The sequence below is a fragment of the Zymoseptoria tritici genome, chromosome 15, assembly GCF_000219625.1.
Source record: "Zymoseptoria tritici IPO323 chromosome 15, whole genome shotgun sequence".
Classification (NCBI taxonomy): domain Eukaryota; kingdom Fungi; phylum Ascomycota; class Dothideomycetes; order Mycosphaerellales; family Mycosphaerellaceae; genus Zymoseptoria; species Zymoseptoria tritici.
The window spans coordinates 249701-458531 of NC_018204.1; the positions used below are offsets into that span (position 1 = coordinate 249701).

Consider the following 208831-nt stretch of genomic DNA (forward strand, 5'->3'; position numbering starts at 1 on the left):
TTAGGACAGTACTGCCCCGACGGCGAACCTAGAGGCATCTATTACGACGCGGATAGGCAGTTTTAGGTCGAAATGCCGCAAGATAGGCGCTTTAATAAACCTAGTCTTTAACTATTAGAATGCTTATACTGCATTAGGTAGGAGTTCGAGGGGAACTAATTCCTCCTTTCTCTGTCGGTGTCCGCCTTTAGCACTATTTAGGCCTCTCTCTGTTAAGCGGTTTAGTAGGCTAGCTATACGGGAGAATCCCTTAATAAACTAGCGGTAGTAGTTCGCAAATCCGATAAAGATACGAATCTCCCTAACTAAGGCCGGAAGGGGCTAGTTAGCGATAGCTTAGATCCTTTCTACCTCTATTTCGACCCCTTTTAGGGTTACTACGAACCTAAGGTAGCCGACTTGCCGCTTAAAGAACTCGCACTTTAACAGTTTAGCAAAGAGTCGGTATCTTCTAAGTCTCTTAAGGACTATCCTAACATGTTTCTTGTAGCTTTCGGCGTCTTATAAGTATATTAAGATATCGTCGAGGTATACTATAATATAGTAGTCTAGCAGGCCCCGGAGGGCGTAGTTTATGTATCCTTAGAACACTGCTAGGGCGTTAGTTAGCCCAAACGGGACTATAGTGTACTCAAAGTAGTCATACCTCGTCCGAAAGGCAGTTTTCCACTAGTCGCTCTCCTTAATTCGGATGCGATAGTACGCGTCTCGTATATCCAGCTTTGTAAAGAACTTTGCCGGCGCTAACTGGTCCAGAGATTCCTAGACGAGGGGCAGGGCGTGTCTATTCTTAATAGTAACGGCATTAAGGGCCCTATAGTCGATACATAAACATAGGCTACCGTCCTTTTTCTTTACAAAGAGGATGCCTGCCCCCGCTAGGGAGGTCGAGGGGCGGATCTACCCCTTCTCTAGGCTATCGGCGAGGTAGTTGCGCAGAGTCTCTAGTTCTATTATAGAGAGGTTGTATAATAGGCCGTACAGGGCCTCCTTACCTTCTTCGAGGTCGATACTAAGCTTATTCGGCCCCGTCTCGGGGAGAAGGGACTCGTTTCCTTCTACAAAAACGTCCGCGAAATCCGAGAATTCGCTTAGAAGTTCCGGTTCTTTTGGCGCGTTGTCTGTGCGTTAAGCGGTAAGGGCCTAAACGCGCCCCGAAGGGATGCCGGAGGCGTCCTTCTAGAACTCTTCGGGTAAGACGAGCCTAACCGGCCTCTATTGTCTGCCTTTCGTCCCCTTCTAGGTAACACTTTTGCGGATAAAGTTTACCCTCGGGTTCTATCGTTCTAGCTAGGGCATGCCGAGGACTAGTTAGAACCCGTAGATTCTTCCGACTACGAAGGTTTCTACATATCCTCTTGTGTGTCCTTAAGTGTCCGTTACTTTAAATAGGACGCGGCATTCTCCCTAAACAGCTATCCTCTAGCCGTTTAGTGCTATGTATTAGGCCGTTTGCCCTAACTCGGGGCTTAGGCCTAGCTCTTTAGCTACTATGTTGTCTATAAAGTTGCTTTGCGCTCCGCAATCGAGCAGTGCTCGGAGTGTCTTAGTCCTATTAGGACCCTACATCTCTACTTTAAGGCGTATTAGCCCTTCCCCTATAGTTTAGGGAATTCCTCCTAGCTCGGCAGCCTTTCTTTAGGCCTCTAAGTACTAGACTTAACCCGCAGCGGTTAGAGGAGATCTACTGCGGGCTCTCCCTTTTCCCGACTAGTCCTTGTTAGGGCATTCCTAGCGCCGGTAGCCCTCTTTGCTATATATCTAGCAGGCGGTAGCCGACTTCTCCTTATTAGCCGCCTTCGGGGGGGTTTTAGCCCTTCTCGGCCTACTCGGGGGCTTGTTGTTTTTGTTTGGGCGCCTTCCGTTAGTCTCGTCGACGGAAGTCTTTACTAAGCGCTTTTTGTTAAATTCCTGTATCTGTCGGTATAATATGTTAGCTCGTTCCTCTGCATCTACGAGGGTTATAAGGGTAACTTAGCCCTGTTCGAGCCTGTTTCTAACCGCCGGGGTAAGAGCTCCCTTAAATTTATAGATTATCCTAGGAATGTCGGTGCAACTAATCTTATCCTACTGTTCTTTTAGGTAGTTTATTAGCCTAGTTAGGGTCCTGTCGCCCTGTTTAGCCTCTTTAATGTTGTCTATAGCTCTTTAGGTGCGTTCGTCTTTTATACCTATAGAATCTAGCATTACGAGCTGTATGTCGCTCTATATTAGCCGAACAGGTGCCTTGTCGAGAAGGTAGCGCTTCTAGTGCTGCTTTTAGGGTCTCGCCATCTATTCTTTAGCGAATTCTATCTTTTCTTCGTTAGTAGCTATGCTAGCCTAGTTAATTGCTTGGTTAATGTCTTCCTGCTACTATTCCTAGTCGGCGCGGTTCTTTCCCTCGAAGATGTAGGGATTCCGGGCCTTTAGGAGCGCGTTCTTAGGGATAGATAGCCGAACTAGGGCATCGGGTAGGACAGTAGGGATAGATCCGTTCTGTACCTAGGCAATGCGGTCCCTTATAGCCTTGTTGCGTGCCTAGAGAAGGCTAAGCTAGAGGAGGCGCTCCTGTCTAGTAGTAGCGGCCTCTTCCTTACGGATTTGTTTATTAATGTCGTCTTCTTCTTCCTTAGGTAGAGTGTCTTCTTCCTGTAGAGGGTTCTCCGGTTCTTCTTCGCCCTCGTTAGCGGCATCCTAGTACCCGATAGGTTCTTCCGGGTTTTTAGGCCCGCCTTCGGCGTCTTCGTCGTCGCTAACGGCAGTCTAAGTAGAGGTTTCTATAGTCTCCGGGTCGTTAGCGGGTTCGTTCGCACGGCGACGGGTGCTCTTGCTCCCTAATAGGCCGGGACGAGACGAAGCTATTTCGGAAGTAATTCGTCGTACTATAGGGTAGATCGAATCGTGTATAAAAGGTGTAGTTAAGAATAGAGTAGCAGTATGAATTACTTTAGAACAGACTCGATTCGATACTCTCTCGGAAGGAGGAGATTCTACGTATCCTTATACTACAGGCGCAATCTAGCTTAAACGAGCTCAAAAGGCCCTAGTAGGGGTGCATATGCCGCTAAGGCAGGGGATCAGATGCCGATTGTCGGTATTCGGCGGAGGCAGATGTGACAGAGCTATTGTCGGCTATAAAGTATCCGGTGCGTTACTTAATACTATACTCCTTAATAACCTCTAGTAGCATAACTCTAATATTAACGCTAGTGTACTCGCTACGTATCCTCCTAAAGGCTAGTCTCTTAGTCCTCCTTCTTCCGGACTTATCGATAAAGTAAGTACTAATACTAAAGATCGAGTAGTTATTCGGCGACGTCTATCTATCGAACGATATATATACGCTACTTAGCGCACCTACTAACTCCTCCTTTAACGCCTTCTTCCGAGCCTAATATTTAGCTATTACCTACCCTCGAATCGTCGACGCCGTACGCGGTAGGTAGCCTACGAGGCCCTTATTTATAAAGGAAATAAGAGTACGGAAGTACTCGTTCTCGAGTATATAAAAGGCGATGTAGCAATATATAATCTACCGTACTAGGAGGTATTTAAAGCGCTCGAGGCTATTATACGTTACAACGGATATTATAGTGTTTACTATGCCCTTAGCCGCCTCCTTCTTTACGGACTAGCCGTCCTTATCGATGCTATAGACCTTAAGCAAGTGTATTAAAGGGCCTTAATTGCCGTTTAATATAGCGAGGTGTTGCTTCCTTTACTAATCCTTATAATAGTAGTAATAGTAACAACTCTCGCCTTTAAAGTCCTTCGATACTAGCTGGCTACTATCCTAGGCACGGGTCTTTCCCTAAGGTCAAGAGATACGAGAGAACAACGATTGTACATAGATAGACTGCTGTCGCGAGACAGCCGTCCTACATAGTCATAGACTCCTACAGGACGTAAATGGAACAAACAAACAAACAAACAAACAACAAACAACAACTCTCGCCGTCCGGTCCAACGAGCTACTCGCTATGCTTCTATATCTCGCTCCTACGTTTCCGAATGTCCTTAAGGGGTGCGAACTCGAGCTACCGTATATAGCTTACGCTATTAATAGTAATATAGTTAGGTAATAAGGCCTTCTCGTACAAGCTATTAGAAGGATTAAGAACAACATAATCCGTGTGCTTCTTACCGGAGGTTAATAGCTATAAGAACGCTATAGAGGTAGTAGTAGTAGAAGGAAGTTAATAGTAATAGTAAGGAATATACGCTTAAGGGCACAACAACGCGTTGCAAAAGGAGGTACACGGATTTCACGCATTCTATTAATCCTATTAGCTCGGAGACACTTCCGGTTGGTTACTAGTAGGTATACACCTTACACTAACACTAACTAACTCACCTCGTTGCCCTTACTAAACCAACCGGTAACCGGCTGAACTATGACCAACGACCAAAAGCACCATACCAACAAGAGCTCTGGTCCAGGAGTGTCCCTTCGAAGACTAGGTCTTCAATCCAAGTGTGGTAGCCATCGCGGTTACTTCGGACACCAGATTATCGGCGCGTCAAGGCTCAAACCCTTCGTCTCCGGTATTGGTAGCAGCGGCAACACAAAAGCGCTAAGGAAGTATCACTAACGACTTCGCAACATGTCTTTTCTTCCTTGCGTGATCCGGAATTTCAACACAGTAGAGGCAATGCGCAGAAAGGATCCCACCTCGTTCGAGGACCCCGCTATCCTTCGTAAAACCGGCATTTTCGCCTACTACAAGTCCTTGGAGGGTGCTAAATTCATGGCGTATAGCTGTGCGACTAGAGCGAAGAATGTGGAGCCTCAGGCAGAAGTTTGTTTGTAACGTGGCGGTCACGTCTCAAGCCAGGATTACGTAACAAGAAAACTCCGCCCAATTGGGTCTAATCCACTCGGACTACATCTTGCCGTTCCACATCAGGGCAAAAAAACGGAAAAAATGCCCAACCTGATCTCCGGAGCAGTACAAGTGCCCTTGTTTCGCCTGTGGTCAGCTTATTAAGGCCTTGGAAGGAACGGCGCCCCTTTGCAGCCGCCAAAATTGTGGTCGTGCAGGGTATAGACACAAGCTGGGTGATGCTGTTTGGTGTGCAGTCTAGTAAGAGAAATTTAAGATCGGGAAACGAGGGCGAGAGAGTGCCGGTGCGGCACTCTGGTGCGTGACGCTCGTCAGCACATGTTGCGGAAAGTGAAATGAAGAGAAAAGGCAAGTCAGAAACCACTCCTTTGCGGATGGCTCTCTGCTTAGGCCGATAGCCGTTGTGGTGAATACGACGACAGCGCCATGCTGCCGTTGTGGGTCGGCGGTGGTGGGCACGTAGTGGGCTCTGACATCCGTGCAAGGCAGAGTTTCTGGATGAAGCATGGAGGTTGCAATTAAAATGAGGCTTTGTCGATGTCGTCGTGCCATTGACAATGTCGAAGCTCAGAAGCTAAGAGACTTGCCCGCGAGTAGTTCCAGTTTGGGTCTTGTTGGTAGATGATTGCGGAGATTATCGGGTCCTACAAGGCCGAAGTAGGTGGTGGTGGAGGGACGTGGGCTGTATTGAGAACATGTGGATCAATTGTTTCGAGGCGTTCGGTGACTGTGGGAGAGGTGGCGTTTAGACAGTTCTCCGAGTTGTGAACTTGGCCTGGTGAGTAGGGCGTAGCACGGAAAGTTGTAGCGTTGCGGATGAATCGAGACTGTACGCCGTCGAGTGGAAAGGATGGAGACGCTGCGCAGAATCGTGATTTTCGCGGGCAGTCACGTCTGTTCTGACGAGCTTGCGGAACGCCTCGAAGTCTAGGGATGCTCCGGGAGTTCGGCTGAACACCGAGCTCTGCGGCTGAAGTTAGAATGCAGGTAGGGCTAGTTCTATCGCAGCTACCGAATGGAGCAGATCCTCGAGGATCTCGTCCGGCGGCGGTTCTTTGTCGACGGACGATTCGGTGTCATCTTCCCACGAGTCCGCGGCGAAGTAGTATGAAGAAAGCCCGGAGTAGGATTGTTGGCTGCTTTACGTGCTCGATCCCGGAGATCTATTGAGACGTTGAAACATGTCTCAGAAAATGTGATCCTGGGTTTCCAGAGTAGCCTGGTGCTGGAGGCGTCGCTCAAAATTTGGAGAATCAAAAAATGTTCTGCGCAGCCCACTCTGTGGAAGTAGTCAACCGAAGATGCTCCGTGAGAATGAAACGAATAATATGTCCGAGCGATGGAAACGTGGTGGATATCCGTGAGCTGGTGGTGATGGCCGCCCACGAGCATGCTGTGCCAAAGCTTCGGGATGCTCTCTCAACCCGTGGAGTATGTCGCATCCTGAAAACAGAGCCCTTCCAAGGCGGATTCGGTGCACTCGTGAGGCCGCGTCAGTCAATTAGTATGCGTGAATCGTAGCCTCGTCCTTGTCGAGCCGCGATGAAGGATCTCGATGGCTTGAACTGGCGAAGTCGCTCGCTTGGGCCTGATGACAGGACCAATGCTTAAGCGATTTCAGAGAGCGGCCGGAGTATTTGCTGTCAAGGGCGGCGGCGAAATCGTGAGGGTGAGAGGTCGTGAGTCAGGGTATCAAGGAAGTGAGACCGTGAGATGGAGACAAGTTCAAAAGCGACTCCACGAGTTCCATCTGATACGGATCGATTGGTATCACGTGAGTTTGCTTGAGACGTGACGCTCACGTCACAAACGAGGATTACTAATCCTTTGTGACGGACCTCGGGACCTTCCGCATCCTCGGACTGACCGCCGTCAATGCAGCACTATCATGACCATAGACTGCTCGCCAGTAGGTCCACTATTAAGACTTGACTGATCACCGCCATGATCGACTGCTCGCTAGCAGCTTCGCCTTGTGTTCACCGCCATGAACAGTCCATCGCCATGGACAACTCCACTTGACTGGACAACTCCACTTGACTGATCACCGCTTTGATCATCTACTGCGCAATCACGCCATGATTGCTGCACGTTCACGACCACCGAACCTTCCCCGCCGAGCCTTCCACCGAGCCTTTCACTGCGCCAGAAGCAAGAGCACGAGCAAAAGCATGAACAATGACACCTCCGAGCCCTTCACCACACCTTCTGCGTCACCCTCCAAGGCTAGCTACGCGCGCCTCCATGATCCTCATCGCCAGCTCGACCATCTCAGCGCTGTGAACACGGCCTTTCCACGCAATGACCGCTTTCACTCGCCCCACAAGCGACCTCACCAGCTTCGCCATCTTTGCCGACATCTTCGACTCCTGCATCGCCAACAGCGACACCTGTTCATTCGTTCCCACCGCCTCCGACCACAACGGACTTCTCGGCGACCACCTGGATGATCAGAACTCCCTGGAGAAGGAGGACGACAATGACGAACTCCGCGAGTCAAACCGTCGGTCACAGAATATCACACGCGTGTACAGTCCGTTGAGATGCGTCTGCAAGATATACTCGATGAGGAAGAGGAAGAAGGAGCGTTGAAGAATGCTACAAGCTGAAATTACGTCTTGATGGGAGAGGTCGAGGATCAGATCCGCAACGTCCAGAAAAAGAGCACTACCTCCTTTGCCGAATGGATACCTAACAACGTTCAGATCGCTCTGCACTCCGTTCCTCCTCGTGAATTGAACATGTCGTCGACATTTGTCGGCAACTCCATCTCCATCCAGGAGCTCTTCAAGCGGCGGGCTTGCAGGAGGCACTTCTGACCGAGAGATGGCCTGGACGAGTTTCAAGCGTTGCGACCTTGGCACAATGGCGCCTGAGTCACCAGGAGATGTGAGGGGGGTCGTCTTGACCATGGCGGAGGTGCTGGAGGTGCTGGACGGTGGACGTGCACACTCTGGTGGACGTGTTGGGCAGTGTCGGTGGGATATTGGTGTATAGAGGAGGGAGATCCAAAGGCATCCGCTCGTAGGTGGGAAGAGGATGGGGAGTAAGTCCGGACACCATCAGCCTGCCCGTCGGGGGATGTGTCCACGCAGGGTCCCAGTCCTGCCGCAGAAGGTGTAAAGTAAGCCGGAACTTCCGAGAGAGCTTCCTGGATAGACGGCAGGCGGTGTGGGTCTTGTGGAGGCCTGCCGTCGAAGACTGCCGTCTCGTGTACGATCGGAAAGGGATGGGAAGGCGGTCGGGTTGGAATGATGTAGGGTACCAAAGACTCCGAAGTAGTCTGCAGGCCGTTGTAAGTCGCGAGGGAGTGACCGGCAGCGATGGATTCTCGGTGATCTAGAAAAGACCGGCCAACCGACTCGTTGGGTGAGTCGCACATTTGTTTCTTTCGCTGTTTGCAGGAGTCAGCGTCGTGCAATTTTTTGTATATGTCACCAAACTACGACGAGGAGCTCACTCACCCATCCGAGGCAGCGCTTTCCCGCGTTCCAACAGTGCCGACATTCTCCAAGCTCTACTAGAACTTCGCACTCGAGATTCTTAATGCGACAGCTCACACATTTCGGGCTAGCTGCTACGCTGCGCATTCTCTCCGAGGACTTGAACGAGCGATAGAGTAGCAAAAGCGACGATGGTGTTGGGTGGAGTTGCTAAGGCGAGGCAGGAGGGAGGGGACATGACCGCTCGTCTTTGTTATGATGGAGAGATGTTCTTCCGTGCATCGCGTTCGAGGCAAGGGACTTGCGTGGTGAACTGTGCAGTACGGCCGACCCACTCGCTATTGATCCCAAGTACCTGGCTGCATATGCGATCCCGAGTCCCAGCCTCCATTGCACAAGTGTTGGCAAAACGATGTATCCACACGACAACTTTTTTACCTCGTTACTCGTACAGGAAGCGAGAGCGCAAAGCAACAAAGAAATGTCATTGCTTTTCGACGGTTATGTGGGGCGTTGTGTATCCCGAACTATGCAGAAAGCATCGATCCGTAGCGTCGGCGTTGGCGTCGTCAGAAGAGGAGAAGCAATTCTGCTTCTCTCGAACGTCGGATGAATCGCAGCTGTCGTGATCATTTGCATCCGTGTCGTCGTAATCATTATTATCATTATCGGAAGAGGAGAAGTCATTCTTTTTCGTTGGACGCACTGGGCAGGAAGTGGGAAGGGTGGGGAGGGTTTCAGGGCATGCATCGGGCGAACCAAGGCGAGGTCGCACAGCATGATGCATATGCATATCATGTTTCCTGACGGCATCGACTCAGCCCACCCAGAAGGCTAGTAGGACAGGACGCGGCAGCGACAGCAACAGCGACCTTATCCTCGTTGACAGGCATCATCGCTTCCTGCGTGGAAGAAATCGGCTCCGGCAGCTGGTGAGAAAAGGACGTAAACGACAAACCGAAATGCTGCTTGCAGGTCCGCGCTCTTCCCCGGGAGCGGGCTTCCTGGTATGGCAGCCGCGTTGTCCGCTGGTGTCATCATCCTCCTCGGGCTCAATCTTGATCGTGACGCTATAGTTCTTCTCCGTCCGGCACGGCAGCCATATGCCTCTGCTATTGTAATCCTCCTCGGGCTCGGTCTTGATCGTAACGCTCGAATGGTGGTACTTCTTCTCCATCAACAGGCCTATGGTGCGTCATGGAACGTCGAGATTCTCGGCCGGTATAGGAGAGGAAAGTGTCGCGCAGCATTTACGTCGCCGATGACCTGTGGCGCGGCAGCGGAGTCGGAAGATGGAGGAATGCGGTGGACCTGCCGATTGAGACAAAGTGAATAGTCACGGCTGGTGCCACGTTGAGGTTGGTTGTGGCCATGGCCTGTCTTTTCTATCCCGAAATTCTGCCAGCCCCAGCTTTGTCCGCTTCCATTGTCCGCCTCCGCCCGCCTCGCCCGTCGTTGACATCCATCCGATCATCATAGGTGGGGAGATCTGCGCTGCATTGCATTTCGTGCTGTGGTGGGACGTCGGGAGGAAAACGACCAGCTCGGCTATCCTTAACCACAGTGATCGAGAATTAGGCAATTGCAATTGCCCGGATGTGAATGACTTTCTTTCGCAGCCGTCACCACCGATACTCTTGGATCCGCCGTACACACTACCAAAGCATTCGACTTCAGCATGGGACGAAGCAAACGTCGGCAACAACAATCCCTTGCATACGAGACGTCTCGGCGCATGCGGTGGGCCCGTCATTGGAACCTGTGCAACACTCGTCTGCCATCAGTCTTGACTTGAGAGAGGTGACACTGGACCACCCTTGCGCGCCGATCATGGCCAGTCACAGCGCGTTGCTGATGGCGAGGTCTGGAAATCTCATCATAAACAAAATGGGCACAAAGTGTTACTACGATCCCAAGCGGCGATCAAGCAAGACAGTTCCTACTGCGCAGGAAGACGGAGAGGTAAACCTCAAGCCGAGGCTCGCAATGCTGTTCCCGCCGACAGACGATCCGAGTCCTTTGCTGGAACTTCTGAATCCGGAAACTATCACGCACCAGGGACTACTGCATGGTGTACTGTCCCTCTCGGCGACCTTACTTCAAGCAGCCGAGGAGATTCCCAACTCTGCCTGGAAGCTGCGGCAGGCTTACCATTTCGGCCAAGCTTTGTCGCTGTTGAGACAGGGAATTGAGCGAGCGGCAAGCCCAGCAAATGGCGGACTCGAGGTTAATAAGCTGCTTGTGGTGCAATCACTTGTCCTGTATCTACAGGTCATCTGTGAAGGTCACCGTGAGGGACAAGACCGCGTATGTTTCCCTCCGGCTAGGTTGTCCATAGTGCTGATTGTTTTTTATTCTTTCAGTCTCACCTCGGCGGCATGAAATGGATAGTAAGCGGAACATCCATCTCGCCTCACAATGTCACCCTCGAAGTTGAAGTCCGGATGTTCATTCTGTACCACAACTACTGCTCTTGCCTCACATCCCCATCGACTCCTTTCGACTATGATTTTTGGAAACTGAAAAACTCCTTACAATCAACTCCCGAATCCTCCAGCGAACGTGACCGAACCACCAGCGACTGCCGGTTCATGATGGATGTCCTCTTCACATTGCTTCCAAGAATCAGGACTCTGCGAGACCAAGCCCGTACCCTCCGCGCCTCCGGAAAACCAGAAGATTACAACACTGAGCTGATGGTTGAAGCCTACGCCATCGACACTGCGTTACGGAGCTGGCCGTCGCTATATAATGTCGAAAACACCCAACACCCCATTTCCATGCTCTGGCGAGCCTGCATATACATCTACCTCATCCGTACAATCCGTCTCTCCTGCCCGTCGGAGCAATTTTCGCAAGCGGTCGATACAGCACTGGAATTCGTCAGCATTTTCCTAGAAGATGTCCACGGTTGGTTGCTCTCGCCCTTGTTCCTCATCGGATGCGCGGCCTGGGATGAAGCTCATCGGGAAATCATCGACGAAATCTTCCATCGGCTTTCGTCCCGGACTGGTTTGCGAAAGGTGGCGTCTACGCAAATGGTGGTGAAAGAGGTGTGGGCGAGGATGGACAGGTCGGACGAGATGGGCAGCTGGGATTGGGAAGGTATATTGAGGACGTGGGGGTGGGACTTTATTATAGTCTAGGTCGCAGTCGTTGCTAGTCGTGGGGAGAGACGGACTTTGGCAAGCGGACGGGTTTGTTTGTACTCAGCAATGTAAACCTGATCATATACAATTCAAAGTCGACCCTGAACTGAGAGGCATTATGCCAGGTAGTCTGTAACACAAGAGATGTCTTTGTTTTGGGCCAAAGAGCTCACTTCGCTAGAGGTTCTATACGACGAAGGCGGCGAGAAGTCACTAGGTAGGAAATCGTTCCCGGAAAAAAATGATAGCACATGTACTCACGGTGATGAGAGAAATGAATGTGATCGGAAACAACATTGGCAGAGTCAGAGAGGGTCACAAGTAGCGTAAGCAACCGGACAAGATCTCAGAAAAGGACATGATCTGAGTCCATCGAAACGAAAGCAGTGATCTAGCATATGTCCATAGCTTGTTGACGAAGGCTACGAGTATGAATTCTGCATTTCTGTCTGGAGAACTCAACCTACACTGAAGAGAACTGTGGCATTGAACTGCCGGACAGCACGTTTACTGCCACGATTGCTGTCTCTTTGACAGCTGCATAGAAGATGTTAGGAGTCTCCATGCAACACTCCCCCTGACTCGATCGCAGCGGGCACACATTCTTCCAAACGCTGCCGAAAAGTCCGTGGAGCTCTTGTGGATTCTTACTTGGTGGGCTCCATCTTTCATCAAAGCCTCTTCACTTCCCGTTCCAGGAGGACCGCCTGCGGCCGTACTGCATCGATGCATGTCGCGATTTTGTCCCTGAGCGACGTGAGCAACATAAGGTAGTTCTGGAGGAAGTTGTGGAGTCCGATGCCGAGAGGGAGTTACCGCGGCGCCGAAGACAACGCATACGTATCGCTCGTATGCTGCTACATGCCTCCAATCGCCTTGTGAGTGTCGTGGAGTCGCGGAAACGTCTTCTGTAGCATGTCGAGAAAGCGCAGAATCCTGGGCAGAGCATTATAATCATCCCAGCCCTGGAATGCTATCTTACCCTAATAGATAAGAGGGCTTCTTAGGCACCGACCGCCGTGAAAGGCCAATTCCCTGTCCACGCGCGGCTTCAAAGTCGCCAGAAGCTCTGCGAGATCCATTCCGTTCTAACGACCTTGGCACAAAGTTTTGCCACTTCGTCCCAACTGACGCGCTTCGTCTCGTATTGTCGCACTTCGTCGTCAGTCAGTGTCGAATGCCTCGTCCTGGGCGCATGGGAAAAGCTACGGATCCATTGACGATCCTGGATCATCGTTTTCTGGATCTCGAGATTGATCGGGTGTGCTGAGTTGAAATGTTTCTTCAAGTCTCCAATTGCCTCTTGCATTAATCTGCAGATGTCCGCGGGTACTTCGGCGGCACAGGCATGCCCATTTCTCTTGGAAAAGTCGAAGTTGACATCGTGCTGAATCTCGCGGAATCTGGCGAACAGCTCGATCACCTCGATGTGCACGGGTCGGGTCTCGGGATATCCAACATCGTCATCCACGCTCGCTTGGAAGAATGATGCCTTGAACGAATAGATCAGAACTGAGAGTATCACCACGATCGAAGCGGCCCAGACGAGCCTACGAAGTGGCACTCCACGCTGGCAAGGTGCGGTCGTTGCGAAGCATGTGTCCGATGGTGCTTGGATGGACTCCGGTATTGACCCTGGCATCACCCTGTCGACCCAGCCACGAATGCCCAACGAGAAGTTGGTCGTTGCGGGAGAATGCTCGTTGTTCAAGAGGTCGTTGAATAGGTCCTGGCGAAGCTCTGCGATCGAAGAAGCTGACGAACCATGGCTTGTGTTGGGCTGAGCTACAAACGGTCCCGGGCGTCGTCGTTAACAGTCACCACGTCCGACGTGTTTTCGGACTGGGTTAGCGATTGTTCGCAAAACGGTCCGGGGTCTCGCGGTTGACACTCAAGGCGTCTAACGTGCTCTGAGCTCGTCGATCTCGGACTATGGTTGTTGCAGGTCGGTAGAATCGATTCACAATGTTGGGGCTCGTGATGCCGATGAAGAACTCCAGGAAGCGCAATGATCTGAGAGCTGTGGAGTGTCGAACAGCCAACTGCAATCTTATAGTTGTTGAGATCCCGCTCGCAGCATGCGCGGTGTGTCATCAATGTGAATTATTGGAAGCCACCAGGTGTCTTTCTCTCATCTCGCGGACAGAGGCTGAAATTCATGTTCCTGGGCTATTTGTGACAATTCTGTTGCATCCACAAGCACAGCGGACTGATCAGCCACAGAGTCATAACCAGCTCCGGAGAGATCACTCATTCTCGCACCCATCAACGCCAGAGTCCTCGTTGTCCGTCATTTCCAGGTTTTCGAAACAGAGCGCCATGTCACCGTCCACCCCAGCCCGATCTGCTATCCTGTTCTTTGGGCCAGATCGTGACGGAGCGCCTGTATGACTGGAGAACATAGTGGTCGCAGAAGGGACGGAAGTTTCGTCCAACTCATGACAAAGGCCAGATACTACTGCTGTCGATGTAGCCGCTGAGGTGAACCTTGAGTTTCCAGTGTTCTTCGAAATTCTCGATGCTTCTCCCTGGACGGTGTCTCTGTTGTGCTGCCCTGACTTCTGCGCGCGGTGCTTTCGTGTGGGTATCCGGTGGTTGCACTTTTGTTCCACCTTTTCTCTGTCTTTTGCCAAACGCTCCAGGGCATCCTGCTCATCTTTCTGCCTCGTGAAATACTCCAGGCCTGGGACCATGTCTTCAACCAGCTGTACCCTTTGAGGATTTGTAGTCGCTTGAGGTGTAGCCGACCTCACATTGGCGCTCCAATGTAGTCCGCATCGGAGTGGGAAGCTGTTGGGACCATTGCGAAATTCCAGATGATTTTGATATTGTGTTGTGGTTGTGGTCTTTAATTCCGGTGCCGGCACATGGAGCTTTTGACAGAGCGTGTTCAAACGGGCAAATGGGTCGGTGTCGGGCATTGCCAGAAATGTGTGCTTGGACAAGGAAGACTTTGATGAATGTGGGTATTCCTCTCCGTCTTTTCGAAACATGACGTTGTCTTTGATGGGAGAGGACGGTATTGGCTGCCACTTCGTAGACATTGATTGACCTCCGAAGCTCCCGACCGTGAAGAAAGGACACAGGACGGGCCGGTCACGCGCCATTGGACATGGCCAGAGTGCTTGCGGGCTGGGACGGCGAGATGGTCTCCAAGCTTGGACGGACTGCTGTCTGACTGGCTGCGTGGGAGTGGAGATGAGTATCTGAAACCGTCTGCTGTTCTCCGACGGTTAGAGGCAGAGACGGCTTCGTGTAGGCTCAGCCCACTCTGCTCCGAACCCTGACGATCCGTTGCTCGCCCCTCCATGCCCGGAATATTGCAAGGCATACGTTCCATCAAGTCTCAGGACTCTTGAAGTGTTGATCAAAGGCTCGGATCTCCATCAGCGGGGGTGAGAGATACGGGATCGCCGTTTGGTCGGGTGATGCGATGTTTGGTGCGAGATGATCGGCAATGATCGAATGAAGTTGGAGATGGCCAGTTTAGATTTGTGTGAGTTCTTCTTCTCCGAGGGAAGTCTGGAAGTAGCTTTCTTGTCACGGCAGGAAGGCCCCCTCGAGTACGAGCGGCGACAAGGAGCCGCTTGCCGGGTCTTGAGCTGCTCGAGCAACCAGGAGGGAGGCAGATTGATGGCAGAAACATTTCTCCGTCTTGAGTAGTGGAGTACGCAACATCCGGGCGATGGCATCTTGATTCTTGAGAGGCTTCCTGCAGCCTCTCTGGGCAGGGAAGACGGGTGCGAACCTCGGCGTCCAACATGCGATTCCATGGGCTTGCGAAGACAATGGTATTGCTGGTCGTAGCCAAGGACAAGAGTCCTACGGCGTTGTCAGAAAAACTGGCCTTCCCAAGAGATCATGCCTCAGGCATGAAGTATTCTAGTTCGACCCAACACTCCATCGCTGAAACATGGCATATCTGCTCCCTCACTTTCAAGTCCTCCTCCACTTTCAAGTCCTCCTCCACCTTCGAGTCCTCCTCCACCTTCAAGTCCTCCCTGCATACAAATCTCCCTCGCTCATGATCACCGGAGCGCCTCGCGACATATTCCCGACGAGGACGACGGACCCTCCCCATCTGGCGATGCATCGATTGCGAACAGACGGCTGAACTTCGCCGGAGCCTCCGCCTGCAATCACAAGAGCATCAGTGTTGTGGAAAGCAGCAGTCCGTTCCAGCCTCGAACGACACTGCGCGGTCGCAAGAAGTCAACGCTCCCACGAAGCCTCGAGTCGCACAGCGTCAAACGAAGACGAGTTTCAAGTCCGCCGTGTTGTTGCTCTCGATCTTACCGGCAGACACGTCAAAGTCGATCAGGCTCCGGTATGACCAGCAGAATCAGAAGTACCATGGCCAGGTGTCACAGATCGTGAAGGCGCGGGACAAGAAAGGCATACAAACCTCTCAAATTCTTCAGAGTTCAAAAACTTGGGCCAACGGTCGGAGAGGGATTGCGGGGAGTATCGCTTGGATTGAAATAACAAGGTCAAATTCGCTCTGGCAGATGGGGTTTGGAACAATTGCCGTGCAGGATACCAGCAAGGAGGCGATTGCCGCTACTGCAGAAGGAGCTGAGCAGTACGGCCAAGGGATGCTTGAAGACAAGGAAATCGTACCCTTCTGATCCTCGGGAGCGTTCTGTATCAGCAATGTGAAAGACAGGGAGAATTTGCTCTGCTGTGTCGATGCCGCCAGCAACTCGCACTTGTAGAGGAAGAAAATTCAAAGAGGGTGGGTTTTTGTCACCGATATCACAAATCCTCAACACTTCCCTCTCACTCGTGTCAGTATCCCTGTTGGCAAGGACAGTTTTTGCTCGCAGAATGGAGTCTTGAAATCGTCCCTCTCATCTGACGCCTCTATCCGATGTCCAATGTCCCTCGTGTTGTTTTATGTTGTATATGACGAACGGCGAGGTCAGGAATTTGGCATAGTTATCGTGTACAGCTTCGGTACTTGGTAGGATCCAGCCTGGAGGAATGAGGAGGTGTCGCCGACGGCGGCGGTAGTCACTACGGCTGGAATATCCGGGATACCATGCGACGCGGGCGACACAAGATTGCCAAGATCCATATTCGACTGGGGATGCTCCTTGCTAAGGGGAGCATCGAGCCGCAAAGACGAACAAGCCAAGAGTGTGGGAAGCTCGGCTCCATGTCGAAATCTGATGCGGGAGCGAGAAGGCGTTTTGTCGCATGAGGCTAGCAATGCTTTTCGGGAACGCTCGTTACCGAAAGAATGATGCTGCTGCTGCTTGTTACGCAAGAATGGAGGAGCGATTGGACATTTGTCGACATGGATTTGCTTTACCTCTTTCGCTGCATCCTCTGCCTGTTGATGATTGGGTACTTGGAGTATGCCAGAACAGCACAAGGTACGAGCAGCCATGTGAGGGTTGGCATATTCCATCTGAAATAACGGATCTCGCGAGGGAATTCCAATGGAGTCGTCCCTGGCGGTGGCTTGGCTGAGTCAAAAACGGGGAGTTCAAAGGAGTAGAGATCCTGGAGCCGAGGGGCTGGGGCTGGATATTATGTTGGAGAGGCGATGTCGAAGGATGAAGGAACAGAATTGAAACCGTGGAGAAGACATGGAACCAAATGAGACGTCAATGACCTTCCAGTTGGGATTGATGGCTGAGGGAGGGAGACATTATCCATCCAATTTCATCCGTTTTGGGAGGGAGATAATATTGTTGTTCGGTTCGAACTCGTCCAGTTGATTTTTTCCGGCGGCCAAGGTCAGGTTAGAACAAGATCTTCTAACGTTGAGTGGGAATGCCGACCCTTTCATCGCCTCCCAACCAACGCCAGTATATTCCTCGGCATGAACCCCACCAACACTTGTCATCGCCTCCGCTTCTTCTTCCCTTCCAACGACTTTGCTAAGACCTCAATCGAGATGGACACCTGGTTCATTTCGGCGCACCCGCTTCCTTCCTCGACTCAACTGCTCCTCCAAGTCGGCTTGATCCGCGCGCCGCTTGTATCCGTACGGGTCATCAGACTCATGACCATCGGATGAGCCGCTACAGTCTTGTAGACTGATGGCAGAGTCTCCGTTCTCACTGCCCACGCGGTCTGTCTCGCGCTTGTCCCGCTCCTGGTGTTCGTCGTCATCTGTGCGAGGTCTTTTGGCCGGAGAACCGCTCTTGCTCTTTCTCGGCGACGTGCTGCGATGTCGTCCCTGGTGCTCACAGAATGTTTCGCAGTCCTCGGCTTTGTAAGACTTCGATTCCCCCGACACTAGTAAGCAGCGCTTCACGCCTCGCTGCAAAAAGCCACGCAGCTTTGGGAAAATGTCATAGGCGAAACGAGCGAACAAAAGTTCGCCGTTGATGCCCTTAAGAGACTGCATCGGACGGTTGTGGTAGAGGTAGTGCAGCTCGCCTGATAGCTTGTGGACGTGAACGGCCCATTTCCCTACTGATGTTGTATCCATCTTGGGCACAATGCTGAAATCCGAGCGGTCCCAAATGGTGTGCACATCCGCACGAAGTAGGATCAAATTTTCATTGCCGATTTCGATAGCATCTTTGCCGTCCTTGACGCTCATGCGGCCCATGTCGTTGCTCATGAACCAATGGGCCTCGGTGGTCGGGACGATGTGCGCCATTTGGACACATTCATGATGGTGTGTAAGACGGCAGGAAACATCTCGCTCCTTGGCTGACTGATCGCCGTCGCTTGCCGGCGCAATCGTCGTCGATGTCCATGCGCGGAGGGCAGGTGAGTCCCGGAACTGATCCGTGGGGAACGACCAGCTGCGGAAATTGGGCACGACGGGATATGGTGGGTTAAGATTGAGCACAGGATTTTCAGTGCCGAGCAAAGGCTGCCTTTCATTTGGGACGTGGAAGTAATAGTCGCCGGTCGGGAGAAGCGCGGCCGGGTCGAGGGGCAAGCTGTGGTCGTTGTCCCAGTCTTTTTGTCGGGAGATGACGCCGTCGAAGCGGTTGCCGGCGACGATGGCGCAGGCTGCATGCACGAGCTGATACTGGATCCCGTATCTCGTTTGTCCTCGATTTCCTTGTTGTTCCTCTCCTCCCACTCCCAGGCCATCATCCCCACCGCTGGCGCAGTCGGCCGCAACCAGACTCAGCAGCTCGTTGTTGGCGTCGTCATAGCCGGGGTGGCGGATCCGCAGCTTTGCGTGGGCGCGGAGATTAACATAGTCGGCTGGAGGGACAGCCTCGTAGGGCTCCTGGAGCCGAATCGCCATTGTACATCGTGTTGTTATTGGAAACGTGAGGTAGTAAACAAAGATGTGTATGAGCACTTATGTCATCATTCGGCCCGTTCCTTTGCCGGCCGTACCGATGGATGACATCATGATAAATCGTGGGACGGGACTTGGCTTCGATCTTCCCGTCTTTGCACCGCGGGGCCTCGACTCTCGACTTCCCATCCTTGACGCCAAATACATTACACTGGTATTCGCCGATGTGCCCTTCTTCCACCAAGACCATCGAATCGCACACCACCATGCACGACCTCGACGCCTTCACCGATGATTCAATGCAGACCGAGGCCGAGAATGTCGCAAGAGATGTCATGTCCCCTCCTGGAGACTGACGACGAAAGCTCGCGCTCTGTTGAAGCAATTTCGCGTGCTCACTGCCTTCCCATCGCCAATGTCGCGCCCACCATCGACGTCGTCGCGATATCTTGGACGTTTTCGCACATCAGTGAACCTCCCATTTAGCTACTTGTGCGTCTGGTGGTCAAGCGGCACGTTGTACTTCCGATCGCACACAGCGCCCCGGAATTCGAAAATGAATCAGACCACGCCACGGCACAGTGACCAAGAGCTCGACGACTCTTCCGGCCGAGTGAGAGAGTGAACATGGATCTGCGGACGAGGAGGAGGAGCAAATGTCAGAACAAGAGGAGGATGAGGAGGATGAGGATCAGACGCACGCGGTCAAGTTGTTCAAAGCTTCAGGTGGAGGACTCGATCTTCGCGACCAACTCCTCAGAGGATGCGACGGATCTCACGAAAACTGCCGTTGTGGACTGGGTGGTGGTGATGATACGCTTTCCACCGGGCGACGTGGCGCTGACGGCTCAAGTCGCAACCCGCTGGGATGAAAGTGAAGATCTACGGCACCGAAGAGGGGAAGGAGAGATATCAGAGAGATGAGCACAACCCAATGAAGCATTCGGAAGACAAGGAATTCGTTGACACTCTTGAGGTGGCGGGGTGAGTGAGACTGGCCCACAACACGGTCACGATTACGGCCAGTGCTCGAGAATGACCAAACGAAATCACCACGCTGCGAGCTGGTGACAGAGAGAAGAATTTGGAACAAAACCACCCTCAGACGATCCGTTGAGAAAGGACGCGCAATAGGAGGAGCCGAAAAAGCGCTCGACAACGATGCACGCACAGTGTTCGGAACAGGTAAGGATTGGGAAGACTTGAACATTTCGTCGTCTCAGAGTCACGCATGACATCTTCCGTTGATACTACCTGTACGCCTCCTTCTCTGGCGGGTGTGCGACGGAGGATGGTGTGGATGACATTGAGAGTAATGAGCAATGTTTCGAGGTCTTCTTTCGCACTCTCGGACTCATCGGCGATGAGGTAGGTTAAACGTTTGACCGGAAATGATCCAACCAGAACCTTGACAACAACTCATCTCAATCCTGCTACCGACTGCGTCGATATCAGATGACTCCTTTCTCCTTGGACCATCACTGTCCTCAGTTCAACCGCCGAACTTCCACACGTAGCGGACAGCGAGCTAAACTGTACATGCGAGCGAATCCAACAATGAGCCCATCTACTGTCATTCAAAGCCAGGTCATGGAGCCCTGCTATTACGACCCATGACCGAACGTCAGGAGAGCTGAAGGCGACGGAGTGTGAGGACACGACCCCAGGAACCAAATTGGAAAGGTCGCTTCGCAAGAGCTCACCGAGTGTACAAAACAAGCATTGTCTCAAAAGGATGAGCGGTCATGTGAGATGTACAACGGTCCCTATCGGCACGTGGGCCTTCGGTCACTTGTCGACAGGTCTCAACGATCAAGGATACCAAGTACAGAAACGATCGGCCACCTCGAAATCCAAGCGTTCAGGCTACCATGTCGCTCCCCTCTCCGACCGTGCATGGCGAATTCACTGCTACTGCCAGGAGCGACTTCCATGACCGCAAAGGAAGTTTGGGTCATCTTCAATATCATGATGCGCGGCTTTCGTATGATGGCAGCCCATGACAGCGACGAGGAGCCTTTCGAAGTGTCATGAGCGCGTCCGCGCGCTGGCTCTTACCAAGGCATGATACAAGCTTTGGAGGATACGATGGAGCAGCAGCACCTTCAGCACACCAAATAGACCCTCTACGTTCGTCCTGGTCTACTCGTCCCGCATCATGGCTGTAAATTCCGCTCGGGGACCACGGCCAATGAAACGCACATACCTGACGTTGTCCTTAAGGTAAGTGAGATCTCCATGGAGGAAGAATCCGACTTCGGAGGACTGCTTCTGGCTCCTGGTCTGCAGTGCCCCAATGTCGATGGTCTCATGTCGTCAAAGACTCGATCAATGTCAACAACCTAGAACAAGTCCGTCTTCAGGCATTCGTCTGCATGGCAGCATCGACCGAAGATCAAAAGACCTAGCTGCCAGCTCCTTCAACGATGAGCGTTCACTCGCCGTGGGTCAAATATGAGTTTACTTGCCCTATCCCTGACAGATGCTAGGATGGCACCTCAATTTGCTGCTGGGCCAACTACTGAGCCTGCTGCTGACGTTGAGTCTGTGTCTAAGCCTCGGTATTCTGCTGGAGCTAATTGGAAGGGTTGGCCAAGAACTCTGACCGGGACCCAAGCCTCGACTTGATCCCGAGCTCAAACTCCACACGGCATCCGTATAAGCGGCTCGAAACGGAGGTACCGCCCCATCCGAAATACGCTTCTACCACACAGCAGCAGTAACAAGGGCTGCTGGGACCGTCTCCTTGTCCGTTCTCGCCTCGGCTTCGAGAATCTCAATGTGTGATACACCGATCAAGGCGACACTCGATAGCGGCCCAAGAGCCTACCGCGACCAATCGATTCCTTCGCGGACCTTCATCCTCTTCACAACAGACCAGCACACCAATCCGTCCAATTTGCCACGCTATCCCTTCAGCGGCAAGTTGGCGGAGAAGCAAGGTGCCTTGAACTACACCCTCGGACTTCCGATGAGCCGACAAGTCTGCGGGCTATACAGCCTCCAGTTCCAGTCGCCACGTCTGGCCTCGTCTGGCCTCGTCTGCAGGAACATGTCTGGTCCGATGAATGCGCCGTCCGCGAGAGATTGTGGGCCGTTTCTCGGATGGTCGGATAGCACAGTCGCCTGTCCTAGAGAATAAGAGTTTCGAACTTCTGGCCAATGCACTGGAGTCGGAAGACATGGACAAAATGGAAGCGGAAGTGGGAGTGGCGGGAGTCGAGCTGATCGTGGGGTCGTGAGGAGGCTGGCGATTGTGGGAAACGCGAAATGCAAAAGTGCAACCTCGTACCTGGAACGATAGGATACAAGTCCTTGCGCCTCCCTTGCAGACAGCGTCCACGCCCCTTTAACCACTCGCAACACTGATGGAGCGGGGCCCGGACGAATGCCACTGATGCCACCAATATCAATCGCCACTGTCACCATGCGCCCTATTGCGTTGCCAACACGTGCAGGACCGCTTCCTCAGCCGTTAACGGCTCGGCCAGAGTAAGGGCATGAATACGCTTGGACGAAGCTGGCGCGGCATCGAAAGACAACAAGGGATGCCATAGCCGGACGTCGACCTTGACTTGCTTCCGAAAAGATCGAGCACGTCGAGAATGGGACGGAGGGAGGAAAAGGATCTTTAATGCGGATGCCAGCTGCCGCATCGCTCAAGATGGTCTGCAACACTGGTGACCAGGCAAGCATCTCAATCACTGCACAATTGGAGCAAATTCCTCCTCAGTCGTCGACAAAAATGTGCCATGCCAAGATCTCGCAGCAAGCTTCCAGGGGAAATTGTGACCAAAGTCGGAATGAGGATTGAAACAGGAGTGGGACGGGACAGCTTGTCGTCTCTGAGGTCTCGTATACCCTCACTGTCGTCTTTTGGTCACCGAACAAAGTCGGAATGAGGATTGAAACGGGAATAAGGCGGGTCAGCTTGTCGTCTCTGAGGTCTCGTACAACTTCACTGTCGTCTTTTGGTCACCACAACTATCTCCAGAATCCACTTCCCTTCATCAAAGGGATACGGCTTCGTTTCATCAACATCTCAAAAGCCTCGACATTTTTCTGCTCGCACCTGTGCTAGTGCACGCATTAAGTATTCCACCAGACTCATCCTTAAGATTACGGTCATGCTACCCAAGAAGGATAGAGCGAAGGTCAATCCAGGTTGAATTCAATTGCAGGCTCAAGCTCATCTGAAAACCAACAAGACTTGTCCAACCGCACGCTCACCTTCAATCATACCCAAAGTCTTGAGGGTGAGCCTCAAGCTGTCTGCGGGTCCAATGTCCCGGGTTTAACTCCACCACAAACTTCAGTGTCTATGCTAGTACACAAGCGTCGGCTTTGGATGTTGAGTGGTCCGACCCATCGGCAGTATGCTCAAGAAAGGGATTCGCTCCGGGCAGGGCATGCAATTTCGGATCATCTGAAGAGAATCCTCTCGCGACAGCCTACGCCAGACATGACAACCCTGCATCCTACTCGCCGCCCGTAAAACGCTCTACCATTCATTCTCGACGCCTGCCTCCTGCCGTGATACTCTCTCGGCCCAGCATTTCCTACGCTGACTCTGGTCTTGTCTTCCCGCAAGCACACAGAGCCATGAGGAAACCTCGCTTAATACGAACTCGACTCAAGCTCCCATCTCCCTCGTGGTCGCGAACATCTCACACCTGACTGCAAGAAATCTACACTGTCACTAGACGAGCTTACATGCCTCCTTGGCCGGCGAGAAGAATGCCAGTCGCAGCACATGCAAGTAGTATAAGGAAATCAGCACAAGGTTACCAGCAACTCCTCAAGGTCGTTCCTGGTGATAATGAAAAAGTCGGTGCAACGAGCAGAAAGACAGCGATGACAAGAACAGAGCCGGGGACGAGGAAACTAGCCGCGAGCGCCGATGAGCGAGAGAGCGGGAGCGTCGTCTTGAGCTGTAGGACGTTTCCCCAAACAAACATTCCAAGTCTGCTCGTGCTAGCGTCGGCTCCGGAGCAGCAAAAGAGGCCTCGCACGTCCATAGTCTGCTAACACCTCAATTCGGTCAGCATCCCCTGCGACAACTTCTACTGGCGAGGCCCTTCTCGATCGATAGCATCCCTCTCTCCAAGTCAAGTCCTCCTCCATTTCTTTTTCTCGAAGTTATACCTTCAACAAATTCTGCCACTCGATGCTAGCTCACGAATTCTTCCTTAGTGCGAAACTGGATCTAGTCAAAAGCATACTATTGCTATGTCAAGACACCCGCATCGTGTCCATACGTCGAGTTTTCTGCGAGCACCCATGAGAGAAGAAAGGTTTTCCAAAAGGCTTCATACCCTCCGGCGAGCCACAACAGAGTTCGAATACAGACTGGACTGAAGCTCATGCTATACAAAAACTCGAACGACGTCTTCACCGAATCACTTTTGCTACCGTCCAGATGCACAATGTGTCGATAAACGTCGTCATCATTCACTATTCTGGTTTCGCTTCACGCCTCCCGAGAATTCGCACGGGCACGGATCTATTGCGTCTTGCCTCAACCAAACGGGAACCGAAAGTCGAACAACATCTCCCACCGCTCCTAACCCGATTTGAACTGCTCAAAGTCGAAATTGTGCCATGCCTTCTACGATGTCCTGGACGGCGTTCGGCCGACGAGCGCTCCGGAAAACATAACGATAACGAACGTATCCAGGGCATACGTACGCATCGCGCTCGCAGCGTTTGCAGTGTGGTTTGGCTCCGTCGCACGTCTTCTTGCGCGTGCGGCAAGTAAGACAGCCCACGCCATTTTTTTGTGCGCAACTTGTTGACTCGGTGAGCGAGGTTGGCAGCGCCGTGGCATGTCTTGATGTCGGTCGGGTCGCCCGTGCTGATTGGAAGCTTGAAGACCGTCAGCGGAACTGCGAGGCTGAGTGGCAAGGGAAGTCACGTACCTGTGTCTGGGGAGCATCCTTTTCAGCCTGAAGCCGAGGTTCGAGCTTCTCTGGCGGAGGAGTGGGCCGGCCGCCGTTGGTGGATTGACGGGTGGCGTGATTGTTGGGAATGGCGGCTTGATGCCGAGCATCGGACGATGATGGTGGTTGATTCATCTTGGGCAGAGATTCTTCTGATTGACGAGGAGGTGGAAGGTCGTTGAGATCTGTTCCGAGAGGAGGCGAGGGCTCCTGTAGAGTAGAGAACAAAGTCATCGCAGAGGAATAACGATGGAAGAGTCGTTCAAAGAATGGAGACGAGAAAGGACTCGATCAAGGGTGAAAGACTGTGGACTGCATTGAAAAGATCGGTGCCGTTGTGTTGCGGCGGAGATGGGCTCCCTTTGAGAGAATGATGGAAGGATTGCCACCGTCCTCGTTGCGAGCATACCTTGTAGACCAACCTCATCCTCTTGCAGAGCCGCGCTGTCCGCCGTGTAACATTTGTGCAGGGCCGAGTGTGATTGATGGTGAAGGTGACCGATACGAGCACCCGTCTGTTAGGTCGTCCGGCGCCAAGTCTTCGTAGTTCTAGTTCTACCTTATTCAAATCGCACTCGAAGTTGGACTCGTGTTCATGTCAGAAAAGACATTGTTGTGCTGTCTCGCCGACTGATCGAAAATTGATGAGAATCCTGTCCAGTCAACACCGTACCGTTTCAGTCCGCCCGCTGTGCTTGTGACACCAAGATGTCGCAATGTCCAGTCAAAACCAGAAAGCCTCATGCACAGATGAAACCACCTGCATGCGCCCTTCCTCAGTGCCAAGATGCAAACTGACGTGGCATCTCGACGAGTTGTTACGAAGCACCCTTTCGCCTACATGTGGGGTCAGAATGCGACTTCCTATGCGAGCATGCGATATCTTGCCGAGTGACACGAGCCATCTCGCATCGCATCCGAGGGTCTCCACTCCTCGGACATCCCTCGACAAGCGGAGAAAGAGGCTGTCGTAGAAATGGTAAATGATGTGATGCTGCCCTGATGTCTTCCGAGATGGAGATGCCGACATACACTGCTCGACCTTGGTCGGTTCGTCAAGCTGAAAAGTGTCGGAATCTGCAGCAGATGACTGTGGCCGGCGCGGATGGATGAGCGGGAGAGAGACGTGGCGGAGCGGGACGTGGCGGAGCAGGACGATGAGGCCAGCGACAGTCATTTTCAACCGATGCGCTTTGAGAATACCTGTCAAACTTTAGCCATGTGGGCGGAGTGGAGTTTTTGTCCAAATGTCTCGGGGGAGTACAGTCGGAAAGAACACTCGAATTGCGGGCGAACTTCAACTTTGCACGCCTCTGTAATAGAGCCTCCGGCGGCCAAATAGTTCTACTAAGGCGCTCGCCGCTGCGGGCAGGGGACTATGCCTTACGCGCTCGGGTATCGTACGTACGACCTCGCTTTAGGCTCGGTCTAGTACTTACTTCCCTCGTTGCTATCGCTCGTCGCCTCGCTATATTGCAACTTCGGCTCGCTTGTCTAAATTCGATTTAAAGTACGCAGTCGTGATGCATCCTACGCCCCGGGGAAACTCGAGTGTTCCCTCCGACTGTACTCCCCCTAGACATTTGGAGTTTTTGTGAGCCCAAGTCACGCCTTGATTGGCTGAACTCGCACACCAACGGTCCAGCGCTAGCGTACCTCTCACATTCTACACAACGACAGCGCAGACTGTGTAGATTTGACGGACAGCATGGATGCTAAGCTAATGGAACATATCAAGACACGCCGTACCTTATGCGCGTCAGGTAAGGTAGCTCTACCTCTACACAGAGGGCCCGCGGCTCGCCAGATGACTCTAGTCCATCAAGAGCGATTAGATAATTCCATCAGGAGCAATAGAAGACATTAACCTGGAAGCAGGCACAACAGTCGGCGACCCGCATGTACAGTCTCACAGACACACGCACGGGATAAGGTGTTTATGTAATATGCGCTCCGTTCCTGCAGAAGGTCTGGATTTGGATTTCCTCTTCCTCTTGGCTTAATAACCACTCTCTTCTGCACACAGCAAGAGACACCAGAGTGTCAACCTCACGCGGCGAAGCGACATGGCCTTGAAGAGGCGGATAATCTACGAGGAGTATTATAACGATTCGTCCGATTTCCAGTCAGTGCTTTCGTTTCGCGTCAACTTCGTTTCGCACACCAACTGATCTGGTCAAACTCAGGCGCCCGCCAGCGACACCGATACCTGCGTTAGCCGACCCTTTCGGTCGCCAAAATCGACTACCACCCTTGGACGTGGCCTCTGAGACGCTGCATCGAGCTAGTGCTCCGCTCGGTCCTTTACAATTCTTTCCATCCTCCTACGATTTCTATGCGCATCGCGCTCGTGCTCCATTCTATGCTTTACAAGTTCCCCAAATTTCCCACCAGCCTCAACCGGATCGGATCCATGCTCTTTACAATAATTCGCAATTCTCCCAAGATTCATACAATCCGGCGACTTTCGAAACGGGAAACCTGTACACTGCCGGACCAGCTGCAAGAGCAGATTAAGACAATACAGCTTCACACCCACCGCTTGGACAATACACGCAGCGGCCATGGCTGGACCCGATAAATGTACCACCCTCTCGACTTCCACCACTTCATGCGCAGCAATATTACTCCGCAGAGTATCCAAGTCGGATGTCGCCGTATCCTTCTTAAGAGCAATTCCGCCCACACGGAGGACCCTCGCTGCGGTATGGAAATGACCCGCAGCCTGCCACTATGTTGCCAGCATCGCCTCTCTTGACACATCAAGGGCATCTAAATCATCGCATTCAGCCAGCATCCCATTCATCATTCCGACACGCCACCCAAGCTACCCATTCGTCTTTGCAACAAAACAATGTACCATTCATCGAGACTCATGCAAGAGAGCTGGGTCGGACGAATCCAAACGTAGCAGAGCCTTCATTCTCAAGAATGGCTGAACGTACCGTCCGATTCAGAGCGATGGTACACGGCAAACTGGACATGCAGACTCAGGATGTGAATATTCAAGAGACTTTCCAATGGAGCCAAGCGGGGACCCTGAACAATCTGCTGCATAGAACTAGAACAGTTCTTTTCAACGGTGAAGATGCCATCTATAGAGACGTTACCAAAGTCAAGGAAGTCCTGCGAAACGCCCCGGGCTGTCGAAAGCCCGTATTCGTGGATGATCCAAATGTCCGGAAGCTGGTAGAGCGGTATGACATTTCGCGTGTCTTGAAGGAGAAGCAAGAGGTCGTTGGTAACGACAAATTGTTCTCCGTACAGGATCCAAGCGTGGGGATGAGCTCGACGCCAGTCAAGGAATTATCTCTCCTGGACTTGATGAACCAGTTCGACTACCCTGCGGAACCCTCTAGCGCACCTCTCAACGTCCTCGACTTTGCACCTGCAACTGATGAGCCTACTAAGACTCTACACAAGATGCTCATTGGAGAGCATACCCTTCTCCCCAAGCTTTGGGCTGCAGTAATGCGAAATCGCACCCCAAAGGCCAAGGCCATGGCTGGTGGTCGTTCGCCATGTCGATGGGCAACCTTTGCCGAATCTGGTGCTCTCAGCGCGCCGCATGTGGACATCGACGGACTGGGGACATACATCACCATTGCACAAGGGGAAATACTGTTTCTGTGGTGCGACTCCATGAACGATGCCGAGACTGAGCAATGGCAAAAGCAAGACCTCCTGAATGCACTCGAGAACCATGATTGGAACTGTACCGTCATGGAAGCCGGTCAGTCCGTCGTCTTCCCCGCTGGCACGCCGCACGCCGTGATTCGCAACCCGGGAGATTCACCCACATTGTCATTCGGAGGCCACTTCCTGCATCCCCAACAACTTCCACGATTCGCGTCGCTGTGTAGACAACAACTCAAGAATCCCAGCTCTGCCGCACTGAACGAGGATCCCGAGAGCACGGTCTGGGTCTACCTCCTGTTGGCCGCGAAGCATGTGCTTCGTGCTCGAGCAGCGGCGAGAAAAGACTGGGCCCGCATCTTTGGAGGTAACGAGAACGTCGGGCAATTTTTCCAAGTTCTCAAGGTATGTAGTAGCAGGTCTTGGTACCCGAAAGCTATCGCTGACATGAATACAGAGCATTGATGCCAGGTTGGCGGAGGCGAGTATCAAGATAGAGAAGCCCTTCGAATTCCGAGGGAAGAAGAGAGTTTTGAGGCGCTCGGCTCGGAAGTGAGTATGCGCTCGTATGAGCTGTGAGATTGTAGACATGGGCAAGGAAAGATGTAGAACAGAGGGCAAGCAAGAACTCCAGCTTTTTGGCGACTTTCACATTTCAAAAGGCATGTTAATACGCGTGAGCTTTACACAAAAAAAACAGGGATCTGGCGCAGCTTGCAGATTGAAATGCGGAGAACATCAAGGGTTTGTCGCAACTTGCAATTTAGAACGCGGAGAAAAACAAGGGTTTGTCGCAACCTTGCAGATTGGAACGCGGAGAAGAACAGGGGTTTGCTCGAAGAGGGTCCAGGTACGGAGCGAAGCGTTCAAACGTTCCATGTCGGTGATGTTTGCCACTACTTCGACAGCATGCTCAATTCACAGTTTTCCTACGCAGTCAGCATACAGTTACGGTACATAGGTCAAAAAGAAGTGCCACGTAGATCTTAAGGGCCGCTGGTTGCTTGTTCTGCTTCGCCACTATCTTAAGGACCTGCTCGTGACTGTCCACCCGATCTTTGGAAAGCTGGACGACATGGTGCTGCATTCATGTTCGTCGCAAAGACTTGCTCGTCATGGAATCTATTGGGTCTGGCTTCGCAAAGGCTTCGAATGTCGGGACTGGGATCGATTGATGTCACGTGAGTTTGCTTGAGACGTGATGCCCACGTCACAAACGAGGCTTACTAATCCCTTTGTGACGTGACCGCCGATGGCATCTTTCTCGCTGCGGGCTGAGACAGTGGGTGCGTGAAAGCTGGAAACAGCCAGTCGAAGCTGGGAGAAAGCGCAGATGTACGGGAATGAGCACTGACTGACTGGCACTGGTCGGTGGTGGAGGTTGTTGTCGGTCTCGGAGGAGAAGGACGAGAGGTGATGAGTCAGCTTTGTTCACGCACGCAAGGTCCCGTCCTTCAGGTACCTTCACCACGGCGCACGGTCCCTCTACACGGGTACGCCGACCAGGCTGTCTTATCACAATGGCGAGTGATGATGAGATCGATGCCGAAGCCGAGGTGAACAAGCTCGCCCAGCAAATGCTTGACAACCAGCGGGACGCCATCGACGCTTTCCGCGAACTCTGGAGTCGAGAGAGCGAAGCCCGAAACACACTGCACGCCCAAGTCCTCCTCACGGCTCTCAAAAACGCCGGCCTCTACGACACACTCACTCGCATCGTGACCGAGGCAATGCACAAGCAGTGCGCACGATACCTACGATCCCTGGAAGATGGCGCGCTGTGGCGGCTGCCGCTGCTGGACATGGTTGGGCTGTTTGGCCTGGATGGATGCAGGAGCAAGCGCCTGTTGGACCATCTCAAAAACTGCGACATCTTCGCTGACAGGGAGGAAGCGGTCAAGTGGCTGCGTCAAGCGCGCCAGGATCGTAAAGATGGGTCCGTCCAAGTCTCCAACCGGAACTTCAATCGAGACTGGACGCCGGCAGATGGTGAGTTGGCGCTGAAGAGGAAGAAGAAGCAGCTACAAAACGAGATCCAAGCGCTGGCAGCATCACACGAAGCTCAGGCGAGAAATGCGGCATGTGATCAACAAGCTCAGAAACAAGCTCATGAACAAGCTCAAGGCGATGATGCCAATGACGGTGCTGGAGAAAAAGCTGGACCTTCCCCGCCGGATCCGCGGGCCGAGACTTCGACTTTCACTCCTCCTCCACCACCACCTCCGCGCACTCCCACCCCAACATCTCCCACCCCGACATCACCCGCCTCATCACCTCGACATACTTCGCCAACTCACACTCCATCATCGACCGCCTCACAATCCTGCGACGACCGCGGCGAACCCGAAGTCGGTCGTTGCGCTCCGACTGGGCTCCTCGACGATCGCAGCTCTCCATCCATCACAAGCTCACCCAGCCCCTACAAAGAAGGAGACGACGACGGCCACGACGACGAATCTCTCCTCTTACACAGCCCTGAACGATCACTCTCACCACCCCGTCATTTGGCGTCCCCAAAATCAGCTCGGTCACCCTTCCGTTTCTGGCGAATCAACGACTCGTCACTGGCGTTCGTCCGAAAGCCCGCCTCCACCGAGAACCCATTTCAGCGTCCATGGGAGAAGGACTATTCCCAGTCGAAAGAGCAAAACGAGACGGACGAGGTGGACGAGAAGGATGAGCAGAACGAGACGGACGAGGAGGACGACGACAACATCGACGTGATGCCCAAGAGACGTCGCATTGAAGAGATGTTGGGACTCCCACCCACCAAACATGCGCGTACCTCGACGCCGAACAACACATCCACGGGTGCGCCTATTGAGATATCGACGGAAAGCAGTCCAGAACACATCGACACCTTCCTCCGAGCAATCGCACCGAATGCCGTTGTTATTCGAGATCAACCCTCGCAGATCATTGCATTGGGAGAACACATCTCCACATACGAGCAAAACAATTCGTCAACATACCGTGGCTGTGCTTTTCTCAGTTCGGAAGGCGAGCATGTCCAGACGATACTCGTGGTTTTTGAATGGGACAAAGGTGGAGGCACGTACTCTTCGTATGTCCCACCCCACGGGCGGAGCATCAACTCTTCAAAAGTGATCCAGGACTTCCTTGACCATCTCTCCGATGGAGGAAAGTTGTCCTTTACATCAACCTCCTTGCCTCAATACGAAACCGAGGGTCAGGATGACGTCCAGGATCTCTCCCTTCCTCTCGCCGCCATGTTCCTGACACGCAATGAAAATGCAGACAGTCCCTTGCGGTTGTTTGCCATTATGCAGCTATGGAGGTATGCCGTCGACGATATCGCTGCGCCTCAGCAGCAATCTAGGATGAGCCAGATCAATCTCAAAACCTACGTTGATGGAAAGAGGAACGCTCGAGAGGCCGATGTCGCTACCGGTACTCACAGTTGGACTGCGCTGGAGGGAAAGCTTACAAAGATATCCCAGTATATGGACGACATGAAACTCGTGCGCGAGGACCTTACCAAAATCCGAGACGAGAGCCATCTGATTCGAAAGATGGTTGAGAGCGCCGTTTCCCACAACAGGACGTGCTCCACATTGTTCCAACAGATCAACGACGCCACGAGTCGCTTTAGGCCGGATGTCCAAAGCCAAATGAAACAATTTGCCGAGCTGCTGTCCAGCGAGCAGAAGGATTCCGCAACGCTCAAGTGCCTCTTTAATGACTTGAACACCATCTATGTGGATGTGAGCGACCTGGCAGACGTCATCGATGAGGATGTGAGGAAGATCAAGGCATCTCTGTCGAGGGTTCGAACGACGATCAATGGTCTGCTGGAGAAGTAAGAGTGAGCTCTTTTCTTCCGCATGAAGTATACGAGAGGTGGATGCACGGAAGGATGAATGGACGGACAGACGAATGGACATGACATGACATGAGAACTCCTTCTCGGACATTTCTGTGCGCATCATGATTTTCCGTAGTAGTGTATGTCCAAGTGAGAATGTTGTCGTTGCGCTGCGGTGTCCGAATCGTCGTCTTCTCCCTCTCCATCTCCTTCTCGACGAGGCCGCGTTCTGCTCCCGCCGGTCCTCCTCTGCCTGGACTTGCGATCTTCCACGCGGCGCCGAAATTGGCCATCATCGTACGCGGCACTCATCCTCTCCTTCTTCTTGCAATCGGCATCCTCCATCTTGGCCTCCCTCCCACCCAACACATACGATCTACAGTGCTGACTAACATCAAACTCGGCTATTGTTTCTGCGAATTGCACGCCGACGAAATTCTTTCTTGTTGTTTGTGTTCACGGTCCGCATCGTGCTCAAGATGTTCGTAGAGGTTATTGAGCTGGCATGAGGAGATAGCGCCCGCCGATGTTTGGCGAGAGGTGGGAGGTTAGGTAAGGCAGCGAGCGATCTTGGGTTGGGCTGAGGCGGAGGCGGTGGTGAAGGAGGGACCGCCCAATGCTTCGTAGATGATGGTCGGAGGGGTGTGTCGCGTGCAAAGCGAGGGAGGGGTCTGGCGAGAAGGGAAGGCCAAAAGCGAGATGGAGGTTCAACGTTCGGTCCCAGCATCACCCACCGCCGTGACTGTGACGTGAGTGGGCGGAGTTTTCTTGTTACGTAAGCCTTGTTTGAGACGTGACCGTCACGTCACAAACAAACTTCTGCCTGAGGTATCATGCCAAACATGCCCATCTCTAAACCTTCGAATGCCCTTACAACACCGACCGGTTCCCTCGAAGATGCCAGTGGAATGCAAGTCGAGATTCTGCGGCGATGAAAGAGGCGCCAGCGCGCACATTTGCGGCCGAAAAAGATTTGGAGGGTTGATCCACCAACTCAACTCTTGCTCACTCCCAAATAGCGATGCGCACGCAATTCATTTTCTTCCACCTGCCCTGATTTCACAGTCGATACGGTCGGCTTCTGGACCACCGGCCCAAACGACATCGTCGTCGTCTTCTTCTTCTTCTTCCCTACAACATGGACCATCCGCGCGGTCGGCATGACCGAACCCATCCCGGAGGAACTACTGGGCAACGACCAACGGCTTCGTCTTGTGCTACCTTGCCAAATTCGGCATCGCAACGACGATCATGCGCCGGCAGCGGGAATTGTCGAGCTGAGTGAGAAGTTCCGACTCACTGGCTGACTCTGCGCCGTCCTGAAGACCACCTACCCGGCCAAGCACATCCCCAGCTACGACAGCGGGTTCATTCTCACCCACAGCGACTACACCTACTGGCGCAACGCTCTGTATCTCCCGAGATGGCAGCCTTCTGAGGTTCCGCTCCTTATTCGAACGGCGAATAATAATCTCCACCGAGGCGACGAGCAGGATGCCGGCTAGAGGGTCGACTACCTCAAGAGTGACTGGTCTTCAAGTGGGGCTGTGTTGGCAAGCAGAGCGTTCAAGAATATCCATTTATTGGTCCTCCAAGGAATGGACTACTGCACCTCGTCCGTGAACTCCACTCCTAGGACCAGCATGCCTGTTATTATCCGTACTACCGCGCGAGCTTGGTCTTCCCCTTTGGCCGAAACCACACACGATACCAACGAGCAAGACCGGTCGAAACGTGTCTTCGTGAAGGGCAGCGACAAAGGCCTAAGCGTCGAGGATGGATTGGTCGGTCTTGAGCTCGTGTCGAGATCTTGCGGCGGGATCGATTTTGGAAGGAAGGAAGGGTCTCAGCGATAACGACCGGGGTTGGAGGAGGAGGAGGAGGAGGAGGAGGAGAAGTGGTCAAGGAGAGCGAGATAAACGGTCCACCGAGGTTGAGGTGGTTGGGTTGTGAGTCGGAGCCGTGGCGAACTTTGGTGGCAGGAGGTGCTTTAATCGAGCTAGTAGTGATGGCGGTATTTCCGGCAGTCTTCTTCGGGGAGTCGAATCGATGTTGGCGTTGGTAGCGAATTCGATCATGTCGCAAAGGCCTGCCTTTGCCAGCACCGCCATCGTCTGGTTGATGGTGCTGGTTCTGCCCTTCCTTGTCTTTTCTTCCTTAATTATGCCTAACACATCCCTTACCCGGACCGTCGTGGAGTAGGATACGAAGCAAGGTCGCAAGCTCCCAAACCAGCACCAATTCTCTTCGCCCTCTGAGTGATAACGGACTCGACCTCTGGGCAGTCTTTCAACTTTATTATCCGCCCCGACACCTAGCCTTCAAGAGGCTTCCGCTTGATTCACGGGTTGAGATTGCCGAAAACGGACTGCTAGAGATGGCAGGTCGGCAACTTGTTGCAATGTTGGACAGAGAGACAAGAGGGAGAGGAGTCTGTCCACTATCCTACTTCTTCTATCTACATGTTCAAATTCTCCTTCGACCGCATCTCCTCTCCCAGAGCTCTTGTTGGTTTGGTTACCGGTTGAAGATGGTCTCTCACCAATACCAACCAACTGCCCGCGAGGCAATACCAAATGCACCACTGGTATAATACCAACTTACGTAAGAATTCGGGGGCCAAAATGATACCGTCCGGGTGTAAAGGGCGCCTTCGATATTACCGTAGAAAAGGACGTCTAAGTTAGACAGCGGTAGCCCGGATATATTAAAACATCGCGAGGTGCGATAGCGCGGATTAGTACTCGTTTCCTTCGTAACTCGGTAACGTCTTCGACCTCGCTGCCCTCGTTTTATTGGCTGCGGACGTACTTCCGGTTGGTTACCAGTCGGCGACATGCTCTAACCAACACTAACCAAAAGGTCGGTAAGGCCTCACCAAACCAACCGGTAACCGGCTTAACCGTAACCAACGACCAAATGAACCATACCAACAAGAGCTCTGTCCTCTCCAACACGACATCTCCCCTACTTAACCCCTCCGCCCTGTTTAAGTGCCGCAGACCTCCTCAACGCCGTACTGCTCCTCTAAAGTTGCCTGTCCAACAACAAGTCCTCCGCGGAAAAGCTGCTCTTGTATCTAACCTGTCGTCTTTTCCCCTTTTGTAGATTTGACTGCATGGAATACGGAGCATAGTCGCCGTCCACAGTACGGTGAGGTCGCTGAAAGGTTGAATGATTCATGTTAGAAGGAATATAAGCCGCAAGTGTGCAAGAGTTAGTGGCGGCGTCGCCTTTTGCCTTTCCAACAATTCACGCCCGTAGGACGACCACGTGAGTTCTGCTTAAGACGTGACGCTCACGTCACAAGCAATGATTACTAATCGTAACATGCTAGGGACGGGAGATGCGAAATGTGGATTCGAGGAGCCGCGACCGTGCGGCGTGCAAGACGAGGTAGTCCACCGTCGCATGATGCAATTGATCGTCCGGCCTCGAGTTGCCATGTCCAAGTCGTCCTGCAATTGAGCCAAAGACTCGAACTGAGGTGACAGAAGAGGATAACATCGGACGCAATCCGGGCACCTGCAGCAAAGGACAATGGTAAAGGACTGACGTCCAGCGCTTGAATCCCACCTGAGCGAATCTGGGCCATGTATTGCGAGAGTATCAGATGCTTGCATTGACTAAACTTGGAAACTGAAGGTGCTTGATTGTGACGTGAGGGCCACGTCTCATACAAACCAAATGACTCGGCAATTTGGCCTGAGGCTCACTGTGACGGAAGCAGGGAGCGGAAGAGATGATCCGATCCGATCCGGTGAACTGGCCTGAGCCTCGGCTGTCCAACTCGCCAAGGTACCAACCTGCACCTCCCTGCGACCTGCCATCGACACACCATCGGCACACACTCGACACACACTCTTGCGTGACACATCATGGCTCAGCAGAATCAGGGCATCTCCAGCCTGGGCGGTTCCTTCCCTCTGAGCACGCCATGACGCCTACTTCTACTTCCGTGCAGAGCGGGCATCCTCCCTCAATCCTCCACGAAACAACACCACTTCTCAACCCGCGCACAACTCCTCCTCCACGATAGAGACCCGCCTCTCGGCCTTTGCACAACTCCTCCTCCACGACAACGACCCGCCTCTCAGCCTTTGCACGACTCCTCCTCCACGACAACGACCCGCCTCTCAGCTGCGTCCAGTCCGCACACATCGTCACCATGCGCAACGATCTCCTTGAAGCCGTAGAGACCGCGGAAGCATCCGTGATATCCAATCGGAAGATACACGAGCGATATGCCGCCCTCTCCAAGACCTTCGAAAAGCTGGAAAAGGACTCACAACACATCATCGAGGTGCAGAAGGAAACTATCGCCGCCTTGAGAGCCCTCCGAGGCCGGGACAAACAACGCATCGCGGAATTGGAAGGAGTGCTGGATACGGTCCATGCGAGCCTCGTCGCAGCGCCGCACTCTACCGAGTTGGATGGAGGGCTGGACAAACAAAATTTGGCAGCTGCAAGCGCGCGCATCGCGAAGTTGGAAGGAGTGCTGGATATGGTCCATGCGAGCCTCGTCGCCGCGCCGCATTCTACCGAGTTGGAGGGAGGGCTGGACAAACAAAACTTGGGAGCTGCAAGCGCGCGCATCGCGAAGTTGGAAGGAGTGCTGGATATGGTCCATGCGAGCCTCGTCGCCGCGCCGCACTCTGCCGAGTTGCAGGGAGGGCTGGATCCCACACGTAAGAGCCTCGCAACTACGCCGCTCTTCTCACCACCGTCGAACAACTCCCATCACAACCCGCTCGAGGAAAACGACACACCTGTGACGGCTTGAGAGCGCCAACGCCGAACCGCACAGCGATACGACGATCCGTCTGTAAGCGATGCCGACATCACCGAAGATTGATGCCGAAGGATTTGCAGGCCTCCCGCCGGTCCGCGGAACATGGTGAGGCGACTCTTTTACCATGGGCTTTTGACCGGCTTGCTAATCTGCATGCAGATTTTTGCTTGTTATCATTTTGGCTGCGATATTACCATGAGTGGCATCGAGATTTGCTGAAGTGCGTGGTGAATATTCTCAGCAGCGAACGTTGCGTTCTCGACAACACCCGAACTATTATTCAAGCATGCAGATGTTGGAGGCAGCTTAACAGGAAGAGGACGCCGGAGGAGTTGATTGATGGAGCTGGACCGATCAGACGGGAGATATCGCCGGTGAAATCAAAGTCGATAGTCCCAACTTCGGCAATTGTGGTTTTGCGAGCGTTGTCTTGTCACCGTACCTAATCTACTGTACTGCTCTGATCGAGCAAGCACGCAATATCAACGGAGCATCGCTCGGAACTTTGCATCCTTGACCATCTCCCCCGACCACTTCATCTCCTCCTCCCCCCGCAAGATCCTGCACCCACTCCACGAACCGCTCCAGTCCTTCCCAATCCTCGCATTCCAGGTCGTTCTACGCTTGCGCGAGCAGTTCGTCCACTCTATGCAACAGGGCAGTCATGGCCTTGACGAATTCTTCTCCTCCGTCGAATGGCTAAGATGCGACTGCACAGGCACCGACATCCTCAACATACAGAATCATTACAGTCGGCCGCCCTAATGGACGACGCTGTCCTTGACAACAACAGCACCGCACCTGCCGACCAAGAAGCCGTCGAGCTGTATGGCGTGTGAAGCACGACAATGACCATGTCGCATACGCCGAGCAACCTCATATACGCCCATCGGAAATCGCAGCAAGACGCATCTTCGTGTTCCTTCTCCAGACGACAAAGCATCCGAGGCCTCTCCGCGTTGAACACCCCTTGGAAATCAATTCGCCCCAGCCATGCTCCCTCCTTCTCTTTCCTGCCGGAATCGCTCCAATTCGTCCAAAGCCCCGCGCGAGCACCTGGGAGGTCTTCAGTGCAATACGCCAGAGCCGAATCGATTCTACCTTCCCGTTTCACATTGAACACAATCCAGCCTTCAGGAAGGAGCGGATCTGCGGAAAGAGTGAGGAAGGCGATTGAAAGAGAAGAGCTCAAGATGAGATGGAGGCGGGGCATTGAAGGGCAGACTGTGCGAAGGCGAGATGGCGGGTAGGGATGGAAACCACGGGAGCTCTCAGGGTGGAGAATCGAGATGATGGCGAGGTGTGGTGGGCAAAGCTTAGAGATGGGTGGAAGTTCGGCGCCATCACTCGGTGCTTTGGAGAAGTGGAGTCTCAACACCGTACACAGCTGCCAGAAGCGGTCGATTGCGGTCGACTCTGCCCTCGCAAGACGAACACTGTCGGAGTCTGTGCTACTGCAGGCCACACTCGGATGATCGGACGGGCACGAGTGGAAGCCTTTCCGGGGCCAGTCTTTCAAGCGCAGATGCCCAACGGAGCCAGGCGGGTCGCGAGACTTTTCACCGCATCCATGCAGTCCTCCCGCCTTCCGCAGGCACACCGACTACAAGACGACTTCTCCGCCACAGAGCTCGGACTCCGCTTCCCCGAAATCCCAATCAGGCTTCACCGAAACATTGGAGATTCCTGGCGTCGGCACCGTTTTTCCCTGTGGTCGTATCCTCTGCTACGCATGCAGCAGACAGCCTCGCCGATGGCTTAACAGACAGCATCACCAGTGGCTCAGCAGACAACCTCTGCAACAGCTCTATACGCCAGCCCAAGAAGCCTCTCTCTCGAGCCTACGCGGTCCAATTCCGAACACTCTCACAGAGCTTACAAAGGTTCCATACGTCGAGTCGGCCGAATGGCCCTTCGAAGCTCAATCCATCGCAATCCTTCTCCGGCGCCTCCGGACAAACTCCATCCGATGAGACGACACAATCCAGCGAAGTGGTAAGGGCAAGAACGCATGGACGCGTGCAACAACAACAACACTATTGCCAAGTGACGCTGCATGGACATAATTAATTCCGGAGGGCAGATGCACAGACGATTCAAAAGGTTGTTATAGGCAAATCCGGGGCAACCTCGGACGTCTTCGCATCGTTCCGTCGTCTTCAAACACTTCGACCACACATCTGCACAATGCACCCCTCACAGCGTATAACTTACGTCCTTCTGCGAGACCGACATTCCCCTCAACGCACCGACTCAGCTTACGAGCAGGATCACGACGACACGCGGACTCGGAAGATGCGGAGAAGCAGGAGAATAAGACGGACAGCCTCGCTCATCAGCTTGCAGCGGCGTTGAGTGTAAAGCATGCGGAGGGGAAAGATAACAACGAGGAAGAAGGCGAGGAGAAGGAAGCGCAAGGAGTCAGTCTATGCGAAGCAGCTGATGGGTGGTTGGAGGGCAAGGACCTTCGCAGGACAACAGCAGCGACACTCGAGACATGCATCTCGTCACAAAGTCTTCCGCTTCATGGATTGGACAAGCGAGAAATTTCTCTTCAGGAATTGAACGTCTTTTAGCTGAAGAAGAACGAGCAGAAAATCAAGCGCCACGTCGCCGAACTGCGAGACACCATCCTCATGAACTGGGCTACCTGGTGACTAGTCAGGAACTCGGCAAAGAACTGCGAAACTTCTGGATGCTGAGCAGACCTAACAGTCCCGCTCCGTCCATCGCCGGAGGCAGCGTGCGCGCCGGCCGATCCGGTGGTGTGCACAGGAGTATCACTCCCGCTACAGAGTACAAAGCTATAAAGAACGGCTCTCCGACAAAGACTCCGACGATGATGGCAACGACAACGAAATCGAAGACGTCGATTAATCTGCCGAACCTGGAATCGAACTGGAACTACAAGGCCCAACTGAGGGCATGGACAACAGCACCTTACCGGACATACAAATCCCAACCAAGGGCACGGACGACGACCGCGATGAAGTCATGGATCCCGATCGCCGAAACTCGTCAAGCCTCCTCTGCACAATCCGAGAGAGCGTCCCGACGAAGCTAACAACAATGACTACAAGTCCGCATACGACTCCACCCTCCAGTCGTGCTGATAATAACACCGGCCAGGCACAAGTGCATCGGACCACGAAAGGAGTTGCCCATGCATCAGATAGATACCATTCTCTGATAGCTCCTTGCTACTAGAGGAGTCCGCACGGCAAGCGAAAAGTTCACGGACACCGGGTCGCTGCCAAATGTCCAGGTCGACGAATTGTGCGAGCTCTTGCCCATCGCAAGACCAAAGCAAACCTCCCAAAATCCATCAAGTCCACGATTGGCCGCGATGTGTGGCGATCCGTGATCTATCGCTGCGCCTCCCAGGGCATCGACCGCGTAACGGAAACCGTGTCTGACGAACTCGGTCAGGGACTTCAGCTGAGCGACCGAACCGACCGCGTCAACCACGTCCCACCATCCACAATCGCATACCGGAGGGAAGGAGCGTTTGCAGCGCAGTCTGTCTCTTGCACATCGCAGGCCGTGATGGTAACCAAGACTGACGTTCGAGGCTGGATGATTGTGCTAATTCGACTGGCAACATGTCCGAAAACACTGGTGTTGCTGCTGGAATAAAAGATCGTACAGCGGCAGCGGCTGTGATGGTTGTCGTTGATCAGATGCTGCTGCTGCTTCTACTGTCCTCCTCTCTCTTCCGCATGCTGCATAAGCGACTTGGACCACGCTCCCCAACCGGCGACTGTGAAAGCAAGCACTTCGGTACCACGGCGGAATTCTGGAACCAGCACCGCAGTCGCTCTTCGACCTTCCGACTTGCACGCGATGCGATGACTAGTTTCTGCCACCTACGCGATCCCTTGGTGGCGGGAGATATGCTGGCTCCTGCCGCCCATAGTCTGCTTCGATTGCGGTCCAACACACCGAATATTCGCTGTTCTTCACCGTCTTGGGTTCCGTAGCGTGTCCTGCGCCAAGTAGCACATAGTACTAGTTCGTTGCAGATGTCGAGATGTCAGCACTACAGGCTACTGTCTACATCCGGGCACGATCACTTCCACGATCTTCACTTTCACAATTGACGGTAAGATGTAAGAAACTTAGTATTAAGGTACCGACACGTCTTCTTGCTCGGCCTCTCAAAGGTCCACTTTCCACAGTCACTAATCTACCAGCGCTGACCTTCTCGACACCAGCCACCATAGCCATCGACATTTGCTTCCCTTTGGCGAGGTTTCTACATGCAACCACATTATTGCCGAGAACATGTTCGTGATCCTCAAGGGGCACAGCTCGGTCCACGGCACTGCACCTCTTGCCATGACCATCGTCCAAGGAAAAACTTGTTCCATCCGCACACTAGACTCTTATCTCGAGCTGAAAACGAACGAACCGCAGCAGGCGATTCCCTCGATAATAGATAGGAGAACGAAATTCTAGGGCGTATTCGGCCCTATAGAAATCGGCTTCGAGCGCTAGACTTCTATAATCGCGGGCGGGTTATTAACTTTTAAGAAGAGTAGTAGAGGAGAGGAAGAGAGTCCTTTAGAGAATCCTCCGACTTAGGGAAAGTATTATAGCGTACGATAGCGGGCTAAGAGCGCAATGCCGAGGGAATTATCCCTACCGTCGGTTGCTTAACGTTGCTAGGCTGCAGACGATGAAGACAGCACGGCGGGGAATCCGAGTGACCCTCCGATGGTGCGGTCCCTGGGAAAGTCGTGAAGATATGATGAACGAGAAGTGGACTGGGGCAAGGCACTAGTGCGGGATCAGCAGAGTGGCGAAGCGGTTAGTGATGTAGAGCGAGGCGATTGTTTTCCGCGTGAAGCTTAGGCCATCCTGCGGCGGGCAGATTGAGCAGCAGGCAGACGACGACCTCGATTACTCGGCGTTCCTCGGATGGAAAGGCGACAAGATAATGGGTGTGGACAACGAAGCCGGCGACCACCGTGGCGGGCGGCGTCGGATTGAGAGGCGTTTAGAGGATCCCTGCGCCTTCAATGTACGGTATGGCTGGTACGAAATGAGGCATCTGTTTCGCAACAATTCTGAGTTGGTTAAGTATACCAGCTAAACATACCGATTGCCCACGCCGCCGGATCTACAGCAAACGCCTGGCAATACGCAACCACAACCAGAAGCATCGCCAGCAGCCAGCACGTCACAATCGCCCTCCGAGTTAGCCGCCGCACTATCCTATCCCTTATCGCTTAACTGCTCGAGGATTCCTAGGACCTCTGTGCCATCACAGCCATCTCCACCCGTTCCACCGACCTCTTCCCTCGCAATACAAGTCGCCAATTCCCTCAGCGCCTGTAACACCACATCCGGCTCGCGCGGAAACACCGACAATGAAGGGTTGAAGTAGATGCCCATGCACCCAGGTCCCGCTAAGGTAAGGAGAACGGCGAGTCGGCTTTCCATCTCGGCGAGCTATTCTGGAGGTAGAGAGGAGGGTTTGCTAAGCAGGACTTTGTCTTCTCCGTCATCCGGGCTGGGAATAGAGAGGTATTCCGCCCAGAGAATGGTAGAGGAGAGAGTGCGGGTTAGCAAGGGCTGGCGCGAGTTTTATCCGCGGTGCTGGAGGAGCCGAGGGCAAAGCCCGCGGGCGTGCGCGGAGGATGGAAAACATGTCTTTAAATTCCCAGAGTAAAGAATAGCTTTCAACCGCCTCCCGGCCACGACGATAACCGAGAGTCCACCGCTGAGCCAGAACAGCGAATGGTGGATTAGAGGACGATAGCATCGGAGCGGGAGTCGACCTCTCGGACAATGCCAACCACCGAACCACGGAACATCTCACGCGCGGAGCTCCGCCGCAACATACATTTGCAAGAGGAAGCAGGAGTTTGCAACGTGACAAGCTGAAAGTGAATTGGTGCGGCGGACTCGGAGGAGACGGAGAAGCTGGTCGAAGAAGCTTTTAGGGTCGAGACCACAGCGGTCGGATTGTGAGCTGGACGGAAGCATTAGCAACGGAGACGTGGCTAAGCCGCTGCATTATTGGAGGGCGGGAGTGCTAGCCGAGGTGAAGGTGGTTCATGTGGTTTATCCGGCCAATCTGGCCGAATGCATCGAGCCTTGCCTTTGGGTTGCTACTGCGGCGAGCGGTGGGAATGAGCAGTAGAAGGGTTTCCCAGAAAGCGAAATGCATCAAGGTCGGCGGTTTGGGAGAGTCCGAACAGCAGCCTGCTTGTCGCGACTCCGAAAGAATCTCGTCGTTCCTCGCGAATAACTGGAGGCCAGGTCTAATCGAGCCGGTATCACTGTGCTGCATGGCTCTCCGTCGCTGTTGCGAGAGAACCTGGGAAGACCCGAATTAGGTAGTTTTGTGCTACACGACAGCTATGCGTCCAGCCCAAACATGCTCCACAAGAGTAACACCGTCGTCCTTGTAGCTGCATGTGGGGTGTTGTGATGCCTATAGAGCATCCGAGGTCTCCTGCTGCGAACACAAGTGTCTTGGGAGATCCTGGCCCACGGCAATTCATCTACTGTCGCTTCCGGTGGTCGCGGACACCCTACTCCAGCGGACAACGGCGCCATGGTTTTGAACGGACTTCCGAAGTTTAAAGCTAAGTGGAAGCAGCAGCGCGGGCGTGCTAGACTTTGAGGGCTGCTAATTGCAGCGTTTGGAATCTGGCTAACAATGCTATTAAGCATGTCCGCGGTCGTGCCTTATCCGGCAACTCGAACAATGTATACTTCTGCTGTTCTAATAACCTGGCCTTCCTCTGTTACTACTAAACCACGAACCCGCCCACGCCAGTCGAGCTTCGGGCAAGCCCTTAGCTAGATGCTGCAATCGGGCTCTGCGCTTGCACTGCTTCTCTAGCTCCTTTGTCCGGTTTCCAGCAGCTTCCGCTTACCCATTCGCGTTGCTCCGGGAGTGACGGGACGAGATGAGTGGGAGTGCAGGAGGGCCGCCGGCTTAATTGTGAGATAATAGCTTGTTCGGGGTTGGGACTGGCGGTTTATTCGTGCCGAAAGCTTGAGGTCTCTTGGCAGTCGATGATGGGTGTATATTCATCCTCGCCGCTGGTTGTTCCAGCTGCCGGGCGATCGAGGTCTTATCACGATTATGCTGCTCTTTTTCTGATCCGCAGAACGCAAGTTTCACGCAGGCCACTCTCCGATCATCCTGCTCCACGTTGTCCTCGACTTGCGTGCCTCGATTAGGGCAAAATCCCCAGTCCACGCATTTGTCCTTCGATCTCTTCTTTGTCCTGCATACGATCGTGAATGCGCAGCCAAATCTCCTTTGCTTGCTTTCGCAGCCCGGCCTTCGCTCGTATTGTCCTCCCTAACAACGCCTCTACCTTGGGCCAGCTTTTGACGAGTCCTTCAATGGGGGAGTGCTCTGCCGCCTTTAGCCACGTGCATGCGATTTCTTCGAGTCCTCTGTCGTCCAATCCTTGCGAGTAAGACGGACTGTGGACTAACCACGAGGTCATGGATCCCAGTGTGTCTTGGTCGATGTACGCTTTCGTCGCAATGAAGCCTCCCACAATCGTGACCAGCCCGTGAATAGTCCCAGATCTCATGCGGATGGCGTCGTCGCTGCCCATGATGTAGAACAGCCCGCCTTCCATCAATTGGCAACAATTCTTTAGTAGGCCCCCACGGGTTCCATGCTCGTCCAAGACTTCGAGATTTCGCTTTGTCGGTGGCCAGAAGAAGAAGATTCGCCTGCTCTGTTCAACTGGACTAGACACCACGCTCTGACCGTTGTCTCGAAAGCATAACATCAACTGATGCCCCGCCTGTCAATACAGTATACTTACCGATGTGGAGGCCCGTCGTACCGCCCTTGGTCGTCAATATCACTTCCGTGTCATCTTGTTCCTGTGGCATCGGATCTTGGTCAAGCCGAGGAACGGAGAAGTATGGATCATCCTTTAATATAAACATGGCGCTGGTCGGCGTTTCCTTCGGATTCGCCGTCTTGTAATCGTAGACCAGATCGAGCAGAATCTCTCGGGTGATGGAGCCCTGTAGATTGGGATTCTCCACTCCGCCGCGGAAGATTCGCGTCCGCGTCGCAGTGATCAGGTGGTGGTGTAGAGCGCGGTTTGTGTGATGTTTCCCGCCATGATAGGCCCTTGACGATTCGAAACCAACGGGAACGCCTCCTGCTCCCTCCCACATCATCCTCACTGATGTCTAACAGTGCTTGAGAGGCGTCAAGGAAGCATCGCTCAAAGCCTTGCATAAACCCGGCTGTCCAATCACACCCATCTCTTCTAACATCGATGCCTTTTCTAACTCGCATGGCATGACGGGTTCCCGGAAGTGTGCCATGGACTGGTCGCTTCCTTTTGTTACTCTGTGTCGCTTGCTTAGGTTGGTCTCACTCTCCGCCTCGTCTCTCTCTCTTCCTCCTCCCAGCTGACGATATCTTCGGCATCCCAATGGTCTGATGTGTCTCCCGAGAGAAGTGCTTCGGATCTGTCAGCAAGTAGCCGCAAGAAAACCGCATATGTCTTGTGGTTGGAGAGTTCTCGTATGTGGCGTCGAAGCGCTGGGGCACTTGCAAGCTCTCCTCGACAGAAACCACGAATTCTTTGGTGTTTTGTGACGCGTGCTTGGATAGCAGGCCTTGGGTCCATTGTCGGAACCGGCTTCAATGTCAACCCTACTGGTACGGAGTCTTGAATGTGGCGATGAGTAGTCCGTGCGAAACTGCGCGTGCATGTGCGCGTGCGTATGCGTGTGCGGTTTCGCACGCTTCTGCATGCCTGTGCGTAGACCTAGAACTAGCGTGCGTAGAATGCATACCCGCCCGTGGACCTCACGATGGTGGATGGCTGGTGTTCAAAAACACCAAAAACCTCGCTCAGGTTTACTTGAACCCTTGAAGCCTCAGGCACCGTTTCACTTGAAGGCTCGTTATTATCATATGACTCGCTCGTTTCAGTTAGTCTATATAGCTTGAGGGCCTTCGCCCTTATAAATCAGTATTATTCTTTTTCCGCTTTTTGATCATCTAGTAGCTGAGAGCACTTAAGGCGGCTCCTTAGCCGTCTTACCGGCTGGCTCTGCCACTTAAGGGTCAGAGCTGGCCGGATGCTCGATTCATTGCCTATTTAATTAAACTAGCTTGAAACGACTCTGGTTTAAGACCTCCTTAGACCTATGGACTATACCGGACTTTCTACTTGGACTGTACACCTAACTAGAAGCACCGGGTTTTCTATAGCTAGGGGTCCTATATATAGCGATTTACTTAGCGGTGCTATGTGTGCTAGATTGCTAACTTCTACTTAAACGTTAACGCAAAACTCGTTTTGCCTTAAGTTTAAGACTTAAAGTATGGAATTACCGCACTTAAAACTAGTTACCCAAATACTTGAAGCGCGCTATGTTTGAATACGATAATGGCCAGAGCTGCCTAGCCGCTTAAGGAACTACAAGGAGGAAGTTATGACCCTTTAAGTTACCGGAAGTAACAACAATAGCAACTTAATTCAGTTCGATTAACAACCTATCCTACTAAGACAAGATGTCCGTTACTAGCTAAGCTAAAGGAACTATAGAGCTTCCTTCCTCCTACGACTTAAACCTAATAGTTGCTAAAGGAGAAAGGCTTAAGGAAGATAGGCAAGGCTATCTAAGCCTGATCGACGAACTTAATTGTATTAAGGAACGAGGTAGCGATGCAGGGGCGGCACTATCTACTACTGCTCGTCTCTTCCCTGAAGGAGATCCTTAGACGGATCCCCTAGCTCCACTTGGAGCTAATGTTACCTTCCGAACTCCTACTTAACTAAGCCGACCTGCTGCTAATGTAGGCTTAGGCCCTACTCGTTTTAGCGAGCATGTGGCCGCCTTAAGGGAGATAGAGGAACATATTAATCGACTTGAAGCGGACGCTGTCCGACTTTAGGCCGAGAACGCCCGCTTGTCCTAGGAGCCTGTTCGAGTAGGATCTGCTAACAGGCCTATCCGGGGACTAAGCGAGCTAGGAGCCGTACGGTTTAAGCTATCCCCATATCGAGGAGATGACCCTAGGCACGGCTTAAGTAACGATAAGGGACCAAGTCGTCCCCATCGCCACACGTCTAGAACACTAGGCAGGGATACAACTCCCCTTAATTCCTTGGATACTTCCATCAAGGCTTCCGTCCGGGCACTAGAACTATACTGGGGAGACACTCGAAACAACGCTGCTGATATCTGGGTTAGGTCTATGGAGCGTTACTTAAGGTCTTAGATTGCCCTGAGATAGAGGGGTATCCGCCTATCCGAAGCTAACCTTATCGAATTAGTAGGTAGCTGGATGTAGCGTAACGCCCTTGCTTAGTAGGAGGAACAGGAAGAGACTTGTAGGCTTGAAATCATCGAGGGAACCTATACCCTTAACTTAATGCTCGGCAACCTCGTCTCCTATTTCTAAGATTATTATTACTAAGAGAAGCTCTAGAGACAATACCGAGCTCTTAAGCAAACAGGAGGTGTTATTACCTTTTATCACAAAATCCTCTCCGTAGCTCGTATGCTTAAGCTAAGGCCCAATGACTTCTCTAATGCTACTGTCTTCTTTAATAGGCTTAAGCTGTCGATTCGAGCGGAGCTTATTCGACATAAGCTTACCCCTTAAAAGGCTAGACTATAGGAGATTATGGACTAGGCTCAAGCTATCGACGTAGCCAACTAGGAGGTCGTAGATTCTTAAAGGGGCCCAAGAATGGATGCCCCTGCCTTTAAGGAAAACCGCAATGCTCTTGCTAGGAAGGCTTTTAAACTAAGAAAGGTGAACAAGACTACCGTAGAGTATGTTGCCGCTGCCCTTAAACACATGGCTAACGACAATAGCTCTAAGCCACCGGCTTAGGAGTATTCCTTAAAGTGCTATAACTGCGGAGTCGCCGGACACACCTAGTATCGCTGTTAGAAGAAGCTTAAGCCAGACTTGTAGAAGAAGCAGGACGACTACAACAGACGTAAGGGGGGCTTAAGCAAGCCGACAAAAAAATAGACAACGACTTAGATGCTAAGGATTCTCAGTCGTCTGTTGCGTCGCCCTCATTGCTTAGGATCTCTCCTAATGCTTAACTTGACTACCTTAACGCTATAGGACCAAACCTTTTGGTTACCTCTGGACGCTTAGGTTTAAGTAAGCATTCTGTTAAGGCCAAGTTCCTGTTCGACACTAGGGCTACGCGTGTATACGTCTTACGAACGATCGCGGACTAGTTTCCGGAGGCTTAAGTGGCCATAGATTCCCAGACCGTGGTTCTGCCTAACGGCACAGCAATAGAGACAACCCTTGGGGTTAAGCTGCCTTACCAGCTGCGTAACTTTAAGGGGGAAATCACTGCCCGAGTGCTTGATCTCGCTAATTACGAGGTAATCCTTAGCCTTAAATGGTTTAGGCAGTACTGCCCGACTATCAATTTCTTTACGAACAAGGTGTACTTATACGACAACGGTGTCAAGTATGCTATACCATGCTCTGGATACGCTCCTGACTTAAGGAGCGTTCCGGTAGATGAGGACCTCTGTTCCCTTAAGGAACTAGAGGACTTACTTAACGTTGATCCCGACATGCCCTTATATCTCTTAAACATAGATGAATACCAGGAGCGGCAGCAGGAGAGGGAACGCGATCCTAAGGACGACCCTATGTCTATTGAGGAAGACGACGTTCCTCCTCCCTTAAGTAAGGAACCCAGCTTAAGCCGCATTATCCTAGATAACAGGGATCTGTTTAGATCTTCCTTGCCTAACAAGCTACCGAAGGACCGGTTTATTGTGCATTTAATCGACACCGGGGACTATAAGCCGATTAATTAACAGCCTTACTAGCTGTCTTATGCCTAATCGCTTAAACAGGAGTCTTAAATCGAGGAACTCTGGAAACGTAGGTTAATTAACAAATCCCAATCGGCTTAGGGGAGCCCTGTGTTACTTGTACCTAAGCTAGGAGGGAAATAGCGAATGTGCGTTAATTTCAGGGCTCTAAACAACGCTACCGTTAAGGATCGATTCCCCCTGCCTCGGATTTCCGACTGCTTAGATGCATTTTATAGTTTAAGGTACTTTACTAAGATTAACTTAACCTCCGGGTTCTAGCAATTAAAGGTAAAGGAAGAGGACCAGCACAAGACAGCATTTAACACTCGCTAGGGCAAATACTACTTTAAGGTAATGCCTTTTAGCTTGTGCAATGCACCGGCAAGCTTCTAGAGCTTAATAAACGAAGCCCTAAGAAAGCACCTTTACAAGACGTGTGTAGTTTACTTGGACGATATTATGATCTTCTTCGAGACTTTGGAGGAGCACGAAGTCCACTTAAAGGAAGTCCTGGATATCCTGCGATCATAAGAGCTGTATTGCTCCCCTAAGAAATGCTACATTAGGGTTAAGGAATTCGACTTCTGTAGGCACCGAGTAAGCTACAATTAAGTTAGGCCTATAGAAGACAAGATCTCTATTGTTAGAGACTAGCTACAGCCGACTAACGCTTAAGAAGTGCGGCAGTTTATTAGGCTAGCTTCCTTCTACCGTAAGTACGTTAGAGACTTTGCTAGGCACGCTGCTCTACTGTTAGACCTCCTTAAGGAAGATAACTTGCTGCTGCGTGCTAAGAAGAAGCGCCCTATTAAGTAGACTGCCTAGTGCACTATCGCTTTTGCGAAGCTTAAGGAAGCCCTGTGTAGTAAGCTAGTGCTAATTATGCTAGACACTAAGAAGCCCTTTATTATTAAAACGGATGCAAGTGAGTAGGCGCTTGGTGCAGTCCTGCATTAAGCTAACTCTAATAGGAAATTGCATCCGGTTGCTTTCGAGGGCCGCAAGCTGCAAGGGGCAGAACTGAACTATCTAGTGCACGAGAAGGAGCTCCTTGCTATTAAGGAAGCCCTTCGAAAATGGAACTACTACATCGACAATAGGACTAAGACTTAAGTAATTACGGATTACTACAGCCTGTAGTACCTAAAAACCTCGAAGACTCTAACTAAGCGGCTTGCACGCTAGATTAAGGAGTTTCAAGCTTATAACATCGACATCCGCTACCGCAAGGGGAGTGAGGCCATAGTCCCTAATGCCCTCTCCCGCCGGCCGGACTTAATGGAAGGTACCCTAGCTAACATAGCCGGGGAGGGTTCTGCATGGCCTAGGGATTAATTACTTAAACCCGCGGACTTCTTGACCGCTTTGCCTCACTCCTTTAAGGAGAACGCTATAAGGGGGACAATTATACGAGGATTCTCCGAGCGTGAGGTAGTTAATAGAGTGATCTATTTCAAAACCATAGGGGAGATGCCCGAGAATAAGAAGCTAAGCCGCTTAATTGAAAAGAAGGTGTCAGATCTTGTCCTTAAGGACGACCTCCTGTATTATCGCGAGGCTGATAGAAGCCTTGTACCCTACGTAGATCCGGAATTCCGGTAGGACTTCCTTAAGCGCTGCTATAATGACTACGGGCACTTCGTACTGCCCGGCGTCTGCAGTATTCTTCGAGCGAGGGGCTGGTGGTGGTCACTTAAACAGGATGTTTATAACTACGCTTCTACTTGCCCTTAGTGTTAAGCTACGAAGAAGAAGTCCCGGAGTCCCCTGTAGGAACCGCGATTCCACCAAGCTAATTCTAAGCTTAAGCCATTTAAGCGCTAGGCGATTAATGTTGTCGGTCTAATGCCTATTACACTTAATAGTAACAAGTACATTATTACAGCCGTAGATTATGCCACTAGTTGGCCGGTTGCAAGGGCTACCTCGAACTAAGAAACCGAGACGGTCGCTCGTTTTGTTTAAGAAGAGATCTATGCGAACTTTGGACCCCTAAGGGAAGTCCTTAGTAACAATAGATCTAACTTCATAAGCAAGGCGTTTGATATCCTTATGGATACCCTTTAAGCTAACCATAGGCTGACGACGCCCTACTATCCTCGCACGAACGGGAAGGTTGAGGCCTTGAACGGTGTTCTCGGCCGGATCCTCTCTAAGATGTGCTATAGTAAAAGCGTGCACGCTTGGGACTTGTACCTTCCTAAGGCGCTGTATTCAAGCCGAATCCGGGCCTAGTCCGGTTGTGGATACAGCCCCTTCTTCCTCTTGTTCGGCTAGCAACCCCAAATACTTGAGGATCATCCGTACCTGCGTCCGATGCAGCTTGAGCCCGAGGATCCTAAATCTAGGCATTAAGTGATGCAGAACGCTAGGACGATTGCCGCAGAAAAGCTGCTTGCGAAAGCAGTAAGAGCCGGCGCTATTAGTGGACACACCTTTAAGGAAACTAATAGCAAGTTCATCGAGGGAGACTTTGTTCTTGTCTCAAATAAGACCAAGACGAAGCTCTAGCCGACCTTCGTAGGTCCCTTTAAGGTAATTAAGCGAAGCTGGCTTAGTACGTATACCTTAGAGTCCCACGACGGGTCTGTGGTTAAGCATTAAGTGCATAGTGATCGCCTGATCCGCGCTAACTGTACTAGTTTCAGGGACTAGCAGAAGCGCTGTGGACAGGAGATTTCACTTAAGGCCGCTAGCTAGGAGTTTAAGGACTCCTTGCGTAAGGATCTTGCACTTAATCTACGCTTGAGTTTCTCTACTCTAGCGACTATTCCCAAACAGAAGTGGGACAAGTTGTCTTTATAGCAGCTTAAACGGTTAGGAGCCCTTCGATTCCTTTTAGGGGAGGGCAAACCTTTAGATTCTTTAAAAACTGACGATTAGCCAAAGTTTTAACACAAGCTTGAACTCGCTGCTAATAAGATCCGAAGGAAGTATAGAGATGTTTCACGCGCGAATCGAGACAATGCTAAGGAGGTAGAGAAACTTGAGGCTACTCTCGAGAAGAAACGTCTTAGGGAGCTAAAGAAGTTAGCACCCTTAAGTTAGCCGGTTATGCATCCGGTAAATGCAGCAGCAACATTAAGGGAAGACGCTTAAGTTAACCCTGTTGCAGCAACTGTTCCTGTCTATACGGAGCCTGTTGTAGAAGAAACGGAAGAGGAACTACTTGTGATCCCTTCCGAGCTCTAGGAGACTCTACTTAAACCCTAAGGGGAGTCGGGTAATAACGAGGACACTATTGTGGTTGTGCCCCGTCGACGACCACCCCAGAACACAAGGGAAGCTCCTCGTAATCCTGCGGTGCAGCTACGAAGGAAGCCAACCTTCAAGTCTAAACGAAAGGTTAATGCGAGGGCCTAAGTTTGATAGATCCCCCGGAGGGTTTTCATTTTATGTTTTTTATACTTAAGGCCAGTCCTCAAGTGCTATCATACATTTATTTCGCGCTGGCTTTCTAGCGTCGTATCGCATTACATCGTATGCACAGCCTAGCAGATGAGGGGGCTTAGAAAAAAGAAAAACAAGAAAAACAACGCTTTTGGTGCTCCTGCTTAAGCCTACGAATTTTCTACCGATCCTACTTGGACCCGAATTAACCCTTCTTAGCTTGCTCCCTCTTAGCATCTTCTTCCTTCTTAGTAATAAGCTGCGTCTTAAGGGCTGACATTACCGCCTGCAAGTGCAGCATCTAAGGAGTGATGCCTTGATTAGCCCTAAGACGCACTTAAGCCCGCGAGAGAGCCATCTAGACGACTTAATATACGGAGTGGCGCTTGTTAAAGCGGTTGCGGTAGAGCTGCTTAATGTGCTCCGTGTACACGCGCGTACGTTAGCTTCCTTAAGGAACTATTAGGCCCTCTGCGCCGTATGCTTGACGCCCATTGTTAGCCCGAGGAGCCGTGCTAAAAAACAGGTTCCCCTGGGTAGCGAAACTGCTTAAGGGAAGCACTAGCTCGTATACAAGGCGGCCGGAGAAGGTTGGAATTAGGTCGTAATTATTAGTTAAGCCGGTCCGTACTAGTATCAAGGTCTGATCGATAGCGTATAAGAGCCTCTCTCCTTTATGCATCAGATCTACGAAATCCTCCGCCGCATTATAGAACGGTAGGCTTGGAGATTGACGAGCTGAAGCTAGTGCGTTTCGAACCGGAGCTTGAACGGGAGCGGGCATGGTGCTCGGCCGAGGAGGCGGGCCCCGACGAGTACTTAAACTAGGGGGCCCTAGCGCTAGAGTGCCTTGACGATCGCCTGTCGGGAAGAGGGCGGGGCCAGGCCTAGAGGAACCTTGTTGCCCTGTGCGGAAGAGTGGAGGTGCGTCGGCCGGACGGGTCGTACGCCTAGCTTAAGGGTTGTCGCGGCGATACATGTTATCTATAGTTATAGGCATTCCTTAGGCGTAGTTCTTAGGAAGCTAGAAGGACAAAGGCCTAGCACCCGGAGACCTACCGAACCCCCTTAAAGGATCTAAGTAAGGACGCTCTAGCCGCGAAGGAGTAGTGTCCATCTCCTCACGAGCAGACAAAGGACCCCTCAAGTTAGGGGAACGAGCTGCGACAGCTATTAAGTTAATGTCCTCTATATCGGCGATATTCGTCTAACTAGTAAGGAATAGGTTAAGCAGCTGCGTAACTCTGCCGGATCCAGAATCGAAAGGTCTCGGGCTAGAAGGCGTCGGGCTTAAGGGCACTTGGATAGGCTCTTCTGGGAGCGGAATTAAGACTTCCTCCTTAAAGTCTACCTACTCGTCCTCCGCATCGTTATTACCTTCCTTAGCCTTCGGGTTCCTCTTCTTAGTCCTAGTCTTTCCCTAGAGTTCAGAATCTCTAACCGAACAGCGATCGTAGTAGTTAGTGTAGCTATAGTTAGCATAGCAGCTAAAGCAGCCTCTACTACTGCGGTATAACTTGAAGGGACTAGCCTTGCGCTTTCCGGACTCGCAGCTACAGTTGCCTTCTTAAGGGCTGCTACCGAGAGCTTAAGTGAAAAGAGAGACTAGACGCTATTGCTTGCAGGCCCTGATAAGGTAACCGTCCGATTTACGCTAGTCTAAGCTGCGCAGATCGCCTAGCTTGAACGCTTAAAGTCCATCGATTAAGGCATTAAGTTAGGAAATCGTGAAGGCAGCTAGAAATTGCCGAAGGTACTTGATAGGCGCATTCGACACTATAATCAGATAATACATCACTTCCCTTATTTATGCGTCTGTAACCGCGATGCGATTAGAGGCTAGGCTAGGAGTAAGGAGAGCTTTAAGTCGAGCGCCGACAGAGGCGTGTATAGCAATGCTATTAATGTTTCCTTAAGGGTCGAAGCGATCTAGCTTAGGGTACAAGCTACGAAGATCCGGAGAGCGGTTAAGGACGTTGCGAGGCATTGTAGGGTCCTAACCTTATGCGGTAGTACGACTCCTCAAGCTACGGCCCTAGTTCGCTAGTTAAGGGTTGCGCTAAGGGATTTCGTAATTGTTGCTTGTAGGGGTGCGTGTGCCTGGTGGCTTGGACCTAAGGCTTAAGGCAGACATGTTAAGCCTATCGCGATAAGTATCGTATGCCGACTTGTGACCGGTGGCTTGTTTATACCCGAATTTGGTGTACTCTATACGGTTACGCCGAGACATAATATTAGGCTGGACGTAGAGTTTCCTTAAGGCGAACTTGTCTATTAATTCTTAGGTAGCAGCAGCTCGTAACGGCTGCTTCTTGCTGCTTGAGACCGAGCTAAATGCTTGAGTTAACATCCTTGCATCTAAGTATCTACGCTTAACTGTCTTAATAGCACTTTAAACAGCCTTCGTAGGAGGGAACTTAGGGGCTAGTTTGCGAGGAGACCGGCGGAGCTGCTTGTCGACCTTGTCGTCCTTGCTCTTCTCGTCTTTCTTGCGCTTGTCTTCGTTACCCTTCGCCATAGCAACTGTTGCTTAAGGTGTGTTGTGATGTTGTGAGGTGTGGTAATATTAGACTGTGTAAAGGTCCAAGGAAAAGGGAAGGAAAGGGTTGCGGAAGTTAATAAAAGAGAGAGGGTTTGAAAAGAAGAACGTAGTCGCTTTTGTGCCCTTAGAGGGGCGACCTACTAGTAAATTCGACCATGTGCCAGCAGTTACCAGCTTAAGGCTTGTGATAGTACGTGAATTGGATTATTTACCTGCTGGAATTAGCTGGACGATTGCACTTGAGCCCTTACCTTCCGAGCAATCACGGACCTCCTAGATTACGCTTGTTTATTCGCGATCACGGACACTTACTTGAGAGCATTGGCATATGACCTGAGCCTTCAATTAAGGTTGTTACGAACGCTTAAGGTTACGCATTTACCAAAGGGGAGGGTGTTCAAAAACACTAAAAACCTCGCTCAGGTTTACTTAAACCCTTAAAGCCTCAGGCACCGTTTTACTTGAAGGCTCGTCATTATCATATGACTCGCTCGTTTCAGTTAGTCTATATAGCTTAAGGGCCTTCGCCCTTATAAATCAGTATCATTCTTTTTCCGCTTTTTGATCACTGGGCTATTCTTTGGAGGATTGGACTCTCCGTCTTGATCACATCCGACTTGATCACATCCGACTTGACCACATCCGTCTTGACCACATCCGTCTTGACCACATCCCGACTTGACCACCATTCCGACTTGACCACCATCTCGCCACCTTCCTCCTCTTCGCCACCTCAGCCGATTCACCGCTGTAGTCTGAACTTTACTTCTTGCTGAAATGCTGGCTCTCGGCTTCCTCGCCTACAACGGCGCATCTTTGTTCGACTTGACCTCGCCCGCCGACCTCGGCGCGGACGGATAGGATGAACCGCTTGCCCTCGCCCTGCACGTCAGTTAACGTGCAGTGCAACAGATTGCGTAAGTCCCGCTTTTCGACACCTCAGTCCCTGCTCGACATACCCGCCTCCGCATGACAGCTACCCGAGAGCTGCACTCCGAACTGAACCATGGCCCTTCATACTCCCGAGACTGGCCTCGCGGGTCTATCGAGACAATTCCCATCGCCGAGCCACGCACGCATCGAGACGAGACCTTGCTGGCCGGCAGCTGTGCATCTTTGGACAACAATTCGCCATACCGATCTGGAACTTGGAAAAGTATCGCATGAGTTGGTACCGAAAAGCGCTCGAACTGCTTGAGCTGGCGACGGAAAACAAGGTCGAGTCACGCGGGTTGAACCTGACCCACGCAGCAACCGGCAAATATTACACGAATTGGAAGTCGGAGAGCTTCTGCAACGCTTCTCAAAATCTCGGCTGGGCATCGTTGTGTTCAAGACCATCGACCCGAGCACTTTCAACAGAGGAGAGAGTGCTATGCGGTCCAAAGCGGCATTACCTGTCCTTCCCGCGCAGTAGCTGCCTCGTTCATGCGGACCTCCAGCCACTCTCTTACCCAAGAAGAATCCATTCATCGCAGTTGTTTGAACCAAGCTCGACGATGAACTTGGCGCACGGAAAGGACCTGCGGAGTGTTGTTGTGGATCAATGTTGGGTCGTTCGGTCGTGTCGGTCGTTTGGTGGTGATTGGCCTCCCGTCTTGCTCGTCTTCTTCGTCTTCCTCATATTCCTCCAGACCTTCTTCAACTTCCTCTCGAGGACTTTGTACCGCTTTCCCGTTTATTATGGCCTTCCTTGTCACGTCACGATGGTCGCCTCTTTATTTCCTCCTCCTCCTTGAAGACGTCTGCAGCCTCGCCCTTCGATTTGCCAATATCCTTGAAATTTAGGGCGATCTCTTCGAATTTGCCAACGTCCTCTATCGGCGAAGGTAATGAAGCAACTGCTGTGATTGCAGGCAGTGGAGCGCCGTCTGGGAAGGCGACGACTGGTGCAGCGACCGTAGATACCTCGGCGTTCGGGAGGGAGGTCTTGAATGAAGAGAATTCTTCAACGCAAATAGCTGCTGCTAAGAGCGGTGGACTCCGAGTTCCGTTGAATCGATCTCTGGCGTCGATGATGCTCGAGAGTGTCGCTGCTTGGGCGTAGAGGCTAAAGGCGTCGACAGCGGCTGAGTCGTTGCAGAGGGATTCTTGGGTTTGTTAAGGACTGACGAATAACAGATAAACACCGAGGCTCTCGAGAGCGTGTACGCCAGTTAGTCTTCGTACTGAATCTTGGAACCCGCTGTGCAGGATATATTCAGCTACATCCTTCGACGTGTCTTTTGTGCCCAAAACGTCTCTCCGGTGGCCGAAAGGGTGGTGTGTTGTTACTGTTTGCCTCCATCGAGTCCATTCTCCCAAGTCTTCACGCGCCCAGGCACGGTGGTCCTGAATGAGATGCGCGCGAGCGCAGAGCGGAGTGGTTCCGGTCGCGATGTCGGCGGTGAATCCTGCAATGTTGCGGGAGCTAGTTAGGAATAATCGTACCGCCGGAAGATGATTGCAAGGCGTGATGGTGGGATGCGCGGAGGTGCTGGTCGGCAATCGTGGAGGCCGTGAGACGTAGGCTGTCGCCAGAAAGAATGGGAAGTTCTGGCCGCTGCCCACCTCGATCATCAACGCCTCCACGACCTCTTTACGGCTAATATACACTTAGCACGACGACACACAGCGCCTTCCATGCCCTGGATGAGAGCAGTGTGAACTTCTCGTTCATTATACCCAATACGCTCGACTCACTCAACAACTCATACTCCGACACTCTTTACATGCGCGAGCGATGAACCCCGACCAGTCCTCTGCATCGTTTGCCTTCAATCTACCAACCCTCCACCTCGTCTCCTTATCAACACCAAATTTACGGGAATTCGAACGATGCTTTCGCCGCAAAATTATCGAGTACACACACAAAGCACAGCCAAGGTTGCACGCTTCGCCGAATTTGCTATTTTTCACTGCCCTCCTTTAGCTCTGATCTCCTGCTATACTCGGATTGGTCAGTCGCAAATAGCAAATGATAGCAAGATCTTGAATCCGGCGCGATCTACTCCCAAAGAATTGAACGCCGTCAATATCACCGCGACTGACGAGTATCCCGGCGTGCAACCCAAATCGTGCGAGCAATTTGGGATCAAGAATTCAGAAATCGAAATCAAAAGGCAGTCAAATGATTCGGTTGGCTTCTATGCCGCCCAAGCAAGGGATAGAACTACAGCCCGAGTCTGTGCGCAACACGTACACACCCGCGCGCTGACCTTGGGAGGCGAGGCCCACCGAAAACGCCCGAGAGCGTCGTTGAAGGACCTGGGATTGACATGAATCGATCCATTATGTTCGTTGTTAAACTCTGTGGTCCGTATCAGGCTGAAGTCAAAACCTTCTCCCAGCGATGCTCGGATGTCTTGGGGGTCAAAGCAGGTGATGCATTCTTGCTACGCGTTAAGAATTCCACATAAATTCCATATGTACGACCTTTCGCGTGACTTGAATAAAGGAATCTTATGCACCTTTCTACAAGTGCAGCGTCCTCTCCGCCTAATGCACTTGTCCCAGCGTCCGCACAGAGTTCCTAAAGCAGCCTCAAGACTAGCACGCTTGCGCGATGCCCCTCGGAAATCCATGGGAGATCGTCTTCTCTTCGAAACCGCTGTACGTCGCAGGAGCACCCGGGTTAGACCAAATGAACTGCTTGGATGGCATCGACAGCATCGGCACCGTGACTCCTCATCCCGATGTCTTCGACAACGAAACAGCGCCGCTCATTCTGAGCGTCCCACATCCCCCAGCGAACCCCGACGCCATCCACACCTTGGGCACAGACGTGGCTGATCCACCCGCGGCCTTACAAAGCACCTCCTCTCCTCCCGCCAAGCTCAAGTCTTCAGCCACTACGAGTCCCCAAGCTCGTCACCATCAACCCCATCGTCCAACCTTACCAGTACCCGTTCCAGTCAAACGACAGTCCATCCCAACCACCACTTCAGTCGGAACCCGCACAACGAACGCTTGCGACGAAGGTATCGCGGTCCAAGACGGGTCGCACGTGTATACACACCCGGCTGACCTCCTATCTCTGCAGGTCGATCAAAGACGGTTGCCCTTAATAATACTACCAGGAACTATACCTCGGGTCGTGGAGGACATCCTAGCTCAGCCTGGACGCTGGATGAACTCGCGGACCTGGCTACGGTCGGCGGCGCGGAGCGAGTAGAGGGGAGGAGGATGGGATACTAGTCTGCTCGGAGGGGGAGGGGTTTCTTGTTTGCGCTAGATGGGGTACAGAAGTGCGGTTTTGGGAAGAGGGTTTCGAGGTAGGATTTGATGTGCCGAGAGGAAGCCGGTAGAGAGTAATGGAACAGAGAAGTGAGTTGTACTGCATTGTGCTTTTTGGCATGTTGGATATATTCCGACGAGAATGTATGGAAGATTGTGGGTCGGTGGGTGAGCTCTAGAATACCGAAACCTGAAGTCCGCCCCTGAATCCCCGGCTTGCGGTTTGTGGATGCCCGGGCTTTAGCTTTCAGTCGGACTGTGCGCATAACGGCGAGATCGGAAGTTGGCCGGAGACGGTTGGCAGTGCGACTAGAGCCGGTGAATGTTTAGATGCTCGGCAGCTAAAAAGACCATGCAGCTCCTTCCACTAGCGGCATGCAGTCAATGCCCACGACTAATTCGACATGTACGCGCTGTATCAATCGATGTTGCGTAAGGGCATCCTGGCTGTATGCTGGTTTGACGGCAGAGTGGAGCACCGGACGTCGATGCTGGGCGATGACATTGAGGCGGAGGTGACTGCGCGTTGTGTCGATCGCGGTGTCGGAGCGGTCGCCGGCCATCTCTTTGTTGCTTGCTCCATCTCCGGCTGGTACGCAACAAGCTGCATTTCTTCAGAGACGCCGAGCTGTGCTGTTGTCGCCACTGCAGTTCTGCTGGACGAGAGGCAGCGATCTCATGAAGCGCGAGGGTGCAATCAAGATTATAACTAATCACGAGTTTCTTCATCAGCAATATTCGTGGAGCTCAGTACCGATGTTTTGATGCTCACCACGGGCCGAGAAATCAGGCACACTGACTCGGGTACAACGCCGTGATTGGTACCGGGAAAGATCGCAAGGCCATGCAGAATTCCATGTTGCGGCCGAGCGTTGGAATTCCTGGCCATGTCTCTGATCTTTCCGGGTGATCGTCGGCCAACGTATTGTCTCTGCTTCAGATACAACATGGCTGGTGCATAAGCCGCGAAGTCAGCGCCGTAACGAGTCTGCAAACTGCCGCACCGCCTTGAGGACATTGGATCGTTGCTGAAGCGAGATCAGTGGTCTCGTCCGATCCGAGCCTTGACCGTGCGACGGCGGACACAGCGATGACCACGCAGGAGTCCAACTTCCAACGATAGTAATGCTGAGGAGCTGAGGAAGGGTGGCTCCGTTCAACCCTACAGCGATAAGAGAAGACCGCGAGGGAGATTCGTCGACGATCGTGCCGGAGGAGTCAAGGGAACTTCGAGAGAACAACAAGAAGCCACTCGGTGCAGACCGCCTGGGGGAAGGGTAGGGCGCTCAGGAGTCCTCGAGCGCTGTAGAGAAAACCTTCGTCCTTCGCCGGAGATGAAATCGGCACCGGCGGTGCGCTTGGATCGTGCGAGACGTGCATTGCCAATTGACGGATTCGGAATGTCGTAGTCTGGCGCGGCAGAGGGTTCGAGAGGCAAGGCGAAGCACGCTAGCCAAAGGCAGCATTGCCGAACCTGAGGACCTTGGCGTAGCAAGCGAGCATAGGCACAGGTGGGCGCAGGAGCATGATCAATGGTATGGCGCGTAAGCCGCTGATGGGGTGTCATGTTGTTCGCGGAGTGGATGACTGCAGTCGCGTGCGTCTTTGGCGTATCGAATCGTTGGCATAGTCGAGGCCACCGCCATTGTGCCACGGCGCATGTCACAGCGAAAGATGTATCCGCGGTCACCACTGCATGAGAGAAGGGTAGTAGCCATCTCTCGCGGTAGTGTGAGGGTCGTGTCGAGGTATCAACATGGGACTGCGCTGTGATGTGGTGGTAAAGATGCTGCGCTTAAGAGCCACGAACTGGTCCAGCAGAGCTGGTGAAGCGAGCGTCGATTGTCGGTAATCGGACCAGAAGCGGAAATGCGGAAGGTATGGCGGTAATGGTCGGTAGTTCGCAGCTGGCTAGAGCTACGGTGCGCCGGTTAAGCCGGCACCGGTACCCGACTGGGTGCTCGATAACAGCGTCGGGCGCGATATTGGCAGTTCCGTTCGTAATGCCGGCGCGATGGAGCCGCTTAGTACGATCAAATTGAGGGAGACAGGCGAAAGTCGGCGAAGCTGGAAGGACCGTTAACAGCGAAGAACCACCACAGCCATAAATCCTTGCGACGACGTCGACTTGTCCATCGGTTTTCATCGGAAAAGGCTGCAAAGGTGTGATGGCATCAAATAGAAAATCGCTATCGCGATTGAAGTTTCGGCGTTCTGTCGTTGGTCTGCAAAGAACCCATAGTCGACAAATGAGTCTCCTTTTGCCGAACCGTTAGGGTGGTGGATGACCGGGTAGTGTCTTTGATAGATCCGTTGGGAGTTGGACGGCTTCGTGGGGTTGGGACGGCCTTGATGGTACAGAAACGGAGATCGCTATCGCAAGTGAAGATTCGGCATTCCGTTGTTGATTCGGCTGGCACGAACGAGCTGCTACTCTGCTGAGGTTCTTCCATTGGAAGGCTGCAGATGGGCGATGGTATGGGACAGAAAATCTGAATCGCGAGTGAAGATTCGGCGTTCTGTAGCGCCAACAAGCTGCTGCTCTGCTGAGATGCTCTGCGAACGGAGACTGCTGCGACCCGCCAACATCTCTGTTCGGAAAGGAGAACGAGCTGGGTTGAGGAGCGATCTGTTGAGACTGGAAGGACCACGATGTCTTTGCAGTCGTTGATGGATGTGCGTGTGCGCGGGCAATGGCAGGGGATCCCGAAAGTGCATCCCGATCTGGGAGAAGAGCTGCACCACCTGGTCGCATTCTTCGATATTTCAGCTGCAAATCACGGTCCTGGACCGTGTTCGTGAGCTCTCCACATCGCCGGCGCGAGTGAAGATTCGGCGGTCTGTCGTCGCCCTAGTAGGTACCGCCGGGCTACTCTATTAAGATTCCGTATAAGTATCGATTAGAGGCGCGAATAGTTACGGCTAAAAATACGATAATGTCTTTATAGACACTCGCGGTTCTACTCTTAGTAGAGTAGGCGGATTGTCTAAGGGTATTATAGCCTTAAGTGTTTGCTACGGGTAGAGGCTGTTAGAACTATATGCCTATCTAGGAGGAGAGGTATAAGATTATCGCTTTCCGGAGTTTCGTAGCACCGGAATCTTAAATTAGCACTTAATCTATTTAGAGGCGAGTTGCAGATGGCCAGCCTAAATTCTGCAGCATCGGCTTAGGGGTCTGGAGGTGCTCGGAAGTTGCAGGTATTCGGGAAGTCGCTCGATGACTTTTGCTGGGGAATATCGACCACAGCGGACATCGTTAGCAGGGACCATCTGCGGAGACGACGAGTTGACAGATGCAGGGAATAGTCTGTCCGTACGGCCACCTGAACTAGGCAGGAGATGATGGAGGCGATTGACTGGCTAATCGTGCATTTGCCCAATCCACTCGTCCTCACCAAGATAGCACCACCGACTCTTGTCGAAGTCCGAGCGGAAGGATGATCAAGAGACTATTGAGCTGAGCTAGAAGTGTGCATTGAGTAAATGGATGTTCGCGAAAGGATGCTGGAGTTTACGTCCGAGGTAGGAGTCTGACTCCTGACGTGGGTCTGACGGAAGACGATGCTGAAGGTTTTCTTGGACTATCCAGGTCAAAGCGTGGGATGGACGCTCTTCTGGAGAAACGTGAGTATGTCGAAAGTGTGCTCATGGTCGAAGACCGTACCGTTCGATCACTACCTGTGATCCCGTACAGCCGCACGAGTGAGAGTTGAGACGTGTCGGGATTGATTTGCCGTGCACGTTTAAGCCGCATAGGCCTTGGTGTGTGATGGACGATGATCTCTAACCGCCACGAGAGGGAATCCCGACAAGTGCTCGTGATCAAGTCCAAAGTGTGGCTTGAAGGTATAAGTGCCGCTGCGTCCTCCGGTACTCGAGTTCTTGCGCGTGCGGAAGCTGCAAGCCTGCGCCAGGAACCTGGTCTTCTTTATACGCCTTGTTTGCCCTGCGGATCTCCAGCGGCAACAAGCTTGGAGGTGACCGGCGGAGGTAGAAAGGTTGTGTAAACGTAGTGGCGGCGCGGCAAGACGGCGTCGAGTACACGCAGAGCGCGTCTCTTTCTTTGTCCTCGGCAGAGAAATCGTCGAAATGGTGGTGACCATGGAGGAGCTTGACAGCATGCGTGATTGGGAGCACAGCTCATGTTGTAGGTTGTCCAGCAGCATCGAAAGAAGTCGGAGCTGTTTGATAGCGTTGGCGATTGGACACATGCCTCGAGCGCCAGCGCTGCTCCAAAACTCGCTCTTGCAGACTGTCTCCTGGGTAACCTTTGCTGTTGACGTCCTTGGCCGGTGAAGTGGTCGACCCAGGCGGTCCGGAGGTGCTGGAGCGATCCGCGCAGTCGGATAGCGAGCGTGTATACGTCGGGTAGAGTTCGACGAGGTTGTAGTAAGAGACACATTGCGGCGAGAGCAGTAATGAAATAGCTTCATTTCATCATCTGCGAATTCGTTATGGCTATCTGGACATTAGGCGACCATTGTCCTTCTCTCATAAGCGCTGATTTTCCTGCTTTAAACTGATCGAACAAGCCCAGTACTCCTCACATCGCTCTGCCATTTCTGCACGGTTGAGACAGCGTTGCCTTGCTTGAACTCGCATGTGTCCTGCTTGGTCTTGCATGTATCCTGCTACGTCTCGTCTTTCAGAGTCGCTGACGTGTCTTCCGCATCTTGCGTGCATCCGCGCACCTTTTGGAAAATTAGTGTGCGCGAGGATGCGGTGCTGCCGTCACTCTCGACGGTTGGAGGAGACGTGTATGATCTGCCGATAGTATGCGAGGATGCGGTGCTGCCGTCACTCTCGACGCTTGGAGGAGACGTGTATGATCTGCCGATGGTATGCGAGGACGCGGTGCTGCCGTCACTCTCGACGGTTGGAGGAGACGTGTATGATCTGCCGATGGTATGCGAGGATGCGGTGCTGCCGTCACTTTCGACGGTTGGAGGAGACGTGTATGATCTGCCGATGGTATGCGAGGACGCGGTGCTGCTGTCACTCTTCGACTGGTAATCGTTCGGTGCGGCGGGAGCTGAGGTACGCAATTTCTTCGACGGGTGCTCCTCGAGCTCGGAAGGCTCTCGTTGGAACGCTGTCCCGTGGGGAGTGCTGCTGCCATGTTCTGGTTAGCAATAGAGACGGCGGGTGCTTTCGTGGCCTCCAACTTACCGGCCATGACCGTGTTTCGCCGTGTGCTGCGCAGCCTGAACGGCCTGACAGACATTGAATGCCCACTGCTCCACGGACGTTGCCATAGCTGATGTTATTGTTCTTTCAAACCGTCCAGTCAAGCCATCGGGTGGTGAAGTTTGAAGCAGATTTCCATGGCGAGGAAGTGGTGTCGCGCCTGAGCAAGCGCGTTGAGCAAAACGTGTCGCGCCTGCCTGCATCGATGAAGTCACCCGATGACTTGATCCTCAAGACCGCCGCTCACTTGCCTCGATGGCGTTTGCCGTGATTCGGACAGGTGAGAGTGAATTGCAGTCGCAGTCGCAGTCGGAGTCGCAGAGATGATTCGAATGTGACGCGCCAGCGGGCATGGCGGCGGAAGAGGCCATCGGGCACGACACGTCTCCGAGCAAAATCGACATGTCTGGTCTGGTCTGTACATCTACCTTACCTTGGGAGAGAAGACGGGAAAGCAGCAGCTCAATTTCTTGCGAAGAGCGGTGTCATGCCAGTTGAAGCAGTGTGATTGTATTGCTCAGTGCGAATTGCGTTTGACTAAGGTAGCGGTTTTGCCAGCCACCTTAGGTCAAATCCCGGGCGTTTCCTGCCCGGGATTTGACTAGCGGCTTGGCTTTGCCAAAATCCAGGCGTTCTGTTTCCTAGAATTTGACATCAAAGGCGATGCCGAGTGTCCGTCACGTGCAAGCCGCCCGCGATCCACTCTGTACCTCGGTGAAGCCGTCCCTGACGCTCTGATTAGAACTACCTCAGTACTCACTCAGATCAGTACCGACAAGAGCTTGGCACTGCTTCCAACGACCGTCGTCCTTGCTTAACACAACACACATTCCAACGACCTCGCTGGCGCTTCTTCCTACTAATTGCACCCTCGACACACCCCTCTCCAACATGTCAGCCAGGCTAATAATATGCAACTCCCGCATGCCGACAGTCCACCAGCAGACTCGTCCAGACCGCACTTGTATTCTCCGCCCTCCACGCAAGGTCTGTTCCTATTCCTCCCCACGGACATGCTCCTCATCGTTGTGACCCTCCCATCTCCGTCTTCTCCGCCAGCTCCTATAGCTCCCGACGACGACGTCGCGCGATCGACCGGGACTGGATACATCACCCATCACCACGTTGCCGACATGGATGTGATGAGCATGAAAATTGAGGAATGTCGGCAAGGAGATGAAGTAGAGGTGGACGAGGTCAGATGGGGTCAGATTCAGGTCAGGTGAGGTTAGATATGGTAGACAGTTGGCAGTAAGAGAGCAGGAGAGTGTTTTGCGAGCTTCGAGGATGGAATGTGGTTGCACTGCATAGGCGGTGACCGTGAATGATGGATTTCTTCGGACGGCTCTGCAGCAATCTCGACGTTCTCCTCGTTGAGCTGCTCCAACCGATCATCCCCATCCTCGAGAATGGAAACTTTTACGCCTCGCTGCTCACTCTCTGAACCGGCATTGTTCCCAGTGCTACCAGGACTCTCATGTTCAGCATCCTCATCCTCGACCGAGCTTGCATTATTCTCAACTTGCGAATCTGCCTCCTCCTCGAAATCCTCTTCCACTTGCTGCTCGCTCCCTAAACTAGCATTGTTCTCGGTGCCATCAAGATCCTCATGTCTCCGAGGTGACCTTCCATTCCACCTCGCATCGTCCGTCTCCGTCACGCTTTTGCAAGATCCGAGCGATCTCCGAGTTGTGTTCTCGTGCTTGCGGAGCGGTCAACCAAGAAGATTCCCAAGCGACTGAGACTCGCTGCCTCGCAGCATTGAAGGACACCACACATCTTGAGCGGCGTTCGAACGCGCACGGCGGCGGTCTTTGGGTTTGGGGTTGAGTCTGGCTGGGCGGCTGCTGGGAGACGAGTCGGATGAGTCAGAAGGAGGGTTGGAGTGAGGGATGGAATGAGGGATGGAATGAGGGATGTCTTGAGTGATGTGTTGGATGAAACTGGAACGGACTTGGTCATGACCGAATTGGAGCGGAGTTCGGACCGGGACCGAGTCACCTGGTAGAAGATCCGTGTCACTGCCGGAGCGGAAATACCAGAGACGGGAACATACCAGAGACTCGACAACGTCATCCGTCTCCGCCCGAATTCCAGTGGGAATGTGGTTCGGCGTAAGTGGAATGTCGCGCGTGTATGCTAAACCTATCGGCTGACCTCATCCATCATCATCAAAAAGTTCGCGACTGCCTTGGGTGAAGCGGAGAGCAGAGAGGATATTCCGACGTCGGTGAGAGAGTTCGCGACGGAGGTTACGAGGAGGACGGGTGGTTCTCCGTTGACACGCTGGAAAGAGGCATCGCAGATGGAGAAAGATAGGGCTTTGCAACTTTTCAACGACAGTTCGGACACGGCTGCCCTGACGACGCTCGAGTTGGTGAAATGGCGCATGCCGGCGGCTCATCGGGTACGACTGTCTCGAGGTATATGTCATATCCCTCCAGCGATGGAAGCGATGCTAATGCCAGTGCAGACACGACGCCGCATCTCCCTGGAAAGAGAGCCCACCGCCTGATCGAGGCACGCTGCCGTCATTCGAGAACTGCTGCCCGGCTTTGAAGAGCCATGATTATCGTCGAGACCCGAAACTGCCTGTACGCCAGACCGACCATCACGTCGTGTCCTTGCCAATCCGGCCGTGAAGGTGCCCCCAGAGTTGCACTCTTTGCATACCAGCGATCCGGGTGAGCAAGACGCTGGCAAAGGGTTTTGGCTTTGTCACGATCTCCTGAACTTTGCTGCAATCTTCTTGATTGTGCTGCGTGCAGAAGCTTGAAACGATTGCCTTGTTGTGCCTGTGCGAAGCCTTTTTAGGCTGATCTCACCGTCGAAAGCACCTTGCGCTGAGACAGCCGCGAGATTCTGGCGTCCGGTCGTGGAGAACAAATTTCCCGTGGTACTATCGCCCTTGTCCCGGGAAACGAGAATCGCCAGTATCAGGCTTATGAGCGATTCATCGCTCAGATTGATTGGTTGAAGGATCGAACCATCGTTCAAACAATCTGGCCATATGCCGAGCGGATTGCTCGTTCAATAAGTCCATTCACGACCTCTGCATTAGATTTGAGAGGGTTGTACCGAGAGATGACTCCGCGGTGGTTCAGGTGTCCTGTTTGATTGAGATGTGGATGTTCTATAGATCATGACGCTTGCATGTGTGGGCCCGAGGATCTTCTGGAGGGCCGGGGCCAGTATTGCTTCGCGAAGTGGTCTGAAGCGTCGAGGCTGTCGAAGGTGAAGAATCCCGTGGCTGTAGGGACAGCGGCCAAAGCAAACAGACATATTCTGCTGGTCCAACGCAACACTGGAGCTTGACCTCCAACAGTCAACATCACCAAGCCGCATGATACACGCCGCCTGACGCCAACTCGGCTCGCATCCTCCTCGCAGCCAACACTCCAGCAAAATTCAGCCCACCCTTCTACTCCCGCACCAACAGCCTCTCAGCCCACCACCAAACATGTCTGGGTCATTTACGAGGCCAAGAACCTCACTCTGCATGGACTGCAATGCTTGGTCCTTGGAACACTAGAGAGAGCATGTAGTGGAGTCGTCGGTATGGGACCCTATTCGGGCGAGCAAGAACGACGACAAGGCTGCAGTAAGCTCCTAGCCCTTCCTGGCTAATCATCAAGTGCGAGCGCACAACCGCCGACTGCAACCTTGCCTTCAACACCCGAGTTCTACAACTTGTCGGAATTCCAACCAACCGACGGCCGTCAAGCGTCTTGTGGAGAAGATAAGATTCGGAGGTGGACAGAGAGTGATGCGTCTCAGTGAACTGGCAATGAGAGCTCGCTCACCAAGACGCTTGATGGTCATCAATCGGCAATGGACACGATGCCGAACGACTAGGTCGAGGAGGCTGGGTTAAGAGGATGAAATGTCAAGTAGAAGAAGGGGTGGGAAGCAGAAGATGCAAAGGCGGCACTTGGGCGACAGTCCTTTCGGGAAGTGAGAAATTGAAGATGAGCTGGGAGAGCACAATGGGAAAGGAGGAGACGACGCCGGAGATCGTGGATCGGGAAGGAGACGATAGCATGCTTGAAGACTGCATTTCAACAGACTTGCACGGCGATGTTCGACATAACTGCCATTGCTATCGAAGAGCAGGGAGCAAGTCAATGCCAGAGTCTGAAAGTGGAGGGAGGTCGCGGTTGTTTGTGGTGGAGTGAAGGAGTTAAATGGAGACGAGGGTGGGAGAGGAGACTCACTCGGCACATGCACGACAAGATCTCTTCTGGGACTTATCCCACTGCGGCCAATGCCTTTGGTCCTTTAGACGGCGTCGATTCGGCTCTCGATTGCGTCAACGACGGATCGACCTACGTCAGCTCCAAGCAGTTGCAGCTTGCGCTTTGGCGCATAATCGGAAGGCGAATTGCATGGATCGTAGGGTCGTAAAGGAGTCTGACACTAACATAGGATGCCAGCACTCTACAAGAAGAGGAGTTTAAGCCGGAGGCACGAACCTCTCAAGCCGATCGGTGCGCTCCGCACGCCGAATCTGTCTTGCTAGCTATCACGGTGAAGCCAACACCGTCTAAAGTGCCGGAAGACGTGGCAAATGCCAGAAAGCTCTCTCTGGGTCTCGCTACGGAACCAATGCCAACATGAAGGACTACTTGGCCCTACGCTGTTCCTGCAATCAGATTGTCCTGAGCTTGGAATTCTCACCCGCCGTAGTCTCGGCTATATTCGCCGCAATTCACGTTCGTTACTACTTACCAAATTTGCACCCTTGATTTTCCGCTGCGGTTCTAGTCGGCTATCCGCGTTCCCACGTCTTTGTGGGCCGTGGAAATCAGGTACAGTATGCAGACCGAGAGTCATCACACTCTAACTCGCTAAGACGAACAATTTAGGCAAGGAGAGAAAGAAGGAGACCCTGCAACCAAAGTCAAGTAGTTCTGCAATACAGCAGGATCCTGCTAGCAAGTCCGTGGCTTCAGCAGTGTCCCGTACAGTAGTGCAGTTGGCAAGAGAATTAAATGCAAAGACATACGCTGTCGCTTTGCTGCGCGAGGGCGGGACCTATAAGGACTGGTCGGTGGCTAAATGGATTTCCGTGGTGTTGGATGATATCGGCGATGCCATCGACTGATTTATACTGATGGTCGGAAAAGGTAGAGGACGGGTGCTGGCTACGGTTCGTGTTAACCGCATTTCAAGACAAACAGCTTACTGACCCTCTACGAAACGCACCTCCAAACCCGTTCGAGGCAAGACCGTAGACTCTGCGCAGTGACCACTCTCGACAGTAAGCGTCGACGGATTAGCTTACGTGCCATTACCACTTCTCGAGCAAGAGGTCCTTCCGCGGACAATCGCAGTTTCTTACAAGATCCATGGACTCTGCCGCTCAAGACTCTCAAAGCGGCGACACGACCAGCAACCCCTCTCGCGAGACCAAGCTGCTCGCTCTTCCTAGTGAGCCAGTGGAGTTCGTTGCGAATCAACTCGAGGTTGACTCCCGACACATCAGTCTCACATGTCGCGGAACTCAAGCAAAAAAAGTCCCCTCAAAGGTCTTCGCGAAAACAGCTTTCGTGGAGCTGCAGATCCTCCGTGAGACAGAGTTGAGTACCCACAAAGCTATCGCTATCATCAATGACGCTGACCTTTGCCCTGCGGTGGAGATCCTGAGCCTCGTGGACGACGCAACTCGTGAACTTGTTTCTAAACAGTCGCACAGGTGAATGCTCCTCAACAACGAACAGAAAGCATCATCCGCCCCTAGATCTGCTTCTTCACGACCTAGAAAGATCGTCTCCTCCATCTCTAGCTCTTCCGGGGTTGTAAAGTAACCAAGAAGAGCTGTTTTGAAACTTCATGTCAAAGGCTTCGTGCACCTCAATAGCAACTACAGCCGGCAAAGATGTGTCCCAATCCTCGTTGTCCCGCCTGCAACGTCGATCCCGTCGTCACGACCGGAAGCCCGAACTCGCGGTGTCAAAGGAGGCGGGCAACAAGCGGAGCAACCTTCGTAACCACTCAACCAACGCCGCGACTTCTGTTCAAGGCGGCAGTAACGCACGCGGATACATACCTCCGTAAGGTGATGGATGATTCATTCGTTCATTAACTCAATTCATTCCGCCTCAGATCCATCAAACCTTCTTCTCAACATCACGACGTAAGTGAAAACATATTGGTGGAGCCGAGCAAGAAAGAACGCATGCACGAAATACTAGGTACCTCAGCAGTCCCTCGGTTAGCAATCGTTGCGTTCTCGTAGATCGGCAAGGTGCTTCTCAATCAGCATGAACTCTCATGAAGCACAGAGTACATCCATGGAAATGTCTCGGCACAGCTTCTACGCTTAAGCTTCCTTTCCCGTGGAACCGTGTTAATTATGACGTCGATCTCGAGTGAGGTTGGAAAGGGAGGAGGAAGGTGAAGGAGAATTGAGGGTGCGTATATATGTGCTGTCCGGCGTTGGAGCGGGTTCAGTCAGGGGTTAATGTCAGAGAGTGAGTGGACAACAACCAAATGCCATCTGCGGTGCTGGGCACACTATGCGCGACGGACTGCATTTAGTGCCTTGTCGCCTTTGTAGCATACGTATGCTGCAAGAAGTCCAACTGAAAATGATTGGATCATCTCCCATCTCCAACTCCGGGTTCTCTATCCGACAATTTTTCGGTCAGTCATGGCCAACTCGTTTCACCGAAAGTTTGTTGCTTGGACTGAGACTGGCAGAGTCGCAGTAGCAAGGCGATCGGCGAGATCATGCACAAAGTTGACACTGTCGTTGTCGCTGTGCGAAGCTCGTAGAGCCTTTAAGTCGAATGTTACCTCCTCTTGCTTTTATAGACACGACGACGGATTAAAGGCAAGGGCGGCGGATCGGGATGGAAAGAGGAAGTGGTTGGAGGCAATTGTGGACAATTCAGGGTTGAACAGACGATTTTATAGGATGACCGGGAGACCATTGTGAGTACTGAATGCGGTATTGAAGAAACTTTCCTGTATTTAGGCCAAGTGTTACACATTCCGCTCGCCTCTTCTTCCCGGCACGTCCCCTGACTTCGGATCCGTCTGGCTAGCCCCGGACGGTCTGTCTATTCTGAGACTGCTGATCTGGCACAGCCGATGCCGCATCATCACAGTGTTGTTCCTGGCGCTCTGTTCAAGTTCGTACAAGGGTTGTCGCATACACACCCTGTCCACCGTCCGTTGCCCTTGATAGATCATTTCCTGTCCCAAGGACTCTTCGACCTCTTCTGTTGTCAAACTCGGGTCCGACAGCCAAAGCATCATTCTAAACTCTCCGGCTTGTTAGCTGCGGCTGCGATAGTCCCTCCTGCAAGAAGGCTACCTTATGGTTCGATCTGAATCGACAAATGTACCAGGCCTTACATTGTACTTTGCGGTCCGGTCCAACCCTTGCCTCGGCTGTATCCTTCTGCGTCGGCACATGCGCGTACGATCTTCTCATTGACCCCGACGCCATCGGTGCTGGTCTGCCCGACGATCAGAACCAGACTCAGACGCTAGATTTGTGGAAGGCCGCGAGGGTCCAACTCAACTGCCTCGAGTCGACGGCGGGTCGCATGGCCGGCACAGAAGCCGTTCGTCGCATCTTTGGATGTCTGATGGTTCGAGATCTAGTGAAGGTCACGAACCCGAGAGCCCGACCAGAGCAAACCGACGATGTCGGCTTCGGCGAGAAGATTAACAGCCTCATCGCGGAGTCCGATGGTGCTGGCGAAGAAGCTCAGTCTGGATTTGGAATTCATGCCGCGGTGACGAGGAACCCCAGCTAACATTGTTGCAGTCTGAAGAACATGTCGCCACCACAGTTCCGCGTCGTCGTTCGGACCTCACTCCAGGAATTTCAAGATTTTGCGAATCTGCTGTTGTTGCTGCGGCGGCGATCTCCGGGGTATCCTCAAAGTGTTCATCCAAAAGTCCTTCGTACTTATGCGCAAGTCTCTGCGCATTCGCATAATTGGGAGCAGGCAATTTCCCGCGGCTTCCTAGCCCGCGAGGCGATCGCTCAAGCTCCCTATGCCTGCGGCTTCGACCCAAGTATGCGCCAGAATTTCCATGGTACCGTCTAGCATGCGATTTGAATGCGGCCAGAGGAGAAACAGTCGGCGACTTTGATCCACGGGACTAGATTCGACACATTTCCTGTCTTCTGGAAGCGTTCGGCGAACAGCATTTCTCACAGTCCAGGTCGGTACACACCTACGTGAAGATCGGTGATCGGATTCTCCTGCTGAGCCTTCGTCCTCGGCCACTTCCAGCTCCCAGCAGCTGTTCGATCCGGGCGATATGGGCAGGAGACTGATAACGAAAGCGCGAGATGAGCTCGATGCCGAGACAGGACATGCTAGTGCGACAACCTCGTGGTCCTGAAAGTGGACGAGGTGGATTCGGATTCGCTAGTCGTGGTGGTATGACTGGGCCTTAAAGTGGAAGGACTACCCTCAACAACAACCACGGCCACTGTGAAATACCCGACTGCGGTCGCCCGGCATGAAGGTGCCGCTGTTTAGCTACTCGGGTTCTTCTCCTCCCTCTCCGAGCGTGTCGGACCCCCCCTGCGGAATGGCCATGCAGTAGTTATACTCGAGGAAGAAAGCTGCGCTGTACTGGGTCTCACATGACGATCTTCAGGATCTCACCTCTGCAACACTGCCTAGACAACCTGCGACCAGGATGCAAGCGAAAAGGAGCGCAGCGATGTGCAGGACGGCGAGCGGAGCATCGAGCCTCGCGACGCACCCGACGCGGCCGATTTGGACGAGGACGCAGGATGCGACGAAAAGGAGCCATTGGCACCAGTGCTTGATCAAAGCGGATGGATTTTGGCAAAGCCGCTAGTCGCGCCTTTCTCACCACGACATCTTCCTCTCCGCCCGCTCACCTCCGAACAACAACGAAGCAATCACCCTGATTTCCGATCGTACGGCCTCGCTTGATCCATCCCGTCGCCAGCTGCGTAGGCCTCAAATGTCGAGCCCGCAGGCAGTGACTACTTCTCCGAAACGTTTGGCACTATGGCTCAGTCCGAGCCGAGCGGCACTTTGCATAAGAGGTTGGTCGCCGGGGCTACAAAACTCGGCGAAGAGGATTTGGAGAGATCGAGGAGAAAGGAGGAAAATACGTCGCGTGGCTGATGATCGTGGCTGCCGTCGCAGGGCCAAGGGTGATGCAGTTGAGACATACCGGCAGGAATTGGAAGCAGCAGACATTGAGGTTGCGCGCCCACGGAGCACATCGCGCACAAGAGCATGGAGCCCATCAGCAGCAGCACTACCTTCTACAGCATAAGGTCTCCTTTAGCACCACGAAGAGTGGATCTCGTCGCTACCACTGTTTGCTCAGCAGCTCCAGCAACTTCTGGATCTCCGCGCACGAACGGCGCCATATTTGACGCATCGTCCATATAATTGCGCCCACCAAACGCCCCCAGACATCAAGACGCCAGGTTGCATCGTTTCAGCGAGTGGAGCATACCGCGATATGGAGTGCGCCAGCTCCAATTGCTGCTTTTGAACGCCATTGTAAATAACTGCCAGAGGCCAATGGTATACGACTCGAGTCGGGCAAGTTCCGTTTCCTGAAGATCTGTGTCTCCTCATCGTGGAGCATCGCCATGCACTACTACCAATGCAGCATTTTGTGTCTGGAGAATGTCTCTCCGCGGATTCGTAGTTCTGCGTGACCAAATACAACCCTGAGGATTTGCGCATAGATCTCCCTCCTCCCTCTTCGCCCAGGCATTCGAGCAAAGGCCGGCCTTGTGTTAAGACCGACAGATACCACTGGCACGCAGAAAACTACTGTCTCATTGCTCTTACAGCGCAGAAGAGAAGCGCCGCCATCTGCTCGACCTGCGAACCTTAGACAACAGCCGTGGCAGCTGTTCCACGGCCTCGTTACTCACCTCGCTCATCGCCACCCCAATTGCATGAACCTCGAAAGCACAACGACTATATTTCCTGGCAACCTCTCCGAGACAAAGACAGAACCAGGTCTGCGTTCTCAACACTCCACGGCTACTCCACGCGTGGATGTCAGCAGCAGGACCACATCTCGTCATCTTGACCGAAGTCGAAAAGTGTGCCACTGGGTACGCACACCGTCAATCGCGATGTACCAACAAAGCTACACGTCACCACTAACAGCCGACCAACAGCGCAGAAATCAGCTAGGTCTACGATAGCACCAGTGAGCTTGTTGGATTGGATGGCGTTGGATTCGAGGTCACTTCCAATCTAATCCATTAAGGATCTAATAGTGCCATTAGATATCCAGTCCAAATAAGGCAATCTAATAAGGATCCAAAGGTGTTGTTAGCTATGTTGTAGCCTAAGGTGTATTGTATAGTGTTATATGCTTGCTATTGCCCTTATTAACTATATAGTTCCTTACTCTAGCTTAAGGAGTCTGCTACCGTTATTAACATAAATAACTGCTAGAATAACTACTCTCTTAGCTGCGTTATTATGTTGTTGTGTACCTTATCCTTATTATTAAATGCCGGTGTTGTAACTCCTCCTCTTATCTTAATAGGAGGTCTATATACGCTACGAAGGAAGGCATAAGCCTTAATAATGTCGCTACTAAGCTATAAACGGCGGTAGGTAATTATATCTCTGCCGCTACTAAAGGATCGTTCGGGGTTGTCGCTTATTAAAGGGATCGAGAGGTAGTCGAATGCTATACGTAAGAGATTCGGCTATTGTATCCGGCGTACGTACTACTATGTAAGGACGTCGAATAGAGCGACTACTAGATTATATTTACCGGCGGCGTTATATTAAGGGTCTAGCAGTAGATTAGCTAATAGGTATTTAGTTAGTTTATTAAGAGCGACTCCGGCCGCTCTATAAGAAGTCTTAAGGCGCTTAAAGTTACGTATACGACTCTGTATACTATCTTCTACTAGTAGTAGTGCTAGAGCTATTATGTAAGCCGCTATAAAGATGCCCTTATAGTTATTAGTCTAGAGCTTAGTTACTTGCTCGTAAACTATAGAAGCCTAGCTAGCCTAAGACTCCTACGTCTATTAGCCCTTAAACTACTACTTCTTAAGGAGCGGATTAAGGTAGACTACGGCAAAGAGGATCGGTATATTATCGCAGAGGGTGTAGTACTTCTTAATCTTATACTAGGCGTAGTTGTAGTTGTCTAAGAGATACTAGAAGGACTTGTCGCTAGCCGCTTCTTCGCTAAATTCGATACGGAAGTTGTCTATAGTATCTAAAAGGAAGCTAATAGTCGGATACTAGTTATAGAGCGAGCGCTAATTGCCTTACGAGTCGATTATAGCTACCTCGAAGGTAGCTAGAGCGTCGTAAATTCGATTTAGTTGCTTCTAGTGTTGTGCCTTTATCCGGTTATCCTTTAAACTTGCCTCGCCCTTATGTTCCTTTAGCTAGCCCTTTACAAACCGCTTAATCCTCTCTTATAGCTCGAGAGCTCTCGTAATTATATAGTAGGTCGAGTTCTAGCGTATGTCGTTGTCTTAGATAAGCTAGTAGAAGAAGGAAGGTGTTAGTAAGGGCTATAAGAAACAAGGTTTCTAGCGGACTCTCTGCGTCCAAGTATGTGCACGAGGTAGAAGGAATAGAGGTATATATTCACGGATTTTAGAATAGTACTGTTAGAATAGCGTTTTAGCCGATTGGAAAGAGCGTTTGAATCTCGCTCTCTAACGGAAGGCCGCGGGTTCAATTCTCTTTTTGCCTATCTTTTTTCTTCTGCCGTAGAAGCACGAAAAGGGAGCTTACATTGCCCGAGGTAAGAATGTGCGAGAATGCGACGGTACGAGAATGCAACAGTGCGAGAATGCGACGGTGCGAGAATGCGACGGTGCGAGAATGCGACGGTGCGAGAATGCGACGGTGCGAGAATGCGACGGTGCGAGAATGCGACGGTGCGAGAATGCGACGGTGCGAGAATGCGACGGTGCGAGAATGCGACGGTGCGAGAATGCGACGGTGCGAGAATGCGACGGTGCGAGAATGCGACGGTGCGAGAATGCGACGGTGCGAGAATGCGACGGTGCGAGAATGCGACGGTGCGAGAATGCGACGGTGCGAGAATGCGAGAATGCGACGGTGCGAGAATGCGACGGTGCGAGAATGCGACGGTGCGAGAATGCGACAGTGCGAGAATGCGACGATGCGACGACTAATCAAAAGTGAGCTTTGATGGACCCCTCTTTTTGTTAGGAAAACCAATGAAAAGAGACCTTTGAAAGATCCCTGCCGGTGGAAGAAGACGGCTGTGGTCTTTGATAGAACTGGCACTCGTACCTCGTGCAATAAGGTTAAAGATTAAGGGGTCGGCGGGAGCGCGGTAGCGGAAAGTCCCTTACGCGGGCCGCGTACGGGGGCTAATTATAAATTCGGAAATTAGCTAGTATAGACCTACTTTAGAAACTTACCTTTAGCTTGTCGAATTGCTCTAAAACTCTACTAATAACAACACCTACGAATCGCTTAATCCTCTACGGCGATCCTCGAATAAACCGTACTATATTATAGAGTATACTAACCGGCCCTCTCGTAGCCTAGAAAGCGTCTATAGCGTCTACCGCTCCCTTCTTTACCTTAGCCTCTAGCGCCGCTAACGCCTTACTAGCTCTAGCGCCGAGTAACAACGCCCTCGCATATAGATTCGTAATATAGCTAAGGCAGCGTAGTCTACGTAACAGCCGCTACTTCGTAGTCTAGTATAGGTAGAGCTCCTTTAGGATTAGGTCTACGACGGCTATATTAGTGCTAATGTTGTCGTACATAAAGTATCCGATGTTCCGCTAGAGGTTATATTCGCTAATTACCTCTATAAGAGCCGTAGCCTCGTTCTTAGTAGACTTCGCACTATACGTTCTTCTAAATACTAACAGCCGAGTCCTTCGAGTCCCTCTACTATCGACGAAGTAAGCGAACACGCTAAGGATCGAGTAGTTGTCAGGGCTCGTCTAGCTATTAAAGGACAGGTGTATCTTACTAATAGAGTCTCTTAGTTCTCGCTACACCGCAACCTTCTTATTCGTATACGCTTCTATTATCTACCCTCGAATCGTCGATGCCGTACGCGGTAGAAACCCCCCTATTAAAGAGCTAAGGAATATAATAAGATCGCGGAAGTATTAGTTCTTAACTATCCGGAAGGCAATATAGTAATATACTATCTAGCGCACGAGAAGGCTCTTAAATTCGTTTATACTATAGTCCTTAGTAAGCTGCTAGTATACTATACTACTAGCGAACGAGCTCTTAATGCTTCTACCTCCGACAATTAGCTTACTAGTAATCCGGTTAAGCTAGTGTTTAGTCTCTAAATAATTAAGAGTAGGGCTGTTGCTATTATTACATGTTAGAAGCACTTGCTCTATGCTAGCTACCTTATAGTAGTAGCAATAGTAGTACTTCCTTAAGTCCTTTATATATAACAACGCCTTACCGGACCTCTAGATTAGTAACTTGCCCTTACGAGTCTTGTTGCATAGCGTAGTAATAACAGCATAGCGTGTATATTTACTACTCCGGATCTAGAAGGTTTCCTTACGAAGAGCTAGATTAAATCGAGGGCTCGTCTTATAGAGCGTAACATAGTCGGTAACCTTGCTACTCGGTCCGAACAACGAGAATAGAAGCATTATAAGAGCATAAGGATAATAATAGCGATAATAGATATAGAGATAACTACACCTTTAAGGTCGCAGAGTCTTTAACATGCCGTGCAACAACAACCCCTACAGCCCTACACTATTAGCAATCTAATTAGCAATGGATTGGTAGTGAACAACACCTCCAATCCATCCAACAACGACGATATAGTAATCCAACACCGCCAAATCAATCTATTGCCAATCCAATCCAACAAGGATCCAATCCAACAAGCTCACTGGATAGCACCTTGCTCGATGTGTCGTGAGACCGAGTCTAGACGAACGTCAACGCCGAGCTCGCTTACTTCGATGACCCCAGGATTCCTAACAACACCTTTCACAACCACCATATCGATTGACTGATTCTCAGCGACCGATGTGTCGTGGAGTGGATATACACTTCCGACCGAGCTCAGTGTCCCAATAGGCCGGAGTCAAGTTCCAGCTCGACGCCGAATACGAGAAATTTGCGCTGCAAGTCCCGTGAAGCGGCAAAGCAGAGGCACAGCTCCCACGTGCCGCGTAGGCGCGGCGAGATCGATCGCCGAAGGTGTTGCTCTGGCCGCCATTTTCATCCGTACAACTCATCACAAACATGGCCATCGTGCAGATGCAAAAAAACGAGGGTCGTGTCACCCATCGAAACCGTCCCGCGCCAGAAATTGAGTCCTGGGATCGTTCAGACCCTTTCACTGGGAGGTGGATGTGCAGCACTTCTCCGAAAAGATATTCCAGGGGTAATTCCCCGAGCGATCATCTCGCATACCGGCAATTCTGTCACGCAAGAAGTCGGCCCTGCTGAGCACTGCAATGCAAGTCCATTGCCTAGATCCAGCAAATGCGCCAGCGTATTCCTGGCCTAGCTGAACAAGGAAGCGTTTCTAGTATCGGCGGCGCCGACGGACGACCTTGACCGGGTGAATATGAATGGAGATTTTGTTCTATACCTCTGGAGCGACCTTTGCGATCTCGCGAGCCAGTGCTGGCAGGTTGATGTCCCGCATGCGCCGCTCATCGTTAGCATGCTACTTCGCAAACTCCGGAGCCGTCTGTCTGATTTCCATGCGCGAGAACGCTTCGTCACCGGCCTTGAGCTTCTCGGACACTTGGTGACGAACGCACTAGCAGAGCTTGAGGATATACCCGTCCTCGACGAAGAGGCTGTATGGCACATGTGCGCGGAGGTTCTCGAAGTTGCACTCAGGGTCATCCGCCGGAACGCTGTGCGCAAGCCGAGGCAGGATTTCGTGCAGTCGGGGCAAGAAGTCCGCCTGCTTGCGGCCAGCTTTGGATGCTCTGCGTGTTTTTGGCGGCTCCCGCGGCTCCTTATCCCACTCCAGTATCTCGAGGCGGTATGGTCGACGCATATGCTACAGCACTTCTCCGGATCGACTGGCTCGGAGTTATACATCTTGAGATGCTCTTTACAGTACTCGTTGGTCACCTTGCGCCAGCAGCGAGGCCCTCGCAGACATCGACCCTTCAAGGTCATGTGGATGTTTTTGTGGTCTTCTCACGCCACGTGATCTGATGCTTTGAGAAAGACTGGCAAGGTGCACGTTTCGAGACTGGACAACATGTTAGCTCTTACGGCCCGGGACATGCAGCAGGCGCCGAACACGATCTGCGGTACACAGGAATCAGCATGTGCACGACGTGCAAAAGCTCTCAAGCGCTGGACATCCGGAAGGAGGAAAAAGGGTCTTGCTAGAAAAGTGGAAGACGATCGTCAAGATACTAGGAGACCGACGTCGTGCTCAACAGCCACGCAGGCTATTCCTGGCTATAAAGAGCCCACTTCGGCGAACCAGAACATCAACAAGAGCGCAGCAGCTAGAAGTGACGTTGACAGTGATGTGAGCATTGAGCAAGGACGGCGAGCGTCGGATCCTATACACGATCATTCTCCCTGTCCGCCCGTCGGTGAGGAGTAAGAGGTCGAGCTTTGCACAGAGCCTTAGACTGCGAAGACGACGTACCACCTGGCGAATCCCATATTCATGAGCAACAAGCACGGAGGCGGATCGGATACTGCGACTTTGGTCCTACCATCGCAAGGCACCTCTTCCTCAAGTCCTCGTCGGAAGCCAACATCACCGTACCTCACCTGCTGTCCGTCTTCGACGCCATCCCTCCATCTTCTACTCTCTCCGCCTGATTCTCCCCGCGTCAGCCGATTCGACACTGGATGTCACAGGAGCGACATGATCGCAAGCGCCAGCGCCACACGGGTGGCGACGCATCTTTAAGATCCACACACGACGCCGTCGCGGAAACTGTTGTCACCGCTACCGCTACTAACTTTCACGCCTATCGCAACATCGCTGCGGAGTACATGCCTTCGAATCGTATTCCATTTGCCTGTTGCTCTATTGGCTTGACGACCCCCGATGCAATATTCGATCTCATCGCCCATGCCCATCTATCCACCACGACGAAGCAGAAGGATACCCGGCATATGCATGGCTGTGCCGGAGTTGGAGGCATTCAGGAGGACAGTGTGAATGGTCACAACAGAGGCCGCGTCGCCGAGCACTTCACCGCCCATTACTTCGCCACCGAGCCCCTCCATACTGTACGCGATTCCGCCGAGGAGGAGGACACCGACACCGGACCTCATGCCCGCGAGCACAACGATTTCCATTACCTCACCGCCCACGACGCGCATGCCCAAGGCGAGGCCCGAGCTGGCGATTACTTTAGCTGGAGATGTTCTCGTCCGGCGCCTATCTTCGCCAAACCGATCGGGAAGGGACCGCATCATGGACCATTGTTCGAGAGCCGATTATATTGAAGGTCAAATGATCAATCGGCTACTTCGATCAGCAACATCGATAAGCAGCACCGATGCGATGAAGTAGTCCAAGGACAGGACGGGCGTGAGGAAGTTCTTGCGCCAGTAGGAACAAACAACACGGTTTTCGCTTGCATTTGATCACTGGTCGGCGCCATGACCAGCACATTCGGCAAAGGTGACAGTTCCACAGACCGAGTCTCCACCTGGCGGATTGTCGGTGCGGCATACGGCCTTCTTGTGGACGTGCATCGTTGAAGGAAGTTGCGGACAGAGAGCAAGCAGCGGACGTTGAGCGACCCGGTCCGATAAGAGTCTTGCCACACGAAACATCACCTTATCGATACCGAGCATGGACCTGACATAAGGATGCCAACCACGAGCCTTCGTCCACACGCCATCGAAACTATAGAGAGCGCTAATACATGTAGTCTCCAAATTTGTTTCAGACACGGACCATAATTCTATTCGCATGATCCGTGCGTACTACTTATGCTGTCAGCTTCTCACCGCCTAGACGCCTAAGCGGTGTACGTCTTTTCGCACCACGGTACCTTGTACCTTATGATCCTCCCGCCACCTCCATCCCGTTTTGCAAGAGAACCCTCTCTTTTCTATTCACTGATCTCGCACTGAGCTACAGGCATTGGGACCTCAAACCGTGCAGAAGAGCAAATATCCTGCCAACTTCCAAGGACGTCCTCGACCTGACCCTCGATCAGCACCATCCGCCAACCACCGAGCATGCGCCAACGTCCAGGCCAGCTTCCACATCCGGAGACTGAGCCGTAAAGCTCCACAGGTACCTCTACTGGTGTCCGCCGTGCAAGACCACCCAAACCTTGTGCGAAAGACTGGCCGACAAGCTCCCAACAATTTCGTGCACTGCCGGTCCCTTGGTGCACATCGATCGCGGACTGGGCGAAGGGCGTGCCGCCGGCAATGAAGAAAGACGCATTCCTAGCATAGACATGCAAGTTCATCGAGGACATCCTGTGAAGCCCACTTGGAATGCTCGAGAGCAGGGACGTATACTACTTTCTCCCGCATGTCAAGAGCGCGTGGACTTTTCTTCACTCACTCAATGCAAGACGATGACCTGTAGACCGACTCTCCGATGTAGCACAAGCCGGTCGGTGATATTGCCCAACGAGCGAGGCAAGATGGGAGGCCGGGCGGCTGTCCGGCCGCACGCTGGCGAAACCTACGGAGCCGAAGCAATTGGCAGGGAACCGGCATTCGTCTCGTCACCGCCGGAACGTCCTGCTCACACGCGCGTGAAAGCAGAGATCGCTGAGGAATCGTAGGAGGGAGCTTTTCCATGCTTGGGATTTTCCTGATCTTGAAGCGTGCTGTGAGCCTCCCTGGGAGTGACAGCGTATCCACGGGCGAGACTTTTGGGCATTCCACGTACCCCAGCTCGTTCGTGTGCGCTCACTGTCTTCTGCGGAATATGCCTCGTTTGTAGACAAGTCTTGGTTCCGTCGGTTCCTGTGGTCCATTCTTCGTCTCCTTCTTCGTCGACTGTCGTGCCTGAACCTCAGATTCCAGATCCGCCGGCTGGTCGCAATCCTAGTAAAGGGGCCATCGTCGCGAAGGAGCCAGCGCTGCTAGTGCCTGGACGGGCAACGTTAAGCACGGAGGAGCGACATGCTACGCCCGACACCAACTGCCGGCCTCCGCAAGACAAATCTGCGGAGACATCGTCGCGCTATAAAGCAGCGGCATCGTTCGTAAGGAAGCAGGTAATAAATAATGACTAGGAGCGAGTAAAGGTAGCCGGCATTGATATGGACTCCGATCAAGCTGCCAATCTTGTTAATAAGAGCTCTAACTCTCCCGGAAAAGGCGCAAAAGCTCAAATTCTCAACGGAGGTTCATCGTGCCAGCAGCGAACAATGCGCTAGCGACTGCACTTCCAGGTCCGCCGACTCGGGGTACCAGTCACGCTGAATCGGATAGTTTGGCTGTTCCGGTCGCACCTAAGCAAACAGACGTGCCAGATGAACATCAGCCAGGCAAACATACTACAAGCGAGCACGATGCGCTGATTCCATGTCCATTCGACAACGAAGTCGTCATCAACTCGCCTCGGAAGAGTCGGCGGACATGTTGTTCCGTGTTGATGCCTTCTGCTTCTTGGAATGCTGCCTGCGCTTCTTCTTGGTGGGTCTGGACTATCACTGCTTGCATTGATGCTCGGGAGGTAGAAAGCAAAAGAGGCATTGTTGAACGTGGGAGATGCTGTAGGTCGGTAATCGTTAATATCTGGTGATTGATCGGGCAGAGAGAGGCTGAGGCGGGCAGGGAAGGGCACTTCCGCGCTTCCGTTAGCTACACTATCACTGCGAAGGGCGGCGAGCATACCTCTCGGTTCGAGTCGCAGAGGTCATCTTGGGACACGACGTTTGGCCAACACTAACATGCCCTGATGCAATTCTTCGAGGCGGGCGCCTTTGTATGGTGGGAGGAGACCTTGCGCAGCGTCTCTTGCCGCTGTTCGCGCCACGGGTCTCGGACAACATGGTCGCGGCGGTGCCGATGTGCTAATAGCCGTGACATTGCAATGACCGGACATGTCGACGGTGTGAGCGAGAAGCGATCATCCTGCTCCAGGCCAACATATCGTCGACTTTTCGACGATCAGCTAGCCTCAGGCTGCGACTTTTGAGCGCAGTGAGCAGTTACAAGACGGACGGCACTCCAATGCGTTGACGCCGATGAGTAGGATATGGCCACACCGCCTTTGGAGATGGCTAGGTAGATTGATAGGCGAGCTCTGCGTCGTCAAAGTGGGAGGAGGGACGAGTAGCGGTGCTGAAGGTAGGTTGTTGCTTGACCATGTCTTGGAACTTCGGACCTGAAAGAGACCTTCGGTTGTCAATGATAGAATGTTGTCCTTCTTCTAATATAATATACTGTTCGCCGTCGTGCTGAGCTCGCCAGGAGCGGACAGGCATTGTCGATAATGATCTGTTGAGATATGCGTGAGCTTTGCACGTAAGAAGGTCACGGATGAGGCAGATAATACTTCTCTCCTCTTGAAGTATCGCCAGCCCCAATGGCCGGGCGCACACGAGGAACTCAATCAACTCCCGCGCAAAGATCATTGCGAGGTCACGGCCGTTGATATCCCACGACCCGGTCAAGACCGGCTGACCAAGGAATACAAGAAGCAGATCCATGTCCAGTCCAAGGAAAGCCAAAGGAGTAGAAAACGAGAAATCACCTCGAGACGAAGAAGAGGAGCCGTGGTACCCATCGCGCAGGCCTTGATCATTTTGCAGATGCCATCTCGGATGTGTAAAAACTGCTGGCCATCGCCGGTATCAGAACTCACCAGGTATTATGTCTTCCTGGACGGACGATGTGTAATTGGGTAAGCGAAATCGTACAACCCCCAAGTCGGCAGATCCGCCATCTCCCATCTCCGAGCCCCGCGAACGTCCTCTGATGTATGCGTCCACTCAAGACAATCTCCTACTTAGCGAACGCATCTCCAATGACCGCATATGCGTCAAAGGCCCCAAAAATGTCTCGCAGTAATGCGTCAGGCCCAGAGGGTTCGACGGGCAGTTTTGGGCTCTCGTAGAAGCCATGGTGATGATGGACACCTTCTAGGCAGAGCATTGCCGAGTGTGGAACGAATCTTGAGGGTATTCTAGCGGCACATGACAGTCACGGCTATCGCACAGAAGCGCCAGGCCGATGATGTTTTCGACGGCATTGCTGCTACACTCGCCTGAGAGACAACTTACCAGCGAGCGTACTACCGAAGAAGCCCACAAAGCTCGCAAAGTTGTCCAGCGTAAGAATAGAATCGATAGCCGTAGCAGGTAGAACAGAAGCGTAGGCTGGAGAGGACCTTGAAAGTGAGATAAAGTGGCGCAAACCCAAAGGTCATCAGACAGAGAAGTGCAACTTCTTCCGAGAGAGTAATCAAGGTGAGGGATGGTTGCTATAAGCGCGCTCCGGAGTCTTGAACGGGACTCTCGACGAGGGAATATCACTGCAGGACGGTAGCTCCAGATTTCGGTGAGATTTGAGGAATTCGATCCAAGGCTCCGGTCGTAGGCGGTAGGTAGGTATCTTCGGCGTCCAGCTAATCGTGATCGAAGGCTCGGGTCGTGGGCGCTCTCTCCGACGTGCAGTCAATTGTCCAATTCGATGAACGATTGACGTAGGCGGCCATGTCGTTGTCGCGATGCGCTGTGGGCTCGATGAAGTTCGGTAGATTCTTTCAGTGTGTCGATCGTGAGGGATTGGATTAGTTTACGAGAGAAGAACGTTGCTGAGGGGTACCTTACCTAGGTATTGTGTGGGAGATGTCGTCGAATCTGGCGAAACGTGGTCGTCCCAGCAATATTACCCCCGAAGTTTACCCTGCACAGAATATTCCTTGAACCAATCGTCGGCTGAACTCGGCAGGTTTGCCGGCGTCAGCCTTCCATGTCATCTCGGTGCGCCATGTCACACTTCGACCATGTCTAACCTTACCCTACGACTTGACTCTCCGACTGAGACACCGATCTGAGAACCGAACCCTCCACTGCTCTAGTCGCATTAGACACCTCAATCATGTGCTTCAACGACACAAGTCGTCAACTCGACCACCGAAAGCCCACATTTGGCCGGAAAACACGGGCAAGACCAGAAGGCCGCTACCAGTCTGCTGTACAAACACTCCCGGACGATGCGTAGGATGGCGAAAGGAAAAACATTAGCAGTATATGTGGAGAGGAAGGAGCCCACATCAAGCGGAAGATTCTGGCGAGGATCGAGTCGAGCAGTACCACAACGTGATCATACTTCAGGGTGAGATGCTCACCATGAATGCTTTGGAAACGATCGGCTGGTGGGACAATCGAAGATGCATTCCCCTGGACGATCATGCCTTTGGCTGCCTAGCTGAAGTTGTGACCAATGTCAAGCTCCCGAGTAGCACGCTGGTCCACAGCCAGCAAACACGCAAGGTCGCCACGGCCGTGGGCAGCGAACGACGAGGTACTCTGCTCTTTGATCAAGGTCCGACCGATCGTCTTCGGTATGAGGACGGACTCGATGACACCCGCCTTCTCTTTCTCATCCACGCAACCGGGTACTTCGACCCTAGAATTCAGCATGCGCTCTTCACCGGCGACGACCGATGACGACGTTCCCGCCAGCGTCACCAGCGGCGGACTGCTATCACCGGATCTTCGCATTGGAACAGCAAAAGGTCCAACACCACCAACAGCATCGTCGCTATTGCGCATACCAAAGTTGCATTGCCAATTCGCCGAACCGGCTAACGCCATCTCCAAGAGGATCGCGACCAAAAGCCAATAGCTCAATATGTCGCCGCGCGATGTGGCAAGGATAAAGACTGGAGCTGCACGGATCGTTTTGCAACGGTGGCAACTTCGAAAAACGGGCAGTCAAGACCGACCCTGCGCTGAGACTACATGATCTCTCAAACTTTATATCTGCGGCAGAATACGTCCTCCACCGGACATGACAAAAATCCTCGGAAAGACCAACTCTGGCAGTGTCGCCAAGTCCATCGCACCTCGAGCACCCAAGAAGGCTACTATTAAGAAGACCGCCGCGGAGAAGGCGGCACCAAAGAAGGCATAAACATGTCATCTTCCTTCTTTTCTGTTCTGTTCATGTTGTGACAAGCGCAATTCATCTGGAGCACCGCCTTCTCGATAAGCAGACCATTAAAAGCTCGCGCTACACCGCTTCCATGTGCGCGACCTCCGCGATTTGCGCGATTGACGTTGCGGGCTGACAGTCACAGCGAAGACGAGTGCGTCGCCGTCCTTGGAAATGCAGTGGAGTGCAGTCATCTGTCGGGTAGCACTTCAAAATCCGACCAATCTCTGGCTGCTTCAATTTGGACGACGTACTTCGGCAATTACCAAACATCTTGGAGGAAAAATCTTTGATGACACGAAACGAAATCTGTCTGTCTTTTCGTTATCCGCATATACAAAATGATGGGCTCCTCGAGCAATGCTTTCCAACCGCAATGCATCCCATCTCGACACCCTCAGCTCAACACTTGACCCCGTCTCACCGTCGCATCATACATATCGAACTGCTCTCAATCCTGAAATCTGAGTCTGCTCAGCCTCCAAGATACGGTCCTCTTCTTCATCTGAGGGGCTGATGCTCTTGTGAGTAAGCATCTGCGCAGACCCGTCAACCGCGACGCCTGGATGCTTCTTTGTGGGCCCCGCTTTGTGATGCGTTGGCCGAGTGGTCTAAAGCTTGACAGGTCATTTTCCCATTCGTGAGGAAGGTTTTGATCTCGATAAGACACTCTTATTCACCAGATCCGCTGCAGCGATCCCATTCCACGCTGTTATTTCGAGATGTATCGAGCCGGCACGTTATGCATCCTCAGATCATGCGGTGCAGTAGCTCGCAAACGAATCGACTCTCGAATGGATCGACTCTACTCTCGGGTGGATCGACTATTAAGCTGGCGTCACCATCGGTAATACTGCCCGCAACTTTGAAGAATGGACCTTTCAGGCCGATGCTTCACTACTCGCACACTACTTGCCACTCCACATTTCGAGTAGCGGACAAGGTCACTCCCACGCAGGACAGACGTCGACAGCCAAAGCTCGATCTACTCTGGCTCTCGATAGCTGCCTAGGACCGTGGAATATGACTCGGACATAGCAGAGCTTTGGAAACATCTCAAGTCGTAGTACTGGCGCTTCGGGCTCTTGGACGGCCCATCTGAGCTCCGACTTGAAATCTACCTGGAGTCCGCCTTGGCATTGTCCCTCGGATCGGCCACCCAAGGCAAGACTTCTAGCTTAGATCAACAGTTCGTCGGCTTGATCTTCGCAATACAGTTGCATTTTACTCTTGCACCGGTCGAACCATAGACCATTTACTCAAGCCAGGTTCCAGTCCTGCCCAATCAATAGCTGAATTTCGAAAACGACAACGTCCATCCATGACAAGAGGTGACTCCGCCGACTTCCCATTCTCCATACAGCCTCCTTTACACAAAAGCTTCCCGTTCCGCACTCCTCCTTTGGCACCAGATCCTCGGCGGCATGGTTCAAGCTCCAAACTTGCAAGTGGCTGCGAATAGATCAGTTCTGTTCGAAGCAAGTCTTGTTACACTAGCAGAGTTACCACCCCTCGCGTTAGCCCGCTCGCGGAGATGCTTCTGGCACCTTCGCAGTCGGTTCCTGAAGAGTCCTCACGTCGGACATTAAACGGCGGCAGATGGCAGGGATGGTGATCGCGGTGGCGAGTGTTGAAGACGGCATTGCGGCGGTAGCTGTTAATGCTGCGACTGTTGCACCTGCGGGCAGTCGCCGCGTTGTCTGATCAGCTGGAGGGAGGACATCAACATCCTCTTCCTCCTGTCGGTCTGCTCTTCCTTTGCTGGCCCCTACCGACGTCGATCTCTCTATATCCCGACCCACACTCAGCCCTCTCGACGTCTTCTGAACACTATGGCGCGGATCTGCTCCCTTACGACTCCAAGATCTTCAACTTCTCGTTCTTTGCTCGGATCCTGTCCCTAAATTTTCCGACCTTACTGAACGTCGTCGGCGGGATGGGGTCGTGCATCGGTGGGTTTGGTCGGGTGTAGCGGGTCGTTGGCTATCCATGGCGAACATGTGATAAATTTGAATGGAGTCTGCTAAAGAGGGAGAGGGTTAAGGAGTAGGTGGAGGCGAAGACGAAGAAGTGAGGAGGGCGGACACTACGGCAGCGCCGGTCAGTTTGAGACGGCTCCGACGAGGCATGGGAGAGTTGCTTGTCTTTGTGTCACCTGACTGGAACTCACAGGGCATAGTTTGAGATATTCAGGACACCCTCCACTCGATCCGCCCCTCCTCCAACCCACCACTCCGTCCTTCCCCTCCATCTGCCCCTCCATCGCGAGCAACCATCGACGCACGCGCCTCGGCCTGCTCCGCCGCATGCTGCATCCTTGCTCCCACCATAGCCAGCACGGCTCCCATAGAGAGAGAACCTGGGAATTCCCAACGCCAACTTCGGTCCCCCGAAAGTGATCGGTCTAGATGTTCGGGAAACTCGGCTCATCAGATCTCGACATTTGCTCTGGTGGCTCCGGCGAGGCGGCAAGTCCAGAGATGGCACCTGGATTTCCGAGAGGTCCGATAACGAGGTGATAAGACTAGATGTTCAGGACCTCAGCCGAGAATTCATTCATCTGGGTGTCCGGAAGTACTGGCCAGTAATACGTCTAGATGGCCGAGAGCTCGGCTACGGACTGTTAACATCCCGTGCGGACCAGACGGCTGATAGCCTGGAGTGGTGTTTTTAATGTGGCCATGTTGCCACCGCGCAACCGCAGTCAGAAATTCTGCTAGATCTCATGAACGTGTTACGCTGGCACATCGCTGCGCAGTCCTCAGCCATGTCGGGATGGAGACGAAGGCTATGGAGGTATCCTCACCCAGTCGGAAGGCGCAGAGCCGTTCGATGAGAGCTACTACTCCTCGGCAGCTGATCGAACACTGCTAGGAGGCAAGCTCCAAAATCATTTGCTCCATTGTTCACTATATCTCGAGCCAAACTTGCCGCCGGGCCGCCTCCTCGTACTGCACCGGTCTCGATCTGGCTACGTTAAGGTTCTCCTACCCAGGCCTGCCAAGCTGCCTACGGATTGTCGAACGCGACATTCCATCCTCTCCCTTAACCCTCGCTGCTTCCTCCCCATCTCTCCACAGCCAGAACTCTCCATTTAGTTTCGGAGAAAGTACAATGTCTCCCGTCAAATTCAACAAGCTCCGTTGTCGGTCCTCTCCGGCTTCGTCGTCGTCGTCGTCGCCGTTCGTGTCGTGGCGGAGGCGATGCTGGTGTAGTAGATGTCTTAAGGGAGCGGATGATAGTCGCAGCTATCAAGAAGGGTGGAGACGGCGAAGACGATGGCAGCGAAGAGCTCCCGGATCGGGGTGTCGGTCGAGGTTGTGTCAGACGTTGGTTAAGCCGAAGTCGATCGAGCCTCCTTTCTCCCGGACTGGACCGTAGCGATCGACGGGATAGCTTCACCAGCAAAATCATCTTTCGCGTGTGCTGGCCTCGCTGCGGACACGTTGCGCTATTTGTTCTCGTCAGCACAGCTGGTAGAGCAAGGCAAGGAATGGCGAGCCTGTATCAAGGTCGTGGATCAGAAACACGGCGGCCATACCAATCGCCCGCGGGTGAGGCCGACAACGACTCCGACACCGAAACGACGACATTGCCGAGAAACTCCAGCTCCGATTACGGAATCGATGTTGAAACTCATTTACGCCAGAACCTCGTCCATCGCAGTGGCTCATCCAGTCTAGAAGGCCGCCGACCTCGCCCACCCCGTGGCCATTCAACCATCCATTGCATCCGCCTTTCTTAAAGACTATCCCGAGATCCACACCGCTCTGAACAATGCTATCACCTACGGTCCTCGATGTGGGACTCTTGTTCGCTGGCTGGGCAAGAGCGCGTGGAATCTGCAGGCGCTGGAGATTTTTGCCGTGCTCGGGACGCGGCACGAGCGGCATCTCCATGCAGCGGAGACTGTTGCTCGCATGTGCGGGAGGGGGAAGGGAATACAGATAGTGTTCGAAATGACGCACAAGAGTTCTCAAAGCTAGGTACAAAGCGGTGGTTGCAAAGCTCGAAGCGGAGGGTTATGCAAAAAGACCATTGAGGGCGAGGAAATCATGGCTTGCGACGGAAGGGAGGCACAAGGACGGCGACTGCTCGGCCTGATAGAGGGGAGTCCACGTCCGGAGTTATGTAGCAGAAACCCGAAGATGCCGCTTAGCAATGCCATCGAGGCGTCGAAGAGCGGACGAGTGATAGAGATGTATCAATTGTGGGGCGAGGGCGCGGCGGGCGGCAACGAGAAGCCTTGCCTGACCTTAGTGACGTGACAGTGGAAGGACAAGGAGAAGGAGAAGGAGAAGAAGAAGAAGAATAGGACTCGGATTCGATAGATTGGACTACTACTCCTATGATGTTGCTGGTGTAGGAGGAATCCCGCTTCATGCCGGGCCTGGTCGATCGGTCCCTTTCTCGCCCACCCGTCGCACTCACCCTTACCCTTACCCTCACCTTCCGCCCGCCACCGCAACACTGGCCGCGATCGCATCAGACCATAAGCGGCGACCATATGGCTCTACACAGGTGTCGGCAAGACTATCCAGTTCACGCAATGCATGATGCAGGCCACAGCTTCACCCTCTCCGTCTGCTATCGAGGATTCCTCTCCCCGAATCAGCACCTTACGCAGACCGTGAACGTGCTCACCTGGCGAAGACCACGAAGATCCTCATCATCCTCCTCGCGCCGGCGGACATGCACCTCGTGCAGTCGGTGAAGCTGCTCATCGTCACTAGTCGCCCATCACGGCCAGCGCGTCAATGACCAATAACCAGACCACGACTTCACTGAGTGAGTTCTCGTGATCAATCCCTCTTATGACCAACCAGGCCGGACCTCCACCCAATGTGAAGATGACGTACGGAGTGATTGCCTGGTTGCAACGTCCTCCCACAAAGCGGAGACTGCCATTCATGGTGGACATAGAACATCGACTCAAGCTGCGTCAGGTGTTAACACACCGTAGGCTGTGTACGAAATGTGATCACCCCGAGCATGGTACGACATATCCAACGCTATCACAGCCTATAGCTGCAGGAAGATTTTACATTCCCGGCCTACGCACGCAATACTCAGATTAGTCTCTTTGCGAGCGGCCCATACGAAACATAGCACAACTCCTACATCCCTTGCTGCCCCTGCTACTACATTTTTTGCCGGACAGGTAAATAAGACCTAAGCCTGGTTTCCAACTCTCCGACATAGACTCGCAGTCGAGCGGACTATCAAACTTCCCAACGCAAACTTCCCGGACGATAACAGCATCGACTCGCAGACGGCGATCGGCACCACGAATCGATCGCATGAGGCATTTCGGAAAGATGACAGGACAAATGCTCGGGGAACCAAGTGGCACAGGGTGATCGTTGACTCGGCTGGCGAGCGATGTGACGATCAAGGCCGGAGAGCGGACACGAAGATGGAAAGATCAAGTCTGGAGCAAACGTCGACAACCACGACGCCGCAAGCCACTTACTCGCTGCTGCTGCCAGCACATCGCCAAGGAGGTGCACAGGTGGAGAATCGTTCCCGCAAGCAGCAACGACGCGGGTCGCAGCAAAAGGTCAAACGTGGTCAGAAAAGGAGAAGCTGCGAAATGCGATGCAGGCGTCTTGGGCATTGAATAAGCAGCATGGTCGCCGTTGATTAACTATTGCGGCGGTCAAGGCAAGGATTACCAATGGGGTTTTCGTCATTGCGGTGGCCGCGGATGTCAGGGTCAAGACTAGTTCAAGAGCAGACAGACCTTTCTCGAGGGAGTGAGCTAGACTCAGTTCAACCTCCATATATCCGTCGCCTTCTCCGACTTCGCGTGTTGCTCGTCTCTTGTTCGTGAAAAGTTCCTACCATCAGACTGAGCTATAGCCCGCCCGCCAGCATTGTGATAGATTTTGCTAACGCCGTCGCCGATGCCGTCCTTCCATCCGCCGCGGAGGGAGAGTCGGAAGACTTTTCGACATCTCATCACTGTACACCTCAGGAGATAATAAATGCACCAGCTGCTCCGGCGCCCCACCCCCTCTCCTCCATTCGGCGCATAGAAAGCACCACCGTCGCTCGGTGATGGATCCATTTTTGGAACGAAAATTCCCCCCTGGTCGCCTCTCCGTGCAACCGCGACACTGTCGTAGTCACCGAATCTGTACTCTCGTCCTTCCACTATCGGCATAGGATTCAATACCTCTCGCACAATCTCCGTCAGTCCATTTAAGCTCTCGCCGCTTTCCCCGCCGCGCGGTCGACGAAAAAGACGCCAAATACAGGACCGAGCGAATTACCGTTAGGTAACAGCGTCCAAAGCGAGCAACGTCTCAAGCCAGCCTTGGAAAGGCAGGCCAGGAAGGAAGCTCGCGTTGCTTTAGAAGGTTTCTCCCCACGTCTCAGTAAATATCACAAGATCCAAGAGCAAATCAAGCGCACTATTAGCTGCAAGCAATGAATTGGTGACTCTGAAGTTATGGTATAGGGGAGTGTTTGGAGGTGAAGCCGAAGCGAGGCGTTGCAAAATCGGGGGACTTCCTATGATGTCTCTAAGATTGATGCACAATGAGATAGGTGTGACGAGGAGGAGCAGCAGTATCAGGCGTGGAGGGTCGTTCCTGGCGAGACTGGTCTGGACTAAGCCTCTGCGGCAAGCAAGCCTGGGACTACGACTTCAGCACGATGCAGTCTCTACGGCCATTTTTCGGAACAGGACTGTTCGATTCTCTATCGACGGGCGCGGACAGTTTGACTTGGGTGAAGCCAGCATTCCTTGCACAAGCTCGTAATGCGTCCCAGCAGTCGCTCAAGATAGGGCGGCCCGGTCATTTATCTTGCTTCAGACCACAGAGTCCTCGTAGCCCAACGCGGGCGGCTGCCACTTTGTCCTCCTCAGATGGAGACTGGATCCCAGCAAACGTGATGTGATGAAAACGCTTTGCATGCGAGAGATGTTGGAGAAGTCGGGTTAGCGTCACTTGCGACGTCGCTGCAAGGACCAGATCCAACCACGGCGCAGAATCAACCACGCTCTTGGCATAAAGGCGGAAGTCTGCCGGTCTTTGCAGGAGCTCACGATCCTGCTGCACTTCTCGATCCGATCGAGAAGTGCACATGGTGCCCACGTCAGAGAGAACATCGAGTCGACCTTCTCTGGCCTCAAACTCCGCAACTTGAGTTCGTATCTGTTACCAGGGACAATATTTGTAGACTCGACCACCGACAATGGCTTCAGAATCAACAAGCCGAGCAGAACGGTCTTGACTATCTACCCTATCTGCTGCATCCCCGCCTTCCTCTAGCCTGCTTCCCGTCATGCGATAGCAAGATGGTGGAAAGACCGCGGCCTACTACAGCTCAATCTGCCCAAGGTCAAGCCGTTGCTTGGGACACGAGTGAATCCACAGCTCGCCGACGCTCAGACGAGAGAGCAGCTCTCCGTCAGATGTACGACAGCATCCCGCTTAAAGGGCCTGCCCGCGAACCCAGTCAACAGTTCAACGTTAACGTCAACGCCGAAGACGACTATTTCGAAAGCTTCAAATCTTCTCAGCAACGCGGTCGAGGGAAAAAGGGACTTCGGCGCGGAAGAGCAGTTAATTGATCGATACCTTGGATGTACGAAAGGTGGCGGCGGTAGGGGAGGGAGATTCGATAGTGCGGGAGAATGCGGCTGAGGGAACGATCGATGCTTCAATGTAAGGAAGGTCGGTGGCGGGTATGCTGGAGGACTGCACTGAGCCCGAGACTGAGAGTGGTCGGTATCGTACAGCATCGCAATTGCGCACCTGGCGTATGATACTCGCTGGGGTCAGTTTTCATAAAGCGTCATGGGGCAAAGGCGAATATCCAATATTCCTCTGAATCCCGTCTCCCGTTCCAGTCCCAGAATCCATACCGCGGAGAGATCGAGGAGGTTGGAGGCTGGCAGGAGCAGCAAAAGGTAAAGGGAAAGCAGCCATACACCCAACACACTGCCTCGCGCCGGCGAAGAAAGGGCTCTGGCTACTAACTGAATCGGACACTCTTGGAGAGGGCTAAGGTCACTCGGACAAAGGTCAAAGCGAGGAGCTATCTGCGCAAGAGAGTTAACATATTCTGTCCCGGAAAAGTACAATAGCATGGTCCATCCCACATGCCGTCGAAGTCGCTCATATCGACTCGTAGTGCAATCTATCTCATGCTCATACTCTGTGCGTTGGGCAGCAGTGTCTCCCGCCGGACAGTGCATGTGTTGCTGGACGAGCTACGAACGCCGCTGATCGGGAGTCTCGACACCGTCACTCTCGAGCACTCGAAAGCCGTGATGTTGAAACGCGTGACAGGAGAGGAGGAGAGTTTGCGCTTTGCATGCAACAACACTTTGCCGGAGTGGATTTCTTCTTGAACGTCGGACATGACCAGACGCCGGCCAGAACAGACTCGGTCATCTTCGCCAAACTCGTCATCCTCGCAAGATGTCCGTCCGCGATTGGTACCTATTGAACAGAGGCGGCGACAGGATGAGGTGGGATGTGCGGGTGCGGCTGCGGCTGCGGCTGGGCGGGGATATCCGCACGAGAAAGTTGATGACAAAGAAATGTGGACATCTGGATCAACCTCGTCCAGCCGCCTCCAACCGATCCCAGGGCATCCTTCTCTCTACAACTTCGTCCGGCTCCACCTTGCAGACATCCACTTCACCCTCACCGCCAACATGGAACGGCACGACGAGTTACGAAGCGATATCCTCGCGATGTCAGAGTGAGGCTGACTTCATTGGCCATGCATCATTCACAACAAACTGACAACGCATCTCAAGCAGATTGGCTCACCACCCATCCACCGATTACCAAGCCCACCTGCAACAGCGGCGGATCCCTTAGCACAGCGTGTATCGTCCGATTTCCTCCCTCGACACTTGGCAACACCACAATACCAAACGAACATTGACCCAGATGGCATCGCCCCGCGAAGACGCATGATGATGGACACACTCCTCGGCCATCGTTCGAAGAAAGCAGCCGGGTACACTTGAAGCCTCACGTACAACGCAGCCGTCGAGCTGATACATTCGGCAATCGCTTTGACCCGCCGTCTTTGGAAGTAATCAGCTCAGACGCCTTCAATACTGAATCACCGAGATTGCGCTCCGCAAGAGCTTCGAGCGCGGACGGCATGAGATGTATGTTGGCTGAAGATGTAGGACTTGGGATAAATGTACATGGAGCTTGAGGCCATTCACGTCGGAGCCGGCGAGAAGTAGCAGGTACAGCGGACTCTTTCGACTGGCGGACGCGCCCACGTATTGCGGCACGCTAGAGAGCTGGCTGGCTCGCTGGGTGCATTGCCTGAGGCTTGCCGTCGTGGAGATGACAAGGTCATCACTGTCGCTGGGAAATGGAGGTGCTTGATGGTCCGGGGAGACTTGTGTGGTGCAGAGGTGCACGGAGAGGTCTTATCCCAGAAGACTCGAGGAGCAAGGATGTCCGGGCGGATTTTGTATCCAGGGCAGAAGTCGTGCGATCGCGGTCGGAGCAGCAGCGCAAGTATCGCGGAGGATGTGGTGCTTAATGAACTCGGAAACTCGTCTCGAGGGACAGACAATGAACGCTGGCAAAGCGAGTTGAGAGATGGAAGCGCTGGCCAGGTGGTCGGATGATTGCGCCGATCACTCAGCGATACGGTGGTCTATCGCACTAATGATATAAACATAGGTATTGAGCCCCATCGCGACTTTCAAAAATTTCGAGACACCATCAATTCCATGCTCTTCCTCACTATCCCACGCAACACGCTCCACCAACGCGACGTCGGAACCCGAGACACAAAACAAGTATGACTAAAGCTGTGCTGAAACAAAACGCCTTTTCCAGAATCTGAAGAGGGCTCCTCCTTACCTCGGAGACGGCAAAGACGAACGACATCTCGGCTCACAGACCGACAACAGTCCGTTACTTCGCTTAAAGCAGCTGCGAGGGAATTCCAGTCAGCCCTCGGAAATAAGATGGCTATGCAAGAAGCGGAGAGAAATCTTGTGAGGCGCATCCGATGGGTGGTCGGAACTGGATTCTACGAAGGAAGAAGAAGGAGACTCTAAAAGTTCTGAAGATGAAGGAGAGCGGGAGGTAGTATCCGCAGCGGATGGCAAGCTTCTGAGAGCGATCGCAACGACCCTTGGACGATAAGACCTCACCGACATTGACCCAGCCGACGACGACATGGCCGATTCAGTCGGAGTAGCTCGCAAGATTGCAGAGCTAATGACCGTGTATTACAATGGGATTAACAAGACATCACAACGAGAGCAACGAGACCCAGATATCACGAATAAAACGCTGGTGCGGGCTGAAGGGAAATCTATCCTACCCACCCTGCCTCTCTCATCTACACGGCAAACTCGGACGGCCATGAACTACTGGTGGAGGCAGCCAGGCAGAGCAGAAGGGATTAAAAGCGAAGATTTACTATCCCGGGAACGTTGTATCAATGATGGACGATGACGAGGAAGATGTGGAAGATGTGGAAGATGTGGAAGATGTGGATGCACACCCCCACGAAGCACTTGTGAAGAGGAAGGACATCTACAACGCCCTCTCTTTGACAATAATCCGGATGGTCCTGTGTCCGTCGGAGACTGCCAGGCCGATACTGCGGAGAAGTTCAAAGACGCTATCAATGAGCGGTCGGTGTTCTGGCACATTTCTGTGTCCCATTGAGCCAGCGTCTTCCTCGCTGCTAAAGAGAGTGTGGGACAACTCCGCTACGACATTGATGATCTGGAGATGGGGTATGAGATGCAGTCTCCCGGGTGAAGAAACGGCAGTTGAAGAAGGACTGCAAAGATGTGGTCGAAGACGGGTCGTGGGAAGGTGGAAGTCTCGAACATTGCTAACAACGCCAACCTGACTAAGACCACTGCATTCAACGACAAGGTAATCGCATTGGAATCTCCGTACGAGGCCTCCGCCAGCGACCTGCAGCACGCCAACAACGTCAACATTGCAGAGTTCCGAGCTCAGCTCTACGAAGCACAGGCGAATAGGCCAGCACCTCCTGTCACAGCTCCTAAACACCCGCCATCTGTTACAGGAATGCCATCTCATGCTGTACGATCTCCTCGAACTCCTCGGCCGCTCTTGAAGGCTACTATTGTCCAGGAGCTCCTTTAAGTAGCGGAGCCGCACCGTACTTGAATCTACAACTCTGCAATCCGTGGGCACACCGCTTCCCGTACCCAGACAAGTTCAACGATGACCACTCTAAGTACGAGACTGGAGGAGACCTCGCGCGGAGTACCAAGCACGTATGATTCGGGTTCTTCTTCAAGCTGAAGGATGCCGGTCGACATCGACAAGTGCGAGTTCAGTATCCAAAGGGTCGAATGTCTCGGAAAAGGGAGAAGGCCTGACGCCTTTACTGGACTTTCGCAGAAGAACAGGTTACCATGATGATTTGGGCAATCCATGCTGACCTCATTGTCAGCAGCGACTCGACGTCAAACGCGGACGACAACACTACCGAATACGAGACTGACATCAACGAGCTTACCGACCTGGCGTACACAGCCGAGTTAACCCATGCGATGATCAGCGACCTCCAAGCCGACCTCGTTGCCGGAGTTCCTTTGCGGTTCCCCGAAAGAATACAGGGATGCCGCGATGCAATGCGTTGTCGATCCGGGAAAAAATCTACATCAAGAAATGCTCGCATGTGTCTACTTACAAGGATATCCGCACCAGGATCGTGCGCCGCTTTTACGATGGACCTACAGTCGGATATCAGGGTATCGCAACAACGTTTGATGTGATCAAGCGTCTTGGTCCGGCTTGGCTGCGAATGACAGTTGACCCGCTAAATTCGGAATGGCTTCCATTGTCGGAGATCGAGATCCTTGTGAGTCGGGAAGCAGGGCACATTGGCAGTCTCGTTTGCTACTATCAAGGAAAGCCACAAGCTGATCACCGCCCCGCCACCGAGACGATCGACCGGTGATTTCGGAGTCTCAATGGAGCCGGAAAAGGGATACCTTGATCACATCTGGAGTAGATCATGAAGAACACTGTTTGCCACCCTGAAATGGCTTCCCGAGTGCGACTACAGCATACCCGAGCCTCCAATAAAGAAGCCAAGCCCTCTCAAAGAGGAGACTGGTTGCAACGTGAGCACACCGCGGGAGGTCAATGCTCATCTCGCAAAACGCCTCACAGTCGCTGCCGACTAGATCTCCCTAGCCAAAACCAAGGACTGCGGTGAATCCAGGACAATAACGAGGGCTTGCTACTGCTGCTGCGAGGTGTGCCTTATTCAACACCTGGTCAGCGATCCTGACGAATGTACCATTTGCGAAGCAGTCTGGCCGGAACACAGACGATTGCGCAATCAATCAATCCGTCGAGGCGAAGCTGAGTGCCCAGCGACTGATTCGGGATACGCCTATGGACCAGAAAGCCCCAAGGTCGGAGGAGAAGCGGAGGACCTGCGCGCTGAAGCCCGAAATTCGAGGAAACGAAGGCCGATTTTGAACAGGGGAGAAACGGCGTACTGGCGATGATAAGCCTGAATGCATACTGCTTCGAAGAGCTACGCAACCCTTGGAAACCCACGGTCCTGTGGACCGGCGACAAGTGTGCACCGTACGCTGATTTCACCTTCCTCCAACATTCGCCTCCTACGATTCATCATCTCATACTCATACTCGGCGCAGTTGGCTACCGTATACAACATTTCTCTCTAGCGCTCCATACCCTCGGCAGCGAACACATCCCGTTGGCGACCAGGGAGAGGAAGAGTCGCCCGTCCGCACCACGCTACACCTCAGCAACAAGCAAGAAGACAAGGGTCATCATTCGCCTTCTGCCGTTTCTGACCGCACAACTCCCAAGCATCTAGACAGAGACATCGACACCTATAACTGGCCTGTTTGCCAAGGAAGCGAGCAGGATGGGGAAACGTTGTCCCGTTAATACCACACTCGACCGTGGGAGAATGGGGAGAGGAGTGGAAAATACGGTGTTGAAGATGACGGGAGATGCGAAAGGGTTCATGTTCTGGCTGCTGTTGAAGATGGAGAGAGCTGGTCAATGGTCAGTCCCGAGGGGAAGCCGCTTTTCGTTAAAGTCTGCATGATTCGCTTGCTACCGCGGACGTTGTAGAGAGTAGCCTGGGCCTGGAAGCTCGGAAAGCATGACTGGAATTCTCCCGGTTGAAGTCGGCGTCCCGCAAGAGCGATGCATCTTCTCGTTGGTATGTTGGACCCCAGAATCCTTCCCGGCACGCTGCTTCGACATGTCTGCGGGCGCTTTTCTCTCCAGCTGGCTGGTTTCTAGCGGCAGCGCTGAATCGAGTCGCCTCCTTGTCTTGGGTCCACAGTGCGATGTTTGCACTTGCTGAAGTCCACTATCTACACACGGGAGGGCGCCCATATCGGCAAGGCTCAGCTGTTTTCGCGATGTCAAGTCCACACTCCGGGCCCAAAGAGATTTAGTCGTCGCATCCGCGCACATCCGATCAGCACGTGGCACGCTTCACCTTCTCAGCACCCTCTATTCACTTCTGCACAGATCTGATGTGAAGATTATATCGACTACCAACGGTTTCTCCACCCAAGCTGGATTCCATGGACGAAACAAGTCGCAGCAACACAGTATCTTCGTCGAATGCGCCAGGATAACGAATGCACCCACTAGGTCTCAGTTCAGAGCGGACGTTGCCAGCCTTCCGCAAGCTCGTCCATTCGAGGCTCCGATGAATGAATACAACGTCCGCAAGGCTCGCAAGGGTAACAACAACGCCAGCAGCCGGCTTCAGATGACGGCGACTGCTACTCAACAAGCAGAGCAAAGGGCGACTCACACGCAGGAAGAAATGCTGGCCGCAGAGCAGAGGGCAATGGGGCCTGAGGTGTTCGTGGCGGTGGCAACAGCAACAACAAGGGGTGGAAGGGCTCGTGGAGCGAGAGCCGGTGGAAGGAGTCGTGGAGCGAGGGCGAGGGGTGGAGGGCGAGGTGGCATTTTGGCACAGCGCCGGCATAAGGTGCAGGCAAAGGTGATGCCATGTCTCTAGCGCCATCAGCCTTAGCTGCAAGACCTCCAATTACCAGTACTTAACATCCAACCTTCCCAACGATGCGGGCATTACAACGTCCGGTCGCTGGGAGTTCAATTACTGCAGCTGCCTACCGATTTGCTGCCATCGTTATGCATAGGTGGAGAATACTCCTCGATCTCCTGTATTAACACCTCGACACAGTGCGCAAATACTCTGCAATGCCTCACTTCGTACATCGAGCCAGCCATGGTCAGCAACTTGAACAAATCAGATGGGTCGATTCGAAAGCAGCTGGACGGTGCCTATTTTCTCCACCTTTAAGACCCGGTCGAGTGTACGTTTATGCTCTTACAAATGGTGTATAGAAGCCCAAAGAAGGAGGTCCAGCATCCGGCCTAGGATGAGACTCTCTATCCAGCGGACTCAAACGCTAATACCTTTCTGAACAAGACCATCGCCGTCGTACTTCTACACACGGAAACCGAAGCTTTCTTCGAGGATGCGTGGACGATCTGAATACACAAACTCTAGCAGCACGCATACCATCCCCGGGCTCCGAGTCTCAAACGAGAAGGAGAAGCTGCGAGAAAGCTACGAGAAGTTGGCGATGGCATGCTGGCGATGACAAGTCGTTCCCAGTACGGAAAGAAAAATCTCCGCTTGCTCGCTGCCGTAAGTACCTCATCACACAGCTCGGTGAGATCGAACTAGGGAACCCGGGGAATAGGGCAGCGTCGCAGCCGTCGTAGGGCGATGCGATTGAACACCCGCTGTGCGGTCTACGATTGATTCACGATATGATGAAGTCGGAAGGCTGGTTTTTCTATACTTGATATCTTGGGGGTGACGCGAGGGTATGACAAGCAAGGACACTGTATCTGGTCGAGTTTCGTAGTAATGCGAAATGCGTTTTACAGGATGGGATGGGATGAGTGGGTAAAGCTTCGCAGACATGCCTATTGGACACGGGAGAAGAAGGTCCTCGCTCGGTGCGGCTTGGGCTGTATCTTTCGGAGACGCAAGCTGCGACGGATCGTTTGACATATGTGTAGTGCATGTAGGTACCAAGAAAACTAACACTGAACCTCGTCTCTTGCTTCAATCATCTCATCAAAATCATCTCAAATCTCGACCCTGCAGAAAAATCATATGTTTAAACACATCCTCTTCCTCCCCACCCAAACGGGAGTGACCCATTCCACGAACCGCTCGACACTGTGTTCTCCCTAGTCCGTGAATGAGAGTCTACTCCCACCCGCGCGATACCGCCAGTTCCCTCGGCACGATCTCGTCTCCGCACTCTCGATGCCTGGCGCACACCTTGGCTAGTACGACCAGGACTTAGCTCTCTTCCTGCGGTGGACGCTTCTCTGGCCTGGGGGATGTCGTGGCTCGGAGAGAGCAGTACTTGGCCAAGTTGGAGGGATTGACCGTCGTCGTGGTTGATGAGGGGAAAGGATCGATTTAATTTTGGGGCATAAGCGAAGAGTATGCCGGGCCGAGAAGCGAAGGGCCTTCTTGCGAGGGTATGTCGTCTTCTTCAGCAGTGCCTCTGAGGTGGAGTTGATGGCCCTCCGCCCCCTAATCCTGTCCTTTGCTTCATCCGGCTTCGTTGATCGGTTGCTTCGTTGAACGGCTGCTCTGTTGATCGGTTGCTCCGTCGATCGGCTGCTTCGTTGATCGGTTGCTTCGTTGATCGGTTGCTTCTTCGTCCGCATTACGCATGCCTCCTCCATCGCTCGATTTGCTCCGGATCATTGTAATCACCTGCATCGGAGATCCAGTGCTGCCATCGCTCCGCCCCAATATCGACGGCCTCGTCCATCTCCTCTTCAAACCTTCGGCCAACACAGCCTCATACGCAGCTGAAGTCCCTCATCTTCCTCGTCCATCTCCTCTTCAAACCTTCGGGCAACACAGCCTCATACGCAGCCGAAGTCCCTCATCTTCCTCGTCCATCTCCTCTTTAAACCTTCGGGCTACACAGCCTCATACGCAGCCGAAGTCCCTCATCTTCCTCGTCCATCTCCTCTTTAAACCTTCGGGCTACACAGCCTCATACGCAGCCGAAGTCTCTCATCTCCCTAGTAGTGGCTTTGGTGAGTGAGGTGTGTATTATTGCTGCTTTGACACACGCCGGTGCCGATGAGCTCGCTTGAGGTAGCCTCGATATGGTTATGGGCGAACAAGAAACGATCGCATGTCCGGGGTCGTTGAATGATATCTTTCGTTTATGTCGTGGACTCGTAATGTTGGTGCCGAGGTCGTGAGAGGGTGAGAATCGTCGAGGTGTGAGGGCCGTCGAGGTGTAAGGGCCGTCGAGGTGTGAAAATCGTGGAGGTGTGCGGATCGTGGAGGTGTGCGAATCGTAGAGGTGTGCGAATCGTAGAGGTGTGCGAATCGTAGAGGTGTGCGAATCGTGGAGGTGTGCGGATCGTGGAGGTGTGCGAATCGTAGAGGTGTGCGAACCGTAGAGGTGTGCGAATCGTAGAGGTGTCAGAATCGTGGAGGTGTCAGAATCGGGGAGGTGTCAGAATCGGGGAGGTGTGAGGATCGTAGAGGTGTGAGGATCGTCGAGATGTGCGAATCGTGGAGGTGTGAGGATCGTGGAGGTGTGAGGATCGTAGAGGTGTGAGGTCGTGATCGTGAAGGTGTGAGGTCGTGAAGGGTGAGATCGAAAGGCGTGCGGGGCCGGGTAAAGTTCGGCTTCTCGAATCGTTGGAGAAGACGGCTCGGGACATCTCCTCTGCAGACCGGACGGAGCTCGGGAATTTCAAGACGAAGTGACTGACGTAGAACTACGACCACGGCCATCTCATACGCATCCACGACGCCAGCAACACGGACCTCTTCCTGCGACATACGCGAACACATCAATCTGACGAAATTTCCCTGCATCGACACGGCCTCGACGAGAACGATCTTCTCCTCCCCTCCGCGCGCCTGCGCACTGAATCGAAACATTTCATGGACATCATGGATCTACAGCAGGTCCAAAGAGCTCCATGAATATGGAAGAGTCTGGATGTAGGATTTCAATAGCATGGACTGCTTCTTCACCGGGCAGCAGTCCTTCTCGATGCCATAGGCCTTCAAAGTACGGTTGCTATTGATCACCAAACATTGCTTCCTCCACTTGTTCTCACAGTAGTAAGGCTGAGATTCATCGGTCCGACTCAATACATGTAGTGCCATGTCTGCGTGTTGATTGTAGTATGCTAATGCCAACTTGACAGCAATGCCGATGCGAACTGCGGCGTTCAGATGCCAGATCCAGAGCAGGTGATGGACTCCTAGGAACGCCGCCTCAAAAGGGCTTCTACATCGCAAAGGACGCTCCTTTAACACCACCTCCTTGTGCTACGGCTCCAGCATATCAAGATCCTCCTGCGGCATCCCACCATCGTCCTCGTCGTCCTCATCTTCCTCATAATCCTCATCTTCCTCGTCAAGGAGCCTGCTCGCAGATAGGAGGCGGCGCGGCGGTGGCGACAATATTAATGGAAACTGGTGCGACAACACAAGAGAAGGCGTTCCGACGATGGCGACGGGAAGGGTCAAAATGCGATCAGACGCACAAGACGTCGGATATTACTAAGAATAAAGGTGAGGGACGCGACACGGCAGATGTCAGTCATTGCCTTCCACCAGGGTCCCCCGGTGGACATTGCACAGGTCATCCGCGAAGTGGAAGGACCCTTGACGTGATCACTGATGAATTCGCATCTGTAATGCGCATCAATGTGGCAATGCGGCCGCAATAAGAGCTGGATCCGAGGCTACAATGGCTCGCTTCAATGGATTCTCGCCTCCGGCGGCCCAGCAAGAATCGACGAAACATGTGCAACACACGGAGCACACAAGCAGTGTCGAGGTTTCGAAAGAACAACTACTGAAACTCACGGAGCTCAACACAGACCTTCTTGACGCATAGAACAATCTCTTGTCCGCATATCTCACCTCCGACTCGTTCGAGCCCAGCAGCCCACTGCCCTACCTGGATCTGGCAAGCAACATTCCAGAGCAGACGTTTGGGCTTTTTGGGTCACGTAGTCCGAGAAAGAGCGAAAAGACTCGCAAATACACGAAAACGGCGGAAGGGAAATGGAGGGACCACAACGACAGTCTTAAGCGACATCGAAAAGCAGGCTTCACGGAGTTCTTGACTGTCCCTGGAAGCTACGGCCATACGAAATCTTCCGCGACCTGGGTGAAGATGCGCTTTCGTGCGACTTCTCAAGACGCATACGGACTGCAGCTACCAATCTCCACGCATTCGAACCGCCAGTCGAATCGGTCACCTTTCTACCTCAAGCGAAGCATATCGCAGCCGCCCGGGAACAGCCATGCGGGATTGATAAACACGGCAATTGAAAGCGGCAGCAAAGCAACAAGGCTTTGGCGCCTCGCGACGCTAAGGCCGCCGAAAGGTACTTCTCGAAGCTGCACGGTCGAGAACAGCCTAACGTTCGCCGCAGAAGCCGAACAACCACGGCCGGCAGCAAGAGGTCGACCGTCGTAGGCAAGACTACTACATATACGTCGGAGAGCTTGGCCCAACCAGAGACGCAAGAGAAGCAGACCAACACCCCGACAACATCCCATGATGAAGATTAGGGAGTGAACTCCGACAACGAACGCGGGATGTAGGGTGAGGACTTCGAGGGTGGGGGCATGGAGGTTGATAAGAGCCATTGTGATACACCTGAGCTCGGTCGAAGTCGAGGCGCAAGAAATGGGGTGATTCCAGTGAGGCGATGAGGACTTCCTCAATGATGGAGGAGATCTTTCGACTGTGACGTCAGCCGCTTCTCAGTCATTGTCGACACTGCATCACCCGCAGCCAGGCACATCCGCAGTGATAACAACAGCCACAGCCTCGCATGTGCAAACCATCACAACGCCTCGTGCAGCTACAATCAAAAATCTGCTGGACGGCACGGAAGCCACCATGATCCTCAGTCTTTCATCAATGGCACCACCAACGCACGCCGTCATCCCCGCCACTCTCGCCCAAGGCTTCGACTGGGCGAATGCCAAAGAGGATGCTGTCATGCTGCTCTACGACGACTCGCAGCAATACTACACATTGGCCATCGTGCGACCGGAACAACGTGCGGTTGAACTTTACGCCACTCATAAGCCTGAGTCTGAGTCTGAGCCTGAGCACTCACGCACCATCGAAAGATCCCTCGAGGAGCTCCTTTGTTCGCTACCCGAGTGCGATTCGATGGCGTACACACGAACAGAAATGGAGTCCTGGCTCCGATTCTTCGGCGCGGGTCTTGGTCTTCGCACTCTGGGCCATGTACGGAGTTGAAGAGATATCGGTGCCGCCCGAAATCGACCCTGGAGCTTCAATGATCGCGAGGTACCACAAGGAAAAGGAGGTCAGCGTCTACTGCGTGCCCAAGGACGAAACATCTCCAACGAATGCAGACTCGATCCCCTTGTGCCAACTGTTCAACTTGGATATCGAAATCATAAAGACCAAGCAAGAGCTTTCACGAAGCCGTGCTACGTTTGAGATGTTTCATGTCGTGGGCCAAAGCGCGCGAACTCAGCCGGAGAGTTCCAACAACTCATGCGACGCTGACCTCGCTCGGTTCCGTAATACATCCCAAAATGACAGGGTATCAAAGAATGTGTCGTCACGGGACGAACTGCAACGTATCTTGAACAAGTACGAGGAGAAGATTAAAGAGGTGACATTAAAGTCCGGGCAGATTTATATGTCTATGGGTTTCATGATGCGGAAAGTGCTCGGGTCTGCGGACTTTTGCAAGACGGAGGAGGATGCGCAGAATAAGAAGAGAAAGACTGCTTTGGAGGACCTCCAGCGACGGTTGCACACTGCCATGAATGCCTGCACGGAAAAGCTGTCCAATTGACCGACGGCCGGGTGTGCTTAGGCGTTGTGGGATGTAAGAGTGAGTAGTGGGAGTTCTCGATCAGTGGGAGTTGTGGGAGCTGTGCGAGCTATGCGAGTTGTAAGACCTAAGCAATGCTGCCGATGCAAATGTTGTCGAATTGGTCTCACCCGGATTGTTCACACTTCATCCTCGCTACCCTCGATCCTCACTAAACGTCAGTCCGCGGAAAGACGAAGATCAAAGATCGACTTCGGAGACATTTGTATAGTTACAGTTACACGTTGCAACGACCTTGTTCTTCAACATCGGCTGGCTGGCTACCGAGAGAGAGAGAGAGAGAGACAGAGAGAGAGACAGAGAGAGAGACAGAGACTAACACACCGCGGCAGAGAGTATATGACGAAAAATCAAGACGAACGACATATTACGGACTCACTTCGACGCCTCTGGGTCAACCAGTGAAAGTCCCACCAACATGCACTTACGCCGGCATACCGTACGATCGTGCATACAACACATTCGACCTCATCGCCGCGATCGCCTCGTCTACAAGGGACGACCTATGCGAGCGAACCATGTCAGACTCGTGTGGCTGAACAAGAAGAAGACGACGGAGGATTCTACGGTACCATCGCTTGTGGCGCCAACATGGGAAGTAGTATTGCCGTCGTGCTCCAGCAGTCCAGCGTACTATATGGCTACATAACTTAAATTGTATGGAAACGAGCTCACATCGGTACGAGACCTCTATTGGCCAGCAACGGTAATGTCGGTCACTGCTTGTCCCAGTAGTACCTTCGACCAGCAGCATCGCACCCTGGCTGCAGATTTCCCACCACCTACGGTTTGGTCTCTCGTGAATGCAAATGCTCAGCCGGTTCCCCTTCTAACAGTAGTACTGCGCGGTACGTCGACCACCTGGACAGCTGCCACCTGGAAGCACCTACCGGCCCAGGTCAGGCCGCCCGCTCCTGAAAGTACCTACCTTTCATCGGCTCCGCCTGATCCAACGACAGTCATTCTCACACTTGACCAAACATCGCCCGCACATACTTACACGCATATCCATCCATCTTGTCAAGCGCCCGATTGCTGCGAAGCACCTTTCTGATCAGCACCATCGTCTTGCTCTTCACTGCAGCTACTTTCCAACATAACGGGCCACCGGGCTTCCTCCTTTAGCGACGAGGGGCGGTATATCAAGCACCACTCCTCGACTGCAATGATCCAGATGTGATACTGGACAGCTGTTGCATAAACTTCCACCAATGCTATTCAATGGAAGCCCACATGAACACCATCTCCGAACAAATGGCCATTGCATTCAAAACTTCCCACATGTTTGAGGAATCAGAGTGCTTCGGCCTGCGACCTGCGCTATTGCGCCGACGTAGAGGACGTAGCTGTCGAAGCCATTTGCGTAGAAACTTCGGGGGACACGATGGAGTGCGAAATATAGCTAACAACAGGACCCGGCCCGGTGGTCGACGCAGTGTGTCTTGATAGTAAGCCGTACGGTCGAGACGACTTGGGACCTCCACCATACACCTCTAGAAAACAGTGTCCTCTCGGGCTGTGTCTGTTATACTTGACATGACCTACCTGTTACTGCACCAAGCTGGCACTGCAAGCAGTGTCGCCCACCGCTCGCTTCTTCTGAAGATGAAGCGGTGAAACAGCATGGCTCCAGATTAGGCTCCTTTCAATGAATTAGCACTGCGTTCGAATGCCGGTCATACACCGACGTCAGCCAGTACGTATGCTCTTCGATGTGGGAAGCCGGCTTTTAAAGTACTGAGTACAGCCTGTGCAGCGATTTTCCCGTTCCCTTCGACATCCCTCTAACCAGGATCCTTAACGACAACACACTCACGTATCGAAACCCTCCGTCGGGCGTCCTATCCCTAACAGAGCCTCTTAGTCGCCGCCATTACCTTTGCAATCTAACAAACCAACCACCTCGTTAACGACCGCCAATCTTCGCGACCTATGCAAAGTAAGACACTACGTTAACGGCACGGGACTTACACTAATCCCCGCCTACCGTTATACGAATCTGCCTTACTTTCAAAGTCTACTAAGATATTATGTAGCCTGCTTATAATAGTAGTCTTACCGCCGGGCGTAACAACCGTAGCGTTATTGCCGCCTAGTTACTACCCGATGCTAACTTAACGCCTCCCCTTGCCGCCGGCCTCGTTCGTAGAGTACATATCTACATCTTAGCTTCGAAGATACCTGCTACTCACCTACGGACATCTCAGCATCACCATGTACGCAGCAGGTCCCTTCCTCGCCATCGCCGTCTGACCTCCGCCCGCGCGGACTTGCGATGAGCGGTCTCGTCACAGCTGAACACGACAACCGATACTCTTGCAAGCCGAAATGTGCCCGCGGAGCCATGAGGGATGGTGGCCGCTAAAGTTTGAAGACGGCGCAAGGCCATATGTCGACTACCCCGCCGATGTCGATGCCGGGAGGCGATGAGACACTCGATTGATGAGTGATGACCTTCGAAAAGCGAAATCTTTCTCGTGTCCGCGAAGTGTGCGGTGGCAAGGCCCTGCCTAGGTTGTGCGATGATGAGGTCTGGCTGGGAAGGTATAACATCCAGCCGTGGGTTCTCGAATAGAAATCCAATGCGAGAAGGCTTCGTTGCGGACAAGAAAGCAAAATCCAGACAAGCGCCGCCGCCGCGTAGGTCAAGACGCGGTAAACGGTAAACCAGAGGGCAAGACATCAAGCTCAAACAAGATACAGGGCGCACGTGTTGAAATGCCAGATCAGATGAGCTCTCTCTCTCTCTCTCGCTCTCTTCGTGAACATCCGTCAGCAGCACTGAATCATCGCAAGATTCGTCGCCTTCTTGTGTACCTATATGCCATAGCTACGATATATATAGCTTGTTTGTAGCTACTATATAGGCGCTTTCAACGAAGTACTTTTCGGCGCGATCGGACGATATCTCGTAAAATCATTGTGACCGAATTGCGGTGATTGGAAAGGATGCTGAAGAAAGTCAACACCACTGCCGTAATATGATGGTATACCGGTTGAGTCTGGGGTAGCATCCACGGTTGGTGAGATGAGTGCCCGACCGGTGAGACTCGTCTGGGCAGACATGCTCGGTAGGACGCCTGGCCCGTTGGTTGGGTATGGCATCGCGGATATGTTTGGCGGGAGGTACAACATGCCTGAATTTGCAGGTATCGCAGTCGACGGCGAGTTTGGGAGTTGTTGAAGTTGCCGAGAACGTTGAGCATGTTGAGCATGTTGAGCATGTTGAGTATAAGCCAATTCCGGGACCACTGTAAAGATCGGCCAGGGATTGCCCTGCTGCTCGCAAGAAGCCGTCGGATTGTCGTTTCCAGGGAATGGATGGAATTGCTCGATGTTGCCAGGGAATGACGGGGAAGAAGTCGGAGCGTGGTGATGATACATTGGTAGGCGTAGGGCACCATCGCTCCAAGGACTCTTCTCCAATTGCGGCTGCTGTTGCGGGGCAACACCTCCAAGATCACCATCGGAAGAGTTGTGCTGAGCTAAGGGTGTCTCCTCAGGGACATGTATCATCTTCCCGCTGCGAATTGCATTCTTGCAGAACTCTTGGAGAGCGGCCGTGGACATGGCCGTGACTGTTGTTGGCTCGTCGAATTCAGGCGATGAGGCATTGCTGTACTCAACGGGCCGGCGAGAAAGCTTCGTGGTTTGCCGCTTAGTATTTGAGGATGCTGGCGTGCGAGGTTGCGCGGTCGATCGTCGTTTTCGCTGCTTCACCCTTCCATCTGCGCCAGACGCCGAGTCACTCCTTCGTCGTTTTTGGCTCGAAAGGCAGGCTGAGATGGGTGGAGCTGTGCTTGAGGACTCTGCACATGCACTGGACTCCTTGACTGCTGGTGGCAATGTCCGTGTGAGCTTCCCGCTGTTGTCGTGGCAGGCGATCGTGGCCCTGTCTTGAAAAAAACCTGTCAGTCGAGAGCACTCGGACGCTGCGCAAAAGTATGCTCACCTCTCTTCCGTTGACAGGCCTCTTCCATGCTCGCCAGCTCGAACATTCGATCCAAATTCCTTTGGCGCTGCTCGGCGCTCTCGCGCGAGTTTCCCGGCAAATTGGCAAACAGTTCTTCCTTGATCAAACCCCTTAGGTACGCCGTCCAACCTTGCTCGGCACAGCTCTCGTTGGGCTCGATCGCTATATTATTCCAAGCTTTCAAGTCTGCTGGGCTGGGCCGCAGGCGGAGGAGGTGGAGGCACAGGGCCTCAACTTCTGGTCTCCATTAGTTCGAGGCTTGAAGCTTATGAGGTAGGAGCGTGGACCAACCTCGAGCACCGAGATGTAATATTTTGACGAAGCGACATTCATCTGTTGATGGCCACCAACCTGGGACTCCAGCTCGATCGTTAGCACGGTGGTGGACCGGATAGGGCGATTTGAATTTGATGTCGGGACTGATGCTATCGATCCAAGCTGCGGCAATCCTCTCCTTGGCAGGCCACTTTACGAGCTGGAGCGATCTATGTAGGGATCTGGCGACTGCCTTTCCATCGTCAAGGTGGAGTCTCGTGGGCGAGGGCGAGGGTTGCTTCTTCTGTTGCTCGGCATTCCTGACCGCGGTGACGTAAGACCGATTGTCGGATTGAAGCTCAACACTTGCCAGCGACGGCGAGCTGAGCTGTGGAGAGTAGTGGGATGCCATTTTTCGATATATTGTAGAGCTGAGTATGCTGGGCGATCAAAGACTCTTCAAGTCGCTCAAAGCTGCGGTCTAAAATGTCAAATGGTCAAGCCCATGTCGTGTTCAGGCCGCGTGCACGTTCCGTGACTACAGTACAGGATCTGCAAGATACGTAGTACGGCAGCCTTCCCCGGTCTTTCGACAGCTCTGGTGCGTCAGATCTGCTGGAGATCTGGAACTTCGCTGGAGGGCCAAGTCAGGCGGGATGCCACGATGTGAGGTATTGGAATAGCACAACTCACTGCTTCCCCGAGTCCCAGCCAGCCCGGCCGAGCAATTCAGCTCGCTCTTGCGGTGAGATCGTGGTATGCAAGTTCAGCCCGATGTAGTTGTGGACGCACAGCAGTATGCAAGGGACTGCTCAACCGCAGGTCGCACAGCTCGACGTCCTCTCGGCAAATGTGGGGAGGAGGCACATCCGTGTGCGCCTCGACGAGCTTGATTTATCCGGACCAGAATCATAGCAAGTACAACGCAAAGACAGTGAAGTTGTCGGTATCGCCAGATCAGCAATGCGCCTGGAGTATGTTGAATACCGGCCCGGGCTCGGGATACGAAGGTAGTCCTCAACAGTCTTGGCAATTAATATGGAGCGGGAATGGTCCTGTCCAATCGATGTATGAGCGGCGGTTGGCGCGGCATTTCCTTGTCGCCAGCGTTGGTGGGTCTCCGATAAGTACTTTCGTACTTGGCCAACTTGGCAGCGGCTCCAGGATGAGCCGTGTCTTTGCATCCTCCGAATGTCGGTATGTGCAGGGCATTCACTGCGAGATGTGGAAGAACAATTGCATCATTAACGAAATGTGTGGCAATAGCAAGAGACCTTTTCCGGAGAGTACATGCGTTGGAGTGGCCAAGCTTGAGAGTGGTGGCATCGTGTACTTCGGCATACATCCCACTGACTGCGTCGAGAGGCAGAGCCTCCTGGTAGTTTGACATTTGACACCTTCTTGAGGCCAACAGGTTGGTCGCCACTGGGATGAATGTTAAAAGACGATGGAGCGGGTCAATCTCGCGCGTCCGAAGGAAGCACAACAGCGATCCTTCAGAGCCCCATGTTCGCAATGCCCGACCTGTGGCCCATCTTGACGTCAAAGGTAGCGTACATGGATGTAGCCGCTGCCGTTGTATTTCACCAACACTCGCTGGGAAAGTCATTGAAGCATCGGGCCCATAATTCATATGAGCTACCCAGCACATCATGACAGAGGTTGCTGATTTCTTGCCAGTGCGCAACACGCTCCGTGAAATCAAGGCTGCTAGCTTCACGACCGCGGCCGTCAATGCGGCGTCCCAAATGCCGGCGCGGCTACCAACCGCTCGTGCAACATGACCTTCTGTCCGTGACAGAGAGCGTGAAAGAACGCAGCTGGAGACGAGTTCGCGGCACCGAGTTCCCGGATACAAGACTGGCACTCGTCCAATCTGTGCCTGGTCCTCCGCCATCGAGTCCACTTCATTTTCGCCTCTGATCAACACCAGCCAACGCTCCACGACTACCGGCCATGCTTCCCACAAGCTTCAACATGAACCCAGACACGCCTCCGGTCGAATCGTATCATCATGGTATGTTCGATCGAGTTGCAGCCTTCGAGACCAACTCTATGGCTTCCGCCTCTCGTTTTCGTGGAGCCAGCTGATCATTCATGATGTAGTCCAATACGTCAATCCCGTACATATCTGGTCGCTTCCTCAGACTCCGTTACTCCCTCAGAGCCTGTCGCTGCCTCGCCTCCAGCCACGCCCTCAAGTCCTCATCGATCAGACTGTGAAGATGGGCGAAGGATCATCAAACAGTCGTGCGTATAGACCTCCAAGATATGACTCCCGTGAGAGCCGGCTGACATCTCTTCCGCAGCTCATTGTCTCGACGACATGCTGGCTCTCCCGCATTCTCGGAATGCTCAACCCTCAACGACAGATGTGAAAGCAACGCCGGCGTCCGTACCACCTTCTCCCGCCTTCGACTTCAGTTTCAGTCTTTGCCCCTTCTCGGTCCCATCGCGGCCACAGCCAGACTTCGACTGGGAAGCAGTTTCCATTGTACACGGGCCTCCATCTTCCACACAGGAAGCTTCCGTCTCGTCCACAGATGGCGACACAGCTCCCGCCTCCGCTCAGCACGCCTTCACGAATCGAGGAACCGCCACCTCGACATCGCTTTATCCGCCGCAGGAGCTGAGCAAGCCCATGGAATCCGGGTGTATGGGTCGGGGCACGGCGTCGAGGAAGAGGAAGCGCGACTAGTGGTGGCACTTCCAGAACCCGTTCGCAGATGTGGAGTAGATGCGCGCTGTACTGAGGGGCCAGGTCGATCCAGGCGATGGAGAGTGGTTTGGAGACGCTGCAGGTGAAGGTGGTGAGAATGGCGGATCTGTAGAGCTGTATTGCATGTGATGTTGGATCTTCAATAGACTTCGAGTACCAAAGGCGTGGTGCGTGCCGTGAGGGGTAGAAGGCGCTTCGTTAGTGCACGTAAAGCCTCATTAATGCCGCACGTGACACCTTAGGCCTGTAATATCCTAGCTAGTTTTTCTAGCTTTGCCCAGAGCATTAACGCATCGACGCATCGACGAAGCTCATGTCAATAATCTCTCGGAGGCCGAGAGCTGAGACTGAGACAGGCCGACCGACCTGGACGAACGGACGAGCAACGCAAGGATTCCGCGCAGGAGAGTATACTATACCAAACGCATCAAACCCGCCATCGCTCGCAAAATTCAAGGGCATGGAGCTCTCCACAGTCAGGATCTGCTTTTTCAGCATTGGAATAGAGCGTCCGAGAAGATCACACGAGCTGTTTTGAAGAGAAGTCTTAGTCTCACAAGGTCGTTTGGTCCGCGGGAAACGAACGCTCACAAACCAAAAAGCCAAGTTCAGTCACAATTTTTTGGCGCGCTACATCCTGGACGAAGCAGTATACATGAATGTGCTCAGGCAAGTACCAAACTACAACCTGTCCGATTCTTGTTATGTTGCACCCTGACCTTCGAAGCTTCCGGGTTCTTCTTCCAAGACTTGGTGAGCGGTCCTGACTCCCACTCTACCACCTGTGGACCGCATCATGGGCGCCGTCCAAGATCCCGCCGCGAGCACGGCGTATGGCTCTCACGCTTCCGCTGTCGCTCACTGGATCGTGCATGGCCCACCTCATGCACGCGCCTGTCAATCGCACTATTCAATGGAAGAGCGCCATCCGCTGGGTTCCGTTCGCAGTTCAAGCAGGTCCGCCAGCAAGTCCAAGAAGGGTTCCGATCTACCAGCCAGTGCCATTGCAAATCCGCGGAGGCCTTGTTGGTGCTACCGTCCGATCATTTTTCCATGCCGAGAACAATCTGTTTGATATCCCTGGCAATCAGTCAAACTCGCCCATTCATTCCGAATCCCCCCCTCAGTCTCGGTCTCCGTACCTGTCTTGTACAACCCAATTCAACGGCCGCAAAAGCTTGGATCCTTCGTTCAGAAAGTTTGACGACTTCAAGGACTTCGCCAAGATCAATTTGCGCGGAACTTTTGGGAGTACGAAAAGCGTCCAGCCCAATATGCTAGAGGCCGACGAAGGCAGCATGATCATGGTAGCGCCGCTAGGAGATATCCTGGAAGCCATGCGGCAACACGAGGAGTCGACCAGTTGAGTGCTTCAATATCAGCGCTCCAACAGATCAATTCGATGCTATAAACTCCAGCGACAAGACCTCCAGCATCCTCTTGACCCGCATGAATAGTTGGAACGCTACGCAGACGAATTTCTCAACTGATCTGGGAGCACCGTCTTCTCGATACGTCCGATTTCTCCCTGTCAGCTTTGTGCAGACCCGATCTATGCGTTCGATCCTCCCAGCTTCAGTCTCTTAACTGCCTCCAGATTTTGAGGCTATCTCAAGCAGCCGCACAGTTGCTGGTATGAGATCTCATGAGGGCTACAAGAATGTGAACATATCAGACCCTGTCTGTATGGGACGAAGCTCACCGGTCGAGCCTCGCACCATGTTTCATGGGCGGCAAGAAGCAAGTAGAAGCACCGTCTTCGATGTTTCCCTAATATGGCCCAAGGACGCTCGTCGCGCCGCACTTCCCATATCAGCTTGAAGACTGTCGCTCTCCTCTCGCTCCTCTCTTGCCTGGCCTCCCTCTTCGCCGCCGACTTGGCGGCCGCCCTCGAGCAGGTTTGGGGACGCTACACTCCACAACAAGCCGATGCAATTTTCGAGACTATCGATCCAATGTGGATAGTGGTCTCATCGGGCAGCTTTGGTTGGCAACTCATGGCATAGTGCAGAGGTAGCTCGGCCGCCGGGGAGAACCGCTCCTGCCAAAAGGCTTCTGCAGAGCCCACCATCGAAACCTCTAATCACAGTCTAATGGACGGTCCCGGACATCCTGAGGATCACTCGGTCCATCGTACTCAAACAATATCATCTACCTTCTGTACTCCGGGCTGGCTGTTGTAGAAGCATCGCCAACGAACTCTTCTCGACCTGTCGACCTGATTTTCACTGCCATGTACACCACTTCCGCCTCGCCACACATGTGCGGTGTCTCGTACTACCCCATGCACACGTTCCGACGAAGCATCTCTTCTCGCTCTTCCGCTCCAGCACATCGTACCACGCGGTCCTGCTCGAGGGAATTGCAAGACCAGCTAGCAGCATTCGATACACATATCGGCGAGCCAACTCAACTTGAATGGGCAATAGGGGTTGTGAGCATAAATATTGTCTCCAGCACAGAAGACATCAAGGCCGAAAGTTATGTGAACAAAATGGAACGCCAGCCTCGCTGCTCGATCGTGGAGGATCCCTGCCAATATCGGAATCTTTTGCTGTCGAAAGCTCGACCAAAAACTCACTCAAAGACTCTCGCTCACAATTTCGCCGCTCAAATCCATCCTCCTCGAACAAAGGACTGTCCGATGACTCCGGCCTCAGACTGCAAGTCAGACTGGCTCTTTTACGGCCTCAACTTCGCCGATGGCAAGTCGAGCGAGATCTCTGGCGGAGCAAAATGCACTTTCGGTCAGCGCATCGCAATATCTGATTCTGGGATCAATGCTGGTTTTGGACATAATCACACTGGGGCGGCTGCCGTCAGCCTCGATGTTGGCCGGAGGAGCCGGAGCGATGTAAGGGCTTGCAAGCTGGAACGAGCCTGTGAATTTTACGATATCTGCGAAGCTGGATTCTGATTCTGGCCCTCTACCTGTTTTCGGCTCCATCACCAACCCATATATCTTTCCTTGATTCCATTGGCCGTGTCACCCCTTACAGACGCCGACTTCTCCAGACCCAAGACCGCGCTTCATCGCCTTTGTCATACATGGAAGTCGGTGATGTCCTGCCGGTCCACTCGGCACTCTTACTTGCGCGTTTCCGCCAGAAGCGTATTCGCTAAGGTCAGGCCTCTAGCTTTGATTATCGGCGTTGTTGCGGATAGCAAAGAAGATGCTGGTGCAACGACCGGCGGAAGTTCGAGGTGTTCTCGGCGTTGGTGATCAAAACTTCGCTCGTGTTTACCTCAAAATACTTCCCATTTTCGAGACTGAACGCGGACTGATACACTCGCCAAGATATCTTCCGATTTGGGAGAAATATCTGCTGCGCTATGCATAAAGCCCGTACACCAACCGATCTTTCTCGCATTGTCAAAGTATGAATGGCACCAAGTACCATTCCTCGCCGATGCTACACAGTTCATGTTTGGAGAGACGACTTCGCAACGTCAAACATCGAGGCCGGGAAGAGAAGAGGAACTGGATGCAAAGAATGGAATGGTCATTCTAGATAGTCTACCGTACACTCTGTCTACTGAACCCGTGCATTCATCCGACTGCACATATCGCATGATTTTCTGATAACAAGAAGTCGCGCCCTGCCTCCTCTCACAGGCAACATCATCATCACACGCGTTGCCGTTCTTTCGACGAGGTCGACGGGCGTTCTGTCAATACAGAGGCGCCTGGCCGCATTGTTGAGGGCGGCGGCAAGCACAAGAGTCGCGCTCCGCGGACGTGTCAATGTCGCGGGTTGGCAACATGGAGGCCGGCAGCGCGCAGATGGTCCTTTGGCGAGAGAGGGTAGAAAAGAAGACTCGAGGGAGGGACTGCTGGCGGAATCAGGTGACACGCCTCTGTTGGACAACATACGCACGACGTAGGCGCGGTTGAACATGACGAGATTGCCGTTTCCGATGTTCAAAGCCATTTGGGCGGGCATCAGTCGACGGATTGAGTAGTGCGCTTGGTCTGGAGGGTGGCAATTGCATAGTGCGCTTGATGAGGGGTGGCAAGGGACCTTTGAACGTTCTTGAATACGTTCAATGGTTCCTGGTAGCATATCCTCTTGTGGAGCCAGTTCGATCGTGGACGCACGACAAACAGCTGTCTGTGGGTAGTTCGGCGATGTTTTGCTTGATGGAGTTACCCCAAAGGGACGAGGAGAGCAAGTTCCACAATGAACAGCTGTCCGTGGGGTGGTTCAGCGATGTTTCGCTTGCTGGAGTTTTCCCAAAGGCATGAGGAGAGCGACTTCAAGGTAAACCTCACTTCGTTCAGGTGATGATGTTAAGGGCGCATCACGAGTGCAGTGTTGAAGTGAGAAGTGGTGTAGCTGTGACTGTAAGCATCAGTCGACGAATTCGAATTGGTACAGCAAAGAACTCACCGGAACATGTTGCTTATGGCTCCTGGCACGACCAGGAGACGCGCTGTCGTCGAGCGCCTCCGTGGCATCATTTCGCTGATTACTGCGCTGGCGTTGAGGAACGCAACATTGAAGTTGGCATGGAGGGCGTTTCGCAAGACAATAGCGCCGACCTCATCACACAATCGTTGGCCACCCCAGCAATCGACTCCACCGCTTCGCATTCAGTCGTCGCAACCGTCAACCATCCAGCGGCGACTTGTACTCCCTGGCCGACATGTTCAGTGTCCGACCGCCAATCACTCACACCGGGCTTGTCCGACCGATGCTTACCCTGGAAGCTCTTCTTCTGAGCAGGTCCATCTCCATGTTCCCTGCCTAGTCTCCGTCTTCGTACTCATCATCATCACTGTGCTCTTTCATATCCTTGTCGTTGTCGTCAACGAGCTCTGTCCCACCTTCGGCTTCCCACTTCCGATTCTGCGACGACCATTTCAAAACCTGGTCGAGATCATCGTATGCCGCGGATAGAGAGAGTAGGTCAGACGCAATGCGAGCGAGGAGGTACGCAGATTGGAATGACAGAGACCTTTGGATCTGCTCGAAATCTGCCTTCTGGAGGACTAGGTCGTATGCGTCGAGCGTGAAGTCGACTCACATTTCCTCTGCGAATTGGTGGCCCCATGAGAAGGAGCTTCGTCCAGAGGATGTTGCGGAGCCGCAGCCCGCGGTTACATCTCAGTTTGTTGTCCTCATCCAGAGATGACTTGTCCTTGACAGAGTAGCCATGAATGAAGTCGCGCACTGTCTCCGGTTCAGATCGCTGTCGGCTCGATGTTGAAGTTCCGGAGCGGTCGCGCAGCTCACCTGATGGCGGAATGGAGGACTTGCGCGACATCAATTAGTCTTGCTTCATGGTGACAAGACACTGCGGGAGGAAGCCTTATGAAGTTGCACAGGTCGTTTCTCGACTTTTGCCTGAGGCAGCTCCTGCCTGACGTTGATCCTCCTTCAAGATTTGCACAACGATAAGAGCGGGACCACGTGCGTCTACTCGCTACCTTAGGACTACTTCCGCCGTACTCTCTGGAACTTTGCATTAACGCTATAAGGACTAGAGTACCTTCCAAATGTCGTTCAGAAATGTCGTTTGGGAATGTCCGAAACGTCGTTGTGAAACGTCGTTCTAAAAAGTCGTACGAGACGCACGAGATCAAGCCTGGACAACATTGACGCCGTCTTAAGGAGTCGCCCTCTTGAGTGGCAGTAAGGACTACACCAGAGTGAAATGCATGTTGTTCTAGAATGTCGTTCCGGAAACGTCGTTTTGAAACGTCATTTCGCACGAGATCAAGCCCGGACATTGCTTTCAAGTCATCTTTCGGCGAGGCTATGGGCAGCTATGAACCATAGGCGTATATTCGTTCTGCCTAAGCGCTCGCCGCTGCGGGCAGGGGATTATGCCTCACGTGCTCGGGTATCGTACGCCCGTCGCTGTCCTCGCAAGCTCGGGCTCCTCAGTACTCACTTCCCTCGTTGTTCGCATTTACGTAAAGAAGGAAGAGTCGGCTTGAAGTTGGCAAGAGAGCATGAAGAAAATCCCAAATGGAGGGCCATTTGACCCGAAGACTGCTGGTGATCCAGAGATCGGATGCGTGTAGCATAGAACTACCCTACTGACACAATGACTATGGAGTAATACAAGACGGCACTGTGAGGACATTGAGGGTAGCCAGGCTTTGGCGCAATCTCAACGTTTCGGTGGCTGGCGAGCGTACTCGAGTCTCGGGCTTTTCTTAAGCAATTGTGAGAAAAGAACAGGGCGTCGAAGTGGTATCAGGATTGAGATCCCAGAAATATTCTTCCGACACCAGGACAGTCGTAATTACCTCACGCTGCGACTGTGGAAATCTCACGTGCCTGCTCCATCCACGGTAGCCTCAGCCACCGTCAATGGTAGGTGAAGTGAAGTCTGTAGGGGTCTGAGTTTATGGGTGGCGTTGGCCACATCGTCTTCCTGCGAAAAGTCTCAGTACACTGAAGGCCGAGTCAAGACACTTCGCGGACTCTTCTAGATCTTGTGGACTGTGGGAAGAGCGTTTGTGCTTCACTGGTGGACTCGCAGAGATGATGAGGGTCAGACCAAGGTTGCTGGTAACCCGATCGCTGGCTTGATATTTGGCGGTTTCTCGGGTATGCTGAAGTGAATCATCGAGCGGTCGTCACTGGTACAAAATTGCTGTTATGCTTCCAGTGCTGCGGTCAGTCTGCCCCTCAGGTCGGTGGGACATGATCACAAGCAAGCAGGCGAGGTCAAACTACTCACAGTCGAAGCGATTTGGTACCTTTTTGGGTGCTGGCGATTGTGGTGGTGTTACCTAAAGTGTTACTGTCGGATGAGACGAAGAGAACGCAACCGACTTCTGCAGGTGTGAAAGGCTTCTTGCTCCTCGCGGTTGTCCGGTCTCCTCTCCTGGTGTGCGCCGCCTTCTCGATAGCCAGCCGCAACGACTCGAATAGTACGCTCTACTTCAAAGCCTCCCATGCTCGTTGTAGTCCGATAAGAAGTCTCCCTCTCGCTGTTGGACATGTCTCCGAATGCGCGCACAGCACGTCGATGCGATGAGTTGCGCGGTTGAGTCGATGTTGAAGGCGCAGCCAGGGAAGGACTCGGATGCTGCAGCAGACGAGGAGGAACAGGTCGATGATGGACATAGCAGTGGTGAGACGTGCGCGTCTGATGAAGTGGAAGTGGAGAGAGAAAAAGAGGACTCGGGCAGTGACATGTCGGATCATCGTGAGTGCAAGGCGCATGGACTTGAGACCCTGGCAGCGGTCCGTTCCCGAAGCAACTTGACAACATCACAACACCCTCAATTCCGCCTATGGCCTTCTCCAAGTCCTCTCCACCATCCACCAGCCCGACTACATCCATGCACCAGTCATGGCCCTCACGGAAGACGATGTGGCCGTTCACTCCAACGACTACTGCTGCCGTCATTGGCACTGTTCGACCCCTCGCCTAGAACCAGCACATTGAATTCGACGAGCATCTGAACCTCGCGACTCCCACGACCAACAACATCCTCGTCCCTGCCCGCACGGCCGACGGCGACTCAAATCAATGGAGCTTGGCTCTAACCCGAAGGCTCTTCGTCACCGACTTCTATCTCTCCGGCCATGGGTTTGCGCTGGAAGAGCAGGAAGCCGCAGTGACGGCTGAGGGCGGAAGAGTCCAAGATGATGGTATGCGACAGCTTCGAGAGGAGAGTGGGCGCATTCAAGACTGCGATGCAGCACACACGAGATGGACTGGATGCTCCGCAGGCCCTACGTGCTGCGCTTGGGAGGCAAGCGGCGCTCGCCGAAGGCTCCGTGGCCATGATGGGCAGAATTACTGGAGAGAGGTCGAATATCCTCGGAAAGATAATCGATGGTCTCAAGGAGTTGATTGTCGGCATGACGGCGGATGCCACACGGCGATTCTTTGCGGACCATCTACCGAAGAGCAGGTACAACTCGTTCGCCCAAGCATACTCTTCCTCGGTGACTGACAATACTTTTTCTAGCAAAGGAAATGCAAGCTGCTACTCCGTCCGAATAATCGCACTTGACCGAGACCTTCGAAATCTCACAGTCCTCGAAAACAAAACCCGCAGCCTGATCGTCCGAGCCTCGAGGCGATCCCAACGAGATCCATCGCAAGCGTGTCAGGCCGCACAAGAGACACGTATATGTGCGACGAAGCGGTCTACGGCAAGAGGAGCATGAGTATGTCTCGGAAGACTGAGCATTGCGAATTTGCACAAGGGCACAACTTACGACTAATACCACACTCCGTCGCTGGATTCCATGAAGGGCTCTGTTTGTCCCTCGCCACATTCTGCTATTTCACACCTCACTACTCCTCCTTCATTCTCTCAACCGATTAGACCTCGGTCGCTTCACCTCGGCATGGAGACCATCCATACATCTTTCAAAATGGTCGAGCAGGAGACCGCTGTCGCGTTAAACATTGCTAATGGCGTTACGAGCAAAGATTTCGCAAAACCCGACTGTTCAGCATGGTCCCTCAAGATGCGGTGCTATGGACTGTGGACAAGAGCTTTGCCGTGGTATTTGCCCAATCGTTGAGAACGTCCGGTCTTTTCTCTGGACGGCTCCTGGATCTCTCGAGGCTGGAGTCCCATTTGCACGCTCCTTTCTCTCGAAAACCTGGACTGAATCGTCTGGTCTTGGTCTGCTGTTTGCGTGGAACTCTGCTCGGTCATTTCACCGGCCCAGTATTCCTATCGTTGTGGCCAACGAGCTTATAAACGCACGCAGAAGTCGAGCGGAGACTGGGAATGCCCCGTTCAGTATGATCTTATCATGCCGAGTGGAAAGTCGAGCGAATGAATGCGATCAATCTTGTCGCGAAGCTACAATCGAGTGTCAAGAGCTTCGCATCTACAGATTGCGCGATTCTGGCGGTGGTCTTGGATCCATTATCACTGCTGCACTCTCATCATCAAGGGGACGGCGCAAAGGATCAAAGGAGGGCAACAGAGGAGGTGAGCATTCCTGGTGAACGGGCGTGCGGGAACACCTGGATTTGCATTGCAATACACAATTACATGTAAGCTGGATGTCCAGGAAATCCTCCTTCACCATCGCAGATCTATTCGCGTCGGACACGTCCTCCCGCTTTGCCTCGTTCTGCGCAAATAACGACCCGCGAACTCGAGTTCTTGAGACAGCAACCACCGTATCCGCAATCCTTCTCCTTCTCCTCCTCCTCGCCCTTCGAGCTGATGTCTTCGGCATTACCGACTCAGGCTCCAAGCCATCAACAAGCTTTCGCCGTGTACAGCCCATCGACCCGCAATGCCAATCCCAGCCACAAGGCCCACTCGGTGGTTTGAGGTGGGCTGTCGTCCAGCTCTCGTCTTCGTCTGTGCGTGGTCAATACCATAAGTCTACCGGGAAGAAGCACAAGAAGCGGTACCCACCAATCGGTGCCCTTCTGAGCGGCGAGCTTGAAAAGTCTCCGCACCTCGTTGAACCTCGATGGGAATGGGGTGGCGGGTGCCGCCTTGGTGATTCGCGCGGGTGCCGGCGATGTCAGGTGGGTGCGAGAGAAAAGAGGATCTGCTGGGTCCTCGAGGCCGAGAGGCGGAGCTTGCGCGGTGCCTTAGATGGGCTTGTTGGCGACGACATGGTGATTGCAGCTTGCGCGGTGCCTTAGATGGGCTTGTTGGCGACGACATGGTGATTGCCGAGGTGGCGAGGACTCAGGACTGGTCTTGAGGGCGTTGGGATAGCGGACAGTGGGATGCTGTAATGGCTTTTGACAGTGAAAGGCGATGGGGTAGAAGGCGAGGAGTGAACGGCAATGGCGTGCAAGGCAAGGAAGATAAGAACATCCATTACCACGCTGGTCTGATATGGATGTGTCTTCGCAGTGATTTACCCCACGCAGCGTCCTTGTACCCATTCCGATGTTGGCCAGCCTTGAATACCTCTGCGCACGACGTACAAGTCCTCCGCTTCTTCACTCGCGACCGAGAGACTCGATGTCCGCTTCGGCTGACAATATACTCGACTCCAGGAACCCTGGCGAGGCTGTAAGCTCTTGCTGGACCAGCGTGAGATCGTGCCGCCAACTTCCGGAAGTCTACAGACGACCATTACAGACCAGCTGTCGACTCCTCGGAGACAGTCCGAGTGACAATGCTTTTAAGCGTGATTGCAAGTGGGGTGTCGAGTGCCGTGTGCATGCTTCTGGCATGTAACGTGCCCGGTGCCTGTGCGATGACCTCTTGGGTCCAGAGTCGGAGGAAGTGGTTGACCGCTTCTTGCTCGTTATGCACAATCTTTCTTGCGACGTCGTCCACGTAAGAAGAATGACCAGCAATGACCACTGCGCAATCAGCCACTCTCCCAATTGATGGCGAAAAGTCGGTTGCCGTACGAGCAGTACCGAGCACGGACAACATCCGGAACTCCGTCGTACACTTGAGACTTCACCTTCTGATTCACGACAACATTGCTCGACTTGTCTATCAGAGTCCGCAATACAGCAGCGTTGCTTATTCAAATCATCCAGAGTCACATGTGAGTACACAACATTACGCGGAGACGCAACGCGCACAAGACAAGTATCATTTTCTTCCCGACTTCTCAACTTTTTAGACAATCACTACTTCCACCACCTCTTCCCGTCGCTCGCAGACCGAAAAAATGGCTTCTCCAGAGCCGTCGGCGGCGAGCAAGAGGCCCCACCACACCACATCTGGAACTTGCGGTTCTCAAGCTCCCGAGCGCAAGGTATGTCTGAACAACCCACCAATCACTTTTCTGGGGGGAACGGCCTTGGGTTGCTCGAATATCGTATAAGCGCAGGCGCGAGAGCTGGAGAGTAGGTTTTGTCGTGTGTGGGAAGGATGAAGTTGCCGGCTGTCAGCTGCCTGATGAGAGTCCTCGACGTGATGAGAGCCTCCACCCGTGCTTATTTCCATTGCAGCTCTTCGCCTCCAAGTCAGTGATCATCCAGCCTAGGATCGATCGATCCTACCCATTCACTACCCACCGGGCACAGCCAAGTTCGAAGCCAGTCGACAGCATGAGGCAGTGAAATGGGAAGCGGCGAATCCTCGAAACCCTGGCGATGTAACGGTACATTTGTCTGCTCTACCCGAAACAAGGAAGACAAACATCAAACATTGTCGTTTTCTACGTTTGTCTCCCGTCCCCTGTACAAGACACGCAAACATTGAACAATGCCGCCCCAAATTCATCTATCCCTTTTAACATGACACTTCTCTCGCTCCCTCTTGCTTCATCCTATCCCCAGCACGATTCCATATCCGTTGTCACATCATGTCGAAACCAACAGCGTCATCATCAGGCTCCGATGCCGTCGATGAGGACTCCAAGCTCTGTCCCAAATGCAACTTGGTACAGCCGACGAGTCTGTTTGAGACTCTCTCCAAAAGCCGGAAGGCGAACAAGTACTGTCGAGATTGTCAACGTAACTGCGCCCCTTTTACTCCTCATGACGCATGCCCTGCACACGATACGAGTCGAGCTAATTCTTCTCATTGTTATTAGCAGCTCCCTCTTCTCGCCGCGTGAGCCGAGACCTGGCTCCGGCTCCTCCTTCACTTCGACATCGCGACCGCTTCGGCGGCGCGCCCGACAACATCCCAGACGATTTCGTCGACCCGCCGACTGGATGGGATGTCTCGAACATAAGCGTCCGCATCACCGAATTGGTGACGATGGTCTGCGCCCGCACCGCCCTGTGGGTGACGATGGTCTGCGTCCGCACCGCTGAATGGGTGACGATTCAGATGGGGGAGGACGACGCAGGCGACATGATGGAGATGCTTCAGCATGAGTGGCAGTGGTATGTGCTCGTGTTGGTCGCAGCGGTGGTCATGGTACTTGTTTGGGGTTGAGATCGAGACGGAACGATGGTCAAGCAAGTCTCAGAGTGGTCTTGCAATCAATGAAAGCTTTCATGTACCAAAGTATGGATCCCACCAACACAATGCAATGATTAATTGCTCCGTTGCTGCACAACCTGTGAAAGGTTCTTCGGCCTGAATATGATTAACAAGTCGACTGCATAAGTGAAGAATCTGCCCATCTCGGTCCACGTACGGTCGCCGACTTTGAAGATCGACCAAGTCGGGTCTCAGAAGCAGACCCCTGGAGTTGTTGAAGCCGCTCTGCTCGAAAGGGTGAGCAGCAGGCTTTGACATGCTTTTGGTATGCCTTGAAACCTCGATAGCGAGGGCTGAGCGGTCACCGAGGGGTCCCAGAGAGCTTGCAACGTCTTGACTGCACTTGCAGCTGTCGATGATACGAAGTCGTCTAAGCGAATATGGGGCTGTCATTACAAGGCGACCGTCATCGCGAATAACATCGTAGCTTGCCTCGCGACTTTCCTCGTAGGTGTCCAATTCTTTGCCTTTGATTGACAAGCTCTGACCGGAGGAACTCACTCTCTCAATCGACCTCGACCTAATACCTGCAGTCCCGGCATAACAGCTCCGATTCCAAAGACAGCCCTTTCCTGATGCCCGTTTGAGTTTGGAGGTACTTCAGCTTTGGTTTCAAAAGTCCGTGCGTTTCTGACGACAGCGAGAAGGAAGACGTCGTCTTACCTGCACTTCTGTCGTCGGCTTGCTTGTACGATTTGCACCAGCCTGTAGAAGGTGATCGACGTCTCCTTGCGGCTCCGAATCCGCACGATCGCGATCAACACACACAGTTTCCATCTCAACTCGGCAAATGCTGCGAGGTCGCACCAGCCTCGAGGCCGTCGATTCGGTTCTGCAGCCTTCACAGTGCGCGGTCGTGATCAACACGCATGTCTTCCATCTTATCCTGATGTTGTGAAGTTAGGTCCACCGTCTCGGAATCCGTCTTGCCCTCCCAAGTCTTCCGTGCTTCCTGCTTGGGAGTAGCTCGGACAGCTGGTTGGAAAGATGCATTCCTCTTCTCGAACAAAGCACGAACTTTGGCTTCCTCCACCGCGTTCTCTCGCACAGCTCGTTCGGCGTACGCATCCTCGAGATAAGCACGATCCCGAGCGACCTTGGACGCCGTCGCTTCCGCCGCAGCCCTTTTCTCTGCAGCCTTTTGCTCCGCAGCCTCCTTCCTCACCACCTCCCTTACCGCCATTGCCTTCTCCACAGCCTTCTTCTCCGCCGCCTTCTCCTCCGGCGCCTTCTTCTCCGCCCTTGCATAGCCTGCTTCCCCTTAATCCAAGCCTGCATTTCAATTCGTTAAAACCTGCGCATACTCCTTCTCAACCTCCCTGTTCTCGTCCTGCTCACGGTCGTCCTTCCCGTCCCCGTTTCCCTCGTTGCACTAGTCAAGGAGGACATCCGCTTCGTGGTCGGAGCTTGAGCGCGTATTTGCCGAGTCGGGCGCGCGCGCGTTTGCGGGCTAGGAGTTTGTCGATTGTAACATTGGTCTTGCCAAATGCTCGTGGAATGATGAATGGTTATGAGGGACAGTGAGTATCTTTCTTCGGGTGGATGACCCCCATATCAATCTCCACACTCTCTACACACGCCTGTAAGCAGGGGCGCAGACTGCAGAGCTGGTAGATCAGTATCAGAGGAGGGAGTCGGATCTTGGACTTCTTGACCACCGGAACGGTCTTCATCTTTCTGGTCCTGTTAACCTTCCTCTCCGCGGTGTTCTCGAAAAAGTCAGGCTTGGGTCGAGCCCAGGCGTGAAACTTCGGCTCCAGAGCAGCGGCCTTCTTCTTGAGCGCCTCGGTGGCCGAGTGGACCTTGAACCAGGACTTGAAGTTGGGGTTGGCGGCGGCATGCTGGAAGGAGGCCTCTTAGTAACTCGTCACATCTATCGAGTCGCCAGTGTACTAGGGAAAACTTCTTGTCGGCGACGACCGAGGCGAAGAACTTGACCGGCACGCGATTGACAATGAACTGCTCATTAACACCATGGACCATCAAGTCGTTGTTCGAGACGGAGAAGGATTAGCCTTGAGGTTGAGTTAGGAGGCCCTATCTCCAATTATCCCCTTCGTATGCAGCCGAATCTAAGATGTTATATCTTAGCTTCGCTGCCGAAGGGTCTAAGGACAAGCCGGTTACTTCGGACGTTTTGTTCTTACGATTTTTAAACCCTTGTTTTCGATAATGCGACACTTCGTAGAGGGTAAGATACGCTATGCAAGAACGATCCTAGTATCGCTTTTATCGAAATGCGTTATCTTCGTACTTTTCTAGCCTCGGAGGGCAAATCGAGCATTCGAAGACCTTGTCTCCTACCCGTAAAAAGGGATTAGAATCGATAGATACATACAAGGTATACATCTCCGGAACAGCTTTTCTTTATTTAGCCGCATCTGTTATATTTAAAAAGTTGTTCGCGATAAACCTCGAAATTCGGGCTTTTTCGTAAGACTAAAACAGCCGAAACGAGCGGTTTATCCTTAGCTGCTCTAAACTAAAGCTGTAGACCCTAAAATTAGAATATAAACCTCAGGCACACACTTTAGTCTTTACGAGCGGTAAGAAGGAGCTAGTAGGAGGCCGCGGCTGCGGCCGCGGCTTCTGGACCATGCGGAGTCATCCGATGAGGACAAGTAACGCAGCGACTACCCGCCAACCCAGCGAAATGCCCCTCTCCTCCCGTGGTTCGTCTCGTTTGGGCCTCATGGCCAGTCGGGAGACGTACCGCGTATCTCTCTCGAGGAAATTCAGCTCTAAGAGCGCGGCACGACAATAGGCGGTGAACGCAGTTGAGCATATGCTCTCGGAGCTGGAGTTGGAGGTCGAGGAGACTATGACGCTTCGCTGTCGTATGGCGGTTGCGGTGATGATCCTGAGGAGGAGGAGGCGGTGGTGGTGGGGGTGATAGTCCTAGGATCGCGGCGTGGATGTCTACTTCTTCTGCGTCTGCTGCTTCGGAAGGATAGGTAATGAGTGTGTATTTGACATTTCCTTGCATCATTGAGCTCGCAGAGTCTCGCCTCGGTCACACGGCATGCGTCGCTTTCCATGACTGAACATCAATCAATCAAGGGTCAGGAAAACGGAAATGTCAATCGACAAAGGTAGAGTGGTTCTACTTGGCCCATGAAGTTTTGTGCACCAATGCAAAAGAAGAATTTTCAATCACAATGCGACGGAGCAGTCTTCTCTTGATGATGGATGATGAATATGATGATGATGCAGCATACTTTACCAGAGAGAGATTGAGTACATGGATGTATATGAATACTGATCAAGGTATGTGGCAATGAAGCCACGCTAAGGTATCTCCGAGTAATTCATGTTCGAGACAGCCGCGTTGGCGTGAGGAGGGGAAGACTGCCGGCATGTCCCGAGGGAGAGTCCGAGCATGAGAATGCTGAGCAAGACGTAGGCGATGAAGGGTATTGCAGCAGACGGGTTGGTGGTAGGTGGTAGTGGTTGTCGAGGCTGTCTTTGGAAGATGTGGCATCGGTCTGCAATTTGGCATTGGCGAATTGCAGCTGCTTTGCAGCGTCCAAGCTGCTCTGCAAGTTGAGCTCGGATCTCTCGCCCAACGACTGCTACTGTTGCAAGGCCGTGGCGAGTTCTTGCCGCGCTAAAGTCAACTCGAAAGCCAGTCGATTCTTTTCCAGTTCCAGAGCCGGATTCTCAAGCTCCCGGACCAATAGTGACTTGCTCACGGATGCGAGTTCGGCTTTCTGCTGCACCGCGGAGCCGACTTCCTGTGACTGACAGTCGATATCGATCCTGCTGTAGCGTAGCAAGCCGATCTTGGGCGGCACTGAGCTTCTCCCGTACGGAATCGAGTTCGGTCAGGGCACCATTGCACTATTGCCTCGCGACAGTGCCCGTGCGGTCTGTTACTCGCAAGGCGTCTTCCTTTTGTTTCAGCTCGACGAGGAAGCGCCGACTTTGCGCCTGACGTTGCCTCCGCATCAGTCCGCACAAGCCGTTCGACTCCAACACCTTCTCCCGGAGTGCGTCGGCTTCCCGAGTCTTGATGCTGGCTTCCTAACGCGCAATAATCTTCCCACCCTTCTGAGCCCGGATCCTATCTCGCTAGACAGTCGTTGTATCCTCCAGAATATCGACGGTGGGACAAGAACTCGTACGAGCATGCTCTTGCAAGGTTTCGGGGTAGTCGGGTCGGATTACTCTGGCCGGCACATGACGGCAAGACCGGGTCACAGGCCGTGTCGCTGAAGATGTCGTAGGGGTAGTATAGGGAAGGAATGGGGTAGGTAGAGGAGATCTGAGTGGGATGGACAATAGATGTGTTACCTGAACTGTAAAGCAGAGTCCCTACGCCCGATCTCAGAAGTGATTGAGGCACACATTAGTATTTCGACCTTGCCGTGGCAAAAGCGGAACGCTGCACGTTTTCCTTGCGTGCACACGCAGCCTCCCTCTTTCCGACAGTCCTCTCCGTCCTTTTCCGGCAAACCCGTTCTTGAAGCCTGAGGACATTTCGACAGTGCCAATCCTCGATGATCGCCGCGATGAAATGCTTCATCACTGCAGATTCGATCGGCAGTATCTAGACTGGCTTTGACGGACCATGGCGGAACGATAAATCGCTGTGCGGGAATGGGAGACCGATCGCGGAGCAACAGGACATCAGGAGACGATGACGAGTTGGAGGCGAAGTGTCTACAAGGAGAACAACAGGATAGAACAATCCGGCTAATTGTCTACGGGTAAAAGTAATTACTTCCGCGTAGATTAAATCCCGGCATAGATATCCGGACAAGCGAGCCGAAGTTGCGACATAGCGAGGCGACGAGCGTTAGCAACGAGGGAAGTAAGTACTAGACCGAGCCTAAAGCGAGGTCGTACGTACAATACCCGAGCGCGTAAGGTATAGGCTCGTTTGAAAGGTTAGCAAAACTATTTAGGCGCCGCAGGCTCTATTATAAAGGCTGGTTTTGGTAGGAGTAGCAGTTAGCCGGATGTTCTTTCATTTTGTTCTCCTTGTAGACACTTCGGTTGGAGGAGAGACTCTGGATCTGGATGTCAAAACCAGAGAATCTTTCATTGATGCCTGAGGCAGGTAATAGAACAACTACTCAGAATTCTCGCCCTTGAGCTCATCGAAGCACTCCTCGTCACGATCATCGCGCCGACGCCCTCCACCGGCCTGAATTGCCGCCATCGTCCGATGCGAATGGATCACGACGAATGCGGATGTCTGCCTGCCAGCCGAGGAGGAAAAAGAGCTGTAGCAGAAGAAAATTGCTCGCTGGGTCCATGGACGAAGCAGACCTTGAAGCAATGACACCTATCGATCGTCGTGGCAGGAGTCGTGTAACCGCAGACCGGTCGGCTGGCATGTCACCTGAAGAATTGAGAGGTGGAGATGAGGAGGAGAAAACACGATGAGGAGGAGCAGAAGAGCAAAGACGCCGGATACTCCGCTATGAGTCAAGACAGCCTCGAATGTGTACGGCATCTGTTTGTCTACTGCCTCTCACCGGGTTCACACACACGAAGGGCGGATGGTGAGTATCAAATGGAAGCTTCACACGCTTCGCTTCTCTCTCGATGAGTCCTGTCACAACCCGCACTTCCGCCGCTGACATCCTTTTGCGCCTCAGCGATTTGCTACATATCGCATCGCCGCCCACGACGACCTGTCACACATCGATCGCACTGCCTACTGGTCTCAACCCACAACGACGTCACCCCACGTTCGCCCCAGGCCACACTTCGACTTCCAATCAAGCCCTGTTCTCTCGACTCCGCGCCGCAACCTGCGAAGCGAAGCCCATGGCGCCATGGCCATCATTTGCGCACAATGCCAATCTAGCATGTCGGTATCCATTTCTGGAGGTCATCAGTCGACGTTGCCGAAATTACTCATCGAGGGAGGGAGTCCTGAAAGTGCGCCTCAAGCCATGTAGCCCAAGACCAAGCAGCAGCAACCGCAACAAGCTCAGAAGGCTACTAAACCGCGCAAGAACAGACTGCTGTCCAATCTTATCAGCACTGGAAGGAAGCTCACATCCAGTGTGTTCGCACCAGAGCTCTACCACGGAGTGAGCGGAGTCTACGGACCACGAGACAAAATCCACTTCCTGCAGTCTTGGTGGACGATCCCGCCGAGATGATCCACCAAACTTGCACGAATTCATCAACATTCTCCACGCCATCGCAACGGTCATTCATGGTTCAAGAATCGTGAACAGCGTCGGTATGTGCAGCAACATCACTCGACTGCACCTCGAACTAAGCAGCAACCATTTCTTTCGCTTTTCGGAGAGCGATGTCCTCACCTAGCCTGACTCCTCCGGCGTCGGGACGCATCCTCATCTCTCGAATTTCTTGAGGGACCGAGCAACCGAAGACATTAACATCCCTTCAACCGCCATCTTTGCCGCGGAGATGGACCAGTGAAGAGCATACACAAGGCATATATGCGTGTTCGCACCATCGCCCAGTGCCTTTCTCAGACCATCGGCCGGATTATCCAGTATATCTTCGACGTGAGACCATTCTACCCACATTGCTTTTGGTCTGCACCTCGCCAGACTCGCAGTCAAGCACCCGCAAAAGCCCTGCCAATGCCCAAGACCAACACCATCAGGCCCCTGCCCAAGCCTAGAGTGTACACCTAAATCCCGAAGACGAATCCAACAGCCTCCAAGATCACGAAGAAGTATGCGCCCAAGAAATCGCAGCGCAAAGGTGTGAGACAGACTTAGCGCAAGGGAATCGTGGACTTGGTTGTTGAGTGCCATGTTGTACTCGCTCGGGGAGGAGAGATTGTCATGAAAGCTGTTCAATTTGCGCTGCAATCAGACAGTCTTCGTCGAAGAAGGAGAAGGAGAAGGTGGCGACGAATGCGCGGACTTAGATTGCTGCAGGCCGTAGAGATTCGATCTTCAAGTTGACTTTGACGGTGCGTCTTGATTTTTGTATCTGCAAATGAGAGAGCCGTATAGTACGCTGAAACGCCTGACAATCAAGAGCTTCTACTCTGACATTCATCTCACAGCGCTAGATCGGTAAGAGCCTGTCTAGCGACCAGTCCTGCTGATCGAATCATGACCAAACCACGGATCAGCTCACTCAGCTTCAACCACGGAACGGCAGAGATAACTTTATTTGCTCTCAGTGCATTTCATCTTACCACCAACTCACTTCCACTCGGCAAATCCGGGGTGGAAAAGCTCACCTGGGAAATTAGTGCATTCCGGTACGATTTCAACCTCACCCTGGGGCAGCACAATGTCTCCGACCCCGACTATCCAATATTGAAGTGCCAGACGTGAACGAGTCGAACACGCCCAGCGCCGCCGTCTGGCACGCATACCCGAACTTCTCCGCAGCGCAGGACAAAGCTGATCACTCCAAGAAGTGTTGCTAGCAGAGGAGGAGGAGGAGGAGCATTGCGGGTTGACTACATCGTCCGTGCCTGACGATCCCGTTCTGGCCAGGTCCTCGGCGTTTCGACGCAGAGTGAAAGAGAGAGAACAGAACGGAGTCGATACATTGCTCCGTTATCTTTTCCTCTGCTCTTCGCCAAAGAAGCCGTGCCACCGACCACGGAACTGTACAAACTGAAGACTAAAGAATTCGACTCCTGCGGACGGTCAACTTATCAGGTTCTTGCCAGAGGCTGTGGAGCATGCTTTCACGGCAGAGCTCTAGACTACAGGAGTGACTTATCCAAATACATCTGCGCAGGAGCAAGGACTGACTTACCCGAATACATCTGCGCAGGAGCAAGGACTAGTCTTGAAGTATTGTCTCTCCCGAAACGCGAAATGTCCAAGCAAGGGATGGCGACAAAAACCGCGACCCGACTGCATGACGCAGGAGAAGTGATGAAGTAGTGGTATGACCCTCGACGTCACCTGCTCTCCGCTCTTCTGGCATCATCCTGTGATCGGTCCACTTAGCCGCCAAACCAGCACCCACGAGCAGCATGCTCGGTCCGCGTCACAAACCTCCGACCAGTTCCGTTGCTACCTCTCGCCTACTCGGAGAGAGACCGTAGATCGTTGGCTGGCTGTGGTTATGCCACCATACATCCAAAACCTCGATTACGACGTCTCAGGAACCGCCAACATTTGCCTCGTAGCGATTGCGACGGCGCGAGAAAGCCTTCGACACGAACATCCAATGGTTCGTCTACTCGTACGGCGGGTGCAACTTCACCGGGAGTCCGGAGTTGTCAAACCAGCTGCACTCGCGTCAACCCTTACCACACTCCCTCGGGTCTTCGCAGTTTAGAATCTAGCGAGAGAGTCAAAGCCGGCCTAGAGCCAGACAGGTCCTAATGGCATCCTGTCTTTCACGAAGTAACGACTCGGATGTACTTATATTCGGGAAGATAGATTGATTATGAGGATGTCAGGACTAGCTCAGAATATGCGTATTGATGAGAGGCCGGGTGGTGTGAGGAACAAGCGGCTACCAGAAAAGTCAACGTCCCTCGGGTGACAACACGGTGTCAACTTCGGGCATCACAGCCGAATGCTCCAAGCCCTTGACAACACTGTTCAATGCACAAGATGCGACTGCACAGCCACCAACAACTCCGACATCCTTAATGGTCGACCAAGAAGCTGTCGAGCTACATGAAACGTCCAGCTCGCATCACCGAGCAATCGCGCATGCCATCACCGAACATCGCTGCAAGACTGGAAACTTATCTTCACGACCTCTCCACGCTGAGCAACACTGCCCGGAGTGTGGACGAAGTCACACCTACCCGTCGGGCCATGTTCCCTTATGCTCCTGCTGGATTCCCTCTGATCGTTTCTGCAGAGACGGTCGTGTTCCCGCAGAACGCCGTTCTGGCGAACCGTGCGGATGTTTAGCCGCTAGCCAAGGCTATGCGCGCCACGAAGCAATCTTTACAATTCAACTCCATTGCGAGAGCTCGTCCGCCCGGAAATCTACGTCCCACTAGCGAAGATTGCTTTGAATTTGCAGCAAAAGCGCGGCCTGAGGACCGATGCGAGGCCGAAGCTGAAGGTCTGGTGGAGACGATGTTGCAGGAGCGTCATGCGAAGAGAACCGGTGCAGTAGGCCGGTTGGGGACAAAGTGGCGGATGTTTGTCGCGGACAAAGTCGATGGACGCAAGCGGCAGCTAACGAGGAGGTTGTTGGGAGGGCTTGCTGATGAGGCGAGCAGAGCGTGGGATGAGCAAGCTGAAGGGATACTGCACAGTCGGCCTCGGCGACCTCGCATATGGCTCATAGGCAAACAGAAAGCAGAGGTGGTCGGCGTACACTGCTAGCATCTGGGAGAAGTTAGCACAGTCGACCTGCATATTTCTCCAGTTATACACCACAGCCCGTCGCTCGGGAAGGTCTGCGGCTTTTTCGACGATTCTCTTATTAGCAACAGGACTTCCGCGGACGATGCGGTTAAGGGCGTCGCGGACTACCTTCAGTGTGGCTGACATTCGACCTGCTGCTCTGTTTGTGCGTTATACTGGCCAGCGGCCAGCGACAGCGACGCCGCCTCATCCCTATATACGTCGAAGACTACAGATCCATGTCTCATTAGCGCATGTGTCTCTTAGTGGTATTGCTTGTTGCGGGAGCTTTGCGATCACGATGTTCAAATGTCTTGCTTGGGCTTGTCCGGCGCATCGTCGAGGAGCCTCTGGACCCTTCGCAAGTCATGCTGCCTAAGGTTGCAATTAAAACGGATGTATTAGAATACAGGCCTAAGCTGTGCACGGTCCACGCTGTACACGCTCGAATTTCGAGAACGTCGAAAACTATAGTTTTAACTAAACTTCTACGAATTAATGCACTACAACTATAGCACTAATAGACGATGTATTAAAGGAGCTAACAGACGCGAAGGTAAAGAATATTTAGGAAATTGCGACGAAATATTAGGTGCACCGTAGCACTTTATCGAGACAATAGCGTAAGCTAACCGATTTACGCGCCTAACGCAACGAGAATAACGCGATTCTCTTATACTAATAAGAATGCACTCTCGTAGCCTATATCGACACCCTTATACGTAGAGGCATTCTACCGACTCTAGCAATAGTTCTAACCTTTATTTATAATATTACGAAGGTCCTTCTAGATCGTAAATAGGTACTATAGTTTGTTAAAAGGTATAAGAAGAATATTAATTCGAGATACCTTAAACTACTAGATAAGAGTAGGAAGAAGGTAGACTCTATAAGGTAGTTTAAGGCGTATTACGACCTTATTATAAGTAAGATAGAGTAGTATAACATTAAGCCTTATAACACCTATAATATAGACGAGAAGGGCTTCCTAATTAGTATACTTTAAAAGATACGCCGGATCTTTACGAAGAAGCACTACCTCTTAGGCTTACTTATTAGTAATATATAAGACGGCAGTCGTAAATAGATTACCCTTATAGCTACAATCTACGCTAATAGCACTTACCTACCTCCGGTATTAATATATAAGGCCGTAACCGGCAATATCTAGTCTTTATAGCTATAGGACTTCGAGCCGGACAATACTAACTATTATATATTCTTTGCTTCCTTACCGAATAGCTAGACTAACTACAACCTTAGACTTTACTAGCTAAAGAAGGTATTCGAGCCGTTTATAAGAGATAAGGCTAGTAAGAGAGGCTATAGATTATTAGTTATTAACGGCTATAGCTTATATATAAATATAGTATTCTTATAGTACTATATAGACTATTGTATCTTCGTAGCGGTCTATCTACCTTATTTAATATACTACTTATAACCTCTTAATATTAGTCTCTTTAGCCTATTAGCTAACCTCTATAGTTCTAAGTTATTACGCTTTATTTACTAGACTAAAGGGCTATTAGTAGTAGCTAAGCGTAACTTCTTCTAACTATTTTAGCTAGCCTATAAGATAGCCTTTATACTAGCTAATATCGCTTCTAGCTTCCGTAAGACTAGACTATATCTATTAGATCTAGTAGTCGTTCTAAAGAAGCTTAAGGAGCTAGTAACTAAGGGTAAATACGTATACTTTAGTAATAGCTCTCGGCTAGGCACTACTAACAACTTAAGGCTAAGTACTACTAGACCCTCTACTACTAACATAGATACCTCTATTATCTCTAACAACTAGTGTAAGACTCGTACCCTTATAAGGAGTATATTAAAGAAGCTAGAGAATAAGAAGGAATGTAGGGCGATTTAGAAGCTTACTAATACCTTTATATATATATAGATGTAGAACTAGCTACTTAAGAGCGAGTATAATAGCCTACAGCAATTGTTTAAGAATAAGAAGTAGAAGCGATAACGTAGTAAGCCGCTACTTGCTCTACTATAAGGTTAAGTAGCTTAGTTCTTCTTACTAGCTAAATTATAAGCTAGTAAGATACTAATTAAGGCTAAGGAGGCTAAGAAGGTAGCTAAGAAGAAGCAGAAAGAGCGTAAGGCTATAAATAAGAAGGTAGATAAGCAATTAATAGTAGATATAAGCTATAGTAGACAAATAGGCTAAGGCGGCTCTAAAGGCTAGATAAAAGGCTACTTAGAGGGAGACTAAATAGGCTAATTTATAGCTAAAAACTAACCTCTAAGCCTCTACTCGTAAAGCAACACGTTGTCTACTAAGAGCTAGATAGTATAGAGCGGATAAGGTAGCTTAAAAGTACTTAATCGTTATGTTAAAGGTGTCCTTATACTAGAGGGGGGGTCTATAGCTAGCTAAATCCTCCTAGCCTCTAATACGTATAATATTAAGGCAGAAGTTATAAGCTGCTTAGAGCTAATAGATATAATTAATGCAATAAATTTAAGCTATTAAACACCTTATTGTAACTATTAGTTGTAAAGAAATTAGCTATTAAAGAGGTGTAAGAAATAAAGCTATGCTCTCGTGTAGAGCGTGCACAGCGTAGACCGTGCATAGCTTGGGCCTGTATTCTAGAGGGTCATGCTAACCTTCCTCGACGATGGCATGACGTCGGCATGCACAGCCTTAAACGGCGGCAAAGGGGAGAGTGTGGTCGTCGACAGAAGAGTTCTGAGACGCCTGAGTATTTGAGCTTCAATGCGCTGGCGATCTTGTTCTTGTCGGCTGTGATAGCAACCCATGTGCTCCGTGTGTCTACTTTCACACGGTGCATTAGGACGATTCCTGCAGGACTCTCGCACCGTCGACCCTTGAGACTCCTCGGCACGCCATTGCCGACGAGCACGAGTTCATTGCACGAGTCCATGATCTCAGTCGCTGTCGCTGTCACCAACGGTGGGTCTATCTCTGCGATGGCGAGCTTCGTCGAGGTTTTCCGCGCTCGGCAGTACAAAGCGCTCGCCTGTGTTGTGGGCTGTAGGCATCGCTAGTCGATCATTCCCGAACTATGATCGACTGCGCGAGAGCACGGTCTCTCTCTCGTCATCGCTCTTATCTTTACCGTCGTCTTCGTCTTCGTGGGGTGCTTGATTCGGGCGACGTTTGGGAGCGCCATGCTTCGCAACCGTCTTATCCGCTTCGTTCTTGCGGGGCCTTCGGTACACTGGTCTTGTTAGTTCTGCGCCCTCTGAAGTATCGGTCGTGAACTTACAGCTATAGTCCCAAAAGGCTTGAAGCAGTTCGCGCACCTCGGGACGAAAGAGCTGTTTGACCTGGTCTTCCTTTTCGAAATAGTACTTCTTCGCCTTGGTGTACTTCTCGCCTGGGTATTGTCAGCTGAAATACATACTCAGGCAATGACCACAGTAACTTACGGAGCTCCTTGTGGTCCTTTACTAGCTAAGTAACCTCCTCTTTACTTATCTCCTTACTACTCTGCGCCGGCTAAGGTGTGCCGCGCCCCACCTGCTCTGTCTGGTAGTTTTGCGTCTGTCTATTACGAGACATTATGCCATTGTGCACGCTCTGACGATTGTTCCTATTCGTGCTCCTTCCTGCCGGTTTCTGCGCCGGCATTGGCGCATAATTCGACATTAATGTGGAAAAGATTAACTTGTCGAATTAGTCACTCGTCGTGGCAGTCTCGGTATGCGAAGTTTGAACGTGCATACTCGGAGAGCTTCCTACCCCATATAATCCAAAGGATCGTAGCGACCACCTATAAAAAGACCTTCCTTCCGGACAGCGGCTCGAATGTGGGCATTGCCGTGCAGCGCCGCCGGCTTCTTCATAACGGATTCGGTCTGCTGGCGCTTCAGGAAGTATTGTCTGCAGCGATGATTCGACGACTCTTCCTCGCCTGGGGAGCGTTCGCCGTCTTCGATTAATCGATTGGCGTCTTTGCGGACATACCACTAGTCGGCGAACTGGGACAGATGAATGTCTGGAATTAGGGCATAACTGTCGAAGGCGTAACTGTCGAAGACCTCTGTGCTCCCGGGGTCTAGTGCAGATGGCAGCCAAAGCGTATGCTGCTTCTGCACCGGCTAACGCCAATATGTTTCCCGCATTGCTAGTACGGACGGACTCTTTCTCCTCATATACTACTGAGTCTCGGATCCGGAGCAGTCCACGAGATTCAAAAGACAACAAGTCGCCTGCTTCAATGCTAGATCGCAGATATGCACGGGGGAGCCCTTATTGGGCGATTAGAAGAACTGCTTGCCTTGGGCCTTCCAGTCGTGGCAAATAACGGCGTAATTGCCGGACTCGTAGCCGATGTCAAGTGGTGTCGGAAGGCACTGCCCGAGAAGTTCCGAGCAAACCCAACGGAGTCCTCGCGAATGCTCCGACCGGCCTTCTAGGAAGGGTGCTAGCACCTGTGTGTCGATGCGGTACTTCTCGATACCTGTGCTCAGGCTGAGGAGTTCCCCAGTATCGACGTCTTCGGGTGCAATAGAGCGTAATAGAGCGTGCGACGGCCTCCGCGTCTGCTATAGCTTGCGGAGTCTCCGTGCGAATAAACGCAAGAAGACGGCCTAGCGCTCCCTCCCCTTTAAAGGTCAACTAGGCGCTGGTTGCGGCCGTTGGGTTAATAGCCTATTCGGCAAGAGCATTGCGCGGCGAATACATCGAAAGCACGCTGCTCTATCCTGCTCCCCCTGGAGTATAACAAAGCGCCATTTCCGGTTGCGCGCGTACGGGAAGCGATTCCTCTGTCAGCAAGCAGTGCTAAAATCGCGGAGTGTTTGCGTTCGATGCGCAGCGGTTGCTCGATGCCGCTTACGATTAAAACAAAATCGCACAAGAGTGGTGCGATATCATTAATATCGGCACGAATGCCCAGATCCGGGCCGACGGCGCGGATTTGCTTCCATAGGTTAAAGACCATCTTCACGGACCTGCTTCGCCGCAGCTGTGCGTCTGCCGAATCGTTAGACTGTTGCCAGAGCTTTGGTTCCGCTTTATGTCGAGGCACCCAGCCCTTCAGTAACGGCGTAGAAGAATAGATGTAGGCAGATCGTCTTCGGGAACTAGTAGAGGAGAGTCTTCTAAAGAAGCTACACAAGAGCAATACAGGACAATTTAACTACTAGAATTCTAACCTAGCAGGGTTTTATCCTCCAACTAGTCCTAATTCGGCAGGAGCTAGTCTATGTAGAGTGGAGACTAGACTCTCGGCTAACTTTCCTAATTAGGAAGTGTCTAGACAAGCTATTCTTTTTCGGGCATCGCCTAGACAGTCGCGTCCTTCGATTTCTTCTTTAAATCTAGTAATAAGGACCTCGCATTTGCTATTATCTCGATCTAAGTCCCGATCGTTATTGTTATACTACGTAATAAGCGCGGTCTAGTTGGATTCGTCGTTTCAGAAAGGTAATAGAGTCGTTAGGCATATAGTTGTAGTCTAGACATACCTACTAGAGCTGGCGAAATAGCCTAATAACCTTCTATCGGTGCGAAACATGTCTCTCGCTACTAGAGGGATCGCAAGTCTAAGACAGAGGCTTAAAGACTGAATAATGTAAGGCTAGACTAACGTGTAAGACTACTATACTTAGGAGTTCGCATAGGAACAGCAAAGCCCTCAGCGTTGTTCTAAGACAGTATACGAGACAAACAGGATTAACCGCAGGCGATCTACTCTACTAAGGCTTGTCGGCTCGGGAGTAATAATAGAGAGATATACTAGCATCTCCTGCGAACGATAGATACAACCGAGAGGAAGAAGAAGATAAAGAAAGTATTCATGCTTAAACAAAAAAGGCTCCGGAGATGCACAACTTCGTCGCCATGCTCTTACATAAGCAGCTACTCGAGTCTATCTAGCGGAGGAAAGAATTCCAGATCGCCTTACGAGAAGGCCTGCTAAAGCCGTTAACGAGAATTTCCTGTATAAGAACGTTTGCTCGCGGATGATCGGAGACACCCGCAGCTGTACTACCCAAGTTATTAACCCAGCTTTTGCGACCTACCTGGTTGCTGTACGATCGTCGGCCGGCGAGTTACTTATCGACGTGCAATTTTGCCGTGAGATCTAACTAGGAAGTGTCCGTCTCGCTAGCCCTATCCTCTAGTCAGCTCTGTAAATAGCCCATAAAGGCGCGTACTTCACAACAAAGCCGGCAACGCAGCCGCCGACACTACTTTCGAGTCTGCGTTCGGCACTCCGCGCGGAGATCCACACTGTTTGCGAAACACAAAAAGCAAGTTTCTATAGCAGACTCCGCTTTAGAGTCTTCCATGGGCTTGAAAGCCGGGAAATTCGTTGTTTTGCTACAGAAGAGATAGTGTCTCTACTACAGTCCGAAGCTCAGCTCGCCAGACTTGTAGGAATGATTGTGCGTAAGGTTGTTATCCAAATCGGCCCTCCGACTAGCCGGGGACTGCACAAAGCTACACAGCGATGCTCTATTTGAATCCTAACTATACCTGCACGACCTTGTAATTAAGATCGAGAATATTGTGACGAAGGCCGTTAGCGCCGAATTAAGTAAGCACAAGAAGCAGATTAGAGAACAGGTAGCGATTAGGCTACGCCTAAACAATAAGATCGCCTCTATATAGGCGATGCTTAACCGAATTTTGACAGCGCCGCAACGAGGGATAACTATCCAGATAACCTAGCCACCCTCCAAGCTACTAATGCTGGCGTAGCAGATGGATGTTCTTAAGCTACTGTACAGCAATGCCGGGATGCGACTGCGCTTCTCGATCATAACCAGCTAATAGGCAGTTTTCAGGAACGACGCAATCGAGCTGTACGACCCGCGTTTCCTGCAGCAGGGAGTGTTCGTATGCCTCGCCACCGAAACAGCCGTGTCGGTGTTCCCAAATTGGAACCTGAGCTTCACGCAGCTGCAAGATGTGCGGAACGGCCTGCTAGAACATCGCGGATTTTCTATACAGAACGCCTGCGCCTGCAGCTTCAAGGGTATTATAACGTACCTTGCGGTTCCCGCCGGGAATCTGATAGCCGTCCGAGAATTTCACACAATCGAGGGAGCACTGTTACAGAAGGAAGATATTGTCCGGGAACTGAAATTGCAATGTGTTGCGTTGTGCTCGCACCTGTCCAGCAGCAGCGACGAGGTCATTGTGAGTCTCGTAATGTGCCCGAAATCCGAGACCCAGCTTGGTTATAGCTCTTGCCTTTCCTGTTCGGCCAAATAGACCTTCTTCGCGGAGTCTTCTCCGGAGGGCGCGGATCGGTAGCGCATCGACCTACACGTTCGGCGAGAGCTTTTGGCCGGATGCGGGATCCCTGGTGTAAGGAATGGCTTCGGCACACAAGCGCCCTCGAGGGTTAGTCGAGCTTGGCTGAGCTGGCGTTGGTGAGATGAGGGAGACAGCGTCAGAAAGAGGTGCCATGTAGACGAGCGGTGTCGAATGATGGAGGAAGAGCAAGGAACCGTCTGGTGAAGCGTCGAAGGGACGGAGGAGGCGAAGTTGAGGGCGTACTAGACACAGAGACGGAGAGATCGTTATATTCTATGGAGGCCGGTACTGTTTGCAAATCCTTATAAGAAGTAGTGTCGTGAGTTGCTGAAGTGGAAGGCGAACAGATACCTTATGTATTCCAAGTTCTCATGTTCCACCGAACAGATTGCTTCTTATCGTTTAGCCCGGCGCAAATGTCACTGCTGTCAGATTCCGTACATTAGCTGGAGCATAATGACCGCGCTGTGAGAATACGGACATTAAACCGTAGGCATTCGCCAGATCATCGGCTATTCGGACTAAGGTGTCCAACTGGTCCTGATTGCGCTGTGCTTCCTCAAGGTGTCCCGCACGGATCGAAACCTGTGCGCTCTCTGATAGAGCTTGCTCGAGAGGTTGTATTAAGGCCCTCACCGCGCTGGCGATGTTGCCAAACGCATGTGCTTGAGTTTCCCGGAACAGCCGCTGGTGCACGTTGTTGCGGCTACCGAGAGCTTTGCTGTTGTCCTCCATGCGTACACATGCGGCTTGTTGTTCGTGTCTGACCTCAGTCTCCATCTTCATGACCTTCTTGAGGTTGTCCAGGCGCTAAATGATATCACTTATCTTATCCTTTCCCTTTTTGGTGCTCCTGCCTGCGCTAGAATAATCGTTGTCCTTGCTTGGAGGTGCCTCGATGTGCTCGGTAAGCTGTTTGTTGGTGAGCTCGAGGCGTCTGCTCTTGGCTTTGACAAGTGAGAGCTCCATTCTGGACTTCCAGTTTCGCCGCTCGGAATTGTTCGTCGGTCCACTCAAGGTGCAGCTCCGCAGTTCGCAGGTGATCACTTCTGTGCGCCATGATGATGTGTTGGTATGCAGCAGACGGAACTTTTGCGCGCCTTTTGCGAGGCGGGCTTCTCCTTTGTCCGTCTTCACATCTCAACACCCCCGCGGCCCTTACAGCAGCAATGGCCAGAGCAAAGACGAGCCCGGAAGCGATAGCGCGACGTGCGAAGGTGGAGCAGGATCTGTTCGTGTACCCGTGCTATCGATCCTTTTCCGATCCTTTTCATTTTGTACCCAGCTGACAAGAGAAAGCGTGAGCAACAGCATGACGAGGGGAGCGTGGGTGCTGGCGGTCCTCATGCGCGTCTTAACAACCGTGCCAGCCGGTTTTGCATACGCCATCACGACTAATATCCTTCCAAACGGCCTCTGCATCCTCATGCCACAGCTGCTAGACAACCCAACGTCTCACGGATTCTGGCCAACCCTGCCGCCACTGATTATCATCCTGCTCATCTATGCCGCCGTTTCCAGCGCGCAAAGCGCGTTCGTCCTATGGGCCTTCCGCCCCTCCTACGGACTGCGATTTTGCTTTCATCTGGCACCCACCCTCGCCCGAAACACTACCACCGACTCCGGTGAGGGGAGTCGCTCGCCAGGCATGAGTGCAGGTTGACGTAGCGCAGGACGAAGAGAGGGAGGAACGCTGTGGGAGCAGTAGATACAGAGTAATTGAGGGCATTGGACGAGCGGGCAGAAGAGGATCATACGATGTGCAATGGATGTCCGTCATTGGGAGCAGAAGGTACGGAAGAGAGTAGTGCGGAACTAAGTTTGCGAGGAATGACACTGTCCAATCACACCAGAACTGTGGTGTGTCCCTTGGCTTCTTCTTCTTATGTATCTCACGACTTCGCCTCACCTCCAAGCACCTCCGTACGGAGCCGATCTGCGAGTCCCTCCACCTTTCCAGCGCTGCGCGCAATCTCATCGGCCATATGCGCCAGTCTCGAACGACAGTAGTCATCTGTGTAAAGATCCATAACGCCCTCGACACCGGTCTTCGCGAATGAGAGTACTTCGCCTTCACAACACTGTCTTCCGAGAGCATAGACGACCACGTCTCCCGAGAGCTACCGGCCCTGGCTTCCTGCTCTCTCGGCGGTCCCTCCCCCCTCATTTCCTCCACCCGCACTGCCTACTCAAGTTGCGTCAGAGCGGCGAGGAGACCATCCTGCGACATTCAAATCTCACTCATCTTACTTACCCAACCACGCTGCCTATCTCAAAACATCGTCGTCATCATCATCTTCCTACCTCGTCCTCCCCCTCGACGTCAATCCTCTTACACCTCCTACCCACGAATCCTCACCCTCACGGCAGCCATATTCCTCATACTCCCCTCCCTTCTCTTCCCTCTATCTCCCAACGGCTACAATCTCCTCATTAAAACCCTCCTCAGCGCCACTAACCCCGCCGCGACACAACTCCTCCCGCAAACTGCGAATCGCAAGTCCGATTTTCACGTCCTCGCCTGCATGATGATAGAGGCCGCGGTCGAAGCATGCCGCGTTTCGCGGCCGAAGGATGGGCCTGTCCGAATATCTGTCCGAATACCTTGCACGCGACCAATGAAAAAGCCACGGGCGGAGATTTGGCGGGTGAACTGTGGTACGTACTTCTTTGTTTCGTCATGTCATTGCACGTCTTGCTTCTTTTCATTGCACGTCTTCAATCCAAGCACTCACTCACGCTATACTCTAGGAACTTGCTCACCCTCCTCAACCGATCTACTACCGTCTCCCAACTCGGCGCCGCAGAGTTAGCGCACACCGCCACTCAGGTCCAGAAATCCGCCCTTCGTTCCGATAAGTGTCGTTTCCACGCCGTCCCACTCCGCCAGAGTCCAACGTGGATGACGACTTGGAATCTCTGGACGACCGGTTCCTCTCCAGCCTCCACCGGCGGCAACTCGATAGCTTTGAATTATGAACTCGACCACTTCGACAATACCCTCTCCTCAATCTTCACATCTCAGGCCGACGCTCTCACTCAACTGGGCAAAGTAGGCAAGTCCGACGGGAATGCGTGTATTACCGACGACGGTCCGGAGCGCGTGACGTTGGACCGAGGCTTGCTCCGGATGGAGGACGTGAAGCTGGTGTGTGGGCAGTTTTCCCGTATACCTCAGAGGGGCAACAAGATAGGCCATGCTGCCGCCTGCGGAAGCGCAGGAAATGAGAAAGTGAAAGACCTCATGGAAAAACCATAGAGAAGCGACTTGAGCTGCGTAGTTGAGAACAGTGCGAAGCGGTGGCATGAGCACGTCGAATGTATGTTGTTGACATGGCAGGAAATGATGACCGAGGAACCTGGATCATAAGATTGCGGGGAAAAGCATATCTCCAAGATCGCGGGGTCCTCCTGCGCATTCCTTTCATCTCTAACAAACGCACTAATGTTTCAATAATTGAAGGCGTATGGCGTGTCTGCATGCATGCAATGGCAGGAGGCGAGGTGCGGTGCGGTGCGATCCGGATCGACTCCTTGCTACTCCCACTCCCTCATCGAAATTTTCAGGGTCCACGCGAAGCTGGCCTACAAAGGTACACCAACTTCAAACGGCATATGCAAGGGATGTTGTGATATAGGAATGACGCCTAGTCTACCCGCCTTGCTTGACAATGCATCATTACATGCACCCTTGCACAGATCAGGTCATCCGGAAGTCGCATGCCTTGCTGAGGTATACGTTGCCTACTCAGAAGGGCTGGTAACGAACGATGTTGCCAATCAACTGACTGTCTTACTCCTCGCTACTTCCCCGAGCCCCAGCCAGCCCGGTCGAGCCCCACGCTATAGCCAAGTCGGTTAGCTTTAATCGAATTTGATCAAGACAAGCGAGCCGAAGTTGTAAGCCTTTGCGAGGTGACGAGCAAAGCGAACAACGAGGGAAGTAAGTACTAAGGAGCCCGAGCTTGCGAGGACAGCGACGGGCGTACGATACCCGAGCGCGTAAGGCATATGCCCCTGCCCGCAGCGGCGAGCGCTTAGGCAGAACTATTTGGCCGCCGGAGGCTCTAGTCAGGGATCGACCACTGTTCGTATAAACCGTCCGTAACGCACACGTTGGTAACGCACCGTTCCTTGGCGTGTTTTTGGTGTGATCGGTGCGTTACGTTCGTTACTATTTGGTGCTTTTGGTGTATATCCACCAAAGGTCCAGGGCGCCGTAGGCGCGAAATTTTTAGTATGTTCGTAACGAGCTCGGCGTGCGCTTTTTAATAGTGTTAGTTTCGTGGTTGTAGGGCAGGAACTAAGAGAGTGGTTAGTTGTTGAAGTAGTAATAGTGTTGCTAGTAGATTCGGTGGAAGTTTGAAGACTAGCGCGATTTCCATACGTTTAGCGCCGGGAAGCGCCGCCGTGCTTAAAAGTTCGCCTAGCCGGTATAAGAATTAGTTCTACCTTTTCCGGAATTTTACCGTCGACATGGAAATTCCTCGGTGTTAAGCCGGAGCTAAAAAGCCAGCCCGGTCTAAACTACTTTAGGCAGGTAGTATAAGCATAACCTAGGCTGTGCTAAGCAATATCTCTACTAAAATTCCACCTTCGACCTTTTATTAACATTTAAGGAAATTAAAGAAACTGCACTTGCTAGCACGACTGCGTAGATTTGAAAATAGGGTAAAAAAGTCATAGAATTCCGTCTTTAACCCTAACCCTACAGTTTTAAGAGCTACAAGTGCTATGTTAGAACTTGTATCTAGAGAGGTTTCTGTATACTTTTTTAATTAGATTGTAGCCCTAAATGCGTGCATATTAGTAGGAAAAGAATTAGCCTTATATCTCTCTAGATGCAACAACTATCGTAGTTTCTAGTTGTAGAGAAGCTGTTATTCCGAAGTAGTAAGAAGAAGGCTAAGCTTTTTTGTATCCTCTAAGCTTAGTTAAAACTTTACAACACTACAATATAATTAAACCTTAACATATCTGCAAGACTAAGACTAATATAGAAAGCGCCGAGCAACACCTTTTATATAAAATTAGAATAAACAAAATCTATATAGAACTTCTTATGTTATAGACCTTTAAAGTTAATGTAAACATTCGAGGATTTAAGCTTAGCGCGGATTTATAAGCTAAAGTTGCTAGCTCGAGTTCTCTCCTTATAATAACAACAACAACATGCCGAAACAGACAGCCACCCTTTTAACGATCTACTTCTAACTAACACTAAGGCTAGGTTATAAGAAGCTATTAGCCTCCTACAAGTACTGCGGCCATAAGTTCGTCTATAGCAAGTACCGCGCCGAGACTTACTACAACACGTGTGCTTAACGTAAGGCAAAGGATGCTGCAAAGATTACCGGCTAGGGCACTATTGCCTTTACGAGACTTCTAGTGGATGCTGCGACTAGCAAGACACTCGCGTAGTTAGCAGCGCACATAGTCTATAAGGCCAACCTTCCATTTACGTTCTTCTAGCATCCGGCCGTCCTCGACTTCCTAAACGCCCTTTGACCGAACTACTACCCTCCGCACAAGAAGCAGATTCGCACTACCCTGCTCGACGAAGCCTACACTAGCATCTTAGACTGAGTAAAGAGGAGCATAGCCGTAAGCAAGAGCGTGGACATATAGGTTAATAAAAGCACGGATAGCAATAAGGACGGTGTGACTACTGTGTCGTACGTGGACTCGACAGGCTGCTACACCGTTAGCACGTATGCTATAAAGGATACGAATAAGAAGGCAGATGCTAAGTTTGTATAGCTAAAGGCGTTCCTTAAAGACCTCTGCGGCGGTAGTCTTTACAAACTTAGCTCTATCGCCTTTAATACATGCTCGACGTAGTTGGCTATCTTCGACATAATTAAGGGCGACGTAGAGATGGCGCATATTATCTACGTGCCGTGTGATGCTTATAGCATTAATCTTTACATCCGTAACATCTTTAGGCTTCTATTCTTTAAGGCAGTCTACGACATGTTATAGGCTATAGCTACCGGCTTCTCACACAAGAAGGCGATAAGAGTGCTACTCTATAAACATTAGCGCTAGCTGTATAGAAGGATCTATGCTATCTTGCTCGGCGGTAACACTCGATAGATATCTATACTAAATATGTTTAATTTATTAAAGCGCTCTAAGGCTGCATTGCTCGCTCTGGCGGATAATCCTCGTTGCATACTAAAGGACGAGATTAAGCATACTATTAACAGCCGCGCATACTAGAACAATGTAGACGAGGTCGTCGAGATCCTCGAGCCGATTTACGCTAAGGTCGTCGCCGCGCAGCTTAACACTACTACAATAGATAAAGTAGTGCCGCGGTGGTATGTAATAAAGGCGAAACTAATAAGCTAACAGAAGACGATGATAAACGCGCCTATTAATAACATCCTTACCGGCGACGCGCACATTTAACAGACTCGCAAAACCAAGGCTACTATCACCGGCATCGACGAACGGATAAATCGTTAACTTACGGACGACTATTAGGCCGCGCACTGGCTCGATCTAACGCGCAAGGTAAAGATTAATAAAGAGGTGGACGTAAATGACATATAAGGCAAGGCTAAGAAGAAGAAGGATGCTACATAATATCGCGTCCTTAACGCTATAAAGCGCTCCGTCGACAACGCCGCTAACCGCGAGCTTATTGAGAGTAACTACTACTCCTTTAGACGCAAGGATGGTGTCTTTAGCGCCGACGACGACTGCTAGAAACTCAGCATACTCAACTTCTGGACTAACCGCTAATACGCCGCTCTATTGCTCGCTAATTACGCTATTCGCCTTGCGAAGACTCGAGCGAACACTACTACCGCCGAGCGCACCTTTAGCGCCCTTCGACTGCTTTATACACGCCTTCGCAATCGACTATTACCGGACTAGCTCGACCGACTCCTTACTGTCTACTTTAACAGCCGCGTGCGGCGACAACATGCCAACCGCCTTAAGGGCCTTACTACCGACCGCAAGAGAAAGAGAGGGCTTGACAAGGCGTTAAAAGTAGTAACAATACGACAGCAAGAGTAGGAATTTATAGACATAACTAAGGCTTACAGCGAGCTGCTCTTATTCCTTAAGGACTTGGACAACGTCGGTAACATAATAGCGCAGAAGAACATACAACAGATAATTACGGACTTTATAGACCTTAAGTAGCACGAGGTGGCAATTAAGGCTATGGACGCTAAGGGCGAATGTGAGGAATAAGCTGGAATGTTAGTAAACAGATGAGGGTTAAATTTCGAACAAAGACAGTTCTTAGAACGCCTGCGGATATTTGTTACTTGCGCAAACGACTCGCACGGTTTTCAAAGAATCAATTAAGAGCATAATATTACTAGCTAATTAGAGCCCTAGAAACTCCTTTAGTTTTTTCCCCGCACTCTGCTCCTTCCTAATCCAGGTATTCCGTCCGGATTAGATGCTAACTAATCCAGCCTTGGCGACCAATATCTATAGTTACGACCGAACGCACCAAAACGTTCGTAACGCACACGATAACGAACGGAACGCGGTCGATCCCTGGCTCTAGTGCGAAGAATTGATTGAAATTCATGCACCGGCATTTGATATTAATTAAGCTGGGGGCTCGGCCGGGCTGGCTGGGGCTCGGGGAAGTAGCCAGGCTGTCTTACTAGGTGCGTTCTGGACCGACACAGCATGCTACGAACCAAGCTTGGATATCTGGGCAAGATCAATGCAAGGAGACAAAGGCACCAGTGCTCTGGCTTGAGGTTGGGACACTTAGGGCCCAAGAACGAGACTATCGGGATGACTTTGCTGATCGCCGTCGAGTCCTCTCAGGTTATTCACGCGCCTCCTACCCCATGCCGCAGAGAAGCTATAGTTCTTGATCTTAAATGCCTTGCAATTCGGCGGATTGATTGACCCTCTTCTTTTGTGGACGACGTGATTTGTGATGGGAAGGGAATTCCAGCCTATTGGGTCGGCTGTGGCGGTGTACGTCTTGCATGAATGGAGGTGGGTCGAACCTTGGAATCAAATGTCGATGACTTCTGGGTGACGATCGCCCTCCTGCATGCTCCTCGCATGGCTGTCATTTCTTGCCGCACAGCATAATGCATCATGCATTGCCAAAATTTGCAGCTGGAATGGAACGCTTGGACACATCGTGTCCCACAAAAGTCGGAACAGGTTCACTGCACTCACTTCCTACGTCCAACTCCTCTCCTCACCAATTCCATCGACCAACAGGTACTCGACAGAACGGTGTCTTCTGGCCGAAAGATCGATCGTCCGGCCGACAATCGTTCTCTATCGACACCACAGCCCATTCAACTCGCCCAAACCAATAATGCCACCCGAGCTCTATTTCCTACCTGTCCACCACCCGTCCTCTCAGCCATGCTCTACACCACCACCGTTATCGCCCCTGATGGCCGAAAACCCATTCCTCAACCATGTGGAAGCGGCGTTCCACCTCTCCGAGAACGCAGTCGCTCCGCGACGCGCAAGCAAGTCACAGGCGAAGGCGGAGGTGCGCGTAAGCGAGTATGGTATCGCGGATGATCGGACGCGAATGTCGATAACAACGGCAGGGATGCGAGAACGCGGCCTGCTGTTCAATCACCGTCGTGAGAATGCGTTTGCTGGGAGTAGCAACGTTGTTGGTAAAAGAGACGGTGGAAATAGTAGAGATTGGGGTGCATTGGTCAGTATACGAGAGTGTAGACGAGGCTTCTTGTGAGATCTAAACGAACGTACAGAGTTGCTTCTCCTGCTCCTCCTCCGACGGCGACGACGACGGCGACGCCAAGGACGCCGAAACCAACTTCGACACAGATACGAATGGCCATGATAGCCGCGACTTATCAGACGAGCGGGAATACCTCCATCAGCCCGACTTGTCCGGCGACGACGTGCAAGTGGACCCGCAGATTCGCGACCTCCACCCTCGCTACCGAGACATTGACCTATTACACGACCGTCCTGCACGCCGCATTTCCACCCTATCCACCTCGGTCCCTTCTCGGCATCGGCAAGATCCCACTCCATATCCGAGTCGAGCTACGGTACGCACGCTACCGGACGGGCAGTGTGACGTTCCCTAGGGCATATCTCTGGGATGCTCCCTTTCCTGTTGAGCAGGAGGGACGGTGTAATGAACTGGGGATCTTTCGTGCTTGATGAGATAAAGTTTGTATCCAAGTGATCGTCATCATTATCGGAGGAGGAGAAGTAACTCTGTAGACGTGAGAAGTGGGAACGGTGGAGAGGTTTCAGGGCATGCATCTAGAAGAGAGGTCACACAGTATGATGCATGATGCATATCATGTTTGCAATGCCATGTGCAAGACGCGGCACATTGCCTATCTACTACGGAGAAACGACATCGTTGCAGCTAAGCTACTACCCATCGTATCCGGCAAGTCTATATTGGCTCTTCCTCTACCCGTTGACAGGCCTAACTCACGGCATTTTGAAGTGGTCCGAACTTTGCTTCTGGTCTTTCGACAATAACGACACTTTCTCGAATCGCAATGCGATCCGAGCAGAGATGGAGTCTGTTGGAAGGATCCAAGGAAGAGACGAATACGTCTCCGACAAGGAAGTCAGAACGAGCAGCAAATACAGAACTGAGAGGAGAACAAGAACCCAGAGCTGAGCCCGCTTCGACGCCGTCGGGAAGGGATGAGAAGACTCTCGGCGGACTAATTGTAAAAGGGAATAGCCAGACAAGGGTAGAATCGAACGACAGACCACCATAACTTAGACGAGACAACAAATCGGAAGAAGAGATGGGATCGAATATCGTATTCAGCAAGAAGATAAAGAATCATTCCTCCGCGATCTGTATAATACCGGAAGAGCGGTACATCGACGAGGCCGCTAGAACATAATCCAGCCCGTACATTTCCTTGCTAATACGAGCTCTCGTCTGGTTAGATCAGGCGATGATTCGCCAACTAAAGCAGCCATTCTGGATGGAGTCTTCCTAGTAACTCGCGGAACTCTGGCAGCGTGTGTCGCTCAATGCTGGCCCAATTCTGCGTTCCTCGTCGGCCGTATATGTCGATGACGTCCATGAACAGTTCCAGCACACGTTGCTCGGTGTTAGGATGGACTTGAGCCGTCAATTTGACAGGGTAGCCGGTGAAAATGCTGTGGAGCCATTGTGTAAGGTTATAATAGCGTCCTGTAGGGCAGTTTAGGTCACTACCTTAATTCTCGTTTCTTACAATTACAACACTACCACCACCATTGTCGCTAATTGCTTGTATTGTCACCTATACAGTAGCAGAGTTACTCTATCGACAATATCGACAATCACATGTAAGTGCGCGCGCGCTAATACGCCGTTTGGTTAGATAAGTGTCATTTTCTTCGACTCTCAAACCTCTTATTAACACTACCACTTCTACTACCTCTCTTCATCGCTCGTAGCGCGCTCGCCACACAATACACACCGCTCGCAATATTGCACCCTCGCGCGCACGTGAAAATAGCTGGTTAGATACTACTTAATACGGAACTTAGTAAGGCTCGCGACCCTAATCGCCTACGCGGACTCTCTCTTTCCGACGATAACGACGATAAGCTAGCGACCACATCTACTATAGCTATCGCTCCTGCTCCTTAGCTACCTGCCGACCTTCTCGTCTACGATAAGCCTGCTACAGCTACCTCTAAAGACTTCTAGTACATCTCCGACCTCTAATAGAACGATGCCCTCGTTAGAGCATAGAGCAGCAATAAAAACACTAAGAAGAGCGGACGTCAGATGCTTATAAGATACGATTATGCACGCAGAGTTATAGAGACGGACGAAGGTAATGTAGCTCGCACGGCTCTTAGTAAGGCTCGTAGGCTAATAATAAATAACAGGCATTCCGGCGGTTACTAAGTACGGCTAGTGCGAGGATCGCGGACTCGACTGCAAGACTTCTAAGACTCTCGCTGCCTACGCTTACTGCTACTATAAGGGCAAGCCTCTGTGTTTTGCTAGAGAGTAGGTAAAGATTAAGGAGGAGCCGGTAGAAAAGAAGTCTGTATTAAAGGAGGCTGTTAGCAGCATGCGAGGTAAGATAAATAAGGCGCAGGACAAGATCGCTACGTTAGAGTCGGAGGTGTCGGATTTAAAGCGTAAGATTGGCAGTTTGAAGCATAAGATTAGCGGTTTGAAGGGCATAAAAGGTTAGCTGAAGGAGGAGCTAATTAAGGAGATTATAGACGAGGTTGATAACGTGCAGAGCAAGTCAAAGGCTGCTATTGCTAAGATTAAGCAGTCGGTGTTGTAGTATTAGCGTACTGTTAACGAGAAGTTCGGCAGACTAGGCGTAATATGTAAAAGGTGCAGTTAAGAATAGAGTAGCAGTATGAATCACTTTAGAACAGACTCGATTCGATACTCTCTCGGAAGGAGGAGATTCTACGTATCCTTATACTACAGGCGCAATCTGGCTTAAACGAGCTTAAAAGGCCCTAGTAGGGGTGCATATGCCGCTAAGGCAGGGGATTAGATGCCGATTGTCGGTATTCAGCGGAGGCAGATATAACATAGCCCCCCTCCTTACGCAGAGCGTCGCGCTCTAAACGGTTTCACCTCGAGTAAATTCTTTTTGGTGTTTGCCAAGTTTAATAGCCTAAGGCCTTAATTAGGGTCCACTGCGGCTTTAAAACCTAGGCTCGGATCCCTCGAGTTCTTCTCTTCTTCAACAACCTTATGCAGACTTAGTAAGTGTAACTTAATCCTATCCGATAGCCAAACAGGTCTAAAAGTGCCCCCCTAAGGGGCATTTGTAGCCTGTATAGTGCTAACATGGCGTTTAGTTCCCCTCTAGCCCTATTTTCCACCGGACGACCTCGAATTTCATCGAAAAACCGCTATTCTTACTAACCGACCCTATCCGCGACCGAACGAGCCTATTATAACGCAACCCGCCTCTATTACGACCTAACGCAAGCAATTCGCCGCTAACAGCATCTTTAAGGGCAATCTATGCGTCAACTGCCTTAACAAGCCCTTAAACAAGGCCGATTTGGCCTAGTTCTGCCTCTTTGCGCGCGAATCGCCGGACAAGTAGGCAACTAATAATAAGGACGAATATTACCTAAAGTGTTACAATTGCTCCAACCGCGATTGTTTCTAGGTATGTACATATAGGGTCAAAAGGGGGCTTTCGGGGGCTAATATAGTTAAAAGATGCCGGAACTGGTTAAAGGCGACATTACGAGGGCTAATAAGCTCCGTAGGGCCGCTATTACCGCCGATGGTACTGGAGCGATAGCTGCAGCGGCTTGTTCGGCCTACAAGGCGGTCTACGTGCGCATTAAGGGGTATGTGTAGTTAGTTCAGGTCTGTTTGGCTCCGTTAACCCCCTTTTAGGCGCTTCAACTCCTTCACCGGTGTTAACAGCCTCTATCTGCACTAAGGCAAGGCCGAATTCGACTAGACGGGACCGCTTATGCTTAGAAAGCGCGAGAAGTTGCTCGCCAAGGAGGCTATAAAGCGAAAGAGGGAGCTTGTAAGTATTTAGGTCCCTTCTTGCCCAAAAGTGCCCTACTAACCCTAACAGGGTAAAGACGTGCCTAACACCCCCCGCAAGCGACTTATTCTGGCCTAAGGATCTACCGAGGACCGCCTAAGGCGTCGCGTTCGGGCCCTTTTGGCCGCTCTAGACACTGTCTACACCCGTGCAGGCGCTAAGAAGGGCTCGAAGGCCTCCGTTATAGAGGGAGTGCTCCGTCCGACCAAGTACGACCTCTCTAGGGACCTTAAGCCTAAGGAATAAGCATATAAGCGCTTTTTCGTGTTTCTTTTGTCTCTTTTGGCCTCTTTTAGGCTCGTTTTAGGACTAATAGGCGCGGTAACGCCCGGGTTGTTTCTTTTTGCTACGACTTAGCGACTTATAGATTAGATGGAATTAAAATAACTTTACTATGCTCGATTGTCTCTCGTTGTGTAATAATGTCGTCCTTAGGGGCCCGTTTGGCCCCTGATTTCCCCCCCCAGGATTTTATTAGATTAAAATTCTTCTAAGGTAGAGAAAATTTTTAGGTAACTAGGAACCGGACTAAGGAGTTAGTGTAGTGTTAACTAGTGTCTTTTAGGCCTTAATAGTAACTAATAACGCGTTTGTATATCTATCGTACTAGTCTACCGCCCTTAGTACCTCCCATACTTCTATTAAATGCTCTTATCGCAGTAGGGCTAATGTAAGTTGCAGGTTCCTAAGTGTTTTTAGACGCGGGCCAGCCCTTCTACGCGATCCTGTACATCTATCTGCCGTGTTGTTTCTTACGCTTTAGGATCTTATCTACTACGTAAACGTCGGGTTCCTCTAATCGGATCTCCTTTAGGCTATTCTAGGCCCGTTCAGTAATTTTGGCAGGTTTTTCCTCCTCTAGTAGGGAGATGTAGAATGTAGGATGGATGTTTATCGTTTCCGGCAGTTCTAGCGCGTACGCGACGTCGTTTACGACTCGCTTAATCCTATATAGGCTAACATACTTGTGATCGAGCTTTTCCGACGGCCGGATAGACTTTAAATACTAAGTGGAGAGGTATATACGGTCGCTAACCTTATATGTTTTCGCAGTTTTGCGAGCATTGTAGTATCGTGCGTGTCTCTCCTATAACGCAGCTAGTCTTTTATGTAGCGTTTTCTGTAGGCCGATTACTTTGTGCGCTATTTCCGCCGCACTAGGCGCTTTGCCCTCTAATTAGGGCAGGTCGGGCTATCTAGCGGCAATTAGATCGTAAACGTTACATGCTTAGAATGGTGTTACCCCTGTTGTCGCATAAACGCTATCGTTGTAAGAGAATTCGGCTACCGATAGCATTTGTGCCTAGTCGTCCTGTTCGTAGTTGTAGTACACTCGTAGGTATTGCTCTAGCGTTTGGTTCTAACGTTCCGTCTAACTGTCTATTTGGGGGTAATATGCGGTGCTTAGGCCCCTTCGGACCCTAAGGTGGTAGTAAAGCGTGCTCTAGAACTTGGATATAAGGATCGGTCCTCTGTTAGACGTAATTAACTTAGGAGTTCCGTAAAGGCGGAAGATTTCTCTTAGGAAGACCTCCGCGAGGGTTTCGGCGTTAATGTCCTTCCGTACGGGAATGTAGTAGGCCATTTTGGACCACCTGTCTATAACGACGAGGATTAAGTCGTATGTGTGCTCTATAAACGTACTTAGGGGCAGATCGGTAATAAAATCCAATGTTAGGTCCTCCTAGGGCCTGTTTGGTAGAGCTTCCGCACGGAGTTCTCTATATAGGCTATATCGCCGTAGCTTCGCCCTGTCGTATGTCTAGCAGCTGTTTACGTAGTCCTTAACGTATTTTCTTATGTCTGGCCAGTAGAACGACTGTTGCAACAGCTCTAGGGTCCGTTTAAAACTAAAGTAGCCAGCTAGGGGATCGTTATAGTACTAGCGGAGAGCTGCTAGGCGTACTAGGCCCGTAGGCACGTACAGTTTCTGTTCGTAGAAGAGGAATTCGCCTTATATAGCCTACCTTTAGGTCTATTCCGGCGGATCCGGGTTATTTATAGCCAGTTCGACTGTCGATGCTATAGGGTTATATTTCAGGCTTTCGCGTATTGTATTAATTAGCGGGGAGTCTGATAATTCTTCTATTAGAGTGCTCGCTATTATATACGTTTTGCTGCAGTAGGTCCTAGCGAGCTATAGATAGTAGGTTATAACTGCTATTATAGACCGAACAGGGCTGGATTCGGCCGTTATTCCCTCGGACAGACCTAGTTGGTGCCGAAGGGTGTCTAATGCAGGAGCACTGTCGCTTTCGTTAATCTACCGTCCCGAGTAGTCCCTGTCTTCTAAGTCTAGGCGTCTGCTTACTCCGTCCGCGGCGGCATTAAGCAACCCCGGGTTGTACGTTATGCGGAAGTCGACGTTTGACAGCTGCTCTGCCTATCTTGCCTGTCTTCGGCTTAGTTGCTTGGTTGTTATAAACTATTTCAGGTTGTAATAGTCTGTTAAGACCTTAATTTAGTGCGAAGCGCCCTTAACGTAGTATCTCTAGTGCTTAAAGGCCTCGACTATAGCGAGAAGCTCTTAATCGTGTGTGTTATAGTTCCTTTCGGCCGCGTTTATCTTGCTAGAGAAGAAGGCTACCGGGTGCTAGTGCATTTTGCCCTCCGTTTTATGCGGTTAGGACAGTACTGCCCCGACGGCGAACCTAGAGGCATCTGTTACGACGCGGATAGGCAGTTTTAGGTCGAAATGCCGCAAGATAGGCGCTTTAATAAACCTGGTCTTTAACTGCTAGAATGCTTGTACTACGTTAGGTAGGAGCTCGAGGGGAACTAATTCCTCCTTTCTCTGTTAGTGTCCTCCTTTAGTACTATTTAGGCCTCTTTCTGTTAAGCGGTTTAGTAGGCTAGCTATACAGGAGAATCCCTTAATAAACTAGCGGTAGTAGTTTACAAATCCGATAAAGATGCGAATGTCCCTAACTAAGGCCGGAAGGGGCTAGTTAGCAATAGCTTGGATCCTTTCTGCCTCTATTTCGACCCCTTTTAGGGTTACTACGAACCTAAGGTAGCCGACTTGCCGCTTAAAGAACTCGCACTTTGACAGTTTAGCAAAGAGTCGGTGTCTTCTAAGTCTCTCGAGGACTATCTTAACGTGTTTCTTATAGCTTTCGGCGTCTTATAAGTATATTAAGATATCGTCGAGGTATACTACAACATAGTGGTCTAGCAGGCCCCGGAGGGCGTAGTTTATGTATCCTTAGAACACTACTGGGGCGTTAGTCAGCCCAAACGGGACTACAGTGTACTCAAAGTAGCCATACCTCGTCCGAAAGGCAGTTTTCCACTAGTCACTCTCCTTAATTCGGATGCGATAGTACGCGTCTCGTATATCTAGCTTTATAAAGAACTTTGCCGGCGCCAACTAGTCCAGAGATTCCTAGACGAGGGGCAGGGCATGTCTATTCTTAATAGTAACGGCATTAAGGGCCCTATAGTCGACGCACAGACGTAGGCCGCCGTCCTTTTTCTTTACAAAGAGGATGCCTGCCCCCGCTAGGGAGGTCGAGGGGCGGATCTACCCCTTCTCTAGGCTGTCGGCAAGGTAGTTGCGCAGAGTCTCCAGTTCTGTTATAGAGAGGTTGTACAATAGGCTGTACAGGGCCTCCTTGCCTTCTTCGAGGTCGATACTAAGCTTATTCGGCCCCGTCTCGGGGAGAAGGGACTCGTTTCCTTCTACGAAAACGTCCGCGAAATCCGAGAATTCGCTTGGAAGTTCCGGTTCTTTTGGCGCGTCGTCTGTACGTTAAGCGGCAAGGGCCTAAACGCGCCCCGAAGGGATGCCGGAGGCGTCCTTCTAGAACTCTTTAGGTAAGACGAGCCTGACCGGCCTCTATTGTCTACCTTTCGTCCCCTTCCAGGTAACGCTTTTATAGATAAAGTTCACCCTCGGGTTCTATCGTTCTAGCTAGGGCATGCTAAGGACTAGTTGGAACCTGTAGATTCTTCCGACTACGAAGGTTTCTATACATCCTCTTATGTGTCCTTAAGTGTCTGTTACTTTAAACGGGACGCGGCATTCTCCCTAAATAGCTATCCTCTAGCTGTTTAGTACTACGTATTAGGCCGTTTGCCCTAACTCGGGGCTTAGGCCTAGCTCTTTAGCTGCTATGTTGTCTATAAAGTTGCTTTGCGCTCCGCAATCGAGCAGTGCTCGGAGTGTCTTAGTCCTATTAGGACCCTACATCTCTACTTTAAGGCGTATTAGCCCTTCCCCTGTAGTTCGGGGGATTCCTCCTAGCTCGGCAGCCTTTCTTTAGGCCTCTAAGTACTAGACTTAACCCGCAGCAATTAGAGGAGATCTACTGCGGGCTCTCCCTTTTCCCGACTAGTCCTTGTTAGGGCATTCCTAGCGCCGGTAGCCCTCTTTGCTATATGTCTAGTAGGCAGTGGCCGACTTCTCCTTATTAGCCGCCTTCGGGGGGGTTTTAGCCCTTCTTGGCCTACTCGGGGGCTTGTTATTTTTGTTTAGGCGCCTTCTGTTAGTCTCGTCGACGGAAGTCTTTGCTAAGCGCTTTTTATTAAATTCCTATATCTGTCGGTACGATATGTTAGCTCGTTCCTCCGCATCTACGAGGGTCGTAAGGGTAACTTGGCCCTGTTCGAGCCTGTTTCTAACCGCCGGGGTAAGAGCTCCCTTGAATTTATAGATTATCCTAGGAATGTCGGTACAACCGATCTTATCCTACTGTTCTTTTAGGTAGTTTATTAGCCTAGTTAGGGTCCTGTCGCCCTATTTGGCCTCTTTAATGTTGTCTATAGCTCTTTAGGTGCGTTCGTCTTTTGTACCTATAGAATCTAGCATTACGAGCTACATGTTGCTCTATATTAGCCAAACAGGTGCCTTGTCGAGAAGGTGGCGCTTCTAGTGCTGCTTTTAGGGTCTCGCTATCTATTCTTCAGCGAATTCTATCTTTTCTTCGTTAGTGGCTATACTAGCCTGGTTAATTGCTCGGTTAATGTCTTCCTACTACTATTCCTAGTCGGCGCGGTTCTTTCCTTCGAAGATGTAGGGATTCCGGGCCTTTAGGAGCGCGTTCTTAGGGATAGATAGCCGAACTAGGGCATCGGGCAGGACAGTAGGGATAGATCCGTTCTGTACCTGGGCGATGCGGTCCCTTATAGCCTTATTGCGTACCTAGAGAAGGCTAAGCTGGAGGAGGCGCTCCTGTCTGGCGGTAGCGGCCTCCTCCTTACGGATTTGTTTATTAATGTCGTCTTCTTCTCCCTTAGGTGGGGTGTCTTCTTCCTATAGAGGGTTCTCCGGTTCTTCTTCGCCCTCGTTAGCGGCATCCTAGTGCCTAATAGGTTCTTCCAGGTTTTTAGGCCCGCCTTCGGCGTCTTCGTCGTCGCCAACGGCAGTCTGGGTAGAGGTTTCTATAGTCTCCGGGTCGTTAGCGGGTTCGTTCGCACAGCGACGGGTGCTCTTGCTCCCTAATAGGCCGGGACGAGACGAAGCTATCTCGGAAGTAATTCGTCGTGCTGTAGGGTAGATCGAATCGTATATAAAAGGTGCAGTTAAGAATAGAGTAGCAGTATGAATTACTTTAGAACAGACTCGATTCGATACTCTCTCGGAAGGAGGAGATTCTACGTATCCTTATACTACGGGCGCAATCTAGCTCAAACGAGCTTAAAAGGCCCTAGTAGGGGTGCATATGCCGCTGAGGCAGGGGATTAGATGCCGATTGTCGGTATTCGGCGGAGGCAGATGTGACATAATAGATCAATAGATAGATCGATTTGGCCTGCGAGCTCTCTACGAGCCTTGCGAGCCTGCACGTTGATACCCAAATGAATGCGTTAGTTACTATATATCTCCTTGAATCCCTCGTTTTCACGCTTGAATCCCTCGTTTTCACGCTTACGAGCCAGCCGTTTTGGCCTGCGAGCACGCCGCGAGCTATTTTTAAGGAAGAGAATTAAGATATTAAGCTATTAAGATATAAGATACACGTTTATCGCTCCTTCCAGCCGCGAGCTAGTCCTTGTAGTCCGCGAGCACGCAACGAGCGAGTCGTCGGTAGCGTGTATTTATTAGATTTGTATATATTAGTCCTTCTGGTTAGCCCTGCCCTTCTCGGTAAGCTTAATATTCCTCTCGCTCCGTCTAGTGCTAACAGCCACTAGCTCGTCGACCTTCTTCTTCTTCTTCTGCTGCTGCTGAACGACCGGCTTGACGACCTGCTGAACGACCGGCTTAACGACCGGCTCGGCGACCTCCTCCGGCATCTCTAAACCCCCTTGATTAGCAGTGCTAGCAGCAGTGCTAGGGGCCTTCGACTTTAACTAAGGCGTTGGCATCGTCGTTGTCGCTGACGAAGAGGGCATCGTCGAGTCCGAACGGATCGCTGGCGCTAGCGCACTAGCTGCTGCGGAGGAAATCGTCGAAGGTGCACTATTCTCCTTAGCTCGGTTCGCGGTAGCTTCCTTAGCCCTTGCTATATCGTCCAAGCTGTCCGTGTTAGGGTCGAGCAGAATGCAGTCGTTAGGCTGGCTTACTAGCGATAATTAAAGGTCGCGGCTAGCAGGGCGTTTAGAGCTAGAGCGTTGCTAAGGCTAAGGGCTGGAGTCCTGCTGCGAGGAGCTAAGGGCAGTGCGAGCGGAACGCGAACGGCTTGCGAGCCCTGCGGACTAGTCTGCGAGCGTCTTGCTGTTGCTACCGGACGGACCTGCTATGGCTATTACAAGGTAGCGAGCCTCCGGTGCGAGCTAGCTTGCAAGCAGGTAACTCTTGCCTACGGGGATCTCCCTACCGTCGACGCTAGTATAGCTGTTAGTCCATATAAACGGATAGTAAATAACGCCGTCCTTGTCCTTAAATACACGCCCGTTAGGGTGCAGGACAGTGCTATTAGTCTGCACGTTGTAACTAATTACATACTAGAATGTAGGCTCGCTGTTCTTCTTTACGGAGCGTTTTAGGTCTATATACACCTAGCTATCGTCGTAATTCTTCCAGCCGCTAGAGTAGATAACGTAAGTGATCTAAACGGTCGCCGAGGGAGCCCTGCTAGTTGTCCTTAGATTAAACAGCTATATTATCCTGATCGTAGTATTCGCAGCAGCTACGTTGTTAGCGCCGAGCTTAATAGGCTAATTCCTGCTATACTCCCTTGTTAAATAGATGTCGTAGTAGGGCTTCTTGTCTCGCCGCTACTTCGCAGCTACGCTCTCGTTTAGCAGATACTCTAAGAAGAGCCTTCTACAGTTATGTTTCTTAGCGGCCTTAAGAATAGTGTCTATCTCGGCAATAACGCCCTAAGCTTGCTATAAGATCTTATTACGTTTGTCGGAGTATACCGGCGTCGCATTATCGTCGGCGTCCTTACTATCTATAGGCTCCGGATCTATAAGGGTAACAGTGTGAAGGAAGCACTTAGCAGTAAACAGTAGCAGTAGCTTGTCCTTATTGTCCTAGGCACCGCCCCTCGCACTCTTGTTATTAGCTAACAGCTCCCTTAAACGCTTAGCCTTCTTAGCCTCCTTTAATAAGTTGGCGGCAGCGTTAGGTAACTTACGGGCCTTTGTCTTAGCCGCCTTCTTTATCTTAGTGTTCGTACGGCTCTACAGAATGTATATACCCTCGCGAGCACTAGAGCTAGGAGGGGTAGCCTAGCGCTCGTAGTCGCTCGTAGGCTCGTCGTTGTTGCTCGCCGGAGCTGCTTGCGAGGGTAGAGGGCAGCTGTAGAAACCACAGTTCTTATCGCCGAGATTAGCATAAGAGGTGTAGGGTAGTGCCGCAGGGTTGCGGCAGAACTAAGAGGTAGCCATAAGACGGCTGTATACACAAGGGACGGTAGTAAGTAAGAGGAAGAGGAAGAGCGAGGACAGGAGGGCATAGCCTTGTATATCGTTTAATCGAATGCAAAGCCGTTAGCACGGAAGAAGTCCCTTATGCGGTTACGCGGCTGCAACTTAGCTCCCTTCGGAGGGGTCTAAAACTCTGCGAGGTTATTACTAGCAGCAAGATAACAACTAGCAGCATCGCGGAGGTAGAGATATGCATCCACATAGATCTTATCCTTGTTAGCGTCCAGCTCGCAACCATCGAGCGTCGCTAGATAGCTACTAGCTACTAGTATCTCGGTAGCCTACAGCAGAGTCGGCGGAGGAAGGTATGCAAGGAGATCTGTAAATAGTTAGCTCGTTACGGCACGTAAAACGCTCGCAACGCTCGCAACGCTAGCAGGCCAGCAGCAAGCTCTCGATCCCTACACTGCTCCTTAACCCTAGCACGCTCGCAGCAGCACGCAAGCCGCTCGCGGGGAAATACTAACCGAATTAAGCATACTAATCCGCTATCCGCTAGATACGCGGATGCTCTGCGTTAAGGTATATTCCGCGATCCTCTACGCTATTAGGAGGATAGTCGTAGTTGTAAGTAGGAATACTAGGCAAGTGCCCTTCGACTTTAGGCTACTTTCGAATAGCATAGTTATTATAGCTGTTAATAAACAGCTCGACCGTAAACCGGAGGATTAGAACGTAGACTGCAAGGAACGCCACACGGTCAGCCCTACTATCCTCGCTATAGAGGCCTTTATCGCGAAGCTAGTAGAAGAAATTACGCCATCGATTCCACCCTACAGCTGCACTAAGACCCTAGAAGCGCTCTATCGTTTAATTGCCCTTGCTCGTTATATACTAGAAGCTATCGCGGAACTTAATGCTCTAATCCTCCTAAAGTTTATAGCAGAAGAGGTGTATATTAGCTATTAAAGGAGTCTCTACGCTGTAATCCGCCCGCATAATCTGTGTATAAATAGAGTTAGTAGAGCTGCAGAGCTGCGAGCATAGCACAACCGGTTGCGAGCCTACCTTTAGCGTAAAGCCAAGTTCTCGGACTGTATCTAAATACTGCTTAGAGACCGAGAAGACCGTCTTAGCTATAGTGCCTATGTAAATCTATATAATCTTCTGTGTGTATATATCGATACAGGTATAAAAGCAGATGCCGAAGCTCTCGAACTTGTAGTAGGCATCTACCGACCATATATAATTAGGACCCTTAGCCTTTAGACGACTGCGCTTAACATCCTTACAACTACCCTTCCGGCAGCGGCAAGCATTAGGACCTACAGGATTAAGGGTATACGAGATGTTAGCTATGCGATCCCTACGAGCAAACGAGCGTTAGCATACGAGCTAGGCGAAGGAGTTTACGAGCAAGGGAAGCAGCGTAAATTGCAGTTTACGAGCAGACGAATCTAGCCTGCGAGCGTGCTTGCGAGCGTGCTTGCGAGCATGCTTGCGAGCGTGTATACAGACCTTCTAATAATGTTGTATTCCTTCCGCAGGTGCCTTGCTAATCGTTTGTATTTATAGTCATCTAATGCACTACCTACAATCGTCCCCTCTAACACTATCCGTATAACCTTATCGTGTTCAGGCTAGTTATCTCGTAGGATCCTTCGATACAAGCCTAGCTTCTTCCGGATATCTGCTAATTGCTACAGGCTTATCTCGAAGCCGTCCTTCCTTAGGCATCTTAACAGCCTCTTATCCTTTATATCCTACTGCTAGAAGAGCTCCTTAATCCTTGCATACAGCAGTGCCTAATAGTCCTTATCTTAAGAGATCCTCGGATGCGTAGAGAGCTGCTAACGAGCTAGTATCTGTCTGAACGTTCGAGGCTTAATAGCTACTTGCTGCTCTTCCCTTAGCTATTAAACGACGTCGTCGTAGGTCTATTCGGAGACCCTAAGAAGGAGCTCGATCTCGGTTCGAAGGTAGTCGATGTTAAGGGCGGCGCGTAGCATGGCGAGAGGGTAGTAAGGGCGTTAAAAAGAAGAAGAACGATGTTGCGAGCAAGAGAGGTAGACGTTGCGAGCGCTTACTAAGCGTTAAATCGATAAAACGAGGTTTTGAGAAAATGAGAATTAAGGTAGTGACCTAAACTGCCCTACAGGACGCCATCTTATCCCAGTGGCGGTTCCCTGGTCCTGAGCACTGACGAATCCGAAGATTGTTTGCCGACATCGACTGAGTCACCTGCAGCCACTTTCGAGAAAAGTCTAGAAATGGTATGATGTTGTTCTTCTCAACGATGATGACGAAAGAGTTCTTCGAGTAGTATATCTCTCGTAGCTCCGTGTTCGTCGGAAAGGCCAACAGCAGTGGCGGCTCCCGGACAGGGTTGGGAATGGCATCGGACTTTGATAGCTCGTGAGCGAATACCAAATGTCGGAGTTCTGTTGGTAGCTCAAAGGTCGAGAAGGTGACTGGCTTTGATGTGTGTATCCCCATCTCTGATGTGGTCGCTGTTCATTCTCGTGCATCGTTTCTGCTAGGCACTGCAGCAATTTATACATCTGGCAACATGTCTTGAGTTTTCTGTTTGCTGTCTTGGTACTGATGAGATCTGGAAACGCCGATGATGGAGTTCCCGAAGCTCGCCACATCTAGAACTGCCGACGAATGATCGGATGAAACACATGTCGTTCTCGTCGATGGTTCTGAGGTAAAGGGTGAAGCACAGGTGGAACTCAGGTGAAGAGTGAGAGTGAAAGTGAAGTCGGGTGAGAGGATTTTCGATATAGATACAGAGAGAGGCGTTGATCTCAGACCGTCATGACGCATTCTCTCTACAGTGCGGGAACACGGACACCTTTTCCTCTGCGTCTCTCAGTCAAAATCTTCGACATCCATGAATCCGAATCCGAACGTCCACCGATATCGAGATCCGTCATCAACAACTACCGAAACCCCTCCAGAGACATGCATAAGTCCGAACGCCTACTCCACTTGCGACATCGCCTCAATGAGTTGGCGAGAGCCATGTTCCGGGCAAAGGAATGAGAAGGAGCACGTTGCGCAAAGGCCGAGCGGTGGATGAGGAGGATTGATATTGAAATGGTTGAACAATCCCATGCCGAGCACAATACGTCCCGTCTGTTCGTTCACAAGCTGTGGACTCTGCAATTTCCACAGTGACGGACGTTCCGATCGCCTGGCTCATGTGCCATGGAACTGTCGTGCCATTGCAGTGCGGGCAGCCAGAGCACATACCGACCGCCAGGCCGACCCTCCAATACAACCCGTTCCTCCCTCAGAATCCGCTGTCTCCCACACTGGCTCAACATTCTCCCAGACCCCTGTCACACCACTTCCACATCTTCGCTTGGCCGCCGGACTCGGCAATTCCAGCGGACTCGTCTCCATCATCGTCGCAGCCGAGCGCTTCGGCCGCACGGAGACCAGCAATCCCCGCCCGGACACGAATCGTACACCGTGCCCTTGGCCTTGGCCTCGAACGCTCATGCTGAGAGTCTCCTGATTGTGGCGCGTTCCCCAAAAACTGCCAAGAGGATCCACGACTGGAATACTGTGAATCTGGAAAACTCACTCCTTCAGAAGCGGCTTCGTATGAGGAAGCGCCGAATAGTGAAGGTGAAGATTGCACTTCTCCTTTTCCCATCCGTACCTCCATGGATCATCACAGCGGGTTAAAGCGGGGACCCGAACCGTAAAGACATGTTGAGCGCAAATCCTACCGGTTTGCATTCTTGGAGGCCACCTTCTGATCATACGCCATCCTCGAAAGCATAGCAATCCTAGGATGTTATTAGCACAATTCCAGAGCGCAGGCGGATGTTTGACGCACGTTGCTGCCTCTCCATTGAGCCATCGCAGGAGAGTGGGCCGTGAATCGAACGCCTTCTTATGCTCAACGAACCAATTGGGTTTTCTTGTGGTATCGCTTGCATTGCCCCAGTTCTCGCGATGGAGAGATTATCTTCCGAGCTCTGACGACGGAAATTCTTCTCAGACTGCTGGAAGAAGCCTACTTTGGCGGCTGCGGACTTGAGGATGCCGGCGGGTAGTGGTGCGAGGACGTCTCTAGCGGTGCGGTCTTTGCGGTGCGGTCTTTGCGGTGCGGTCTTTGCGGTGCGGTCTCTGCGGTGCGGTCTCTGCGGTCTCTGCGGTGCTTGCGTTGTCTGTCGTTGTATTTTTTGACCCTGGAGTGTGGTGTGCCTTTCGCTCGTGTCGGTGGAATGTTCTCTTTGCCAGGAGAGTGAGAGTCGGCGTAATGCGTGGACGAATGTCTTCAAGACAGAACAGCAGGACAGAGTGAAGATGTTAAGTCGAGCGATAAAGAATTCCAGACCCACAAGGTAGGGTTGATGCTGGGCGGGTTCGGGTTGGCGTAGACGCACCGGTCTCCAAGTTCACAGTAGGAATACCCCTTTCGGACCACGCTTCGAGCCCACGCTGTCATTGGACTGTCTTGTGCGTAACTCATCCCTCAAAAGGTCCTGTATAGCGGGCGCTCGTGCATCTCGAGCAGCTTCCCGGTCGCGCTTCTCGGCCTCCAGCCGCATTGTTCAGTTTTCTCGGAGCATTTGACGACGAGCTTGTCCTGTTCCACATCACGCTTTCTCAGGTTCTCTGCGATTTTCGCGTGATCTGCATCATCGAAAGACTTGAGTCGATCCTTTCAACGTTGATGGCTTGATACAGTAATCGTTTTCTGTCACCGGTACTGGCCTCGGAAATGATGAGAGCTTTCTGTAACGTGCGAACCACCGGACGAGATCCAGGCGGCCTTGAGGTTGCTTCGAGCTGTCGAATCGGTGCCGCGCTGCAAAGCCGATGCGGCAAGGGTGGTTGCCGCTGGAGGGTGGTTGGAAGAGTGTCGCCGTCCGCCGTCCACCATCTCATTCGCCGAGTAGGGGAGGACGAGATGATGCTGAACCAATCCCCAAGCTCAAACGCAGCAACGGACCCACTCACCCCGTCGGCTTGTCCTCGTCGCGACTGGTAGTATTGTCGAACAGGATGTGGTCGAGAGGCTTATGTCGACACTGCCATCTGCGAGATGTCATTCATCCGGAGCGAGGAGCAGGCGCCGTTAGTGCTGTCCGTGTGGCTGTAGAGTGTACCGCAAAGACACATGCACGGCGAGGCGGACATGTAGTACTGGTGCGCGTTGATCGTGCCCGGCGTAATGCAGAGTTCGAGTATCCCGTCCCGCGGACCAAAGTCTCCCCTCCATTACTGTAAGCCGCCTCGAGCAAGCCCTTGGCACAACAGAAAATTCAAACAAAAGCATGGCAGAGGAGGATCCGGCCATTCTTGCCCTTGTACAGTGAGCTTGTTGGATTGGATGGCGTTAGATTCGAGGTTACTTCCAATCCAATCTATTAAGGATCTAATAGTGCTATTAGATATCTAGTCTAAATAAGGCAATCTAATAAGGATCTAAAGGTGTTGTTAGCTATGTTATAGCCTAAGGTGTATTATATAGTATTATATACTTGCTATTGCCCTTATTAACTATATAGTTCCTTACTCTAGCTTAAGGAGTCTGCTACCGTTATTAATATAAATAACTGCTAGAATAACTACTCTCTTAGCTGCGTTATTATGTTGTTATGTACCTTATCCTTATTATTAAATGCCGGTGTTGTAACTCCTTCTCTTGTCTTAATAGGAGGTCTATATGCGCTACGAAGGAAGGCATAAGCCTTAATAATGTCGCTACTAAGCTATAAACGGCGGTAGGTAATTATATCTCTGCCGCTACTAAAGGATCGTTCAGGGTTGTCGCTTATTAAAGGGATCGAGAGGTAGTCGAATACTATGCGTAAGAGATTCGGCTATTGTATCCGGCGTACGTACTACTATATAAGGACGTCGAATAGAGCGACTACTAGATTATATTTACCGGCGGCGTTATATTAAGGGTCTAGTAGTAGATTAGCTAATAGGTATTTAGTTAGTTTATTAAGAGCGACTCCGGCCGCTCTATAAGAAGTCTTAAGGCGCTTAAAGTTACGCATACGACTCTGTATACTGTCTTCTACTAGTAGTAGTACTAGAGCTATTATATAAGCCGCTATAAAGATGCCCTTATAGTTATTAGTCTAGAGCTTAGTTACTTGCTCGTAAACTATAGAAGCCTAGCTAGCCTAAGACTCCTACGTCTATTAGCCCTTAAACTACTACTTCTTAAGGAGCGGATTAAGGTAGACTACGGCAAAGAGGATCGGTGTATTATCGTAGAGGGTGTAGTACTTCTTAATCTTATACTAGGCGTAGTTGTAGTTGTCTAAGAGATACTAGAAGGACTTGTCGCTAGCCGCTTCTTCGCTAAATTCGATACGGAAGTTGTCTATAGTATCTAAAAGGAAGCTAATAGTCGGATACTAGTTATAGAGCGAGCGCTAATTGCCTTACGAGTCGATTGTAGCTACCTCGAAGGTAGCTAGAGCATCGTAAATTCGATTTAGTTGCTTCTAGTATTGTGCCTTTATCCGGTTATCCTTTAAACTTGCCTCGCCCTTGTGTTCCTTTAGCTAGCCCTTTATAAACCGCTTAATCCTCTCTTACAGCTCGAGAGCTCTCGTAATTATATAGTAGGTCGAGTTCTAGCGTATGTCGTTGTCTTAGATAAGCTAGTAGAAGAAGGAAGGTGTTAGTAAGGGCTATAAGAAATAAGGTTAAAGATTAAGGGGTCGGCGGGAGCGCGGCAGCGAAAAGTCCCTTACGCGGGCCGCGTACGGGGGCTAATTATAAATTCGGAAATTAGCTAGTATAGACCTACTTTAGAAACTTACCTTTAGCTTGTCGAATTGCTCTAAAACTCTACTAACAATAATACCTACGAATCGCTTAATCCTCTACGGCGATCCTCGAATAAACCGTACTATGTTATAGAGCATGCTAACCGGCCCTCTCGTAGCCTAGAAAGCGTCTATAGCGTCTACCGCTCCCTTCTTTACCTTAGCCTCTAGCGCCGCTAACGCCTTGCTAGCTCTAGCGCTAAGCAACAACGCCCTCGCACATAGATTCGTAACATAGCTAAGGTAGCGTAGTCTACGTAACAGCCGCTACTTCGTAGTCTAGTATAGGTAGAGCTCCTTTAGGATTAGGTCTACGACGGCTGTGTTAGTACTAATGTTGTCGCATATAAAGTATCCGATGTTCCGCTAGAGGTTGTATTTGCTAATTACCTCTATAAGAGCCGTAGCCTCGTTCTTAGTAGACTTCGTACTATACGTCCTTCTAAATGCTAATAGCCGAGTCCTTCGAGTCCCTCTACTATCGACGAAGTAAGCGAATACGCTAAGGATCGAGTAGTTGTTAGGGCTAGTCTAGCTATTAAAGGACAGGTATATCTTGCTAATAGAGTCTCTTAGTTCTCGCTACACCGCAACCTTCTTATTCGTATACGCTTCTATTATCTACCCTCGAATCGTCGATGCCGTACGCGGTAGAAACCCCCCTATTAAAGAGCTAAGGAATGTAATAAGATCGCGGAAGTATTAGTTCTTAACTATCCGGAAGGTAATATAGCAATACACTATCTAGCGTACGAGAAGGCTCTTAAATTCGTTTATACTGTAGTCCTTAGTAAGCTGCTAGTATACTACACTACTAGCGAACGAGCTCTTAATGCTTCTACCTCCGACAATTAGCTTACTAGTAATCCGGTTAAGCTAGTGTTTAGTCTCTAAATAATTAAGAGCAGGGCTGTTGCTATTATTATATGTTAGAAGTACTTGCTCTGTACTAGCTACCTTATAGTAGTAGCAATAGTAGTACTTCCTTAAGTCCTTTGCATATAACAACGCCTTACCGGACCTCTAGATTAGTAACTTGCCCTTGCGAGTCTTGTTGCATAGCGTAGCAATAACAGCATAGCGTGTGTATTTACTACTCCGGATCTAGAAGGTTTCCTTACGAAGAGCTAGATCGAATCGAGGGCTCGTCTTATAGAGCGTAACATAGTCGGTAACCTTGCTACTCGGTCTAAACAACGAGAATAGAAGCATTGTAAGAGCATAAGGATAATAATAGCGATAATAGATACAGAGATAACTACACCTTTAAGGTCGCAGAGTCTTTAACATGCCGTGCAACAACAACCCCTGCAGCCCTACACTATTGGCAATCTAATTAGCAATAGATTAGCAGTAAACAACACCTCTAATCTATCTAATAACGACGACATAGTAATCCAACACCGCTAAATCAATCTATTGCCAATCCAATCCAACAAGGATCCAATCCAACAAGCTCACTGCCCTTGTATCTCACACAACTGCGTCGCTGCTGGTCCACGTTGTGAGTTGCAGTGAAGAATTTGGCCATCCTATTGCTCCAGTAGTGCCGTCGTCCAGAGATTTGGCAGCGGTAGTAAGATGAAGAGGCCGCGAATATTTCGTCCATAGGAGAGGCTTTGGTCGTGTAGTTGTAACAATCGAAATGCGTAGCGTTTGGAGGACGACGGGCGTCCAGGTCGATTGGGATGGCTCTCAACTCCCAGCCTAAGTCGTCGAGTATGAGGTTATTCTTTATCTTCAGCTTGAGAGCACCCATCCGACCGCGTCCTGCTTGAGGTATAAGTCGGACTCCCAGCTGCTGAACGACTCTTGGCTTCGGTCGTGAACGGCAGTCCCTCTGGTCGCCATTCGGGTGGTCGCCATTCGGATTAGAAGCCACGGTGGCAATGATGGCAGCTGCGGCAAAGATAGCACGTCTTGTCGTGTGGCAGATCTTGTTCGTGCGGTGATGTAGCTAGTTCTGGAACCACAGCACTACCGAGCCTCTCAGAGGCGTCAATCGGTTCGCGCCGCCGTTGAGGACCAAAGATGGGTCGTATGGGCCGAGAACAGCTTTTCGGTGCGGCATCATCGTGACTCTATGTCCGCCCGATCTCGCGTTGCCTTCCTCATAGGACCCTTATGCCTCGAGTCTTTGCTTGCTGAATGATTTCGAGCTCCGGCTGAGCTTCCGTTCTCCTCGACCAATGCGGCGTCTAGTCCACAGGACAGGGAAGATTCTCCAGCATACTTGCGCGTTTCCAGGTGACGACGGCTGGCGCGGGGACGCAACGTTAGGCATATCTGGAAAGTAAAGGCTGCCGCAGTCGTCGGGCATCAGCATCCTTCTCGTCTCCGGATCCTTCGCATTCTTCCGAGTCGGAAGTCTCGTTTTCGAAGCTGGCGTGGCGACACGTGTTCATGCATTCATCGAAGCGGATTTGGGCAGCATAGCGGCGACCTTTCCATCGTGGACAGGTACATGACGAGGTTGTTCGCATTTGCCGTGAGACATAAGCAAGCAGTCCGGGGATGCCAGTTCTTATAGCATTAATGGACAGACCCCAAAATGATCTACGGCCGCGCTGCCCTTGCGGACATGATTCTTTTCTCTCGTCTGGCGGTCATTTAAAAATGCGACTGTCTCTATCGTCGTCGTCATTCTCGGTGACGGCTTCTGCTAGAGCGGCCAGGGGTCGTTGGAGGTAATCTCGGCGCCAGTAGGAGAGGAGTATCTCCTCACCCACTGCACCTTTTGGTGTCGGGAAGGTATCTCTTGGCCAACTTCTCGCGCAAGTCAGCCTCCTTTGGACAACCTCCTGCGCGGGTGGTGGAGAGGCGGAGTGATAACGCAGGTTTGGTGGGTGCTGGGGTTGGGTGGTGAAGAGGTCGAGGTGGTGACGGGGTTTGATGGGTACCGGAAGAGATTCGGTGGCTGGAGGGTCCATACTGGAAGGAAGCTTGCTCTTCCGAGGATTTGTCGATGTTCGTGATGAGCGCCTTGTTTTCTCTGTGGCATTTGGAGCTTTAGAAAGACCCCCGAGAAGACTTTGTCGTCGGTCTCCGATGATCGAGTGCGAGGGATTTGAGTCGGAGAAATTGCTTGTTCTTCTGCTGCTGAGGATTTGTTGCTGTCTTTGGATTCTTGGATTTTTGGAGCCTTTGCGAAGGCCTTTAAGAAGAGGCTGTTGTTGGAAGTCTGATCATCGAGCCGTTCGATCTCCTTGCCTAGCTTATCGTTGTCGTCCGACGGCAGCTCGATAATATCGGGCAAGGGCGGAGGTCGATGATTCCATGTGGTGGCCCTTCGCCGAGCGATATAGCTTCTGACACTTCGCCTGCATCACCTAGACTGCTCTTCTGCTGCCTTCATTCGAACACCCAGGCCAAGGCCAGCATCCTCAGAGCTGTCGTCCTCATCCTCATGCTCATCACTCGCTCTAGATCATGTCCAATTAACAAATTAATGGTACAGGAGCTATCATCGCTACAGGAGGCTGGGGTCGAAGAACGGATCTCTTCGGCATCGCTCGATATTTCTCGATGTGCGAATGATCGCATCTGAACTGAGAGCGCGCTGCGCTCCGGCTCCGGCTGCAAGGTCCGCACTCCCGTCTCTTGCCGATCAAACAGCTCAAGGAGCACAGCAGAACCACAAGTAGGCAGGGCCCCGTGATGGTATTCGACAGCCGCCGCACCTGCATCAGCATCGCCCCGCGTGTTGGAGATATTCCGACGGTCAGCATCTTCTCCGTAGTCCTTCAGTGATAGCAGCTTTTCCTCCATGCGTGCCTATGTACCGCTATCCTCTCTTGACTTGATGAGGCCTTGCAGCTGATCGTGGTGGCCGCGGAAACGATGGCCTCGGAGGTGATCTGCAGTAGGAGGAGGAAGAGGGTAATGCTCAGGGTGATGTGGTTCGGAGGACCAGAAGAGGCGTGTCGGAGAGTGGCCGACTGGAAAGACGTCATATAGACTGGTCGGCGTCGAGAGATTTGTGTTGGAGGTGATGTGACTTAGCGTGTCTGGCACTGGCGCGCTCTTATCGTGCCTTATCTTTGTGATCATCTTGGCCTTGCTCCAAACCGCTCGAAGTCTTTGTCCTTCGAAGTCCAGAGCCCTTGCTATTCCGGCTTCTCTCACGTCAATTTCTTGTCGAGCAAGCGAGAGTGGACAAAAGTGCTGTGCGGCGCAGGTCGGGAATGATGGAAAATCTGGAAGGCAGGTTTGGATCATCGTGGATGCAGCGGCAACTATGATCAAATGCGGTTCATAGCGAGGTGTCCTCAGGCGCGGGCCATGCTGGGTGAGACAGGTCTTGACACGGCAGCGCCTCCCCATCGGTTGGATCAGCCATGTCAGTATCCCAAGCTTGTTGCTCGCAGGATCTGCTTTTGTTCGGCTCTGTATGAGATGAAGGCGGAGGGATCGCAGATACCCGTCGCCTACGAGGGAGGAACAACTGCTTCCTTAAGCAAGTGTTGAGTGAAACATGTTTTCGTTGGCTTTGCCCGGCGTAGCACTAATTTTGTCGGTCGCTCAATCCCCTCCTTCGTTTCTTTCCCCTTTCTGTCGACTCTCACGTTGACGGTCGGAGGAAGGTCATCCTTGACGACCGGCGGCGAAGACATTTGTTTCGACTCCGCTCCTGCGTTTCAGCCCCGGCAGCACTCCGTCTTGTCATCTTGCTCCACATTTCCTTGTTGCCATTTCCGTTGCACAAGACCATCTTGGCCTTGTGCGCTTGGTCTTTCGGAGTTCGTGTGAGAGAGGTTGATAAGCAGTTCCGGTGCGGGTCGTTTGCTCTGCTCCGCGTTTAGTGGCCAGGCGGTGCGCCATAAGTTGGCTTGGGTGATTGCATGGCGTCTTCGTATGACTTCTTCGTGGATGACGGGTTGAGACGCCCAGTGATCTGTCATGTGCTGTCCTGTTAACTTGATGTTCCTGATCAGGTGATCAAAGCTTGAAGCCGAAAGCTGAAGTCCGTGTAATAGAAGAAGGTCTGCGGGGTTGCAAGCAGAATGATCAACGCGTACACCCTCACCTCCTTGCACCTTCGCCACAATGCAATCATGCTCCGCCTCTCCCTTCGATCGAGGCATGCAAAATTGCTACCTTTCAAACTTCACCACCACGCCAGCTGCGTCAACCTTCCATCTCAGTGGCAGCACCGCCCCGTCCTCATACTCCTTGCCGTCTTGCCCGCCCTCCCTTTCCTCCGCATCCACCATACTCCCGCTCGAGCTTCACAGCCGACCACTCTTCCTCCCATTGCTCTGGGACAGCTTGTAACTATCACGGGAGAGTCGGCGAAGGAGTGTAATACGATCCAGCATGACCATCTTTTCCAAAGTCATCCTTGGCCGTGCTTTCACACCACACTGTCGAGTCGCGTCGAGCTCTCGTTCCCGGCCGCCGCCGCTGCCATAGGTGTACGGCTTCGATTTAATCGGAGGCTGTTTGGTCCTTTCCCCGGCACTCCGCCTTTTCGACGTCAACTTCCGTACACCGCCCGCGTCCCAGGGCGGACATTTGTCATATCTGTCCAGTTCGGCTCGGTGTCTTGAAAGCCAAGGTGTTTCCTTTGACCGAATCTGTGTCAACTCCGCGAGCTGTCGTTGCGTTGAAGATGTGATGCATTTCGCTATACAGATCGGACGTACTTCGCACCTCGCAGGTGAGACCGAATGTTGCACGTCAAAGACGCTGCTGCTGTGGATATGAGCGTATGCCACGCTCTCGGCAACCATGTCTGTGGATCGTGGTACTCCTGTGTATGGCAATAAACGGCTGATGTTGCAACTACTACGACCAGCGCTCCAGATCAATGTCCCTCTTCTGCAACCGCACCACACTCGGCCACTTCTTTTCGCGGTAGTCCTTCGTCTTTCTTCGCTATCGCCGAGCCATCAGTGGGTTCGGGGAGATCGAGGTCACTGCGAAGGGTCTGTCCGCTGTTGGCGTAGCTTGCGGAGGACTCGAGACGGTGGTTGGAATCCGATGTTGGCCGTGCTGTGTGTGAGTCAACTCATTGTGATCTAGAGTCTGAAAGTCGACGATGTTCGGCGTTTTGTGTGACCGGGGTTCGATAAGGTTGTCGTCGTCTTGCAGGGTAATCTGTTTGTCTTCGAGCTCTGGAGCTGTTTGATTAATGTTGTCGTCGTCATGTGTGCGGACAAGCGGAGCAGGCGGAGGTGTTCTACGGTGGACCATTTCAAAGTAGTACGGAGGGCCATTTCAAAGTATTACAGAGAAGAGAGCCATCAAGGTCTTGCGGAGGACGATGTCAATCTTTTCATTCTGTACGACGAGACCTCCTTGAGGCGGCCACCAAACCGCTCTGGTCGAAATTGATGTGCATGGCCTTGCTCCCGCCGGAGCCGAATCCGCCGTCTACCGACAGAATAAGGTATCGACGTTTCAAGCGGCATTGTCCGTCCGGTGCACCGCAGTACGAGCAGCAGCCGGCACAGTGAAATGCATCATGCGCGGCGCTCGCAATCGCTGTTCACGACAGGCATGGAGGCAGGACCTTTCGCCCGGCCGACTGCAGGCAACTGACCGAAGTCCGCCCTCGAAGCTCTGGTCTCTTCACCTTCGGCGATCCCTGCAGCGACCCACGATCCACAGCCTGTAGAAGAACCAATCTCGGAAGAGGACAGACTGATGGATCGGAGAGGGCGTGAGGAGAAAGACAAGGACGTTTCGGAGAGCCAACATGTGTAAGAGATCGAGAGGGCAGTATAGATGACAATTGTGCCTGGTACTGACACAGTTGCCTTGCTCTGGAGATGGTGCGGACAGGCTCGCCACTGCTGTCGCTCAGCAAGACCGCCAGCGAAGGCGAAGTACCGGTGAGTGGGTCGATGTTGTCTTGTGACCCATTCAAGTCGTTGCCGACGGTTGCCCGGTCGTCGAGGATGTTGCGGTGGTCTTTCAATCTTTTGTTCAAAGGTGGTTGTTGATGGGATTGGGGGCCGGACTGTGCAGGACTTCTTCACGAACAACTCCGGTACTTCACTTCATCACCACTACGCTGCAGAGGATCGTCGTCTCTTCGTTTGCCGTGGAGTCTTTTGGCCTTCGCTTCGACTTCGACTTCATCCCGATCAGCCTGGATTCTTCAGCTGAGCCATCATCCATCACTTCAGTCTCCTCCCATCGTGACGCAATGTCCCTGGGAAAGCTCCTCAACCGCCGTTCCGCCGTCGTGGTCACGCTAGAGGCAGCTGGAAACAACGCGCCCGCTCAGCATGAATGAACCAAGGCTCTGCTTTTACCTTCGCCCTGGTGATGGTCTTGATCGGCATCGGCATCGGCATCAGCGACCCGGTCGTGCGCAAAGGTCGGGAGTATACCATTGTAGCGTGGCAGATGTCAAGAATGTCAATGTCGCCATCAAGTCTTCCCATCGTGTCGATGTGTTTGATGATCCGGCGAAGGCTTTCGTTTATTGCAACTTCGTGGTCGATGCCTCGGACGCGAAGCAGTGGTTCAATGAATACCCGAGGTGTTCCTTGACGCAGGAGAATACTTGGAGAAGTCGAGGGGGCGTTGTTCAAGTAGTGTAGGGCCGCCAAGAATTGGTCCAGGATAATGGGGTCGCCGATGGTCTGGAGGGAACTTGGCGCAGTCGGAACGCTGGGCTTGACAGTGGTGAGGAAATGGTAGGTGTCTGATTGATGAGGAACGTGGCTTCCGTAAAAGTCGACCTTGAACGGACAGATCTCCTCAACACGGCGCATTAATAGTCACTCGGTATGGCGTGCGTACCTCAATGTGCTGGTGCTCATACCGGAGAAAACGGAAGGGCCGAGCGCTCACAAGAGCTGATCGAAGCGTTATTTCTTGCGAGAGTGCGCCATGCGCATAAACGGGACTCAGCGTCTGGAAGTCGCCGGACGAATTCCGGCGGCGCTGGCGGAGTGGCGGTGTGAGGGCCTGTGAGGGCCTGTGAGCCGCCCTTCGTGAGCCTGCGGGGGTGGTGGAGGTAGAGAATCTCCGAGCAACTAGTGCGGCGTATTCGCGTTGGGAGATGAAGTCGTCTGGGTCCAATGCGGCGAGCGACGAGCGGAGGAAGCTCATATCCTCGCCATTCCGCGCACTCGACCTCGAAAGTGTGTTGCAGCCGTGTACAAGAGGTCTGTGCCAGAGCATTCCGCCGTCGAAGGCATTGCTAGACGGCACCGCGCTTCCTGCCGTAGCTGGATTATATTGTCTTCAGCGCTGTTCTGATGTGGAATAGGTTTGTAGACGCACGGCGAGACATGTTGACAAAGGTAAGATGGGATAGCAAAAGCGAACTGTGCCCTCGGTGACGAATACACGTTTCGTTCGCACTCTCCATTCATCAAAACGATGCCAATCATCTCCATGCTCTTGAAGTCCGAAAGATCGCAATTCTTAGTGCGGCGCCGGTGAGGGCGTGTGAACCGTGAAGTATGTTGACGCTAAATTGGTGCTTTCGAACGGAAGCGAGGACCAACCACTGACGTATGGTGTTGCTTCTAATGCTCATAGTGGTGCTTGCTGTCGCTGCGTTTCGGTCGATGGAGATGCTGTCGATGGAGTGGCCTTTAAGCCTACGGTGATACCCAGCCAGATGCGATCGAAGCCCTTGGACGCGTACGTTTGACTGCCTGTCGCTCGTCGCACTGATTGAGCATATCAGTCGCACGTTCCGTGATGATACTCAAAGCTTCAACCGGGTTGTCCAGTGCGCTTTGCAACCCTTCGCAAAGTAGAGAAACAGCATCAACGACCATCCTTGTTGAGCTGCTCGCGTATATTCTCCAACTTTTGTCGAAAGGCAGCATCCGCCTCCATCTGTTCAACAGCATCCGACTCCAGTTGACGTTGGAGTCTGGTGATCATGGCGTTGAACGAATTGGCGAGCGTGCGCGCAATTGCGGGTTCGTCGTGAGTGGAATCCAGCACCTTCTGTCGCAGAACGTTGAGTTCCCGAAAGTCGTCCTTGGATTTGTCCGGCTCGTTGTCTGGCTCTCTGCGCTGTTCCTCGAGAACCCTGCTCTCCTCCCTAGGATTCACAAGCTCTCTCTGGTGATAATTGTTCTGCTGCCCCACAGACTCGGACCTTCCCTCCACACCCCTATGCATAGTCAAAGGCTCTGCCTCCGGGGAGGTTGTAGTCCGCGTCGTCCCACAGGTCGTCGAAAAGCATTCTCTCGTCCGAAACCTCTGCCTCGGGGAGATTGTAGTCCATGCCGGCGAAGAGGTCGTCGAAAGGACTGTCGCGATCGCCATCCCGGATGCTGATCGATCGAGGCGGCTGGGGTGTGAAACTGCGAGAGCGTGTGTTAGTAACTACAAGTTGTCAAAGCGACGGGAGGTTCCACTTGCAGGTTCGCCGCCATGTCGTCTGCCACTCTTGCACTGCTTGTTGGTCTGTTCGTGAATGCGCGGTCAAGGATAAGAGTGAGATGAAGAGAGAGAGAGAGAGAGAGAGAGAGAGAGAGAGAGACAGAGAGAGAAAGAGAGAGGAAGAGGTAAGGAAATCCTAAGAAGTTTCGTACTGTCCCCCTCTGGGCGCTGATTAGTCCATGTGCCGCGACCGTGTGATCGCGACCATTTTCAAGGAAGGCGCACGGCACGATCGATGTGGCAGGGGCGCCGAGCAGAGCTGTCCCGCTGATGAGGATGTGGTGCGTGAAGTCCGTCTCAGCTGACGTGTTGGTATGAGATTTAATGCCTGAGGCACAACTGGAATACGTCTGCCCAAAAGTTGAAGAAAGATCATGGGCGAACTCTTGGTGCTCCCGTCTTGCCGTCCCGTCTTGCTGAGCCGTTCAAGGACGTTCCATTCCTTGAACAGCACCACACCAAGTCCACCGACCTCGACCTTGGATCCCCCTCACCCTCCCCTCCTGTCATCACGCCTTGCTGGCCCTCATACATCGCTTCTGGACTTGGATGTGAACCATACTGGGCGTCGTCGCCGGCATAAAGTCTCTCACCATCGCGATTCCTTCGTGTGCGCGCATTTGCTGCCAGGCTGTATCACCACCTTCTCTCGGCACTGGAACAGACTGATGGACATCCTCTTGCTGTCTCTCACGTCGCAAGAGCATGGAAGCTGCCGCCAACGGAGTGGCTAGCGCAGGGGCAGATGCATGCCGAAGAATGGAAGAATGATGTACAAAGTGGCTATGACGAAGGCGCAGTGAGGCGAGATCCTGCAGCAGGGAGGGTTGATCCCGGGTTGAATGGCATGGAGGAACACATATTCGTGTGAGATGCTTGCCTGCGCAGGATGGTCGCCAGCCATCACGTCTCCTGGAGTCTTGCGTGTTACCTGACATCTGGTGCTACAACCTCTTTCAAGCGACGAGCTGGGTGCTCACTTCCGGATCTCGATTGCCTAATGAACAGTTGTGGGGCACAGGTACTTAGTTTATTGATATACGTCGTTGCCAGCATACCGCCTAGAATAGTTCTACCGCCACGCGAGTCATGACCGCTGACATGATCTTGCAGCACACAGGTGCTTTGACTCCGGCCACCGCAGCATCACGACCACCGCCGACAATCTCATCCAGCTACGACACCCTCCACGTTCTCTCGATCATCAGCATACCTCGGCCATCAGCATATCTCGACCATGCACCATCTCATACGACACTCCGCACCTCCTCTGACCCGCGAATACCCGATCAATGACCATTGGCGCGCATTGAGATGGGCTCCGGAAGCGCCTTGGGATGCGTACAGCACTCGCGAACCTGAAGATCCCTTCGATGAGTCGAGGAGTCGGAAAAGTACACGCTAGGAGTGGGAGAAGCCGATGGAAGCAAAGACCGAGAGTCTCAGAGGGATTGCAGACGGGACATTGGCATGAGCAGAGTGAAGGTGAGAGAGAGCCTGAGAGTGGGTCTGGCGTTGTGGCAGAGATGAATGGGTGACATGCCAGACTGGAGACATCGAGGTACTCCTCCTCTTGACAACAGCCATGAGGACGGTGCGATTTGTTCAGTGCGCCAGCTATAATTCTTTGGGATTCAGTTTGTGAATGCTCATGTACGGCAACATCTCCAGACGGCTTGCATCATGTCGCCCGCACCACTGATCGTTGTGTCAGATTCCAGGTGTTCGACAATCTCACCGTCCCGTAAGACATCGATCTTTCCATACCGTCGCCCTCCTGCAGCAGTGGCTCGAGGGCCGCCAGCGACACAAAGGCCTGGCCCAGCATCTTCTTTTACATGCTACCGCGTTCTCACACCTGATCATTTCCTTGCGCCAGCCAACCCCAGTGGCATGGCGCAATGCTGATCTCGCACCTCACCAACTCAGGTTATTCGCATCGTCTTGTACGCCCTTTTCGTGCGCCGTTCCAAACATCCGCGGCTCCCAACCGAACACTCGCGTCAAATCTCTTCCTCGAATGGGTTGGTAGGAGACAGTTGTGAGGGTACAACGAGTGCTGCCAGTCAGACTGCGACGCCTGCGTACTCTCGAGTGTGGGCTTGTCTTCAGGGACTGTCACCGTCTGCGGATCGTGAGGCAGTCACCAGTCGGGTGGAGACGCGGCTGGCGGAAGGGCTGGAATGGAGGTCCTCCTCGAGGGATTTGGGTGACCTGAACACAGGGTAAGTAGGAACATCCTGCTCATTGAGTCCGGAGCTGTTGGCCAGTCCTTTCGCCGGCGTCGAGGTGCCTCCGGCTGTGATCTCTGTTGACGTCTGCCGTGAGGTACTGGAGTGTCGGGATGTCGCCGGCCTTGCTGCCGACATGGGTAATGGGATCGAAGCCATTCGGCCGTTGCTGGCGGTCTGTGCTGTCTGGGTGGACTGACTCTTTCGTCTTCATCATATGTAGACACCATCATATGCAGGACCGGCGGAGTTGCAGGGCTGTAGAACCTATTGATCATGCGGAGCATTTTTGCACGTGACGTGGAAGCAATTAGGTTTTGACTTGACTCGCAGTGACATCTCGACATCTTGACATCTTGACATCTTGACATCTCGACATCTCGACATTCTGACATCTCGACATCGACCCATCGAATCGACAGAGCTGGCCGCACGACTCTCACCTTCACGTTGATCAACTATTATTGTTCGAGGCCTTCACACACCGCGAGAGGTCTGCCGCGAAAGTGGCTGTCTTCCTCGTAGCCAAGCCACTCAAGAGCCGAAGCAACAACGACCAGACGATGATGATGGCTTGCACAATCTTGAGCATGCTCGCCTGAATGCCTCGATGAATGATTCGCATCCAAGATTGGGACCCACAATGTCACTAGGGAGATCGGAGTCAGATTGGACGGAGAAGCAAGGAAATTGAAGGAACACAGACTTCCAGAAGACCACGCGGATGGGACACCACAACATCGCAAGCCTAGAACGTCTGCTGGTGATCATCCACCCTCCTCTCGGGAAGTGGCATGGCTCCAGCGTCTAAGCTGCCTCAAACTGCGGCTTCTCCTTCCCGTCCGTGAACCGGTTTCATTGTGCAAACGACGCCCGCCCGCGGATCCATATGCGAACTATGCATGCACCACTCACCCGGGGAATGGCAAGTGCAACCAGTTCATGCAGGCGAGATGGTAGTAGCTCTCGGTGACAGCCATCTCCGCATCAGCCTGGCATGTCCTTCCATCACTTTGACTCCGACTTTCCCGTTGCTCGCAAAAGTCGTTGATTGGCCTAGCAGCTATACAGATCATGAACATCCACCCGCTATCGCAATCCTGCAAACGCTGGAGTAGCAGATTGAGACCAAGCTCCCGGCAGCCTGGCTGCGCCCTGTGCGCCCACCCTCCCGGCACGCTACAAGGACAGCCGTATGCAAACTGCTTCGCGCGCTCGCGTCCGTGAAGAACATTGGCAATCGACATCGAATGCGAGTACATCCGTATTCCCAATATTTGCTCCAGCGTCTGCGAATCAACCCGCGGCACGAAACCATGTGAACGTCTGTACTCCAAGGCTGCGTCGATGGCCTACCTTGAGTTGATGAGCTCCTCATGCGGGATTTCATCAACACGATGATTCAATGCCAACGGTGTGGAAGACACTCTACGCTTCATCTTTCCTTTTCTGTCGTCATTTCTCCACACAGCCGCTCATGACTGTGTTTCGTACTGTGTCGATAGCGACAATACCCGTATCGGCTGCAGCCTCCCGCACGTTCATTCTGTCATGCAGCTTTTTGAGGCGCCGTCTTGTCTCTGCTATGGAAACATCCCTGTATTCTTCGAGGAAGCATTGGCAAAAGCAATGCTGCTAAGTACTGAGGAAACCGTCTCAGAAGCAATGCTGCTGAGCACTGCTGGCCTGTCCAATCATTCGATTGCTCAGTGTTCAAGTGTCCAATATTTAGTCATTGCATCTTCCTCATTCTTGCGTCTTTCTACCTTCAGGCTTCTTCACTGCGGATTTGTACCGCATACCTGTCTTTTCAGCAAAGTGCTTTCATCGACAACTGGATCATCGGCTCTTCTCATTCATTTGTAATTTCATCAATCTTCCCGTCTGTCCCATCTCGCTCGACTTCGATTGACCCTGCCCGTGGGCAGCGCCACGCCTTGGATCATACCGATCAGATCGGTTCGATTACGACATCCGACCAATTCCTGGATTTTCGCCAAAAACCTCAAGGACCCAACTACATCGATATACGCCATTACCCATCAATACTATGCCGCCTTTCTTCATGGCACCCATCGACGTTCACTTCTACTATGGCGGCGAGTTGGGCGTTTTGGGTTCTTTGAGCAACACCAAAGCTCTCGCCTGCCCCGTCGCTGTATACTCCAGAGGCAGTTTTGTTTCCTGTCAAGGTGCGCTTGGTCTCACCCGGACCAATCGCATTACCCACCTGCTCGAAGATCTGCACTTCCACAAGTCTCAGATGGATGGAGGTTCGAACAGAATCGTCAATGCGTGCATTGCCCGCGTTGCCATGTTGATTGTTGAGAACACCTTCTGCTCCAAGCACGATCCACACAAGCACAAAGTCGATTTTGACAGCCGGCTCGAGAGCGTCTTCGATAAAGCCTTGAAGTGTCCGATCTTTCCCGATGCCACTGACGGCCAAGATTATGCCTTCAGGCGCGTTTTTACGCAGATGCAACACACAATCAACCCTCGAACTCCTCACAACTCCAAACGTTCTCGCGAGGAAGAAGACAACGACACGCTCCAGCCACCAGCACCAAAGCGGGTTCATCCCCTCCACGACGATTCTGTCCTGCAGTGGAGCGACACAATCTATCAAGATACTTGGCCACCATCACATTCCGATATCGCAGGCGAAGCGAATGACGGTGATTCGAGCGTCTTCACGACGAACACGTCGCCTGTGGACAACAACACGGATTTTCCATGGCTCTCCCGCGACGACCCCTTGTGGTCTTCTATCACTCTTCAGCAAACAGAGGGCATCATAGCTGGACTCTCTCCCTACCATTCCGACGGTCCACCTCCATCTCCATCGGCGGAGAAGTTGACTCGCAACAACAACATCAACAACACCATCACCTACAACGAGCACTTCGAGCCAAGGAACAGTGCGAGCTGTTCGCCGCAAGCATCGCAGTCACTGCAGCCATCTCATTCATTGCCTTCACCACAGTCGTCGCAGTCGTCGCAGATATCTCCTTCCGAGGACATCGATCAGTGGATCAACGAACTTTTCGAATCATGAGTCGAGGCCAGTATGGGAAGAGGACAAGGGGAAGTCTGGTGCCAACAATGCGATGGAAGATGGAGTGTGTCGGGTGATCGCTCGGGATGTAGGATAGTGAAGATGGAGGAGGCGATGTATGATCAGTGCATGTTCGGTGTGATCGCTCAGGATGTATGTTAGTGAAGATGGAGGAGGCGATGTATGATCAGTGCATGTTCGGTGTGAACGCTCGGATTGTAGGATAGTGAAGATGGAGGAGGCGATGTATAATCAGTGCATGTTCGGTCGAGTGACGTCCGAACTGACACTCCATTACCGCTGAGATTTCATAGTGGTGCCACTCCATTACAAGGAGGATGTAAATTAATAAAGACTGTTCGGCATCTCCTCGAACACACATTGCGGTTTTCTCTTCCGCCTCAATCGTGGCTCCGACATCAGCGCTTCGGAACTCTGGCTGCGGCGATCCACCACCTTGAGAATCTGCTCTTACAAGGTCTCAGCAATCTTACCCACTTGCATGAGGTTTTGGCTGGGACATCTTTCGATGGATAATTCTACCAACACGTATTCCGCATGCTACAGGTGGATTGGTGGCTTTGAATTGTTCACCGCACCAAACAAAGCAAGACAGCCCGCTTCACCGCCCCCTCCGAACTGACATCGCTTCGCAGAGACATCGATGCAAACTCTGGCCTCAATCCTCCGCCACATCAAGGTTCATTCTGCGGAAGGTCCATGCGGAAGTGTCAGGGCCACGGCTTCAAACTCTGCCTTTCAAAGCAGCTAGCTCATGAACAGGCCGGCCCAATCCTGCTCGGAAGATCACGCACCGAATACGCAAAGCGTCGTTCCTAAACGTGTCCATCCTACGTTGGCCGGACTTACCGAGCGACGGATTTTTACCGCTGCAAAGCCTCTGCGCCGGCCAGCGAAGTCTGTAAGCGCGAGCGATGCAGCATGCCATCTTACCGAGCGATGTTTCGTATCAGTCAAAGGAACGTGTTGCCGCCGTTCGAGGTTCAGCGCAAGGCTTTGCAACGCCGACAAGTCTCGCGCGACGCTTCATGCTGCGCCTCTCAACCAAAACACAAGAAAGAAAAGAAAAAGACATGAACGCTCTCAGCGTGAAGAAAGGAAAGGAAACAGGCTTGGACATCGCGGAGACCTGCATGTTATTACGGAGCATGTTGCCAAAACATTCATCGCGCGAGCTCCCACGCCTGTTCAAAAGGCGGGCATGCCTCATCTTCGCTCGCGTCTGTCTTCACCTCGTCCTCGCCTAAAGAATGACGGTTGTCTGGAAACGAGGAGTGGTTAGTGATGTTTGCGACTGAAAAGTCACCGAATCCACCGTCGGGCGTGATTCCGATCATGTTTGAAAACATCGTCATTTGTCTCGCTATCATCCGTCGCCGACTTGCCCTGACCAAGCTTCCTCTTCTGGGGCCGTGTTCCAAGCGATGCGGCTTTCATGCAAAGAGGTGATTTGAGCTGCAGTGATTCATCGCCACTCGAGGTTTTCGCAAACCCAAGACGCATGCAACTCGCCTTTGTCCATGATTCTTGCTGCGCCTGCAAGCATTGCGTCGACTTGGTCGACGCAATCATTGCAATTCTATAGCAAACAACCCAGTGTCTGGTCGTGTGCAAAGCTGCTACAACTCCATCCTCCCAAGTTCTTCCATGCACAAACCAGGTGTTGACCAAAGTCGTGCTCCATCCTCAAACCCTTTCGGCCTTCGATTTGTAGTCGTCTTCCCAACTCAACCTGACGTCCTCTCCGTCTTCTCTGGGAATCATTTGATATCGACGATTCTCCGCCACCTCGTCTACCCCCAGACCGCCCAGATCGAGGCCGGCGAAGAGAAGGGCCTTTTCGATTCGTCTCTTTGAATCGACTAGACCATGTGAAGACGGGCCGGATCCTTCCCAGTGCCAGCTTGCTGCACCGGTGTTGGGGTCAGTCCAGACGAGGTGATGGAGTCGTCTGGAAACACGGGCGAGCTTGTGGGAATACGGTGTGCTCGAAAATGGAAGTCGCACTATGCTGGAAGATCTTATCCTTGAGAAGATGGTCGTGCTGGATTTTATGGGCGAATATCCGAGGCACTGGTTGGAGCTGGACTGATCCTTCTTGAGGTCGAGAGTACGCGTCCTCTTCCATTCTTTTGCGAAGCTTCGGATGGTCTGCACGTTGAGGTGTTTCTCCCTGATAACCACGTCCAAATCGTGCATCGAGGGCAGACCCGTCGCCACGGTCAGCGTGCGGCTTCGTTGATCGAGTGGACCGGTAGCAGAAATTTGGTCCTTCAAGCTCTCCAGCTGGGCTCTCAGACCGAGGATCTTCTCCCTGCGCTCTCGCATTGCAGGCTGCAGAGCATATGAGAGGAGTGACAAAAACGTGAGGACACCGTACTCCTCCCGTGCAAGCGCAATGTGGGTCTTCTCCGAGTCTGAGAGCAAGGCAATGGGCGACGGTGCTCTCCAAGAAAATACTGGCAATATGGAGTCGGATCGGCGTTCAGCGGCTTTGACTGTGATTGTACGAATTTCCTTGTTGACTGTATCGATCTGCGCTTCCGAGAGGCCCTGCAGGCTAGCCATCGCGTCCAGATAAAACTCCAAGGTCTCAAGCTCTGCCGGCAGGTGATTGAGAACGTCGTCCACCAGCTTGCCCAGATTCTTCATCCTTGTGGGATTCGCCGATTGTAGCGTCCTGCAGGCAGAGCGTCCATCTGGATGCGGCAAGAGAGCATCCGCAACGCTTGCGAATTGGTGTTTTATCCAAGCCGAGTCCTTCATTTCCATACCTCGTTGGCTGCACCTCTCCACTCTCTCCACCCAATCGGCGTTCTCTGCCAGGTCTTTAGCCCACGACTGCCTCTTTCCTTTGCGTTTCTTCTCTCTCTTTTGGTAGGAAGCGCCGAGCTCCCGCAGCTCGAGAAGCTGATACTGCACCGTTCCCGGCTCGTTTGCGCCGTCCTGTTGCCACCAATGTGACATGCCAAGAGGCGGTTCGTTAATCCACTCCATCCATCTTGCCGGGAGGTTGAAGCCTATCTTGGCCAATGCTTTGAAGTCGCTAGGTCGGATCGTTGGGACAAGATCTTGGTCGTACTCGAAGTGCACCACCTGGTTTTGTCCCGGGCAGAGTGCCACCGTCCAGGCCAGGACCACGAGGCAGATTGCAGCGAAAGGGACTGCGACTCGAAGTATAGTCCATTTCAGTGCGCTCGACCTCGTTGACGAACGCACTGAGGGAAGCTGATCGAAATACTCGTTGTCGCGCACCAGCAATTCCACTTCAGCGCGCAAAGAGCGGAGGCGATGTGTTGCTATATCGGAGGCGGAGGACGTACTCGAGTCGGAGGAAGGAGAGTACACCGACGACGTGTCGCTGTTGGATGATGTCCTCTCCCATGCTGAGTCTGACCCGGAGAAGGACGAGCGCGAATGGTCGGCGGTCATGGCGCGTTGTGCCTCTGACTGTTCATCGGGAGGAGTGGGAAGACCAAGTCCGTAGGCCATGTCGAAGCTACGCTAGCAATGGTAGAATCAGTCTGCTTTTGATGGGATGGACCGCAAGCGGCCTGCCCTGCAACAAAGGAGAATGAACAATAGCGGAGGGATGATACCTAGCTCGAGGGCCGTGGTGCGTAAGACTTAGCTCGGACCGCAGGTCATTGTGACCGAGAACGGTAGTCAGTGCAGTGGGAGTGTTGTTATGGACAGAGTACTCGGATGATGTATGTTCTTCGTGCAAACATTCGTGACCGATTGCATCATTGGAGAATGGAAACGCAGGTCAAAGCCGATCGGATCGAATTCCAGATCCTTTGACAGGGTTGACGGCTTGGCATTTCGATTTTCCGGGGAAGCCTTGTCCCTCGGTCAATGGAATGTGGTCCATTATGTGGAAAGGGTTCGACGAACCAAATCCAATCTGCCGGCAGCATTACATGTTTCTACAGCAAGCACCAACAATGTCGTAAGTGGCATCGTTCTGACTTATGGAAGCAAGAGGGATGCTGAATGAGATGCGACACGATGGCAGAACAGGTGCCGAAAACGAAGCGAAGACGATGCAAAGGCCTATCGAAATTGTTTTGCAGCGGAGCTCTGTACAAGATACCAGACCACAGCGTGCGGAGCAAGAGAAATGGTGCTGATGGGCGAACTAGGGTCAAGAGGGAGGGAAAGGGAGCAAACACTTCCCGGGTTTGTATTGTAGAGTCCGTGAATTCAGGTCCTGTCTGTTGTGGTCATGTCTTTTGCCCAACACTTCCTACCTCACCCCCTCGCCGTGCCCAAACTGCGCCCTGCCTCAGCGTGCTCAACTTCAACGCTGTTCGCATGTCCGAGCACTCCTCCAACGACGGCTCCTAGCTTCTCCACCTCGCCGTTCTAGGATCCTCTTCGACTCCTCCACATCTCTTCACCGAGCTCGTTATGGCAGAAAGTACGGCACAGCGGGTGCCACCTTGGTAGTGAGCGTGCCGTTCTCATCCAGAAACGCTTCGTGGTTTTGGGCAATCGCTCTACTCTTGCGGACCCATGCCATGCTGAGTTCCCCGATGTAGACAACCACGCGGAAAAAAAGGACAGTCAGAGCGATGATTGCGATTACTGCGTTCACCTGTCAGTGGTCGTTCTCGCGATTCGAGACGGAAGAAGGCGAGAGCCGTACACTTGAAACGCTTGAGGATCCGCATCTTCTTAGCTCTCTTCTCATCATCGTTTGCGGGTGATGAGGGACTATCCTGTTGCCGCCTTGTGCTCGACTTCCGTCCTTCCGCTCGAGTATGACATCGGGTTTTCATGGCTCCCGGCATGGTGATGGTATGGTGTTGAGAAGTCAAGTGTTGAAAAGAAGGAGTGTAGAGAGCAGGAAGGTGTTGCAATATCTGATATCTGCAAGACTCAAACAGAAGCGTCTCGACACGATAGCAATCCACGGACCGGGACTCCCTTTGTTCACTGCGCAAACTTTGTTTGTTGGGAATGCGCAGGAAGCAGCTGGGTCTCCTGTCACTGCGGCGTGCTACTTGCACAATTGAGACAGTCAGGCGTATTAGCGATGAATGCAGTAACCCGCTTTTGACGCCGGAGCAGACCAGAAGCATCTGCGGGAAAGAGTTTTCTGCCATTGAATCCCCTCGATCATTGCAATTGATGCTCTGTTAACAAAGCAGCAGCACTTCTGTCGTGCGTGAATAGATACGAGAAGCATAGCAAGTCGAGGTACAGATCGTAAATAATCGCAGCTCGGGCGTGGTGTCTGTGGCGGTTATCTGGGCGGCGGCTGCCATTTGACCGCAGCCTTCGGTGAACGTATCGACTTGTTCGAGTTGTAGCAGGGCATCGTAGAATGCCGTGAGCTAACGTTCGCTGGCTGCTCGTGATGTCGTTGTGTTCACTACCGAACTCGCGCAAATACTTTGAGTACTATTTAGCGAACGTTAATGTGAGCCGCGTCGGCAAAATGTATCACAGCTTTATTGCTGCTTCGTATCGACCTGTAGGCGTAGGTCGATGCTCTGCTGGCCGCTGCGCCAGCCGGCTCTTATGGGGCCAAGAAAGTTTATTTTCGCGAATGGAAATGGCAGCTTTGTGCAAAACGGCGGAGTCGAGGTGGTCGGAATAATCTTTGGTAGGAGAATGTAGGTTGGAGGGCGCGCATGCAGATTTTGTAGTGAGCCTCGCTGTTGATGCAGGAAGGGTGGCTGGAGGTACTCAAGCAACTGGGGATGAAGAGAGTGGCGATGTAGGACTCTTTCACGGCGTCGAGGACCGCGGATGGACTTCTCCTGGTCCACTTCGTTCATTGTCAAGACGGATCTTGATCCCTGCCGCGTGTCGCTCGCTCAACACTGGCGGCGCGATCTGGGTTGGATCCACGGGATGCGGTCAATAAGCATCTTGGCGAACATGGGCAAAGAGGACCGTGGCGCGAGTATGCAGCTCGTTGCATACTTTAGAGCCTGTTCGTTAAACTTTTAAACACGTATTCAGACGACTCAGTCGGTCGAATAACGTTTATCGAACGACCGGCTCGTTACCATGGTACATCTTACTCCGAATTACCGTTGTCGAACGTTTAAATGCATCTAAGGCTTACACTATCTTATAGTAAATTATAAGACTCTGTAATTCGCACATGTTGTCCGGTATAGGCGATTTTCTAGCGATATAAGGCTCTTAGCTAATATTATGCTCCGAGGGTGCAGATAACGCACATTCGCTTAATTGTAGGTCTATAGCAGGGCTCTTAGCTGCATATATATCATCCTTACTACTACTACTACCCTCTAATAACAACAACTACTACGCACACCCGCTTTCTTACCCTTACCGGTAGAGCCGCCGCCCCCCCCCCTTCGCCCTTAGCCGCCGACGACGAGAACGACGAGAACGACGAGAATCGCTTAATTGTAGGTCTACGGCAGGGCTCTTAGCTATATATATATTATTACTACTACTACTACTACCCTCTAACAACAACAATACTACGTATACCCGCTTTCTTACCCTTACCGGTAGTAGTAGTCCGGCCGACGCACTCTTACTCTACACCGGTAGTAGTGCCGCCGCCCCCCTCCCCCTCGACGAGAACGACGAGAACGACAAGTTAAAGGAGTTTCTAGCGCTCTTATTAGCTAGCCGTTTGATACCGGATTCGGCGTTTCTAGCGTTCGTACAAGTCGTTTACGCGAGTAAGAGATATCCAGCGGTCGTGCTAGTAGATACTACGAGAAATAGAGGATATCGTATCGTTTACGGGGATATCCGAGGTAGTGTTACAAGCGGCAATTGCTACGGCTATTTACTCGGTATATGCGTATAGCAGTAAATATCTGCGTATTAAGGACGACGGTAATGCTCGCAGAGGCAATAACGCCGGCACTCGAATTACCGCTACGTTGTTAGCTAACGACAAGGAGCTCTTTAATACCTACCGTGTTAACATAGACACGTTTTACGCCTTATTGCATAAGCTAGTTAAGGTAGAAGGAGGTCTCGAATCTAGCCGATATATAACGGCCGCAGAGCGCTTAGTGCACTTCCTTTATATCGTCGGCCATAGCGTTACCTATTATAGCGTCTACCTCGTCTTTAAGAGGTCGAAGTCTACTATTAAGGACAGCTTCTACTTAGTCCTTAAAGCGGTGCTTCTGCTATATAATCGATATGTGCGAGAGCCGGATTATAAACACATTCCTAAGCGGTTGAAGCTAGCTAAATTCGAGCAATTCGGCTGCGCTGTTAGTGCCCTCGACGGTACGCACATTACTGCTCGTATATCGACAGCAGACGCTATGCTATAGCGCAATCGTAAGGGTACGTTAACTTAGAACGTACTCGCCGTCGTAGACTTTAACATACTCTTTACCTACGTTCTGCTAGGGTAGGAGGGGTCTGCGAATAACTAGCGTATGTTAAATAAGGCTCGCATTGCGGACGGTTTTGGCACCAATCTGCCGGTCGACAAGATCTACCTCGTAGACGCCGGATATAGCAATAGCTTCCTTACCTTAACGCTATATCGTAGCATACGATATTACCTAAAGGAGTAGCTTATAGGTAACTAGCGGCTAACGACGAAGTAAGAGCTCTTTAATCTGCGGCATTCGTCGCTAAGGAACATCGTTAAGCGTACGTTTAGTATCTTTAAGATAAGATAGGGGATTATAAGGAAGGCCTATAGACCTTACTTCGATCTACATACGTAGGTGGACTTGTTCTTAGCCCTTATTGTGTTACACAACTTTATTAGACGACATAACGCCTCTAACGAGCTCTTCGCGGACGAGGAGCATCGTATAGCTACTAACTAGCCGGCTCGTAAGATGCCGCACTACGACCAGATATCTAAGGACAGTGTGCTTAATAACTATAGCTTTATAGACAAGCGCCGCAACGCTATCGCGACGGCTATGTAGAAGCAGTATAAGGAAGAGCTAGCCAGGCGTAGATTAGCCGTTTACGAACGGCCGGTTTAAGGTAATTTTAAGGAAGTCTTAGTGTACGAAATTCGAGCAATAGGAGAAATCTGCTAATTATTAAGAACATTACTAATATATAACCGTTCATTACGATTTCTTTATCTGCGCATAGCCCTTAATGTATACAACAATCGCCGTCGTACAAATGTGTCGTAGCGGTGGCCGTATAGTATTTAATATATAGGGGGGTGTTGTTATTGTTGTTAGAAGATTTCTTAATAATTATTAAAGATAAAGTTTGGCCGCCCGGAGCTCGCTCCGGTAGAGGACAACCCCGCGAAGTCGATAGATTTTAGTACGCGATAGGCGTAACATAGATTTTAGCTACGGGGCGGGGAAACCTCGGCTTAGCTAGAGCTAATAAGAGCACTAGAAATCCTCGAAAACTAACAACACCCTTACTAAAACCATTAGTATAGCCCTACTTTAATCTAGCTTCAAAATTCATCGAATCCAGTAGATTCTTAGCCGTATCTACTACATTTCTAGTCCTCTCGACGACTTTTTAATAGCGCGGGAGCACCCGTAGGGTCGACAACAGAGATATATTAATAAACTATAAACACTTTATAGCCTAATTACTTAACAACTACGCGGTGGAATGTTTCTATATTAATATCTGATGTATAAATGTATCTATTAAAGACGTAGTGAAGTCGTTATAGTCCGAAAAAAATCGTGTAGCGGATAGTTAAACACCTACGAACGAACGCCGTTGTTAGCTTGCTCCCCTCTTAGTTTCCGAGCAATTGCTCTCGCACCTCGCATAGTGCATTACATTCTATACTAAGCTCGTTACTAAGGTTAATAATCTACGACAACTGCTTAACCTTACTAGCTCTGCAGAACGCTCTAGCCTCGAATGCGGCTATAGATATATGCTAACCGAAGTTGCGATACATACGAGAGGTAATAGGCTACTTCTTATCGTCGATAATGTTTATAGCTTGCGTGTTAAAGGGCACCGGTGGCCTTAGACTGTTAATTGCCCTCTTAATATGTTTACTAATAATTCTGGCGCTAGAGCTCTTAGCTACCTTAATAGGTAGAGCCGGCGTAACCGGCTGCTTACTAGCCTTGCGCTTCTTGCTTAAATCGCGAGTAAGGCTATTGTCGTTAATATCGAAGGGCTCGTTGTCGGTATCGGCTGCAGCGCTCGGAGTCGCTAGTAGTACGTTAGGCTCGTCTGCCTATCGAGCGAGGCGTTGTTTCCTACCTTATATATACTTGCTAGTAGCTATCTTCTTCTTAAAGATACTAGCATACTGCAAGATGTAAGGGCATAGCTGCCTCCTTAACCTAGCTGCATGCTTGTAGTAGCTATAAGCAAGGTAATCGTCCTATACCTTGTTAGGTATAGTAACAGTGCTATCGTTGTCGACGCTAAAGCCGGACTCGTTCTACAGTATAACGAACGCTAAATACACGCCCTTAAAGGTAGTTATCTTAGATTAAATAGCGCTCTATGGCACCGCTTAATCCTTAGCTATAGCCGTGAGCTGCTTAACTAAATAAGCTCTACTAGCAGGCTTAAGGTTTTAGTCGGTGTGCTCGTTAATCTTAATCCTCCGCTACTATTCGTTTATTAAATATAGCTCTATAGCTTTCGTCTATACTACCGGTAGTGCACGTGTGCTGCCCTTGTTAATAGCAACGGAGTAGTTCGTGTTAGTGGTTTAGCTAAGCAATAAGGACTCGTAGATAGCCTAAGAGGCAGTGTCCTTAAACTAAGGGTCGATGTTGTCGTCTTTAAAGGGCTCGAATAGCTCGAAGGGCTAAGACTAGCTCTAAGACTAGATCTAAAAGGGCTCTAGTTGTTAACTCTAGTAGTAGTATAGACCGGTATTCGGATCGGGGATGTCGTATTGTAAGGTTATCTTAGTAAGGCTATAGAATAGTAGATCCGAGGGTAATTAAGACGAGTGGTACGCCAAACGAAAGCGCTTAATAGGTTCTCGAATTCCTGCATAGCGCAGACCTTAATATAGCACACGGTTGTAGTTGTTTAATTGTAACAATATTGCACGAGAATACAAGAAGCCTACAAAAGGCTAATATTACGACGCTCGGCTATACCCGCCGAGGAGCGGCCGGACCCGCTTTTGGCTGCAATATTCGACAGAATTCGAGCTGTTACATTTTATCGAACAACAACACTAACAACGCGTAATTTACTAGCTCTTAGACGCTCGTTACATTGCAAGGGAAGCCTTATATTGCATAAGAAGAGATTTGGTGCGTCTTAAGGCGTCTGATAGTAGATTAGAGCCATCTGAGGCGATATTATGGTCGCTAATTATTCGGTGGAAAGTTTAACGAACAGGCTCTTAGCCATGTGGGCCATTGAAAATGAGGTTCGTCGAGCGAAACCCAATCTTTTACTTGAAGTCTGCCACAAGTGTGTGCTTCTTGAGCATGACCTTCTGAAAACGAGCCGGACCGGGATCTCATCGAGTATTCTTATTCTTGATCGAGGGTGTTTGAGAGTGTTGTGTCTTCGTTGCCGTGATGTAAAGTCTTGACAATTCACTAATGCTTGATGGTGGCATGTCCTCGGCAAATCTTTCAGCCGCAAGCGAGACCGACTTTGTTCTCGGACATTGTTCGTTTCTACAATGACCACCACCATCACCACCATGATGATCGCATCGCCCATTGAAGTCCCATCCCGATTCTCCCGACTCCACCTACTGCTACTGCACTCTTCGCTCTGCTAGCCAACGCTGCGCCTTCCGTCCTCCTCACCTCCACCAGCCGATGCCCACCCTGCCATCGGCAAACGATTCCCGCCTTCGACCTGGCTTGCGACCGGCAAAGCACGAGCAGTCACGATCATCGAGAACCAGAATGAGCACAGGAATAAAGCACCGGGATCCAGGCAATGGGCAAGCATGCCACGTCCAAGGCTATCATTCAGGACGGTCCAGAAGGGTGGTAGGCCATGTTCGAAGAGGATGCAGTCACGCCGAGGGAGCTGGCAAGAGATGGGTGCCACACGGGACGGAGAATGCTCGCGGACCTGAAGAAGGCGCTTGAGATCGGGAGCTGCCTTGCGACAGACAGCACAGCTCTGCCTCGCTCTGTTTCTCCGGCGGCTTGGTAGCCTTGGCCGACTTGGTAGAGAAGACTTGTGCACGGCGACGCAAAGCCAGCCTCGCCTTCATCTTCAACGACCACAACGTAGCCCTATGTCTTGCAAATCACCCGGCTTGGAAAAGCCGGCTTCATGCCCACGTCCTGCTCTTTGTCTGCAACACCTCTACGTGCGATTCTTCCATCACTCGCAGGTCCCTTGTCAGCTTCAGTGAACCACCCAAACAGGCTCTCCAGCCAGAATACATGCAACCTGCTTGCAGCGATATGTCTCTCGCTCGCTTTCCAACTGGAACTTGTACTCGTGGGGTTCACGCACGGCGGGCGAGAAAGGGTCGACCTGCGAGGGCGGTTGGAGGCGGACGAGCTAGACGACTAGCATCAATCGGTATGAGGTGGTGGTAGTGTTGTATTGAGGGTAGAAGTGAGTAAGAGAGATGGAACGGATTGGAGAGTCAAGACGACTTCGAAGTGGCGCAGTCCGGTACCATGAGAGGGAGGCAAGCAAGTACATTTGTTTGGTTGAGTTTGCAGTCTGTTGATCCAAGAAGCATGGCTGCCAACTCAACACTCTTCGGCAATATGCCTGCCTTCTCGTACCTTGAGCGGCGCCGGGGTGGCTCAGATGTAGGTGATGACGACGGCGCGAGGGTATCGAGGATGTGGTCGAGCAATGCAAAAGTACCATGGATACACCGAGGGTGGCGTTCAAAATTGGGAGCTCCCGACTTGACTTGACTTTCCTTTCGGGCATGGGTGACCAAGCGTTCCATACACGACAGTTTCGGACTCCATCCTGCCCATCATCACACTGATCTGGCCAACCTTTCACCCACGCCAACTACCTTCTGCTTCGTCCACCTACCCGCCCGCCCGCATTGAACCCTTTCCACTAGCCTGTCCCGGCCGTCACATCACTCCTTCAGAACCAGATCAGAACTCATCGAGTACGACTGATGTCCGCACTCAAAGAGTTGTACCACACAAGCCCAACAAACTACCCAACGATCTCAAGCGCCACAGCTGACAGCACGACCGCACATCCAGCCATCCTCATCGCCTCTCCTGCTTCATGGATCGTCTGTTTCACCAATCGCCTTGGCATACAGAGCTTCGACGTTCGCGGTCTCGGCCAACTCGAAGGCTTTGGCAACGGTAATCATGCAAGGTCATCATGCAAGTCGAATATGAAGAGCGGCCTCGCATCCCGCGAAGACAACAAGACAAATGACATCCTCGATGTGAAAGGAAGATATGTCATGATGTTCCCAATATGATTCCCAATTCGAGCCCGAACACACCACCAGCGCAATGCATTCCCCTGCCATAAGAGGACTGTCGCTCGCCGGTCCGCTTCTTTTGCTCCCGCCTTCCGTAAATCCTCCTCTCCAAATGCATCGTCCTCTTAGATCGTGCCAGTGTATAGCTGGTCTCACAGCTCCAGTCCTTGAGCCATTGTACGTTGCCCGACAACACATCTCCAGCAAAGGATGGAAATGGGGACAAGGAACATCAGCAGGATAATGAGGCACAGGAGCCACTTCCACCAGAGTCTTGCAGGTTCGTAATGCAGACGCGAAAATCCACTGCTCTCGTCCACGACGAACTCCTCCATCTCAGCGCGCAGTCCTCTCAGTTTCGCCGTCAAGCTTCGGTCCTTTTCTTTCAAGGACTGCTTGACGCCATCCATGTCCAAGATGCTAGAGACTTCGGCAAGATCGTTGTCGGAGATGTACTCTTGTCGCATTCTGTGGTTGAACAGGAGCATATCTGTACGCCTCGATAGTTGCGCCATAAGGCGCCGTGTGTCGTTGCGCTGGTCCTGGACAAGCTGAGCGACGTCTTGGAGATACTGGTACCTCGAAATCAGTATACGTTGATGGTCGAGAGCCGCGGCAGAGGGAGGGTCAGCTGCGTCCATCGCGTCAATCTTGGCGGCAGAGGGATATGCGATTGCAGCTATTTTGGAATGTGCAAGTTGAGCTCCGCAAGTGATTAATGTTTTTTTCCATCTCAGTGCAGCGAAAGACATCTCAGGCGTAGTGGTGGCAGGAACAAAGGAAAGGGAACAACAAAGACTGGTGGGTTGTTTGTTCAGTCTTTGCTCTGCATGCAGCGTTTACCGGATGCTCGCCTCGAATGCGCTTGGCCGCTTGTATTGCGATGCAACTAGATTTAACTTTGGTAGTCTCAAAGTTGAAAGGATCAAGTGAATCTGCAGGTGCGAAGCATTGGCGGTTCCGACTCGGCACCGCCAAAACTTCCATACCAGCCTTTCACTAATTGAGAATACGAATTGAGAATGGACTATCACAAACTCGGACATGTTGTTGCATCGTTGCCTCATTATCACTCCGACTGGAGCAACGACTTCCAGCCTCTGAAGGGTAGCAATTGGTGAATGTGGCGACGCTTCCAAGACTTTTTTTAGTACAAGTGAAGGTATAAGACAAGGAACCGGACTTCGCGGCGGCAAGAGCAGAGAGATCGGATGATATCCGGCGAAGATCATCAGTTTCACTTTTCATTTTCTCTCCTTACTCTCTCACCTCTCATCTCGACTCATCCCCTTGTCATCCGGTTATCAAACTTTCGAAATGCCGCCGCCAAATCCTCACTTTCTCTCTCATCTCAGCGCACCGGCCAAAGCGCAGAGATCGCGAGTCGACGCGCGCAACAAGGCTATCGAGTCGAATACCACCAACCAAGACATCGCCGCGCTTTCCGATCAACTGCGTGCAATCACCAAAGGAGGGACAGCACCAAAAAAAAAGTCGTGCCCGGAGACCGGGTAAGCCGGGAAAAACCGGACACGAGCGATGGCCGCTTTGGTGCCGTAACAGACAGAAAACACACCTCAATCCGTCGTTGGTGGGGAGGGAATACTCGGCGGACGACGGGCCGCGTGCGAAGATGGATGCGGCCACGGCGATGGAGGATGGCGTGCAAAGGCGGCTGAGTCTCTTTGGAGCGGCTGAATCGGAGGAGGGTTGACAGGATTTCATACTGTTGAGCAGTGTAGCACGCTTGATGGAGGGTCGAATAGCTTCGATGGTGGGTTTCCGCAGTCGTTGACAGCACGCGCGAGTGCAGGGTGGAGAATATTGATAGGAGAGGGAGGTCAGCCGAGTGTGGTGTTTGAGAAGAGAACCTTGGGGGGAAAAAACAGGTGAGGCGTAGTCCGGAACTGGGCTCGATCAGATGCCACCAAGGAAGTGATGCTGGATTGGAGAGACCATGTTTGGTGATCGGCGTAGGAGCAAAACGACCGCGTGGCCTATGGAGGAGCATAACGCTCTCGACGGCTCCGAACAGTTTGTGAAGGCTGGGAAGTGGGATTCGGTCTGCCGGAGGTTGAGGTCGAACGAGCTTGAGGTGCGGCAGTCCTTTACTGGATGAGCGCGGCGTGTTCAGATGGTTAGAGAGACTCGATCAAGATGTGCATGTCGGAGGACCGACGTTTCTTCTCTGGGTCGCAGACCTCCGTCCGCCCGCCCTCCGCTCCCGACTCCTACCAGATGCTGATGCGCCGATACCTTCACCTCACGCAAGATTTTTCCCTCCACATATCAAGCTGTCCAGTTCAAACTCTTTCTCATGGTCCATCCCGTCCAATTTCCCTCAACGTAACCTCAAGTCCAGTTGCGGACAATATCCAACTGCTTCATGCCGTGAACCTCTTCCCTCACTTTTGTGACACGTACCCTCGAAGTCGCAACGTAGTGGACTTGGCCGACATCGTTGGCACAGACTCCTACGGGATGATTGCATTGTTTCCCACCATTCTCAGCGAGGCCTCTGACGCCAGGACCTTGTGTTCAATCTTGTTGAAATTTGCGACCACGACGAGCGCAAACGCTCAATATCCTGCCAGAATTCTTGAAGGAAGCGATGGTGCCGGCGCAGCCGGTGATCATATAGGACTGGAAGGCAGCTGTGGTGATCGTGCCGTCCTGACCGATCGTGGTGCGGGCTGAGCAGGCAGCGTCACCGACAGATTCGTGGGACAGAGGTGGGGAGTACACGAAACACCGCAGCCGCTGGACGTTGGAGAGCCAAAGGAATCATGCTCTGCGAGAGAGTTGTTGTGTGGGCGAGGGGAGAGGGAATGTTGATGGACGTTCACCTCCGCGAAACCAATGCAATCAACGACTCTTTGTTTTGTCCAATCAATGTTGCTTCAACCCACTCTTGTGCACTTTGCAACCTTCTCGGTCATTGCTCTCCCTAGTCTGGCCATCCGGTTGATCGCCCAGCGCTCTTCGCTCAGCAGCTCGCGACTGGCTGTCACGTTTGTCCCGCGCATCTTGCTCATTGATAGGATCGCTCCGTCTTTTCATCTGGCGGTCATTGCAAGAAGCGACTGCGCGCACTGTCCGACTCCTCTCCAGTCGCTGCCTCGCCTTGGGATATCAGAAAGCTTTGGAGAAGCATTCCTGCTCGATCGGAACATCGTCTTCGGCGGGTTCAGCGAGAGACTCCCTCGAAAAGATGTTCAGCACATGTATATGAGCTCACACACTCCACAAAGAACTCACTGGGCGCAGCCCAGAGGCTGCTCGTCTTGCATCGCTCCATGATCACAGCTCTTCCTTACGGGCTCTTGTTTCTCGGTGCTCGCTGTTGCTTTGGCGCTGATGTCCACCTTCTAGGTAGACGCAGGATTCGAGCTTGCACTTCTTGCCGTGGTCGACGGAGGCTGCAGGGCAAAGGCCGGAGATCGGAAAAGGCGACGGTACCACGGGCTTGTCCGGCGCACATTCTATCGTAGAGTGGTCTGTAGGCCCAGTATCGTTCTCCGTCTTGGAAGAGCACAGTTCTCCGGGCGGATTGGTCGAACAAGTCGAAACTGAAGCCGTTGTGGATGGTCATCGCGGCGGTTGGTAATGACAATTCTGAGAGTGATGTCCGTGGTCGATCCGTCCGGCGTTGACGATTTGGGGAATAGGCTGCGAGATATGCATCAAAGGATGAGGTATGTCCAAGTTGTGAAGTGGTGAAGTTCTTGCCAACCTTGAGGTGCCATGTCTTTGTTTGGGCAGTCCGGATGTTCGTGGGTATTAACCGACGACCCGGTTGATGGTGGAACTACATTCAGTCTTCTGAAATCTTGGAACGGAGACAAAATTCGGACAAACATGGAAGGTCTCAAGAATACATCACCAACAATCCACCAATGATTCCAAGAACCCCCCAACCGCAAAAGTCCTCCAACACACATTCTCATCATACCTCCTCCGTCCCGTCCGAAATTAGGCGCTGTCATCTCATTCCCTGACTCCAAAAAGCCACTCATCAATCTCCCGCTCCGAATCCTGCACCGCCCAAACCTCCCCATCATCCACCACCTCCTGCTCCTCCCCATCATCCACTACCTCCTGCTCCTCCCCATCATCCACCACCTCCTCCTGCTCCCCATCCTCCGACTCCTGCAAACCACTCGCAAGCTCCCAATCCGCCCTCTCCACCTCCTCCCTCCTCCGTGCCCAAGCAACCTTCCCATCCTCACTGCGCGGTACGGAGAGAACGATACACCGACAGTAAATGCAGGGCAGATGCAACACCGCCTGCTCCGTGGTCAGGGTCGTCGCTTGGTGCAAATCTTCAAAGTCGCGGTATTGCTCGAAACATGTTTTGTGGACGGCGTTGTTGCATTGGAAGCAGGTCTTCTTGGCGGCACGAGGGGCGATGGGTGACGTGCAGATCATGCAACACATTTCCTCGTCGCGATCGTGCGATGGTGGTGACGACGACGGCGACGACGACGACGATGATGGCATCGTTCGGGTGAGATCGACAGGCGGAAGTTGCGGGCGGTGCACACCCTTCCGCAGCGCCTCCCCTCTGACGAGCATGGCGACCACGCCCCTCAGCTCACGCACCCATTGCAAGACGACTCTCCGCTGCTCGATGCCCACGGTCTCGGCGTGATGGCACCTGCGGCACATCCAGTCCCGGACGATAGGGTGGAGGTATCGGGCGAGTTTGCGCTGGGACATGACGGACAGACGGTGGAGGTCTAGGGATGCTAGGTGGTCGACGGCTTTGAAGGATGGGGCTTGAGGCTGGAAGCGGGATCGCCTAGTGTTGCAGCAGACGCAGCGGGAGCGGTGGGGTTGGAGGAGATGAGTAAGGACGAGGTGGGTGGGTTTGGGCATTGAGGGTTGGCCGTGGTTGTGTCGTGGGGCTTGGAAGTGTGGGAGAAGTGTCGATTCCAGAAGCCGGATGTGGTCGAGGAGGTCTTCGTCGCTGATTAGAGACGGGCAGGATGTAGTGGGCATGGTGATCGGGTGTTGTCGTTGTGAGGTCCTGGTGGCTTTGAGATGTTGCCGCTGGGAAGGGTCCGCTTTTGAATTTTTCTCGGACGTCGAATGCAAGAGCTCAACCATATGGCAGCATGGTGAGAGGAAGAGGTTTATCAACAGACCAGAAGAAATGCCATTTTTCAAGTCGGAGCCGGTCAGGAGTATTCCTGCTGGCAGTAGAGCAGGGGTTCAGAATCAGGATTCACGGTGGCAGCATTGCTGCTGCCGCGGGTAGCTGCTTGCATCCCGTAGGTGGGTGGTTGGTGATCAGACCGGGGGACCAAGAGAAAAGCAAAAGGAATTGAGAAGTGCTGGAACCCAGCAAGCCGTGGCGCGATGTATATCTTTCTGCGTGAGTGATGGATTATTGCCGCAAGATCGATGGATGAGAATCCGTCCGGATCCAAACCCGAATCCGAATCACGATACGAATCCGAACCCGCTTGCCAGCGTGGCTGGACTTTTCCTGAACGCTTCCATTGATAATCATGTCATGCCCGGCGTCTCGCATGTCGTATAGAAGTCCCACTCCATTCATCATCCGGTTTGGTGATGAGGTGACAGATCTGCCGTTCGAGGACTTGTACGCGACCTTCGCATCGACAATTCGTTTGTCGGCGTCCACATCCCAATCCTTTCGACAGTGCCCCGGGACCAAGTCTTTGGCCTTTGTAGACCGTCGAGAAAGTGCCCTCGCTAATGCGGGTGCTCAATCGACACTGTTGCTTGATGTTCTTGAAGCGACAAGAGCATGAACCTCCCTCCAGTTGGTCCAGCGTAGAGTAATTCGCCGGCTCAGGAAATGATATCGATGAAATCGAAACGAGCTCTTGATTGCAACGCTGACGGCCTCCTGCGCGGTAACAGCGCCTGCGATGCAGTACAGATTGAACGCAACCCAGAAGACGACATTGGAACCATTGGTCGAGGATTTGAGGCGTGTGAGGTCGAGCGCCGACATGCCCGCGTTGTGGAAGGACATCTTTTGCCAGAGTTTGAGCGAAATCATGAAGTTGTCCACGAAAGTGCCGCGAATGTCTCATCACCAGCATCTCGTCCAGTGGTGCCATCTTCGTTCCTCGTAGTGCGGATGTTGGCGCTGGAGCTGGTATAGATGACTGTGAAGAGTCAGCGTTAGGGTTGAGCGTTTGAGGCGCATCGATGAGACTGCTTGTTCGCGGCTTAGCAGGTTGGGTGGTCCTGTGGAAAATGCTGTCAACGTCCATATCTGGAAAAGAGAGAGCACGCTTGAAGCACCGGCAAGCTTTCAAAAGCGGACGACGACCGGTAACGCCACTTCAAGCACCCAAGGCCAGACTTCCAAGTTGTTCAATTCCGCTCTCAGTCCTTCCATTTCTTCACTACTGCAATACTTCTCCGCAACTCCGGAATGTGACTCCTCCAAACGCGACCTCCGAAGCATTCATTCTCCCTTGATGAATCGTCCCTCTCCACATTAGCATGGCAAGCTGCACCGCAGACCCTCCTTCGCCTCTCCTCCGCTTCTCCTCGACCCTTCTCGGACCGCGAGCGCGAGCGCTATGACCGAGTCTCTCTCATCAAATGGCAGATTCGAAAGCGCATTGATGCGCTCGTCCCTCGGACTGACGGCCAGGATGATGGAGTGAACTTCGGAAGACATGATGGAATAAGAAGGGTGGCACGAAGATCGCGAATGTTTCATCTGGGTGGTGATGGGTGGTGGGTGGTGGAAGATTCTGGGAGAGAGCGTATGTGACATCAAAGGGAGAGGGTCGTGATGCACTGTTCGCTGGTGGGGAGGATGCCTGGTTGGCTCCTCTTTGCAAGGCACCGGACGCGGAAAATTTGCTGATTATGTCCTCCTCCGCCTCCTCCGAGTGATGATTGTACTCCAAACCTGCGTGTGTTCTTCGGTCTCCACGGACTTTGTTCTCCTCTCCAGCTGCTGACTTCTGGTTGTTTTGGTGCGCGTGTTGCAGATTTTGTGTCCTTTTCGACGAGGGCGGAGGCAACAAATCGAGTGCGACATGGTGTGGTTAGGTGATGGTATCGGCAATCGTTTTTGTTCGTGATTTGTCTTTCTCCGAGTCCGGCGCGCCAGTTGAAGAGAAGCGCGGGCGCAGTAGGCGCCTTGAATGTTGGTCCTAGCAGCTGATCCGTTTAGCACAGACAAGAGAAATACTCTCGCCAAAACGGACTACTGCCTGTTGATCTGCCTTTGCTCGATTTCCGCGATCTTCGAGTTGACGGGCTCAGGATCGCAGCAAAAGGACTGACATTTGTTTCGGGCTGCTTGTTCTCCTCCGCAATCTTGTCGAGCGGCTCGTCTCTCCACTGCTACCTCGTACAGAATGAGCCTGAAAGCGTGCGGAGCGAGCAAAGGTGTATTCCTCAAAGCTGCGTATCCGTCGACGAGCACAGCTAGGTGTGCAGGTAGCCCTTGAGGCGAACCCGAGTCTGATAGTCTCCAGGTCAGCGTGCTGAGCTGTGATCAAAGTCAGTTGCGTCCACTTCACAATCGTAAGGCGAACATCGAGAACTTACCCCTCCGAGGAGCAGCGTTTGGGTAATCTTCCAACTTTGCTTTTGAGTGAGACGCGTTTCCGTAATTGACGGCGCCGGGCGTGTTATCTGCGTGTTGGCGGTGGAGATTTCTGAGAAGGCCAGGGGGCAGCCAGAGTGAGGTGCAGACGACACCAAGTGGCCGGAGAATGGTCTCCAACATGCACTTGGCTCTTGCGGGAAGAAGAGATGAAGGAAATGGCTTGAAGACTTGGTCGCCAGGATGAGCTTGGCTTATAGTCTCCGATCGAGGCTTGTCGCCAACTCTTCGTCCCCAGATCTCCTCTTCGGCCAATCTCCATCGCATATCTCATTTCTCCGCCATTTCCGTCTTCGCCGTCCCGGCAATTTTCATCGCGTATCTCATTCCGCCGTCTTGTCCATCTTCGCCGCGCATCTTATCCGATCAGCTTGCGCCCATCTCTTGCGCCGACGTCCTCCGCCTATTCGTTCGAGTCACCTCCTTTGTCCACTTTCACTTTCCTTTGCTGCTGGGCCCTTCTCCTTTCGCATTCTCCTCTGCCTGCATTCCCTCGCATACCTCCTCTCCTACTCCTCCGTCCATAGTCAAGTTCCCGGATCCAGCGAAAGACCTTCCGAGGTCTTCAGAGGTGAATGGAATGTGTGCAAAGTCGTCGTCATGGGTCAGTGGGGTCCCAATGCTTGCCCGCTTGCTGGTTGGATGGGAATGGTTATGTTGTCTCGCGGAGGTAAAATAAGTTGGAGTGAGCGTGATGAGGCTGCGTACTTGCGGAAAGCTTGAGAGAGGATGGAGAGGAGCGCGAGATGTAGCGGTACCAATCGACGAGGGAGATGGAAAGTACCAAAGGCGTCGGCGGAACGAGCGACGGCAGGCACCTTAAGCAGGCGGGGCAAGTGGGCTGTGAAGTTGCTGGATCACGCCAAGGACGAATTGTGGCCTAAGGCCTCAGTAAAATGTGGTATGCTCCTCATACAAAGTATACCACATTTTATGAACTCGTACACATAGTAGTTAATATTGGTGCCAATCTCTTCGGTAGATACTGCAGATAGGTTGCATTACAAAACAAATCTGGAATACGGGCGGGGAGTCGAGTACTAACGAAATGTGGTACACTTGGAAGAAGTCAGAATGTGGCCTGAGGCCTCCACAAAATGTGGTAACGTCAAATGTTGACGACGGTTTGCCTCAGGCTGCCTCGGAAGCTTGTCGGCGCTCAAACAGCGCCGACAAGCCTTAGGTAAGCTTTGTCTCAGATCGTCCCGACAGTCGCTCGTCTCGTCCAGCCCTGATCTCTCCTCATCAATGCCCGAGTCCTCATTCACAACAACAACCCGAGCTCCAGGTCTCCAGACTTGACTCCCACGCAATTGAATTATTCTCCATGGCACCTCACCGTATCCGCCGCCTCCGCCTCCTCGCCCACCCGGCCGACTGATCTCTACCACCCTCCTTTCACACTTCTCCGCCTCGATCCCCTCCACCCATTCGTCGGCTACGACATCACCGAGCAACATGACCTTTCGCAACCAAGGAAGTGCAGAAGACGGAGCAATCATCATAGTGGTGCCTCTCGATACCGAAAGAATGAAGATCAAACTCTAAGCATGGGGCGTTGGATCATACGACGCGGACACAACACCGGTATATTCATAGCCAGAGCCTCGATGTTCGCTTCGACGAGGCGCTCTAACGAGTGGATGGACGGAGTACGACGGCGATCATGGCGGCGAAATGCTGTTGCACTCGTCTTCTGCGTTCGGGCTGCGCGGCTAGCCAGATTTCCGCCCAGTTCACTTCTGTGCAGAAATCACAGCGGGTCCATCGCCGAGCTCTTACTACACCCACACCTACACCCACTTCGACCGGTCCACTTCATGCGCCCAAAGGCTTCGCGTTCGAGTGGCTGTTGACTCGAAACCACTACTTAACCCAATTGACTTCGACGGCGGCAATGTCAAAGTCGTGGTGCGAGCATGGTGGATCGCACGCCAGAAGTCCAGCTCCTAGCGCTCCCCCTCCAGCTGGCACTTCCGAAGCCATCGTTCGCAAACCACCCTAATCTCCGCTCGGCAAAGGCTCGAATCTCAGCAACAGGACAACGTTAGTGCACAGAAGGCATGTCCGCCTTGGTGTTCTTACTGGACCCCGTCAACTTACCGGCTAGCAGGAGTCCAGACATCCGGACGATATTGCGAAGATCTACAAACTCGTCGGCACTGTGCTGCTGAAGCAAGAGACTCCTGAGGCAATGAGCACGGTCGAGGGAAATTGGAGTATAACACTTCGCTCCCGTTTTCGCCGCCGAACACGCCAGATCCTCCTGGCTCCACGATGAGAACAACTTCAGCTTTGGCAAGTCCTTCTGGTCGCACGATGACAAAGACGCCTACTACGCTCACCCACCAACAACACATCTACGTCTCGTTTGAGGAGAAACTTCTCGACCACAACTTCGGCGGCTACCACATTCGCATCTTCGCAAGTGAACAGAAAAGCCGTGGAGGTGTTTTACTGCAGCGCCTCTTGCGTCTGGCAACACTGTCGCTCCGAAGGTAGATGTTATGGCGCTTGGTCCCATGACCGATGGAGGATGGCACCATGTCCTGCTGTTTGACGATCTCCTTCGCAATCTTCCCACGGTATGCTGCGACAATTCTTCGAGAGAAATCTCTCGATGCTCACCGCTGTATAGCATACTAAGGTAAGGACGCTCCCTCTCATCAACCTTCCTCTGTTCCTTCCTTTCTCTCTTTCTCTTGCCGCGTTGAATTAGACATAGGCGCTGCTACATAGTCATTTTTGTAGCTATAGCAGTCTCGGGTCTGTCTCCAGCGTGAAACACGAATAGCTTTGCAGGCTTTTACTCTCGCGGCCATCTCCCTGCTGTCTTAGCCTCCACTTCTCGTGAACATACGGCAACGGGCGCATGCTTGCCTCTTTAAGGGCTAGCAGTCGCAAGTCTCGATGTCGGGATGTTCGATGACGCATGCACGAAGGCAGGATTTGGTGGGCCACGTACGATACGTACGACACCGCTCGAACCCAACATCATTGCCGACTCAATTCACTCACAGGCAACCGGGCGAGTTGCGGTAAACATGCTCTACCCGAGTCAAAGGCGGCCAACCTCAAGCTCCGGGGAAGACGGAAGGGCCAGTGCCGTACTTACGAACATGACTTGGTGGTACATTGCACTATCATATATTCGACCGCCCCTCGCTTGCACGGCATCGTCTTCGCACAGCGGGGTAGTGATGGAAAACGGCTGCAAGTCCGTCAGCGCGGACAGAATTGAGCTCACATCAATGCGTTGTTGAGGCCAACCCGGATTATCCGCCAGCAATAACCTCCGAACATTCTTCCGCGACGATTTGGTAACGATCAACCTCGAGGACTCTGCCGAACGGTACATTTCGACCATATCCCTCCTCTGCTCAAAATCCTTCTCCCTTCGTCAAAGCATTCCGCGGAGGCTACATGGAAATGGCAAGTAAATATCCCTGCGACTTCGAATGCAGTATTGGGAATCTTGGTCCACGGCGAGCTGTCCAAATTGCACGGACTCCGGGTGCTACGACGGATCCACCAAGCAATATCGGATGAAGACTGCAAAGGCCCAAACCGCTGACCTGTTCTTCACAAATTGGAGGTCCACACTCGTGCTTGGACAATGGAGGAGCGAGCGTACAGCGCGGTGAACGAAAGATTTGGTCCAGGCCATGTGTCATTGGTAAGTCGCAGTCTCATCCAACAACTGACTGCACTTCTCTATGTTCGTCCAAACCTCCGCGGTTCCTCCTCGAATCAAAAGCCCAATCGCCACGACTCTCCTCGCTCCCGCCACTCTTCGACATCGGCTACGCGATCCGGAATCGACCAAATGTACCGGAGGACTTCGCTCATTGTGGAATCTTTGCCGCTGAGTTTGTCTTCTGGAATACTAGTCAATGTTTCGACTTTGCCTCGTTCTCTTCTCGCAAAGGCATTAGGGTTGCTTTCCGGGGCTGCGCGCTTTGCTCAAGCTCGGTGCTTCTCTGGTCTTGGCTTATCTTGCTCCAACGGCCACGACTGCTCCAGACCCGGGTCCCAGAATCAACTCATTACTTTGAAGCATTACGCTCTGCGAATAGCCACTGCGATCTACGTATGTTTGCGCCAACGTGAGGGGGAGGGGAAGACTACGTGGATCGGTCAGGCATGTAGGAGGCCGAGAATGAAAGAGGGACGGAGAGGGGGAGCAGAGACGGCTTAGTCCTATTCAGAGAGGAGAATCAGTCGAGGCAGGTACTCATCACAGCGAACTTCTTGGTCTTTTACTGTTGTCCTGATTGCCAGGTCTGGCGCAACAGCAATGGAGGCTGGAGCCGCAGGAACCAAGCATCATTACCACCACATGCGTGGCCGGCGCCACATGATTGCTATGCATATGGTTCACTCTCTCATGCCTTGCATCCGCGGGTCAACACGGCACGCAGGCGGTCCATCCAGCGCAGAGACTTTGTCCTTGGTCATTGAGGGATCACATTTGCGGCCATCCAGTCCATCGACCATCCTCCCTCCCTCGCAAAGCTGACCGAACGTTTGACGGGAAGGGAATATCCATGGTGGCCTTGCCGATGAGGTGACAGCAATCGTCAGGGACTTATGGCGCAGACGCTGCGCTACTTCATCCTATGGAGGGTGGAAGCAGTAGTGACTTGGCCAGTGCAATGGCGAGATTGCCTCGATGTGAAAGTTCAGTGCCACGTGTCCGCCAGGATTGAAGTTGTTGTATCCAAATCAGCTTTTGCCGACAAGATTGGAGCTGGTGGGTAGCTACAAATCTGCGCAACTATGCTGTCTCCGCCCACTTGTGCTGATCAAGGACAGAAAATGGCTCGCGCGGAAGGAGCAAGAAGCGTCGGCGTCCTTTCCATCACCTCATTCCAGTCCACAACCTACCTCAAAAAGGAATGGGTTCGTGGCCAGTCATTGATCGCATCTCGTTGTCCCACACCGACCGGTCTTCACTACTACGGCTGCACTAACGTCATATCTAGATCTTTTGACCTCTCCCTCCTGGTTTTGCTTCTACATTCATACCAGTTTTCGACCTGAACTGGCTCGCACCGGAAGACTGTCGCACGAACCAACTCGATGTTCTCCCATCTCCGCACCTCGCGACTGCGAATTGCTGGGCTACATAAATTCCCTCATTGGCTGAGAGGCGAGATGGCCACAGAACGTAACTGGACGTTGATTCCAGCCAGTAGGCGCAACTCGCTGCGACGACTAGTGCTCCCTCAATCGACACGGCCCGGCATTGCCAACCATGCGGCCTCTATCCATTACGCCAGCACTAGAGCGGAGTCCTTCTTCACCGGACGCTGTCAGGTGCTATGCGCCCACGCTGCATAGTCAACTTTTCCCATACGCTATCGATCAAGATCACTCGCAGCAGTCCAGATCGCAGCCCGAGAGGAAGCATGTGACTCTTCTGTCAAGAGCGATGCTCGCCAAGGAGACTGATGCCATCGTTGAGCAGAACAGAGGATAGCGAGCGATTGCTATGGATGCGGTAACAGCACAGATAGGGAACGCCATTTCCTTGTTGGGTTCTTGATGCATGGAGATGGATCGTGGCGTGTGGCAATGCGCAAGCGATATGGTCATTGGTGAGAGGCGTGAACATATCCCAGACGGGTCGGCTTTGGTCGACATTCGTCCATGCCATTCCGTCCTAATATGGCTTCATGATTTCGGAGGGAGGGAGTTGGGGACGATGTACTCAGAAAGCCTGTTAAACACGGGCGCTGCGTACGCGGAGCAACAGGGCTCGATCTGGCGACGAATCGCCACCACCTG

The 208831-nt window shown here is 52.2% G+C and overlaps 41 protein-coding genes across 41 annotated transcripts; 22 read left to right on the forward strand and 19 right to left on the reverse strand.

Annotated features, from left to right (window-relative positions):
• Nucleotides 1–7127: 7127 nt before the first annotated feature.
• Nucleotides 7128–7418, forward strand: MYCGRDRAFT_88532 (uncharacterized protein; the record flags this gene model as incomplete). The annotated part of the gene is made up of 1 exon (XM_003847268.1): nucleotides 7128–7418. One exon carries the CDS (start codon nucleotides 7128–7130, stop codon nucleotides 7416–7418), a length of 291 nt encoding a protein of 96 aa, XP_003847316.1.
• Nucleotides 7419–7441: 23 nt separating this feature from the next.
• Nucleotides 7442–7645, forward strand: MYCGRDRAFT_51695 (uncharacterized protein; the record flags this gene model as incomplete). Its single annotated transcript, XM_003847269.1, has 1 exon — nucleotides 7442–7645. A coding segment is annotated over one exon (204 nt), but the record flags the coding sequence as incomplete, so codon positions are not given.
• Nucleotides 7646–10255: 2610 nt separating this feature from the next.
• Nucleotides 10256–11432, forward strand: MYCGRDRAFT_97643 (uncharacterized protein; the record flags this gene model as incomplete). The annotated part of the gene is made up of 3 exons (XM_003847270.1): nucleotides 10256–10576; nucleotides 10633–11281; nucleotides 11416–11432. The coding sequence occupies 3 exons, from the start codon at nucleotides 10256–10258 to the stop codon at nucleotides 11430–11432; spliced, it is 987 nt and encodes a 328-aa protein (XP_003847318.1).
• Nucleotides 11433–12135: 703 nt separating this feature from the next.
• MYCGRDRAFT_106608 (uncharacterized protein) lies at nucleotides 12136–12793 on the reverse strand (the record flags this gene model as incomplete). Its single annotated transcript, XM_003847331.1, has 1 exon — nucleotides 12136–12793. One exon carries the CDS (start codon nucleotides 12725–12727, stop codon nucleotides 12470–12472), a length of 258 nt encoding a protein of 85 aa, XP_003847379.1.
• A 3164-nt stretch (nucleotides 12794–15957) lies between these two features.
• On the reverse strand, nucleotides 15958–16659 carry MYCGRDRAFT_106610 (uncharacterized protein; the record flags this gene model as incomplete). The annotated part of the gene is made up of 1 exon (XM_003847330.1): nucleotides 15958–16659. One exon carries the CDS (start codon nucleotides 16493–16495, stop codon nucleotides 16340–16342), a length of 156 nt encoding a protein of 51 aa, XP_003847378.1.
• Nucleotides 16660–17024: 365 nt separating this feature from the next.
• Nucleotides 17025–18643, reverse strand: MYCGRDRAFT_111745 (uncharacterized protein; the record flags this gene model as incomplete). Its single annotated transcript, XM_003847329.1, has 1 exon — nucleotides 17025–18643. One exon carries the CDS (start codon nucleotides 18641–18643, stop codon nucleotides 17315–17317), a length of 1329 nt encoding a protein of 442 aa, XP_003847377.1.
• Nucleotides 18644–27510: 8867 nt separating this feature from the next.
• On the forward strand, nucleotides 27511–28771 carry MYCGRDRAFT_97646 (uncharacterized protein; the record flags this gene model as incomplete). The annotated part of the gene is made up of 2 exons (XM_003847271.1): nucleotides 27511–28620; nucleotides 28673–28771. The coding sequence occupies 2 exons, from the start codon at nucleotides 27511–27513 to the stop codon at nucleotides 28769–28771; spliced, it is 1209 nt and encodes a 402-aa protein (XP_003847319.1).
• Nucleotides 28772–30434: 1663 nt separating this feature from the next.
• On the forward strand, nucleotides 30435–31279 carry MYCGRDRAFT_106612 (uncharacterized protein; the record flags this gene model as incomplete). Its single annotated transcript, XM_003847272.1, has 1 exon — nucleotides 30435–31279. A coding segment is annotated over one exon (339 nt), but the record flags the coding sequence as incomplete, so codon positions are not given.
• A 321-nt stretch (nucleotides 31280–31600) lies between these two features.
• MYCGRDRAFT_83134 (uncharacterized protein) lies at nucleotides 31601–32211 on the forward strand (the record flags this gene model as incomplete). The annotated part of the gene is made up of 1 exon (XM_003847273.1): nucleotides 31601–32211. The coding sequence occupies one exon, from the start codon at nucleotides 31848–31850 to the stop codon at nucleotides 32037–32039; it is 192 nt and encodes a 63-aa protein (XP_003847321.1).
• A 3692-nt stretch (nucleotides 32212–35903) lies between these two features.
• On the forward strand, nucleotides 35904–36824 carry MYCGRDRAFT_111747 (uncharacterized protein; the record flags this gene model as incomplete). Its single annotated transcript, XM_003847274.1, has 1 exon — nucleotides 35904–36824. The coding sequence occupies one exon, from the start codon at nucleotides 36210–36212 to the stop codon at nucleotides 36822–36824; it is 615 nt and encodes a 204-aa protein (XP_003847322.1).
• A 491-nt stretch (nucleotides 36825–37315) lies between these two features.
• MYCGRDRAFT_97649 (uncharacterized protein) lies at nucleotides 37316–38046 on the reverse strand (the record flags this gene model as incomplete). The annotated part of the gene is made up of 2 exons (XM_003847328.1): nucleotides 37316–37479; nucleotides 37635–38046. The coding sequence occupies 2 exons, from the start codon at nucleotides 38044–38046 to the stop codon at nucleotides 37316–37318; spliced, it is 576 nt and encodes a 191-aa protein (XP_003847376.1).
• Nucleotides 38047–38739: 693 nt separating this feature from the next.
• MYCGRDRAFT_97650 (uncharacterized protein) lies at nucleotides 38740–39897 on the forward strand (the record flags this gene model as incomplete). Its single annotated transcript, XM_003847275.1, has 3 exons — nucleotides 38740–38828; nucleotides 38947–39282; nucleotides 39495–39897. The coding sequence occupies 3 exons, from the start codon at nucleotides 38740–38742 to the stop codon at nucleotides 39895–39897; spliced, it is 828 nt and encodes a 275-aa protein (XP_003847323.1).
• Nucleotides 39898–44029: 4132 nt separating this feature from the next.
• On the reverse strand, nucleotides 44030–45005 carry MYCGRDRAFT_97651 (uncharacterized protein; the record flags this gene model as incomplete). Its single annotated transcript, XM_003847327.1, has 2 exons — nucleotides 44030–44439; nucleotides 44639–45005. The coding sequence occupies 2 exons, from the start codon at nucleotides 45003–45005 to the stop codon at nucleotides 44030–44032; spliced, it is 777 nt and encodes a 258-aa protein (XP_003847375.1).
• An 18975-nt stretch (nucleotides 45006–63980) lies between these two features.
• MYCGRDRAFT_106616 (uncharacterized protein) lies at nucleotides 63981–64455 on the reverse strand (the record flags this gene model as incomplete). The annotated part of the gene is made up of 1 exon (XM_003847326.1): nucleotides 63981–64455. One exon carries the CDS (start codon nucleotides 64409–64411, stop codon nucleotides 64199–64201), a length of 213 nt encoding a protein of 70 aa, XP_003847374.1.
• A 443-nt stretch (nucleotides 64456–64898) lies between these two features.
• Nucleotides 64899–65563, forward strand: MYCGRDRAFT_97653 (uncharacterized protein; the record flags this gene model as incomplete). Its single annotated transcript, XM_003847276.1, has 2 exons — nucleotides 64899–65209; nucleotides 65473–65563. The coding sequence occupies 2 exons, from the start codon at nucleotides 64899–64901 to the stop codon at nucleotides 65561–65563; spliced, it is 402 nt and encodes a 133-aa protein (XP_003847324.1).
• Nucleotides 65564–70639: 5076 nt separating this feature from the next.
• On the forward strand, nucleotides 70640–72920 carry MYCGRDRAFT_97654 (uncharacterized protein; the record flags this gene model as incomplete). Its single annotated transcript, XM_003847277.1, has 6 exons — nucleotides 70640–70662; nucleotides 70804–70923; nucleotides 71288–71710; nucleotides 71768–72021; nucleotides 72113–72171; nucleotides 72642–72920. The coding sequence occupies 6 exons, from the start codon at nucleotides 70640–70642 to the stop codon at nucleotides 72918–72920; spliced, it is 1158 nt and encodes a 385-aa protein (XP_003847325.1).
• A 5629-nt stretch (nucleotides 72921–78549) lies between these two features.
• Nucleotides 78550–80420, forward strand: MYCGRDRAFT_97655 (uncharacterized protein; the record flags this gene model as incomplete). The annotated part of the gene is made up of 3 exons (XM_003847278.1): nucleotides 78550–78978; nucleotides 79171–79482; nucleotides 79824–80420. 3 exons carry the CDS (start codon nucleotides 78550–78552, stop codon nucleotides 80418–80420), a joined length of 1338 nt encoding a protein of 445 aa, XP_003847326.1.
• Nucleotides 80421–85249: 4829 nt separating this feature from the next.
• MYCGRDRAFT_97656 (uncharacterized protein) lies at nucleotides 85250–86036 on the forward strand (the record flags this gene model as incomplete). Its single annotated transcript, XM_003847279.1, has 2 exons — nucleotides 85250–85464; nucleotides 85895–86036. 2 exons carry the CDS (start codon nucleotides 85250–85252, stop codon nucleotides 86034–86036), a joined length of 357 nt encoding a protein of 118 aa, XP_003847327.1.
• A 10470-nt stretch (nucleotides 86037–96506) lies between these two features.
• On the forward strand, nucleotides 96507–98009 carry MYCGRDRAFT_97657 (uncharacterized protein; the record flags this gene model as incomplete). Its single annotated transcript, XM_003847280.1, has 3 exons — nucleotides 96507–96804; nucleotides 97175–97320; nucleotides 97743–98009. The coding sequence occupies 3 exons, from the start codon at nucleotides 96507–96509 to the stop codon at nucleotides 98007–98009; spliced, it is 711 nt and encodes a 236-aa protein (XP_003847328.1).
• Nucleotides 98010–99200: 1191 nt separating this feature from the next.
• On the forward strand, nucleotides 99201–100079 carry MYCGRDRAFT_97658 (uncharacterized protein; the record flags this gene model as incomplete). The annotated part of the gene is made up of 2 exons (XM_003847281.1): nucleotides 99201–99260; nucleotides 99711–100079. The coding sequence occupies 2 exons, from the start codon at nucleotides 99201–99203 to the stop codon at nucleotides 100077–100079; spliced, it is 429 nt and encodes a 142-aa protein (XP_003847329.1).
• A 2216-nt stretch (nucleotides 100080–102295) lies between these two features.
• On the reverse strand, nucleotides 102296–102559 carry MYCGRDRAFT_51687 (uncharacterized protein; the record flags this gene model as incomplete). Its single annotated transcript, XM_003847325.1, has 1 exon — nucleotides 102296–102559. A coding segment is annotated over one exon (264 nt), but the record flags the coding sequence as incomplete, so codon positions are not given.
• A 1-nt stretch (nucleotide 102560) lies between these two features.
• MYCGRDRAFT_97659 (uncharacterized protein) lies at nucleotides 102561–103028 on the reverse strand (the record flags this gene model as incomplete). Its single annotated transcript, XM_003847324.1, has 1 exon — nucleotides 102561–103028. The coding sequence occupies one exon, from the start codon at nucleotides 103026–103028 to the stop codon at nucleotides 102561–102563; it is 468 nt and encodes a 155-aa protein (XP_003847372.1).
• A 1987-nt stretch (nucleotides 103029–105015) lies between these two features.
• Nucleotides 105016–105955, forward strand: MYCGRDRAFT_97660 (uncharacterized protein; the record flags this gene model as incomplete). Its single annotated transcript, XM_003847282.1, has 2 exons — nucleotides 105016–105162; nucleotides 105314–105955. The coding sequence occupies 2 exons, from the start codon at nucleotides 105016–105018 to the stop codon at nucleotides 105953–105955; spliced, it is 789 nt and encodes a 262-aa protein (XP_003847330.1).
• A 2898-nt stretch (nucleotides 105956–108853) lies between these two features.
• MYCGRDRAFT_97661 (uncharacterized protein) lies at nucleotides 108854–111612 on the reverse strand (the record flags this gene model as incomplete). Its single annotated transcript, XM_003847323.1, has 5 exons — nucleotides 108854–109890; nucleotides 109947–110129; nucleotides 110319–110605; nucleotides 110916–111030; nucleotides 111354–111612. 5 exons carry the CDS (start codon nucleotides 111610–111612, stop codon nucleotides 108854–108856), a joined length of 1881 nt encoding a protein of 626 aa, XP_003847371.1.
• A 587-nt stretch (nucleotides 111613–112199) lies between these two features.
• MYCGRDRAFT_97662 (uncharacterized protein) lies at nucleotides 112200–112920 on the forward strand (the record flags this gene model as incomplete). Its single annotated transcript, XM_003847283.1, has 3 exons — nucleotides 112200–112239; nucleotides 112329–112472; nucleotides 112532–112920. The coding sequence occupies 3 exons, from the start codon at nucleotides 112200–112202 to the stop codon at nucleotides 112918–112920; spliced, it is 573 nt and encodes a 190-aa protein (XP_003847331.1).
• Nucleotides 112921–117551: 4631 nt separating this feature from the next.
• Nucleotides 117552–118209, reverse strand: MYCGRDRAFT_97663 (uncharacterized protein; the record flags this gene model as incomplete). The annotated part of the gene is made up of 3 exons (XM_003847322.1): nucleotides 117552–117579; nucleotides 117709–117812; nucleotides 117970–118209. The coding sequence occupies 3 exons, from the start codon at nucleotides 118207–118209 to the stop codon at nucleotides 117552–117554; spliced, it is 372 nt and encodes a 123-aa protein (XP_003847370.1).
• A 1700-nt stretch (nucleotides 118210–119909) lies between these two features.
• MYCGRDRAFT_97664 (uncharacterized protein) lies at nucleotides 119910–121243 on the forward strand (the record flags this gene model as incomplete). Its single annotated transcript, XM_003847284.1, has 4 exons — nucleotides 119910–120108; nucleotides 120212–120319; nucleotides 120583–120823; nucleotides 120949–121243. The coding sequence occupies 4 exons, from the start codon at nucleotides 119910–119912 to the stop codon at nucleotides 121241–121243; spliced, it is 843 nt and encodes a 280-aa protein (XP_003847332.1).
• A 2929-nt stretch (nucleotides 121244–124172) lies between these two features.
• Nucleotides 124173–124753, forward strand: MYCGRDRAFT_97665 (uncharacterized protein; the record flags this gene model as incomplete). The annotated part of the gene is made up of 2 exons (XM_003847285.1): nucleotides 124173–124323; nucleotides 124407–124753. The coding sequence occupies 2 exons, from the start codon at nucleotides 124173–124175 to the stop codon at nucleotides 124751–124753; spliced, it is 498 nt and encodes a 165-aa protein (XP_003847333.1).
• Nucleotides 124754–125642: 889 nt separating this feature from the next.
• On the reverse strand, nucleotides 125643–126784 carry MYCGRDRAFT_97666 (uncharacterized protein; the record flags this gene model as incomplete). The annotated part of the gene is made up of 3 exons (XM_003847321.1): nucleotides 125643–126052; nucleotides 126402–126642; nucleotides 126695–126784. The coding sequence occupies 3 exons, from the start codon at nucleotides 126782–126784 to the stop codon at nucleotides 125643–125645; spliced, it is 741 nt and encodes a 246-aa protein (XP_003847369.1).
• A 6611-nt stretch (nucleotides 126785–133395) lies between these two features.
• MYCGRDRAFT_97667 (uncharacterized protein) lies at nucleotides 133396–134061 on the forward strand (the record flags this gene model as incomplete). The annotated part of the gene is made up of 2 exons (XM_003847286.1): nucleotides 133396–133624; nucleotides 133754–134061. The coding sequence occupies 2 exons, from the start codon at nucleotides 133396–133398 to the stop codon at nucleotides 134059–134061; spliced, it is 537 nt and encodes a 178-aa protein (XP_003847334.1).
• Nucleotides 134062–140742: 6681 nt separating this feature from the next.
• Nucleotides 140743–143367, reverse strand: MYCGRDRAFT_97668 (uncharacterized protein; the record flags this gene model as incomplete). The annotated part of the gene is made up of 6 exons (XM_003847320.1): nucleotides 140743–140844; nucleotides 141068–141127; nucleotides 141191–141343; nucleotides 141779–142147; nucleotides 142934–143030; nucleotides 143234–143367. 6 exons carry the CDS (start codon nucleotides 143365–143367, stop codon nucleotides 140743–140745), a joined length of 915 nt encoding a protein of 304 aa, XP_003847368.1.
• Nucleotides 143368–143888: 521 nt separating this feature from the next.
• On the forward strand, nucleotides 143889–145101 carry MYCGRDRAFT_97669 (uncharacterized protein; the record flags this gene model as incomplete). Its single annotated transcript, XM_003847287.1, has 5 exons — nucleotides 143889–143995; nucleotides 144089–144485; nucleotides 144619–144657; nucleotides 144801–144930; nucleotides 145037–145101. The coding sequence occupies 5 exons, from the start codon at nucleotides 143889–143891 to the stop codon at nucleotides 145099–145101; spliced, it is 738 nt and encodes a 245-aa protein (XP_003847335.1).
• Nucleotides 145102–149735: 4634 nt separating this feature from the next.
• Nucleotides 149736–150965, forward strand: MYCGRDRAFT_97670 (uncharacterized protein; the record flags this gene model as incomplete). Its single annotated transcript, XM_003847288.1, has 3 exons — nucleotides 149736–150011; nucleotides 150067–150372; nucleotides 150702–150965. 3 exons carry the CDS (start codon nucleotides 149736–149738, stop codon nucleotides 150963–150965), a joined length of 846 nt encoding a protein of 281 aa, XP_003847336.1.
• A 14057-nt stretch (nucleotides 150966–165022) lies between these two features.
• On the reverse strand, nucleotides 165023–165899 carry MYCGRDRAFT_111749 (uncharacterized protein; the record flags this gene model as incomplete). The annotated part of the gene is made up of 2 exons (XM_003847319.1): nucleotides 165023–165407; nucleotides 165458–165899. 2 exons carry the CDS (start codon nucleotides 165558–165560, stop codon nucleotides 165196–165198), a joined length of 315 nt encoding a protein of 104 aa, XP_003847367.1.
• Nucleotides 165900–174883: 8984 nt separating this feature from the next.
• On the reverse strand, nucleotides 174884–176670 carry MYCGRDRAFT_97672 (uncharacterized protein; the record flags this gene model as incomplete). The annotated part of the gene is made up of 6 exons (XM_003847318.1): nucleotides 174884–175032; nucleotides 175173–175334; nucleotides 175407–175515; nucleotides 175682–176047; nucleotides 176175–176605; nucleotides 176661–176670. 6 exons carry the CDS (start codon nucleotides 176668–176670, stop codon nucleotides 174884–174886), a joined length of 1227 nt encoding a protein of 408 aa, XP_003847366.1.
• Nucleotides 176671–177155: 485 nt separating this feature from the next.
• Nucleotides 177156–178489, reverse strand: MYCGRDRAFT_97673 (uncharacterized protein; the record flags this gene model as incomplete). The annotated part of the gene is made up of 4 exons (XM_003847317.1): nucleotides 177156–177510; nucleotides 177566–177703; nucleotides 178008–178083; nucleotides 178315–178489. The coding sequence occupies 4 exons, from the start codon at nucleotides 178487–178489 to the stop codon at nucleotides 177156–177158; spliced, it is 744 nt and encodes a 247-aa protein (XP_003847365.1).
• A 1070-nt stretch (nucleotides 178490–179559) lies between these two features.
• MYCGRDRAFT_106618 (uncharacterized protein) lies at nucleotides 179560–180206 on the reverse strand (the record flags this gene model as incomplete). The annotated part of the gene is made up of 1 exon (XM_003847316.1): nucleotides 179560–180206. One exon carries the CDS (start codon nucleotides 180170–180172, stop codon nucleotides 179891–179893), a length of 282 nt encoding a protein of 93 aa, XP_003847364.1.
• A 1857-nt stretch (nucleotides 180207–182063) lies between these two features.
• MYCGRDRAFT_97674 (uncharacterized protein) lies at nucleotides 182064–183071 on the forward strand (the record flags this gene model as incomplete). The annotated part of the gene is made up of 1 exon (XM_003847289.1): nucleotides 182064–183071. The coding sequence occupies one exon, from the start codon at nucleotides 182064–182066 to the stop codon at nucleotides 183069–183071; it is 1008 nt and encodes a 335-aa protein (XP_003847337.1).
• Nucleotides 183072–184778: 1707 nt separating this feature from the next.
• On the reverse strand, nucleotides 184779–186584 carry MYCGRDRAFT_97675 (uncharacterized protein; the record flags this gene model as incomplete). Its single annotated transcript, XM_003847315.1, has 1 exon — nucleotides 184779–186584. One exon carries the CDS (start codon nucleotides 186582–186584, stop codon nucleotides 184779–184781), a length of 1806 nt encoding a protein of 601 aa, XP_003847363.1.
• An 11930-nt stretch (nucleotides 186585–198514) lies between these two features.
• Nucleotides 198515–199099, reverse strand: MYCGRDRAFT_106620 (uncharacterized protein; the record flags this gene model as incomplete). Its single annotated transcript, XM_003847314.1, has 1 exon — nucleotides 198515–199099. One exon carries the CDS (start codon nucleotides 199022–199024, stop codon nucleotides 198746–198748), a length of 279 nt encoding a protein of 92 aa, XP_003847362.1.
• Nucleotides 199100–199419: 320 nt separating this feature from the next.
• On the reverse strand, nucleotides 199420–200433 carry MYCGRDRAFT_97676 (uncharacterized protein; the record flags this gene model as incomplete). The annotated part of the gene is made up of 1 exon (XM_003847313.1): nucleotides 199420–200433. The coding sequence occupies one exon, from the start codon at nucleotides 200431–200433 to the stop codon at nucleotides 199420–199422; it is 1014 nt and encodes a 337-aa protein (XP_003847361.1).
• Between the last annotated feature and the right edge of the window lie 8398 nt (nucleotides 200434–208831).